The sequence below is a fragment of the Gouania willdenowi genome, chromosome 7, assembly GCF_900634775.1.
Source record: "Gouania willdenowi chromosome 7, fGouWil2.1, whole genome shotgun sequence".
In the NCBI taxonomy this organism is placed as follows: Eukaryota; Metazoa; Chordata; class Actinopteri; order Blenniiformes; family Gobiesocidae; genus Gouania; species Gouania willdenowi.
In genome coordinates, this window is record NC_041050.1 from 8,177,957 (window position 1) to 8,407,218 (window position 229,262).

Genomic DNA, 229,262 nt, shown 5'->3' on the forward strand with positions numbered 1-229,262 from the left:
AATTACACTCATAACGACGGGGACATACTTCAACTTCTCTTTTGTTTCTGTCTGACAGAGGCAACACTACCTTCAGTGATTTTTAGTAACACAACTCAATAGATTACAAGTGGACATTTTGTTTTATACAGATAAGGCAGAGGAGCTATCCTTTTACCACCCAACCATATCAAATATGAAAGCACATTGAGATATGGGATACAAATAGGTTCATCCAGTGCCATTGAAGTCTTGTGAGATCTTTACACCATCTGGGTAACTGACGCCCCATTACCCTTGGCTCGGCTCTCCCACGCCGGCACATCCTGTCAATTCAGGTGCGGCTATCTAACTACAATACTACATCTCACTGAACTTCTAGTTGAGCTATATACAGTGCTTATTAGATTGCATTTGGAACACTAAACTATGCTACAACAGTTTGTAAACTACAACTATAGTTAGTACACTACAAGCCGACACTGAACCCCACGCTGAGACTCACAGCAGCCATGTCACTAGTGTGCCCTGGTTGTGCTTTGACATCACTCTTATAAAGAAAACATTACTGAGAGAGCTTGACAAGAACATTTCAATGATATGATTGTGGATGTTACCCTACACTTCATGCAGTATTGATGATCAGAAAGTTAGGTCAAAAACACTAACTTTTAAGCTCTGTAATAGCTGCAATCTTTAAAACTGGCAGCCATATTTGAATTTAATGGATACTATTGAGTTCTTTTCCTCAGAATACACTCATTTCAATGTTTAATAATGAATATGTGTTTATTTACTGGAGTTTTACACTGAAAACAGTTTTATCACATTTTACAAAACAGCCATCTTGAAACATGGCAGCCATCTTGGATTATTAGGTGGAAAGAGTGCTTTTCTTAAAATATCGGTTCTGTACATAATTTATGTCAAATTTGGCGCTTGTATCATCAAGTGAAAGATTCTTATGGAATATTAACTTAATCTGCTGCACTACAAACCAAGTAGTGTAATGGAGTAATTTTACAAAATACACACCATCCTTCCATCCATTCATCCATCCATCCATCGTTCCATCCATCCATCCATCCATCCATCCTTTGTCTACATAAAATAAGGCTGGACATAAAAAAATGTCTTGATTATGGGTGGGTCTCAGGTGTTGGTTTTTATAGGAGGGGCGGAGCCAACAGTGGTGGTTTGTGATGTAGGAAACCACCAAAACGTCACAAATCACCATTCTCAGCCAATAGCCAAATTTGTTTGTAACCAATAAGGGGCAGTCACTCCCTACATTTTTACAACAAAATACGCCAAATTGAAATAAGTTTACTAAAATGTCAAGAGTTGGACAAGAATCAATCAACAACACTACTTTATATTTCAAATACCGTACATTTATTTTCAGCAGAAAAAAGGGGTTTGGGGGTTTAGTTACTCTTTAAAAGCTTTTAAAAAATTAAAACAATATCTATTTATTTATTCCATTCCATCAATCTCATTGCTGGAAAAAGTGTTTGAGAGTCTCTTGAAAAACTCTTTATAAGATTGATCTTTATAAAAAGGTCATGGATAATTTCTTACATGTTTTCATTAATTTGCTCATTTGTTTAGAATAATATGTACTTCTATGAAGAATTTTACATCTATAAAATGTGTACACATTTTGAAAATATCTTCACATGGAAGCTTTTACGATGCATCAGTCCCTCCTCATGTAATAGACATTGAAAATTGTTAAATGAAATAGAGTTTTCATTTTCACCCTCACATGTGGAGGATATTCACCTTTAATCCCTTCCCACCCATGTGGGTAATCCCACGTGTGTGTGTGTGTGTGTGTGTGTGTGTATGTGTGTGTGTGTGTGTGTGTGTGTGTGTGTGTGTGCGTGTGTGTGTGTGTGTGTGTGTGTTTGCTGGGAGCTCTTCCACTATCCTCCTGAAGCCTTGTCTCTACCTGTTTGGAATTTTAAGCAGCTTCCATGTGCTCTCCTCACCTTCCCACAACTGTGTCTGCAGTCTGTTAAATTGTCAGCGAGTCAGTGAATAATGTCTGCTTCTCTCCTGCTACTGTTAACCTAAAGTCATAGATGCAAATCTGTGGATGTAGTATGGTATTCTATTGTTGAGGATTTGTAGGGGGTCAACACTTTGAAGGCTTGGTCTAGTATTGAGCGATGGAGAGATGGAGAAAAAGTTTGTTAAAGTGGTTCATAACCCATTACATGAATGCACTTTAGATCAGGGGTTCTCAATCTTGGGGTCACGAGACACTGTGAGGAGGTCACCTGATGCCTTTAAGAAACTGATAATATCTTTTGAACAATATGAGCCAATTTTTGCTCATTTTTACCCTTTTTCAGCAACTACACCAAACTTGCTATATTTTAACCCATTTGCATCACTTTTTCTTGCCATATTTTTGCTCCTTTTAATGCATTTTTGCCACGTTACTTCCACGTCTGCCACTTCTACATCAAATTTCAAATTTTTTCCACTGTCAATACATTTTCGCCACTTATAAACCCTCCCCACCACTTTTCCCACCTAATGTCACATATGTTGACCCATTAAATGTCACTTTTAACCTCTTTTCAGCATATTTCATGCTTATTTTTGCCAATATAACCACATTCACGAATGTCACGCCCATTGTTCCTAATTGTTCCTGCTTTTAAGCCAATATTGACACAATATTGGCCACTCTAATTTGCAACTTTTAACCAATTTCTGTGGTTTTTGGTCACTTTTAACCCATTTTATTTCTGATAAAAACAATTATTTACATCTTTAAGATGACTATATACTATGGAGCAAATAATAATAAACTTCCTGGATAACAGTGGATATTATTCAGATAAATATATAAATGTTGTTATCACAGATGAACCATCATTTTTGCTGACTTAATGGATGGGCCCCCAAAAGATTGTCCATTGTCAAACATGTCGACTTCTACAAGCATGTGTTTAAAGTGCTTTTTTTTTATTATTGCATATGTAGCTTTATAATCACCTCTTCTAATAAAGGTGTCATATAACAGTCTTTATATTGAGCTGTCTTTGTACTTTGGCTTTGAAATGTGTCTTTAAATATCATCCAACTGAATATTTGGAAACTCCACCTGGAGAAAAGCCAATGGGTTTAAGTGTTTCATGATTAATACAAGCAAAAAATAATCACTTTCACAGCTTTAAACAATATTAGTTTTAAATCCTAATATTAAAAATACATCTCCATTGAAGTGCCAATAGTAAGTGTCTAATATGATTGCATTGATGGCTTTGCCTGCACACTGTTATGGACTGTAAGTGCTGTGCTTTATGAAGTGAAACAAATTCACAAAATACACAGAAATTATTGGATTTGGATGGATTATATTTGTGGATAGAATTTGTTGACTCAAGTGTTATTAGCATACACAGCTCAACATTATTTGATGATGTACAATATTCAAACTGAAGTAAGAAATTCACCTAAGATACATTTAAACAAACACACAGGCGTTACAGTCTAACTGTTCTGATGAGAAATAGCTGGTTTAAATTAGGGTGTGCACTACGCTATGATGCTTCATTTTACCATTCAGCATCAATACAGTGATTAACCCTAATCCCTAGAAACCTGCTTACAGTTTTCTTCTTATTCTTCATACTGTAAATCATACTTCCAATGTGCAAACGGTCAACACATTTTGCACAAAGGTCGTGTCCAATGACTGACTGTCTCTGGCCAATCGTTTTTTTTTTCAAAAACTGTAAAGCTTATCAAACCTATCTTTTCCCACAATTTTTGCTCATTGACACCAATTGGCACTGTAAACAGTATTTTAAACATATACTTGTTAATTTTTTATAAATACATGTTCAATGTTCATTTTGGAGTCATTGTAGATGATGTTAAAGACTCACTTTTTGACAGCCGTTTGAAATTTGCGTTTAAACAGCTGCTGTCTTGCTCGCAGATGAGATGATTGGCTTTGTGACTTTTCCATGTGTTTTTTTTTTTTATGGGGATAGGGGATGTTTCAACCCTCAGCTCATGCATCATTTCCTATTTAGCCTAAAATTGCCTGGCCCCCGACTATTGCTGCGCAGCACCTATAATTTTACATTTATTTTTATTTGTATTTTCTTAGGTAGCTCTTCTAGTTCTTGTTTTTTTTTTTTTTTTTTTTTTTTTTTTTAATTGAAAGAAATGCTCAAAGACAAAGATATTCCAGTTCTTGTGTGAGGATATTTAAGAATGCAGTGGAATTTACTGTGATGCAGAGGGACACCACTTTAAATTTTGCCCTGGCATTGCCCTACAAGGTTAGTAGAGCTCAAAGTTAAAGTTAAAGTTCAAGTGTTCCAACACAGGATGGTCAACACAGGTTTTTGGTGATTTGTAATGAGTTGAGAACATGCAAACTCGTGCTCATCAAGATCAAGGCCTGAGCAGAATCAGACCCAAATCCATTTGTTTGGAGTCTTATCTAAACTTTCCTAATTCATCCAACTAAAGCATATACTGTAAATGGCAGAAGTGAAATCAGCACATTACGAGTACTCAAGTTACTGTAAATGAGTTGCTTTCATGGGAACTTATGCTTTTTTGAGTATTTATTTTTTACTTGTACTTAAGTACGTTTTAAAATAAGTAAAGTAATTAGTTACATTTCTACACCGGACCATTACTGAGTAAATTATTATTTATTTGTTTTAAAATGATCAACGGACATTGTGAAACAACAAAAAATGCAAACAATCAAATGCTTCACATCATTGTCGACCAATCAGATTAAACGTAATATACGGCATTAAATCAGCATTGAATGCAGGTTATTTTCTCATGTTAAGAGTTCAAAAATGTAGCTATATTTAGAGCCTGAGAATTTTTTTTTTTAATTGAATGTATTGGTAATTTCAGCATGTTCATTTTGCCTTTTTTTAATATTAGTATAATAATAAATGAAACCTTAACATGTGAATGTATGAAAATAACTAGTAACTTTTACTCTGAGTACTATTTAATTGAGCTACTTTTTACTTGTACTTGAATATTTTATGTAGGACTTGCTTGTTATTGTACTTGAGTACAATTTTAATCAAGTAACAGTACTTCTACTTGAGTAGGATATATCAGTACTTTAATGTGATCAGGTTTATGATTTGAAATGATCCCAACAATCAGATTATAACATTTTCTCACAGATGTAAAAACAACAACAACAAACTGTGTCAACCTTTGAGATGAAACACCTTTTTCTCTTTTACCCAACATCAATAACACCTTCTCACTCTCCTTCTTCTTTCCTGAGAGGTTCTCACTCCTGTGGGTTTTTCATCCCTCCAGGCAAATGGAGGATTTGATCATTATCTGTGATCCCTTCGCTGCATTTTCCTGAACTAGCCTGTACATAAAACTCTTCCATCTCATCATCTTGTCTCACCTTCAGTTCTTCCCTTTTCTTTCCTACTGTCACTGGCACAACAGGGTCTCCATGCTTCCTCTGTGTGTGTATTTTGAATCCATTCATTGGTGTCTGCCTGGCATCACCATGGTGACAGATTTTTGGCGCTATTTGTCTGTGTCCTGTATATCTTGGCAGTGACTACGACGTTGGGTTGATGTGCCCCAGTTCAAAGGATGCCCGGCTGCCACGTCACAGCACCTCTGTGACCCTTGCCAGCTCACATATGGAGCCCACATATGGGCCCATCTATTAGAAATAGGTTTGCCCCAAGGAGACGCAGACAGAGCCACCAGCATAAAAACACACACACACACACACACACACACACACACAAAGCCAGCACAATGAGGGCAACTGCTACTTCTTTGCATTTGTATGCAAAACAACACTGAGCCAAGTGAAGCAACTGCACTAGTAATTCATAACAGATATAACAGTGATTGTGGCACACAAAGTCAACATTTTAGGTATTCCTCAAGTTCATTTACATCTTTTATTTATGGAAAACCTGTTATTTAAAATGTTTCACAAAGACTAAATCATTGTCAACTTCATTGATATTTTTCAGATAAAGGAATTTGGAACAAAAAACAAAGACATACAAAACATACATTTCAATAATAAACAACATAGTATTTCCTTTTGAAAAACAGGACACAAAGGCTTAGTTTGTCATATTAGACTTTGTGAATGTAATATTTTACTATACATATTTCTATTTATCAACAATAATCAGTGAAAAGGAGTTTCTCCTTTTTTTTTTTTTAAATTTTCAAATTCAAGGCCAACCTAGACATAATGAGCCATTTTCCGACAATAAATGTTCTTATATTCTTTAGACAGAGATGTAGTTTAGTTTTAGTTGTTGGAAAAAAGGGGGAAAAGTTAATGATGTCAGTGTCAAATGAACTTTCTGCTGCCCTCTGGTGCACAGGCTATCTGACAGAAGAGTCTTTGAAATATTTACCATATGCTTTGAAATGTTTATTTAGTTTCTGTTTTTGTCATCAGTAACTCAACATGATACGGTATGTGTAATCATCTATTGATGGTCTGCTAAAGTGTTGAATAAGTCCTTTTATTCATGTTTGAAATTGCTTTACGTTACGCTGTTTTCACTGTTTTCACATTTTTGTGACAGAACATTTTCAGGATTTGACAGATTTAGTTAATGTATAATTAGTATGTCCGTCAGGTTCTCCATTGTGTGTAAAACGTTCACAAAGGTGAGTTCGGAGACTTCTAACCTCAGCACCTCTGAAGATTTGATGCGATTGAAAACAATCATTTTAGACTTTGCTTTATTTATTTTTTATGCATAACCCATCATACTGCTCACACTGCTTCACACCATTTACACTGATATCCACCCCATATATGGTAGCATTTCAGAGCATGGAGGATGAAGCAAGACGTTTAACCTAATCACTAGGAACGAGTGTATCTTAGTGTATCATGATTTTTCCTGCAGTCTGTGCCTTCTCCTCACTCTCTTTTCAGTTTCAGGTGTTTTTATGCTGGAGCTGGCAGTTCCTGATCAATGGTTTGCGGCTCAACTTGTCTAGAACACTCTGATGGTCTATCCTTCTATCCTATTCTGTTCACCCTTCTGTTCACTAACCCCACCAGTCGAAGCAGATGGCTGCCACCTCTGAACCTGGTTCCGCTGGAAATTTCTTCCTATAAAAATAGTTTTTTCTTTCCACTGTCGCTAAATGCTTGTTAATGTGGATCTTGTTGGGTTCTTTCTTTCTTGCTATGGACTTTATTTTTTATTAAGCGCTTTGACATGACTTTGTTGTAATTTACGCTATATAAATAAAGTTGAATTGAATTATGTATGAAATTGATGAATTCATCTTCTGACTCACTTATTCCTGTATAGAGATGTAGGGCAATCAACAATTAACATTCGTCATACGTCCTGGATGGCTAGCCAAAAAACAAAAATAAATAAATAAATAAATAAAATTGTCATACATACATGATTTTGAATGATGGAAAGAAACCTACACAGAGGGAGAACATGCAAACTCCACACTGAAGGATCCAAGCGTCCACCACGGGGCTTGTACCCAGAATCTTTGTGTGTGGAATATCAAACAAAACAGGGAACATACCATGAACACAACAAATGGACAAATGTTCTCCAGATGAAGCTAACATTTTAAGGATATTTATTACCTGAATGAAGTACAAATTGTATAAACTATACCACCAAATTATAAAAAAAAGTGTGTTTTGATAGTAAACAAACAAACACCTTCAGATTGGTTTTTTTTTTTTTTTTTTGGCCAACGACAGCCTACAGGTAACAGAATTTGCCACATTTTCTGGGAAGCATGCTTACACGCCTATATCCATCATTGAAGGCAAGGCACGGCAAATGTATTTGTATAGCGCATTTCATACACGAGGCAACTCAATGTGCTTTACATGATAAAACATTCAACAGCTTAAAATCAATAAGAACATTTAAAATCATCAGTAAAATCAATTCAAATCATCATCAAACACATTACATCAACAACATGACCAATAATCTCCCTCTCAATTATATGCAGTAGAGAAAAAAAGTTGCTGGCAGTTTGTTCCACTTCTTTGCAGCATAACAACTAAAAGCAGCATCAACATGTTTACTGTGAGCTCTGGGCTCCACTATCTGACCTGTATCCATAGATCTGAGAGACCTGCTGGGTTCATACCTGACTAACATGTCACTGATGTATTCTGGACCAAACCCGTTCACAGCAGCATAACTTTAAAGTCTATTCTGAGGCTGACTGGGAGCCAGTGTAAAGACTTTAAAACTGGACTAATGTGTTCTGACCTCTATGTTCTGGTTAAGACCCGAGCTGCAGCATTCTGAACCAGCTGTAGCTGTTTGATGCTCTTTTGGGGGATTCCTGTCAGAAGACCATTACAATAGTCCAGTCTGCTGGATATAAAAGCATGGACCAGTTTCTCCTGATCTTTCTGAGCCATTAAACCTTTCACTCTGGAGATGTTCTTTAGGTGGTAGAAGCTGTTTTTGTGATAGATTTAAACTGACTGCTGAATGTAAGATCTGAGTCAATCAGAACACCAAGGTTTTTGACTTGGTCTTTAGCTTTTAAAGATCAAGACTCAAGATAAATGCTGACAGCTGTCCTCTTTTTCTTGTTACCAAAGACAATCACCTCCATCTTGTCATGATTTAGTTGAAAGAAGTTTTCACTCATCCAGCAGTTTACTTTTTCTAAGCAGTCACACAACACCTCAATTGGACTATGGTCATCTGGTTTCAGTGGTAGATATAGTTGTGTGTCATCTGCGTAGCTCTGATAATCAACCTTACAGTTCTGTAAAATTTGCCCTAAAGGAAGCATATAAAGGCTAAACAGAAGAGGTCCAAGAACAGATCCCTGAGGAACCCCACAGGACATTGGTAACCTGTCAGATTCAAAGTTTCCAATGCTTATAAAATAACTTTGCTCCTCCAAGTATGAACTGTATTGGTGACATTCATGATTGTTGATTTCGTTGATACTGAACTTTAGCAAAGACAAAATAAGATAGGTAGCAATTTATATTAGGGAACACCTATTAACCATTAATTAGTTAAGTACTTTATTAATGCCTTATTCTGCATGACCTTATCAAACAACCAGTAAGCCATTAACTAAGAGTTATTACTTATTACTAGTAAGTAAGGAAGTTGTTGTATATGAATTACGATCTCAGTATGTTAGGGTTAGGGTTAACATTAACTCTAACCCTAACTGAGGCATTAACTAAGTCCATATTAAGTACTTAATATGGACTAATTAAGAGCCAATACGTTACTAATGCTAATAAGCAACTAATTAATGGTTACTAGGTGTTCCTTAATATAAAGTGTTACCAAAAGGTGACTAAAGTATCATATAAATAAAATGCGGGCTCACATATGAAGATATGCAGTATGTCTGACACTAAATGTATCCAGGAAGGCATTACTGTAAACAAAGGGCTCAGACTGTTACCTAACATGATAATATAAAGATGAATGGAAGGAAGTGCAACCTTTGATTAGATTGAATGTGCATAATAAGCTCAGTATGAAAAGTGACACACAGGGTTTGGCACATGCAGGAAGTGTGTTGGCAGACAGGAAGGAACTGCAGAGGTGGACCATGATGGTCAGCCATGCCCTGCCCTCCACACGTCCATATGTCCACCCTCAAAGACCCTCCACATCACCAGTTTCAACTGACGCGTTAGGAACGAGCTGCACAACTTTACCAGAACTTTAGATGATTAACATCTGTGGGAAGAATAGAGTAAAACAACGTGTAATAAGCGGTTGTATTTTCAGAATCAGAACCAGAAACACTTTATTCATCCGAGGGGGAAATTTATTTTTTAAAGAGGCCCAAGAAATATTACAGAAGAAATAATAAACAAAGAAAATAGAGAAAATTTAAAAGAACATACATATTTACGTAAAATACTGGTAATTAAATAAGTATTAAACACAAGTGCACAGTAAAATGACTGCATGACACACAGCATTGTTATTTCTTTGCAAACATATTCTAAAAATTACTATATTATATGATATATATATATATATTACATATTCAATGTGATGATTTATGAATCATTGTTTTGATAGCTTTTAACTTATTGTGTTATATTGGTTAGTTATCATTGTTCAAAAACCTATACAATGTATGCAGAATTTACACTTGAGACTCCTTATTTTAATCAATCAATCAATTAATTAATAAATCAATCAATCAACCAATCAACCATTATCTATTCATTTATTTCAGGGACAGTGCATATTAAGAAACAATACTGTAAATAGTGATGTCCCGATACAACTTTTTCACTTCCGATACGATACCAATATTGCGGCCTTGAGTGTTGGTCGATACCGATATCGATCCGATTCAATATCAGCACGAATCATACAGACTTTTATTACTTATTTTGTAGTGTGGAATATTAGAAAATACTTAATCAAGTGATGTTTCTCAAACAGAGAACAATAGTCAGCAACAGTAGGTGTGAGAAAAACTGACCCATTTATTATTAACTAATTGGTTACATACATTTTAACCTTCAACATAATATCTACTGTATTCTACAATTAAATAAATATAATACAATATATATTAGAGATTTTAGATGCTGTCCGATAAAATCCAATATTTGTTTTCTGGCTAATATCGGACTGATATCCGATATCAATGTTGAGTCGGGACACCCCTTACAGTAAATATGCCAAAATTAACCCAATGGCTTATTTTTCAATCAAATCAATCAAATCAAATAAATAAATATGTCTTCCTTTTTGTTTATTGAGGTGTTTCTTATTGATATGGGCCTGAAATGTAGATTATTATTATTATTATTATTATTATTATTATTATTATTATTATTATTATTATTATTATAATAAATTAATTAATTGCCATAGAGGCTCTTCATCTGTCTGTGATCAACCTCTGCCTCTCTTCTCTTCTTTCTTCTTCTTTCTCTTTCTTCTTCTTCTTTCTTCTTCTTCTTTCTTCTCTTCTTCTTCTATCTTCTTCTTTCTTCTTCTTCTTCTTCTTTCTTCTTCTTCTTCTCTTCTTCTTCTTCTTCTTCTTCTCCTCCTCTCCTGCTGAATGACTGAGACACACCGTGGCATCACCTCTCATCCTGTGAGACTCGGTGAGACAGACAATCGGCACCGCCTCCTTTCACCGTGCGCTCGTGGAACTCTGCCTTTTGTAGTTTCACATCCGGGTTACAGCACCAACAAACCAATGCCATCGGCTCACCGCTTCGCACTCAGTTTCCCACAATCCACCGCCGAACCGCCTCAATTTACAGAACTGGCTTATCTTGGGCTCCGTGAGTTGGCTTTTCCATTTAAACAAAACAGTGCTGAAGATGGCGGAGAGTTAATGGTGTAAAAGAAGAAATTATTGCACCGGGGGGAGAGAGACACGCGCGTCACACGGTGAGTCTGCTGTGCACGTGTGTCGCTGTTCACTTGGTGTTTTTTTACATTCATTCACTACTGTGGTTTGGACAGAGGACGGAAAACGGACTGACTCTGGGTTGTTTTCCATAAGCGGTGCCCACACACATAACGCACACACCACAGGGTTTGGCACCGGAGCGGAGGGCACGGTGCACCGTGACGGGGGGAGTTTACCCTCCCGAAGTCAACACTGTCTGTTTGCCAACGGTGAACGTATTTATGCTGAGTTGTTGAAAGTTGAGTGGACGGTAGCGCAGCGCAGGGTACGTGCCAGTTTTACGCACGGCTTTCATGTGCATGGAAGTGTCCCCCAGTGGGTGCGTTACAGTATCTGCTGAAGTTTAGTGACTCAAATTTGAATATGCACATTTTTCACACACGCACACACAACGGGGTGTTGGACTTGTTTCCTAAAGCCGAGGCTGTCGGGGAGTGACCACGAGCGCGCAAACACACACGTTTGGTTTGCAGTGCATGATGATCCATCGAGGCTATTATTATTATTATTATTATTATTATTATTATTATTATTATTATTATTATTATTATTATTATGTTGTACTGCACACACATGCTGCAGCTGTAGTGTGCAGGACGGTGCTTGTCTGTCTGTCAGTCACTCATCCTGCAGAAAGACGCGCGCTCATTCTGCTGAGTGAGTGCGTGCGTCCTCATCCTGCAGCTTTGAGTGCACGGACAGGATCACTCGCGTCTGTTCTATGTGTGTGAAGTGAAGCTGGGAACGAATATTCGCTCATCTCCTGTCATCTGACTGTGACTGCCACATCCTCCGTCATGTGTCTCCGTGTACATCTGCAGGGGGCAGCACCAGCACCGTGGTACTGCGCGCACACGCTGCCCCTGCGTCTCTGAAGGGTTCACGGTTTGATTCCTGTGTGTGTGTGTGTGTGTGTGTGTGTGGCGCCTTGTCCTTGAGCATGACACCAGAGCGCCACTAAAAGCAGCGACCATGTGCGAGATATAACAGCAGTTTGCAGTGCGACCATAAGTTCAGTGAAAATGGAAATGACGCCGTATATTATTATTAAATCATTTTTAAATAGAGGTGCTGCGGCTGCAACTCTATTTTTGTCCCTTTTTTCCCCCATTGAACTTCTACTGATCAAGGCTGGGAAGCATCTGACCCTGAAAACAAAGCAGGATTGACCCATAGGACCAAGATACACTTCATAATACTACACTAAAATAGGAATAGACATATTACAATCATAATAATAATAATAATAGGCAAAGCAAATGTATTTGTCTGGCACATTTCATACACAAGACATTTCAATGTGCTGTACATGATTAAAAAAGTGCAACAAAAAACGGTTTGAAAATCGATAAGAACATTAAAATCAGCAGTAAAAACAACAAGAATATGATTTTTTTTAAAAAAAAATCTTCCTCTCATACGCAGTAGAGGAAAAGATAATAATAATAATAATAATAACAATAATAACCAGTACATAATAAATCACAATCAAATCTACAACCAATGCCTAAAACTCAAGAAAATGCATGATACTGTCAGGATGCTGTGGACAAACATTTAAATCTGTTATATATATATATATATATATATATATATATATATATTATATATATAATATATATATATATATATATATATTACAGATTTAAATGTTTGCACTACAATAAAGGTAAAAAATCGGATTAAAATTCTATTTTTAATTTAAAAAAAACAAAAAACAAACAAAAAACATAATTTTTTACACACGTAATAAATATCAAATAACTGTATCCTAGGGCTGGGCGATATGGACCAAAACTCGCTTCTCAATATTTTCTTCTCTCTAAATGGCAATTTTCTATACAAATCTCTATATTTTAAACTCAATAAAGTATTACCGGAGACACAATTCTAGTTTAAATTTGGTGATGCAAAATATCACATAGATTTATGAACAAACAGCTGATCAATATGTGCCACTTTTGACTGTTTTTCCTATAAGGGACAGCATGTGTGAGTGAGCAAAAGCAGCGACTCCTAAAACGAGTATTTTAATACAAAATGTAGAAAAAAAAATATTGTTGTAGGTGATATTGCCGTTTTCTGTACCGCCAAAATAAAAATCTAAATATATCTTGAATCTTGATATATATATCCCAGGCCTACTGTATCATATACTTAAACTTTCTCAAATATAAATCTAGTTCAAATAAAATATCTGAGGTGGCACAACTTATCACTTTGTGCACTAATCCATGGCTACTCTGTATTTGTGTGTTACACACTTTAATAGACATGATCAAAAAATAATTCTAGAAGAAAAAAGTGTAATATCAAAACCAAAAAAGGTTGGGAACCTTTGTTCTGAAGTGTCTTTGGTTTGGAGATGATAAACAGTGTTTAAAAAAAAAAACTTGTGCTTGTTTAACCACAGCTTTTAAAAACAGGTTTGGCTGCATAATGCAAATGATTTCTTTCATCACTTGTGTTTTTAACCAAATAAAGTTAATATTCATTTGGGTTCAGGGATAATTGGTGGAGCTTCTTTAATGCACTTAATGGTAAATTATTTTGATGTCAATAAAAGTCATCGCTCTCCTTTTATGTATACACTAAGGCTTTTATATTGCAAGATGATTTACTAGTATAGTGATATTAGGCTCGTCCTGTCTGCCTTTTCTGTTTTAAGTGATGCGTCCTGTCATCGGCTTCATTTTTAAACTGCCTGTTAAGATGCTTCCAATGAAGAATTGATTATCAGCGTTGCTGGTGATAAATGTTCACGTTCAGCTCTGTGTTTTGATGTGTGCAGCAGTGAGGAGTCCACGCCTCTTCCTGACAGATTTACAGTTTACTCTGTGGTCAGAGTCTTCACACGACGTGCAGCCACACACACACGCGCAAAATCAACCGTGTTGCAGGAAGTTGTAGAGAACAGGGATTCTCAACCTCGGGGTCGCGAGAAACTCACAGGGGGTCGCCAGTTGCAAGAACTTCAGGAAACTTTATTTATTTTTTTAATTTGAGCCCATTTTTGCTTATTTTTACCCTTTTTTTGCAACTACACCAAAGTTGTCATTTTTTTTCACTTATTTTCATCATGCATTTTGCTACCGTACTCCCATTTCTGCCACTTCTCCATCATATTTCAATGCCTTTTCTGCACATTTTTTCCACTTTCAAGACACTTTTCACCACTTTTCCACCTAATATTGACCCATTATTGTCACTTTTAACCTCTTTTCACCTCATTTCATGCTTTTTTTTTGCCAATTTAACCACATTCACAATTTGTCATGCCCATTATTTGCCAATTTAAACTAATAGTTCCTATTTTTAAGCCAATATTGACACCCTTTTTACCACTTTTTTGGCCACTTTGATTTGCAACTTTTAACCAATTTCTGTGCTTTTTAAAATCCCACTTCACCACCTTTTTCACCATTTCTGATCACTTTCAACCCATTTCATTTGTGATTAAAACAAGGATTTACACCTTTAAGATGATGATATACTTTGGAGAAAATAATAATAAACTTCATGGATAACAGTGGATATTAATCATGCCCATAAATTGCTAGTTGAAATTAATTTTTCCTACATTTTTAAATTTCATTACCCCAATTTGCAACTTTTAACCAATTTTTGTGGTTTAAAAATCCCATCCCATTTCACTTGGTCACTTTTAACCCATTTTATTTCTGAATAAAACAAGGATTGCATATTTAAGATGACTTTATAATATGGCACAAATATTAATAAACTTACTGTATAACAGTACATATTATACAGATCAATACGTAAATGTGGTTATATATACTGTAGAACAATGGACCATCATTTTGCTGACTTTATGGATGGGCCCCAAAAATCTCTCCCCTTTATTCCCCCTTATAGATGGCCCTGTCTCCACATGACTGTTCTTCAATGTTCATGTCTGTGTTCAACCATCTACAGGTACAGTGAGGGTCCCTGGTCTCTGGAACCTTTATTTTGGGGGTTTGCGGGCTGAAAAGGTTGAGAACCACTGGAAGGACTTGGCTCATTTTCTTTTGCTGAGAGGATGGAGGGATGAATGCAGTGATGAGCAGAAGAGTGACAGTGATGCATTATGTTTGCTGAATAAGAAAATAGGACAGAGGTTAGCAGGCAATGCTGGGGACTGGGTCACACTGGGGGCAGGGCTCACGAGCCCCAGGACCACACACACCAGCACAGTGTGTGTGTCAGGTTGAGACCTGACATTTATTTGAACCTTTGTCCATGCCACACTTTTGTTTCTGTTTTTGTCGAGCGCTCACTCGTTTCTGTCGTTTTTTTTCCATCTTTTTTGTGGAATCAGGAAGTCGTCCGCCTCGAATGGTTCACATTCTTCCTCCTCAGCACACGCTCACTCCTCTCCTCCTCGCTGTGGTATGTCGTCTTGCTGTCCTGTGTTTTTTTCCCAGCAGCTGTGGGTGGGGATGGACTTCTGCCTTGTTGTTGTTGTTGTTTTCCGTGGACCGTTCCAATATGTCACATGGAAATGAATTGTAATCACTTTTCTTTTTCAACTTCACTCATGAGAACAAATCATCCAAGAAATACAATCTTTTATTTTTCCCTATTTCCCCGGTTTTTAACTTGGGAATATTCTGTCGTGCAGCAGTTTCCTACGAATAGAGCATGTGTCAAACTCAAGGCCCGGGGGCCAAATCCGGTCCTTCAAAGTATCCGACTCGGCCCGTAGGAGAAAGTGTAAATGTCAGAGAAAACATGAATCATTGTGTAAATTACCAAATGTTTCAGTTGTAAATTGCTGTTGAAAGAACTGAAAATGTTTCCAAAATCCTGCAATTTTTCTCGAATTGTTCCACAAAATAAAAATTGGTTGAAAAATAAGTCAGTCAATATTTTTCACCATATTTATTAACTTTTAAAAATGTGACAACTTTGCCGTTCTAGAGCCTGTGTTCCACCATCTTTTTTTAGATCATTTAGCAGTTTTTTCAATCAAAATGCCAACTTGTGCTGCTTTTGTTTGCTTTTTTTTTGGTTCACAACTGTTTTCATCTTCTTTCGGTAAACAAAAGAGGTTTACATTGACATCTTTAACTTTTTCTGATTATTTAAAGCAAACAAAAGCGGCACAACTTGGCATTTTGATTGAAAAAACTGCTAAATGATCTAAAAAGCAGGCTGAATGTTTCACTGCAATAGGGAACAATGGGATGTTTACAGGCAATTGGGGCCGTGTGACGTCATCAATCACGTGATTTCAAAAATGGCGGAACACAGGCTCTAAAACGGCAAAAGTCCCATTTTTAAAAGTTAATCAAACGAATACGGTGCAAAAAAATTGCATTTTGTTATGCATAAATCTTCTAATAATACATTTCAGAGGTTTTAGACCACATCTGTAAAAACAGTGGAGGATCCCTTAAAAGCACTTTTTACTTTTTTAGACTGAGACTTGCCTTCCGACTCAACCCTTTGAGTTGTTTTCTCAGGGAAATATAAGATCCATCAGCATAACAGTCGGGTGAACCTATTATCTAAGTTTAGAAATAAATACAGTTAATTGTTGGAAACTGGACAGAAGTGGAAACTCTTGGTGCTCTTGCTGAGAGTTTCTCCTTTGTGTCCTTGAAATTGAATTAAATTGGTCCTCCCAATGTATTTTTAATTGCTTTTGTTCATTTGGATTCTTTTTGTGAGGCATGGGTGTGCTGTCTATCTTTATTATAATTGATCAATTTTTGTTATTACCAAGTAAGCCCACATATTTTCTTTGAGACTTGCCATTTTCTAGAAAATCTATACATTTTAAATAGAATAAAATGAATTATTTATGATATGTTATTCTTTATACCCCCTGCTCATTAGGGGAAATGTTTTTAATGTCTTTTTTTGTGTTTTTTTCTCTTTGACCTTTAGCGTTGTGACATCCTGTGATAACACAAACCTTCTTCCTGTATAGTTTGACTAATCTCCGGTTTCCTGAAAAACCAGAAGAACGTTGACTTTAACACACACACACACGCGCACACACACGGACACCGTCCTGTCTGTCACACACCAGCAGCTCCGTAAAATATGCTCAGCAGTTTCTCTAAAAGTAATGAAGCAGTTAAGATATTGATGTGTTTACTGAACAATGAAAACTAGAATCATTGACAGTTATGAAAGTAAATAATGCCAAACTCTCTCACGGGGGGAAATAAATACTCAAACACTGGCTAGTTTTACAGCCTTAACTTTCAATTAACTCACATCTTTATAACATTTCTTATCGTTAGGAAGTGTTTACTTTCCAAATGTTAACTTTAAATTAAATAGACCTGAAAGCTCAATACCAACAGATAAATCCCTCCATCTATCTTCTATTCATTATCACAAGTGTAGCGGTAAGAGTGCCTCTTGATTCACAGGCAGAAATATGGGCTGGAAGGCTTGTGGCTGCATAGAAGAGCCATAAATAAGTGTTAATGTCGTTTTGATGGGATATAAATGATAAGTGGGAAATATCCAAATTCTGGTTTTCTTTGATTTACGTTTTGCCTTCAAGCTCAATTGACAACTCGCTCAGAAGGAGACGTCACTCACAGCGGTTCATTTCTTAACACGATGCTCGACATGTTTTAGTGTTGACAAAGATGGAAGATGCAGAAAGATCCTTTTTTTCTTTATAAAGACATCACTTCATTGGAAGCAAATAAAGGTTTAGTGCCTTGCCCGAGGACACTATGACACAGGAACAGGTGTAGATGTGGAATCAATTCTTAATGTTGTTAAAGAGTTCCTGTATTGAACTTGGAATGGAAATAATCATTATAATACGAGACGCAACAATGTTGTTTTGGATCTTCTGCAAATCGGCAGAATTTTCCTCCTCGGAATCACTATAACATCCCCGCTGTCTGAGACGTCTGGTCTCTCTACAGCTCGCTCCAGTCATGCAGAAGATCTGTACCTATTGTAAATAGTGTGGCTAGTCTAATACTAAGGTTGTAAGAAAAAATTGATTCAACGATATATTGCGATATTTTACCGCACGATTATCGAATTGAACAAAAAAAATGTCCAAATAGATTTTTTCAAATCATGTTTTTTTAACAAACAAAAACATTTAATTGCATATGTATAGCACATAAACAAAAATAATTTAAGAACTTGCAAAAGTTAAAATTGTTTGAACAAGTTCGGATGAACTACGGCCGGGCCTGTGGAACGTCTCCGCGCCGAATAGCACGTACCACGTTCCCGAGAATTCAGTCAAATGACTCGGTTCCACTGAGTAAAACAAATCAAATTGTGCGACGTAAAATCATATATCACACTACTATGTTCCGATAAATTTAGAAAAAAACAGAAATTAGTAAGGATGCAACGATTAATCGTAAGGCAGTTAAAAATCGATTCATAGGTATCACGGTTCACATCGATACTCTGGAAATTGAATCGCAGTACTTTTTTTAAACAGCAGAGGGCGCTATATATTTATCCTTCTCTTGTCCAGAAGTGTAGGCAACGGGCGGAATCTGCTACTACTTTCTTTCTGGCCACCTTCTACTCTTAAACATGTTCATAAATGATTCCTTACCCATTTAGCACCAAAAGAATATCTGTAATATTACGTGAATATCTGTAAAAGTCACGTTTTTCTATTAGCTCTGTCTATTAGCATAGCATCTCTTCTTCACTGCTAGAATAGCTGCATGCCAACCGACCACTGGGTTACCAGCGCCCTCTGCTGGTCCAAAACTAATATCTGACGTAAATACAGTGTAATAATTGTTTTTTGTTTAGGCACAAATTATATCTTCAGTTGCACTTTTAAAAAGAAAAAGAACTATTATGCAGTTTTTCATTATTTACTATAGAACTAGATTTCAAATTAATAGGCATTGTTTTAAATAGTTTATCAAGGGATTCTTTTGACAATGAAAAATAAAAGAAAAATAGTACAGTATTTTCTAGTTTTTTTTCCCCCAAAAAAATTAAAAAATATTTTTCAGTCATCATTTTTCTACAGTCCCATTTTGTAAAATAAATCGTGAGAGAATCGCATCGTGAACCCAGTATCGTGAATCGAATCGTATCGGGAGTTGAGTGAATCGTTACATCCCTAGAAATTAGCGTTCAAAAAGGTCTCTGAGAGGCTCTTGACATCCACTCATAGAATAATGTTGAATTACAGCCTGATTCAACGAGCATTAACGGAGGAGTAGTCATTTGAAAAATGGGGTCCCCAGGGGCCCAGGTGACACATATGGAGTATGGACTTCATTCATATAATGGGTAATGTGTCAATGATTCGGTTCCACCAACTGTCCCACGACTTTAATGGAAATTACCAAAAAAGGGGCCCCTAATCGAATTGTCGGGCATTATCGTAATCTATGTTGAAATACCTTTGAAACAATATTCAACACGACTATGTTACCATAAATTTAGAAATTACCAGAAATGGGGGTTTGGCCCCGGCCCCAAATCTGACTGTCATGCGTAACACATCATAAGATTATACCTACAAATTTCTGCCCGGTCCGTTCACGATACAGAGGAGTAGCGATTTCACTAGTGTACACAACAACAAGAACAAGAACAAAGTCAGTCGCGTTTTGAGTCCGGCCTAAAAACGTAATTTGACAGTTTGATAAACATACCACTTGTTTTTGATATTGGTACTTAAATGACAGTAAGTTAACATTTACTTGTTCACGCGCATTTACAAAAAAAAAATACTTTTTCTTTCATACCATTTTGTACTTTTAAGATGAATTTTGTACTTATTGTGATATGTTACGATGTATGTTCCACTGTTTTGTATTGGGATATACTGTATCGTGACATGCAAATCGTGAATGATATTGTATCACCAGAGTCATTGCAATACACACCCCTATCTAATATACAACAGAAGTTGTCTGTAGTAATAAAAAACATTATTAATGTAATTGTGGAGAAAAGCACATCATAATCTTGGATAAAGATGGTAGGAGCTAATGGAAAATGGATAAAACACACTTGATGTCATAAACATGACTAGCACAAGAACCTTTTAGAGTAATTACATTGCATTAGCTGTTTTTAATTGTAAAGTTTGAAGGCTTTGTCTAGAAGTGTCACTATACACGACCAGAGACGCATGGCGGTGGAAATTAGTCTCAATCCAAGACAGGGACCACAGCGTAGATCCCTGTTAAAAGTAGCAGGAGTGACTTTATTGATCCATTGGTATGCTTTTACTGAATCGATGACCCCAATCTCAGATACCATGGACTCAGCTCATTCTGTGCCTGAAGCCAGAGGTAGACGACAGGTTTGTCTTCCTAACCAGAAAAGCATAAGAAATAAGAAGTAATGTATAGTTTTGATGGCTTGTACCGTAGTCATGTGAAGTACTATAAAAGGTATAGACATACTATTTCTTAAGGAATATTATATATTTACAAACTCAGTTTGAAAAACAAGACAATGAGGTTATGATTTAATTCAAATGATGTGAGTCAGATCAAAGTCTCTTTTAAGAGGTGATATCCTCTCCTTGGTCAAAGCCAATCATAACTCACATCATCTGGGCTAAATCATGAACAAACTCACTTTCTGTATGAAATGAAAGTTTTCTGCTTTTGCAGTTGAACTCTTCAAGTATTTTCCTCTCAAGAGGAGCATTTTTTAAAATGCACTGGTATTTTATCCAATTTTTCTGTGTTGTCATTTTTTCACTAACATTAAAATAAAAGTCCCTGTGCAGCATGCATCCTAACCTGGGCTTCATGATCCTGGGTGTCATCCACTCTTAAAACTGATCTGAGAAACAACTCAATGTCCCGCCCTAAACAGCTCCACTTTCTCCCACTGCCTTTGCCAATCTACCAGAAGCCACGCCTCTACTTTTCTGCACGTGCATCGCGGAACATAACAAGGTCGCAACAGGTCGCGTTGATATAGGTCTATGGGTCAGGTAAGGCCAAAATCATATTTACCTGTTGCCTTGATTCCATCCACAGTTCTGAATTCACTGATTGACAGACTCCGATACAGAAAGTCCAAGCCTATTGGCTGGGTGATCACAATGCTCGTTTCCATTTGTATAGGGATCTATAGGATGAAGGTGGGGCTTATATACATTGATGTATATGAATGACCACTGGCAGTAGACCATAGTAAAAGACAAGTTAGGTATTTTTTCACATTTCAAAAGAATCATACATAAACAGATTTCTCAGAAACTCTGGATATCAGCTGGATATCAAGTCCAAAGCCCAAACTGAACTCTAATGAACGCTACAAAGTAAAACCTACCTAATAAAAATTGGATTTACAGATCAACTTAATTATCGACCCAGCCCAGTGAAAAGCATTTGATTAGGTCTGAACAGGAATGACGAGCGGAATTGAACATATTGGTCTGTTTGTCAAACTCTAGACATTCAATCATCCGTTTTTCGGTGAAAAATCGTCTGTAAATGTGTGATTTTTGTGACCCTTAAAAATGCATGTGAGGCATTTCTGTGTCATGTTGTCGCCCAAAGAAAGAGAAAACAAACCCATGAAGTCTCATTTTTACGCATTTGATTCCCACGATCATGGAAAATTGAGGGCCCTACATCTCCCTTTGGGCGTGAAGTAAAGTTACCACTAAAGTCCTTCAGTGGTCTATTAGGAAAGTGGACTAGAGGGTTGCAAATCAATCTGCTGTAGGCCCATGAGCAAGGCCTTTGGGTGCTACATCGAGGCAGTGTGCTGCTCCTCAGGGATGGGTTAAATGTAGAGAAACAGTTTCATGTATGTACCTAGATATACAGTATATGATGGTAAAGTCGTCTTCTTTATTGTTCTTTACTTGAAAATTAGGAATGTCCGATACCGATATTGCAGCCTTGCGTATCGGCCGATACCGATATTAATTTGATGCAATATCAGCACGAATCATACATACTTTTATGACTTATTTTGTAGTGTGGAATGTTAGAAACGGTTTGATCAAGTGTTGTTGCTCAAACAGAGAACAATAGTCAACAACAGTAAGTTACTTTGTTGGAGTGTGAACCACAGTTACTATTTTGTAATAGATACAGATACAGCACCACCCATGGAAGCAAAGTCAAACAGAGTTAGTCAGTAGTTTAGTTTTCTCTCCTGCAAGTAATCTCAGACAAAACACTGAAAACAGACAAGACAAGTCCTCAATGGACCTGTGAGCATAGCTCGAAAGCTGTTTCACCATGTTCTGCTACCTGTTATACAACCAGATATACAAGAAGGTAACACTGGTTACCAGCTGTTTCCACCCACTGATCCTTAGGTTTAACCTACCAATGGAACCAAAGGCAACTCTTAATTTAAGGTCGCACAGTGGAGTTGGTTCCAACCTTAAAAATCTGCACATCTTGTGTATATTGTACTGTGGCATTAGTTTAAGACTTCCAATATGGTTACACCCAGCTAGTTTATGAGAAAAGCAACTGTCACAAAATTTGATTACAATATGAAATGTTACTAACTCCACCCTTAAAAACAGAATAGAAACATCAGAAAAAGTAGGTTTTATTTACTGTTTGTTCTGTATTATTTGTTCTGATTGCACTCGGAATCTTTGAGTTGTCTGTATTCCTCTAAAAAACAAAGAATTTCTGTGTGTTTTCTTAAAACTATCTCTTAGATGAGCAATAACCAGTGGGAAAAAACATGCTCTATCAAAAAACCAAGAAAGTCCCAGTTAGGTAGTATCGTAAACGTTTATCCTCGACTCGATTCACATCCATCGTTGCTTTTCCAGCAGTGAGATGGATAAGTGGATTCTGTGTAGATTTGCTTACTTATTGGTCGTAGTCATTTAACAACATATAAATGAACAAGTAAAGGCTAACAATAATTTATTTATCAAGGAGACAAAGACTTTGACTGTTCATTCAAAGAACAGGAAGTGGAAAAGGAGTTTCCAACATGACAGTGGAGTGTTGCGTGATGGGTCAGAAACATGACTTGTTTTGTGAAATTATTTTCACGTGTTCAGATTTTTACATAATCATGGTTTTATTGTATGTGTAAAAAAAAAAAAACAACAAACAAACTTTGAGTGATACCAAAAAACTTTTTTCCACCTATTGATCCATTCCAACAGCATGCTGTATTTAGAGGTAAACCTACACATGCTTATGGGAACATGCAAGAACATTCAAACACAAGCAAAATATCGGTCCGATATCAGTCAGAAAACGAATATCGGATTTTATCGGACTGCATCTAAAATCTCAGATATATATTACATTATATTTATCCAATTGTAGAATACGGTAGATATTATTTTGATGGTAAAGATTTATGTAACCAATTTATTAATAATAAATGGGTCTTAATCAAGCCTCCACAAAATAAGTGATAAAAGTATGTATTGAGTCGTGCTGATATTGTATTGGAACGATATCGGCATTGTCCGATACTCAAGGCTACAATATCGGTATCGTATCAGAAGTGAAAAAGTTGTATCGGGATGTCACTAATGCAAAGCACATTGATTATGAAACACAATTGAAACAATGTATGTAAAAATGTATATATTAGATTAAGCATGTCAACAATATACAGTGTGCAAGTAGTGAGTTTAAAGTAAATACCTGTTTTAGGTAGAACCACTCACTTCTTCCCTCTGTTCACAGCCACCACCATTATACCTAAGCTTCACACTTGTCACCATATGCACAACTACAACATCACAACTCACTTTAAAATAATCAACTCTTCCCCACCCTTCCATTTTCTACCTTGACTCACTCCTCCCTGTTCACTTCCCCCTCACTTAGGTGTAACACTGCTCTCTCTCTTTTTTTTTATATCCTCCCTATAATAACATGTTTCTGACCCTTCCTTTGGGAGGGCTGGTGATGATAAAAAAAATATTTTTTCTTCTTTTCTTTGGCCGATGACCGATCTTGAAAAAAGTCCCTATATCGGCCCGATATATGGACTGGCCAATATTTTGGTCGACCTCTATCTACGAGTTTCAGTTATTAACATTAGCAATGAGAACTGAGTGGCAGTTGTGTGCCATTTTTTTTCATTATTTAATTTTTGATATACTTTATTTATATGACATTTTTATGAATATCACAAGTTACGGTAGCTTCAAGCAGCTGCTGTGAAGCTGACTGTCGGTCTGTGCGCTTTTAGGACGGGGAGGGGCTCACGGCAGCACAATGGCATTATTAGCAGACAATAATTAATTTGTTTTCAAAAACGTTTTTTTTAAACCAATTAGGTAAAATGTAATAATTTCCCACGGCACACCTGACAATCTCTCACGGCACAATGGTTGACAAACCCTGAGTTAAACCAATGTGTTTGCATCTGAGTGTCCCCGTCAGTGATTCTGTTTGTTAGACCGAGCACTGTTCTTACATACGATGCTAAAGATTCTTTATTAGTGCTAATAGAAGCCTCAGTCGTAGACTAGTGCTGACGGAGAAGAGAGCAGGAGCGATGGGAGCTGTCGGACTGTCACAACCACAGTCAAGTGTATCGTCTGTTTCCTTTCTCTCTTTCCAGAATGCCTCAGTGATTCTCGTGTCCTCGCCTTCCTTTATTTCTCTGAGAGCTCTTTTATTCTGTGAGAAGAATGTCAAGTGTGCATGCTGGTCTGCTTCTGTCTACGACGTTTGGTCGCGTTACAGACTGCAGTTTCATCTTCATCCCTTTAGTTTTTGGGTTTTTTTGCTGCTCGGGATTTAACTGGAGTTTTTTGTTACTGTACATGTGAGTCACAGCAGAAGTTGAGAGAGAGAGAGAGAGAGAAGAGAGAGAGAGAGAGAGAGAGAGAGAGAGAGAGAGAGAGAGAGAGAGGAGAGAGAGAGAGAAGAGAGATAGAGAGATGAGAGAGAGAGAGAGAGAGAGAGATGAGGAGCAGAGAGAGAGATAATGTGTGGAAACAGGATGTTGTAGTAGTCAGACGAGGGGGGAGGAGACATTGATAGTCGCTTTATTAACGTGGCAACTCCCTCTAAAAATTCAGGGGAGTGCTGTTGCATCCAGCTGTTACTGGGTGCGAGGATTTCGCGCCATGGCAACACAGCCCTGCGCGCCTGCTCAAGGTCGTTCATCCAGTCCTGAAGCGAGCGGCGGCGGCAGCAGCAGCATGCTGCACAGAGGATGCACATGGAGAGAGAGAGAGAGAGAGTACTTCAAAGTGACCAATCAAAAGCACTTCAGTGACACTGTGGTCGGTGAACAATCCTCCTATACACACACGCACACACACACACACACATGCAATTACTTGTCAGTGGCCTTAGGGCTCACAGGTCCTTTCTCCAGCTGATAAAATATTTAGCTGGTCAGTGTGAGATGGAGGGAGTGATGCACTGAGCAGCAGCCTTTGTGTTTTTTTCTCTTCTCTGCGCTGCTGCATGGCTGTGAGGCTACACCTGAAGCCCTCCTCCTCTCCTCATCTCCCCCCTCTCTCCTCTGAGGGGCTGATGCAGCTTTCCCCCCCTGGGAAGTGTTTGCTGTGCTGGTTAGACTTCAACCTTACCCACTGCTCACCGTAGTTCTGCATCTGTGTCATAATCACATCACCAACATTCAGCTGCATTACTTTATCACGCTGTGCAAAATTAGGTCGACTAAATTCTCAGCAATCGTCTCCGGTGAAATTGATTGCGAGGCCGTGTTGCGAATATTTCGCGCAATTTCAGGCTCCAAAGAAAGCATCTCGTCTCATGTCATGTACTTTTGTGTTTTCTTTTTTTGTAAACTTGCAGTGACTTTCTAAGAAGCTGCATCTCCTTTCACTATTAGATCAATTAGTGTCTGGCTCACACTAACTGTAGACAGACTATGAAGTCACAGCCAAGATCGCCTGTGAATGTGCAGAAAAAAAATACTAGAGCCATTAAACCTGTTACAGATTCTTAGAAACATCAACTCACACCCTTGACAGGATAAAATATTCATTAATTACCAAACAGATTATGGTTAAATCAAGAATGACTGCCTCCTTATACATATGATGTCATGTAATGCCAGCATTCAAGCTTCATAGATACAGTTGGTCCAAATGTTATGGGTATTAGGGGTGTGCCAAAATATCAATGCCATATCACTAGCGCCAAATATCGATTTAAAAAAAAAAAATAATAACAATGATTATTGCAACATACATGACATGACGAAAACAATATATACTGTATATACATGATACACAGAGATGATGCAGTACATACACAGTACAATGAGACAATAGTTGAGGAGTGGATATTTACAAATGTACTACTGTGTGTGTGTGTGTAACAGGATGACAGGGGAGACTACTAGCTGATCACTTCACTTATCAAAGATGGCGCTGCTTTTACGGTATAAATGGTCAACTTACGGAGTTACTAAAGGATGAGTTCACTCATTCTGTAGGCTTATTCAAGAAGGTAACCGCTTTAATTTTGCCCCGGTACGTTTAGGAAGCCTGCCGCTGCCTGTCTCAATGTAGTGGGAGGGAGGGGCTGCTGCCTCGGGGGGCGTTTACGACAGTGACATAACCAAAAGGGACCTTTAGAGAGAGCGCTTAGCGCAAGTTACTTAATTCTGCTGTGTGTGTGTGTGTGTGTGTGTGTGTGTGTCACTGTGCAGTATACACTTTGTTTTGCTTAGCTGTCGATCATGTGAAATTGATTGACAATGTTTTGTAATTCCTGTGAAATGAATTAATCGCAGTCAATAAATTCAGAATTTCTTCAGTGACAGATATCGTAAATATCGTGGATGGATTTTCCCGTGATTTATCGGTTATCGCTGCATCGCCGTATCATGATGATATTGTTATTGTGGGCAAAAATATCGCGATATATCGTATCGTATGGTACCTGGCGATACCCAACCCTAATCGGCATCCCCATTTTTTTGAGAAATTGCGATTAAATGCTCAATCCTGATCTGATCTTGATGAAATATGGTGGGGTAATTAAATAACTAGTCAAACCTTATAAAGATCGGTCAATTATGAACCGAGATATGACTTTTTCAAATTTCACCAATGAAGAGAGATAGAGATTTTTTTTATTTTTGAAACTGATCCAGAATAATTACAGCAAGTTTATTTTGTCTTTTTCTTTTTAAAGAATATCTTATGGTTTCATTTATTCAGACATTTCTAAGGAAATATACTTAAACAATTTACTGTGATCTGCTGACATGTTTCCACCAACATCGACAGAGAACATTTTTGCTTTCCCACACCTGGGGTTCTCTTCTCCAGAGACCATTGGGCAACAGAAAGAAAGAACTCACAAGGGCACATCAAAGCGATCAGCAGACGCCTCTGAGAAAGACTGACAGTTGGCAGTCGAAACATGTCAATGAGAGAGCTGGAGATAGGCACCAGCAGACCACTGCATCACTGATCCATACGGCAAGCGTATGGATTGGTGGATAGCAAGAAAATAGTAACAAATGCCACATTAGGGAATGGAAAAACGGTTGTGGGTTGTGGGTTTGATTCCAGGTCTGTGCATTTTCTTCCTGTTTAAACACCTTTTTTGGTGAGGATATCTGTTTGAGGATGTGAGAGTCACATTTCTCATGGCTTTAAGGTAACAAATGCCAGGTAATGGGTTTTCAGAGATGTGTATGTGTGTCTTTACTTATGCTCCATTGTAAAAATTCCGACTCAGAGTGTGTTGTTTTAGTGCTTCTTTACACACACACACATACACACACACACACACACACACACACACCTATTTGGTTGGAGGTAACTGTTACCAGCTGCAGCTATGCTAGCAAGTGGCTTCAACTCTGCCTGAACCCATGTGTTACGTGACCCTCCCTCAGCCCCCTCCCCACCTACCCCACCAGCCGCATCTCATGTGTTGCACGTAGCAGCCACACCTCCTGTACGGCTCCACCCCCACCACTGGCTTACATCGGGATGTACACACACACATACACACACACACACACACACACATGCATACACAGCCCCACTGCCCACACCACCAGTTTCTCTCTCCAGCAGCAGCAGTGACATCATTCACCTCAGGACAGTCAGAGACCCATCCAAGGTCTGCCTGTCACCTTGATGTGGTGCGACGCACAAGCTGAATGAGCCACATCTGATTGGCTGCTGCTTTGCCTTGTGTTAGAGGCTTCATATCAAATGTGGTCAAGTCACAGAATGTACACACAGAAATACAAAAAATATACGAGAAAACAGAAACAAAACATGAGCAAAAAAATCTAATAATCTACATTTAAAAGATAACTATGTGCTGTAAATAGGGCTGGGCGATATGTACCAAAACTTACATCACGATATTTTTTTTTCTCAAAATGGCGATATACGATATTAATCTCATCTTACAATAGACAAATCTGGGTTTAAAATGGCACACAGACATTTATTAACAAACAGCTGCACAATATGGGCCACTTTTGACTTTTTTGTAAGGGACAGCATGTGTGAGTGAGTTCTGTAGTGTGGCTTAGATGAAGGTCTGGGTTACGACGCACTCAGAAATTCATTAACTACTTTTTATCCTGTTCTTAAAGGGAGTGAAAGCAGTGACTCATAAAACTATTATTTTAATATAAAATTAGATATAAAATATACAGTAAATCTCAGAAATATGGAATAATTGTTAAGGAGACTGTTTGACTATAATCTGAGTAATATTAAATACATTTTTTATTTATTTATTTTTTTAATTTTCTATATCGCCAAAATAGACCTCGATATGTCTTGAATCACGATATATTGCCCAGCTCTACCAGTAATAGTAAGTCTATGTGTTTCTTTTTCAAGTCTGGCTAAGTTGTCGTAATGGATCTTTACAGATCATTGTTTGCTGAATGGTTCGATTCCTTTCCAAAATGGAAACAAAAGTAAAATAAAGCTAAGTGAAAAGTTCAACCTGAGAAAATGTTCTATATTATTGTTTATTTACTTTGCTGCTGATATTGGAAAGATTTGACATTTGAGAAAGTCCAAAAACCAAGCTAGCAGGATCATTGGTCAGACTCAGAATCCTTCTTTTTGACCAAACTAGTTGTGCGTATAACTCTACAACTACCACAAGGATAACATGTTACACTTTGCATCAGTTTTAAGGAAATGAGAAATAGTCAAATCACGTGATGCAAAAAAAGAAAGAACTACAAATAAATTTCATGTGATTGGACGATTGGAAAGAGTTTTACATACACGCCTTAAAAGAGTTAGAGAGCAGGATTTGAAGGTTAAAGACTCACCTCTGGCACTGATTGTTGGATTGTTTAGTCTTTGGCTCAGACGGTTGTGGATTATGTTGGCACGTTTTCTACTTGTAACAGTTAACACTTAGTTTTGGAAACGTTTAAACATTCTTACTCTATTGTGTAATTAAATAGGCTTGGGTCGGTGACTAAAACTATTTGGACATACAGTAGATGTTCAGCTCACTTGGTGAAGCACATTACTGAGGAGATTTTAAAGAACTTGGATGGGGATGGGGTGCAGTGTTACTTTGTTATCGCCATAGTTTTTCCTCAATGTTTAAGTGACAATAACTAGACTAGGACTAATTTAAAAAAGAAAACATGTTAATAAAAACTATGAAAATATATTTATATTTTCGTCACCTAATAGAAATTAAACTATAATTTCTTCACATGGGACGAAATTCAATCAGAACTCATGTTGTGACGCATTGGTCACATCAAATCAATCTTATCATTAATGTATATCATTGGCTGGAATTACTAAGAGCGATACGCACGTTTTTTTTTTTTTTTTTAGGGGCAAATGTGTGTGAAATGCTCGCACTCTATTGTTTTGGGATGAGGAATGAGCAGTAAGGCAATGAGTCTGAGTCGTAGTAAACAGACGGAGAAAGGTGCATCAGCCAAGATTTAAATATTGATTTGATGAGAGAATGTATCTTATCTTCCTGTTTTCAAAAGGCTTTGACAGCTGCTCTATGAGTATATTTGTGCTCTTCAGCAAAAACGACTTTACATTCTCTAAGTAGAATGTTTCACCTTTAGAAAATCTTGTGTAAATATGTTGCTTTGTGTTTGAGGTTAAGTGTAGGATGAAATATCATCTCCTGTTGGCCACGGCTGCCCACTCAGGTAACAATCAGGTGAGGTGCTGAGGACAGCGATAGGAACACTTCAGCTGATAACGTGGCTGATGAGGTCACTTTGTTATGCACGTAAACGTACAGGGTTTTCTCTGGATGTTTCAAAGGAATTTTTTTCCATTTTCTCCATAACCGCCATGAATTGGTCGTTCACAATTAGAAATCTGTTACAGTCTTCAAAGTCATCATTTCAAAGTAAAACTCAGATACGTAAAATTGTAGTAGTAATACTAGGAAAAACATATTTTGATTTACCTAAATGAGGACACTATGGCCAACCTTGACATATTCAAAAAGTACTCACTGTTTTCTGAAAAAGGCCTTATTACAGCAAAATACAATACAGTCAATAAGCAAGCTGTTATCCTCTGTAAGGTTTGAAAAATATATTTTCTATTTGACATTGGCTGTAAAGAGCAACTTCTTAGCTCTCTAAAACTGTAAAAAAAAACATCTAATAGAGCAAATATTAGCAAAGTTACGATAATTTAAAGTAATGAGTTCTTGGCGATATGTTCAGGGACTGTGGGAAAACCAGACATTTACATGTATTTTTAAATAAAAATCCCAGGTGCCCTGGACAGGACGTAAAAAGTGGACATGTCTGGGGAAAACAGAATGTATGGTCACCCTAGTAATAAACTCTGAAAAATACATGTAGGCATAGCATTGGGAAAACACAAATATGTCATTAATTTGTGCACAAATAGTTTACAAAGTGTACAAAGAACTTTATGAATTCTCGTTTGAGAATTACATTTTCATTTGTGAATTTTCGTCCCGTGGATATGAATCTTGTCTCATCCTCTATACATTTTTTTTTTTACTTGCAAATTGTTTTATTTATTTATTTTACCTGCTTATCCTGCACAGCAGGGCTGTCAAACTCATTTTAGGTCAGGGGCCAAATACAGTTTAATCTCAAGTGGACTGCAGATTTTAGGTGGGTGGGAAAAAAAGAACAATATCAGTTCAATTCACATCAAAAGTTCTTGATTTTGTTACAATTTTTTGTGAAATTTAGATACAATTTGTGCAATTGTTTGTGAGATATTGTCAGGTTTGTTGGAAATTTGAGAGTTTTTTTCCACGATTTGCAAAAAAAAAAAAAAGAAGACTGCATTCATGTGATATAAACAAAGGAAAACTGCAAGCCCCTAAAAATATTGTGGAGTTTTATTAAATTGGTGAATTTGAGCTATCTACAACTGAATTATTTGGTAATTTACCCAATAATTCATGTTCTCGCTGTCATTTTTACTTTCTCATCAGACATTATAAGTCACGTAAAGATCTGGAAATGAAAATTTGCAATTTTGACAGAATATTTTAATTTGTGTGTGCATATTTACATGGAAACACAACTATCCTTGCCCCTTGTGCGTTACACTCCAGGTGTTCTGATTTCCACTCACAGCCCAAAAACATATTCATGTGCTGGTTTGGTGTGAACTGAATGTTGGTGTGTGTGTGTGTGCGTGTGCGTGTGCGTGTGCGTGTGCGTGTGCGTGTGCGTGCGCGTGCGTGTGCGTGTGCGTGATCACCTTTTGTCTGAATTAGTCTTGTGATGGACTGGTGACCTTTTCAGAATCCCTTTCCTCTGCTGTGAGTGAGTAAGCTGGGATAGACTCCTGCGAAACAGGATGAGACGATGGATGAATTTGTTGTGAACAAATGGGATTGGAAAGTAGAGAAGTACTATCAGTCTGTGAAGAAGGACTTCTTTTGCCTTTGCGTGGATGACTTGACACATGTGAGCTGATGGTTAATTTGTGGCGAGTTAAACCACAGCAGGGTCTGATCAGCTGATATCACATGACGCCCTCATTTGGCTCCTATTCCAGTAAGTTACGGACCACAAACTCGCTGTTATTGTCGGGGGGCTTTCTTAGAAATTGTGCACAACTGAATTATATCAGTTTATTTCAGTTTTACTTCATTGAAATGAAGAGCAATAGTTTCTTGAGAAGCGTTCATCATGTTTTGTCTGTGACTCACATGACATATAGATAGTACATAGCAGTGTTCATTTTGTCAACTAAAAGTTTTGTCGACGACTTTTTTTTAAAGTGACAATAACTCTTACTAATTAAAAATAAAATCACATACAAATTTTTGCTGACGAAACTGTAATTTTGTCACATGGGACTAAATCCAATCAGAACTCATGTGGTCTTACGCATTGATCACATCAAATCTCTATATTTACAAACATTAATACCATCCCATATCAGTTTGATAAATGGTGAATTAATCTCTTTATAAAAGTGAATAAAGTTTTAAGCTTTAGGCAGATTTGGTCGATTCAAATTAGAGGTTGTCCGATATATGGACTGGCGATATATCGGGCCGATATATGGACTTTTTTCAAAATCAGCCATCGGCCAAAAAAAAAAAAAAAGAAAAAAAAGAAAGACATTTTATTTTACCATCACCAGCCCTCCCCAAGGAAGGGTAAGAAACACTTTATTATATGGGGGGATATAAAAAGAGAGGGCAGTGTTACACTTAAGTGAGGGGGAAGGGAACAGGGAGGAGTGAGTCAAGGTTGGAAATGGAAAGGGTGGGGAAGAGTTGATTATTTTAAAGTGAGCGTGAGATGTGATGTTGTAGTTGTGCATATGGTGACAAGTGTGAAGCTTAGGTATAATGTGGTGGCTGTGAACAGAGGAAAGAAGTGAGTGGTTCTACCTAAAACAGGTATTTAGTTTAAACCCACTACTTACACATTGTATATTGTATATTGTATATTGTTGTCGTGCTTTACTGCAATTTACCCATCCTGTACTTTTTATTTTACTTGGTTATGTATGGGTATGTTATTTTAAAGTTCAATAAATGTTAAGAGTGTTTCAATTGTCTTTCATAATCAATGTGCTTTAAAAAAAAAAAAAAGTATATCGGCCTCAAATATCAGCTTCCAAAATCGGCCATCGGCTGAATTTTTTTTTTTAATTGGTATCGGCATCGGCCTTTGAAAATCCCATACCAGTTGACGTATAATTAAAATCTTAGGGTCATGTAGTTGACTAAAACTAGACTATAACTGAAATAGTCCCGATAACTACATTTTGACTAAAAATTAATCAAAATTGAGTGTAAATCACATGTTTCTTGATAGACCTCATGTTGGGGTGTAAAACATTTATATGATATGATATGATATATTAATTCACCCTTGGGTAGGCACTGCCTACCTTGCCTACCCTGACTGCACGTCACTGATCACTGCATATGCATACTTTGTGTTTGAAAGGGAGTGGGTGGAAGTATAAAGTTATACCGGACATTTAACGAACATTTAACTAGTTTATGTTTACATTTATTTAGTTTATGTTGAATGAACAAGCCTTAAAGCTGCGAGAAAAAAAAAAAAAAAAAAATCTATATATTTATAACTAACCAATAAGACGTCATGTAGGCCTCATAGTTTGATATATTGAAGATCATTTGCTGGAAAAATGATGTATAAAGTTGAAATTGTTGCTCAAAAGTTTGTTTTGATCGTCACTATAAACACTACCTTATTGAAATTGATGGAAAAGCTTTCTGCAATGCATTGTGGGATGTGAAGTCCCCTAGACGGATACATAGAAGTGTTTTTACTTTATTTTTACCAAGATTTCTTATGTTTCTTTTCCAGACAAGGAGGGCACAGTTTTTGTCCTAGTTTGTTGCGGGCATTTCCCATGATATCGCCTCACTCCACAAGATATTCAATTTTGACTGGACTCAGATTTTCCATGTAAGCCCCAAAATAAACAACAGTCATTGTTTTTTTCCCAAACATTCCATCTGTGAAAACACCAGAAATGTGCTGGGAAGTCACTTTGGCAGAGTTTTTGGGGACAAAAACAAGAAATCACATTAAGAATGAAGTAAAAACTTTTCTACTGTCTAGGGGACGCTACATCCCACAACGCAATGCACAAAACCTTTCCAACAATGTCAATATGAGTGTTTACATTGGAGATCAAAACAAACTTTTGAGCTGCAATTTTAGTTTTTTTTTTTAAAGCAAATTAACTCGTATAACTGTCTTTTATATCTTGATATAATGTCTTCTGTTGTGTGGCCTTTGAGGTGAGGGAGGATAAATGGCAGCACACTGTCCTCATATTTATTTGATACTAGCACACACATCACTCTTTAACCTAAAGCTATCTACCCTCATTAATTAGTGACAGAGCTCCAGTAAAGGAATAACACATGCATAAACATGTTAGGCCAGTACAATCTGTCATTATCCCACCAAGGCTCAAAATAACTCTAAACTAAACATTAGAATAAAAAACAGAGGAAGAGAGGAAGAATAAAATATCAGTTTAAGTGGCTGCGAGGAGACGGATGGAGCAGGAACAGGACTGCTGGGAGGAAAAGAAAACAAGCTATTAATAATTTACCTGGAGGACACTTGTGGTGCGACCTTTGCTTGTGGTCAGCAGGGCCTTGCAAAGAGCAAGTGTTGTGCTGCAGGCTGCATGGTGGTGAGAAACTGTATTTACAAGATCCCACTTGATTATTTAGGCTTCAAGTGCTTAGTTGGCCTTAAAAGTAGCGATGCACCAAAAATCCGGCCACAAAAATATTCAGATTCAAGAATTCAAAGGCAATCAGGTTTTTTTTTTGGTTTTTTTTTTTAAAAAATCGACCAGTTTATGCAAAGTTATAGAAATTAATTTAATTAAAATTAATTATTAGGAGAGGTAAGTCACGGTAAGTCACGCGAGATGTTCTGAGAGTCACGTGACAGTCTGTGAAAATTCAACATGGCGGCTCGCTGCCTTGACTAGCATACCAACTTTGTTTATTTGCACATATTAACACTTCTTACCGTTAAATCCACGCCACAAACGAGAGCCGACCACGCGCCCTCTCACCAGCCAGAGTGGAGGACCTCGAAGACTTCATCGACCGATATTACGCCGAGTACGTAATGGAATCCGGACCGAAAGCCGCGAGCACATCAGGTAAGTCCGCTAAACGCCGAAAAAACGAATCAACATCAACAGACACGTCAGATCTGGAGGCAGAATCCCACACCGAGGTCCTAAAATCCATCAATAAGAGGCTGGGTGTGGTCGACTTGCTGCACCAAGATTTTCAGGAAATGAAAACCAGCCTGGAATTTGCATACCAACAAATTCAGGACTTACAGAAAGTCAATCAAGACATCCATTTGGCTTTATCTGCGGTGACCACGGAGGTAAAAGAGCTGAAAAATGAAAACAAGCTTCTTAAAGAGACAGTCCTGGATGTCCAAAAAAAAAAACATCACCTTTCACCGTGTCCATCGTCTCGGTCCACGCAGAGTTAACCACCCACGCCCTATCATTGCCAAATTTGAACACTTACAACAGAAAATCCAGGTTAAAAGTAAAGGTAGGGAACTTAAAGGTACGCAATTCGGCAAATATTTAGCAAATCAGCTTAAACACAACAAAGAAAACTATTTCATAGCGGCAATTTCTGGTAATTCAGGTCAAACTTTAAACTTACCTCAGGACATTAATAAGGTTTTTCATGATTACTATCAAAACCTATACTCATCAAACTTAAACCCTGACCCTGAAGATATGAAAACCTTCCTCAATAAAAAATATGTCAATCAAGATAGCACTTGTAGCTTTTAAGGACAATCTATGTTTTCGACAGATTGGGTTACTTTCGGCTTTGTATTTACAAACAATGCAGTACAAATTTTGGATGAATCAGACGAGTTGCATTTTTTCGCTTTGTTTCTCAGCTTCACGTTTTATTTGCGGTAAAAACGAGACACGGAAGGACAACGAGAAACGAAACATTTTTAGTTTTTTAGGGAATTTGAAGCAACAAGAAGTCGTGTTTTTAAAATAGACTATTACCTTAAATCTTACTATTTCCTGTCCTATCGTGTGCTTTTTTGTAAAGTGTGTTACTGTAAACAATTGTGTCATCAGCATAGAGACAAATTGACTAAAAGCTTAAAAAGAAGGCAACAACAAATTTCACAGTCACTTTGCCCCGTTGTTTGTAGTGGAGGCTAGATTAAAAAAAATATGTATTTTGTTTGTTTTAAAAAAATAGCCAATATTTTAACCCATGTGTCTTCAAAACTATTTAACAAAGAAGACTGGGTCAGTTACATTCAACTATCTCTCACAAAACCAGCCATCACTTCTAGGTCTGCCCTAAAAATACCGTTGGAGCAACGGAATGGAAAATAAGCGCCACTTAAAACACTGGCAGAAGGAAGGATGAAACGTCTCTGAGAGGAAACGGGAGGGTGGAGATGTAAGGTGATCTGACTGCATGAGATACTCAAGCTCCAGTGAATCAGCTTTTTCATGGATGACTCTGAGTTGTTGGAAAGTTTGGATTGTTTGGAATCCTGCAAATGTAAAGATGCAAAAACATTTGAAATAATAAGTTTAGTCCAAAACCAACAGGCCACTTTAAAAACCTTGTGTCTCTGCATTAAACCAGATGTTATTTACAGTGTGTCCTAAAACTCATGATGTTTGTATATTTCATTCATTTAAACCTGCAAAAACAGAATATATCCTTTCTTGAAAGCAGTTTTTATTTTGACAGCAAAGTTTGATTGAGTTTTAGTCGTAGTTTTTTACTATAATGCAACTTGGTTTTAGTATTTCAGTCTAGTTTTAGTCAACAAATGCAAGTAAGAATTTAGTTGACTGAATCTGTTTCACCAGGAGGGTGAAGCAGGAGAGATGAAGACGAGCTTTAGAGGAGAGACTGGCAGATGTTGGATTTTACTGGAAACTACTATGCGGTGGTGCGCTCAAGTATGGAAGCTCTAAGGAGTGCAGACAGTCCGCTCCGCCTACGTTCAGCCTGAGTATGTTTGAGCCTTTATTGTGCGTTCACACCGATGGACCCTAGCGCAGTTAAAACGCTCTAGGATTCGCTTGTTCGGATAGTCCGCCTTGTTTGGGCAGTGTGAACACGCACACAAAGTCTCGAACGGATCAAACAAGGAAATTCTAGAGCTATTGTTTCTGCCGGTGCCGGAGCGTTTCCAAACGAAGTCTTGAGCGATTAGATAAGCTGTGAACATAACCCAAGAAGAACACAGGAAGCATCAGAGATGAAGTAGAGTGCACAGCATTGCGGGTGGTCGGGACAACTGCGACGGCACAGAACAGGGCAATAAAACTACCAAAAGCATGGAACCTTGTCGCTTGCTTTGACCCATAGATGAGAGCCTTTTGTTCGGGTTTCTGTTTTTCTGCCGAGAGAAATCTTTACTCCATTAACAACACCCTCAAGCGGTTAGCTCATGTAACTGGTACAGATCAGAAGAAAGCAAAGTTAGACATCAAAAATTCAAAGCTAAAGTCCTACCTCTTAAAAGCAAAGTTTAGGCATCAAAGCAAAGTTATACATCAAAGCAAAGTTAGACATCACAGCAAAGTTAGACAATGACAGCAGACAAATTCATCATCTCTCAACAAAACATTTGCCAATATAAAACTGAATCCTGTGGTTTTTTTTCTTTTGCAGTCAAATTTTATATTCACTTACCTGTGGATGTTAACATGCCGAAAGCCAATCATACAAAGACAGAACAAAAATGTCAGACAATGCACCGTGCACTTGATACTGAGTCTGCTGAAGCACGAGATGCCGGCCGGACCAGCAGTGCTGCACTCCAGTCAAAGTAGACCTCACATACAATCCTACAAATCCCAAGTCCGGCTCAATCCTACCACAGCCTCCAAATGCTATCAAGGACCTTTTCATTAATCAAAAATGTGTTAAATCAATACAACAATTCATTGACGATGGCAAGCCTTGCCATTAGAAAAGTTGCTGTTCCTGGCTTCAACCCAGGCGTACGAATAAAAGGGAAAGTTTATCATTGCATTGCCAGTCCCCTTCCTGAACAGGGTCAAGTGCCCCTCTTTGCTCAGATCTACTTCCATGATCCTGCGCATGAAGTGGAATTGTGCCGCAATCATGCTTCATGCAATGATACTATTAATAAATTATTTATCTATAAAGCAAGGACATTTCCTAAGTGCTTAACAAATTCTGTGTGCATCTAAACTGACTGTTGTGGATTAATGACACTAAACGAGTCCGAACCGAAATTATTCCGGTCTGAGTAGATTCGGATCCGCGAGGACAACAAACTGGAATTGGAATAGATGGGGTTCAACTCCCTACAGTGTCCTTGCTAAAAGCCAGAATATATGAAAACACAATAGTTATCACTCTACACATTTCACATTAAACCTAAATGTCCCTGACATCCCATCTTCAAACAAAACCTTATTTGGCCATTCATGAAAAAGCTACTAACATCCCACTTTTCTATAGCAATACCTAATACTTACAGGCCCTGCACTAGTATAGTAAAAACATTTTGAGTCAACGAATTTAACACAACTTGAAAGAAGTTTTCTCTGACTGAAACCAAAGAGGGAAATAATCAACAGGATAGAAAACGAAGCGTGGATGATGTCAGCCACAGGTGGAAGGAGGAGGCTACACATGGCTTGGTTCTCCTGGTTCTGCTTCGTCTACACTTCATCTGCACACATTTCATGAAATTCACATCCCGCTGCTCTCATGAGAACGTGCCTGGTGATGGTGCGTGTGCGTGCGTCTTATTAGCGCAGTCAGGTGCATAGAGGAGCAGGGTGGAGGATGTGTGTCTGTGGGGGGGGGGGCGAGGAGAACAACGGTAATGCTTCTTTAGTGACGTGGCTGTTAATTAATCAAACATGCATAAATGCAAGGGATGGAGCCGCAACACTAACACACACACACACACACACACCCACACACACACACACACACACACAATATGTCTAGCCTCAGGCTTTAAGCCATTCTACTTGCTGTTGCCAGTCATGCCAACTCTCTGCTCACTCTATTTGCAGAACAGTCCCTCCTCTCTGTGATGCTATGATCTAACTGCAGCCTCCTCCCCCTGCACACACACACACACTTACGCTCTCTCACATGCTCTCATCTCACAAGTTACCATGCATGGAGTGTCTTTTAGTTCATTTACATAATTTAGTTTTAGATTAAATGACCTGAAATGTGGATCTTGCAGTCACCTGGGTTTGTAATGTGTGTGGCTTATTTGTATAGAGGTGTCATTAGTTTTTTTGGTGTTTTTTTTTTTTTTTTGGAAAGTGTTGAAATGTGAGGTCAATGAGATAACCTTTACTCTATTTTCAGAGTCTGTTTGTTTTTGATGAAGGTTTGCTCTGAGAATATGGGAATTATTAAAAGAAAACACATCTGATAGAGCAGTTTCAGATCTTTCCGGTTAAATTCTCCGAGTGGGTCAAAGTTCCTCCCGGCAGCTGGAGACGCGTTCTTATTGGCTGAGGAAAGGTGAAATTAAAACCACAGTAAACTTTTGACCTCGCAGGAGCCAAGGAGAGGAACGCCCATCACTGTAGAGAGAGAGAGCTTACCCCTCCTCCTCCTCCTCCTCCTCTTCTTCACCACTGCTCTCCCTACAACCGACCCCATCCTTTTTTTTCTCTGTTACTCCTCATCCTCCCTTGTTCATTTTTTCCCCATCAGCCCCTTTTTTTTCACATTTTGCTCTCAGTTTTCGCTCTATAAAGAACGATCTCCACCTTCTAATTCCCCCTCTATCTTCAGCTTGCCTTTTCTGTCTTTCTCTTCCCCTCTGCTGCTTATAGCCTGATGAGAGGGAGGGGGGGAGGGAGGCGCAGAGCAGGAAAGAGCTGGGGGAAGGGTATATGGAGAGGGAGGAGACAGGCAGAGAGAGGGGGGATGGGAGCAGGAGACAGAGGTATAGTAGGCAGGCAGGCAGCAGCAGTAGTAGAAGATAAGGAGAAGGAGGAGAGGAGGGCAGGCTCTCCTACTGTTCGCCTCACAATCTGCTCATTGTGGAGAGCAGAAGAAAAACCCTAAAGAGGGGGCGACTGTATGAAAAGACGTGTAACTGTGGCTCTTCTGACTTGGATCTGCTGAGCTGCAGGGCGGGGAGAGCCCATTTTCACTGCTAATGGTTTCTCTCATTACACACTAAATACAGTGTGAGTGTGTACATCAAAACACGTGTGTGTGTGTGTGTGCGTGTGACGGAGCATCCTACCCGCCACACAGGTGTACTCATGCAAATGTGCAGCATGTAAAGACATCAGACATTGATATATCTGTTTTTCATCTTCTTTTTTTTATTGAAATTCAATATTCTTCTATGAGCCCATATCTGCAGAAAAAAGTGTAAAAGAAGTTGCTCGTGAAGGAGAAAAGATGCTACATTGAGTAGATAATATATTGTATTTTTCTAAGAGTGGGAAAAAAAACGTGTGAGGTAAAAGAGGAGGTTGTGGATGTTATAGAGTTAACCAGACAGAGCCGGAGAGGAAAGGAGGGAGGGAGGGAGAAGAGCAGTGGGAGACGAGGAGAGGCTGACTCCCATAGACCAGTATATGATGGCTGCCCTACTCCTGCAGCACAATGGGAACCATAATGCTCCCATAATGCATTGCTGCCTGGACGTCAAGTTTGTCCTGCTTTCCTGAAATCTCCTCTTCATCCTTTCTTTTCTTTATCTCCATCTTCTCTCTCTTTCTCTCTCTCTCCCCCCATGCATTGCCAGCCAATTACTTCACCCAGGAGACCGACAGCCCATTAGATACAAAACACACACACACACACACACTCTCTCGCCATGCATCCCATTAGGGAGGGAGCACCCTGCTGACACCGCACTGTCCTCAAGATGAGAGGCACCTCTAGCAAATATTTGGCTACACACACACACTTACACACACAAACAAACGTGCACGTGTACTGTACACACAGTTAGATAAGGAGCCCATCCCCCTTTTTATCGGAAAGATTGATACAGACAAAAAAGAAGCAAGATTTCTCAAGATGTTGCTGTGCCCCCGCTGGGCTTCATCTTCTTTAAATATTTAAAATAACCACAGAACGTTTTTCTCCCTCATTGTGTTGGAATAGTTGATTTTATTGGATGCTGGAGTATAACTTTGCACGGTGCAGCATCAGCAGCCATTGAGCAGATCCCACTACATGTGCAGTTGATGTTTGCTGACAGTGATGTGCATGGAAATGAATGCAAGTTGATTCGTAACAAGGGAGTATTGTGTGTGTGTGTGTGTGTGTGTGTGTGTGTGTGTGTGTGTGTGTGTGTGTGTGTGTGTGTGTGTGTGTGTGTGTGTGTGTGTGTGTGTGTGTGTGTGTGTGTGTGTGTGTGTGTGTGTGTGTGTGTGTGGGGAGATTGTTGGTTTGTTCTCCTGCACGCAGCCAACCAAGGTGTGTGTCGGCTCCTACATGTGTGTGTGTGTGTTTGTTTGTGGGTGGTTATGATGTTGCCATGCAGATTCCTTTGCCTCCCCACCGTGGGCTTTTGTCTGTGGGAGTGATGGATGGCAGGCAGGCGGCTAATGTGATTTAGATTCTCAACCAGGAGTGTGTGCAGTACGTGTGTGTCCCATCCATGTGTGGATGTATGTGTGTGTGTGTGTTGGTCCCTTCCCCACTTCTGCTCTGCTCCACCCCTCCCACCTGCTGTAGTTTTTTTTTTTCTCCTTGCGCTGTGCAGTTTTTGGACCCTGAGCAAATAAATAGAGAGAGGAGGGAGTTCATGTGGTGAATCTGCTCGCTCACTGTCACCAACGGGTGAGAGTGAGAGCCCTGAAGAAAGGAGGCGAAGTAGAGAAAAAATAATTACCATGACATCACTGATGGGTTTGTGAGATAATTATGTCCCATTTTTGTTTTTTAAAGTGACCTAGCATATTGACACACACAAATTAAAACAAGATATGCTCACAGCGGAGGGAAATATTAGTTCTCGTGGTGGGTCGAGCAGGAGGGTGGAGTTTCAGGCCATCTTCCTGTAACTCCGCCCTTTTTAAAGCTCATATCCAGAGTTTCTGAGAAATACATGTTTATGTATGATTCTTTTGAAATGCGAAAAATGCCTAACTAGTCTTTTACTATGGTATACTGCCGGTGGTCATTCAGTCTGGAGTGAAAGAATAATCCCTTAATTCTGTCAAGCGACTTTGAGTGTCCAAAAAAGCGCTATATAAAATTGATGCATTATTATTATTATTATTATTATTATTATTATATATGTCAATGTATAATATAAGTCCCGCCTTCGTCCGTTAGACCCTTATACAAATTGCAAATCACGACGCGATTGCCCAGCCAATAGGCTTCGACTTCCTGTCGCGGAGTCTGTCAATCAAAGTGAATGTGGAACTGTGCATGGAAACAAGGCCGCGCTTCACAACAGCAAACAGGTAAATATGATTTTGGCTCATAGACCTACAGTATATCATTGCGACCCGTGTCGCAGTAGAGGTGTGGCTTCTAGTAGATTGGGAGAGGCAGGGGGAGGATATGGAGCTGTTTAGGGCGGGACATCGAGACGTTCGCTTTTGAATTATCTCTCTCTCTTTTCATCCTCCGGATAATCGCTTTAACTCCCAATCACAAGCATCTGTTCCCTTAATTAACTGATTTAAGATGCTGATATCAATGCTATGTTGGCTTGTACTTGTTTGCAATATGCATGAAAACAAATACACATTGGCCCTCATTTATCAATCTTGCGTGAAAATGGGTGCAAATTTGAGCACACACTTGGTCACACAACAGGGCACACGTGTGATTTATGAAACATTCTTATCTGACCAATCCCAGTGTACGAATGATCGGGTGTTGATAAATGCGGTGGCTGACTTTGATGGTAACATGTTACGCTCTTATATATTCTTGTTTTAGAGGTAAGGGTGTAAGAAAACATCGATTCGGCGATATATTGTAGTATCGTATCGAACAGAAAAATGTCCAAATCAATTTTCTTTATCATGTTTTTTAATGAAAAAAAAACATACTGTATGCATAGCACATCAGACCTTGTTAAACTACCTCACTCCTCAATGCATTTTAGCTGGAAGTTGATTGCACTTTATTTTCATAAAACATACTGGACACTTTTAATTTAATAATTTAAGAACTTAACAGAATCAGAATCTGTTGTAGAAGCCAAAGTTAAACTTTTTTGATAAATGTAATTTGACAGTATGATAAATATACCACTTGTTTTTTGTACTTGTAAAAGTGAAATTTGTAATTATCGATATCGTGATGTATATTGTATTGTTTAGTATTGGGACATATCATATCAGTGAACAGGGCATGTGTAGAGGAAGGAACCCTCCAGCTGAGGGTGGAGTTAAATTCTCATAATTAACTTAATAATCTATGCCTAATGATGGTTTAAAGCAAGGGTTCTCAACTGGACTCACCCTGGGACCCACATTTCGCCATGGGCACCCACTTTTGTTAGAATTTGGTTGTTTTTTCAAAAACAGCTCTTGAAAACACACATATAATCTTTTTTAAAACATAAAAGTACATTAAGTATTTTTTTTGTTTTGTTCGCGACCCACACAGTACAGGTCCGCGACCCACTTTTGGGTCCCGACTCACCAGTTGAGAGTCACTGGTTTAAAGCCTAATAATTGATGCAGACAATTTCTTACATTTAGGTCCAGAAAAAGTGCTCCTGGATCCTGGAGAGACAAAATGAAATATGTCATTTATCAGCCTCAGTTATCCACATGCTTGAGGCAATAAATAACACATTAAAAGAATTTAACGAAACCTTGAAAAGCCTTGAAATAAATGTTGAAATGACTGAACGGTTAACAAAACGCATAACAAAAATACACAAATGACTCCAAAGGCACACTAAACACAACAAACAAAAATGCACAAAATGACTCAAACAACAGAATAATGAACAAAAACTTACAAGTCTGCAGATAAAAGCCACTGTTGAATCATTTATGCTCCATGATGACTAAAGTGTTTTAAGTATTACTACACCTCCCATCATTCTCTCTCTTTTTCCTGTGACAGCCTTGTCTCCGACTTCATTGTTAATTAACTTGATGAAATGATCTCAAATTTTACGTTAATGCAAAGCAGCTGCATTATTAATGACTGCCAAAGAGGCTTTCTATTAAACCTAGATCTGTGTTTGTCAGTCTTTATAACACCACCCTGATACTTTCCATATGAAGTGTCAGGCTTCCACGTTTGACTTAGTGTGGATTAGTTACATTACTGACATACGTTTATGTGGTTCCTGCATCAATCTCACACTCTAATCAATGACAACAACATGCAACGCTGTGCTGTCCATCATGTGTGTGTGTAATGTGTGTTTTATTTTTTGCAAACTGACTGCAAACGAAGTCAAGAGGGTCCAGCTTAACTGATTCCTGTTAAATTGCAAGAAATTCCATAGATAATAAACTTTTATTAATTGAATACTTTAGTGGTTTATTTTTACCAGTACTTCCTTTCTCTTATGGAAAGAATGAGTGATAACACACATTTTCTCAAAATCTCATTTTGCAAATAAACTGTATTTAGTGTCTCCTGAACGGATTTATTCCTATAGTTTTTATCATTTCCTTGTATTTTCAGTTCATGTTCTAATCAAGATCATTTCTATCATAATTTTGTGTGTTTTTTGTGTATTTTGTTGTTTTATTTAGTATATTTTTTTCTTACTTTCTCTCTTTTGTGTGTTTGTTGGTATTATTTAAATTATTCTATAGCAGTGTGTGTGTGTGTGTTTTATTGTCGTTTGGTTGTTTGTTATGTTTCTCTGTTATTTTTGTGTAATTTTTTATCAAAACGACTTTTGTTGTGTGAAAGGCAGGACAAGCCTTATTATATTATATTTTAGTCGACTAAATTCTTAATGACATTCAGTTGACTAAAACTTGACTGAAATAATCCTGATGAACTCCTGTATTTTACCCCTCTTTCCCGCCATCTTCCCGTATTAGTATTTTCCCGTAAATATCCCGTATTTTAATGTATTAATAATTAAAAGATGCCTTACTAAACTGAATGCCGTCACTAGCCTCGCGAGAACAACCACCTGAAATGGCCTGGGTGACGGTTCTCGCGAGATTAGTGCCGACAGTGACAACAAACCCGGCAACAACTCAGAAAAGAGACGATGAATGAAGACGTTCTGGTGAAAAAAACAAATAACTGGTGTAAATATGTTGTAAAATGTGACAGAGAGTTTATCTTCCTAAAGAGCAGCAGGATGAGACACAGTTACACGTTCTGTTAGAATAATAACTGATATTTTAGCGTCTACCACAGCGGGAGGAATGACGTAAGTCACCATGAAAAATCAGCCAATCACAAGCGCCACAAATATAAACTGCTTTAAAAAAGTGTTAAAGGATGTAAATTCTGCAACAAATGTGTCTAATAAGTCATTAGTGAATACCAGAGAACCACATGAGTGAGCATGAGAAATTAAAAAATATATATAATGAAAATAAAATGTTAATGTCAAACTTAAAGACAAGCAACATGAAATTAACAGTAAATATTCAATGTGTTGACTTGTATATAAACTGTCAGTATATTAAATAAACACATGTGCTTCATATACACATTTATGTTTTTATTTAGGCTGTTTTATAATTTAGGAATTAGGGCTGGGCGATATATCGAGATTCAAGATGTATCGAGTTTTCTATTTTGGCGAAATAGAAAATTATAATATTTCATATATCGAACAACATGTACAGCTCAATTAGATGATTTCTGAGTGCACATATTGATCAGCTGTTTGTTAATAAATGTCTCTGTGTAGCATTTAGCATCAGCAAATTTAACCCAGAATTGTTTTTCTGGTCAGACTTTATTTGATGAAATTATCTAGATTTATATCGTATATCACAATTTTGAGAAAATACATTGAGATATGAGTTTTGGTCCAGATCACCCAGCCCTAGTAGGAATGTTCACAGCTTTTCAATGTTAATAAAGGTCAACCTACCAGATTCTAATCACATCATTGTATTTAGTAAGTGGTTGACAAGTGGCTATTTTAGATTTATTGTACACCTATCTTAAAATATAAGGGATACTGGAGCTTGGTTGAGCGGGTGGGACGGATCGTAGTGGGCGCCACAAAATTTCCCTTTTGCTGTCAAAATAAAAACTCATTTTAAGAAAGGATATATTCTGCATTTGCAGCAGGTTTAAAGAATAAAATATACAAAAAATAATGAGTTTTAGGACAAAATTACATCTGGTTCAATGCAGAGACATACATAAGGTTTTAAAAGTGGCCTGTAGGTTTTAGACTAAATTTACTTACTCGTCTCAGTTCAACTTTACTTTTACGTGTGTTTTCAAGAGTTATAAAATCAGTGATGCTTGGGTGAAATAATTCTACTAAAGTCTAAATAAAGTGTTTTTAAAGGGAGTAAAATGGAAAGAAAACAAAACTGTTGTTGCCTTTGCTTTTTTTCGCTAAACTCCGAAGACCTTGTGTTCTCTTTCAACCTGCTGTCAGTAACTTTTCTCCTGCAGCGGTGTCATTTCCAACCTTTTGATTATTTATTAGCAACAAGGTCAAGTAAACGGAATTAACTGTTGTGCGACGAGGTGAGCTGCAAAATTTGGCCTCTGGTACCTTGTTGGAAAAGATGAGTCATGCAAATACCCTGTCTCTGAGTCCCTCACACCCAAACAGGTTTGTTATATTTGAATATGTAAATATGCGTACAGTGGCAGCGGACACACCCAGGGTCGGCTGAGGGATGAGTTTTAGTTTTTCCGACCTACGCGTGGCCTATATTTTAGCCCTGAGCCAGACAGACACCCTGCTCGCTTTGCCCCATCCATCCTCGTCTTTCTCTCATTCCGTCTCTGAAGCGTGAAGTTTTGAAGCAGCCCGGCTGTGTGCTATGATAGCAGCGAAGGTTCACTCTCACTTAGTCACTCAACTAAGACGCAATTTGTTTTAAATGGGTTTTCCTGTTATTTAAGTGAGGCGAGGTCAGAACAATATTGGATCAAGGAGCCTTTTAGCAACAAAGAGGAACAGGATGGTGTTGATGAAGTCGCTGAGAGTCGGGTGAACATAGGGCTGGGCAATATATCGAGATTAAATATATATCTAGTTTTATATCACCTATATTGAGATAAATCTTTTTTTTTTTTTTTTAAACTTGTTTTTATTTATACAATCACAGTAAAAATCACATCATACACCACTGTTTAACTCAATAACTGTATCCATATTCCTTAATTTGTCATTTGCATATTTGTTTTGTTTTGTTTGTTAATGTTAATTTAATTTATTTTATTTGACTTTATGTCCCACAGACGTATATTTGCACAATTATCCTTTGTTGGTATTTATTTTGTTCTTACTGTGTGCTATTCTATTGTTGCTGCAAAGGATCAATAACGTCTTTTCTTTTCTATTACTGTATATTCTGTCTTTAATATTATCCATACAATACAGTCAAACAGTGTCCTTCTTTACAGTTTCTGAGATATACAGTATATTTTATAGCTTATTTTGTATTAAAAGGCTTGTTTTAGGAGTCGCTGCTCAGAACAGCATGAGAAGCTCAATTAGATCGATTGCTGAGTGTGTCCCAACCCAGACCTTTCCCTGAGCAACCCACACTACAGAACTCACTCACATGTGCTGTCCCTTATATGTCCCATATATTATATATGATATTATGTGTCCCATATCTCTCTATAAAAGCAAGGAATCTCTGTCTGTCTGTGTGTGTGTCTGTGTGTTCCTCAAATATATCTCTGCGGATCAGAATCAGACTGACCTGAGAGTTTCAACATGGCCGCTGCTCGGTTCAAGGGTGTGCAATGTCAGATTTGTTTGGACGCCCCACCCCCACGCCCCACCTCCTGAGTCGATGGACTTAGTGATGATGTCATCAGTCATACCTCTACAGTGATAATGTCATCAGTCCTACCTCTACAGTGATGATGTCATCAGTCCTACCTCTACAGTGATGATGTCATCAGTCCTACCTCTACATTGATGATGTCATCAGTCCTACCTCTACAGTGATGATGTCATCAGTCCTACCTCTACAGTGATGATGTCATCAGTCCTACCTCTACAGTGATGATGTCATCAGTCCTACCTCTACAGTGATGATGTCATCAGTCCTACCTCTACAGTGATGATGTCATCAGTCCTACCTCTACAGTGATGATGTCATCAGTCCTACCTCTACATTGATGATGTCATCAGTCCTACCTCTACAGTGATGATGTCATCAGTCCTACCGCTCAGTGATGATGTCATCAGTCCTACCTCTACAGTGATGATGCCATCAGTCCTACCTCTACAGTGATGATGTCATCAGTCCTACCTCTCACTGATGATGTCATCAGTCCTACCTCTACAATGATGATGTCATCAGCCATCCATGAAAAAGCTACTTAACCTCCCATTTTTCTATAGGAATACATACTTCCTACGAGCACTGCACTAGTTCTGTAAATATATAAATATCTCCCCTTGCCCCCACTTGTAAATATGTGTATATCTATATTCTTGATATTCTTTATACGTTTTATATTATTTTTTCTATTTATATTTTCTTTCAACTTCAACTTTATTTGTCCCCAATAGGGACGATTCAGAGTGCAAAGATATGGGGAGCATAAAAGATATAGAAGCCACAATAGTTCATAGTACATAGTACATAAAAACATATAACAACATAAAGAGATGTAGCTGTTCAATTTGACCCAGTCAAAATGCAAGGTAACATAAAAACAGTGTAAATATACAATATAAACAAATATATATATATATATATATATATATATCCAGCTATTTTATTTCTATTTATATATAGCCTCTATAATTGTACTATTTATATCCTTTATTGCATTATTTTTTGGGCGTTTTTTGGGTATTGTGTGTTGCCTTCTGTTGTCTTTTTTCTTGCACTTTATCTGAGCTGTAATTACAGTACATTTCCCCACTGCGGAATCAATAAAGCTGCTCTATCTATCTAATGTGAGAGTGTCACATACTGTATTGTGCAGCTGTTAATAAATAGGCCTGTGTGGCATTTTTCATCAGCAAATTTAACCCAGAATTGTGTTTCTGGTAAGAGTTTATTGAGTTAAAATATCAAGATTAATATTGTATATTGCCATTTTGAGAAAAAATATGGAGCTATGAGTTTTGGTCCATATCGTCCAGCCCTAGTTGAACAGCAGCACTCCATCTTGCTTTGTTGGAGATGGTGCAGAATGGCTCAGAACGGCTCCCCCTCTTTGGTACCTCCTTGTCTGTGGAGCTGGACTTTTTGAGTTGTTTCTTTTAAGCCTCTGTGGTCTGATTTGTTTGAGAAGAGGCAAACTGCCAAGAAGTAGGCTGGACTCATATTTTTTTGCTCCAGCTTGAGGGCAAGGGGTTTGTTAGAGGGGACGGTGGAGCCGAGCTGGAGCAGTGTCACCCAAAGTACGCTGCTTGTACTTTCACACAATGAACTTTTATGCAGTCTCTGCTATTCTGTATGCAGCCTTGTGACCACAAAATTCCTTTTTATTCAAGATTTCATGCAAATACACGTGAGATAAATTGCTGTCACAAGTTAAAGGAGAGGGGACGGCTTAAAAAGTCTATAAAGGAAGAAAAAATGTGCCTGCTCACTTTTTGTCTGGATTAATTTGATGATTAAATACTTTCAAAACTTGCAGAGTTTAACACCCGTTCCCTGTTTAGTGTTGATTTAAATCTTTAAGTTTTGAAATATTTGCATTTGAAGTTAATTGCAGATGTTGCACTCTAAACCTAATCTGATTTGGTGCAGGATTGGAAAGGCTTGGGATTTATTAAGAGGATTTAATAGTGGACTCAAACTCAGTTAAATGTTATTGAGTCTAATGGAATCTTTGTGGCTGAAAACTCATCAGACTTCAGTAAAACACCTCCGTATGGATTTAAACTACTTGCCAACTTTCAGTCTCATCATCTTGAACCAATGTTGGTGTTTTCCGGGTTTTGTTTCAGATGCCAGAAATTAGACCTAAAATAATAAACCGTAACATGAGGGTCACATAAAAAACATCAGCCTTTAATTCACTTGAGTATAAAAACAAGTGCTCCAATACATATTTAACCAGTATTAGCAATAATCTCCATTAATATCATCAAACATTGACGAGTAGAACTATTTTAATTCGATATTTTAAAGGGGACATATTATGCTATTTTTTCACTCATTTCCATTTGTTCTAAGAACCCCAACAACATAGTATTTGAGGTTTATTTTCCCTAACCCGCCTGTTTCTGGAGTTTTATCCCCCTGAAAAGCGACTTTCTTTTGCTAATCATGCACTTCTGTTATTGTTTTCAACGATTTTACTTGTGATGTCACAAATGTAGAAAATTTGAAACGTAGCAATTTTCTCTGTGTTATAAGACTTACACTGACCATAAACAAATGACTGGATGGTTTTATTTCACATTTTGTGTGCTGGTGGACACTCAAGTTACCTCATATGTGATCCAAAAAAAACTGCAAAAGTAGTTTTTTCATAATATGTCCCCTTTAAATGACTGTGTTTTGTTCATTTTATATGAAAAAGTATCCACAGCTAATCGCTATCCCATTTGCAGCACCAACACACAACAATAGTGTAAAAGACATACCATTACAATTATACTAAAGTATTGAATTTAAAGTTTGTTAATAGGGATGACCCAATACTATTTCACTTCCGATATGATACCGATATTGCAGCCTTGCGTATCGGCCAATACAGATATTGATCCGATATGATATCAGCACAAATCATACATACTTTTATTACTTATTTTGTAGTGTGGATTGTTAGAAAAGGCTTGATCAAGTGATGTTACTCAACCAGAGAACAATAGTCAACAACAGTAGGTTACTTTGTTGGAGTGTGAACCACAGTCACCTATGGATAGAAGTGTTGGAGCGGAACATTTTATCGGAGCATTTATATCGGTGAATTTAGATGCAGTCCGATGAAATAAAATCTGATATTCGTTTTCTGGCTGACATCGGACCGATATCTGATATCAGTATCGGATCGGGACACCTCTATTTGTTAATTCAGTTATTGAAGCAATCTGAAAGAGAAACGCCTCAACTATGTTAGTAGGTTCTCTGGGACAGTGCAAAGGCTTCTTCGCTCCTAGATGAGTGAAATTCACAGCACATGGTACTGTTGGGTCCTAGATCATGTCTGTAAAATTTGGTGGCTGTAGCCCGAGTAGAAATGAGTGACAAGTCACAGATCCTGTATGTTGTCAATTTCACAAGGGTCAAATTTGTTCCCTTTAAACCTAGGAAGTAAAAATTTTAGTATGTTGTTCTGCTATCCCTATGGGTCACATCTGTTTTGTTTTTATCTCCTTCCTTCCTTTCTGCTGCCTGTACAGGTTGTGGTAATTTCAATCAAGACAGGAAGTTAAGCCTCATAACTTCGTCGGATTTGCCCCAAATGAGATGAGAATTATAGGATATATTCACATTTCTGCCAGAAACCACCATTGTATGATAATATGATTCTCAGAGACCTCATAGTTCCAGTTTCAGGTCTGTATCTCTTGTAGAGGCTTTATAAGAGCAACAGGGTCAAAAGGATAACAGGCTTCAAGTTAGCGCTAGGCCTCAAAGAGCAAAGTCAGCAATTCGCAGCTGTTTAAACTTTTGTCTTTGTTCCAACACTAACAGCATGGACAGGAAAATGACCCCAGATCATTTGGAGCATTGTCACACATTTATTACCAACTGTTTGAATCGTTTCATTGCATTTTCCAATGACCATTGACACTTGCTATTAGCATGGCTGCTATTTGAGCCAACAAAAGCCTCATTTTCTGATATTGGAGTATTTTACAACTTAATCCCAATAATGTAGGACATTTACAGCAGGATTAGAGCAGACTAATTTTGTGTTGTTTCTAAGTATTTTCAACTGATTTAGTAAATGTAAAAAACATGGCTTTGTCTTATATATATACTGTATATCTATACTTATAGATTAAAAGCATTGCCCAAATTGATTTAGTTATACACATGATCTTTATTTCTATTCATTTTAACCTCCAAACAGGATCCTGACCCAAAACACAATCTTTTTGTGATTTCATGTGTAAAAAAGAAATAAATGGTCTCACAGGTAATATCACAAAATGAACAGTTACTGAAATCAATATTAAACACTTGATGTGAGGAATCATCTCACAGGTAGATATTATTTAACATTTTCTTTAGCCTTTTTTTTTGTTTTTAAGTAAAGCTACAAGAGAAAAAAAAAACTTTAAAAAACCTTTTTGTTTTAAATTACACTTTAGCCTCGAGGTGTGTAAATATATTCAAATATGAATAATAAATTATAATAATAATAGTAAAAAGTAAATAATTGTTTTTAAAATGTAAACACGTCATTCAACATCACTTCTTGTTTTAAAAAAAAACGTCACTTTCGGTATGTTCTAAGCCAAATCAAACAAACTATACATAAATTGAATGGAACATTTCTCACTAGATATTTTGTTTCTTAATATATAGCACCATGTTTGACCATCACAAACGGGACAAACAGGTGGTCATGTGACTTCACGTATCCTCATACTTAGGAACCCATTCAAATGGGAAGGAATATAAATTAAAAATATTAATAATAATAATGAAAAAACAAAGCAAGGAAAAAATTACATCCACTCGGTCTGTGAATGGATGTACATATGCTTTTTGTTTGACGATTTCTGGCGTCCATAGGTTGTCATAGCAACAACAACATGAAAGTTAAGGGTAGGTTTGTCCCTAGAAATGTTAGCAAAACCATTCTAAAGCCACAATTCATCTTGAAATAAGGCAATTTGTCACTAAAATGTACAAGATGTCCACCATGTTTTTCATTGGAGGCAGGCTGCGGAGTCGGCAGTCACATGACCTGACGTCAGCCCGTTGAAAAGCATCTATGGACCCTCAACCTTGAAAATGAACACCAAAGGATTTGTATGGAAGTCTATGGGCCGACCCTCAGCATCGAAAATGAAGGGGAAAGGGATGCGTCGAATACTGACGCTAAGGGGTAGTGTCCGATCGTTCAATATGTGACGAGTTGGGAGTGAGACTGTGTTGAAATGGCGGTGGACCCAGCATTTGGATGCCATCATCAGCCATCTTACTACAGATCCACTCAGGCCTTCCAGCTGAACAAGAAAGTCTACGCTATCACGTCAACCATCGGATACCTTTAACCTCATAAAACCAGTCGGAGCAAAGGGTGTCCCAATGCTATATCAGCAAAAATACGTGTATCGGTTTATATAGTATCTGATATGAGCACGCTGATACAACCAGTTCATTCCAGACTCTTTTATCCAACAGTATCAGAGATGAAAAAGTTGCATGGTAATGCACACCAGGGCTGTGCATTACCATGAATCTGATATGATATGATTCATGATTTGAGTGTCACAATATTGTATAACCTAGCACTAAACAATACCATATACATCGCAATATCAATATCTACACATTTTTTACAAGTATATAATAGTATAAAATACCAATTATTTCAGTTTTTTTTTAAACTTGCGAAAATAAGTAAAGGGTAACTTACTGTAATTCAAATAACATTATCAAAAACAATTTGTACTAGACAGCAGACAACTAACTACTCAATAAAAAAAGCATCTTGGTAACCAGACAACAGTGTGGCTTTATCCTTGAACGAGACACTTCACCTGCTTTTCTCCGCTCTTATTGTTTTGGTACATTTTGTCAGATGGCTTTATTTAAAACTCATTGTATTCACAAACAAGACACGCAATCAAAGCAATTTTTAAAAAAAACAAAGAATCAAAGCAAAGGATTACACAAAATATTGTGACAGATATTTGGCAGTAGTTTCTTCACAAATTGAAAAAAAAAAAAAAAAAAAGAGTAAAATCGTTGTTAGAAATATAATTTTTTTTTAATGCTACAGCTCTGCCCACCGGGCTCTCACAGAGCAGCGCCATCTTGTTTGAATGACGCTGAGAGAAAATTGTAGTAATTAAATACTTCTGTGGCGACTGCTCAATGTCAGTGAGAAAACAGATTACCAAACTTTCCTGGCAGACTGGTTAAATGAAGCTCTCATGTATTTTTAGTTTTTTTTTTTAACTGTAGATTTAGCTTCTCCCTCTCCTACACACTACAGTTATTACGTTTCCAAAGATTGTACGAGAATTTACAAAAATAAACAATAAACAGTAAGATTAGAATTCAGCTTTATTATGTGTAGAACGTTCAGCCCTCTCTGACATCGCCTGATTATTGTTCAGCATTGGTGTGTTTAGAATTGCTGATATAAGATCACAACAGTAAACATCCGCTCATTTCTCCAGCTCATAATCAAAGTTTAGGACGTTAACTGTAAAATCGAGCTGCTTTTTTTTAGTGTGTCTTCAAGCCTGAGTTGCTTCATTGAGTCAAAGACGCCATCGCGTTGAGTGTTTATTGTGTTGCCAAATGCAGCGATGGAAAAAAAAAAAGCTTGAAAACATCCATGCGCTACAAAGCCGAGAGTGTATTTACCTGTTTGGTGTCTATCAATGCAGACACGTGCTGACAGAAGAGTGAACAAGGCCACGGCCACTCTTAGTTTTCACTTCATTCACTGCTTTTGTATTCGAGGCTTTATGATATTCTGAGCAATACAATGGGATGTTAGCTAGAGCTTTGTTTGATCTCAAAGAAATATGAGATGTACTCTTGTCTAGTATTTGATTAACCTGTTTTTAACGTCATTTAGTCTTTTTCTTCAATAAGGGACAGCATGTGTGAGTGAGTATCGTAGTGTCGCTTGTTTAGGGAAAGATCTGGGTTAGATCGCACTCAGAAATACAACTGTTTTTCATGTTTTTTTGAGGAGGAGTGAAAGCAGCGACTCTAAAAGGAGTATTTTAATACAAAATAAGCTATAAAATATATATATAGATATAGGGCTGGGTGGTATAAGGGTTCATACCGAATACTATAATGATATAATATACTGCCGTACCGGTGTATTTGATTACACCACTTTTGGAAAGCTACGCTACACTGCGCTGCGTTTCAGACCAGACCCTTTTCAACGTTGCACTTCTAAATAGGAAAGTAAACAGTAGCGCTCTGGTGTTGGTTATGGTGTAAATCATACATGTAAATAGATAAGAAAGACACAATTGAAAGCTCTGAAGCTGCATGTGAGCATGTGCCTGAATGTGCATTCCTCTGCTACAGGAGAACAACACTCAGACACAGAGGTATGGTTAGCTTAGCATGTCAGCAGTAATACACAAAAAAAGAGAACAAAGGATCCCCATTTGTAATTCCTATAATGTAGAAATAAGTCCTGGTGGAGCTGCAAACAAAACACTACCTTATTCACCATAAGAAACCACCACACCACTGAGTATGCAGCATTTAAAGCTAGAGATCAAGCTAATGCTAAAGCTAAGCTAGCGCGGCAAAGAGCCATTGCGCTGCTGTTGAAAACTTGTATTACTACTCGTGTGGAATTATTCTACAATATTCATCATGACAGTAAAATTGACCATCCTAAGTCAATCTACTGCAGTAAATCTTCTCTCAACCAGTAGAAAATGCTGTGAGCACCTGATTATACATGAAAAAAAAATATATAGATAGATGTGATATTGTAATTTTCTATATTGCCAAAATAGAAAACTTGATTTATCTTGAACCTCGATCTATTGCAAAACACTTTTACACTCAATAAGAGAGATAATTTACTCAAATTGGGCATCAAATCCTAATAATGTGTAACTTGGCGTCCACTGAAATATTGAGATGTTTGATATTAGCTTTTTTTCCTATATCCAATATGCCAACATCGTCCAACACTAACGTTTTAATATCCGATATTAATCAATATCGATATAAACATATACCCCCTTCAACCAACTTGATTTTAGGTCACATTATATATATGGAAATAACAGGTTAAACCTACATATAATGCCATGCCCCACTGGCTGTGTTCTACAAATGAACATCATCTGTGCAAAATCAGGATACGTATTCAACTTCACTGATGGAAAAAAGTGCCACGTTCACTTTTAATATGTTGTCTAAATTTAACAACAGCTGTCTGGGCCTCAGTACTCATCCAGACTAATTATCCAAGCAGTTAAACAGTTGGAGGCTTCGAACTCTGCAACAAACAAAATATATTTGATGATTTTTGCTGTGAAACTGTAACAAGACAGAATAGATTACATTCAATATTGTGCAGCAAACATTAGAGAAATGATATTTCTAATATAGTTTGTACATGAAGTGCAGATCGGTCAAGATAGCTTGCGAGTTAGCGTTAGCTTACGAGCGAGTTAACGCATAGCGACTGCGGAAAACTTACAGACGTTGCTTTAACAGATTAAATGGAGGTTAACGAGACATTTCTAGAAGGTATGGCTTCCGGTTTTGACAGGAAATGACCCGTATTGAAAGGTCAGGCCTAACAATATTCTTTCTATTTATGGGTTAGCACTGTAACATTCTAAACAACTTAAATTCAGTAACACAAAGCTTGAGGCGCAGTACATATCGGTTTTTCAATATCTGTGGAAAAACCGATCTGATGTCAACCAATATTGCATTTTATGGCAAATATCGGCCGATTATATTGGCTATTTCTACTTAAATAGCATTTAAGCTTTTATTAGCTTCACCAACTACATATAACCCAAATGTATGTGTTTGAAAGCTGACAACGTTGACTAGTAAACTTGCCGTGCAGACTTCCAAAAAAAAAACACCATTATATTTTTGGAAACGACAAAATAAAGTTTGTTGTTATACATATTGAAACCATGTGTGTGTGTTATATCCGCTATATGTTATATATATATTTAGTTCTCTTGCTAGGGGTTGCATGCACCCAGCAGGACTGGCTGGGTTTCAGTGGAAAATTTTCTCCAGCGCTAATTTCATTTTTAATGAGAGTATCTGGGCCTCACAGTTAGTTATGGAAAATGTCCAGCCCTTGAACCAAAGTTTATAATGTTATTGTGCAAAAAAATTACAGTTCAGAGTGGCGATCATAGTCGATGGAATGCCAATGAACCTAATTTAGAACCTACAGGTTTTTGGACTCAGGGAGGGAGAAACAAACCATCATCACATTTCTTAGGGAGAACATGCAAACCATGCATCGGGACATGAAACTCAATCTGTGGGATGGGAGGAGCAACATAAACCATTACGTTAATGCAATGGTTCCCAAACTTTTCACAGTCCCGTACCCCATCAGTCATTTAGCCTGAAGCCATGTACCTCCTACTCAATAATGTAATTTCATATACAATGTAGTCCTACAGTGAAATTTGTCTCTGAATTCTACCTATCCTGTTGAGGAATAATATATAATATAAAAATTACATTAATCTGTAAGCACAAAAAAAACACCTTATTCAGACTTATCACTTGATTTAGTCTACTTGCATTTTCAGTAAGAAACAATCTCTTTTATTTTGGAAAAAGAAACCTACCAAGCATTTGTTAATCAAACATATACCAGTAATACAATATATTAATCACCCTGAAACTGTGAAATACTACTCGCTGCAACTTTAATTAGGAGTGTTAGGTTGAGAGAATTCAAACCACTCTGCAATGTCTTAAATCTTTCTTGTTCTGTCTTTTGTTTTCCTGTTTGCCAAAGCTGAAAATCATCAAGCACATTTGGCTAGCCCAATTTCGCTCTCGCTACATTTGCGCTTCTTTGATGAGATTGTAAGACTACCCTCTCGTGGTGACAGAAAAACAGAAGCCAATGTGTAATTTGTGGCAATGCATGGAGGCTCCTGACTGCTTCTCTATTTCTATTCTAGTTTTCAATGTTGTCACCAGTGTTGGGCGGTAACGCGTACTGTAACGCAATATTTTTCTAAAGAAATAACGCCGTTATCGTTACAATATGGGGCGTTTGTCCGTTACTTTGCTAGCAGCAGTGTATTTCCTGTTTACTGTGACACCACATATTTTTGCGGGATGCCGTGCCAAACACGGTAAAACAGTAGAAGAAGAAACATTGTCAGCATGTTTCTGTTTACATCACGTGCGCCAATCATGGCGAGTCAATGCGAGAACAGGACGTGTCTCCAAAAGATGCATCAGTGATGCTAAGCTAACACTGCGGCTGGATTTTAACGAACTGTGACTGTTATCCAGGGACAGATCAGCCAAACTATTGCATGGTATGTCGTTGTAAATATGCAGCCTGTCGCTGATGCTGAGTCACTGCTAACAGCAGCTCGTTAGCCTGATATGTTTAGCATTGTGTAGCTGAGAAAAATGCTGTGAATTAGTTTTTCCACATTTATTTTTATAAGCGTTTTCAACAGCAGAATATGCACCTGGAATACACACAGCTTACTTCACATTACTGTGCTAAGGCTGAAAATTTACTGTTTTTATTTTGGAGCAGCTGTTTGTGCTTTATATGCACATTATTTCTGGTTTTATAGCAGTTGTTCAACAGTGGATTATTGTATTATTACAGCACTAATATGAAGCTGTATGGACACAAATGACTCAAAATAAATACTACATTCTTTAATTCTAAGTAACTCAAAAGTTACTCTTTCCAGTAACGCATTTCTTTTTGGTGTAAGTAATCAAAATAGTAACTGAGTTACTTTGTGAATGAAGTAACTAGTAAAGGTAACTCGTTACTTATGACTATTTGCATACCGCTTTGGGTACCTGTACCCCACTTTGGGAACCTAGACATTAATGCATTCTGATGAGCTCTTGAAAACCACTGAAATTCTGCCATGTTCTACAAAAAAAAAAAAAAAAAAAAGCTGACATTTTTTTTTCAATTACAGATTTATTATTATTACCTCAGTTTAGCAGTTATTTTCTATTTCTCTGGATCCATTTTTCTTCTTCTTTCAATTAAAAGGAAGCAGATTAGCGGAAGGAGGGTCGTCATTGGTTTGTGAAAGTCAATACATCACCTTAACTAGAGCACATAGTTCTCCTCCTCTTCCTACAATCCTTTATCTCTCTCTCTCTCACACACACACACACACACACACACACACACACACACACAGACGGGGCCCCTCCATTTGCTCTCAATCTTGGGTGCAGCCAGCGGTCAAGTCGAGGAATGAGTACAGGCATGTGCTAACATAGGGACAGAACAAAACATACACAGCAAAGGCATAAGATGAGTGACACACACATACACATGCGCGCACACACACGTGTCGCTAGAGAGGTAAACATGCCCTCAAATGTGCTCTTCACTTCTAAATTATAAGAATGAATTTAAACCTGCTTAGAGAAACATGCACCCCTTCCCCTAGGAAAACACACTCACACACACACACACTCTCTAGCCTAGGTGAAGAGCCTCACTAACGTCAGGTCGTCATAGAAACACCCACTGGGCTTCCTATTTACACACTGCTTACCTTGTGTGATCCTATTCTTCTGACTGTTTAGACAGCAAGTCAGCGTGTACAACAACACTGTGTGACCACACACACACACACACACACACACACACACACACACACACACACACACACACACACACACACACACACACACCGGCAGACATTGTTTCTTATCAGGATCTAAATGGACTCAAATTAGCCTATTATGTGCTCTCAGGATTAGATCAGTGATTTAGCCTAATAGTCTGTTTTTGTACTCTCGCTCTGAGTCCTTACAGCTTGGGAGAATTTTTTGCCAATAAAGGATTTGAATCTACTCTCCTCCTGAACCTGGAGTGCTCATTTAGTGGAAAAAATGTAGAGGCACTTTGCGTTTACCTTTTTATAGTGGAAACAAGCGTCTGAATAGTGGATCACGCACAGTCAATGCTATTCAGGTTGTTTCCTGTAAAGCTTTCACTTCCCCTTCTTCTGTGTGTGTGTGTGTGTGTGTGTGTGTGTGTGTGTGTGTGTGCGTGTGCGTGTGCGTGTGCGTGTGCGTGTGCGTGTGCGTGCTCGCGCACGGCAAGAGCGGTGTGTATGTTAATGTAAACGCACAGGAACTGTGACGCGTTTTGCTCCGCACGTGCAGGCTTTTAATGAAGACGGCGGATGAACTGTGGCGGTTCCTTCTCCTCATTAGGCTGCGGATGCTTCTTCCTCTGCGCATGTCTTCAGGGCTGCTTAATAATAATAATAATAATAATAATGATAGTAATGTGTATTGTTCAACTTTGGTTTGTTTTTTGTTTTTTTGTTCAGACTCCACTGACCCATCCCATAGAGGACTACACCCCCACAGCAGAGGGTGAAGGGGGGATCTGCTCGTCCATCATCTTGGCGTCGGGGACAAGGTGGGCTAACATCCCACGTGGTTGGCATGGTAACGGCCTGCTGGGTTTAGGTGGAGTGGTTTGTCAGAGGCGCTTTCTTGTTGTTGCCACAGTCTTGCAACATCCTCTTGACCTGAACACCAAACACAGGGTTTAATGAAGCTATTTGAGAGTTGGATGTGAAGGTACAGATTATTTGGAGAAGATGCAGCATCGTAGGAGGTTGAATGAAGAGAGACAGTGATGAAACGAAGAGTGGGAAGACATCGGGGACACGGGAGGAGAGATCAAATTATTGTTTGTGCTCCACCTGCCACAGAGGCTGAAACAGAGCATCCATCTTTTAACCCCGTCTGCAGGGAACTACACATAAATACACACCATTTGTGGTCAGACTTAACTAAGCCACATCCTAGGGCTGGGCGATATGGATTCAAATTTATTTTGCGATATATTTTCTCAAAATGGCGATGATAATAAATAAATACCAATAAAGTCGGTAACACTTTACTTGAAGTTTTATACATAAAGGCTGACATTACGCTGTCATTATTATGACATGACACCTGTCATTAGCTTGAATAAGATGTCATGAAGGCTGTCATTAAGTGTCGTTAGTTACCCCAACCCTAACCTTCTCTCCCCTGGCCCTAACCCTAAACCCTACTACTCAGCAGTTTAATATTTAATATATATTTTAGAATTCTTGATTATTTGTATGAGTTGGTTTTATGTCCCTTTTTATGTTTTTTTTGTGAATTCTTGAAGTTTGCTTTTAACATTTTCCACAAGGTTTCCGACGGCGAAGGCACATCACTGTTCTTTTAATAATAATAATAGTAATAATAATAATAATAATAATACATTTTATTTGTATAGTGCTTTTACAGTGCTCAAAGATGCTTTACAGGGATAAACAACAAGTAAAAATACAATCTAATAAACAATAGGGAGACTACAAGATAAAATGGCTATACATTAAAATGGCTATACATTTTATAGTTTTTTTTTTTTAATTTGCCTTTTAACGATATACATACCTAGAAAATACAAAACGAAATAAAAGTATTTTTTGCTAGTAAAGATGTCCTGTTGCCCGTGCCTCATCTCTAGTTTCCTAAACCTACCTAACCTCACTAAATTCCTCCACCTAACCCAAAAAATGCCAACATAGCTTCAATGGTGTCACAATTTAGCGAACGACACTTAATCACAGCCTTCATGACACTTTATTCATGCTAATGACAGATATTGACAGCGTGATAGCCGCCTTATGTATAAAACATCAAGTGAAGTGTTACCATAAAGTCCTACCTGAATGATAGTTCTAGGTTAAATTTGCTGATGCAAAATGCCACACAGGTACATTTATTAACAAATAGCTTTGGCTTTTTCTCCTTTGGGACAGCATGTGTGAGTGAGTTCTGTAGTGTGGCTAATTTCGGGGCAGGTCTGCATTAGGACGCACTCAGAAATCCATCTAACTCCCTTTCATGCTGTTAGGAGAAATAACGTAAGCAGCGACTCCTAAAACAATCATTATAATAGAAAATAAGCTATGAAATAAAAAAATATATTGATATAGGCGATATCGTAATTTTCCAAAACAGAAATCTCGATATGTTGTGCTTGTGTTAACTCTGGCACGCGTCCAGGTTTGACATCAAAAGTCATAGCGTGAGTTCTGCAAAGACAGTTTTATTTTATTTATTTATTATTCAGTTCATTTCCGACATGGTTGCAATCACAAAATTTCACTTTGACAGTTAAAAGTATAGGAGGTGATGCTGCTTTTAAAACGAGAGGAACAATTAAAGAGGTTGAAAATGACGTGGGAGAAAAAGCAGTGACTTGAGGGACACAAAGTTTTTCTTTTACCTAAATGTCATCTGGCTGCCAGAGGAAACCCTGCGTAGTCTCAATAGGCACAAAAACGCTCCTGCTTGAAAAGGTTACGTCACAAAACTGTCTCCTTCATTAAAAGTCAAATTAATCATGTTGAAAATGGTAAAATACACTTTTTCTAAAGGAAGTTCAAAAACTTGTATGCTCACATTTTTGGTACGTTACTTTCATTCATTCATTTGCTTTCCCTAATGTCTCAGATTTTATTTCCAAATATTCCCGGTTTCCCAAATTTGATGCCATTACTGGCATGCTAAATTTCCCAAAACTCATATTAACTATGCTTGAGCCTGCATACTGTCATGTGTTTATATGGCATCTATGAAACCAACACTATGTCTTTGCCTGATAAAAAACGATTGTCTCCAGCAGCTTTAATGCATTTCACAACAACACTGGGGTTACTACAAAAAATGTCAGCAGTAGAACAACAATTTACTCTTTATTAACTCTTTGGGCGTGTACTGGATAAGTATATCCGGATTATCTTTCCATTAGCAAGCTTCACCTAACCAAACATTCTCCGTCAGAGAGCAGCTGTACTACAAAGCAGGATAGAAATGCATTCACTTAAGCAAGGTGATTTCAGCCAGAATACGTGCGCAATTTACGCCACAATTGAGGAATAATTCCTTAAAAATATTAAGAATTCAAATCCATAAGTAAGACCAAAAACAACACTGTTGCTGCAGAAAAAGTAGGAAGAAAAGAACACAGGCAGGAAGTTACAGACACTGTTAATGCGTAAAAGCGTGAGATTATACAATATTAATCCATCGGATGATAAACAGACAGCGCTCTGATCAGTTTCACTTTATTAAGGTACGTGTTTGTATTCACGTAGTCCTCCTCAATTTATCTCACACACACATTGGGATGAGAGCGCATTGTTTCACTGTAGTATGTTCCTGCTGAGACTGTTAGCTCCACTATAGCTTATGTTTGAACAAACAAATAAAAGAATAAATCAGTTAATCCGTATACAGAGTGTCCGACACAGGCTTTATCATCTGACTGTAAATCTAGATCTTCCCTAAAGGACGTCATCACTAAATGAAAGGACTGCATTTATTCTATATAATATTTATTTCCTAAACTCAGCTGTCAGATTTGCACCAACCAGGATCTTCTAACAATGGGCAGGTCATTTTCCAAGATAACTGATTGGTCAGGAGGCGGGACTTTTGTACTCGCTTAGATCTTATTCACTTCATAACCGGTCCTGACCAGGTTAGTCGTTCAGCTTAAGTTACCATGGTGATTTATCCTGATAAGATGTTAACCAGCATCATAATACAGCACACACTGAATAAATCCCAAAAGTTAGGATGATAGGAAATCCAACTTCATAGTACAGGCCTTTTGTGTCATTTTAGCTACCACTTAATGCTTTTTTTTAGATATTTACTACAACTGGGTGGTGTGCTGCTCAAAGCTTTAATGACTGTATTTTTTTATATGGAAGCATTTTCTTAATGTCATCGAGTGTTATAATCTGCCTGAAACAACCAAGGCTGTACTCAAAGAGGCTTTTCCTGTGAAGAAGCAGCAAAACTGAAGGTGTCATCGTGTTGCATCATGAGTTTTATGTGTCCACAGCGGGACCGTGTGGTACTGTTTTGTCAACACAGGTTCTCAAAGTGTTTCTGGCATGCAGGTAAAGGTGACGGAAGGGTTAGTGTTTACTGGCATCTTGGCCTTTGTTTCCCACTGACTGTCTGCTTCTTCCTGTCGTTTAACACCCGTAATAGAAATAGTGGTTTACCTGAGCATGCAGCCAGGGTTACAGCTCTGTCAACTCAGCATTCAAGAATTATTGAATGAATGTCGACGAGAGGATGTGATACAGACACTCTAGTCTCAACCTTGAAGCTCCCTCTCATGCACAATAAACCAAATGGGTTTCAAACAAGGGCTTGAATGCAGCTCGAACTCTGAATGAATCCAGCCTGGGGAATCCCGCCATGTTTGTAATGACAGGCGTAATCCCGTCTGTGAACATGCAAAGCCACGCACAGCTCAGCGATACATCAAGGTCGTACTCGCTGCTCATTTTCCTTCACTTCCCCCGCCAGTTTTTTTTCCTCCTCCTCCGCTGTGACTCATTACGTTGTGGGAGGTCTGTCATCTCTCCACTTTGTTTTCTATTTTCCCCAATCTAATTTTTGCTTTCAGTTTTCAGCTGCTCATCATCTATTTTAATTAGTTCATGCCTCTGAGAGATATTGAAGTGTTGCTCATCTTGTTTCCACGATTGTCATAAAGCACCAAGAAAGGACAGATTGTTACACGTTTGTTGATGATGAAAGGAGGTTCTTACGCAAAATTAGACTTTCAAAAATTATGTTTTACAACCCTGGGAGTTTAAGAGGCTTCAGAGTTGAGTTCTCATGCAAATGAGATCTAATGCCTAACCCAGGGGTTCTCAACTGGTCTCACCCTGGGACCCACATTTTGCCACGGTCTTTAAATTGCGACCCTTTGCGACCTTTTTTTTTTGTTAGAATTCAACCAACCAAATGTAGTTTTTCAAAAACAGCTGTTAAAAACACACATGTATAATCTTTGTCTATATATTTTCCCTGTGCAACAAGCATTTCACAGCATGTCTGTTAAAATAAAAGTTTCTTTCAAAATAAAAAACAAGTTAAAAATCAGAGACATTAAGTATTAATTATTTTTTGACCAGCTGTGAGTGGTTGTTTGTGTCTGTGGTGCCTTGCGATAGACTGGCGCCCTGTCCAGGGTGCACCCCCTCCTAGCTCCCAGTGTGACCCTGAGATAGGCACCGGCTGACCCCCACGACCCTGAAAAACAGGAACAAGTGGGTCTGAAAATGGATGGATGGATGGATATCCGTAACCCAACCAGTACAGGTCCGCGACCGACCAGAGAATAATCAGATTTTTATTATTTTTTGCACATATGTTAACTGTAACCAATCTGTTAAAGATGGCTTGAACGGCACAAACCAGATTTTTTCAAATCCGACCCAGACCACTTTCATATGTGCTGATAAATCTGATACGTATCTAATATTTTGCAATGTGACTGCTGTCTGAACGACCAGGTCGCATTTATCGCTCCTTTACATCATTAAAATGCGATAATAGTCACATTTCTGCGTCACAGAAGGAGCAGCGAGGGGAAGAAAACAGCCTTGGTGGAGGACGGAGTGGAAAGTGGAAGGAAAGTGAGGTCTTAGAATGAATAAAAGTGCTGAGTTTAGTTGTTCTGTATAGAAACGTAATCAGTGCCACACAAACTGCGACACCAGATGCCTCCATATTTATTACCGTAAACACGGTGCGTGCCTGTGTGGTCACGTTACCTCAGGAACTCTTTTGCAATTCAGGGACACATTCAGTTCATACTTCAAACTGATAGAAGTCACATTTAATGTGTAACATGATGAATAAACACACACACATATCTGATTTCTCCAAAATGTTTAACTATGTTCCTATGTTTAACATTTCTGTCAAATGTATTTTATTCTTGTGCAGTATTTTTCAACTTTGGGGTAGGGACCTCATGTGGGGTCGCTTGGAGTTTAAATGAGGTCGCTTGAAATAACTAATAATTGATTAAAAAAAAGAATTAAAAAAAAAAAAAGATTACAGATTAAAAAAAACATTTTTGAAATGTTTTTATTCTTATGATTTTTCAATAAAATGCAATAAAAATATTTGAGCTGGCACTCAGATACAATATTTGCCACTAATCCTGGGTACTTTGTATTTGTAGAGCAGTATAACAAACTAATTGTTAAATTATAATACTAAAAATACTAAATTATAGAAAAGAAATGTTTAGGTTAACCAGAAATTCTTCATATCAAAATAATAATAATTATTAATAATAATAATAATAATAATAATAATATATTGAATTTATAATGCACTTTTCATTCCAAGGAATCTACATTTAAAAACACAATAAAACTACACAAGATTTAACACTTAAAAGCTTTCCTAAGTAAATGGGGTCACGATCCAAAAAAGGTTGGGAACCACTAATCTAGGATACAGTTATTTCACAACCATTCTTCTCTCCTTTCGTACACAACCACGAGAAAGGTTCTTGACCTTGGGTTAGTCGAGATGCTTTTATTGTGAAATCAAAAATGTGTTTGTTGAAATCCTGTGTTATTTGATGCAGTGTCAAAGCTCATCATCTTTAAGTTACATCATCGATGTGAGTAAATACGTTTTTACGAGAATGGACTTTTGCTGATGTTTTGACCTCAAGATAATTGAAGAATGGCACAGAATTGAACTAAAGCAAGACAAGGAAGATGCTGCTAGTTTAGCGTTTTTGATTTTATGTCACTGAGACCTGATGCTTCACCTGTGTTTTGGAATCTCAGCTGAGACACCAGAAGTGGGGACTAAATTGATAAGGCCTCTGTCAGTATGTTGTATGGAAAATATGAATAAAATAAAGCAAGAAAAACTTGAATGTTGCATGAAATGTCACTGACACATCAGCTGGTGAGAGGTTTAGTTTGTGTGACACATCTGTGATGTCTTTAAGGATGGGGGAAGTATTGGTCTTCTCGTGCTTGAACTTCTAATGCACTAAAGATCTGAAAGAGTTTTCATCCGTAAAACCGTCTTTCTCACAGTTGCAGTTGTATGTGTTCAAGTTTACGAGGTTCAGATGTTTCTGTGGTTGGGTTGTAAAGCTGCGTTTCTCTGTGAGACCTGGTGGGTCATGTCCTCAGTGGGCTTTGACCCCCAAGGTCAACGACAGGCCACAGTGCTGCAGGAGAACTCTGGAGGTCAATTTCACCACAACGGCTCCTCCCGTCACATCCTTCTAATGATCCGTGAAACATTGGGGTCACCTGTAAGCGTCAAGGCAGTGACCTATTGAGATGAGTCAGGTCAAGATCAGTGATGAAATCCAGGTCAGACCTGGTTCCAAAGTTCAGAGCTGTTACATGAAGTCTTTCACCTGTGTGTGTCTCCAAAGGACTTTGTATTTGATAGATTTTACAAACTACGTTACATGTTAATTTTGCTTTTACTCATTCATGCTCCAGCTGTCTCTCAAATGTAAATACTTTTTTCAACTTAGTGTCACTTTAGAAATTTAAGAAAAACATAGATTTGTACATTTTGTTGATCCGATATGACATTTTATTTGGTGTGTGACGAGATCTCGTGCAACGTCTTGTTGCGTTAAAAATCTGTTTCACGAGATTTATTTTAAATTTTTATTTTTGTGAGCTATCCAAACTTCTATTTGTGGCCTGTGGGGGCAGTAATGTGCCGTTGCTACATCTATCCTGCCAGAACCTAAAGCAGGAGAAGGAAAAGAAGAAGAGGAGGAGGGGTCAAATTTTGTTCTAGTTTCAATTTGCAGAAGAAGTTTATTACCAGTTAAAATAAAATAGCTGTGTAGTTGCAGCATGTTGTTAATGACATACTTGGTCAGGCTCTGTTTGCACTATTTGCACTCTGTAATGACAGAGTAGAACGTTGATTTGGTTTTGCACATAATATTGTTTGCACTTGAAAAAAAGAAATAAATATATTATCGTATTTATTTTATTTTTACTTTTATAAATTTTTGTTTTAGTTTAATGTTGGGGATGAAGAAGTTAATTAAAAGCTCATGCTTACATCACGCATGTAAAGAGTTATAATAAAACATTTCAAAATGCATGTGCAACTCGGTTATATAGAAGTCTGTTGGTCATATATTTTGTCGTAGTTTTCTTAAAATCTTGTCTTGTCTCGTGAGCTGAGTGTATCGTCACACCCCTACATTTTATGGCAAATATCGTCCAATAATATCAATCATATCTACTGAATATGACAGGTTAGTTCTAGATCCTCACTGTTCTTCTCTTATAGTGTCATAGTGTGTCTACTGTATGTTACAAACTGAGTCACACCATTGGTTTCCAAATTGAAAACTCTGATAAAACCTTTAATAAGATTCTTTTGTGAACTTGGCTAATATTATATAAAGTTGTTAGCTAAACTACCCCTCCCACATTGACCTTTCGCACATTTCAGCTATTTCATTGCAAATATTTATTATTTGGCTACTTCAATATTTTCATTAGAAAATATTGACTGATTTTCTTCTTCATATTTATTTGTATTTACATGTGCATGCATCAAAGTCAAAGCCCGGGGGCCACATCCGGCCCTTTAGATCATCCAATGTGGCCTGCAGGAGATAGTAAAAAGAAAACATGAATCGGTGTAAATTACCAATAGTTCAGTTGTAGATATCTCTGTCCCTACTAATTCACAAATTCAATGAAAATCCGCAATATTTGCAGGGATCACGGTTTTTCCATGCGTATATCACACACGATGGCAGTCATTTTTAGTCTCATGTTTTCCAACATCCTGAGATTTTTCTCAAATTATTCCACAAAATGTCCATAAATTCAATAAAAACTGGTCACAAAATAAAGGAAATGTAAGTGATGATCCTGCAGTGACTGAAATCTGTCACATTTTGCTTTGATTAGTGCTTCACTTACTGTATATCAGTTTTATAAGGATGTGGAAACTATGGTGTAAAAATGTTGAAATCGCTGTTTTTTGCATGTAAAATCTGCATCAATGTTTGGTCCCTGAACTAGAATGAGTTTGACACGCCTGATTTAGAGCATTTATATATATTTACTTAAATTTAAGTAAATTTCAAATTCCTTTATTTGTCATTTGCACATTTGTTTTTTATGCTGCTGTTAGTTGTTGGTTTTTATGTTTTATTTATTATGTTTTTCTAATTTATGTCTGTTCTACAGTTGCACATTTTGCACTATTATCCTATGTTGGTATCCTATGTAGTTCTTAATGTTTGCTACTCTATTGTGTTGCTGCAACATGAGAATTTCCCCTCTCGGGATCAATAAAGATCTATTCTATTTTATTCTATTCTATTCTAACTTTATAATATAAAAAGTGCTAATACTCATGAATGCACTCACACTTTCACATCTTTGCTGTAGCTCATTCTTATCCTAAAACTGCCGTCTTCATGCCCATTTTTTCCACTTTTTTCCATCCTCAATGACATCATCATTCTCTCTTGTCCTCCTTTTCTCGTCTTTTTCTCACTGCCCCCTGTTGCTGTATTGTACCCACCACAGCCACCACTGTCTCTTTGCCACCAACTCCCCTCCGCCTGTGGCATGTAATTGACTTTCTCCCTGCACAGGAAAAGCGGGCGTCCTGCGACAGGCTGGAGGTGACCTATTTCCCTGGGGCATTCAGCAGCCTCCTAATCATCCATTCTCTGGGGCTGCCTCATTCACTTTACAATTAGAGCAACCCCTCCTTTGAGGTCCATCAATAGGCTGACTGGATGACTGGATGACTAGCGGTGCTTGATCGGAGTAAAAGCAAAGACAGAGTCTGAAACTCTTTATTTTGGCTTGTATTGCTTTGAACCCGCTGATATCTGCCTCCTCCTACATCTCATGGCAGATTTAATCACACAGTCTAGCAGCAAGGCAGCGGTAACAAAGAGCAGCAGACAGGACTGCAGGTAGACACACATGCCGTGAGGTAGACCAGAGGATTGGCAGGTATACGGGCAGACAAAGAGACAGACAAACACTCAAGGGAGATGTTTAAAGTGAAATTTAAAAGAAACCCAAAGAGAGGGGGATTATGGAGGTGGAGCTGCACAATTGTCCCACGGGTGTTTCCCACTGTTGTGTTTGAGAAAAAGATACTTGTGTTTCACCTGGTGGAGGATACACGGGTAAAAGCAGCATAGATATTGATTTTTGCTACGATCTTGTTGCAGGATCAGAAGTTTTGTTTTTTTACACGATCAGTCGGGACTTTCCAGGGTTTCGTCAAAGGCTCAGAATAAACAAAAATGAGCAGAGATGTTGGTGCATGATCATCATGAAGTAACACACACACACATCTTTCCCCTACCATTAGCTTAATTTGCTATGCAGGAAAGGCTGCGCTCTGGTCAGAGGATAACCATGTAATCAATGGAATGAAAAAGCAGCTCTGGCTGTGAAGGTTAAGAGGGGGAGACTGGAGGCTTTCAGCCCACTCTGTGTGCCACACATGCTTTGAAAACACACTCCAGACAGTCTGAATGTTACGTCTCCTCCACTGATTCCACTTCTTTCACCTCTTTCTCGTCTCATTTCTTTCTTTGACTTGCGTTTATCATGTTCTACCTCTCAGCTCACTCTCTCACACTTCCACAGCCTCTCTGCTCTGATTACCACTCACTATTTTTTCTTTGCATCATCTATGGATTTTTTTTTTCGTACTTCTACTCCTTCTCATCACCTTCCTCCATTCATCCTTGTTTCCTTTTCTCTCTTTGACCTGTCCCCAGTGTCACAAAGACACTAAGACACTGTTCAGTCTGTTGATGTCATTGTTTTCGTCTACTTTTTTTATTTTTAGGGACAAAAACAAGACTATTACTAATTTAAAAAGCAACATCTGTATCAAAATATATTCAAATTTTTGTCAACCAATAAAAACTAAATTATATTATTGTCTCATGTCATTTAGTTCAGTGGTTCTCAACCTTTTCAGCCTGCGACCGCCAAAATAAAGGTTCCAGAGACCCCCACTGTACCTGAAGGTGGTTGAACACAGACATGAACATTGAAGAACAGTCATATGGAGACAGGGCCATCTATAATGGGGAATAAAGGCGAGAGCTTTTTGGTGTCCATCCATAAAGTCAGCAAAATGATGGTCCATTGTTCTATGAATCTGTGATAACCACATGTATTTATTTACCTGAATAATATCCACTGTTATCCAGGAAGTTTATTATTGTTTGCTCCATAGTATATAGTCATCTTAAAGATATAAATTCTTGTTTTAATTAGAAATAAAATGGGTTGAAAGAGAGCAAAAATGGTGGAAAAGGTGGAGAAATGGGATTTAAAAGACTTAAGAAATTGGTTAAAAGTTTTAAATTAGAGTGGCCAAAAACAGATAGAAAAAGTGGTAAAAAGTGATTTAAAGTTTCAATAGTGGCTTAAAAGTAGGAATAATTAGTTTAACTTGGCAAATAATGGGCATGCCAAATCGTGAATATGGTTAAATTGGTTAAAACTAAGCATGACATATGGTGAAAAGAGGTTAAAAGTGACAATAATGGGTCAACATATGCAACATTAGGTGGGAATGGTGGTGTAAAGGGTTTATAAGTGCTGAAAATGTCTTGAGAGTGAAAAACTATTGCATTTTGATGGAGAAGTGGCAGAAATGGGAGTAATGTAGCAAAAATACATTAAAAGAAGCAACAATATGGCAAGAAAATTTGATTAAAAAAATATGGCAAGTTTGGTGTAGTTGCAGAAAAACTGCAAATATGAGCAAAAATTGGCTCAAATTGTCAAAATAAATTCTGTTTTTTGAAGACTTCTGGCAACTCCAAGGTTGAGAACCCCTGATTTAGTTGAATATAGCTATATCTAAAATAGTCCTGATGACTAAATTTAGACTAAAACTAAGTCATCAAATAAAAAATAAAGTGACCAATCAGACATCACCCACACCTTCAGCTCTTTTTTTCTCCTTTCCATTTCCTCCATCTTTTTTCTGTTCCTTCTCTCTTCCTCCTCTCGTTGTTCCGTCACTTCTCTTCCTGCAAACAAAATGCAATGCATTATGGGAGACGGACGGCTGTCTAACAGAGTTATTTGTGCTGTGTGGCTTATCATCAGAGACGCTGCTAATCCTGCTTGTGCGTTTGTGTGTGTGTGTCTGTGTGTGTGTGTGTGTGTGTGTCCAATATAGGCTGATAAATTCATACTTGCGCAAGCCCACACACACATACACACACAATGCACACACAAACAAAAACAACCTCACATGGTTACTCTCACATTCTCCAAATAAGAAGCGTTGGGGGCGTTGAACCAGACATGTTTATATTCATCAGTGTGTGCCAGGAGAATACTGTCTGCATGATATAAGCATATTTTACCCTGCTGTGTGTTGTTCACTGTTCATCTGCATCCCAACCCACTACTGGTAGTTGTGAGTTGTTCTTCCCTGAGTTCAAAACTAAAATTCCTAAAAGGCTAAGAGGGTCCTGATGATCTCCTATTCTGTCTGAATGAAAGCTCTTCTTTGCAGTGGGTTTGTGTGTTTCTTGTTTTCCAGGTGCTGATATGTGTACACAATGAGCGGACTGGGGGAGAACTCCATGGAGCCTCTGAGCTCAGAAAGCCGGAAACGAAAGCTCTCCACTTGCGACACGCCTGGTCTGGGGTGAGTGTGTGTGATCAGCAGATGAGAGGAAAGTGGGCTACTGGGTCAGTAGTTTTCTTCAGCTCAGTCTGCACAAGCGTTTATGTTGGCCCTCGGTGTTGAGTACGATCTGAACTGAGTCGGAAAAGTATGAAGATTTTTGCCATAGTTGCATCATGACCTGCCTGTTGGGCTCCCAAGTTTGTTGCCTCGTCTTGGCCATCTAAAGCTGCTACACACAATACTTTTTTTTATTAGATATATTCATAGTGTAGGCCTCGTAGATAGGGTTGGGTATCGTTTGAATTTGAACGATTCCAGTTCCGGTGTCACAGTCTGTGTTTATCTCCGTACTGAGATTCTCTTTCAATCTCAGTACATGACTGCTACGCACAGATATTACTGTACTAATTTTTTTTAAAAATGTTTAAAACATCACATCAGTCGACCATCGGTAAAAAAAATCGACCAATGATCATTGCCATGATCAGATTTATATGAATATAACAGCTTATTATTGTAAAGTTACATTAGGTTCACTGTTATTTATTGCAGTATCCTTAAAATTATATTTTTTTGGAAAATGAATTACTCTTCACGATGAAGAAGATGAACCTGTCTATCCTTTCTTTGTGGCGTTGGAACCTCTCCTGCCTCGTATATTGAGCAGTTGTACATTTTTCCCCCAAGAAAAGGAGCCATTCAGCACTCGTCAAATAACATTAGCTTTGAACATTAGCTTTGAAATTGAACTTTCAATCTCAGCACATTGGAAGTAGCAAAACTCACAGCGGAACTCGATAGAGTGCGAATGCTCATAATCGATCTCAGTATGAGGTAAACTCAGACCGTGGCACCGGTTCCGATTCCTAACGATTCCCAATTCCGATTTTTTTTTTTTTAAGAGACTGGGTCAAAAAGGTGAACATGATTTAAATGAGCTAGCTAGCCAGAGGTCTTTCTGGTTGAAGAGCTTTATTTTCAAAAACTTGATGAAAACACATTTCCACATCCTTAGTGTCTGATGCTACAGTATTTTCATCTATTCTGGCTAACACTAGTAACCTCAGGTCATTTGTTTTTGAGAAAATTAAACTTGTTAGTTTTACTAAATTGAAGCCAGCGCCGGTGCACACTGTTCACTGTTGTGCGGCAACACAAACACTTCCGGTCGATTCTTCTTCGTTGGTGTTCGGTGGTTTCTTCTTCCGATCGGTGGATAGGGAATCAAAAGTAGGAATTGAAATTTTAAAATTTGAATGATTCCAGCAGAATCAAAAATTCAGTCCCTGGACCAATCGATATTCGATACTCGATGCCTAACCCTACTCGTAGATTAATGAATCAATTATTCCAAAAAGAAAGGATTGCCGCTTAAAAGTTTGTTTTCATCTGCACTCTCTTATTGACATTTTCAGAAACGTTTCTTGCATTGCATTGTGGGATGTGGAGTCCCGTAGACAGATGCATGGATGATTTCTTGTGTTTGCCCACTAAAACTCTACCAAAGTGACTGGTGTCTCCACGGACTAAAAGTTGTGGCAAAGCAATGAAATGAAATCACGGTAAGAATTCTTGGCATCTGTATAAAGATATCCACCTCCCACAATGCAATGTGCGAGCTTTTGTTGTCCACAAGACAGTGTTTATAGTGGAAACAAAATACACTTTCAAAGAGCAATTTTACCCTTTTTCCTTTTATTTTTTGGAGAAAATGAAGTTCCATTTATTCATCTATGAGGTGTACACTATGACTTTGTAGTGGTGGGATTAGAATCAAAAAAGAATCTAATTAATCATTAATCTTGACTTATCTAAATGAATCGCATTACAATATTTGACAGGAGAAGCAAAACATTTTCCAATTTAAGTTGATTTAGATATACTGTATGACTGAATCAATGAAAACAATAAATGAGCTTAAACAAAAAAAGGTGTTAATTATTTCCATCACTGAGTGCTGACATAATATGCATTAAGAATAAAGAATATTATGATTGCCTTGTTCACAAAGCACAAATTTAAATTTAAGTACGTTATATTCATGCTTTTATGAATTTTTTGTAAACTTTCTAAAACAGGTTTTTTTTGTTGTTTTTTAGCACGTTGTTTTTCTGTAATTAATTAATCGCAACTAACGCGTTAAAGTCCCAACCCTATTTTTATGAGATGAAAAAAATATGGTGAGAAGTTACTGTCGCTCATCTGCTTTAGCTAAATTTGAGTTCAGCTGCCATGGACTACTTTTTCCGTTCTTTAAACAACTGTTTTTTGTTTTTACTGATTCCTTCAGACCGGGAACAGCAAACAAGACATCCACTGACCCACTTATCAAACTATCACAGATTGGCTCTCCTCAAAAACATTCAAATAGTTAAGCTTGGAGAATTTATTCTGCCTTTAACTTGACAACTCTCAGGTTATAATAATAAATTGCTGCTTAAATTCCAAACACTAACAGATGTCATTGTGAAGAGATAATAATGATCTTATGTCCACCTGTCAAGGCTCATAATGCTTTGTCTGATTGATATAGTTTTGATTTAAATGCCTTTTTTTTTTCTTTTTTTATCAAAAATGACTTGTAAAGAGAAGTCACGATAAATTCAACTTTGTCTGACACAATGTTTTTATCCACTCAGACTTTCCTCTGGGCTGAAAGCACATAGATGAAATACTGCTAGAATATTATTAAGGAGGTTTATGATTCATTTAGTTCTTTTCAATTGATGCTTACATTTATTTACTCAATGACACGTGCACTACACGTTCTGACGTTACATAGTATGTCTAATATATTTCATAGTTGTACCGTGACACACTGATGGGGGGCAGTCAGTGCCAATTTGACCTTATATTGAATATTCTTGAGTTACCTTTGCCAAGTAAGGGTGTAGGAGAAAATCGATTCAGCGATATATCACGATATTTCAATGCACGATTATCATTTTGATCCAAAAGATGTTCAAATCGATTTTTTTTAATCATGTTTTTTTTAACGAAAAAATATTACATTTATTTGCGCTAACATAAGCGTAGCACGTAAACGCCCGGTCACTAAGTGTCAGACCTTGTTAAACTACCTCACTCCTCAATGTATGTATTTTAAAAACAAATTTAAGAACTTAAAAGAATCAGAATCTGTTGTAGAAGATAATGTTATTTTTTTTTTTGAAAAATGTAATTTGACATTTTGATAAACATATCACTTGTTTTTGATATTGGTGCTTGAAATACAATTAGGTACCATTTACTTGTTCTCGCAAGTTTAAAAAAAATGAAATTAATTGTATTTCATACCATTTTGTACTTGTACATGTGAAATTTGTAATTATTGATAGTACGATATATTGCAATATATACACTGGAAACAAAACTCAGACTGTGATTATTCTACAGAGACTGAATTAAATGTGGAAACCAACAGTAAAAAAGGTCTGTCATTTATTCATTTCAATTGCTAGGTGGTGGGGTGATTAAGGATTGCATTCAATTTAAATTCAAAGTGTTTATTGTCATATGTGCAGTTAGAAACACGTTTTCCTGTACAATGAAATTACTACCTTGCTTATGAACTAAGATATAATACAATGAAATTGCTACCTTGCTTATGAACTAAGATATAATAATGTGTTCATACAAGTTAAATCTAACAGTGGAAAATACAACACTGCCAATAGAACTAACAACAGCTGGATTAACCTTGATGTAGAGACAAAACAAGCTGCAAACTTGTGTGTCCAAAAGAGACATTCCCGAGTGGTGACATTATGGATGAAAAGGGAAAAACCTTCCAAACACCTTCGAAAGAGGAACTATTCTTGAACTGGAGGAATGCTAACAACGTCTGGCAGGGAACAAGGCCAACACGAACAACGATAGAGAGGAGGAGGAATAAAAACAAGACAACACTGACTACAGATGAGAATACACAAAAAAGGACTGTTCAGAACAACTCAAGAATGTTTGACCAGAGAGACATGTAAACCCATGTAAATTTGCGATGGTAAAACAGGGGACGGGACCCATAAGCAAAATGCTTCTCTCGTCTCCTTTTTCGGCATGTACAAAAAAAAAAAAAAAAATGTAACAAAAAAAAGTGAATGTAACCATGTCGGAAATAAACTGAATAAATAAAAATAAATAAATATATCGCATTGTTAAGTATTGGGATATATTGTATCGTGACATGCAAATTGTGAATGGTATCGTCAGATTTATGCAATGCACACCCCTACTGCCAAGGGATATATGGCTCTTGGATGTAGTTTGTGCTTTCTGAGAGCTCTTGTATTCTTTTGTGTTTTTTTACTATTGCATTGTTGAACTATAATGAATTAATTAAAGCATAGGTAAAAACATTTAAGACAACTCAATGTTTCATTTTAGGCCAAAATTGAAATATAAGCTTTTATTTTGGGGTCATAAATTTGTACATCAGAGTCACTGCATACCAGTGAGTCTGGTGTCCATGGTGCATGTTGGCATACTCTGCCCTGTTGTGTTTCCAATAATTCAAGTGTAACTTAAAAACTCTCTCCAGTTAGCAGAATAGGTTTTTCTGTATTGTATTTTTATTTTTTATTCCACCCCCCCCCCGTCTTTTTTTTTCCTTTTTTCCTTTTTTTGTCATTTTTCCCTCTTTTTTTCTCACTTTCTTTTTGCAATATATTTAGGAGTGATATCATTTAGGCAGAAAATTATTACAAACGTACCTTTGCAGTATTAAACATTAGTCGATAGCAGTGGTTCCCAAACTGGGGTACGCGTACCCCTAGGGGTACTTGAACACCTCTCAGGGGGTACACAGAAACATTTATTTGTTATTTGTATTTTTGGCACAACTCTTTAAAATACACTAAAAGTTGAAGTTCAAATTCTAAAATGGGAAAAACATCAGAAATAAATGAATAAAAAAAGCCTAAATTCAAGATTAATGTTGGATGAGACACAGTTATGAGTTTAGAAGAACCTGCAGACACAAATAAATAATGTGAAACGTGAGATAAGGGGTACATGGGGCAATAAAATGTGGGAAACACTGATCTATAGCATTATTCTTCATACACTCCCTCCTACAGGTGTGAGAGGAAGCGACGGGAGCAGGAGAGCAAATATATCGAGGAGCTGGCCGAGCTCATCTCTGCCAACCTCAGCGACATCGACAGCTTCAATGTCAAACCGGACAAATGTGCCATCCTTAAAGAGACGGTGCGGCAGATCCGCCAGATCAAAGAGCAGGGTGAGTGGATGCTGGGGGTGACATGGTGAAGGTTAGCGACGGACGCACAGGTAGACGCTGGGATGTTTGTGCCCAGTGCACACCAAAGGACAAGTAAAAATGCACACCTATTGTGCAAACTAGCCTTTATAACACGTGTTATCACTCATGTCATGTGCAATATCTGTAAATGTGCATAATTATTTCCTAATGCCAAATAAAATGTGACAGACAACTATATCACTCATGAAATATTTATTAATGAAACATTAAAAAAAAAAGAAATTAAGTCTAGAGTTTGCCTCTGCATTTATGAAATGAATGCATACAAAGTAGTAAATTAAAAAAATATTATTTTTGTGTAGCTGTATATTGCAGTAGTTAGGACCATATAAAATCTGTTTTATTCTTTTCCAAATTTTGTTTTATTTTTTCCCAAATTCCATGTTTTCCACCTTAATTTTTTAAAATTCCATTTTTTTAAGAAATATTCATTATTTTTTTTCAGATATTGTTCGTTTTTAACTCCTGTGAGGAAAGAAAATAAATACTAATAAATACAATACCCATAAGTAAACAAAAATGTATTGCCCTGCAATGGACTGGCCCCTGTCCAGGGTGTACCCCCGCCCAGCGCCCAATGAGAGCCGGAGATTGGCACCGGCAGACCCTCGCGACCCTGAACAGGAATAAGTGGGTCTGAAAATGATTGAATGTATGTAAAAAAATAAAGTAAGATACAATTAAAAGGTAGATATAAGTTGTGGTGACATGGATTATTCTGACTGCTCCTTTTTAATTATTTATAACATGGCATATAAAGATGTATGAGAGCAGCATTAATGTCACCCAATTGCAATTTCCCCTCAGGGATCAATAGTTTACTGAATCTGATCAGGTTTATTGAATAAGTTTTGATCAGCTTAATTTAAATTAACCTAATTTAAATGATCCAGATGACATCATTCCGGAACGTAATGATTAAACAAAAACAAATGGACCCAAGGATGCATCAGTTATTTCACCACTCGGGGCCAGAATATTTGACAGTATCAGAAGTTATCATTAACCTACGATGTTTCAGACTCTACAATCCCTGGCATTGATGGTCTCGTCCACAACAACAGAACAACTTCATCCACAGATCTTCTGTAGCTCTGATGAGATGTTGTTTAAACACTGAGCAGATGAAGCTGATCATGTTCTCATGGAATGCTGCAGCGTTACACGAGAAACGAGCTTCACAGACACAGTAAAGTTAAGCGGGCACTGGTCGGCTCTGTATTTAGGAGTCAGTGATGATTTGCATAGTTTTTTTGGCAGTTTAGACGGTGTTTGAGGTTGTTTAGGTGGTGTTTGAAGTGGCCAGGATTGGGAGGGGGCGGGCGATGCACCTAATAAGCGGTCCCGGACACATTTCCCCATGAAAAAACGTTCCTTGCCTCGCGGTGACGGTGTTTCATGCTGATTCTGTCTATTTCCGTGTTCAACAGTAGATTCCGTTTTCATTGGTCGATTCTAGTGATTCTGTCTGCGATTCTGTTAAAGTGGATTTTATATCGCCTTAAATAATAATGTGTGGTTGTCACAAAATCCCACGGCACATCCGCACTTGCCTCACGGCACGCAGTTTGGGAACCACTGTGCTGGGAGACCAGGGAGGAGGGACTGTAGGAAATGATGGGGAAAAGGTGTTAAAGGAAACACACACACACGCACACACACGCACACACACACACACACACACACACACACACACACACACACACACAAGCCCAGGTGCAAGGACAAATCAGTCATTCATCTCCCACAAATTTCACAGCCCCAACTGTTTATGTTTTGGTGGAAACATTGGCAGAGCTTAGTGAACCTGTCATTGGTGAGTGTGTGTGTGTGTGTGTGTGTGGTTGTGCGTGTGTGTGTGTGTGTGTGTGTTATTGCCATGCACAGCTGTGTGCAGGCCTCACCAGGGGCTGTTTAATTGGACATTTACAGGTAATCGCACGCCCATTCATTCCACTGAAATGCTAAATTACTGCTTTGGTTACATCTGTTGTTGTTGTTGTTAAACTCTTGCAATACGTGGCGGTCACTTCAGCAGATTGTGGAGTTTCTTTGGCAGGTCAAACTCTTTAGCAGTCACTTACATTTCTTATGCAGTAGTAGTTGATTACTTTTACTCTTTTTCAAGGTTTTTAATAATTTCTTCTGCAGGCTGCAACCTTTATTTTGCAGCTTTAGAACAGTGGTTCCCAACCAGGGGTACTTCAACACATCTCATTTGGTACAGGGAAACACTATAGGACAATTTTTTACGTGCATCCTCCTCATCCATCGATAATAATTTGCGGCAGAACTTTTTAAAATACATCAAAACGTGAAGTTCCAATTTTTAAATGGCCAACACATCAGAAATAGATGGAAAAAAGGGGTTCAATCCAAGGTTAATGTTGGACCAGACGCAGGAAAGGGTTTAGGCCAGATGTGTCAAACTCAAGGCCCGGGGGCCAAATCTGGTCCTTTGGAGCATCCAGTTATGCAATTTGAGAAAGTAAAAATGTTAGAGAAGTTAATGTGTGAATGAAACTCAACAATATTTGCAGGGGCTCACAGTTTTCCCGGTGTCTAAATTATGCTTATTAGTGTTAAACTATTAAAAATCAAATTTCTTACAAAATCTTGAAATTTTTCTCGTCATAACATAACATTTTCCTTAATTAAATAGAAATTTGGAACAAAATTAAGGACATTTTAAGTGAAGACCCTGTTTGGACTGATATCTAACACTTATTGCTTGGATATTGTCGGTATACGTAGAAGTGCAAACTAGGGCGCATTAATGTTGAAATAACTCGTTTTCTCGCATTAAAATCTGTGGCCCACTTGAGATCAAACTGCTCCGTATTTTGCCCCTAGTCTAAAATGAGTTCGACCCCCCTGGTTTGGACGATCCTGGTGTCACAAATAAACATTACATATTATGAACTAAGGGATACATGGGGTTAAAAAGGTTTTGAAACACTGCTTTTTAGAAGATTTCTTCTTGAGGCACAAATTCTTCTTCTTTAAACTGGTAGATTTCTTCTTCTTCTTCTTCTTCTTCTTCTTCTTCATATTTAAGTGTTTGGTTCACACTTTGACAAGTGTCTTTGTATCCTGTCCATCAGGTTGACCATAGGGCTATGCAGATTTTACAGTTTTTTAACTCTCTGGTAAATTTCTCCGTCTGTCTTTAAAGGTGTAATAATTAACATGTCTGGGTAAATTTCCAAAGCTGAAGCGAGGAAGGCGGTGCTGGTGAATATGGCCGTGCTCTGTCTATGTCTGTGTCTGTGTCTGTCACCCTGGCAGGAAGGGGAAGAGGCTACAGCTGGCCCTGACTGCTGCTGCTGCTGACAGGTTGCCATAGTTACAGGAAGTGAAGACAGAAATGACACGGGTGTTTAGACTCGTCTCTCGCTCTCTACCTTCGCCTCTCTGCCTCTTCTCACTCTCACTTTCTCTTTCTGCCAGTCTTTTTCATTTTTTGCCTTTTTTTCTCCAACAATCCTCCTTGGTTTTTTTTTTGGTTTTTTTTTGTGTCTCACTGGGATTTCACATTTACGTCCTTTTCCAACTTCAGTCGCTTTTTATTTTGCTGCACATGGAACTGCAGCGTCCTCACATTTGCTCTTTCAGATATTCAATGAAATGATGGAGGAAAGCAGGGTTGGGATCTATTATAATTGTAATTTTGAAATTGATAGTTAATCACATGTTAGGGTTGGGGTCAATCATAATTACATTTATGGTGCAATTATAATTGTAATTGTATTGTTAAAAATCAGTTGCTCTCGTAATCGTAATTAAATTGTAATTGAGTTTAGATAATTCACTAATTGCCATGAAAATTCTATAAAAAATGTCAATTATAATTTAATGCAAAAAGGGGAAACCATGTTACAGATTTTTTGTACCGTTCTACACATATGTATCGTTAATAATTATTAAAATATGTTTCATATCAAGCTTTCTGAACTTTACTGTGTCTGGGGTTGTCGACAGAATTCTCTCCTTTTTTTTTTTGGTTTCTTTCTGTGTGGGTATCAGCACCCGCGGGAGCTAGTCAGATCAGTTCCTGCAGCCAAACAGCTCCTCCTCCTCCTCTTCTTTTGCTGAAAACCAAATCCTGCAACATTAACACTAAGCACTAAAAATCTGCTTCCCATTCACCTTTATTCTGTCTCTCTTTCTCCGTCTGTGTCTGTCTCAGCCTCAGCCCTTCCATTAATTCAGGTGTCTCCTCTCATGCTTCTTCTGCACCATTACAGCTTCCTCTCTCGCTCTCACCCACTCTCTCTCACCCCAGCAGATAGTCCCTCACAGTCTGACACTGAATATAAAGCATGTGGATGGCAGCTATACCTGCTCCACATGCACCCAGCCCGGCTCCTCGGAGGAGAAACCAGCCTCTTCTTCTGTCTCCCTCCTCACCTGTAGTTTTTATACACTCTAAAAAAAAAAAAAAGAGAAATTTGAAGCTTGAGAAACGCTGCCCCCTACTGGTGCAGGTGAATAAACCATTGCATGAGTTGCAGGTGCTTCTCCTTTTGGTTTTTTTCCTGGCAGAAGTGGATTTTTTTTTTTGTTCCAGGATTTTTAGAAAGATGATTCCCTTTGTTTGCTCTCGTCTGCAGGAAAAGCTTCATCCAACGACGATGACGTGCAGAAGTCAGACGTGTCCTCGACTGGCCAAGGTGTCATCGACAAGGATCACCTGGGGCCACTTCTCCTGCAGGTGAGGCCCTATACATGATGGCTTTTTGTCGTCCACACGTGTTTTGTTTTGATGGGTGAATGATCACTTCCTGTGGCGGCGTGGCCAGGCCCTGGACGGCTTCCTGTTCGTGGTGAACCGTGAGGGCAGCATCGTGTTTGTGTCAGACAACGTGACGCAATATCTGCAGTACAAACAGGAGGAGCTGATCAACACCAACGTGTACAACATCCTGCACGAGGACGACAGGGAGGAGTTCCACAAGAACCTGCCCAAGTCTAACAGTGAGAGACGCACACACGCAAAAACACACACCAGTGTTGGGGTCAATTACAATTCTCAATTACAATTAAGTCTTCAATTAGCAATGTTCAGTTACAACTACATTATTACTACTGTGAGTAGCATTTTTTCCTATTACATTTAAAATTACAATTAATATTTTCCACCTGAAAGTTAATTACAATTTTGTTCTCAATTACTGAAGTTACAATTAATCACAATTACTGGGCTTTTAAGAAAATAGCCCCATAAAAGGTAACCTTCCTCCTGTTTTAGCATTCTGTTAGCATATCTAATGATAACAAATCAGTTTTGACACATTATCTTAAATCAGCTGTAAAATACATTAAAATATATCTACCATTTATTTTGTTTTTCATCTCTTGGTTACCTTGTTAGGCTTCCTAATCAATAAAAAATATTGGTATTAATATTTTTGGTGTGGGTGCCTAAGCCTTTTTTCTGTCAGTATAGCCATCAATTTCAATTTATTTAAAAAAAAATAAATAAAAAAGATAAAAGAATACTTAAGAGAACTGAAATGTAGTGTATAAACATGATTTGAAACATATTTTAATGACTGTTAGCTACATATGTGTTAGCCATAGAACTAACATGGTTCCCCAGTTTTACGTTTAATTTAATAGTAGTTTTATAGAATTTCCAATTACAAAGTCAATTATCTGTACTCAATTTAATTATGATTACTACAGCAACAGATGTTTTCAATTATAGTTACAATTATAATTACGCCATAATTATAAATAATTATCAATTATGCAATTGCAGTTATAATTGACCCCAACCCTGCCACACACACACACACACACATGCATGAATGGAGATGCTGGGATTCTACGATAGAGTTGAATCCTGTGTGATTCTCTCCTCAGGGCTTTGGCATTAAACAAACTTTAATGATTGTAACAAGTTTTCCAACTCGCGCACTAATTTATTCATGTTTCTCTCGTTTGTGCTCCATCTCCTCCAATAATGAGGAGCTCCTGGGAAAGCTGTTCATAATACCTACTATAAAACACCAGCGCACACACACCTGACAGCACACACACACACGTGTGCACACAGGAGCACCCACCCACTTGGTGCTAAGCAAGCAGAGCGTAGCACAGCTGTCAGTCACACTCAGTGGTCCAGACAGTGTAAAACAGGCCTGAGCGCTATTCAGATCCCATGGCAGCCATCTGGAAACTACATACTGCTGAATAATGCACCTCCGCACTTTCCTCTTTTAGTTCAGTGTGTGTATGTGTGTGTGTTCTTGTCGGATGGGGAAATATTATTCAAAGCTCACTCTGATGTACTTAATATATCAGTAGCAGGCAGCAAATCTTTCCATGAGTCCTTCAAAAGCAATAGTGTTACTTGATTTTTTTTAAATCTTAATTACACCTCACATTGTTTACTGGATAACGCATTATTCATACGTTATTACAACTTTATAAGTTGGTCGTTCATTAAGTACAGTTAGCAATGGTCTATGAATTATATTTATTGTTATTCTGCAGCTTCATTTTCAGTGTATTTGTAGGATCGAATTATAGATAAATGTAAAGTTGTTTTTCCTGTAATGTAGTATGTTTTCACCCCTTTTTCTTTCATTTCTTTGAATTTTGTTTTAAATCAACAATTTAATTTCAAGTGTTCTATGAAGACAACTTGAGAAAAGAAAGGCTGAATTGATTTATTTCTAACTTAATAAATATATACATATAACTGTATTTGGCGCTGCACAAAAACAACATTCCACAACTTTGTTTAAGATAAAATAATGATTTCAAATTTCATAAACAAGGTTGAATCTTTCCAACCAGACCCTGATTTTTGGGTAGTTTTCATTTTCTTTGTAGTTTTGTTGGGTTGTTTTGAGTGTGTGTAAGCAGTACTAATGGAAAATTGTTCAAGTAAAATTTATATATATATATATATATATATATATATATATATATAAATGAGATTGATGCTTCTTAATGTTGGACCATATTTTTTTTTTTAATCAAAGGATGAGACTTAGCTTTAACGCTTATTGTTAGTGAATATGTTAACAGCAAATAGAAGTGTTTAACACTTACAGGCAAACACTTATATCTGCAGATTTTTGCTTTCCACTGCATGAAAATACTTTAGTACTCAGTAATAAAATCACACATTCAATGAGAACATGCAAACTCCTATGGTGCAATAGTTGCAATAGGAATGTTCAAAATTCGCTTTTTTTGCTGATAACCGATATTTCCAGTTTCTGATATTGACCGATACTGATATAAACCCTGCCTCCTCCCCACTAACCTAATTTTAGGTTACATTACATAATTTAATGTAAATTACAGGTTAAGCCTATACTTTGAATGTGATTCCCCACTGGTTGTGTTCCACATAACGCACGTGTAAATCTCGAGGCCTGGGGACCATATCCGGCCCTTTAGAGCATCCAATTCGGCCCGCAGGAGAAAGTAAACATGAATTATTGTGTAAATTACCAAATATTCCATTTCTATAGATCTCAAATTCTCCAATTTAATGAAATTCTGCAATATTTTTAGGGGCTCGCAGTTTTCCTTTGTTTAGTCGTTTTTAATTACAAATTGTGGAATAAACTCTCAAATTTTCCACAAACCTTTGCGATTTCTTAAAAAACGATTTCTCAAAATTCCTCTGAATTACACATCATTTGGTTGCAAAATCCATCATTTTTGAAGTGAAGATGTGCCAAGGACTGATATTAAAAACTATGGCACATATGATGTTAAAAAAAAAAAATTTTCCCACCTAAAATCATCTGTGGCACACTTGAGATCAAACTGGTCTATATTTGGCCCCTGAACTAAAATGAGTTTGACACCCCTGACATAAAGCATCATCTGTGCAAAAATAAGAAAACTTTTTTAATGTGTTGTCTCAAACAAGAGCACATATTGGCTTAACTAACACAGATATTATATTTTATGGTAAATATCGGCCAATAGTGTAGCCATCTCTGGTTGTAATTGTTACCCACAGACTGTGAATGCCTGAGAAAGATTAAGAGATTTAAAGATGAAGTAAAAGTCAATCTCTGAGTTGAGAAACAATATTCTGCTGTGATCAATGAGCCTGTGCTGGTCTGAAGCCTTTCTGGAGTGGGCTGTGTGTGTGTTTGTGTGTAAAGCCTGAGATGTATGTGCACACAGCACTATTTATAAAGCTAATTAATTATGGATATGTGTGCTCCGCTGAACCTGCGACTCAATTAACTCTGCAGTAATGTTCCTAAGCAGTGGCGGCTCTAACGTGTCATTCACACATTCTCTCACTTCTTCAGGCTTTTTCCCCTCACACAGGCACACACACACACACACGCACACACACACACACGCTTTTATTCGTTTACTCCCTTTATCTTTTAAAACTCGTCTCTATCTGCTTTCCCTCCCAGCGTCCCTCGTGTATCTCTCACACTCACACTCCCTCCTTTTCATTCATACTTAATATGGCTGCCTGCTAAGATGAATATTGCTCCTGCCTGTTCTTCGACCTGTTCCGATCTCTTTGCTCTCGCACTCCTCATTGTGTCTTGCTCTGCTGCTCTGCCCCTTCATTATCTTTCAGGCCCATGAATGAAATCCGCTTTCGCTGCACATTCCTGCGGGATGACCGCTGACCGTGCCAGCCACAATCAAACGCACACACAGGAGCGCCAAGGAAACGAAAACAAACACGCACACATACACACCCGAGCGCAAAGTGTGCTGATGTTATTAGGCGGTGGATTTTTGACCCCTGTGTTGCTTCGCCGATGGCTAATTGCGTCTGAAGGGAAAAGTCAGACCATGTGACCACAATGTGGGTTTTTATTTCTCTGTTATGGGGAAAGATATTCACAGCTTTGTTAAAGAGCTATCTGATGGACCCTCATGGACGCCACCTTCTGACTCCCATCGCAATTTTTTTGCAATTACATATTTGTTCGAATGTGCAAACCATCCATCCATCCATTTTCAGACCCTCCATTGTAGATTCAAAACTAAGGCTGTGTTTGAAATGTCGTACTAACGTATTACTTATGCTACATCTGACGTCACCATTAGTGGTAACACTTTACTTGACGTTTTATACATAAGGCTGACATTACGCTTTCATTATCTGTCATTAGCATGAATACGGTGTCATTAAGCTGTCATTAAGTGTCGTTCGTTAAATTATGACATCTTTGGAGCTATGTTGGCATTTTTGGGGTTAGATGGAGGGATCTAGTGGGGTTAGGGTCAGGGTTAAGATTAGGGATTAGGGTAATAAAGGGTCAGGGTTAGGGTAATGAACGACACTTAATAACAGCCTTCATGACACCTTATTCATGCTAATGACGGGTGTCATGTCATAATAATGACAGCGTAATGTCAGCCTTTATGTATAAAACTTCAAGTATAGTATTAGCAAATTAGTATGTAGTGCGATCCAAATAGATAGTATGAAAAGAGTACGCAAGATATACCCGGCTGTAAACTTTAAGTATGCACAGGGGGCACACTAGTCATACTCAACCTCCCCATGATGCATTGCGAGCAAAACATAAAATCATCCTGGGACCAGCTTCAAGCTAAAAGTCAAACATACCCTTTTCAAAACAAAAGCATCTCTTCTTGCCTTCCATTAGGATTTTTTTTTTTTTAACTCTTTTGTAAATAGGGCTCTTGTTTTGAAGTTAACTGGTTTTGTCAATAAGTTCTGTCAATAGCACAATGGAGGGTCTCCGAAAAGCTCTGAAATGTGTTTCTGTGAGTTTTATGGATCAAATGACCACATGTTGATATTCTACTTGGTCACTTTCTCACTTAAAATGTTTTCCGAACTTTCAATGGTGGAGAATCAATGGACATATTTAGCCTCAGTGTGATTTAGGTTTTTGCAGTTGTAGGTTTGAAATGCATCTTGGGAAACTTGGAAGTATAGTTCAGTGGGAACGCTCATCATTCTAATCCTCCTAATCATACTAATAGTATATAGTAGACAGTATGGATATAGAACGCAGCCTAAAACTAACACAAAAATCAATTTCTTATGCCTTCAGTGATGCAAAATGCAAGAAAACAACACAAACAGACATTTAAACATCAAGTTTAGATGTTAGGACGAAGGTTCATCCATCCTCACATGTGTTGCCCTCTTGTGCGACCCCCCCTCCCCTTATCCTCCCTGCACCTGCCAGACAGGAACCCCCATCTGACTCAAGGCCTTGATAAGGCTCTACTCAGACCTTGGAGCTCCGTCTGATATCTCTGCGAAGTTTTCCCTCCCCTCTCCTGCTCCTCTCTTCACTCTTTCCATGAAGGTGACCCCTGAATAAATGTGTGTGCGCTGCTGTGATGAGTAGTCAGGGTCTAAATGAGGATAGATGGCTAAGTGTCCCTGGCCTCTTCCCACCCCCAAAGCAGACTGAGACCAAAAGATATTGGAAATCGACACCTTGGCTACATTAATCCCATGGTCCATTTAGCCCAGGATCCAAACAGCAAGAGGAATTTCTTCCTCTCAATTGAAAAGGGACAATACATGTTGAAGTTTTTTGATTTATTTTGATCAGTGCTGATTCGATTTTCCAGGAATCCATTCATAGCCGTGTGTGATCTTCAGTCCCTGAAGACTAAGTGTGTTTTTCTCTGTTCTTCCCCAGTGGAAACATCTCTGATTGTGTTTTTGCTTCCAGTAAATGGGGTGTCATGGGGAAATGAAGCCGCCCGACAGAAGAGCCACACTTTCACGTGTCGGATGCTGGTTAAGTTTGGCCATGGCCACAACCCCATGGACGAGGGCCCTGGAGGGCCACGCTACGAGACCATGCAGTGTTTTGCTCTCACTCAGCCGAAGGCCATGATTGAAGAGGGTGAAGGTAAGAGAAAAGAGCACAAATGTTCACCCTGTAACATTCTACTTTCACTGATTAAAAGAGTTTAAGAAAAATCTCTGTTTTTTTTTGTGACCCTCGTTAACAAAAGTGCCTAATGTTTTTTTTGGTCATTTCAAGATTTTATGACTACATTTTTTAATTTTTAAATATAATTTTTAAATAAAAAATAAAATAAGAATACAATAATTTATGTGTTTTTTTTCATGAAAACAAATGAGTTGGGCATAAAAATCTAAAAACGACAACAACAGCTCTTTAGTGTAACTTTTTTTCAGTCATATTTTTTATTAATTTTAGAGGTGTTTACGGGGGAAAAAAAATGTTCTGAAAATTTCGCAATCCCCCTCCCTCCCGCCTTTTATCGACCACATATCAACAGGAAGGGTACAATCAATCAATAAACAAAAACAAACAAACAAATAAATAGATACATAGAGAACACACATACAAAGACATTTGAAAATACATTTAAAAAAAACAAAACATCAGCAACAAAAATACACAAGTAATCTAAAATTCAGAAGCACTTACAGACTGCATCGAGTCTTTAGAATAAAAGAAAGCACCTGTGATGAAGAATATTGGCATGTTTTTACATGAACTAATAAATGTACAGTATTTACTTTTTATGTTGTTGTTTTTGCTGTTTGTATTTATTGTGTACAGCACTTTGTGCCCAGCTGTGGCTGCCTTACAGGGCTCTATAGATAAAGTCGAGCTGAGTTGAGTTGTAATGTTTTCTCAACAATGCAACAGGAAGTCACTGCTGGCAAGCCTTTGGTTTTATATTCTGTTGTATTTTTTAAAAAAAAGACCACAGCAAAGTGAGTCCAGATTTATAGAAGTTAATCACTTTAAACTTGTTTGTGGTGATCTGTTTGATATTGAAATACTTCTGAGTTTATGTTGATTGATTGATTGATGTCTTTTTTTTCGAACATGTAAAATGATAAAATAACTGTTTAGAAAACAAAAAATAAAAAAATTATGAATTACAACAGCAGAAATAGACCATTGATATGATCCACCAACACTTCTAAACTTACATGTGCGAAAAGTAGTGTAAACTTATTTAATCCTTCTCCTTTAATCACTACAGATTTAGTTTTTTTCAGTACAAATGATAATACAATGAATTACCCATATAGCCTATCAATAAGCAAACAATCTACATATTCACAAACAGTCCATAGCTAATCATCAAAATTGAAGAAAAAACAACAACAAAAAACAAACGGCTTATTAGTGATCAGATTCATTCCTGTACCTTGTGAAAATCATTCCTTTATACCTGTTTTTAAACTGAATTATTTTTGAAATTTTTAGCTCCCCACTCATTCTGGTCCATAATTTTACTCCACAAATTGGCGTCTAAAGTTGTTTGGACACTTAATATCTTTAAATGTAACTTTACTATTCATTTGTAAACCCCCTGTCTTTTGATGAACATGTTTTGGACGTTTTCTGTCAGTAGATTATTTCTCGTAGTCTTGAATTCCACACAGTACCAGAATATTAAAGTTTTAAATCTTTAATGGCGTGTTACTCACACTATTCTCCTTTTGCCTGCAGACCTTCAGTCATGTATGATCTGTGTGGCTCGTCGAGTAACGGCCATGGAGAGAACGGAGAGTTTCAACACGCGACACGAGCTCTCTGGTGAGGAACACACTAAGAACTCCTAATAGAACTTTGCATCTTCTTATTTATCTTCTGAATCCATTTGAGTAATTTCCCAACATGGGATTGCTCTACCTGCTTTTTCTGCACCGACAGGTAAACTGATCCAGATCGACCAGAACTCCCTACGAGCTTCGATGCGTCCGGGTTGGGAAGACCTGTTGAGACGTTGCATCCAGATGTTCCTACAGCACAGTGACGGGCAACCGTGGTCACACAAACGCCATTATCATGAGGGTGGGTGACATACAATGGTAGCAAGAGATTCAGTGATTCTAATCATGGTAGCATTCAACATGTCAGCATTTAGAATAATAATGATTTAGAATAATGACCAATCATTAAAACAGGAAAGAACAAATTGTTTTTTATAGTAATTTTGTATTTTTCTGTCGTTCCGTCTTTGTTTGTTGTTGTCTTGCTCATTATGAGGCATTTTGTGCATTTCTGTTGTCCTTTTGTGTATTTTTCCTCTAAAATATATGTTTTTTGGAGTCATATTGTATATTTATGTTGTCATTTTGCATTTTTGGAGTAATTTTTGTGTATTTCTGTTGTTGTGTTGCTTGTTTGTTCGTACTGTGGGTTTGCAGAGTAATTTCTTGTGTTTTTTCTTGTCTTTTTGTTTTGTTTTTGTACTTTGTATGTTTTTTTGAGTCATTTTTTATATTTTTGTTGTTGTTTTGTGTTATTTGGCATAATTTTGTATATTACTGTTGTCGTTTTGTTAATTTTTGTTCTAGTTTTGTGTGTTTTTGCAGTATTTTCTGTGTTTCTCTTGTCTTTTACTGTATTTTCCTGCAATGTTGTAATTCTTTGTATTTTTTTATTGTATCCTTGCTTTTGTTTTGTGTATTTTTCTGTCATTTTGTACATTTACTTTGGGGGCCTTTTAAAATTAGACCGAGGGATGCCGGTTGCCCATGTCTGCTTTAAGGGCTTGTAAGAAAAGTCTATCCCCAATAATAATGATAGAGTATGTACATCCTTGGTGAAGGTAAAAAAAAATAACCATTTATTAAAGTCTCAAAGTAAGAGAATGATCCAAAGACACAATATTGTCTTCAGACTGAAACAGTCTTTTGCTTTTTTTGATGCCGTGTCAAATATGTTGAGAGGAAATGTTGAGTCTGAGCGAGTCTTGATGCTTAATGACTTCCCCCGCCCTGCATGCCTTAGTGTTTCCATATTGATCTCATGAATACAAATGCCTGAGCATTACGACATTGATTCTTTCTGTAATCACTGTTAGCTTTAACAAAGGTGGTGATTGATGATCTTTGTTATCACTTGTGTTTGAGGGTATTTAACACGTCCCTTTTTATCTGTGCTGTGCAGCCTTTCTGCAGGGTCACGCCGAGACACCCCTGTACCGCTTCTCCCTGTCGGACGGCACCCCCGTTACCGCTCAGACCAAGAGCAAACTGTACCGTCACCCCATGAGCAACGAACCCCAAGGATTTATTTCCACTCACCTGCTGCAGAGGCAAGAGACTCACATTCATATGCATGGACCAAACTGTTGTAGCGTGTTTTCACTCGCCTTGTGCAACTTTTGCGTAATTTTGTTTTTCTGTTCACATTTTAAATTCCTTTTGTGTTCTTTCTGTGTACGTTTGTTGTCCATTTGTGTATTTTTCTGTAATTTTATGCTTTTTGAGTCATTTATTTTTGAAAATTTCTCTGTTGTTTTTGTGTTTCATATTTTTGTATGTGTTTCTTTTAATCATTTTGTTCATTTACTTTGGGGGCCACACAAAATTAGACTGTGGGCTGCATGTGGCCACCTGAGCCTCCTGTTGCCCATGTCTGTGCTAGAGGTGATAAAATAAGCAATATATATATATTTTTTGAATCAGTAATTATTAGACATTTCAGGCGACCCCACATTGGGTCAAGACCCCAAGGTTGAAAAACACTGTACTAACCTGTCGCCTCTCACAGGGAACCCAACGGTTACCGCTCAGCATCCGGAGGGAACATGATGCCCAACACTATGAGACAGCAAGGAATGGGTGGCCCTAACCCCAACACCCAGATGAACAATGCCCAGATGGGAATGGGTGGCATGGGCGGGATGAACAGGAGTTATGGCATGAACGAGCAGGGCCACATGGGTCCGATGGGATGTGGGTCGATGTATCCAGGGAGCGGTGGATGTGGTGGGGGTGGAGGCATGAACACCCGCATGATGCAGATGGGCCAGATGAATCAGATGGGTCCCGTGAGTCACCCTGGACAAGGTCTTCAGCAGCCTCCATTTCAGAGCAGCGGTGGGTTTGGACTTGGGGGCATGAACAGCCCGTCGGGGAGCCCCAGGATGGGAGCTCCACAGCAGGGAATCCTCATGTCACCTCGGAACCGAGGAAGCCCAAAGATGGGGTCCAACCAGTTTTCACCTGGAGGTAAATCCTTTACTAACAGTTTGGTGACATTGTCAGGGTTCTTCTCACCAGCGCTGTAGAGCGTAGGGGCCCCGACGGTGTGATTTTGATCCCCTAAGGCAGGGGTGTCAAACTCATTTTAGTTCAGGGGACAAATATGGACCAGTTTGATGACAATTGGGCTGCAGATTTTAGGAGGGAAAAATAACAATTTTAACATTGATTGTGCCGTAATTTTTTTAATATCAGACTCTGCTGGATCTTCATTTTTAAAAAAAAAAACAAGTTTAGTGTGATTTAAAGTAATTTTGTGGAATTATTTGTAAGAAATTGCTAAATTTGTTGAAAAATGTAGAGTTCTTTCCACAATTTGCAATAAAAATGACTGCAATGTTAAAATAGATATAAACAAAGGAAAATACAAGCCCCTACAAATATTGCAGAGTTACATTAAATTGGTGTATTTGAGATATCTACATATCTATAACTGGATTGTTTGGTCATTTACACAATAATTCATGTTTTTCTGTCTCCTGCATGCCAAATTGCATGCTCTAGTCTAAAGGCTTATCACAAATGGTTCAAAGAATCTTTTTTTACAATTTGGAAATTTCTCACAAACAATTCCACAAAATTCCCCTAAAGATTACATAAAAGATGTTCACAATTATTAGTAATTAGTAATTTTTTTACTTTTTTGCAAGAATAAATTATGCGTTGCTGTCAAAGAAAAAGATTGCACTGTATGTAGTGTTTGATGCCATATGCAGACATGGCAAGATAAATACATTTAAAATGTTCACAAAAAATGATCTCAAAACCCAAGGAATTTGGAAGTGAAGATCCTGCACAGACAATAATGTTGAAATAGCATTTTTTCCACCACCTAAAATCTGCGGCCCACTAGATATCAAACTACTTGGTGTTGACGCTGATTGTTATACCATTAGATGAGTTTTTGTTATTTCTGTCTTCATCAGGCATTCACTCTCCCATGAGTGGCATGGGCAGTGGTGGAGGAAGCACGGGTGGCAGCACCACCTTCTCCAGCAGCTCCCTGAATGCACTACAAGCCATCAGTGAAGGAGTGGGAAGCTCACTGCCCTCCACCCTAACATCGCCCTCACCGGCCAGCAAACCAGACAGCTCTCCCAGTATCCATTCCTCTTCCACCTCTTCCCAACCCAACCAGTTGACCAAACAAGGACAAGATGGCTCTAAGAGTCCTGCTGCGAGCTTGGGACCTGGACCTGGTGACCATCACCACCCAATACACCATCACCACCACCATCAGCATACTCAGGCCGAGAGTTCTGGGGATCGACCAGACAGTCAAGCAACTGCTGGGACTAAAGAGCCTGGAGAGGGTGGGAATGAGGCGGGAGTGGGGAATTCAGATCCCACTAGGAGGTTGCCAGATAGTAAGGGGCATAAGAAGCTTCTGCAGTTGTTAACGTCTCCCACAGAGGAACTGGGAATAAGCGGCAGTGGTCCAGCAGGACCTCCGGTTCCTCCTCCAAGCAGTAGCAGCACTCCTGTTCTCTCAGAAGCTAAAGATACCAATGGAGGCATGACAAGCCCATCCTCCAGTGGGGTCTCCTCGTCCTCCTCCTTAGCAGGTCCCAATTCAGGCCAAGCTCCAGTTCCAGGGGGCGTCTCAGCGTTATTATCATCAGCTCATTACAGCGGCTCGCTGCAAGAGAAGCACAAGATTCTCCATAAACTTCTACAAAACGGAAACACTCCAGATGAAGTAGCAAAGATCACAGCTGAGGCTACTGGGAAGGCCTCTCTGGGGAATCAGGAAGGGGGAGAGGTTGGAACGGGAGGTTCGGGTGCAGGTTCTGGCCCCGCGATGGTCACAGACCCAAAGCAGGAGCAGCACAGCCCCAAGAAGGAGAAGACCCACGCTCTACTCCACTACCTCCTCAACAAGGATGACTCCAAAGAGCCGGTGGATGTAAAACCTAAACTGGAAGATCTGGAAGGAAAGGGACCTCCAGGGCCTGCTGGTGGTCCCCCACGAAATGGGCCTGGATCTGCATCCAACTCTGCACCTGAACATCTTCAGAGCAAGATCAAATCTGAACCACCAGATGACGTAAGATTGTGTTGCCTCGAAGAAATTGTTTAAAGTTTACCTTCATGTTGCCTCTTATTCAAACTGAGTATTTTAAAGTGGAGAGAGCTTTTTAAGGCCCATCCATAAAGTCAGCAAAATGCTGGCCCATTGTTCTATGAATCTGTAATAACCTCATTTATTTATTTATCTGATTAATATCCACTCTTATCCAGGAAGTTTATTATTATTTACACCATAGTATATAGTCATCTTCAAGATGTAAATCCTTGTTTTAACCAGAAATAAAATGGGTTAAAAGTGACCAAAAATGGTGGAAAAGGTGGTGAAATGGGATTTTAAAAACCACAGAAATTGATTAAAAGTTGCTCATTAGAGTGGCCAAAAACAGACAGAAAAAGTGGTAAAAAGGGTTCAAAGTGTCAATATTGGAACAATTAGTTTAAAATGGCAAATAATGGGCATGACAAATCGGGAATGTGATTAAATTGGCAAAAATATGCATGAAATATGGTGAAAAGAGGTTAAAAGTGACAATAATGGGTCAATATATGTGACGTCATCCTTCATACATTAACACATACTTTCAACACTCTATATTAATATAATAGAAAGGGTAGCATTTTTTTTATTTTTATACAGATTCCAATCATGTTTTATTGTTGTAACTTTCACATGTAGTCAAACAATCAACTACCTCTATTACCTGTGTGCATATTTGTGATCATTTGCTGCACAACGATTAGCATTTGTACCTAAAAGGTGCCTGTGAGGTGCTAATGTTTTAGCTACTTTTGTTTTATAAACTATATTGCCTCACTGCTTCATACAACCGCATGAATGTACAAATTTTAAATTTTGGTTTGGATGTGGACCAGTGATAGATTCTGGTCATTTCTACTCATCAGTTGCACAACCTGGAGTCCATCCTGGGAGATCTGAGGGGATCGAGCGCTGACTTTTATGATCAAGTAGGAGGAGGAGGAGGAGGAGGAAGGCTGAGCGATGCAGGACACAAACCCCAGGGTTGCCTTGATGACAGCTTGCAGGGTAAGAGGTTCACACATCACAGCCTATAAATCATTTGATAGAAATCTCAGTTTATATCACATTATTTAGTTTACCTTAAACATTTGAATCAGTTATTTAACCATCGTTGACACAGAAGGACTGATTATGAATATGAAAACTCCTATGATTATGTTTTGTTTTCATTTTTTACGTCTTCTCTTTTGTAAAGTATTTGTTTTTTGTCTGTTCATAACTGTATTATTTTGCTTATTTCTTTTACATGTCTGAAATTACTAACTACTACTAACTAAGAGACCCATATGAATGAAAACATTCAGCAAATATCAACAACGAATCAAAATTGTTAATAAAGAAGACTGAAATAATACATTTACTTGACTTACATTTACTAATTTTCTAGGGTAGAAAACCTTTATCGTGACCTTTTTTTTATTGGTAAATAAAAAAGAAAAAAAATGGTGCTACCATTTAAAAAAAAAATTTAAATATTACTATAATATTCTTCAAATCTCCTAAAATAACATAAAATTAGCAATCGCATATTTTAGAACAGTAATTAAATAAAAAAGCAAAGTAAAAAAACATTTTCTATTCTAGTGCACAATATTCATAATTGTTTTATTAACTATTTAGTGTGGGAGTTTTCATTGATTTTTGAACTGTTAAATGTTTTCTGTTGCACTTTTTAATCACATAAAGAGCATTTAATTACCTTATAATTGTAATACCTTGTATTACCTTCTACAAAAATATCAAGTATGATTTTGTTGTAGGGAGTCCAGGAATGGGCTCAGGAGCTCGAGGGCCCTTTCAAAGGGCCATGGACGGGAAGCCCCCCAGTATGGCTGGAGGTACAGGTAGACGCCCCATGCTCATCAAGCAGGAGAACATGATGGGAAGCCCTGACGGATACCCAGGAAACATGGGTGTGTATTTAAGCATGTTTTCTCTCCTAGTATCTTATTAAAAAGACAGTAAACAAAACAAAATAGTAAAACCAGTAACTATAGTTAACCATCTGTATTACCAGGACCCCTGAATCGAGGTATGGTTCCTCAGAGGTCTCCCATGGGGGCTTCAGGGGAGTGGGGCATGCATCACTCCAGTGCCAGCCCAGTGGGCTCAGGACACCCGGGTATGATGCGACCTGGCATGGATTACAACAACAGCAAAGGCATGATGTCAGGACCAATGGTCAGCCGCTCCAACAGCGTACCAGGGGCCAGGTCTATGCTGCAGCAACAGCTCATGGATATGGGTACGTCTGTTATGACTGGAGAGCAGTAAGATGTCCAAAGAATTTCTGATATAAATCCTGTAAGAATGACAATATCCAGCCTTGGTAATGTTCAATGATCAGTGGAGTGGTTGATTAGCCAAACGTGCTGTCCTAGTGTATTTTTATACTTATAGAATCCATTTTCCTTCAGTTACTGTACTTTGAGATCAGAGTATATGCAAACGTGTGATCAGAGAGGACATGTAAACTACTAACAAATAAAATAAACATCCCCTATATGACTCAAGTAAAATAGGAAACACCTCAAGACATGATACAAAAAAATGAGATAGAAAGACAAAAAACGGACAATAGATTTAGTTTTATTTTATAGTTTAATAATTTATTTGTTTGTCTGTTAGCAGGATTATGTCAAACTTACCAAAGATACACCTTACACTAGGGATGGGCCACTTTATTAGAGCGGGGGCCACAAAACTGTGATTGTATCTGAGCCAAGGACCACAGTATCAACATTCATTCATTTTTGTGTGTTTTTGTGTACTTTGTGCATTTTGCTGGCATTATTTTTTGTATCATGTTGAGCTTCATAGTTATAATTTAGGGGGATTTGCTTTGAGGGCCGCAAAAAATTACACTGAGGACCACAAGTCTGCCAATGTCTGCCATACACCATGGAAGATTCACCTAAATTTTGGACAGGATGTGGATCAATATATGGATTTTTTGAAAAATCAAAAAATCCCTATCTCTCATCATTGACCAAAATTTGTATCTCAGTTTGTAACTGACTGATCTTTTTGGAATATGACTCAGTTATGTCAGGTTGGTTCCTTGATTACGCCACCAAATTTCATCGGATCTGGATTGTGTATTTTGTTGCAATATTTTGTAAAAAATTGATGGAAGGGATAGAAAAATAGATCGAAATGTCTTCTAAGCCTTTAAAGTTTGAATTATAATGGTATCATGATCATATCAGTCACTGATTCAGTTAACTGTCAATATCTGGTAAAGAGGATATTTGGTGCCTCGCGGAAGTTTGCGCTCTCTGGGTGCTTGTTTGTTTGCTTGTTATTTTATAAGAAATGAACTTAAATTGTGTTATTTTGTGTCTTCAGGAGGTTCAGCTGATATGGGTTTGAGTCCTTTCAGCCAACAAACCCACTCCAGCCAGTCTCCCTCCTGGCCGGACTCAATGATGGCGATGGAGGGTAACAGGTCAGAGCAGCTTCATTAATCTTTGATTTGTAAAAAGCTGAGCTCAACCCTCAAACTTTGTGGTAAGTTCTTGTCTATGTCTTAGGCGCCAGTTTGGGAACACACTGGATGACCTTCTGGTGCCTCCCACCACCAGTGAAGGTCAGAGTGACGAGCGGGCGCTGCTGGATCAGCTAGATTCACTGCTCAATAACACAGACGGCATCGCTTTGGAGGAGATAGATCGAGCTCTGGGCATCCCTGACCTCGTCAGTCAGGTAAGAAATGTTAAAACAATCAGCGTGGATGAACAAGGGCCCTCATTTATCAACCGTTCCTATTATCAGATCTGTGCGTATGACTACATCTGCTCTGTCTTGGACCAGCTGTCTACCCTAGAAAAAGTTAATGACATTATTTTTAGCCTGATCAGTTTTGGTACAACATTGCATTGGTAAATGGAGCACTTTTTGATGTGCGCAGCGCAGCCTGTGGCGGCTGTACGGTGGAAATAGGACCTCTTTCATGCCTTTAAAATGTCAAGTATACCTTAAACTTTTAGAAATGTGCTACAGTATTTAACCAGTAACATGATTAATTATAGGTAAAATTGGCTGAAGGCATAATAAACACAGAAGGAACAACATTTAGTCATTTTTAAGGTGTTATTATTGCTTCAAGCCTGTGGACTGAGGTCTGTCTCTCCAGGATCTCTGCTGTGAAGTTGCACACAGGGGGGCAGACTTCACCTGCTCAGTAGCTGATTCTCTTCCACAGAGCATTTCAATGAGCTCCAAAGTCCAATTTTAACATGATCAAAAAGCACATATTTGTTTTGCTCCACCTCTGATGTGAAGATGCCGATCTTCATCTTTGAAATGTTTCTTTTCTTGTTTGACCTCAGTGGGCAAGGCCTCGGAAACAGGAGGGTGTAACATGAAAACGATGATCAAATTCAGCCGCCGAATTTATCTACACCTGATCCTTTGTACACTGGGATTGGTCAAATACGAATGTTTCATGAATCACACATTGGTCCTGTCGTACGACCAAATGTGCACTTAAATTTGCACCCGTTTTCACGCAAGGTTGATAAATGAGGGATGTTCACCGCCATTGTGTTAGATGTAAACCTTTTTTAACAGCAAAAAAACTAAGTTTCTGTCTTCATATTATTGCTCACAAGTGAGTGTTGCATATTTCTGCTTTGTGTGAATCATGACTCGCCATGTTCAGATTGTTCTTTCGCTGAAAGGAGATGGATGACCCCAGAGGGAACTGTCTGTGCTGCTTGGAAAAAGACGATTAGTGACTCAAACAGTTGGACATTAATCAATTAGACACAGAAGTCTGACTAACTTATCTCTTTGTCCTTTACTGCAGACTCAGGGAGTGGAGCAGCAGCTGGAGACTTTCCCTGGGCAGGACCCGTCCATGGTGTTGGACCAGAAGCCGATATATGGGCAGGGCTATCCCGGGCCTCCTTCCATTCCCATGCAGTCTGCCTATGGAGGGAATCCCATGCAGGGTCAGGCCCAGCAAAGTGGCTTTGGTCCTATGTTGTCACAGATGGGCCAAGGCGGTGGCGGCGGCTTCCCAGGTATGAGTGCAATGGGCCACCCTCGTGCAAACATGATGAGACCGAGGATGATGAACGCCAACAAACCAATGAGGCTTCAGCTGCAACAGAGGTTGCAAGGCCAGCAGGTACTAATAAAAATATTGGATTAGTTATTAATACATATCAACATTGTCTGATCCGAGGGCCACATTATCAACATTTACTTAAGATCAAAGGGTTTTGTCTTTGTTGTCCTTTTGAATGGGTTTTCTTGTTTGAGTTTTCCAAGTTAGAGGAGCTGGAGCTGGACCCCTCTCATGTTTTTAGACATTTTGTGTGTTTTTTAATCTGTCCATTTTCTTGTCGATATGGTGAATTGTTGTTGCCTTTTTACATGTTTTTCAAGTTGATATGTGTGTTTTTGTCATATTTTGTGTACTTTTCTGTCATTTTGTGCATTTCTCTGTTTTTTTGCACAATTTCATTTTGTGTGTTTTTGAAGTCTTTGTGTTGTTTTGTTTTTTTTGTTAACTTTTTAGACTTTTAGTGAGTTCTAGAATTCATTTTGTCTATTTTCTATTCATCGTGTTTTTCAAGTCATTATGTGTGTTTTGTCATATTTTGTGTTGTTGTCTTTTTGTGCAATTTTGTTGGCATTTTGTGTCTTTAAAATTTTTTTGTGTGGGTTTTCTTGTTTTTTGTGTTGAGTTTTTACACTTTTTGTGTGTTTTTTAATTCATTTTGTCTATTTTTTTGTCAATATATCAATTTTTTGTTGCCTGGGTTTTTTGAGTCATTGTGTGTTTTGTTATATTTTGCGTGTTATTGTTGTCTTTTGTGCAAATTTTCTGTCATTTTGTGCATTTTTCTGTCATTTGGCTCAATTTTGTTGCCATTTTGTGTGTCTGAAGTTTTTGTAGTCATTTGGCATTCAAATGGTTGTCTTTGTTATCATTTTGTGCATTTTGCTGTAGTTTTCTGTTTGTGTAGTTTGTGTGTTATGTTGGGCTTCATATAACTTTCAACATCTTGAAACACAATTTTGTTTTTGGGGGTTGCACTAATGCAGTGCTTCTCAAAGTGTGTGGCGCGTCCCCCTGGTAAGGAGTGGAGACATGACAGGTGGGGCGCGTCAAACCGGAGGAAGTAATAATGAGAAGCCTAAAAATGTAGCAGAAATTAAAAGAGCATTCAATTATTGAAAGCCATTAGATATGCGACTGGGAACAAAATGTAACATGCAAAAATAATGATTTACGTCAGCATGTGATTCACATGCAGTGGAACAATGAACTTTCCAAAAATATTTTTCCTTTTTTGTTTTCTTAAGCTTTTTGTCACAGATTGCAAACAATATTTGGTTATTTTCTGTATTTTTGACTACTGCACTTTCACATTTGTTTTTGTGCAGGTAATTATTATAATTTAGTTATTGAGTTATTATAAAATATGATGTTACTTGTTCCCTGTTAGTTCAATAAATTTGAAAATGTGTTATTTGTCAGGATTATTTGGGGGCAATTGGCACTGTAGGGGAGGGGGACTTGAAAGTTGACCTTCGTTCAAAGTGGGGAACACCCAAACAAGTTTGAGAAACACTGCACTGTAAATGCACTCTGAATGCATTTTGCGAACGTTTGATGGTTTTATTCCATGTTTCTTTCTGTTTTTCCCAAAAGTTCATGAATCAGACGCGGCAGAGCATGGCCATGAAGATGGAGAATCCAGGAGGAAACCCCAGCATGAGACCCGGCATGCAGCCTGGCATGGGAGGACAGGTAAGATGATGCACGATACATTACAATCAGTAAAGTCTGCATTGGATCACACAATGTCATTTAAAAGAATAATAAGACTGTTTGTTTTTAAAATGTGGGAAATACGAATAGTACTGTTGTGTACGAGGCTGAATTGATGAAAAATAAACAGTGACAAACACCAGTGACCTAAGATAGATTTATTTTACTTTAAAAGTTTGTTTGTGTGTTTTTATTGGTTTTGAGGTTTTTTTTCATGGCCAACTGACATTAAATTTGTATTTTTATTTTATTAATTTGTACAGGTAAATTATTCTTATCTTAAAACGTATGTAACCCATTGACTAATATTAAATTGGTCAGTTTTTCTATGAAAAAAACATTAAAATGACAACAACAATACAACAACAAAAACTTACAGAATAAAAGCAAATTATACAAAATGGAGAAATAAAAACAAAATGACACCAAAAACTTACAATATTATAGAAAATTACACAAAACAACAACAAAAATACACAAAATAAGAACAAAATTATGCCAAATTAGACCAAAAACACACAAAAGGCATCATAAGTCACAAAAATACACAAAATGACTCCAAAACCCCCACAGTATTTCAATTGCCTCTCAATCCTCATACCTCTATCACACAACATGTATATTTGCTATATAAGATCTACAGGCCAACTTCACTCACATTATCGAAATTCTGCACTAGGATCGTCCTGAGGTGAACTTCATGTTAATAAATTGATCGTTTCATGAAGACGAAATGCTCTGCAGTCTTTACAAGAAGTGGGTTCAAGTGTGACAGTCAGAAATCACCTGAGTGAAGTTGTCAATCATATCATATTTCACTCTGTACGTCCTAACTACCACTAATGCAGTAAATGCAGTTACAGACAAGGTCAGTCTCTATTTAGTGCAACGTCAGTTACTTAGTTGAGTTTTTGTCCTCCAGAAGGACGCTGAAGTTTTATGACTTAACCTTCTAACAAAAATAATAAGGACCTAAAATAATGGCGATAGAGTCATGTGTTCTAATGTGGGGAAAAAAAAAACAGAAAAAAACACAAAAAAAATTGGTTTGATTTGAGTTAATTTTTATTTTTAACTTGGACACAACAGAAAAAATAATAAAAAATAAATCAAACAAAGAAAAGAGAGAATAAATCCAGCATGTGAAGCCTGTACATGTGTAGAAGGAAGTATATACTTGATATGATAAATATAGTATAATCCTACCCCTTGTTATATCTAGTACTGTACTTTATTTCCATACTTTATTTCTACACATTAATCTTTTTATAATAAACAACTATTTACACTATAGAATGAGACGTCATTCATTGATATATATTTATACAATTCATGTAATCCCCTATACATTCATCTGTCCAAACATACAGATACTGTACATAAGTATATTCTGTTTTTTTCGCTTTAACACTTATGCTTTGAGATACATTTTATGTATTTATGTTGCAGTGACCGAACGTTAATTTTGTCTCGTAAGTAATGCCTTTTCAATAAATAGTTTGTGAAATATTTTTGGGGGCTAAGTTGCTGTTTAAATGCTATTTTAATTTTGTGAATAGTGCTCTATGTGCTCCAAATATACTGTATTATGAACATAACCTGTTTCTCATTTCTGAAGTGAAACTAATGCTTGTAATCTTGTTTTGTTGTTATTTCCCCAAACTTGTAACTGTACGGTAATTCTAATGCACAATAAACAACAGCAACAATACATTAGCTTGTGTTATGTTGAACATGTGAGATATTTGTACATGAAACGCTTCCTCTACATCTCCCTGACTCTGACTCTGTGTTTGTGTATTTTCAGCCGGGTTTCCTCAACGCTCAGATGATGGCTCAGCGCAGCAGGGAGATGGTCACCATGCAAATGAGGCGCCAGCGCATGATGATGCTGATGCAGCAGCAGCAGCAGCAGCAGGCGGCGGCTGCTGCTGCTGCTGCTGGAGGCTTCAGTCCTCCTCCTAATGTCACGGCTCCTGGTGGAATGGACAATGCCATGGGGGGGCCCAACATGGGCCAGCCAGGCCCCCAGCAATTTGGCTACAGCGGGAACTACGGTGAGTTCACCAGATAAAATACTGTCGCCTTCTGGTGGTGACTCCAGGTACTGCATGTTGGCTAATTAGCATCAGTCAGTAAACAGAGAAGAGTTTAGCGGGGGTTCTTACAATGTTTGGATCCAGGGGAGAACGTGGACCACCTCATAATCATCGTCAATTCAATTTAAATCACAATTTACTGCAATTTGTATCTTTAAATGCTTTAGGAATGATCTAATCCAGTGTTTTTCAACGTTGGCGTTGGGACCCCATGTGGGGTTGCCTGTAGAATATAGGCAGTGGCTATCCGTTCGGTTGCTGTATCAATATACCGACATTGTATCCGCCCTATTTGACCAGTTTAGGTCACGTGATAGGTCAGTCATTGGTCAGTTTAGGTTGCGTGACTAAGACTAAACCTAACCCTAACCCTAAGACACTACGTACTTGTACTTCGGTAATCGTACCAATAGCAGTGGGGGTTGTATGTACGGCAACTGTACAAATAGACACTTTCTAAATAAAATGGGGTCACTTGAAATGTCTAATAGGCAACGCAGATTTATTTGTATAGCACATTTCATACACAAAGCAATTAATTGTGCTTTACGTGATCAAAAAGTGCAACAAAAAACATTCAACAGCTTAAAAGTCAATAAGAACATTAACATCAACAGTAAAAACATTAAATCAACGATAATATGATTGAAAATCTCCATCTCAGTCATACGCAGTGGAGAAATAGAGGGCCTTTAACTTTTAGAAATGTTGCCATGTGATGCTGACTTTAGCTCTGCTGTCTAGATATTTATAAAAAAAAACTTATGTAAAAATAGATTAAAATTCTATTGTTAAAATGCTTTGAATTATTATTGTTTTTCAAATACACATCACACACAATAAATATCAGATACATAACTATCTTATACTTAAACTTTCTCAAATATGAATTTAGGTCAAATAAAATGCAGTATAAAAATATATGAGGTGGTGCTAATCTGTATTTGTAACACGCTTTAATAAACATGATCAAAAACTCATTCTAGAAAAACAAAATGTCTCTGGGGTCACCGGACATTTGTGATATTAAAATGGGGTCACAACCTGAAAAAGGTTGAGAACCTCTGATCTAATTTATGAACATTTGTAGTGTATTATTATTAATGTATTACCAATAAACAAAATATATGTGTTTTTTTGCATGATTTTACACCCAGTGACATCCCACTTCATGGATGGATAGATCTTGTTTGGATGTGAGGAAAAGTTGACTTTGAATGATTTCTTTCTGTAGGAATGGGTCAGCAGGGAGATCCTTCTTTTGGCCCGTCGGGCGGCAGTCCTCCAAACATGATGCCTGGTCGCATGGGACCTCAAAATCCCATGATGCAACAGCATCCACAGGGCGGTCCCATGTACCAGGGTGCTGATATGAAAGGCTGGTCACAAGGAGGCATGGGACGCAACAGGTAAGACGCTTTTAAACGCCTTCCACGGAAACGTCAGCAAAGATTGTTGATTCAGAAACTACAGACCCCTCCTCTTCCTCCCGGTCTCCTTTCTTCTGCAGTTCGTACCCTCCACAGCAGTTTGGGCAACAGGGGCCTCCAGGGCAGCAGCAGTTTGGGCAACAAGGGAATCCCGGGCAGTACGGAGGCATGATGATGAATGGAGGCATGTCAGCCAGTGGGGGGCACATGGGCCAGATGGGGGGCCAGATGGGGATGAATCCAATGGTGATGGGACGGATGCCTATGGGTCCTGATCAGGTTTGTACATCAAACCAATCTGTGATTGCACTGTTGCTCAGACACACATGGGCAATGGTCACAAATGTATGTTTTGGTCATTCGGAAAAGGATAATGTTGTTTTCTGATTATCGTGAAAATTTCAAAATAAGATGGAAATGCAATGGATTTTTCTTCTGTCAGGGTCAGAAAGGCTAAAATCAACTGATTTTCATTTTCTCTTTCTGTAAACAAAAAATGAACAAAGTGTTTTTTGTTCCGGACCTCAGACAAATCTGACTATAGTTCCGTCACTGCTGGACTGGCCAAGTGGTCTAATTGATTTTTCCTTCTGCTGATGTGGGTTCGAATCCCACTTCTGACATTTTCCATTTTAACATATTTAACACGGCAAATTCTACTTTTAAAAATACATATACGGAAAAAAAAGAAACATTTGAGGGTTAGGGCTAAAATAAACATTTCGGTCGCAATATATATATATATAAAAACTAGTGTTTTTTGTTTCTGTTTTTGAACATTTCATTTTTTTGCTTTTAAAAACATAAAAAGAAAATCAACCAGTTTTTCAAATTTTATTCATCCCTTTTCGACCCTGTTACTGAAAAATGCTTTGAATTTCAATTTTAAATTTAGAATTTCAAAATAAAAATCCAATAAACACTGACCTTTATATATATATATATATATATCCTTTTCTACACGTAAAATCCAATGACCATACATACACATACACTGACCCACACATAATACTATAGTGCTCTTGGTTTACTTTGCTATTTTTCTTATCAAGTCTGTTTTGATCTAGTTTGAAATCAATTCTTTAAAAAAAAAAAACAACAACAACAAAACATCAAAACCCTATTCAGCAAACACTTGTGCAAACCACATGTAACCAAAAGGATGACAGTCTCTTTATGCACAGATCATTTATTCTGAGGGTCACATTTCCAAAATGCAGAACAAGTGTTGTTTTTTTTTTTTTTTTTTTTTGTGCACTTAATTTCACTTTTTGACTTTCCTCCACTTCCTCCAGGAAATACTGAAAGCCATTGTTCTTCAGTCACTGATAGATTAATTCCTCATTTCACTTTAAATCACCAAGTTTAGTCAACATTTATATTCAGCTTCATTTCTCAACCCCCTGCTGTGCCCTTAGTTTGAGAACCACAGCTTTACATATTTAAGTCATTACGCTACGACTGGGGGCACTTTTTGTGTCTGTCTGCACACTCTAATGTACGATGCACCCCTGGAGCTATTGTGTAGGTATTTTTTTTTTTTTTTTAATGTGTGCCATGTTGGATGTTTATTAGTTCTACTCAGGAAAACAATTTGACTTGCAGGCAGGAACAAAGCTGAACCAAGCTATATATATATATATATATATATATATATATATATATATATATATATATATATATATATATATATAAAGAAAGAAAGCACTCCCTTTTAATGAATAGTCAGCCATTTATAAAAGCATAGTAGTGACACTGTGTCTGCTGTTTACTAAAAACAAGAGTCCTCAGATAGCACAAACAAAAATTCCTCTTTTCCAGATATTGTCAGTTATCTGGATCAGTGATACTGATTATTGTACTATGATCATTCACACTTTAAAGACTTGGAAGAAATGTACTGTATATCCCCATTAATAACATTAAAATAGGTCCAAATGTTTTCGAAACATTGCGATGAATCGCACAATCCAGATCCAATCTGGAAGAAACTCGGTGGGTCAATCAAGGAATCATTCCGACATACCTGAGTCAAATTTAATAAAGATCCACCAATTACAAACTGAGATATTAATTTTTTTAAATTTTGGGAGATCTGTTTATTTGAAACTGATACAGAATCAGTATCAGTGGCGTAAAGAGCACTGATATATCCAACTCAAGTAGAAATACTGTTACTTAATCGAAATTGTACAAGTACAAGTAAGTTATACATAAAATACTCAAGTACAAGTAAAAAGTAGCTCAATGAAATAGTACTCAAAGTAAAAGTTACTAGTTACTGGTTTTTCAAACAGCCTGAACATTGACAAGTTTATGTCCCTTAACATGAGTTCAGTGTTTTTCTTTTAGTTTTATTCACTCATGGCTGATTTTTCTTCTTTCCTTTGTTCTCTCCATGTTGCAGAAATACTGCTGAAGTGTGACCTCCATTCAAAGATAGGAGAAGAGTGCAGCTACAGTTTGTGTGCGCACAGGAGGCCTTTTGTGTGTATACGTGTGTGCGCGTGTGTGTCTGTGCAGCACTGCCCTCCCACCAGATGGGGGAGTGAACCTCCTACTTTGGACTGAAGGCCAGTCAAAGGGAGTGAGACAAACCTTGAGGAACAACAGACAGAAACACTGTGACTTCTGTGGTCATAACTCACACACAGACACACACACACACACACATACACACACAATGGTGGTCCGACGGACGCCTTCCGTGGTTCGTCACGTCGACTGGAGAATAATGTTCCTCTTTGAAGGAGGACGTCGTCTTTTCTTTGTGGAATGTACCACCACGCTGTGTTCTGGTCCTAAAAATACAGGATTCCTCTTCTTTTATCCACCGTCTCCATGCTGCTCATGGAGGATCTCGATGGAGAGATTGTGGCCCTCACCTGAATGTCATTAAGCAGTAGCACATTGTTTTATTTTTTTGGTTCTCTAGGACGCCGCGGGGCTCAAAGTACGGCTGAACTATACTCGTTGGCTGTTTGCACTTTAAGGAAAAGCCAACATCAAAAGGATTGTGGCGACGTCGAGGCCTTTACGCCAGAGTTAATGCATAACAGCAGACTATTCCTGATTGTGTGTGTGTGTGTGTGTGTGTGTGTGTGTGTGTGTGTGTGTGTGTGTGTGTGTGTGTGTGTGTGTGTGTGTGTGTGTGTGTGTGTGTGTGTGTGTGTGTGTGTGTGTGTGTGTTGTCCTGAAAAACAGAGGCTGTTGATTGGAAATGGAGTAAAACCTTGTGATGTTTGCTCTCGTGTTGGGAACCAGACCAGGGGTGGACAGGGACAAAAATTCAACCCTGGCATTTTGTGTCCACGACATCATCGGCGAAACCACGTAGAAGCCGTTATTAAGTCAGTAATGCTCAACATGTGGCTCTTTATTATGTCTTAATTTTAATTATTATTCCCCCAGAAAACCCCTTTTAACCCCTTTTTTTTAAATCTATTTCCTTTAGCCATTTTGCAACTTCCTTTGATCCATCGTTGCCCCTTTTTAAAAAGTTCTGACACTTTTTTCAGACTTTAGTGACCTTTTGTCAATAAATATTCCTTTTTTCCTACTTTTTGTACATTTTTGCAAGTTTTTTTGACACTTTTATCTAATTTGTGTCCTGTCTTTCTTTGTTTGGCCACTTTTCATCCAAATAAGCTACCAGTTGTCCAATAGTTGTTTCCTTTTTTCTCTACATTTTGTTCCACATTTTTGCTGTTTTTCACTATTGTTTGCCACATTTAGCCTTTTTTCACCATTTAAGCTAACCTTTCCCATTACATACCACCTGGTTCTTCTTTATTTGCCCATTTTTTTGTCCACTCTAGACTGCTTTTGACCCATTTTAGTCACTTTTCACTCTTTTCTTGCCACGTTTTTGCCACTTTTGGACCAATTTTGGCCAGCTTTTACTATGTCTGCCTCCACTCGCTCGTCCAAAAAAAAAACTTTGGTTCAACGGCCCACCGGGATGATGCCCGGTATGCCAGATGGCCCCAGTCCACCCCTGAAAACTGGTGAAACGCAGCAAGCACAGATTTTAACCAATGGGAGACGAGCTGATAGCTTTCAAGCCTTTTTACAAAAGTCTTTTAAACGGGCCTCTGATCATTTAAAACAATCATATTTACCCCATCATCCTCTGAGAGGTCATTTTAAACCCTGAGTGATGCAAATCCTTTAAACAGCACAAACGTGTTTGCTCTCATGAAGTGGTTTCTTTCTAAATCTTGATCACAGAAGGTGTTTACGTGAAGGTTTGTGGACCTCCAGCAATAATCCTTCCTCCTGGTTTTTTCCTCTGAGGACGAATCCGAGTTTGCTCAAAGGTACTGCAGTATTAGACCCCATGTCTTTGTTTGGAGATTGTGTTTTTTCTTTAGTCTGTGAATATGAATTGTAAATAGTCTACAAATGTACTATAAAGAAATAAATCTATATATAAATATATGCTTTTGTAGGTCACATACTGTTTTTTGCACAGATTGCAAGGCTTAAATATTTAAAAAGTGTAATTTTGTTATTCCCTAATAGGTCAGCTTTTATTTTCAAAGGGACTCCTTTTGTAAGCAGTGCAGTTTTTCTCCCTTTTCCTTCTTTCAGAAAGCACTTTTTTTTTGTAGTCTTCAAACCATGAACTTTGTCTTTGTTTTAGCAAGAAAGGTGCTCATGCTTGATTTGACTTCCTTTATAGAGTATTTCTTATTTCTAAAATGGAAAAAGGAGGGGGCCTATATGAAATCATTTGATACATGATTGTGTTTGGCTTCTAAGGGCCCAAATGTCTTACCAGTATGTACGTGGTGAGATTTATTCCTGACCTCATTCCTCCCTGTATGACTTTTGTTCACTCCTGAGGTTTCTCTGATCTCTTTTGTTTGGTTTTATTCATCGTTTTTACTCTGAAATATCTGTGCATCTTTCTATGTTTTTGATCCGCTGGAAGCAACGCGAGGAATTAAACGCTCTTTACTATCTAATGACAGATTTTTTCACAATATTTTTTACTGTTCCTGTGAATCTTTTTGTTCTGGAATCTACCTTCAAAAACTCGCTCAGTCCAAAGATTTTTTTCGTTCATCATGCGTAGAAACTGTTCCTGATGTAGATCGTGCAAGTACACGTGCGCTTTGATTGTTGCACAAAAACGTATAATGTACATCAAGCTGAATAATATGTTCAACTGCATATATTATATTATCTATACCCATCCGTATAAGGTCGTGTAGAGTTGTGTCTGCCTCTGCTGAGCTGTTCGGAGTTTCTGTTTGTGATTGTTTCTTCCTTCCTGTTGTAAAACCATATGGCCAGTTGAATTGTCGTGCTGCAAAAAAACGGTCATTTCGAATGTTCTCTAAAGGTGGACCCATGATTGATGTCATTTGCCTCTTTAAATATTAGCCCGCGTTCCATTTTTTAACCCTTTTTTCCCCCCTTTTAAAACTGACTCCTAATGAAGAGTTTAAAAAACAAATCTACAAATATTGAAGACATGTTTTGTCGTTTTACATGAAGTCTTTCTTCTCTGTGCGTTTTTTTTTTGGAGCAAAAGAAAAGAGTAAACACGTCTGGGGAAAGTCATTGTTACATAATGTAAGATACTGTTGCATTTTTCTTACCTTGTTTCTTGATGTGAATATTAATGTAAATACAAATTTATATTTAAACATCATTATGTGTCTGCTGTGGGTTTTTTGTTGTTTTTTTTTGGGGGGGGGGTTAACTTTGTTCATTGTTCTAAGACAAGGAGTGTCAAACTTATTTTACTTTAGAGGCCACACAAAACCTAATTTAATCACAAGTGGGCTGGAACAAACAAATGCAAATTTTTGGGGGGGATAAAAAAGCAAATTCAACATTTTCGTTCTCAGCTTTGGATCTTTGGATTATCTTTATTCTTAGAATATCTGAGGTGCAAAACATGAGGTCAGATTAGCAACTCTGGGATCTTGTATTTCCTAAATTCTATCATTTGTGGACAATTTGTACACATTTTCTAATGTCGTTTGAGGAATACCATGGTTTTAAAAAAAAAAGAAGAAGAAAAAAAAAACGGTAACGTTTTAGCCAACAATTTATGACTTAAAAGTACAGAAATGCCTGATTTGGCCCCCGGGCCTTGAGTTTGACACCCCTGCAAGTCTAAGACAATGCTGACACTGTCTCAAGTGTGGTATTCAGGGATTTGATGACACAGGAGTGAAAAGGAAGGATAATTTGTGATTTTTGTAGATAGTCTCATTGCAAAATCAGCAGATTTATGAGGTTAAAAAAAAAGGAGCATTAGAGTTTTTTTTCTCAGTGGCGTTTTTTCTGTTATCTGCAGCCTGGCTATAATCTGCGGGTGGTTTCCTGGTCACTCCCTACAAGACAACTCCTGTCAACCATTGTTGTACTTTCATGCATCCTCCCACTGGGGAAAAAAACAGTTTTAAATACTGTGTAGACAACTCAAGGCCAGAATTTGACTGTGACTTGTAGCTTAATGTAACCCACGTTTAGCATTTTTTATACACCCTGAAGATTTTCCCACAAGTTTGATTCATTTATTTTTTTCCGGCAGCAAATCTTTTTAATGACTCTTTAATGACAGTTAGCAAAATCATTCATGTAAAGGTTTTCAGGCCAGATCCAATATAAAACTGTTAGAGCATAAATTTGATTTCAGTGACTACTAGTACTCAAATTAATGAGTACATGTTCTCAATTTTGGTTTATTAGTAGGCGAGTAGACTTTACAAGTGAAGTAAAAGGTGTCATTAGTAGTACTAGTAAACATAGTTTGACTCGTAAAGGTTTTTGGTGCACAAGTGTTTGTGTCACTTGTAGACTTAAATTATATCACTAATAAAAACTCAAAGCTTTACTACACAAGTTTATCTACTTGAAGACTGTTTTGCTTTACTAGAATAAGGTCTAATGGCACCATAGTGCACCAAAAACGCTAGCACTACTAAAGCTAAAATATTCACTAGTAGTAGTAGTAGAGCTAATGCAAATAAAGTAGGAGGAAATAAAACCAAATCCAGCTCCTTGATTGGTTGAAATATTTTCGAAAGCCATTGGCAAGCCTGAATTTGCTTTTCTCCACCCCATTATTAGCGTATAATACTTGCTTGTAGTACTAATGACACTTTTGTCTTCTCTAGTACTATTATGGCCATTTTTTTCTTCATTTGTAAAGTTTACTCATGCGTTAGTAAACCAAATTGACTACATGTAAACTACATGCTGTAACAGACATAGTCAACTAAAATCTAAATGTAATTTGGTTGACTAAAACTGAACTATAACCGAAATAGTCCTGATGACTTTTGACTAAAATTAAGTTGCATTTTAGTCAAAAGACTAAATCAAAATTTGCTGTCAAAGGTAACACTGGTGTGTGTACGTGCATGTGTGCCTTTGGTTTCTTTGTGTTTGTCTTTGTGTCTGAAATAGATTTACAGAAGTGGATAAAAGATGAATCAATGTATAAGCTCCTACCCAATGCACATCAGGATGGATGGTTGGATGGATGGATGGATGGATGGATGGATGGAGGAGCAAGCCCAAGTCCTTTGATCTGTATGACCTTAATAACTTTACATTTCTAATAGGGATACATTATCTAGATGTGATTTCTAATTGTATCATGATGCGATTATCATGGTTGGATTGTGGCTGTAGCGACTGTAATGTAAACAATTGAGCTATTTTTCATGTTTCACTTTTGGATCTTTTTTTTTTTTACATTATCCTGCCATCTTTGGTATTGTGTGCAATAAAAGCTGCAAAAAAAAAATAAAAACAACCTAAAAACTAAAAAAAAAACAAATCTCTGCACCTTAAACAGCTCCAAGAGAAATCAAGAGCAGCGACTGCATCAATAAACGACATTAAATGTGTTTATGATGAAGGATAAAGTAGCAAAGCTAAAGAGCTGCCGGTGTATCCGCTACGGCTACACAACAAAACACTAAATGGTTTCTCTGACTTGCTTGACTGGAAAGAATCCGTCCAAACATCTTCACAGTTGACTCAAAGGATGCAGCGTTAAAGTGTTGCCGGTCGAACACACAGAGAAAAACCAAACACAGAGTTCAGTTTAGAGACTCCAGTTTAACCTGTGTGAGACAAAATGAGTAAAGCCTGAGTGTGTGGGTAATTTATTTATATACATACTGTACCTACTATGTATTGTGCAGATAACGGCTTGCTATAAAAAGAACACATGGTGAGTATTTCCCAGCTGTTGCACATCTGGATCACAGTGTTAACTCGATGGTACAGTAAGGCTGTTCAACATGTGGCCCATGACAAGACAAGACAAGATAAGAGGTTGTGATAATTAGGGATGTTTGATATGAGCTTTTTAGCCAACATCTGATATGCAGATATTGTCCAATACACAGACCCCCTTGCCCTCCACTTAATTTTAGGTCATATAAAATATGACTCCATGGAACTTATAAGTTAAGGCGACTTTTAATATAATGCCCAGTCAGAGCCCAATATGCAACAAGACAAAATGTAACAAGACCAGAATTGTTATAAAAAATAATGTGATAAAAGCCAAAATGTAATAACTGGTAAATAATAACAAGATGCTGAACCCGAAACGTAATAACATTTCACCGTTATTACTTTATGGGGCAGGCAAATATTTTTCCCTTAATAGTGTAATAATTTAATGAAATCATCAGAGTGACTCAATGATTTATGGATTAAAGGGTTAATTCCTTCAATGTAAAGAGTAGTATCATACACAAATGCATATGCATAAATTTGTGTATATGTACACATTTGGCCTGCCCTATAATGTACTAACGCAAAAACTTTTCACGTTTTTTGCTCAGCATCTTATTACGTTATTGACCAGTTTTAACATTTTGGATTTTATTAAAAAAAATTGTTTATAACAATTAGGGTCTTGTTACATTTCATGTTGTTGTTACATATTGGGCTCAATATGTCCCACTGGATGAATTCTTATAATTAACTTCAATAACAAACTGCCATATTCATATTAAATGTCTTTTCTCAAACAACAGCGCGTATCGGTTTTTCTATATAGATGGACAAACCGATAACGATGTCGGCCGATATTTTATTAATATCGGTGAGCCGAATCCGATAATATCACCTGTCATCTCTAATGATAAAGCAAGGCAAGGCAAATGTATTTGTATAGTGCATTTCATACACAAGGCAACTCAATGTGCTTTACATGATCAAAAAGTGCAACAGAAAACATTCAACAGCTTAAAATCAATAAGAACATTAAAGTCGGCACACACACGCACACACACACAACAACAACAACAACAACAACAACACTTTATTAGTAACACAATGGAGAAATATTGACAATATAAGCAGAAAGTGTACACAAAGAAAAGAGAAATAAACTATAAAATCAGTATGCCTGAGAAGTAACTTGTTAATTGAAATTGGAAGTTCAGCCTTTTTATGTAATTTGAGATTTTTGTCGCAATAAATATATTTATTTTCCACTGGTTGTCTCTAAACTTTTTAAAATTCGGTGTATTTGTGGTTTTCCTCTGCGGACGTGTTAGAGGTATCCTGCGGAGGCGGAGTGAGCGCGTGCTACAGACGGGCAGAGACGCACCGAGCGTCCATTGGACCAGACACGGAGCGCGTTCCTTCCTCCAGCTGGAGCACGAGGACAGAGACACCTGTCAGTAGGTCTGATCCACAGACACGGACCCACGGGGAGCTATGGCCGGTGTGTGACGGTCACTGAGGGCCGAACCAAACAAACTTCGTGTCTTTGTCTGTGTGTGTGTGTGTGTGTGTGTGTGTGAGTCGCTCTCCTTCTCCATGACTTCACCGCTGCTCGTGGGCCAGCTGTTCGGGGTCCCGTTAGAGATCATGCCCCCCAACACGGACAAGGACACCACGTACACCAAGATCTTCGTCGGAGGGCTGCCCTACCACACCGACGACGCCTCACTTCGGAAATACTTTGAGACTTTCGGGGACATCGACGAGGCGGTGGTGATCACCGACAGACAGACCGGGAAATCCAGAGGATACGGCTTTGTGAGTGCTTCCATCCAGATGTGGCTTTATTGTGGGACAATATTACATTTACACCATTAGAAATGATTTTACCTTTTAGGTTCTATATGTCTGCTCCTAATATATAATGACATTTATTTCTTTCTCTTTTATTCTAAATGTTATTTTGTTAGATCTTTTTTCTGCACACCTAATATAATGAAATTCTTTCTTTCTTTTTCTTGTATTGTGAATGTTATTTTTAGATTATTTTTTTTTTTCCCCACCTTATGTAATTTCTTTCTTTCTTTCTTTTTTCTATTTTATTGTACTTTTATTTTTAGATTGTTTTTTCTGCACCACCTAATATAATGAATTTCTTTCTTTCTTTCTCTTTTATTGTAAATGTAATTTTTTATTTTTTTTTAACGTATCTTTTCTTGATTCATACTGACTGTAATTTATATTATCTTGCGTTTCCAATTTCTTATTTGGACTTAATCTGTCTAATTTCCCTCTTGGTTTCTTGTGCTAATATGAAATGCAATTAACCTACCTTTTATTTCTGTTACTACGGTCATTACCAATTAGTCTTTTTTTCTTTTTTTAATTTATTATTATTATTTTTCTAGTTATCTGTCTTGCTACTAAACGCCCCATGTACACTTTAAACCATGGGTTCTCAACTGGTTTAACTGGGACCCACATTTTGCCAAGGTCATTAAATTGTGTTTCTTTTTAGAAATCAAACAACCAAATTTAGTTTTCCATAAATAGCTGTTGAAAACACACATGTATAATCTTTTTCAAAACATAAACTATATATTTTACTGTGGAACATGCATTTCACAGTACGCCTGTCAAAATAAAAGTTTCTTTCAAAATAAAAGTCCAAAATGAGAGATTTTTGACTAGTTGTCTGCAACCCACCGTGTACAGGTTCATACCCACTTTTGGGTCCCGACCCACCAGTTGAGAATAGCTTCTTTAAACTATACTTATTATTGGTATGAATTCACGATTGGTATAAACAATTGCGACTTCAAAAAAATCACTGATGTTAGCATGCTAACTGCTAACTGTGCTTTCCAACTGGATGGTGTGCATCATGTAGCCTTAAGGCTAACACATAGCGTAGCAGGAAGATAAGGTCATGTTTTAATGGGGCCAACATATTTTAGGTTTTCATTTTGAAAAGTAGAAGTGGTTTAAAGTTGTCTTTAGCCAACTACTGGATAGCAATGGTTTTTCACTCCCCAACAATAATTAACTAAAGGACAAAGTTATCTTGTTTACACATCCATGACAAAATCCCTACAGACAAAATACCAACCCTGTATCAGAAAATGTAACATAATAAAAAAAATAAAAATACTATAACCCTAACCCCAAGTTTGCATTACAATGTTATTATTTTACGGTATATTTATACATGGGAATGGAAATTTGTCCATTTTTCTATTAAGGGGTTTGGATTTTGTCCTGTCACCTCTGTTTATGATGTTAGCTTATTAACAGTTTATTTTAGGCTTTACGTGATCAGGATTTTTGGGCCGATCACCGATCACTGATCCAATCATGTATTCAGGTTGTTTTTTTAGGTACCAACCAAATTCCTTTGGTACTACCTGATACAGATTCACAAAAAATCAAGCGGTGCCATGTTTCGGGACCTAAACGCAGCCTTGTGACTCTGAGGGAGTGGAAGAGTGGAAGAATTTCTATGCAGGACCTGAACATAACATTTGTTGTCAGTGTGTGTGTGGATGCATGGCCCTTTAACTGTGAATGAATGCATTGGCCTCTCGACCAGTGTGCAGAGTCAGGGAGCATGTGCAACCGAAGCAAATCGATTATAAGCTGTAGGCTGTTTTTGAGTGATTGGCAAAATAAACGTTGCACCTGTTGAATTAAACTGGAGTTGAATGTTATACTCAACGACTGCTGTGAAGCAACCACAAGAGAGTTATAGTTGGAGATGAAGTTGCTGAGGCAGACCACACTGGAACTACGTGAAGCTTCCATCAGCATTAGTGTTAGCATTAGCATTAGCATTAACATTAGCATTAGGAGCAAAGACAAACTGTATTTCCTGACTGTGGAATCGCAAAACCCACTGTTGCTTATAGTCCGTATTCACAGGTGCACAGTGGAGGTGGGGCGCATACACACACACCATCCACCATCTTTCTGAAACAGACAGAATGAAAGCGAAAGTAAACGAGAGCGCATCAGTCCGCTCTAGGACTCTCCCTTTATTCATGCTCAGCCTGAATAGACAAAACAATGGGGATGTCCTGATACAACTTTTTCACTTCGATACCGATATTGCAGCCTTGCGTATCGGCCGATACTGATATTGATCTGATACGATATCAGCACGAATCATACATACTTGTACTACTTATTTTGTTGTGTGAAGTGTTAAAAAAGGCTTGATCAAGTGATGTTACTCAAACAGAGAACAATAGTCAGCAACAGTAGGGATGAGAAAAACTGACCCATTTATTATTAACCATTTGGTTACATACATTTTAACCTTCAACATGATATATCTACAGTATTCTACAATTGAATAGAATAAAAAAAAAAAAAATATATACGACCAGCACCAACGTTAAGGTTCACCTTCTTTGTTGGAGTGTGAACCACAGTCACTTACAGGTAGAAGTGTTGGAGCGGACAATTTAATCGGAGCCCATATATTATTATATATTTTAGATGCAGTCCGATATAATCCAATATTTGTTTTCTGGCTGATATCGGACCTATAGCCGATATAAATATCGGATTGGGACACCTCTACAAAACAAGCGCACACATACAAACACACACACACTAACAGCAGATGCTGCCCCCACTTTTAGAGCCAGTAGACTGGGGAAGAAGTCCGGTGCTCAGCAAACAACTCTTCTGTGTAAATGAGACGATAAAACAATGCAGTAGGAGCATCTACAGAAAGTTTAATCACAACAATGATGTCATTGATCGGATTGGCAAATTAAAATATTACAGCCGATCACATTAATTGTATAAAATACAAAATATCGATCAATCCGATATAGCCGATCAGATCTGTGTAAAGCCTAGTTATTTACATGTTTCTGGAATTCATAACTCTTCGCACTATCACAATGCAGCAAGGCTGAAAACAGTGGAATAATGTTGTGTTTTTATATTTATAATATTTACAGTAAAATCCTGGTTTGTTTGGTTTTTTGGACACTATTGGGGGTTGTCTGTTCAAATCCCCATATCAGCAGCAGATCTGGGTGGAGAGAGAGCACCGCATGCCCCCCAGCTGTGTCATCATTTTAAGTAAGCCCTTTGAGCAAAGCCATAAACCCCCCTGGGCTTGTCTGTCCTAAAATTCTTAGAGTTTAGGACCAAAAAAGCATGAACAGATTTTTTTGCATATAGATTTTTGGTCTATAGGTCCACAACCTAAGAATCTTTTAGCATCTTTTAGCATCTTCTTGGCTTCGGACGCTGCACAAACTGGCTCTTTGTTCAGGCAGTAGTCTGGTGGTGGCAGTCACGTGTTCCAACCATGGGTTCCAGGTTATTTTCTTCTATAACTGTGTCATCAATCATCTTTGCAACCCCTTCAAATCTGGCAGAATCAGATTCGCAATGTAGAAAATGTGGAGTGCTGCTTAACGATACACGACACACTCACAAAGACACACTTGAGGTGTTAATAAGCTGCCACTGCATGTGGACAGATGTCTGAGGGGGTACTGAGGGGGGGGGGGGGGGGGGGGTGGTGGCAGGGTATCAGAGGTGTGAGACGTCTGTTAGTTGTGCGAGATAAGGCTGCAGCAGTTTCACAGACTTTCTCCCCCCCACCCCCACCCCCTCTCCTCACCACCACACCCTCTGCCAGAATGGGTTTGGGTTGATTGTGTGAGTTTGTGTTTGAAAGAGAGGCTCAAATAAGGAGGAGGATTCATGTGCACTGGATTACATACTATGTTTGCTTCTGCATGTCCAGTGAGCTGATCAGCTGAGAAGAACTATGTGTGTGTGTGTGTGTGTGTGTGTGTCTGCTTGTTTCACCCCTGATTTCCTTTCCCACTGATAAACTCTTGAACTTTTGTGTGATCTCCAACCATCCGCTTGCCTGTTTGCATAACACTCAGGAAAAGCTGGCTTTTTTTTGGTTTTTTGTTTTGTTAAAGAACTATCACTGTCCCATTTTCTGCCGGCGTTGTCTGCATCCGAGGCCTACAATGAATATTAAGATACTGGAATGAATCCTGCGCGTTAGTGTGGGTTAACCTTCATCACCCTTTTCCAACTTCTATCTGCCCACTCCTCAACTCACTCCCTCAAGGTAGATTCCAGTATCTTCACAGTCTTGTTTGAAAAAAAAAAAAAAAAAACTGGCCTTCCTCCTACATATCAGCCCACACAGGAGTGAACACACAGCTGAAGACTCTGTGGAGGCATCGGAACACTCCCATCATGCAGTGCAAGAGTCAGTGTCATTAGCCGAAAACAATCCAGTCATTGGAAGAAAATTGAGAACAGCAGCTCCATCCAGGGTTGGGGTCAATTACATTTTTCAGTTACATTTACGTCCTCAATTACCCATGTTAAATTATGATTACAGTGACCAGCATTTTTTCAATTACAATTAAATTACAATTATTTTTTATCATCAGAAAGTTGATTACAATTATATTCTCAATTACTAAAGTGAAACTACAATGAATCACAATTACTAAGCCTGAAATAAATAATGGGTCCTAAATCAGCAAACAATTATCTATCATCTAATTTCTTTCCTATCTATTGGTTACCTTGTTAGGCTTCCTAATCAATGAAAAAATAGGTATTTTTGGTGTGGGTATCTGAGCCTTTTTTGTGTCAGTATACCCCTTGATTTAATCATTTTTTTAAAAGGTAAAATGTGGGAAAGCTTGATATAAAAAAAAAATATTTTAATAATTGTTAGCTACAATTGTAACATGGTTCCATCGTTATGCGTTAAATTATAATTGATAATTTTTATAGAATTTTCATGGTAATTACAATTACAAAGTCAATCATCTACACAGGAATACAATTTAATAACGATTACAACTGCAACATATCGTTGGAATTACAATTGCAATTACATTTATGCCATAATTATGATTAATTCTCAATTATAAATGACCCCAACCCTGGCTCCCTCTCTGGTGCTTCGTGTCATGCTCAGATTCATTATGAAAAGGTGTTTTTCCGAGTTAAATTTATGATCCCATCAACAGGTGACCATGGTGGACCGGGGCGCAGCAGAGCGGGCGTGCAAAGATGCAAACCCCATCATCGATGGCAGGAAGGCCAATGTGAACCTGGCATACCTGGGGGCGAAACCACGCAGCTCGCAAACAGGTACAGTCCAGTGTACTGTTCCTTTATCACTGCAAAGCACATCTAAATCCTAATGTTAATATTATTTTATTTACAGTGTACATTAATATCCATTCAGAAAATGCACCAGATTTAGCCAGAAGGTTATTTTTCATCTGTAGTCCCTGGACAGAATGTTCAAAAGTCACCATGAAAAAATTACAGGAAAATATACAATAAAATATACAGTAAAAAATGAAACTACCTTTTAACATATCACACTTCCATTTACATATTTAAAACAAAAAACCCCCATAAAACAACAGTATTTGATAAGAGACAATCATCACATAATAATACATAGTTCATAAAATAAAACATTAAAAAGTCCCCAAGAGGCACACACAGTCAGGGGGGGCACAGGTTAGTGTTGACATGACAGATTTGATAAGAGCCAGTGTTTGAGGTGTGATTTAAATTAGGGGTATGCCATCTAAACCAGGAGTTCTCAACTAGTTTCACCCTGGGACCCACATTTTGACACGGTTATTAAATCGACCCATTTAGTTTTTCAAAAATAGCTGTTGAAAACACACATACTGTATATAATCTTTTTTAAAACATAAATCTATATTTTTTCCTGTGCATTTTACAGCATGCCTGTCAAAAAAAATGTTTATTTCAAAATAAAAGACCAGCTGCCCGTGACCCACCCAGTACAGGTCCGCGATCGACTCTTGGGTCCCGACGCACCATTTGAGAATCGTTGATCGAAGGAACCTCACGATTCAATTCGATTACGATTCAGGGTGCTACGATTCGATGTTTCAACAATTATTACAAAATTAACGATTATCACGAGCATCTTTTTTTTCCTCCTCACTTTATGGCTACTTCATACTTAAGCAAGGTATACGTGTCAGTATCCATTGATTAAAGTAACCAAACAGATGTATTTCCCTTGTCTTTTATTCATGTCAAATCACTAAATCCAACATATTACGAAAGAAAAATATTTGCTTTTTCAGTTTATTCAATCTGACCTAACACAAAAGCTATCTTATTCAGTAAGAAATAAATAAAGACTTCCAAACAGAATTCTTAATGAGCAGCATAAATCCCACAAGAAACCAAACATTTTGCTTTGCAGAATCAAAGCAGCTTTAAAAACTTCAAACCTACATCATCAGCTCTCATAACTACGGAAGAGGATTAGGGTCACTGAAAAAAAAAAAAAAACAGTCATTAGTGAAAGAACAAAAAATAATCACAATTGTAATCTTAATTTATTTTTTTTATTTTTTTGGTCTTAATTCTTTTTTTTTAAATTTAAATTTAATATTCTTGATTTTTTTAGTCCTGTTTTTTTATTTATTTTTTCCTGTGGCCATAATCCTCTTCTGTACATAACACTTGTGCAATTTGGGGTTTTTAAATAAAAGGTGTGTGGATAAAGCAACACAATGAATTATTAAATTAATAAGTGCAGAGGCAAATGTGTAGCTACTCATCAAAACAATTTTGAACATTAATGAATCGTTATTGGATCGTCACATGTCAAATCATGATTAATATAATAATCGATGTATCGGCACACTTCCAGTTTAAATTCATATAGATCTTTAAACTGCTTTTAAACCAACTGTTTAAGAAGTCAGATTACATTTAAACCTGGGTGCTCCAAGTAGACGGCAAGAGTGACAATCCGGATTTTGAATAGTTCCTTGAAAAAGGCATCCTGCGTAAAACCTTCCAATTTCACCAAATTGTTCCAAAAAGGTTTGAATTATGAAGTGCAATTACTTTGATGAGTGCTTTTGGAACAGTTGGTATTTCAAAAGTGGCACATTTCTGCTGCTGTTTAAGTGATCGCTAAATAACAAACAGTTATAATAAGTGGTTATGGCCCCACTCTGGGACAATTGCCACAGAGTCAGAATTATCAATTCCCGTCACTGTATATTATTTTAATTGCTTTAAAGATGACTGTATCTTTCACAAAGGAAATGGTTCCCTTAAATTACAATAAAATGACCTCTCCTGTTCCTGTCTATCCTATACTGGGATATTGTACCATGTACCAATGGGTTGAGGGTGCCAAGCCGAGTAAAAACCCCTATTAGTTTGTCTTCTCTAAAAAGATAAAGAAAAACCATAACAACATGAAATCACCATGTCACATTGTTCCATGATGGTGTATTTAAATCACATGATCCCATAGCTAGACGCTTAGATTTTACAGTTCAAAATTTCCCAAATTCCATTTCAGAGTTTACCCATTTCCACGTCAGTTTACCATTTTTTGTTTTGTTTTCATTTTCCCCAGTGCTAATGCTAAGCTAATGCTAAGCTATTGCTAAGCTAATGCTAATAATAGTAAATGCTAATATAAGGCTAATGTTAATGTTCGGCTAATGCTAGCTAATGCTAATATTAGGCTAATGCTAACTAATGCTAAGATTAAGCTCATGTTAATACTATATTTGTGCTAATGCTAATAATAGCTAATGCTAATATAAGGCTAATGTTAATGTTCGGCTAATGCTAATATTAGGCTAATGCTAACTAATGCTATTATTAAGCTCATGTTAATACTATATTTGTGCTAATGCTATATTGATGCTAATGATGCTAATGCTAGTTAATGCTAATCATAGGTTTATGTTAGGTAATGGTAATGCTAGGCTAATGCTAATGCAGTGTTCAATGACGTGGGCCAGCACCAGCATTTTCTCTTGCTTTTCCTTCAGGAAATACAAATATTCTAGTTATACAGTATATTATTTCTCAACAGGATAGGTAAAATTCAAAGAGAATATTTACTCTAGCGCTACATTTTATATGACATTACATTATGTTTTTTGAGTCTGCAGGAGTAGGAGGTACATGGCTACAAGTTAAATGTCTGAAGGGGTACGGGACTGTGGAAAGTTTGGGAACCACTGCTCTACTGCATTCACACGCAAAATTATATTTCCCCCATTAATTAAATAAGATTGCATGAGCTTGTTTTTATTATTAACTTAAATAAGTAAAACACACTTTTTTTTCTTTTCTTTTTTTTTTTACCTTGTTTGCACATGCTGTTGAAGGTTAACACTACAAGAAGTGCAATCTTTTAACAGCAATGCATATTTTATTATTGCAATTAAATAAATGAATTTATTTCATTGCATAAAGCGTAAAACACACTTTTGATTTTCCTAAAATCTTCACATAAAATGAATAAATCTTGAAATCTTTGGAAAAGACTTGAAACCCTAAGTGTTTTTATTACCCAGATCCACCTGTCCGTTCCCAGAGCTGCATTCTCTTTTTTTGTGTGCTTGGAATTATGCTCTCAGCTTTGTCGCTGCCTGTGGGCATCTTCTGAGTCCACCACCACCACCATCAGCGAAAGTCCAACCCTCCTCCCTCCCTCCTGCTTCCCACTCCCACGACCAACATCTGGGTTCACACTAGACCCTGACATCAGCTCTCCCTCGCTGCTTCATTTAAAGCCGAACTGGAGCATAGGTGTGAAGTGTGAATGACAAACAACTGACTGTGTGTCCCTTCTTCCCAAGCCAGTGCGACTCCCCGAGTATTCAGCTGATGGGAGACGGCAGCGCTTGGTATTTAGTTATTGTGTGGGTGAGAATAGGAGAGGGAGGGGACGGGACTGTTAAAGGCAATAATAAGTAACAGCCAGGGTTGGGGTCACTTATAATTGTATTTGTGTAATTGACAAGTAATTACAATTATAGCGTATTTAGTGCAGCAGGCATTATGTTATCAGTTTGTTTCTTTCGTCACAGAGTTTAAACTCCATCATTAATGGACAATTAAGATATCAAAATGTGTCAAACATTCATCAGAGGGGTCTTTGTACTTTTATGATTTGTAACTTTTATCAATTTTTTTGTTAAAAAATTTCCCCCTTTGATTTTGATTTGGAATTTCAGCTTCAACTTTGAACTTCAGCTGTTCAGCCATTCTTCAACGAATTTCAACTTTTAAAGTTTTCAGCTGTCTGATGGCCAATGCTAATGCTAGGTTAATGTTATTGTTAAGATAATGTTAGGTTAATGTTATTCTTAGGCTAATGCTATTGCTAGGTAATGCTAGACTAATGCTAATGCTAGGCAAATGCTAATGCTAGATAATGTTAATGCTAGGTTAATGCTAATGCTACCTAATGCTAATGTTAATGCTAGGCTAATGCGAGCTAATAGTAATGTTAGCTAATACTAGGCTAATAGTAATGCTAGCTAATGATAGACTAATAGCAATGCTAGGCTAATCCTAATGCAGTGTTCAATGATGCGGACCAGCACATGCATCCTCACTTGCATTTTATTCATGTCGTAATTGTAATTAAAGTATAATTGAGTTGAGATAATTGACTTTGTAATTGTAATTGTCATGAAAATTCTATAAAAATTGTCAAATATAGTTCAACACTAAACTGGGAAAACATGTTACAGTTCTTTGTACAGTTCTATATATATGTAGTTAACAACTTTGCCCAGACCAAAACATATTAATACCTTTATTTCCATTAATTAGGAAGTCTAACAAGGTAACCAATTGATAGGATAGACGTTAGATAATAGATATTTGTTTTTGGTGTATTTTACAGCTGATTTAGGACCCGTTATCATAAGAGAGGCTAACAGAAAGCTAATGCAAGAGGAAGGTTTACTTTCATTAGGTTATTTATTTGATTCTCAGTAATTGTAATTAAACTTTAGTCGCTGAGTTCGTAATTGTAATTGACTTTTTGGTAATAAAAATAATTGTAATTGAATTGTAACTGCAAAAATTGTTGGTCTGGGTAATTGTAATTGAACATGGGTAATTAAAAACGTAATTGTAATCGAAAAATGTAATTGACCCCAACTCTGGTAGCAGCATATCTGTCTTATTTCTGTCCTGCTGAAAAGAGTAAATGTGCATTTAGAGGTCAAAGGACGGAGGATGGATGATAAAGTCATGGTTTTTAATTGGAAAAAGGAGCAGAATAATTAACCTCTAAAGGAGAAACAGAGTTTGAGGAGGATGCTTCTCATTTCTTACTCAGCTTCAGTTGATTCCTGTTGAAGTCTGGAGACAGGGCAGATGTTTGTGTGCAGCCGTGCATCATTATTTCTTCCTTTGTGTACACTGAAGGCATTACAGTGGGTCTGTGATACTCCCATATACATGCTAGTATCTGAGAAACAGAAAGGGAGAGGACCGACTCAGTCCCAGTCTGCCTGAAGCTAATGTGAATGCTCCTCAGTGCTGCTTCCCTCTTCTTCTGTACCTGCAGGTCTTTCTGTTGGAGTTCAACCAGTCCATCCTACGTGGGCTCAAAGACAGTACGGGTAAGAGTGTAAGGAATCGATAAATAACTGTTTACCTTCCTCCTCCTCTTCCTCCTCCTCATCACACTACCGCTCACTCCTCCATCCTTGACATTTGCAGGCACTCATTCTTGCTCTGCACTCACATCCAGGTACTTATTGGCTTTCTGCCATTCAAAAGAAGGCACATTTTACTTTAATATAAATCCTGCAACACCTAAAGACTGTGTTAACTAACTTTAAAAAACTTACCACAGGATAGAATATTTAACAGTTGTGTATGTTTTTTAATTGAATTTCTTTGGATGATATGTTCATATATGTTTCTTATTGCGGAGGTATGTACTGCCATGAGAAGTCATGGGTTGTCTGCAAGAGGTCGGCAGGAGGATAATTTGGTTTGAAGGAAGCTGTCATGCTGAATAACTGCAGTTGAGTGTGTTGCCTAGGAAAGATAATCTTAGTTTAGTCTCGAGAAACCATCCATGGCAATGCATGAACCGCTACTAAATGTAGTAGTAATACGATCAATATTTCATACAACAATACCAAGGATTGTTTAGTCAAGGTCACATGGACGCATCTCTGGGAGAGCAAGCATGTCTAAGGGTTATGTAAGGAGATTTTTATCATACAATAAAAAGATCGAAATAGCTTTGCAAAAGATGAGCAACCTGTTCCTTCCTACATTCTACAAATGGTTTTCTTCTGTGCTTGTGGTTCTGCTGGCTGTGATTTTTTTAGAAAGATGTGCTCAGTTTATTTGATGGAAACAGTTTTTGTTCTTTTCTTGACAAAAATGTAAAGCTTTTGTCCACATACTTTTTTGTTGGAAGTAAGTCAAGGAAAATTGCAGCCTGCTGTCTTTTTTTTTTTTTTAACACATCTCATCACTTTCACTGAAGCCTGACAAGTTCACATCCTGCGGCTACAGAAATGTCCATTAAAAATCTAAACTGTTCTGAGTGCTATTAATATTGCAGTCCTCAATTTCTGAATGAGGGACAAGGGAATTGAGGCTGACCCAGAAGAGTCCATGAATGAGTGATGAGTGGTTGATAGAGTCTCCCAGAGAGAATATTCAAAGCTTGGGGATTCACTCCTCTCATAGGCCTAGAGTTGTACTTTGACACCTTGGCTGAAAACGCCATGAAACACATGTTGAAGTATAAATACTGTAAGTGCATATAGTTTGGAAACACCAGCAACTTCAAGTCTTAAGATTGATTTTGTCAAGCTCATATAATGAGTAACAACTCAGAGGTTTTGGTTGACCGTCAACTAGGCTTGAAATTCAACAAAATGCCTTGATTATGGGCGGGGCTTCTGGAGCAGTTAGGACACACCAAGACTTTGTTTGAAATTGCATACTAACGTATTACTCATACTGACGTCAAAATTAGAATGTAGTGCGTTCACATTAGATAGTATGGAAAGATTGAGTATGCAAGAAATACCCAGATGTATACTATATCGGGACATTTTTGAAGTATGCACGGTCACATGAGTCATACTACACCGCCCCATGATGCATTGCGAGTGGAACGTAAAATCGTCCTAGGACCAGCTTCAAGCTAAAAGTCAAACATCCCTGTTTCAAAACAAAAGCATCTCTTGTCTTCCATGATGTTTTAAGGCTTTTGTAAATAGTTAACCGGAAGTTTTGGCGAGTCTCCAAAAATCTCTGAAGTGTCGGCATTAGTTTCATGGATCAAATGTCCAGATGTTGATATTCTACTTAGTCACTTTGTCGCATAAATGTCAGAACTTTCAAAGGTCGAGAATCAATGGAGATATTTAGCCTTAGCGTTCTTCAGGTTTTTGTCGTTGTGGGTTTGAAATGCATCTTGGGAAACTTTGAAGTATTTTTCAGTGGGAACGGTCATAATCCTAATTGTCCTAACCATACTTATAGTATATAGTAGACACTACAGTATACTGTATATACTCATTGATTGTGTCGTGCATAGTATGCCATTTCAACACAGCTCAAGTCTATACTATAAAATCTCCAAAAGACAATATATGCTATTCTAATTTGCTACTCAATACTCACTATACCGCTCTATTCACAATTCTCTCAATCCAACCTACTCACCACAGATTGCAGATTCCACAGGCGCTAGTTTTTATAGGAGAGGCGGGGCCAAAACTGGTGCTTTGTGATGTAAGAAGCCACCAAAAGATCACAAACCACCATTCTCAGCCAATAACAAAAATCAGTTGTAAACAACCAGGTTGTTGGCAGTCACTCTTGCAGTTTTAACACAAATTACGCCAAATTAAATTACTTTGACTAAAATGTCAAGAGTTGGACTAGAATCACACACAACACAACTTTGTATCCATATATATATGTGACACACCATGAGGAAAGCAGGAACAAGTTGGCTTGAGAGAAACGGAGAAAAAGCACAAAAACCTTTGTTTTCTAAAAAAAAAAAAAAATCACTAGCAAAACATGCTAGAAAAAGAAAGCACTCCATGCTTCGAATTCTAGAATGAGTAAAACATTCTAAAAACAATTTAAGCAATATAATATCAAGGCCTGTATGTGAAATAAATGGAGATAAATTGTGCAAGATTAGTAACAATTTTTTTTGTGTAAAAATTAAGAAGTTTAATTTTATTTGAAAAGAAAAATGTCTTTCATCCTATTACACATACGTGATAATTTAAACCTTCGGACCATTAATCCATCCTAGTGCAAATACAATAAGATAGATAGATAGATAGATAGATAGATAGATAGATAGATAGATAGATAGATAGATAGATAGATAGATAGATAGATAGATAGATACGTAGATAGCAGTGCACAGCAGTGCATTGAATGTTTATTGTTAAGACAATCACAGACACAAACACACACGTTGTTTGTTCCTGTAGTTGTCATACTCTCAAAGTTATTTGCTGTTTCATTAAAACTAGCATTTATTCAGGGTTCTACGGTTTCCTCTTACTTTATGATACTGTAATTAGAGTGTCTAAATCGACCTTTGCACAACTGTGCGCATGTGCTACATGCACTATGCCATAAATACAGTATACTGAGATAGGCTTCAGCATCCTCTTGAACCGTGTAAATGATCAGTGAGTTTGGAAAATAGGACAAGATCAGTTCAGCTAGCTCAGACAGATCTGGTACTTCTATTTCAGTCGTGTTTAGTTTTACTTATACACACTTTACTGCAAACAAGCCATAAATGAAACATCTGGTGTTAAGGGAGAACAACAATAATCTGGAGCCTTAACTTCTCAACCTCATCGCTGCACAGCTTTGAAATGACTATTTCCCTTCCTGTCATTTGAAAACTTAAATCACGACAGTCGGAGAGAGCATTGTTCTTTGTGTTTACAACAGAAAGCAGATGAAGATTCAGTCTGTTAAATATACAAAGCCAGATCTCCTTCCAATACTCTGAAAGCAGAAGACAGGAAGAGAGGCTGATGCAGACTCATAAATCAGATTAATGAATCTCTACAACTTGCATCATGTGTTTAAACCACACATAAGATACATTTTACAGCTTGTAAAAGCCTTTTTATTTTCCAGCTTTTATCGTGCAAAGGCTGCACTCGTCCTGGCTCACATCCTTCTGCTCCGAGGCTCAATATTGCTTTGACATGATCAGTATGACTGCAGTCACTTTCAAACATCTTTTGGCAGGATAAAGGACTTTTACTTAAGAAACCGCTACAAAATGCAGCTCATGCTTAAAACACACTTTAGCATTTTACATAGAACAGTGGATCCCAGATACCCTTAGATATTGTCAAATTGATATATATATTATTAATTATTAATCATTAATTAGGGGCCGGGCAACTTAAGCTGCCAGGAACCTATTGTATCCTGTATGTTCTTCTTCTTCTTCTTCTTCTTCTTCTTCTTCTTCTGAAATCATACTTACATGTGAAATGTGAAAAATCACAATTGTGGCACAAAAGTCCCAGATTGTCTCAGCTGTAAAACCTGGCCCATAGTTCAGATGGTGGCACTACAGCGAGCCTCTAAAAATCAACATTTTAAAAATTAACAACATATCAACCACATGTGCTACAGATTTGCAACTTTCACTAAAATGTATCGCCCCAAAACTTAAGAAACTTTTGTACAGCCAAACCTATTACAAATTATGAAGTCCATCACCGTTTTTTTCTCCTCCCACAATATTTACTTAAAGGTATTGAGGACGATGTTTAAAAAAGAAACGCCCTCTCCACATTTTGAAAAAAAATGCGCATGCGCAGCACGCCTACGTGTGCGGGAGAGCGTGCACGGGCCCTGTTTTCCTCGTGCACAGCTCTGTTTACAAGTTGGTGTGGACATCGGTCATACAAGCTTTCCTTACAAATGAAGATTTGCACTTTTCCCACTATGTCAGACTCACCACCGGTAAGTGAAAATCCATTTTCAAAGGACCCGGTGTGCACCGGGCACGAGCACGAGCACGTGCGACGGCCTTTCGTGAACATGATTGACAATTAGGAGGACCAATAGTCTTGATGATCCACCCAGAAGCTAAACATCGTCTACAATACCTTTAATTTAAACCAAATTTGCTACAACATATTCCGGGATCAATCTACACATATTTATGATTTATCAAAATGGCTTTGTAAAAATATACATGTACAAATTATTGCTGAATACATTTTCAATGTTAATGAAAAAAAAGAAGAAGAAGATTTTTGGAGTCATTGTAGATAATATTTGGAAGACATCAAGAATTTTAAACCTACAACCAGGAGGTTCATTGGTGTTATAAACTCTGATTGTTTGTAAACATTGTGACATATTTTGTTGGGCGGGGCTTAGCCTGGAGGCAAACTACCATAGGTATATATAAACACTAGATGACTTACCCACTCATTACATCGATGTCAATGGTGCAGGTACTATTTAAATAACCCAAACTTGCAGAACTTTCTACCAATTTTCAAACGGCAAGCGGCAATTTCAACATGTACACGCATCCTATGTCATGCCTACGTATAATAAGGCAAACCGTTTGTAAATCCGTCAATATTTCATCGAGTTAAGGGTATTTTTGTTTAAGCTGATCACTCACTTCCATCAATACCGTAGTGTGCGTCAGAACGTCAGCTGTCTGAGGTAAGATGGCTGCTGTTGAGTTACGCTGGCGAATCCTGCTTGCGTCATCTAGTGTTTACTGTATATATATATCTATTTTTAGCCAGCGGCGTTTCCTGTTTTTGCCTCCAGCCACGTCACTCATAATGTGGGCCATTAAGGGGTCTATTGAGCTACAGGTGAAAACAATCAGGGTAATTTGTGCTAAAGCTAAACCATAATCACAGCTAGTGATTATGGGACTCTGATTGTAAAGTTGCGCATGCTTAAATAAGTAGCAACTTTTTGCAACATTTAGCAACAAACCAGGTTTAAAAATGTATGTGAATTTTTTATGTTACTTTTGACCAGATTTACAGCAATACTTGTGGAATTTGTGATATTTTATCTCGTAAAAATATAATGTTAATGTTAAATCTAAATCTAAATGTTGAATATAAATGTTAAATCTAAATGTCACTGGTGAAACTAAATATTTAGCTGAAGTGCAAATTAACTGGAATGAGCTTTTATGTTAAGTTGCTGTTCATGTTAGCATGCGCAACCTTACAAACGGTGCCCCACAGGTGATAGCACTCCATGTGTACAATCACAACCATGTCTAACTGCAAAAATGAAATAAATAAAAAAAATGCAAATTGTACAAACCTTGCAGAAATTAGAAACTTTGAATTCAAAGCAAAGAGGAATGTCACGCTATGTTAAAATGTTCCTTTCAGGATATACAATTGCCTGAATGTGTCTGCATTTCTTTTGCCGCCCCCGTTTCCCCTGATGTCAGTGTCACTGCAAGGCTCCCAGTGCCCCCCCTCCTCTGTCGGCTCACATGAACTCAAAGAGTAAACAGCAAAAAACAAAGATAAACTAAGCACCACTCTCTCTGCTGCTGCTTCGGCGTATTTACTGGAAGTTTTAAGAGGACAGAGGACAGGCCGATGCCAAATGTGGCTTTGAGGTACATCTGAGCCGGGGCATTGGGTGGTGGGGGGAGGAACGTCCTCTCACAGGGTGGGTAGGGGGGGCAGCTGTCGCCCATGGCTGCCTGCTGTCTGCCTGCCATCTCACTCCAGCACCCACTGTTGACTCTTTTTGGCACAAGTCGAATTCTTTTTTTTATTTTTTGGCCAGAGCGCCACAAGCTGGCAAAGGGCCTCTTGGTCTCGTAGTGGCCACACTATGACGGGAAGGGGCGGAGCCTATGCGAACGCCACGTGCCCGTCAGTGACCAGGGACCCTTGTCATGTCGTAGGCATGCCCCCGCGCTCTCCGAAAATGTATAGTTCATGGTACTCAAAAAAGGGGGAAACATTGTTATTGGGTTGGATTATTATTATTCTTTCTTTCTTTCTTTCTTTCTTTCTTTCTTTCTTTCTTTCTTTCTTTCTTTCTTTCTTTGTTGGAACCAACTCACCTACTTTTCACCCACTGAACCATTATGTAGAGTCTCAAAAATTCAAACAAAATTCAATTGCGCACTACTCTAATTTCTGGCTATTTTTCATTTTAAAAATGCAAAAATTTGACGCGCCCCCAAGTATGCCAAAACTGCATTACGAGATGGGAATTGCCAAAAAAATTAATTCATCGTAGAATCATGAAAATTGACACAGAAGTAGACCATGATAAGACAAGTAAAAAATATTATTCAGACTATTCCAAAAAATACACAGGAAGTCCTGAATCATGAAATGAAAATTCAAAATTGCAAAATTGCTATTTTCGCTCACGTTGTATTTTAACGCATTTCTCCTCGGACGTTTCACTGACGGGGTTCAAAATCGCTGGAGATCATCTAGAGGGGTAGTACACCAAATTTTGTTATATTATATATATAATTCAATATTATATATATATATATAATATTGAATTTCTTGAAAATGCTCCCATTTGCACATACAAACGCTGTTTTGCGTCACATGTGAATCAGTTGTTGAACCAGCTCAATGTGTCAAAACGGACATTGGCGTGTTAGCGCACGCTACAGAGTGAAGAGAATTTAATATGAGACAAATGTCCTATTTTAGCACACTTTTCCTAGGGCGTTTCACCGACAGGGCTCCAAGTTGCTGGAGATCAGCTAGAGAAATGAGAGACGCTATGGCCGCGTTAGCGCCCCCTACAGAGTGAAGACAATTTAACATAGGAAAAAAAAAAATCAAAAATGTTTCACGAACTTCTGTTTTGGCCTCTCAATCAAAAAAGTCAATGAGACCCATGGATTGATTTTTTATTCGGTTTATTTTGTATCGAGATACTCTCCATTTTGTGTTAATAGGAAATTGGCCAAATCTTGAAAATTGTCAGCCCAAACTTTAACACACTCCTCCTGGAGCTACTACTACTACTTGTACTACAACTCCAGCATTGTTCTTGGATGTACAACAACAAAAATCATAAATAGGTCTAAGTTTATATCTCAGAAAAAAGTAAATTTCTGTCTTAACAAATCAATGAAAATGCATAGTATAAAATTCACTGTTATATTATGTCTTTGTATGAACTTGAGGCAGCGCATCGAAGGCTGCACAGTGAAGGCGGTGCAGCAAAGGCGGTGCAGATTGCCGAATGCGGTGCAATTTGGTGAAGGCAGCACGGCAAAGGCGGCGCAGCAAAAAACGCGCAGAAAAGCGGTGCAGCTTTGTGGCATAGCAAAGCGGCGCGTCGAAGGCAGCGCAACAAAGGCTTTTCTCACAAGCGCCGATAAACCCTAAAGGCCGTTTATCACAGCTTGCGGTTGTATTTATGCCTTATTATAGCCTTACCTCAGAAAAAAAAAATCCAATTTTTTTCGTTTTTATGCCTTGCTATATAGCCTTACCTCAGAAAAAAAATCGGATTTATTTATTTTTTCGCGCCTCTGATTTTTTTCATTTTTATGCCTTACTATAGCCTTACCTCAGAAAAAAAAATCTGACTTTTTTTTGCCTTACTATAAAAATATCCTTGAAAGAAATCATTTTTTTTTTTTTCATTTCTATGCCTTACTATATATAGTCTTACCTCAGTAAAAAAAAAAATCTGATTTTTTTTTATTTATTTTTATGCCTTACTATAGTATTACTTCAGAAAAAAAATCTGATTTTTTTTTTCATTTTTATGCCTTACCTCAGAAAAAAATCAGATTTTTTTTTTTTAATTTGTATTCCATACTATAGCCTTATTCGAGAAAAAAAATTTGTTTTTCATTTTTATGCCTTACTATAGCCTTACCTCAGAAAAAAAATTCAGATTTATTTTGCCTTACTATAACCTTACCTCCGAAAAAAAATCAGTTTTTTTTTTTATTTTATGCCTTACTATAGACTTTTCCTAAAAAAAAAATCTATTTTTTTTTACTTTTATGCCTTACTATAGCCTTACCTCAGAAAAAATTCAGATTTTTTCATTTTTATGGCTTACTATAGCCTTACCTCAGAAAAAAAATTCAGATTTTTTTTATTTTCATGCCTTACTATAGTATTACCTCAGAAATTTCTTTGTCCATTTTAATGCTTTACTATAACCTTACCTCAGAAAAAAATCTGATTTTTTTTTTATTCCTTACTATAGCCTTATCCGAGAAAAAAAAATTCAGATTTTTCCATTTTTATGCCTTACTATATATAGCCTTACCTCAGTAAAAAATCTGATTTTTTAAAAATTTGTATTCCTTACTATAGCCTTATCCTAGAAAGAAAAAAATTCTGATTTTTTTTTTTCATTTTTATGCCTTACTATAGCCTTACTTCAGAAAAAAAAATCGGATTTTTTTTTTCATTTTTATGCCTTACTATAGCTTTACCTCAGAAAAAATTCAGATTTTTCCATTTTTATGCCTTACTATAGCCTTACTTCAGAAAAAAAATCTGATTTTTTTTCATTTTTTTGCCTTACTATAGTAAGGCATAAAAATCTGATTTATTTTACTTTTTTTCATTTTTATGCCTTGCTATAGCCTTACTTCAGAAAAAAAAATCAGATTTTTTTTTTATGCCTTACTATAGTCTTACCTCAGAAAAAAATCAGATTTTTTTTTTTTAATTTGTATTCCATACTATAGCCTTATTCGAGAAAAAAATTCTGTTTTTCATTTTTATGCCTTACTATAGCCTTACCTCAGAAAAAAAATTCAGATTTATTTTGCCTTACTATAACCTTACCTCCGAAAAAAAATCAGTTTTTTTTTTTATTTTATGCCTTACTATAGACTTTTCCTAAAAAAAAAATCTATTTTTTTTTACTTTTATGCCTTACTATAGCCTTACCTCAGAAAAAATTCAGATTTTTTCATTTTTATGGCTTACTATAGCCTTACCTCAGAAAAAAAATTCAGATTTTTTTTATTTTCATGCCTTACTATAGTATTACCTCAGAAATTTCTTTGTCCATTTTAATGCTTTACTATAACCTTACCTCAGAAAAAAATCTGATTTTTTTTTTATTCCTTACTATAGCCTTATCCGAGAAAAAAAAATTCAGATTTTTCCATTTTTATGCCTTACTATATATAGCCTTACCTCAGTAAAAAATCTGATTTTTTAAAAATTTGTATTCCTTACTATAGCCTTATCCTAGAAAGAAAAAAATTCTGATTTTTTTTTTTCATTTTTATGCCTTACTATAGCCTTACTTCAGAAAAAAAAATCGGATTTTTTTTTTCATTTTTATGCCTTACTATAGCTTTACCTCAGAAAAAATTCAGATTTTTCCATTTTTATGCCTTACTATAGCCTTACTTCAGAAAAAAAATCTGATTTTTTTTCATTTTTTTGCCTTACTATAGTAAGGCATAAAAATCTGATTTATTTTACTTTTTTTCATTTTTATGCCTTGCTATAGCCTTACTTCAGAAAAAAAAATCAGATTTTTTTTTATGCCTTACTATAGTCTTACCTCAGAAAAAAATCAGATTTTTTTTTTTTAATTTGTATTCCATACTATAGCCTTATTCGAGAAAAAAATTCTGTTTTTCATTTTTATGCCTTACTATAGCCTTACCTCAGAAAAAAAATTCAGATTTTTTTTATTTTCATGCCTTACTATAGTATTACCTCAGAAATTTCTTTTTTCATTTTTATGCCTTACTATAGCTTTACCTCAGAAAAAATCCAGATTTTTTCATTTTATGCCTTACTATAGCCTTATCTCAGAAAAAAAAATTCAGATTTTTCCATTTTTATGCCTTACTATATATAGCCTTACCTCAGTAAAAAATCTGATTTTTTTTAAATTTGTATTCCTTACAATAGCCTTATCCTAGAAAGAAAAAAATTCTGATTTTTTTTTTCATTTTTATGCCTTACTATAGCCTTACTTCAGAAAAAAAATCTGATTTTTTTTCATTTTTTTGCCTTACTATAGTAAGGCATAAAAATCTGATTTATTTTACTTTTTTTCATTTTTATGCCTTGCTATAGCCTTACTTCAGAAAAAAAAATCAGATTTTTTTTTTATGCCTTACTATTGTCTTACCTCAGAAAAAAATCAGATTTTTTTTTTTTAATTTGTATTCCATACTATAGCCTTATTCGAGAAAAAAATTCTGTTTTTCATTTTTATGCCTTACTATAGCCTTACCTCAGAAAAAAAATCAGATTTTTTTTATTTTCATGCCTTACTGTAGTATTACCTCAGAAATTTCTTTTTCCATTTTAATGCTTTACTATAACCTTACCTCAGAAAAAAATCTGATTTTTTTTTTATTCCTTACTATAGCCTTATCCGAGAAAAAAGAAATTCTGATTTTTATTTTTTATTTTTATGCCTTGCTATATATAGCCTTACCTCAGTAAAAAAAATCAGATTCATTTAATTGTTATGCCTTAGCTATAGCCTAACCTCAGAGAAATAAAATTCCAAATTTTTATTTTTTTTTTATTTTTTATTTTTTATTTTTTTTTTTGGTGTTTTATCAAAATAATATTAGCCGAGAACATATAATTTGCTTGACAGCCCGATGGTGGTGTAATGGATAGGGAAGTGTACTTCTAATCAGAAGGTCACTGGTTCAAATCCATCCTGGGTCATTACTGTGGGATGTTCTGGAAATCCTTTACACCTAACTGCTTATTTTGTGTTGTAAGAAAAAAATCCTCCACCCACTATAGCCCTGTCTAAAAAAAAAAACATTTTCTTTCATTTTATGCCTTATCTCAGAAAAACAATTCTGATTTATTTTCATTTTTATGCCTTACTTATGGTCTTACCTCAGAAAAAAAAGATCAGATTTTTTTTCCATTTCTATGCCTTACTATATATATATAGCCTTACCTCAGAAAAAAAATTCCGATTCATTTAATTTTTATGCGTTACTACCTTATCAGAAAACAAAATCTGATTTTTTTCATTTTTATGCCTTACTATAGCCTTACCTCAGAAAAAAATTCTGATTTTTTTTTTCATTTTTATGCCTTACTATAGCCTTACCTCAGAAAAAAAATTCTCATTGATTTCATTTTCATGCCTTACTATAGCTTTACCTCAGAAAAAAATTCAGTTTTTTTTTTCCCTTACTATAGCCTTACCTCAGAAAAAAATTCAGATTTTTTTTTATTTTCATTCCTTAGCCTTACCTCAGAAAAAAAATTATTATTGATTTAATTTGTATGCCTTACTATAGCCTTACCTCAGAAAAAAATCCGATTTTTTTTTCATTTTTATGCCTTTCTATAGCCTTACTTCAGATAAAGAAATCTGATTTTTTTTTTCATTTTTATGCCTTACTATAGCCTTACCTCAGAAAAAAATGCAGTTTTTTTTTTGCCTTACGATAGCCTTACCTCAGAAAAAAAATTCAGATTTGTTTCATTTTTAATGTATATAGCCTTATTGCAGAAAAAAAATCAGATTTTTTCATTGTTATGCCTTACTATAGCCTTACCTCAGAAAAAAAATCAGATTTTTTTTTATTTTCATTCCTTAGCCTTACCTCAGAAAAAAAATCTGATTTTTTTTTTTTTCATTTTTATGCCTTACTATAGCCTTACTTCAGAAAAAAATATCAGATTTTTTTTTTTCATTTTTATGCCTTACTAAAATAAAATTCCAAACTTTTTTTTTTTTTTAGGTGTTTTATCAAAATAATATCAGCCGAGAACATATAATTTGCTTGACAGCCCGATGGTGGTGTAATGGATAGGGAAGTGTACTTCTAATCAGAAGGTCACTGGTTCAAATCCATCCTGGGTCATTACTGTGGGATGTTCTGGAAGTCCTTTAAACTTATCTGCTTATTTTGTGTTGTAAGAAAAAAAATTTTGTACCCACTATAGCCCTGTCTAAAAAAAAAAAACATATTTTTTTTTTCATTTTATGCCTTACCTCAGAAAAAAATTCAGATTTTTTTCATTTTTATGTCGAGGTCTTGCCTCGGAAAAAAAAATCCGATTTTCTTTACATTTTTATGCCTTGCTATAGCCTTACCTCAGAAAAAAATTCTGATTCATTTCATTTTTAAGCCTTACTATAGCCTTATCACAGAAAACAAATTCTGATTTTTTTTTTTTATTTTCATGCCTTAATATAGCCTTACCTCAGAAAAAAAATTCAGATTTTTTTTTTTTGCCTAACCATAGCCTAACCTCTGAAAAAAAAATTCCGATTTGTTTCATTTTTAATGTTTATAGCCTTATTTCAGAAAAAAAAATCAGATTTTTTTCATTATGCCTTACTATAGCCTTACCTCAGAAAAAAAATTCTGATTTGTTTCATTTTTAATGTATATAGCCTTATTTCAGAAAAAAAAATTCTTGTTGATTTCATTTGTATGCCTTAATATAGCCTTATCTAAAAAAAAATGTGATTTATTTCATTATTTTTTTTTTTTGAGGTAAGGTTATAGTAAGGCATAAAAATTAAAAAAAAGTCTGATTTGTTTCATTTTTAATACTTATAACCTTGCCTCCGAAAAAAATCTGATTTTTTTAAAATTTGTATTCCTTACTATAGCCTTATCTCAGAAAATTTTACTATATATAGCCTTACTTAATAAAAAATCCTTTTTTTTATGCCTCACTTGTGCCTACTTCAGAAAAAATGCATTTTTTTCCCCGTTTGTATGCCTTATTATAGCCTTATCTAAAAACAATCAGATTTATTTCATTTTTATGCCTTTCTATAGCCTTATTTCAGAAAATAAAATCTGATTTTTTTTAATTTATATGCCTTACTATAGCCTTACCTCAGAAAAACAATTCAGATTTTTTTCATTTTTATGCCTTACCATAGCCTTAACTCTAAATTCTGATTTTTTTTTTTTCATTTTTTTGCCTTATTATAGCCTTACCTCAGCAAAAATGTCTGATTTTTTTTTTTCATATTTATGCCTTACTATAGCCTTACCTCAGAAAAAAATGTATTTTTTATTTTCATGCCTTACTATATATAGCCTTTTGTCAGAAAAAAAAATCAAATTTACGTATGTCATTTTTATGCCTTACTATAGCCTTATCTCAGAAAAAAATTGTTTTTTTTCATTTGTATGCCCTACTCTTACTTCAGAATTTTTTTTTGATTCATTTCATCTTTATGCCTTACTATAGCCTTATCTCAGAAAAAAATCAGATTTTTTCATTTTCATGCCTTACTATAGCCTTATCTAAAAAAAAAATCAGATTTTTTCATTTTCATGCCTTACTATAGCCTTATCTAAAAAAAAAATCAGATTTTTTCATTTATATGCCTTACTATAGCCTTCCCTCGAAAAATAATTTAGAGCTTTTTCATTTTCATGCCTTATTATAGTCTTTTCAAAATAATATCAGCCAAGAACTTATTGCGAATATCAAAGGCGGCTTGGCAAAGTTCCAATTACAAGTACTCACGTAACTGTAATTGGGTAGCTTTTTTTGGTACTAGTACTTTTTGGAGTATATTTCTAAATCAGTAATTGTACTTGTACTTAAAGGGGCCATATGCAGAATTATTGTCAATTTTCAACTTTTAAATATGTCTGAAATACTTAAAATCAAAATTTGAGTGTTAAGAAACATGTCATTAGCTGTCATGTGATTTTGTTTGAGATTTCATAGTTATATGTACATTAATAAATATTGCCAGTCCAGCCAACATGTAGTACCTATTTTTTATCGGTTGGGTGAAAAATAGAATCATTTGTTACATTTCTACACCCAACCTTGTCCTTTACTGAGTAAATTAGGTAAAAAATTAGTACCTACAACCACAGTACTGTACTGATTTCAGGTCAGCAGTTTATAAAGGCAAATTGAACATAATCTATGTTCTTAGTTGTGCCATTTCTGATCAATGACCAGCCACTTTCTTGGGTTTAAGTTGGGGTTTCTGCCTATTATGTTGTTACCCACATTACACATTTGGCATGGCAGTTCATAAATGTAACCATGCTTAGAGCCTGAGAATTTTTTTTATTTTCAATTCAATTCATCGGCAATGCAAGGAAAGGAACGGCAAATTTATTTGTATAGCAGGTTTCATGCACAAGGCAACTCAATGTGCTTCACATGATCAAAAAGTGCAACAGAAAACATTCAACCGCTTAAAAATCAATAAGAATGTTAAAATCAGCAGTGAAAACATTTAAAATCATCAGTAAAACATTTCAAATTCAGCAACAATACCATGACCAAAATACTCCCTCTCAGTCATACGCAGTAGAGAAAAAGAGTGCCTTTAACTTTGATTTGAAAACATTGGTGATGTTTTTTTATTTTATTTTTTTTATTAAAGAAAAAGACATTTTGTACAGCTGGCTCTGTGCAAAATCAATTAAGTTCCAACCGTGCAAGATTTGGTCTCTTCCTTTTTACATGAGATGTTTACTGTATGCAAGATTTATTACCAAAAATAAACATTGGCAGTGAAAGTAGCAAGTAACTTTTACTTTGAGTACTATTTGTACTCAGGTACAATTTCAATCAAGTAACAGTACTTCTATTGAGTAGAATATCAGTACTCTACATCTCTGAAGAAAAGGAGAGGAAAAGTGTGTATGTGCAGACAGTGTATGAGTGTTTCCTGTTGAGCTGTGTGTGTGGGAGAAGGAAACTGAACACCTGTGGGTGTGAAAGTAGCTGTGGCTGGGCTCAGAAAAGCCTTATTACCCCTGTTTTTTTTTTTTTTTTGTTTCTCTGCCGTGCTGGGAGTGAAATACTGAACAATTCCACGAATTGTCCATGAATCATAAAGCTGCTTTGGCAGACGTGGGCATTTTTGTCTAATTTGTATCGCACACTTCCTTTGTGTCTTCATTACCTGGCTGCTCTACTTCTGAGAAACATGTATTTCTCCTCACAAATAGCTCCCACTCTGTCCAGGGGTTTGTAGGCGCTAAGCGTCAGCTGAATACCCTTATGGGACCTAATTAGAAGTGGCACATCTGTTTGAAGCCCCCCTCCCACCCACTCACCCACCTTTTAAAATCATGTTTGAAACATGGCTGTTAAAACATGACTCCCAATCTAATCTGAAATCACATTTTTCTCTATGCCTCCAGTTTTTTTTCAGTGTATTTCAGCGCTTAACCCTCAGAGCGTCTTTGTGACCAAAGGTGACAGTTTCAGTGTTTTTATTTGTTTGCCTCTCCATATTCCGGTCATTTTTTAGGCTAGTTGTATGAAATTTTGCTGCTTTAGTGTTTTCCTTTTTATTTGCTTAATTACAAAGCCCTGTGTATAGAAAAGGAGATATGCATCCTACTAACAGTAACCTCGTGACCAAATTTGCCCCATTGACTCTCATTGTAACCACATATCATGACATATCATAATGCTTTTTCAATTAATACCTCATAGATGAAAGCCTCCACCTTCAAAATACAGGGAAAATATGTTTAAGGTGTAATGACCCCCTACTGTACCAACCAGAGACCATTGCATAAAGTTTTAGGGAAATTTCAGTGAAGGCCTGGATTTCTTATCTTGCAAAATATACAAAATATAAATGTAATTTTTTTCTTTAAAACTGTCCTTGTGCCAAAAATAATAATGCATTAAAAGAAAGTCTGCTATCAATTAATGACAGGGTCAAAGCTGTAATATTTTCATTAAAAAATATTTCACTTTGGCCCCTATTTTTGGAAATACTGCATATTTAGTGTAAAATTAGAGGTTCTCTTGATCAAAAGTCCATACAAACATAAAAAGGGTTTGAAAATTATAATACATTTTATGGTGTCCAAGTGTATGATTTAAAGGAGTGCACAAGGGTTAAATCAGGTGATTCTTACTCTTTTCTGCTGACTGTTGGAAGATTTAGGACAGCTCGATTATAGAAAAAATAACAATCACTATTATTTTAGTCATAATGGAAATCACAATTATTCCAATGATTATTTGTGAACCAAAAAGTTGTTTTTTGTACAAAACAATGTAAAAAATAAATAAATAAATACAATCCTTCAAACACTAAAATCAAGTATGTTCACTTTTGCACAAAACCCAAAAAATATATTAAAAAAAGACATTATTTGAATGCAAATAAAATATTGATTAAGATATTATTCAAGTATGTTCCTTTTTGTAAACAAATGCAGTGCACTGCAACTGAACCGCTAAGGACACTTTGCATTTAAATAACAGAAAACATAAATTTTAAGGGAATTGCTGATTATGAATTCAACTATGTTCACTCGTTTAGTTTTAGATTTCTTACTATGTTCTTTTTGCATTTTTGAATAGCAAATAAAACACATGTACAATTGAAAATAAATAAATTAAAATTAATTAATCTGTTTAGTTTTGTCTTTATTTAAGTATTTAAATTTATTTATTTAAATAATCTGTTTTATTTTGTAATCGTTGAGTGTAATAATCAAAATACTAATCAAATTTTGATTAATTGCACATCCTTAAGTAAATTATGAAAATGCATCTATTTTCATGGAGATATCTTAGCACCAGGCTACAGCAGCTCTTTTGCATATGTCATGTGGCTGCAGGCGTTTGACAACACAAACATGCCAAACTGCAAGAAATGTGACTGGAGAAAGGCAAGAAACAGGTTTCCTGTCAAGCTGCTGCAGACATGCTGATTCAGATCTGATGACAACTGACCTTAAACGCTCACGCAGATGGAGTCAGGGTGATTCAAGGTGCAAGCTTTGGTAAAACTACATCTATTATGACGTACTTTTGGTTGACCTCTCTCTTAATGGAAGTCCTTGAAGTAAAACCCTGAATAATGACTCAAACATTTGCTGGACTCTGATTCGTTCTTTTAAAATACTATAAATTTTAGGTCTGGATTTTTGATCAGCTACAGACAGTTTCTTAAAGTTGATCAAATTTGACAATTTTGTGCCCTTTAATGCATTAAAATCCATATAATACTGTATTTCACTCACACCCAATAGCATCACCTTCCAACTTTACAGGTAAGCTGGGCTGGAATTGAACTATCCGTAGCTGATCCATTAAACACACCAGGATAATGTGGCCATGTTGGAAATTTCATACTAACGCACTACTCATACTAAGTTTGATGTCAAAATTTGAAGTGTGTTCACATTAGATAACATGGGAAATGTGAGCATGTGAGAATTACCTGGATGTATACTATATAAGGACATTTTTGAAGAATGCATGGTGGGCACACTCGTCATACTCAACTGCCCCATGATGCATTGCAAGTGGAATGTAAAATCATTCCGGGATAAAGCATCTCTTCTTGTCTTCCTTTAGTTTTTAACCATTTTGTAAATAGGGCTCTTGTTTTGAAGTACCGGAAGTTTAGTCAGTAGCACAATGGCGAGTCTCCGAAATGTAGGAATGTAATGTGTATACGCAAGTTTTTATGGATTAAATGACCACCTGTTGATATTCCACTTGGTCACATTTTCACTTAAAATATTTTCAGTACTTTCAAAGGAGGAGAATCAACGGAGATATTTAGCCTCAGTGTGCTTGAGGTTTTTGTCATTGTAGGTTCAAAATGTATCTTGGGAAACTTTGAAGTATACTTCAGTGGGAATGGTCATCACCCTAACCATACTAATAGTATATAGTAGACAGTATATGCTCATTGAGTTTGCAGTGTATACTGTCTAGTACGTTAGTGTGCCATTTCCAACACAGCCTGTGATTGACAATCAAGCTAATAAGTTAATGTTAGCACGATAGGAATCAGACAGCATTCTGTACCACTATTCCTCCAGAAGAAGGAGGTTGATGGCAAGCAAGATGCAGAAGACACACCTGTGCGTGGACGAGGAAGTGTATTTCACGCTGCTACAGCTGAAAGAGTTCAGCTTCTTACAATACATGAACAGTAATAAAATATAGAGATTTTAACCCATGGTAATCTTGCTCTTCAGGTCAACAGGAACTACAGCAATATGCACTGTTTTATGAAGGATAAAGTTTTTCAGGAGCTTGGTTTCCTCTCCTGTTTGCGTACTCAGACAAGACGAAAGGTTCTTAATCGACTTGTGAGGATAGCTCGATAGCTGTGTGCTAATAAGCTGGGGACATTTTTTTTTATTAGATATAGACAGTGTAGGCCTCAAAGATCGATGAATCGAAGATCATTTGCCCAAAAAAATTACCACTCGAAAGTTTGTTTTGATCTCCACTCGAAACGCACCATTTTTTAATCATTATTGCAAAAGTTTCAGGCATAGCATTGTGGGATGTGGAGTGGACTCCCATAAACGGATGCATATAAGTGTTTTTACTTCATGTGATGGTTTCTTTAATTCAGACAACTGCTCCTTAGAAAATCCACTTTGAGCTCCTGACAACTGCCAGTCTTTGTTAGAGGTGTCTGCTGATCGCTTTGATGTTTCCTTTGAAGTTTCCTTGACCTCCGCGTAGTAATTTCAGTAAGATTGTTTTTGAATGATATGTTAAGGTTTCAATTATTCAGACAACTGTTCCTTAGGAAATCCACTTCGATCTCCTGACAGGTTTCGACTGACAACTGCCAGTCTTCATTTTTACTTCATTTGCAAACCAATCCTGTAACTGCAGCTTTAAAATCTAAACAACTAATTATCAACAACAATAAAAGCTATCAATAATAATTAGAATAATACAAATAACTTTTTTTTTTAAGTCATAGAAATCCCTTTAAAACCTCATCTAAATGTCTCTCGTTTGCTGACATTGTCCAGTGCTGACTCTTGCCTTTTCCATCACTCATCCTCCCCCTCCCCCCCTTAAGCCTTGTGTGTTCATCAAGAGAGGATGGAGGGGTCACGCCGGTTGCGTTTCTGAGCGTGTGCAGTCGTCACTTTGACTGACTCACCCTCCTCTCATCCCTCATGTGAACTATTAAAAACCAGGCCAAGCTCAAGGCATGAGGGAGATACGATGGCTGATCCCTCACCTTGCAGCATCTCTCACTCCTCATTCAAAGGAGTCCTGACCTTGGGTGTGTTTTCTTTTTCTTTTTTTTGTGTGTGTTATCTGCGCCTCAGTCAGTGCATCCTCTCTCTTTCATGGATTTGAGGAGAAGGACGCTGAGGGAGAGTGCAGCAGATGGCTCTGAGGGAGTAAACCCAGAGAGGGGAGTCAGTGGAGGTTATTCTGCTCTCATGGGTCTGTTAGCGAGCATACACCCATGCAGCTGTGCCAATTAACCCTGCACTGATTAAACCCCTCCACCACTCACTCACCCTGTATACACACACACATTAATATTCTCTTCAAACAAGCTTAACTAAATACACACAACCTCCTATCAGAGTGTATCACATTTGTATTTTCTTACAGGATCATTTCTCTTTTCCTCAGTGTGCTTTGCTCAGCCATGTGAGTCTTCTTCTTCTTTGCGATTTAGCGATTGTTCGTCTTCATCTCCTTTGTGTATGTGTGTGTGAATCCCTTATTAATGTGTGTGTTTGACAGCTAGTGATGATGCCAGGCATTGGGAGGAGAGCGGCGAGGCGCAGCTCCCTTTCGTATGATGCTGTTGTCACATTGGATCAGTCAGGCTGCTGCGCAGGCAGACAGCAGCATACAGTCGTGGGAATGACACTGCACTTCTGCTCTGGAAGACCAGAGTTGGGATCCAGAGAGGTCCAGAATTCATGGCGCTGATCATTTTAGCGCTTTCGCCTTGACACCGTATTTAATTTTATATCTTTGGTGATTTGGCGTGATAGTCATGGTGAATTCAGATAAACTTCAGTATAGCAGAATAATAAAGATTGATGAAAAAAAAAACGGTAACAATCAAATATTTATGCATAAGTCTGACAATACACTGTCATTATTATGACATGACACCTGTCATTAGCATGAATAATGTGTCATTAAGTGTCGTTCGTTACCCTAACCCTACCTAACCCAATTAGATCCCTCCACCTTACCCCAAAAAATGCCAACTTAGCTCCAAAGGTGTCACAATTTAGTGAATGACACTTAATGACAGCCTTTATGACCTTATTTATGCTAATGACAGATTATGATAGCTTAATGTCAGCCTTATGTGTAAAACTTCAAGTAAAGTGTTACCAGAAAGACTAACTAAACTATTAACTCAACTCATACTGTAAAAATTGTGCGAATGACTGAACTCTCCAAAAGTCAAAAAGCAGAGTAACACAGACAGGTTAAAGCAAACAAGAGGCAAGACTAAGAACCTAAAAACAAATATAAATCCACAAACTAGATGACAGCGCTTCTATGCGGCAAAGCAATGCCTCCACAACCACAAAGAAGCTAACAAAAATAACAAGGGAATGAAGAGATTCAACTAATCTAATAAAAGTACAGTGAACAGAGGATTTAGACAATAGCAACATTTGATTGTAATAGTTTGGTTTCAACCAATAGAGGGCAGTCATTCAACCATTTTTACAACAAAATAAGCCAAATTGAAATTCTTTGACTAAAATGTAAAAAGTTGGACTAGGATCAATTAACAGCACTACATCATACCCAAATATATTAGTTTTTTATCAGAAATAAACCTAGTTTTCGGGTTTAGTTATACTATATGTACAATGAAGGTAGTCGGAAAGACGGTTTAAATTTCGAGCAACAAGGCGGGGATAAATTACTCAGCCACACACACTGACAAGACAGGAAAACACAAAGAGAAAAAGTTACAAACAGACAATAAACTAGACAGACTAACAAACTCAACTACTACTAAAAAATCTTCTCAAGAACTAAATTGAACACAGGATGCAACATCCAATTACCAACCCAGTGAACTGAAGAAACTAAAACAACGTTTAATCTCCTAAACCAAAAGGCGGTTTCTCAGGTGTTTTGCTATCATCAATTCAAGAAAATGTTCACATTAGTACAGGGCGACCCCAGAGACACAATTTGTTTTTTGAATATATTAAAGTGTGTTACAAATACAGAGTAGTCAGGATGAATGCACAAAGTGACAGGTGTGCCACCTCAGATATTTTTATACTGCATTTTATTTCAAATTCGATTTATATTTGAGAAAGTTTAAGTATAGGATGCAGTTATTTAATATTTATTGTGTGTGATGTGCATTTGAAAAAATAATATTTTTTTTGAAATTTTGAAGTTGTAATCGGTTAAATTTTTTTAAATTTTTCAATCAATTATTTGACATTTTGGGCAACTCTATTTTAGGGGCTGAAGTAATTCAGCAGGCCTCCTGTATGTTAATTACTGCTGTCTGTAAGTGCACGTGTTCACGTAGATTGTGTGAAAAAGGCTTAGTGTCAGTGTTTGTTGTGAAAGCACACCTCTGGCTCTGGTTATGTTTCTGGGTAAGCAGTGTCAACAAGCTGCCTCTCACCTGCCCACTGTTCAGCGACAAGGTCACTATCATGGTAAGGAAGCTAATGGTATGGTCAGGGCTAACCAGTGAGGTGCTGTGAGCACTAGGGTTTGGTAGGCAGGGCGTTTCAAATCGAGACCACCAATGTCAACACCAATGACAATTCCATATGTTTCTGTTAATTCAATTCAATTCAACTCAATTTCATTTGTATAGCGCAATTTACAACAAATTCATCTCAATGCGCTTATCAAAACATAAAATTCATAACAAGAAAAAACCCAACAAGATCCAGATGAACAAGCATTTAGCCATCTAACAAAATCAACATCGTAAAACACCATTAAAGAAACATAAACACTTATTCATTAGCAGCCTCCATACTCTCCCAACAAAATATACAACTCAGAACAGCCTTAGTGAGGCGCATCCACAAAGTTCGTATTTTCCACCATTCACTGTGGAAAACACAAACAATTTTCTGACCTTACTTTTGCTGAAGGTCTGGTAGCTCAGGTGTTGGTCTGTCAACTTTTAAAAGCTGTCGTTTTTCCTCAAAAGAAATTTTCTTTATCGTCTCTAGCGCTGTCATCCTGACTGTAGTGTTATCCCGGCCACTCGCTAGAGAACATAGCTGCAGTCACGCTCCATCAATTCACTAATGCACTGTGAAGGTACATCAATCAATCAATCTCAATCAATCTGATCAATCTTAGCTACGGGGTTCCTCAGGGCTCTGTGCTAGGTCCAATCCTCTTCTGTATCTATATGATCCCCCTTGGTAATGTTATGAGAAAATACTCTGTTAACTTCCACTGCTATGCTGATGATACCCAACTGTATGTATCAATGAAGTCAGGTGAGACAAATCAGCTATCTAAACTTGAGGCCTGTCTAAAGGACATTAGGGCCTGGATGGACCAAAATTTTCTTCTTCTCAACTCAGACAAGACTGAGGTCATTGTACTGGGCCCGCGACACCTTAGAGAAACCTATGCTAGCCTAACTGCCCTAGATGGCATTACTCTGGCACAAAGCACAACTGTTAGAAACCTTGGGGTTCTATTTGATCAGGACTTATCCTTCAACTCTCACATAAAACAAACTTCAAGAACTGCCTTCTTTCATCTCCGTAACATTGCTAAAATCAGATCTATCCTGTCTCAGGGCGACACCGAAAAACTAGTCCATGCTTTTGTTACCTCTAGACTGGATTATTGTAATTCTCTTTTAGCAGGCTGCCCGAGCAAGTCGCTTAAGACACTTCAGCTGGTTCAAAATGCTGCAGCACGTGTACTGACTAAAACTAGGAGAAGAGATCACATTACTCCTGTATTAGCCTCTCTGCATTGGCTTCCCATAAAATATAGAATAGAATTCAAGATTCTTCTTCTCACTTATAAAGCCCTAAATGGACAGGCACCAGTCTATCTCAAGGAGCTTGTAGTGCCATACAATCCCCCCAGAACACTACGCTCTCAAAATGCTGGACTACTCGTTGTTCCATTCATCTCTAAAAGTAGTATAGGAGGAAGAGCTTTCAGTTATCAGGCCCCACTTCTCTGGAACCATCTACCAACCACGGTTCGGGGGGCAGACACCCTCTCTACCTTTAAGGTTAGGCTCAAAACATTCCTCTTTGGTAAAGCTTTTAGTTAGGAACCAGCTCATAGCTCATAGTTAAGATGCAATAGGCATAGACTGCTGGGGGGGGGTCTGGCATGCTCGGTTGGAGAGAGGTTGGAGAGGGCGTTAAGAGAGAGGTCATTTAGGTTAGAGAGGGACCGGAGAGGGTCCCATTCCTCTCTCAAACACTCCCTCTATGTCTGCTTCTTCCCTTGTGTGTTTGCTCCTGTACTCCTTCTGGCTTTTGTCTTGCAGGTCCGTGGGATCCTCAGTGTGGAGTTACAGAGTCTCAGCGGCTCTGTCTCCACCCTTTCCTCTGCACACACCCAACACAGCATAACGTGGATGGCTGTTCATCATAGGAATGGGATCCACACAAGGTTCCTGCTGCTTAACAGAAGGTTTTCCTTGCCGCCATGATGAATTCATGTTGGGTGTGGGATACATATGTATGTGTATATACGTATATATGCATATGTGTGTATCCATAAAATGAAGAGTCCGTCCTTAAGACTGCTCTACTGTAAAGTGCCTTGAGATACCATTGGTTATGATTTGGCGCTATACAAATAAAGATTGATTGATTGATTGATTGATAAAGGGCATGACTCAATGCAAGATGACAAACAAGTGTTATTCATTCCTTTTTATCCTAGTGGAGTTCCAACAATGTCGTAGCAAAGAGTAAAAATGTAGATATTTAATGCATCAGAACACATATAAACAGAGGAAGGAGTACTGATGTATCCTACTCAAGCACTGTGACTTGATTGAACTTGTACTCAAGTACAAGTACAAGTAAGTCATACAAAAAATTTTCAAGTACAAGTAAAAAGTATCTCAATTAAATAGTACTCAAAGTAAAAGTTACTAGTTACTTTCACCCTCCACGTTTATTTTTGGTAATAAATCTTGCCACGATTCCCTTGTATACAGTAAACATCTCATGTACGAACTTAAAAATAAAGAGACAAAATCTTGCACAATTGGAACTTAATTTATTTACCACAAAGGCATTTGTATAAACTAAGTGGTTTGTCAAAATGTACAATTTTTATTTAAATAAAACCACACCAATGAATTCAATTATATATATATATATATATATATATATATATATATATATATATATATATATATATATAACTTTATGAACTCTAAAACTGAGAAAATAACTGGCATCCAATGCTGCTTTGGCGCGGTGCATTATGTTTGATTTGGTTGGTTGGCCATGATGTAATGCATTTGATTGTTGTCACAATGTCCATTGATCATTTTAGAACAAAACATTAGAATTTACACAGTAACGGTTAGGTGCAGAAATTTAATAAATTACTATACTCATTTTAAAACATACTTAGGCACAAGTAAAATTTTGACCTCAGTGTGAGGGGGCGCTAGCTCACCATCTATATCTATTTCACTGCACAGCTCTTCTCCGGTGCGTGCCAGAGCCAATGTCAGTGGTGACCTAGCCAGAGCCAATCACTCGCTGAAGACCTAAAGTAGCATCAGACTTACGCGCAGGCACACGAGTGAGAGGAAGATAGTTTAAGGCTTTTGAGCGCATGTGGATTTTTCTTTTAAGGAAACATACTTTTTGACTGTTCCTTATTTGGTTATTACGTTTCAAAACGTTTATTTTCATGTTTGTTTGACCGTTTTCTGTTTAGACCGGACGGACAGGACCCGGAAGTTATTGGCGGGCAATGGCCACGGGTGTGTTGAAAGTGAACAGCAAACTTCTCAGCGGATACGGCATTATAAATGTTGATATTTTCACCACGTGCTATATAACCAAATGCGCACCTCGGATGAGCGTGCTGAACGCACACAGAGCTGTTTAGAGAGAGAGTTGCAACAACGAAAGAGTTCCCAGAAGTTTCAAATAGTTCCCGCGGGTCCGATTAATTTTTTCTCTACACACGCGTTTCAACAACCTGCGATGGAGTATGTGCTTCTCAAAGCACGCCCTCACCACACATAAGGTATTCATAATTAAAAAAAAATATACTAAATGAGTAAAATAAAACTAAAAAACTAAACAATATTTATACGAAAAAGTACACAAAATTACAACAGAAAGGCACAAAAATATGCAAAATGGCTCTAAAAACACAAAATGACTCCAAAAAACATATATTACAGAAAAATACACCAAACGACAACAAAAATATGAAAATGACTCAAAATACACAAAACTAAATATTTGTACAAAAAATGCACAAAATGACAACAGAAATGCACAAAACTGCACTAAAAAAAGAATCCCACTACAATGGCAACAAAAAACAATAATTCTACAAAAAAATGCACAAAAAGACAACAGAAAGATACAAAAATACACATAATGACTCCGAAAAACATACATTACAGAAAAATACACCAAACAAAAAAATATAAAAATTAGTATAAAAAACAAACATTTATCATCCCATAGAATTAAACCAGGTAAATCACAAATGCTACTTTACTTTGCACCCGCAAATATACACCTTTATAACACTAGTGTGTACACCTCTTTGTACATCGAACCTTTAAACACATACTCATTTGGCCATAATTGACAACTCTACTTAAGCTCCCACATAAATATGTACTTCCCACGGGCACTGTACTAGTAAAAACAGTAATATTTGCTTCAAGTCAGTACTTCATTTTAGTTCTGAAAGATTTCACTCTTGGTGCTCAGATATTCTCCTGAGTCCCCAAAAAAGCTATTTTTGATAATGGTATATAAAGTTTAAAAAAAGAAGTAACTCTGTCCAAATGTATAGAAATAAATTAAGAAATTCTTAGAAATATAAACTCATCAGAAAGCCCCTGGTAGTTCCTGCCTGCAAAAAGGAGTCACATTTTAGTGTTTCATCTTTAAATGTTTCATTTGGGTCAAAGCTTGTTTGAACATTTCGGAGACAGTGTGCTAATTAAACTTAAACCCAAGGGAGCGGATCTATTTGGGGTGTAGCTGTGCTGATATTTGTTCTAAAGTGAAGATAAAAAAATTCTCTGTCTAAATGTAGAACTCTGGTATTTGGACTGCAAGTGAATGCTGCAGATTTTGAAGTCTCAGAATCAACGGGTTAAATATAACACTAATCCGATCTGATCTTATCAAGAAACTCAGAGTGGCATCTCCGTGCACACATTATTTGACATTGCCATGGGATGTTCAAACACAAATAAGGATGTGAAGATGAGACCTGTGGGTATATTTGTGCTTTGTTTTCAGGCCTCGGCTTCATGTCATTCCTTCTTTACTTTACTAATTAAGATATATAGGCATGAGCTAGCCACGATTTTTCTTTTACTGGTGAAAGCCTTTGAAAAATGTCTGTGTTTAATCTGTGACACTGTCATTGGTTAAATACATGATTTCAGTTTCCTGGTTGACTAAGTTTCTGCTTATGGATGAAATGGTTAATGAGAAGCTCGCTCACCATTGGTTGGTTTACCATTGATCCATAAGCTCATTGAAGGTTTTAATTGACCATTTGTAGATGGTGAGGCATTGGGGAACAATCTTAAACCTAACTGTGTGAGTGTTTTTAAGCTTTTGCTTAAGTTTGAGACAATACTTTTTTTTTTGTTTTATCAGATAAATAGTGTGTACATAATGCAGCCCTCTTAGATCAACAAATTGAAGATCATTTGCTTGAAAAAAAGATGTGAAATACTGAAAAGTTGGTTGTGATCTCCATTGTAAACACTCTCTCATGTGTTCAAAATTGCATACTAACATACTACTCATACTGAGTCTGATGCCAAAATGAGTATGTAGTATGTAAAATTGAGAACGTGAGAAATACCTAGATGTATACTATATCGAAACATTTTTAAAGTATGCACGGTGGGCACACTAGTCATACTCAGCCGCCCCATGATGCATTGCAAGCGGAACGTGAAATTGTGTTGTTTCATCCACATTTTTTTTTAGTGTCGAGGCAGATATGGTAACAGGTGGCCAAAAATAGTCCAAAAGTAACAAAAATGTGGCAAGAAAAGAGTGAAAAGTGACTAAAATGGGACAAAAGATGTCAGGAGTGGACAAAAAAATGGGCCAATAAAGAAGAACCAGGCAGTATGTAATGGCAAAGGGTAACTTGAATCAGCAAAATGTGGCAAACAATAGTGATAAAGGGGCAAAAAGGTGTTACAAAAAAAGCCAAAATGATAGAAAAAATAAACAAGTGTAATTTAAGCTTGTTTGGATGAAAAGTGTCCAAAGATTTTTTAAGAAAAGACAAAAAAGTGATAAAAGTGTCAAAAAGAACTTGGAAAATGGACAAGAAGTAAGAAAAAAGTCTGAAAAAAGTTATAAAACTTTTTGAAAAGTGGCATCCTTTGTCCAGAATCCTTTGGACAAAGGATGTTGCATAATGGCCAAAGGAAATAACAGCTTTTACGTGGTGTCATTGATAATGTAGTTGGCTGGTCTGGACAAAAAAAGCCAGAGCGGAATTTTTGTTCCACATCTGTCAGACCAGTATCCGAAGGAATTATATGAATGTATTTAAAAGATACACAAAAACTGATGTGTCTTCCCTCATACTAGACTTGTTGGTTAAGTAAAGGTCATGTGTCTCTATCGCCCACAGCCTCTCCCAGCAGTACATTTACCCCCAGACATTCCTCCAGCCCAGCCTGCTGCTGCAGTCTCATCTCAGCCCCGCCACAGCAACACTCGCCTCCCCTTATCTGGACTACAGCTCTGCCTACAGCCCCTACGCCCCAACGGGACTGGAACAGCACCCCTACACCTCGTCACCATCACCTTCCACCAGCTACCTCAGCTACAACTTCTCCCCCAGCACGCCAACATCTGCCCTCACTGCATCCCCAGCTCCAGCCACCACCGTTCACCCTCCTCTGGCTGCACTTGCCCCGCAGGCCTTCCTCCACTATCCTCTGCACCAGCCTGACCGCATGCAGTGATGATGGGAAAAAGTATGACTGTTAACCTGTGACATCATCAGAATGAGACTGAGACAGAGTGTGATAGAATCATAAGGGCTTTTCGGGACCACTCTTATTTCTTGTTTTTTTTATATATATATAGATATTATTATTATTGTTATTATTATTATTACTAATATTATTATTGTTATAGTAAATTAAAATGTCACTCTGTTATTGACAGCAAACACTGTGAATGTCCCTCATAAATTGCCAGAGAAATTATGTCAATGTTATAATCTCCTGGATGTTACGCAACAAACATCTGCCTAATTCACAGGAAGAAACATTGACAAATATTTCTATTCAACTAATTATTGTGAATTTGTGACAGTTTTTCTTTTTTTTTTTTTTTTAAGCCACAGAGCTTGATGCTGGAATTTTAAGCCAGTTCAGAAACTGAGTTCCAATAACATCCTTCTCAATGATAACCTGCCCATGGCCTTAGAGATCTGTGTGTACATGTTACACTTTGTAATTTTCATTAGTTTCAAATGTCAAATAGATTGAATAAAAAAAAAGTTCTTTGTGTTAATATTCGAGGGTTTGTTGCTCCCTGCTGGTTGCACATGTGCAAAAAACACAACAGGCCCCCATGATGTCTGTGGATAACATTAATCAACTGGCGTCAGTGTTTAAAATAGCCTATTCAAGGGTTGGTTAAATGAGAGAAAACATCATACACTTAAAACAGGACCTTATCACAATTAGCATTAATGAATTATTATGTAAACTGTATTTAAAACTTTTAAATGAGTAAAACAAGAAGAAACTGATATAACATCTAAAAACCTTATGAAAGTGAAGCCTTTTTAAATTGTTGTTTGAACCGTGAAAGTGAGGGGGAAAAAAAGGGTTTTGTGAATCCAAGCATCAGCCTGCATAGTTACTCATGACTCACTGACATTTGTGTATGCCACAGACGACACTGCAGTAGTTCACACTGATCAACTAGAAAAATGTTATAGGAGCTGGAGGAGCACACTGTCACAGAGAAACTTCATATCTAATATACGTACATAGTTACATTTGTTAAACCTTTTTCTTTTTAAATTTAGCATAACTATCAAATTTAACAATCATATTATCAGATGTAGTTGTAGTGTGTTAGTAAATTTAAAATGATAATAATAATTTACTCACACTTTGCAAGTTTTAGATATTGATTCAACTACAAAACAACTTTTTAATGTGATGTATTTGATCATTGTTCTGATTTTTTACATGGGCACAAGTCCTGAGAATGGCATCCATTTTTGGACCATTCAGGTTTTTGTTTGTTTTTTTTTCCTTTTCATATCGAAACAAAGAAATGTCATACAAGAGTTATAAAAAATTATACCACTTAGTTTCACATATTGTTTTTTTTAAAAAAAAAAAAAAACGACCAGTAATGATAGTATATGTCCACTTTATTCAATTACCTCATCTCATAAAAATTTTTAGGTAATTTTTTGTTAAATGTTGACCACAATAGCCTAAGGGCTCAGTCATGTGCTGGGCACAATGACCTCACCTCCCAGGGTGAAACATGGTCCTCTGACAGTTCAAGTAAATCAACAAGGTGAAAAATAGGTGAAAATAGGCTGTTCCAGTCCTTCCGCAATGATTTTTCCAACCTCACCAGTAACCTTGACTGGGCAGTTGATGGGAGAATAACCTTGCATCAGCTCATTTGCAATTTTTAACAATAATTCCATGTCTGAATCGTCAAGGTTCAACTCCAAGGTTTCTCCTGGCGTCAGAACCTGGGTGGATTCCTCCAATCCAGACGGGATCAAACACTGTGTTGACTGATATAAACCAGTGTGAGAAAACGACTCAGTGGAATACTCAAGGTGCTGTCGGTGTGAATCAGGCAAATGCTGCCCAGACTGATCCTGAACAGCAGGTTGATCTGATGAGCAGGTAGTATTACTGCCTTCACCACCATGCTGATTTTGGTCTGGAAACTGTTGAGTCTTCTGGTTGGCCACAGCATTGACCCTGTTTTTGACTTGTTTTCTTGTCATCTTGTGAAGAAGTTCAGGGTGGTCTATTTTGAAGTTGGGGTTCTGGAAGTATTTATATCCCGCCATAACAGTTTTGGACCGAAACGTCTTGAAGCCATAGAGGTTGAGCTGGCGGTGGAAGGATTTGAAGTTTTTGTCTGAGATCTCACTTCCTTGGGACAGGACCTTCTTTAAGATGCATTGGTTAAGGATGACTATCTCACCCCTGCTGTCCCAGAAAATAGCATTGTTGGCCGGGTCATTCACCAGATTCAACAATTTGGCTGGGAACTTGTTTGCATTGATGATGTCTTGGGAAAGACTGTTAAGGAGCAGATGAGTCCCTATTCCTTACACTGTTCATGTTGAACCTTCTGTTCTCTTTAAATTCTCTATTTTCATTTCTCTATTTATCTTGCAGTGTTGGCTTCAAGAAGTTGTGTAGCTCTGAGAGTTTTTTTCATTAAACATGAAAGGCAAAGATACCATTCAAAAACCTCTTCTCCTCTCAGCTATCTCGGGCTTGGTTCTGACCAATTTAACTGTCTGCAGAGGAGATTTTTTTTCTTTCCAGCCGACGGACACTGGCAGGACTACCGCCTGCTTAAGACCACACCAGGTCGAGAACGTAGGTATAACAGCTCTAACCTTGCTCTGCTCGATGACTAGGTACGCTGCTGCTAGGGGGCTCTACCACTGTGTGGATGAGCCTTCTCGAGCGGTGAGAGCAGTCTCCGGCAGAGGGCGCCGTCATGCCAATCTCGTGCTCTTCGGCTGTACTGAGGCCACTGTACTGTGGATGACGCCTCTCACAGTGAGGAGACCGGAGCGCTTGACCTCTCTTTCCTTGAGGATAGACAGGTGGAGAGCGCTTGCGGCTCCACCCTGGGTGTTACGGACGATATTGAAGGGATACAGGATGCAGTTTGCATCTGTTTCCCCACAATTCACCAACATAATACACTCAGGCCCGAGGAGATCGGGCCCGTGTGTTACAAGAAGGGATTGCCTCTCTGTTACACAGGTGTCCAATCTTAGTGTTCCTTCCAGCTCGGTCCTGGGAAGGGTTCAATTCCAGGTACTTTCTGGTCCCCAAATAAGGGGGGACCGGTCCTATCCTGCATTTACGGGTCCTGAACAGGGGCCTCAGGAAATACACTTTCAGGATGCTCACACATTGCTCCCTCTGGTGTGACAGAGCAACTGGTTCACATCTGTCGACCTCAAGGATGTGTATTTCCACGTTCTAATACATCCTCCTCACAGAACATACCTACGGTTTTCTTTCCGGGGAATATGCTACGAATACCGCATACTCCCGTTCGGCCTCTCTTTGCGCCCGAGGGTGTTTGTGCGCTGCATGGATGCGGCGATTGCCCCGCTGAGGAGGCGGGGCATTTGCTTGGCCACATAACTGGAGGATTGGCTGCTTCTGGCCAGGGCGCATACACGTATTGTGCTGCATCACCTGTCCGATCTTGGATTTATCGTAAATACAGAAAATAGGAAATAGTCTTTCAGCGGAGTGAGTGAGGTTTATCAGGGCGTGTCTAACGCTGCTTGGTTTATGTTGTATCTTTGGTTACTTGGGTTGATGGCTTCGGCCATCCTCGTGATCCGTCTTGGTTGCCTGCATATGATAGATTTCCAGCTGTGGGTGGCTTCACATGGGCTCAATCCTGTGCGTCATGGCGCACGGAGAGTTTTGGTTATGCCAGAATGCAGCGCAGCACTGGCGAGCAACCGGCTTCCTGACGGAGGGGGTGCCTATGGGCACTGTCACGGGCCAGGAAGGTGGTCTCCATGAACGCCACTCTGTCAGGCTGAGGTGGCATCCACGAGGGCAGGTCTGTGTGCGGCCGCTGGAATGCGGTCCTCCAGCAAGCTCACACAACTTGGAACTGTCAGCAGTGTTCCGCTCGCTGATCCACTTCCTCCTGTCTCTCAGGGGACATCATGTCCTGGTGAGGATGGACAACACCACGACTGTGGCGTACATCAACTGCCAGGGCAGTTTACGCTTTTTTACTGGCACGCAGACTGATGTTTGTACTGCTGGACGGATCCGCCTTGTGCGTGGTACCTGAAATTTCTAAAAAAGAAATTATAATAGATTTTTTTAAATTAATTTTCTTTCTTTTTTTAATTAAAACAAATCACAATCTTAAACAACTGCAGTTCTAAACTTTCACTGTGTCTATAATTGTTTTTAAATTGTTTTCGAAGCAAAATGTTGTTGTCGGACAAAGGGAATACTTGAGTCAAAAAAGTTTGGGAACCACCGATTTAGCTTATCTGTGAAATGTAAGAGCTAAAGAGCTAAAGTTGTTGATATACTGTGTTTATACAAAGAGATGCTTTCCTTCATGGTTTCAACCGTTATGTACTCTTTTGCTGTCTTCTGGCCAAAACCTTAATTGACGCTTACACTTGTCCCACTAAATCTATAAAATGTGAAATTAATAGAAGCAAAAATGAGTCAATGCTTGCATCAAGTTTTTATATGTATTATCATTATTATTATTATTATTTATTTTTTTTTTTAAACAATTGAAACCATGTTTTTCCAGCAAGAATCAAATAATAAAAGGAGACTTATCTGCCCACAATTCAAGTCTGGGATGCAACATTTGCTTTGGATTGGGCTGGTTCAGAACAAAAAGACATATTTTTTAATGTAAAAATTAATATCATAGTAAATAGCATAGTGAGGGGTGGAGAGATCGTGTCTTAGAAATCGGTGACAAAAAATGAACACAATTTTTGACACTTAACAAGAGAGTGGTATAATGAAAGTTTAAAACTAAAAAAAAAAAAGGGACAGTATCTGCAATTGTGATCACACAAATACACACACATAAACATACTCAGCGCACACGCTCACTCTCACCCAGACACGAACATCGAGATAAATTGTAGTGATTGAAAATAATCGAGTCCTGGTAAGTTCTAATGGTATCATAAATCCACACCTTCTGTTAGTGCAGAAGAAAAATCTCCGATATTGTCCGTAGCACCCAGGGAGGGGCTGCTTAGCGCGGTCCACCTCTCGCGCCTGAGGGAGGAGATGGACACGCTGCAGCCCATCCACCATGAAAAGCTCCATCCGTGATACTGTGGTACCATCTCTTGTGCCAGTGCCATTCCCCCCACCAGGGGGGACTTGCCGCACCCAACCCAGGAGGGCCAGTGCCTCCCACCGAGGGGGAACAGTGGGTGCAATCACCATGCTATTTATTGTGGCAGATTCTTCTTTGTTTATTTTTATTTGTTTATTTGGACTTCGACCTGGGTGCGTCAACGGTGCACATTTTATTTGTTTTTGTTAAACTTTTTTTTTTTAATGTGTATTTAACCAGGAAAGTCTCATTCAGATAAATAATCTCTTTTTAAAAAGAGTCCTGGAAGCATCTGGATGTAGGGGGACTTGTCTGCTCAAGGTCCCACTGTGATGGCCAACAGTGAATTTAAACCTGCAACCCTCCGGTTACAAGTTCACTAGGCCACCACTGCTTGAGGACATGAGCCAAAGGCAAGGCAAGGCAAGGCAAATTTATTTGTATAGCGCATTTCATACTCAAGGCATCTCAATGTGCTTTACATAATAAAACATTCAATTGTTTAAAATCAATAAGAACATTTAAAATCATCAGTAAAATCAATTAAAATCATCAACAAACACATGACATCAACAACATGACCAAAAATCTCTCTCTCAATCATATGCAGTAGAGAAAAAAAGTGCCTTTAACTTTGATTTAAAAATGTTCACATTAGATGCTGACTTAAGCTCTGCTGGCAGTTTGTTCCACTTCTTTGCAGCATAACAACTAAACGCAGCATCACCATGTTTACTGTGAGCTCTGGTCTCCACTATCTGACCTGTGTCCATAGATCTGAGAGACCTGCTGGTTTCATACCTGACTAACATCTCACTGATGTATTCTGGACCAAACCCATTCACAGATTTATACACCAGCAGCAGAACTTTAAAGTCTATTCTGAGGCTGACTGGGAGCCAGTGTAAAGCCTGGGAGCCAGTGTAAACCCTCCCTTGAAACATGTCCATCTTTCCCGGCTGCCTCCGGACCATGCCGTAGTGGCAGGGAGACAGGGGACCCCCAGGTGCACACACAAAAGCAGAACAAGTGGCGCTGGAGAACAGGGAACTTCCAGCCGCATCACCGGAGAAGAGCGGTCAGGCCATTCTTCTTCTTGGCTTGGGCATGCTGTGCAGGCTGTGCTGGAGCAACAGTAGAGGCTGTCAGCGCCGCTTTGAACTGCGGACCCCGAGGAGCAGTTTGTGGGAATGCCCTGCGCCACACAGGTGGACATGGAGCAAGGGCTTATTTTGAATGAGGTGTGCCCGTCCGCCACTTCCTCTTATAGGGGGTCGCTGGCAGACGAACACAATTTGCCAGCCAATCAGGATTGGCAGATTGAAAAAATGCTTTTAAGGGCTGCAGATGGGAGTGCATCCCATAGTGAGACATCTCACTCATATTACTCATAGAACCAGGGTTATGCAAATAACCTAAAGTTATAATATCCTTAGCCTTAGAGATCTGTGTGTACCTGTTACACTTTGTGATTTTTATTAGTTTCAAAAAGATTGAAAAAAAAAAAAATGTTATTTGTTTTAATATTATCCTACTGATATGGAGAGCTTGTTGCTCCCTGCTGGTTGCACATGTGCAAAAACACAATAGTCCCCCATAATTTCTGTGGATAACATTAATCAACTGGCATCAGTGTAAAATTGCAATATAGGTTCATGATTAGATGATTAATGATTGATGAATGCTTGCATCACTTCAAGGGTTGGTTAAATGAGTGAAAACATACACTTAAAACAGGACCTAATCACGATTACCATTAAAGAATTATTATGTAAACTGTATTTAAAACTATTAAATGAGTAAAACAAGAAGAAACAGATATAACATCTAAAAATCGTATAAAAGTGAAGCTTTTTTAAATTGTTGTTTGAACCATGGTAGGGACAAAAAGAGTTTTGTGAATCCAAGCATCAGCCTGCATAGTTACTCATGATTTACTGACATTTGTGTATGCCACAGACGACCAGAGATGGCAAGTAATGAAGTACAAATACTTCATTATTTACTTAAGTAGATGTTTCAGGTACTTTGTACATTTAGAAGTATTTATTTCTCTGTTGACTTTTGTGTTTAGTAGATTGGCAGCCAGTGAATCATGCAGCAGAAATACTTTTTACTTTTACAAGTTGTTACGGTGAAATTTACGGTTACCTCGTCTTTGACTTGAAAACACACTCTGCGGTGATAAATGATGAAGACCATTCTGGAGGGATGATGAAGTAATAAAAAATGATTTTATTCTAAACTAAAGAAAAAAAGGTACCGACAGGATAATCAAAGGGATCGCTCCTTGGCCAAAAGGGAGATCCCTTTGGCCAAAGGGAGCAACACGAGACTGACCCCCGGACCACATTTCACACACCTTTTTACCCAGTTCCATTTCCTACCCTCACCCCCCCGAAGAGGTGAGAAACAAAAGGCAGAGAGGCAGGGGGTCGGTTCAAAGGATGAGCGTAGAAAAGTGTGTGTGGGTGTGTGTGTGTGGGAGTCGTCGTGTCTGGCCGATGTGTATTGGGAGGGCGAGTTAACCAACCTTCCAGAAAGAGGAAGACAAAAGACATGGAAAGTGTACAACTTAAGACAATATATTTGAATAAGATCAAATTAATGCGTAAGCATATGAGAAAATACATGAGTAAATATAATTAATCAATTTTTCCACCACAATCCACCCTTTTTGGACAAAGTCCAACACAAAAAAAAGAAGCAAAATTAATTAGTAAAATGTTTAACCTTAGCAAAGCACAGTCCAAACTCATAAAACTTAATTAAACAAAGTTAGTGTAACTTTAGCTCAACCCCTCGTAGTCCATTGGACAAACAATGGTGACCGGGAAAGGCTTGTGATCGGTATTTCTCCCACGACGTCCTCAAGGTTGGATTTCAATGTTTCAACAGACCATATGCCTCGTAAGAAAGGTCAGCTTTGTGACCCCCTGAGGTCTTTTCCTTTTTCATTTGATTGCAACTTTCAAAGCAAACAAAAGGCTCCTCAAAGCACTGCTCCCGATCCGGAGGAAAGGAAACGCTCCCTGGCACTGCTCCCGAAGAGATGAAACAGCTCTCGAAAGCGCACCTCTTTACTGCGGTTCCTCGATCGGTGGTGATGTCGGTTCTTCCTCCATTGGACCAGTCGCCTCAAGATCAGGGTGGCAAAATTGTCTTCTATTCTGTGTCTGAACCAGAGTTAAGCAAGATTATTGACCCTTTTAAGGTTAGACAAAATTAAAGTTGAGTCGAACAATCATATTGTCTTTTGCTCTCTGCATTTATCCCATTCGTAGGAGTGCCAAGCCATAGCACGGTTTGGAGAGCTTCCTTAAATGCTCAGAAGTTACTTAACTTTAAACTATCTCATTTATAGCGATCAATTATTAAGAATTCAGCAGGACCCTTTTAAAATCTCAGGTGACCCCGATTGGGCCACCAACTCAATGTTGAGAACATTATTTTACTCTTAAAAATGTCTAAACCCAGTAAAAGTGTTTTATGGTCTTGCACGCTATGTGCTGGTGGGGGAAAAAAATGGTCGGAGGGTTTTGAGGGATATCATTTTCCTATGATGAAATACAAATCAAAAATCAAAGGGACGTTGGCCCTCTCCCTTCCCTTTTTTACATAAGAATACATTTGGATTCTTAAACTTATTTGATTAATATCTTTGGAAAATCACTTATCTGATCATTTTGGATGTGTCTCCGTTTTCCTCTCTCTTGTGTCCGCCTGCTTTTGTGCCTTCCAGCCTCCTCGACCTCCTCCTCCTCAGCCATAAAGGTCAAAGCCAGGGTCAACTGTATGCTCCTTTTGGAAATTTGAAGATCTGTCCCCACTTTCGCAGTTGGAATGGAAGTCTCTGTAGTCTCTTTAATTCTCATCCTTCATCAAAGAAGCAGTGGCCAGGCATGACGGCTGTAGGAGGCAGGATCGGAGTCGAAAAGGTGGCATTTTCTGTTCGGAAACACTCAGAAACAGAAAGAGAGGAAAACATTAAGTCTTAAATGAATAATTTAAAATATTCCTTTTCTTTAGTTGGATTTGATTCGTCTCCTTTGAATATACAGCCAGCGACCTGTATATTGAAAAAAACAACAACTAAGACGAAGACATAGACAAGTGCACACAACAACGAGTATACACATACAACAACAAAAACATGGACACTGAACATGAACAGTAAGGTCAGTCAAGGTCAAAGCCAGTCATTCCACTGAAAGTGGTGTTATATATTAAAAACGCCGTTTGGTGTTTTTAAACACCCAGAAAAATAACCTTTAAAACCTGGTAAACTTTTTAGAAGTCCCAAGGCCTAAAACCATAATTCTATTAACAAGCAGCAGTGAGATCTGAACACCCCACTACATAATTGGCAAAAACAGGGAGAAGATCTAGTGCCTCAAAACCCAGGAGGAAAGGAAGGTGAAACTGAGGAACATGTGTAGTCAAACAGCCATTCATCGGTCAATCATTCAATGACACGTTCACGGCACATTCGCACTCACAACGCGGTTCTCTCAGGCATACGTAACGTGTCATCATTCAGTCATTCATGCACCACACACGTTCATGCCTCAATTTTCACGTCCATGCATTCACAAGGTTTTGCTGCATAGTGTCTAAGTAGAATACAGGCCTCATTTAACCCACCAGCGGCAATAGCCAGTCCACCTCCTCTCTCGGGGTCAATGAGCTCTTATTGCCCTCCCATGCTTGGCAACCTTTTAGCGTTAATTAATTGCTTTTTCACTGGTATATCTGATTAATAAGAGGTACGGTCCTTTTACTTCCGCCTTGGCGGAGTCTACACTTAGATTATTGCCCATGGTTGTACTGACAGTCTGCTATCTGCTGATCAGGCAGGAATGGCAAGATCGTGCACTAATAAACTCACAACTCTCTCAACAGCTGCTAATTCCAGAAATTTAAGACAAAGCTCTGAATCAGCCAGAGAACCTCTCAACCTCCACTCTTAGAAAAATGAAGAGTTTGGGAGAATTATACCCTCGACCGCTGGTAACTCCAGAAATTTAAGAAAACTTCTGAATCAGCAGGAGTCTCTCAACCTTCGCCTTTATGAAAATATAAAGCTGGGAGAACACATAAACTTATGCAGGACTGTCAGGACTCTTGGGCACCCCTAATATTATTCAACTTTAACTGGACCAGAGCCAGCCTCTAACAACCCTCACTCTAAGGGAACGTAGACTGAGAAATTTGTTCAGAATATTCGGTTACCAAGCATGTATCAAATCAGGTGGGCCGCCATCCCCTGGCAAGACAGTTTGACGCATGTTCAGCGAGTCAAGGATGGTGTCCGGGAGAGAGAAGCATTCCCCAGGAATTGTTCCGCCTATCAGAAAGAAAGACACCCCAAAGAGCGCTTCCCCTAGCAAGGTTTATCCCTTTTCTGCACATTAAACCAGGACTTCTTGTTTGAAAAGTAATTGCCTATGTACTCATAGTAACTAATGGGACAGTTTTCTCAGGAAAAATGTGGTACCCCCCCTGCTGTCGAATGGCTTCGGGCCGGCAAGACAGTCCGACGCGGTAAGGAGGAGGCGCGCAAAATGAAAACGATGAATGTTGAACTAGGCTGTCTGTCGCAAGCAGCTTCAAAAGGGTAAGGTACAGATTGTTTACGAGGGTATCGGTCAAAAAAGTCAAAATGTAAACTTGGTTGAGGCTGCAGTCCTCAATCTCCGTCTCAATTTTCCTGAAATTGAGTAAAAACAAAAGAGTAAAAGAAGAATTGTTCAGAAATAACAAAGAAGAAAAAACGTGTGAGCTCAAAAAAAATCATGGCCAATAAAAGAATAAAAAATAAAAACTTCAGCTCCAAAAGCTGAGGCAACAGAGGGCTCTTTCTTCAACGGATGTAACCATATCTTGCATTGTGGGGGTCCTCCCCTCAACGAGAAAATAAAAGGAAAGAAAAGCAAACAAAAACAAACCCATTAGTAACTATTTTCCTCCCTTTTGTTTGTTTGTTTTTTTTTTTTTTTCCCTCATAAAGGCAAAAGCAGTGTAATTAAATGAGCAACATAATGAATAAAAGCAAAGATAAATGATGGGCACACATGGTCTCGTGGCAAACAGAAGGGTTCTGTGTGAAGTTATGGTGGTCCTGTGTTTCAGCTCATAGTTATGAACGTGAGTGTGTGACTGTATATCTGGTCTGTCTGCTTAGAACACACCTTCTTTTAAGTGTATCTCAAAGCGTGTGAGAGAATAAATGAAAACAAAATAATCTAGCGTACAGTCAGAAAATAGAGGGGTTAGTATTGTCCTATCGAAGGAGAAGCTTGTTGGCTATTTGCTAGTTGTCACCCCCCATGCCAAAGTTCAAGGCTAAAGTGATATAGCACTACCACCAAAGGCTGTGGTGGACTTCTTATGGCTTGGTATCCTCGTGGCTTTTGAAACAGTGACTTTTTTGGTGAAGATGTTCCAGCAGACGTGTGATCAGTCTGCAGTTGGTGCCCATCATTCAGGCAGTAATCGTGGCGTTTAACCCGCAACTCATTGATGGGGGAGTGTCCAACCAACTCCGACGCCCACAGGTTCTCAGTCTTTGATGATGGGGCAGGATGTGTTAATCCCAGCATTGGCATGCGGCCCATTCCATAGATGATGAAGAGTTGACTTGGGACTGAGCGAGTTATTTCGTTGCAGCATTGCTTTGCTGAATGGGAGAGTTGAGTCCTTTGATAGTCGATTTCCTTCTGAAGCTCGGTCCTTTGAATGATGTTGACATTTCATTAGCATAAGAGTTGGAGGTGATTTCATTCATTAAGAGCTTTCACTGAAGATGTCGCTTCTTCAGGGACAACCGCAAAGCCGACAGAAACTAACAATAAAATAATAAAAAAATTATGATAACAGTAATATTAAAATAAAATAAAGTTAAATACTGTAATCATCTGTGTGTTTGTTTGAGTGTTGTAATGGCTTTGCACTATTCTGCAGGCAGAGGGAAAGGTGAGAAGCCATAACATTGTTAGTTTTGGCAATCTATGTATTAATAGCAGACCGTATTACAAGTATGTAGTGTCTTAATCATGTGACCTTTCACTAAACTGGCCAATGAGGGGCGCTAAGCCTGGATAGAGTCCAACAGTGTGTGTGTGTGTATGTGTAAATCATTTCTCTGTGTCTATCTCTCTCTCTCTCTCTGTGTGTGTGTGTGTCTATCTCTCTGTCTCTGTGTGTTTCTCCGTGCACGGGGACAACACACGTCTGTACGTTCAAGCTGCGAGAGAAGCCAAACCGCACAGAAAACAGAGTAGCCGATACACGTCCAAAATGAACCATCAAAGCCAAACAAACAAAGGGAGAAATCCGATTCCATTCACACGTTTTTAAAAAAAAAAACTAAAACAAAAAGTAAAACTCACCGAAAGCTTGCCGGTTTCATGATCCGAGTTCACATCATACCAAGATTGTATATGCGCATGCATATATTATTTGTTTATTGGATTCTTCATCATATTTAAGAACTCATTTTCTATAAATAGTACTAACTTATCCAAAGTAATATCCCACTGATATCTTCATCTGTCTGTTTGATCCCCATTATTAGTGTTTTACTCCCTGTAGTCTTCACTACAGTTTATTGGATTAGGTTAGGTTTGGGGTTTTAATACATTTTGGTCTCAGTACAGAGGTGAACTCGGTATACGGCACCGGGGTGTTTCGGAAACTTTGGTTGCCTGTCTATTCTATGGTCAGGACCTCACAGGCTGTCCGTGGAGGTGCCTGAACAAAATCAAAGTAAATAATGACCAGCCGTCCTAGATGCCTGAACAAAAATAACCGGAGCCCGAAGAAAAGTATAGGGAACTTATAGTATTAAAAAGCAAAGAACTTCAACCATTTGAGCCTTTCTCATTACAGTCTTTCCAGCTGAAGGAGGAGAGAACCTCCAGAATGATGAAAATCAATACAGTGCTCGACTGGTTGCCTGTCTATCAACACAGAGCGAATATATATATATATATATATATATATATATATATATATATATATAAATAAAGGCAGCTTTACCTTAGTAGCCCAAATTGGTTTTTGAGGATCAACCGATGGTTCGTGATCCAGTCTCTGTCGAGAGGCAGACCACCGCGGGGCAGACTCGGAGTCCCATACCATTAAAAGCTGGCTTTAGGGTTTTAAGCGCGTCCGCTTTCCGGGTACCGGTCCGCGGTAGAAGCCCCACAGAGCAGAAGATGGATCCTGTTCGTGACGCCAATTGTTACGGTGAAATTTACGATAACCTCGTCTTTGACTTGAAAACACACTCTGCGGTGATAAATGATGAAGACCATTCTGGAGGGATGATGAAGTAATAAAAAAACGATTTTATTCTAAACTAAATAAAAAAAGGTACAGACAGGATAATCAAAGGGATCTCCCCTTGGCCAAAAGGGAGATCCCTTTGGCCAAAGGGAGCAACACAAGACTGACCCCCGGACCACATTTCACATACGTTTTTACCCAGTTCCACTTCCTACCCTCACCCCCCCGAAGAGGTGAGAAACAAAAGGCAGAGAGGCAGGGGGTCGGTTCAAAGGATGAGCGTAGAAATGTGTGTGTGGGTGTGTGTGTGTGGGAGTCGTCGTGTCTGGCCGATGTGTATTGGGAGGGCGAGTTAACCAACCTTCCAGAAAGAGGAAGACAAAAGACATGGAAAGTGTACAACTTAAGACAATATATTTGAATAAGATCAAATATATGAGTAAGCATATGAGAAAAAAAATGAGTAAATATAATTAATCAATTTTGCCACCACAAAGTACTTCTGAGTAAATTTCAGAGCCTGTACATTTTACTTTTACTTGAGTAGATATTTGGATCAGTACTTTTTACTTTTACTCAAGTTGTTTCTTTACAAAGGTATTTTACTTCTGCTCAAGTAAGGAATCTGGGTACTTTTGCCATCTCTGCAGACAACACTGCAGTAGTTCACACTGATCAACTGGAAAAATGTTGTAGGAGCCGGAGGAGCACACCACCACAGAGAAACATCACACACACGGTTACATTTATTTATTTATTTATTTATTTATTTATTTATTTTTTTTTTTTTAAATGAAACATATCAAATTTAACAATTTTTTTGTCAAATTTACTTGTAGTGTGTTAGTAAACTTAATAATAATTTACTCACACTGCAAGTTTTAGATCTGTTCCAACAGCTCATTTGCCATTTTTAACAATATATCCTCGTCTGAATCTTCAAGCGTCAGCTCCGAGGTTTCTCCTGGGGTCACTGACTGATAAAGACCAGTGTGACAAAACGTCCGAGTATAATACTCAAGGTGCTGTTGGTGAAAATCAGGTAAATACTGCCCAAGCTGATAGTGAACAGCAGGTTGATCTGATGAGCAGGTAGTATTACTGCCTTCACCACCATGCTGATTTTGGTCTGGAAGCTGTTGAGTCTTCTTCTGGTTGTCCACAGCTTTGACCCTGTTTCTGACTTGTTTTCTTGTCATCTTATAAAGAAGTTCAGGGTGGTCCCTTTTGAAGTTGGGGTTCTGGAAGCATCTATATCCCGCCATAATAGTCTTGGACCAAAACGTCTTGAAGCCATAGATGTTGAGCTGGCGATGGAAGGATTTGAAGTGTTTGTCTGAGATCTCACATCCTTTGGACAGGACCTCCTTCTCGAAGAGGAACTGGTTAATGATGACTATCTCACCCCTGCTGTCCCAGAAAATAGCATTGTTGGCCGGGTCATTCACCAGATTCCACAATTTGGCTGGGAACTTCTTTGCATCAATGATGGCTTGGAAAGACCATTGAGCAGCAGATTCCATATTCCTGACACTGTTTTTGTAGAAAAGCCTGTAGAAATGTTGGCTCCAAAAAGTTGTGTTGTTTTGAGAGCGTATCTGTGCTGTAGAATGACTAGGGATAAAAGCGGAAGCAGGTCAAAGAAAAACTTCAAAGCAGCCTTTGTGGAACTGTCAACAAATGGTTACCAAGGTGACCGATTTATGTGTTTCTATGCAGTTTTAAATGTAAACAAAGTTGCTATGTCCAAATCTGGCTGATATCAGTGTATCTACGCAGTCACCACCCAATCAGGGGCCTGCAGAGAGAAATGAGGGTCACAGTCTCAATGAGAAATAATCTTTTTTAAAAAGAGTCCTGGAAGCATCTAGATGTAGGGGACCTGCTCAAGGTCCCACAGTGATGGCCCACAGTGGATTTAAACCTGCAACCCTCTGGTTACAAGTTCACTAGGCCACCACCAAACCCTCCCTTGAAACATGTCCATCTTTCCCGGCTGCCTCCGGACCGTGTCGTGGTGGCAGGGAGACAGGGGATGGGGGGGACCCCCAGTTGCACACAAAAGCAAAACAGGTAGCGCTGGAGAACAGGGAACTTCCAGCTGCATCACCGGAGAAGAGCGGTCAGGCCATTCTCTTCTTCTTCTTGGTTTGGACATGCTGCGCAGGCTGTGCTGGAGCAGCAGACAGGGCTGAAGGCTTTTTGGTCCAACTCGATGACCCAGGCAGGGCGTGCTGGGGTGTAGATGCTGTCAGCGCTTCGAACTGCGGACCCCAAGGAGCAGTTTGTGGGAATGCCCTGCGCCACACAGGTGGACATGGAGCTGGGGCCTTCCGTGAAAGACAGAGGCGGAGGGCCTCGTCGTCCTTCTTTTTGGCCTTGCAGCGCCGCCAAAAATCCCCTCTGGGACTACGAGCATATCCCACACTCTGTCCAGGGTGAGGGATCATGGCCATACTCTGATCCTGGTAGCTCCATATTGGCCTGCCATGCACTGGCTGGCGGATATTTACCAGTTACTGTGTGCTCGTTGCTGTGTCGAAGATGGTGGCTCATGTTCTCACCTTGACCTGTTGCCCATTTCTGCCTCATAAGGTGAGCAGCAGCCTCATGTGCTGTGTCAAGTTTGTGTGGTACGCACTTACATGGACATGACAAGGAGCCTCAGGAGGAGTGATTAGCTGTTCGTATCCTGGGCTAATCCCCGTAAAGGAAAGCCTGTTACTAAGCAACGCTTTTCACACTGGGTTGTGGAGGCTATTGCTTTGGCTTATACAAGTCAGTGTGTGGCGGTTTTACTGTCCTAATGTGTACAGACCTCTGCTCTGCGGGCTGGTCTTCGCTCAATAAGCATGTCTGCAATACGGGAGCTACCACATCCCACAGTGAGCCATCTCACAAATTATTATGAAATAGAACTTTAGGTTATTTGCATAACCCTGGTTCTATGAGTAATATGAGTGAGATGCCTCACCAGACAACATTCTTGCTTGGGAAAGTGAGAAAAGGTGCTTATTTTGAATGAAGTGTGTCCGTCCGCCTCTTCCACTTATAGGAGGTCGCTAGCGGACGGACACGTTTCGCCAGCCAATAAGGATTGGCAGATTGTGAAAAATGCTTATAAGGGCTGTGCATCCCATAGTGTGACATCTCACTCATATTACTTATAGAACCAGGGTTATGCAAATAACTTAAAGTTATAATATCCTGGATGTTACGTTCTCATGGCAACAAACATCTTCCAAATTAATTCAATAAGTGCCATTGACGAGATAACTCGTCATTTGCATTTTTTCACAGGGATTACTAGAAAACACCCTGGCGTAGGTCCCTCATCAATATCTAAGCTGTTGGGTGTTGGCGTGACCAACTGTGCCCTGAAGATGGCAGCAGTGCACCATTAGATGAGAGATTAGCCACTGATGCTACCCAGCAAAGCAGGGAGAAGCAAGAAAAAGGGAGATTATGGTGCTACAGAGTGATATTGTGAAGTATCCAGCAGCTCACAGCACCACATACTAACACAGAACATGTGTGGACCTGAGTGGATTATTGATAATGTTGTGATTGTGAGATAAAACCATCTACTAACCAGGCCAAACGGGTCATCGCTGCGTGTCGGGAGGAGGGGGGAGGAGGAGGGATGTGGAGGTGGGTACAAAATACCCCCAGCCTGTGAGCCAGATAGCAAAAATAATAGGTGACACGTAGCAGGCAGCAGCGCACCTTTGGATGAGAGATCATCCATGCGCCGCACGGCTCAGAAGGAGAGGAGGAAAGGCATTTACGAGACAGAAAATGACGCTACATACAGGGTTGACGTTTCCAGCAGCGCACAGCAGCGGATACTCGACCAGAGCATGTGTGGAACTCATGGATAATGTGGCGATTGTGAGATAAAACCATAAAAAAAAACAGGGCAAGCAGTGACACTCTGTATGTCGGGGAGGAAGAGGAAGTTACGTGTGTGCAGACTGACGGGAGAGAAAGTTGGTGGAACGCCAAAATACAGTAAGAAATCAATTCAACTCTGACCCAGATAGCAAAATAATAATAGTGTTGCCATCAAAAGCCCTGTCTCAGTGTTTTTTTTTATGTTTTATCAAAGGAAACAATGTTCAGATGTTAGAGTTGTCACTAAAGCAAAAAAATAGCTTTAAAGTCACTAACAGGGTTTTTTTTACAAAAAGGCTGTTTTCTCAGCTTTTTGCTCTGAAACTGAAGATTTGTGTAAAACTTGCTCTATTCAACGGCTGATTACAAAAGAATGAAACGAGCCAGAAACAAATGTTCAGAATCTTCAAATCTTCAATCTTTCAGAATCTGGTGTCAAATTTCAGATAGTCATAGTTGAAAATATTCTGTGGGCCTTTAAAATCTGTCAAAACGCTCAAAAACAGTTGGCACTGAGGGGGGTAGAAAATCTGAAAATGGCTGGCACTGACTGAGTTAACAGGAAAATATATTGACAAATATTTCTATTCAACCCATTATTGTAAATTTGTGACATGTTTTTTTTTTCTTTTTTTTTTGCCACAAAGCTTAATGCTGGACTTTTAAGCCAGTTCAGAAACTGAGTTCCAATAATATCCTACTCAATGATAACCTGCCCATGGCCTTAGAGATCTGTGTGTACCAGTTACACGTGATTTTTATTATTTTCAAATGTCAATGTAGGGAACCAAACCACATCATGGCTAAAAACCCTCTTTCTAACAGAATTAACCAAGGAGCCTATTTCTTTATCACAAACAGTTTACAAAATAACTGCCCCAGCAACTTTGAGGTGCATAGCTAACCGCACTATGCTTCCTTTGAACCCAATAACGGAGCCAAGGAGACTGGCTCTAACACTTTGAAGTTGTTCACTGAACTCTTTTAATGACTCCACACGGGAGGGAGAACCTCCATCTTCTCCCTCCTTTACAAACTGATACCTTTGAGATGTTTGTTATGTTTGTAACATGTTGTAAGATCACAGAACTGTCCCACTGATCCCTGACCACCTGTGGTGAGCTGTCACACAAGGACACTTCCCAGGCCTCCTCTGGGATGTGTGACAGTGAAGGAATGAGAACAAAGAAACTGTACTACGTTTGAAAAGTCACAAACAAAAACATTATTGGAATGGTTTCTGCAGAAATTTAAATTGCAAATATTGTATGTCTTATTCCACTCTTTTCAAATAATTTTATACCCACAGAATGCTATTTTAAATGTTCCATCATTTAAAAAGTTCTTAAAATACCAGAAAACATCACAAAAGTTAGTTTAAGGTATCTACTGCAACCATATAGTAAAGAAGAGGCATAACATGATTTTTGATTGTTTACGAGTAATTACAAGTAAAATTCATTAACCTGTTCCTGAAGTAATACTAGGCTATTTTCCAGTCGTGTTTGGTATCAATATCAAAATACATGATATTTCAAGATCTGATGTCAAAAATATTATTTGAATATGCTGAACTCATTATTATGGTTTATGTGTAAATCTAGGAATCATCCCTCATGTTTGTCAGTGTCATCACATATACACACACCCCAGACACATCCACAGGAAGCCAGCTGAGATGCTGGCAACTTTAAACCAATCAACAAAGCCTTTCTTCTTGGGAGGCGAGTCTCAAAGATCATCTTTTAAAAGGAAAAAAAAATGCCCAAAATTTTAGTTTTGGGACGTTGGCCGTTTCATGCTCAACGCAATTCCCTTCCACATCTTTTCATTTATTTAATGACGAATCCAGCATCGAGTGACGTGTGTAGCAGCCGAAAGAAGCCCGGCCCGCAACCCACTGTGGTAAGCCATGAGCCATTCTCCAACCCAGCTGTGAAGGCCAGAACCGCCTGGATCGGCTGAAGGGGCTATACTCTGTTGAAATGCAACAGAACTCAACAGTGGCACGTCCCACTGCATTTCTTCAACACAGCGCCTCTAGGTCCAACCCAGACACTATCTTCAAGGTAACTGAACGAACTCTGATCAGCAAGCTTGATCCACAATAGCTCACATACATACTTCCATAACTACAGACTTATATACACTCACAACATGTTCCACACACAGTTCATCTCATTCATGTTTGTTCGTTCTCTGTATTAAGGTGTAGTCTAAAAACTTAAACATAGTTCTCCTGTTAACAGGAGTGGCACCCTGGCAAAAGTTAAAGTAATGTTAATAATCATAATTCATATTCTCATTTATATAACCCATTATTAACTACTCATCCTACATCAAATAGATTGACTGAAAAGTTATTTGTGTTAATATTCTCCTACTGATATGGAGGGTTTGTTGCTCTCCCGCTCCAATAATTTTTGTGGATAACATTAATCAACTGGCGTCAGTATTTAAAATAGCAATATAGATTCATGATTAGATGATTAATGATCGATGAATGGTTGCATTGATTCAAGGGTTGGTTAAATGAGTGAAAACATACACTTATAACAAAACCTTACCACGATTAGCATTAAGGAATCATTATGTAAACTGTATTTAAAACTATTAAATGAGTAAAACAAGAATAAACTGATATAACATCTAAAAACCTTATAAAAGTGAAGCCTTTTTTAATTGTTGTTTGAACCATGAAAGTTAGGGAAAGAAAGGGTTTTGTGAATCCAAGCATCAGCCTGCATAGTTACTCATGATACACTGACATTTGTGTATGCCCCAGACAACAAGAAATGGCAAGTAACAAAGTAAAAATACTTTGTTATTTACTTAAGTAGATTTTTCAGGTACTTTGTACTTTTAGAAGTATGCATTTCTCTGTTGACTTTTGTGTTTAATAGCTTGGCAGCCAGTGAATCATGCAGGAGAAATATTTTTTACTTTTACTAGTACTTGTGAGTAAATTTCAGAGCCTGTACATTTTACTTTTACTTGAGTAGATATTTGGATCGGTACTTTTTACTTTTACTCAAGTTGTTTTTTTACATAGGTATTTTACTTCTACTCAAGTAAGGAATCTGGGTACTTTTGGCATCTCTGCAGACAACACTGCAGTAGTTCACACTGATCAACTGGAAAAATGTTGTAGGAGCTGGAGGAGCACACCGTCACAGAGAAACATCACACAGACAGTTAAATTTATTTATTTTTTTCTTTTTAAATGAAACATAACTATCAAATTTAACAATTTTTTTGTCAAATTTACTTGTAGTGTGTTAGTAAACTTAATAATAATTTACTCACACTGCAAGTTTTAGATCTGTTCCAACAGCTCATTTGCCATTTTTAACAATATATCCTCGTCTGAATCTTCAAGCGTCAGCTCCGAGGTTTCTCCTGGGGTCACTGACTGATAAAGACCAGTGTGACAAAACGTCCGAGTATAATACTCAAGGTGCTGTTGGTGAAAATCAGGTAAATACTGCCCAAGCTGATAGTGAACAGCAGGTTGATCTGATGAGCAGGTAGTATTACTGCCTTCACCACCATGCTGATTTTGGTCTGGAAGCTCTTGAGTCTTCTTCTGGTTGTCCACAGCTTTGACCCTGTTTCTGACTTGTTTTCTTGTCATCTTATAAAGAAGTTCAGGGTGGTCCCTTTTGAAGTTGGGGTTCTGGAAGCATCTATATCCCGCCATAAGAGTCTTGGACCAAAACGTCTTGAAGCCATAGATGTTGAGCTGGCGATGGAAGGATTTGAAGTGTTTGTCTGAGATCTCACATCCTTTGGACAGGACCTCCTTCTCGAAGAGGAACTGGTTAATGATGACTATCTCACCCCTGCTGTCCCAGAAAATAGCATTGTTGGCCGGGTCATTCACCAGATTCCACAATTTGGCTGGGAACTTCTTTGCATCAATGATGACTTGGAAAGACCATTGAGCAGCAGATTCCATATTCCTGACACTGTTTTTGTAGAAAAGCCTGTAGAAATGTTGGCTCCAAAAAGTTGTGTTGTTTTGAGAGCGTATCTGTGCTGTAGAATGACTAGGGATAAAAGCGGAAGCAGGTCAAAGAAAAACTTCAAAGCAGCCTTTGTGGAACTGTCAACAAATGGTTACCAAGGCGACCAATTTATGTGTTTCTATGCAGTTTTAAATGTAAACAAAGTTGCTATGTCCAAATCTGGCTGACATCAGTGTATCTACGCAGTCACCACCCAATCAGGGGCCCGCAGAGAGAAATGAGGGTCACAGTCTCAATGAGAAATAATCTTTTTTAAAAAGAGTCCTGGAAGCATCTAGATGTAGGGGACCTGCTCAAGGCCCCACAGTGATGGCCCACAGTGGATTTAAACCTGCAACCCTCTGGTTACAAGTTCACTAGGCCACCACCAAACCCTCCCTTGAAACATGTCCATCTTTCCCGGCTGCCTCCGGACCGTGTCGTGGTGGCAGGGAGACAGGGGATGTGGGGGACCCCCAGTTGCACACAAAAGCAAAACAGGTAGCGCTGGAGAACAGGGAACTTCCAGCCGCATCACCGGAGAAGAGCGGTCAGGCCATTCTCTTCTTCTTCTTGGTTTGGACATGCTGCGCAGGCTGTGCTGGAGCAGCAGACAGGGCTGAAGGCTTTTTGGTCCAACTCGATGACCCAGGCAGGGCGTGCTGGGGTGTAGATGCTGTCAGCGCTTCGAACTGCGGACCCCAAGGAGCAGTTTGTGGGAATGCCCTGCGCCACACAGGTGGACATGGAGCTGGGGCCTTCCGTTAAAGACTGAGGCGGAGGGCCTCGTCGTCCTTCTTTTTGGCCTTGCAGCGCCGCTGCCAAAAATCCCCTCTGGGACTACGAGCATATCCCACACTCTGTCCAGGGTGAGGGATCATGGCCATACTCTGATCCTGGTAGCTCCATATTGGCCTGCCATGCACTGGCTGGCGGATATTTACCAGTTACTGTGTGCTCGTTGCTGTGCCGAAGATGGTGGCTCATGTTCTCACCTTGACCTGTTGCCCATTTCTGCCTCATAAGGTGAGCAGCAGCCTCATGTGCTGTGTCAAGTTTGTGTGGTACGCACTTACATGGACATGACAAGGAGCCTCAGGAGGAGTGATTAGCTGTTCGTATCCTGGGCTAATCCCCGTAAAGGAAAGCCTGTTACTAAGCAACGCTTTTCACACTGGGTTGTGGAGGCTATTGCTTTGGCTTATACAAGTCAGTGTGTGGCGGTTTTACTGTCCTAATGTGTACAGACCTCTGCTCTGCGGGCTGGTCTTCGCTCAATAAGCATGTCTGCAATACGGGAGCTACCACATCCCACAGTGAGCCATCTCACAAATTATTATGAAATAGAACTTTAGGTTATTTGCATAACCCTGGTTCTATGAGTAATATGAGTGAGATGCCTCACCAGACAACATTCTTGCTTGGGAAAGTGAGAAAAGGTGCTTATTTTGAATGAAGTGTGTCCGTCCGCCTCTTCCACTTATAGGAGGTCGCTAGCGGACGGACACGTTTCGCCAGCCAATAAGGATTGGCAGATTGTGAAAAATGCTTATAAGGGCTGTGCATCCCATAGTGTGACATCTCACTCATATTACTTATAGAACCAGGGTTATGCAAATAACTTAAAGTTATAATATCCTGGATGTTACGTTCTCATGGCAACAAACATCTTCCAAATTAATTCAATAAGTGCATAACTCGTCATTTGCATTTTTTCACAGGGATTACTAGAAAACACCCTGGCGTAGGTCCCTCATAAATATCTAAGCTGTTGGGTGTTGAAGTGACCAACTGTGCCCTGAAGATGGCAGCAGTGCACCATTAGATGAGAGATTAGCCACTGATGCTACCAAGCAAAGCAGGGAGAAGCAAGAAAAAGGGAGATTATGGTGCTACAGAGTGATATTGTGAAGTATCCAGCAGCTCACAGCACCACATACTAACACAGAACATGTGTGGACCTGAGTGGATTATTGATAATGTTGTGATCGTGAGATAAAACCATCTACTAACCAGGCCAAACGGGTCATCGCTGCGTGTCGGGAGGAGGGGGGAGGAGGAGGGATGTGGAGGTGGGTACAAAATACCCCCAGCCTGTGAGCCAGATAGCAAAATAATAGGTGACACGTAGCAGGCAGCAGCGCACCTTTGGATGAGAGATCATCCATGCGCCGCACAGCTCAGAAGGAGAGGAGGAAAGGCGTTTATAAGACAGAAAATGACGCTACGTACAGGGTTGACGTTTCCAGCAGCGCACAGCAGCGGATACTCGACCAGAGCATGTGTGGAACTCATGGATAATGTGGCGATTGTGAGATAAAACCATAAAAAAAACAGGGCAAGCAGTGACACTCTGTATGTCGGGGAGGAAGAGGAAGTTACGTGTGTGCAGACTGACAGGAGAGAAAGTTGGTGGAACGCCAAAATACAGTAAGAAATCAATTCAACTCTGACCCAGATAGCAAAATAATAATAGTGTTGCCATCAAAAGCCCTGTCTCAGTGTTTTTTTAATGTTTTATCAAAGGAAACAATGTTCAGATGTTAGAGTTGTCACTAAAGCAAAAAAATAGCTTTAAAGTCACTGACAGGGTTTTTTTTTTACAAAAAGGCCCGCAACCCACTGTGGTCAGCCATGAGCCATTCTCTAACCCAGCTGTGAAGGCCAGAACCACCTGGATCGGCTGAAGGGGCTATACTCTGTTGAAATGCAACAGAACTCAACGGTGGCACGTCGCACTGCATTTCTTCAACACAGCGCTTCTAGGTCCAACCCGGACATCATCTTCAAGGTACCTGAACGAACTCTGATCAGCAAGCTTGATCCACAATAGCTCACATACATACTTCCATAACTATACACTTATATACACTCACAACATGTTCCACAGACAGTTCATCTCATTCATGTTTGTTCGTTCTCTGTATTAAGGTGTAGTCTAAAAACTTAAACATAGTTCTCCTGTTAACAGGAGTGGCACCCTGGCAAAAGTTAAAATAATATTAATAATCATAATTCATATTCTCATTTATATAACCCATTATTAACTACTCCCCCTACATCAAATAGATTGATTAAAAAGTTATTTGTGTTAATATTCTCCTACTGATATGGAGGGTTTGTTGCTCCCCCGCTCCCATAATTTCTGTGGATAACATTAATCAACTGGCGTCAGTGTTTAAAATAGCAATATAGATTCATGATTAGATGATTAATGATTGATGAATGGTTGCATTGATTCAAGGGTTGGTGAAATGAGTGAAAACATACACTCATAACAAGACCTTACCACGATTAGCATTAGGGTTAATTATGTAAACTGTATTCAAAACTATTAAATGAGTAAAACAAGAATACACTGATATAACATCTAAAAACCTTATAAAAGTGAAGCCTTTTATAATTGTTTGAACCATGAAAGTTAGGGAAAAAAAGGGTTTTGTGAATCCAAGCATCAGCCTGCATAGCTACTCATGATACACTGACATTTGTGTATGCCACAGACAACCAGAAATGGCAAGTAAAGTACAAATACTTCGTTATTTACTTAAGTAGATTTTTCAGGTACTTTGCACTTTTAGAAGTATGTATTTCTCTGTTGACTTTTGTGTTTAATAGCTTGGCAGCCAGTGAATCATGCAGGAGAAATATTTTTTACTTTTACAAGTACTTCTGAGTACATTTCAGAGCCTGTACATTTTACTTTTACTTGAGTAGATATTTGGATCGGTACTTTTTACTTTTACTCAAGTTGTTTTTTTACATAGGTATTTTACTTCTACTCAAGTAAGGAATCTGGGGGGCGGCGCTAGTGAGCAGCGCATGGAGTAGACGTGCTTTCAGAGGCTCTTCCCTGCCAACATGTGATATTTATATTTTAATCAATCAATCAATCAATCTTTATTTGTATAGCGCCAAATCATAACCAATGGTATCTCAAGGCACTTTACAGTAGAGCAGTCTTAAGGACGGACTCTTCATTTTATGGATGCACACATATGCATATATACGTATATACACATACATATGTATCCCACACCCAACATGAATTCATCATGGCGGCAAGGAAAACCTTCTGTTAAGCAGCAGGAACCTTGTGTGGATCCCATTCCTATGATGAACAGCCATCCACGTTATGCTGTGTTGGGTGTGTGCAGAGGAGAGGGTGGAGACAGAGCCGCTGAGACTCTGTAACTCCACACTGAGGATCCCACGGACCTGCAAGACAAAAGCCAGAAGGAGTACAGGAGCAAACACACAAGGGAAGAAGCAGACATAGCGGGAGTGTTTGAGAGAGGAATGGGACCCTCTCCGGTCCCTCTCTAGCCTAAATGACCTCTCTCTTAACGCCCTCTCCAACCTCTCTCCAACCGAGCATGCCAGACCCCCCCCCCCCCCGGCAGTCTATGCCTATTGCATCTTAATTATGAGCTATGAGCTGGTTCCTAACTAAAAGCTTTACCAAAGAGGAATGTTTTGAGCCTAACCTTAAAGGTAGAGAGGGTGTCTGCCCCCCGAACCGTGGTTGGTAGATGGTTCCAGAGAAGTGGGGCCTGATAACTGAAAGCTCTTCCTCCTATACTACTTCTAGAGACAAATGGAACAACGAGTAGTCCAGCATTTTGAGAGCGTAGTGTTCTGGGGGGATTGTATGGCACTACAAGCTCCTTGAGATAGGCTGGTGCCTGTCCATTTAGGGCTTTATAAGTGAGAAGAAGAATCTTGAATTCTATTCTATATTTTATGGGAAGCCAATGCAGAGAGGCTAATACAGGAGTAATGTGATCTCTTCTCCTAGTTTTAGTCAGTACACGTGCGGCAGCATTTTGAACCAGCTGAAGTGTCTTAAGCGACTTGCTCGGGCAGCCTGCTAAAAGAGAATTACAATAATCCAGTCTAGAGGTAACAAAAGCATGGACTAGCTTTTCGGCGTCGCTCTGAGACAGGATAGATCTGATTTTAGCAATGTTACGGAGATGAAAGAAGGCAGTTCTTGAAGTTTGTTTTATGTGAGAGTTGAAGGATAAATCCTGATCAAATAGAACCCCAAGGTTTCTAACAGTTGTGCTTCGTGCCAGAGTAATGCCATCTAGGGCAGTTAGGCTAGCATAGGTTTCTCTAAGGTGTCGTGGGCCCAGTACAATGACCTCAGTCTTGTCTGAGTTGAGAAGAAGAAAATTTTGGTCCATCCAGGCCCTAATGTCCTTTAGACAGGCCTCAAGTTTAGATAGCTGATTTGTCTCACCTGGCTTCATTGATACATACAGTTGGGTATCATCAGCATAGCAGTGAAAGTTAACAGAGTATTTTCTCATAACATTACCAAGGGGGAGCATATAGATACAGAAGAGGATTGGACCTAGCACAGAGCCCTGAGGAACCCCGTAGCTTACTTTAGTGTACACAGAAGACCTATTATTCACGTGTACAAACTGGTACCTATCAGATAGGTAGGACTTAAACCAGTTTAGGGCAGTCCCTGTGATTCCAAGTAATTCCTCTAATCTCTCTAGTAGAATATAGTGATCTATAGTGTTAAAAGCTGCACTAAGATCTAATAAAACCAGCACTGAGAGTCGTCCTTCATCTGAAGCCCAGAGTAGATCATTAGTTACTTTAACTAAAGCAGTCTCTGTGCTGTGTTGAGCTCTAAAACCTGACTGGAAGTCCTCGAACAGGCTGTTGTTTTGAAGAAATTCACAGAGCTGAGCCGCCACAACTTTCTCAAGAATCTTTGAAATAAAAGGAAGATTAACAGTCTCGTACATTATTTTATCAGCCTCAGGAACAATTGTACACATTACGGACCTAATTAGTGAAGTTTATGCAACGACATGCCGAGGAAGTCGTCAAAGAACGTCGAGTCGCCTCGACCATCCTTTGCTTCTGCTAGCGCTAATGCTAACAGTGCTAGCGCTAGCCAGCCTGACCACGACTCCAGCAGCAGCGACACGGAGATGTTGCCGTTAATCTGGGAGAAAGTTTCCGACAAGATACTGGAACAAATGAACGGCAGATTCGACAAGTTAGAGCAAACACTTAAAGTGGTGCAGAGCTCCCAGAGGGAACTATTGGAGAAGGTTGAAACAGTGGAGGAACGAGTGCTGGACCATGAGAGTCGCATAACCTGCTTGGAGAAGACCGTTTCTGGCCTGAAAGATGAGAACAACGCGCTCAAGCTAAAAGTGGATGACCTCGAAGGCCGGTCGCGCCGCAATAATATTAAGATTATCGGCATTCCCGAGCAGGAAGAGGGCGGTAAACCAACAGAATTCATCGAGGCATTAATCCCAAAGCTTTTCGGCATGGACAGTTTTCAGTCACCGGTGGTTATCGACCGGGCGCACCGGACCCTGCGGCCGCCGCCCCCAGCGGGAGACAAGCCTCTCGCCATCATCGCCAGGGTCCACTTCTATCAGCAGAAGGAGCTCATACTTCGCCTCCGGAGGGAACGACAACTACAGTACAAAGGCAACACGGTGCTCATCTTCCCGGATTATACGTCTGAGGTGATGCGGCAGCGGCGTGAGTACACCGAGGCCCAGCAGATGCTACGGGAGCTGAAGGTGGAGCACAGCCTACTTTTCCCTGCGAGGCTCCGGATAAAATACAAGGAGCGGTTCAAGGTCTTCAGTACACCGAGTGAGGCAATGACTTTTATCAACACTGACTTAAAAAACTCACCTTAAGATTGGTGCTAAATTTTCCAATGTGTTCATCACACTGAGAGACTGTTAATCTAATTCTTATGACTCGGGTCAATTATGTTTGGCAGTGGATTTGGGCTAAATTAGCTATCGCAGCTTTAACGAGTTAGGTTTGGAAGCGGGTTTCAGGCCGTGCGTGTAGCGGCCCCGAGCATGAAGGGATGCCTGTGCTTCGTTTGGGGAAGTGCTTGCGGGCGGGTAGGGGATGTGTTCATGGGTTTGTTTGAAGGTGTTACCTCAGGTTACAATGGATGTTCTTTGTGTGACTTGTTTTATTATATTTTGTGCACTTTTGAGAGGGTAACAGATTGCTTTTATTACAGGAATAATATCAGTATCAGATAACGTAACACGTAGCAGCATAAATGATAAATTTACATTGGTCTCATGGAATGTTAAGGGTTTGGGTCATGTGATTAAAAGGGGTCGCGTCTTCTCGCATCTCAAGTCATTAAAACCAGACGTAATTTTTCTTCAGGAAACGCACATTGGTGTAAACGAGCAGCGCAGGTTGAGAGCAAATTGGATCTCCCAGGTTTATCAAGCACCTTTTACACGAAAGTCTAGGGGGGTTGCTATTCTTTTCCGAAAAAATATACCATTTAGTCTTGATGGTATGACAGCAGACCCATATGGCAGATATTTGATGATATCTGGACACATAAACTCCCTTCCAATTACGATGCTTAACATCTGTGGTCCAAATATTGATAATCCTGATTTCTTCCGTAAAGTATTTGATATGATACCAGACTACCACGAATGTTATTATTGGGGGTGACTTTAATTGTTATCTGGACCCAGTCCTAGATAGGTCTTCTACAAAACCACCTTCCACTATAGCTTCAGTGGGAATTCTGAATGATTTAATTAAAACAAGAAATATGGTCGAAACATGGCGTCTCCAGCATCCTACAGATAAGGAGTTTTCTTATTATTCTCATGTCCATAAGTCTTACACTAGGATTGACTACTTTCTGATAGCTTCTGAATTACTACCTAGTGTTATTAATTCTACGTATCATAATATTTTAGTATCTGATCACAGTCCAGTTTCTCTTAACTTCAGAAATATCCTATCTAGTCCCAAATACAGCTGGCGCTTCAACCCTCTTCTTCTTGGGGAGCAGTCTTTTCTTGAGCATATGACTGCACGTATAGACGAATTTCTTATCACAAATGATAATGGGGAGGTCTCGGATACTGTTTTATGGGAGACCTTCAAAGTAGTTATGAGGGGCCATATTATTTCATTTGAATCAGCCAAGAAAAGAAAACTTACCAACGGCCTTAAGGACATTGAAAAAATGCTTCCTGTATTGGAAGAGGCCTATAAATCTTCCCTCTCATCTGCTGATTACAACCAGATTTTGAAATTGAAATATGAATATAACACCATTCTTAATAAATGTGTTGGCAATCTTTTATGAAAAATGAAACAAAAACAATTTGAACTTGGAGATAAGCCAGAAAAACTGCTAGCTAACCAACTTAAAGGCGCAAGGGCTAAACAGGCCATTCACAAAATAAAATCCAAATCAGGCAGTCTCCTAATCAATCCGAGAGAGATAAATGCTTGCTTCAGGGACTTCTATAAGGAACTGTATGCTAGTAAAGTAAAGGACACTGAAGCCGATTTCTGTAACTTTTTTGCTAATTTAAATGTTCCCCAATTAGATAGTGTGGCGAGAGATGACTTAGATGCCCCGTTTTCTGAAACTGACCTCTTAAATGCTATTCGAGCCTGCCCCTCTGGAAAAACATCCGGCCCAGACGGCTTTGGCTGTGAATTTTATAAATCATTTCATGACAAAATAACTCCACTCATGCTGAGAATGGTGAACGATTCTATGAGAAATAAGACGCTACCCAGCTCATTGTATGAGGCGAATATCTCCTTGCTTTTGAAGGGGGGAAGGGAAGCGGTGGATCCTGCAAGTTACAGACCGATTGCTCTCTTAAATTGTGATCTGAAAATAATAACTAAAGTTTTGGCTACAAAATTAGGTAGACATATTTCCACAGTTCTACACCCTAATCAGACTGGATTTATTCCAGGTCGGTTTGCTTTTAGTAATGTCCGTCTGCTTTTAAACACGGTATACTCAGTACATGGGAAAAATACACAGGTTGCTATTCTATCTCTTGATGCCCAAAAGGCATTCGATCAGATCGAATGGCCTTACATGCTGAAGACGCTAGAGCAATTTGGATTTGGGGAACATTTCATTGAATGGGTGAAAATAATTTATCTTAAACCAGTGTCCTCTATTCTCACTAATTCAGATAGGTCCCAACCCTTTGAGTTACAGCGGGGTGTAAGGCAGGGCGATCCTCTTTCTCCTCTTCTCTTTGACATTACTTTGGAGCCACTTGCAATAGGGATAAGGGGTCACCCAGGATTTCATGGGATAAAGTTTGGTAATGTGGAAAGCCTTGTTAATCTGTACGCTGATGATTTATTAATCTGTTTATCAGACCCAGTGGTCTCAGTTTCCAACCTTCTGAATTATATAAAATCATTTGGTAAATTATCTGGATATACAATTAACTGGGAAAAACGTAAGTTCATGCCACTGACTAACATGTGCTGTACTTTCTTGAAATCTTTGCCATTTAAATTAGCTAACACTCATATTAATTACCTTGGCCTTAAGATTTCCAGAAACCCCAAACTCTTACTGAAATTGCATTTTTTGGATATGGTCGATAAACTTAAAGCTATTATTAAGAACTGGAAATTGCTCCCTCTCTCAATGATTGGCCGTATAAATGCCATTAAAATGATTGCACTTCCAAGGTTCTTGTACCTTTTTCAAAACTTCCCTATTTATTTGCCGTTACATTTTTTTAAACAACTAGATTCAATTGTCCTGTCATTTGTTTGGGCAAATAAACCCCCTCGCATTTCTAAAGCCCATCTTCAGAAGAACGTGAAAGGCGGAGGTCGTGGCCTCCCGGTTTTTAGGCATTATTACTGGGCTGCAAATGCAAGGGCTCTCATTTTCTGGAAGGGGGGGATCTCCTCATGATGACTGTTCCTCTCCGCTCTGGTTAAAGATTGAATCCATGTCTGCATCACAAACTTCGCTCCCAGCGTTGCTCTTCTCAATTGCACAGCCTTCCCACAAGTTATTTGGTGACAATTTTGTTCTTAGTAATTCTTTGAAGATATTGAATCAAATAAGAAAAGTCCTTAGATTACCAAATGTTTCAGTAAATGCCCCAATAACAGGTAATCATTTGTTTAAACCAGGCTTGACTGATGGGGTGTTTCTGGACTGGAAGAAGAGAGGCCTACGTTACATTAAAGATTTTTACATAGATAATAATTTTGCTTCCTTCCCTTTGCTCCAGGCGAGATATCACCTTCCTCAGTCGCATTTTTATCGGTATTTACAGATCAGACATTTTGTAAGAGAACATGTTTCTGATTTCTCATTGAGACCACATGATTATAATTTTTACGATACATTTCTCTTACAACCAAGCTCTAAACATTTGATTTCCCGCTTTGTCACTGCTTTTGAGTCGCCAGTGAGTTCCAGTCATCTCAGGGATACGTGGTCAAAAGAATTGGGTGTTCCACTTTCACAGGAACTATGGGAGGAGAGCCTTTCCAGCATACAGAAGTGTTCTATAAATTCAAGATATCGGTTAATTCAATTTAAAGTCGTACATAGACTGCATTACTCCAAAATTAAACTTAACAGAATATTTGAATCCGTGTCTCCCATGTGTGATAGATGTAACACAGCCGAAGGTTCACTCTCACATTTATTCTGGTATTGCCCAGTACTGGACAGCTTTTGGAGCGACATATTCAGTTGGTTCTCTAAGCAATATAAAATAAATATTCAACCAGACTGTAAACTGGCGATTTTTGGTTCCTCTGAAAGGACATTGACCCTCCCTTCCCACTGTAGGCAGGCCCTTAAAACAGGCATGGTAGCAGCCAAAAAATTAATCTTACTGAACTGGAAATCTCCATCATCCCCTTGCTTTAAGAGGTGGCTTAATGAAATGGTTTTTGTTTCGAGGATGGAACAGATTCGCCTAAGTAGAGGGAATGCACCTAAGTTCTATGAGAAAACATGGAAACCATTTTTAGATTTGCTGGATGAGACTTGAACGACCAATAATAAGAATCAGACTGCTATGTGGTATTAGCAATTTAATTATTTTTCCTGTACTGTTGATGTACTGATCAAGGCTCTGATCTTCCTCTCAGGGGTTTTTTTTTTTTTTTTTTTTTTTGTGTTTGTTTGTGTTTTGTACTCATACCCCGATGGTATTTTAAGACGGAAGGCACTGGATGACTTTGCTTATAGTATATATCCTCATAGCCTTTGTCTTTACTTCTCTTATTTCATTTAACAATGTCAGGTGGTGTATGCCTATTTTGTATGTAGGTCTTTGTGTTGTTCTTTCTTCCTTCTATTTTATTAAAGAAATGTAAAAAAGTGAAAATAAAATATTCAAAAAAAAAAAAAAGTAAGGAATCTGGGTACTTTTGGCATCTCTGCAGACAACACTGCAGTAGTTCACACTGATCAACTGGAAAAATGTTGTAGGAGCCGGAGGAGCACACCGTCACAGAGAAACAACACACACACAGTTACATTTATTTATTTTTTTCTTTATCAAATTTAACAATTATATTGTCAAATGTACTTGTAGTGTGTTAGTAAATGTAATAATAATTTACTCACACTGTATGTTTTAGATATGTTCCATCAGCTCATTTGCAAGTTTGATCAATATATCAAAATTCAACTCCGTGCTTTCTCCTGGGGTCAGAACCTGGGTGGATTCCTCCAATCCAGACGGGATCAAAGACTGTGTTGACTGATTAAAACCAGTGTGAGAAAACGACTGAGTGGAATACTCAAGGTGCTGCTGGTGAAAATCAGGTAAACAGTGCCTTGGCTGATCCTGAACAGCAGGTTGAGCTGATGAGCAGGTAGGATTACTGCCTTCACCACCATGCTGATTTTGATCTGGAAGCTGTTGAGTCGTCTTCTTGTTGGCCACAGCTTTGACCCTGTTTCTGACTGTTTTTCTTGTTATCTTGTCAAGAAGTTCAGGGTGGTCCCTTTTGAAGTTGGGGTTGTGGAAACATTTATTTTCCGCCATAACAGTCTTGGACCGAAACTTCTTGAAGCCATAGAGGTTCAGCTGGCGGTGGAAGGATTTGAAGTGTTTGTCTGAGATCTCACATCCTCTGGACAGGACCTCCTTCTCGAAGAGGCACTGGTTAATGACGACTATCTCACCCCTGCTGTCCCAGAAAACAGCATTGTTGGCCGGGTCATTCACCAGATTCCACAATTTGGCTGGAAACTTGTTTGCATTGTTGATGTCTTGAAAAGACCGTTGAGGAGCAGATGATTCCATATTCCTGACACTGTTTTTGTAGAAAATTCTGTAGAAATGTTGGCTTCAAAAAGTTGTGTTGTTTTGAGAGCGTATCTGTGCTGTGGAATGACTAGTGATAAAAGCGGAAGCAGGTCAATGAAAAACTTCAAAGCAGCCTTTGTGGAACTGTCAACAAATGGTTACCAAGGCGACCAATTTGTGTGTTTCTATGCAGTTTTAAATGTACACAAAGCTGCTATGTCCAAATCTGGTTGACATCAGTGTATCTACGCAGTCACCACCCAATCAGGGGCCTGCAGAGGGAAATGGGGGTCATGGGGGGGCAGGTGGAGCAGTGATTTTAAAAGTGAGGGACTCCCATGTTAGTTTATGAAATTAATTTACTAAAACCATGATAAAGCTGTTATTAAGTCAATGATACTCAACATGTCACTTTTTGTCTTAAATTCAATCATTATTCCCCCAGAAAACCTTAAAACGGGGAGGCTTTGGCCTGGGTGGTTTGGGTGGGGTGCCGGGGTGTCTGGGTGCTTCTGTGCGGGCGTGCTGTCCCTCTGGATATACTCGTGGTCCCCGGTCTGGTCCCCCCCCCCCCTTCTTTTTCTTGGGCCTGCTCTCCTAATATGATGGGTGGTGGGGGGCTTCTGTCGGTCCGGAGTGCTAGTGGAGGGGCTGTGGCTCTCGCCTGGGGGTGGCTGGTGCCGCGCCGGGTGGTGTAGCTTGGGGGTGGGCCTGTCATCAACACACGCAGAGAAAGGAAAAAACTGGCCGCCGTTGTTGTTTAATGCAAAACTTGAGGATGGCTACAAGAAAGCTTGCTGATGACCGCATGCAGAATGAGCTGGATGTCTGTGTTTGAAACAAACGAGTGTACCAGCATCTTTCTGTGCAAATGGGTGACCACAGCTTCGACCGGACCTCTGTGCAGTGCCGGGAGAAATTAAAAGTACTCAAGAGCGACTATTGGTCCATTGAAGACCATAACGGTTGGAGTGGAGAGAACCGCAAGAAGTAGAAGTGGTTTGACCAAATGGATGCTATTTATGGCCACAGACCTGCAAACAAAGTCGGTGTGAAATCAGCTGTGGAGCTGTTGAACTCCATGGCGGACGACGGTGAGTCCACTCTTTTCTTTCTTTATTTGATGGCTTTTATAAAAGCCTTTTATAAAAGCCCACGCACAACATAACGAAGCCAAAACACGGCAGATGAATTTAGCGCTTTTGTACTGTGTGACATTGTTGTAGTGTAATGTGACTTTTATTGCTCCTTTTTTATCCAGTAGTAAAAGTCCGTCTGTGTGTCCCCACTGTGGTGTGATAAATATCCAAATATTACACAAACAGAACAAGATTTAATTCTAAAACAGAGAAATGCTGCTAATGTGGTTTTTGATTTTTCTGTATTTCTGTTTTAGGTAAAACAAAAAAAAAAAACACACTGTTTATTTGTTATTATATATATATATATATGTGGTCGACATAGCAATACCAAGCGACTTCAACATCAGGAAAAAGGAACACGAGAAACTAGAGAAATACCAGGGGCTCAGAGAAGAGTTGGAGAAAACCTGGAGGGTGAAGGCATCAGTGGTGCCCGTGGTCATTGGGGCACTCGGGGCAGTGACCCCCAAACTGGAGGAGTGGCTCCAGCAGATCCCAGGAAATACATCAGACATCTCGGTCCAGAAAAGTGCAGTTCTAGGAACAGCAAAGATACTGCGCAGAACCCTCAAGCTCCCAGGCCTCTGGTAGAGGACTCGAGCTTGGAGGAAAAAAAGAGACCGCCCACGGAGGGTGAGGAAGAGTTTTTTTTTATATATATATATATATATATATATATATAGATAATTTAATTAATTTCAAAATTGAAAATCAGATATTTTTTTACTTTTTAATTTTACTATACTATTCAGTAATACATTTTATGCATGTACAAAAATCTGTACCCTTCATTCTTTGGTTATTCCATTTTAAAACCAAATCAAAATATCAAATAAACAATGTGGTAATTTAGTTTTACTGACTTAAAACCAGAACAGAATTCCATTTTCTGTTTAATGTGAGAAACCTTAGGTGGTGTAATAAATCTACTAGGGGACCGTGTGTTGACGGATTTTACAAGCTAAAAATTATCCACAGACTGCATGAAAACAGGAGTAGGACCAGAAAACTGCTGAAATGCATCCTAATCTGTTATATTGTATGTGTGCTTTTATAAAAGCCAGCAAATAAAGAACGTTAGCTATAAGGTTAGCTTACCCTCCGTCGGCGTCGTCTTTTTCTTTCAAGGGTCTTTTTATTAAACCATGTACAATGTACAACAACCAGGCCCAGGATGACTCTTCTCCTCAGGCTAGCTGTGTTCAACTTAGAGCGACACAGGTCTGATGTCTGCTGGGTCCAGACTGTAATACCTCTATTTTTAGGAACAACCAGAAAAAGTCAGGGCCTTAACCCTAACCCTAACTGCAGGATTTATATCACACCACTGGGAGAAGAGAACGGAAAACCAATCTTCATCTAAACGATGGAAGACTTGGGAAAATACGAAGGATCCACCTAAACAACAACATTACTGATGGTAATCATGGATATGAACCCAGATCTATATAAACACTGGAAACAAGACTCAGACTGTGCTTATTTTACGGACACTGAATTCAATGTGGAAACCAAGAGTAAAAAAGGTCTGTTACTTATTCATTTCAATTGTTGTAGTATGTATACAAATTTTGAACACTTTAAGTATTACATTATAACCTTATACAAGTTTGAAATAACAGCACTGTCAGAAACTTGGTTAAATGAACAGAAAGGTATGAACTTTACGATAAAAGGATATATATTTGTACAACCATCCTATGCTCGGGTAAAGACATTAAAACTCTAATAGAAACGACGAATGAGGATCTATCAAAAATCCAAACACGGCTCAATGTAAATAAACTAACCCTAAATGTCAGCAAAACAAAGTTCATCAGTTTTGGAAATAAAAAAATAAAGAAAACATTAAACTGAAACTAGACACGGACATAATTGAACAAGTAAAACAATGTAGAGCACTAGGAGTGTGGATAGATGAGAAACTGACCTGGAAAACAAATACTACATACCAAATCACTTAAGACAATCTATTCTTCCCTTGTTGGGTCACATTTAAATTACTGCTGAGAAATCTGGGGAAACACCTACAAAACGTATCTTGAACCTTTATTTAAACTTCAAAAAAAAGCAATTAGAATTCTATATAAAGCACCACACAACGCACACACAAATGAAATATTTGAAAAGGCCAAATACCTAAAACTGCAAGAAATAATACACTATAACACATTCTAGCATTTAGGGCATCTCTTAAAACACTCCCATATCAAATACAAAAACGTTTCATATACAAACAAACTGCTTATGAACTAAGACATAGTAATGTGTTTATACAAGAAAGGGTTAAATCTAACATTAGAAAATACAGCACTGTCAATAGAGCTATCTCCAGCTGGAATAGCCTTGATGCAGAGACAAAACAAGCAAACAACGGCTGGGAATGAAATCTGCAGGGAAGAAGGATGACACGAACAACGATGGAGAGGAGGAGGAATAAAAAAAGACAACACTGACTACAGATGAGAATGAATCCTCCATAAAAAAGGACAAAAAAAAAAATTGTAAGTGTGATCAGAAGAACCAAAGACTGTTTGACCAGAGAGACAAGCTTTGATGCAAATTTTCTGTGTTTTAAACAGGGGACGGAACCTAGATAAGCAAACTGCTTCTCTCGTCTCCTTTTTCGACATGTACAGAACAAAAAAAAAGAAATAACAAAACTTCTGTGAATGCAACCATGTCGGAAATAAACTGAATAAATAAAAAAATATTTGTTATAGTTTCTGTTTCCACTGTATCCAGAGTAATAATTCTCAACAAGAACTATTGATTGATTTGTCACATGACTGTTCCAGGGTTTGAGTTTGTTTTATTTAGTTTCACATCTACCTGTAGCTCTTTGTTTTTAGACTGATGACAACTTGTTTGTAGTTTTATTTCAGAAAGTTTCACTTTTACAGTTACAGCTGGAAACCTTTGGTAATTGAATATCCTAGTTACATTACAGCAACCAAATTAAACTATATCAACTAAGTGAATTAATAAAAATGGCCTGTGTAAAGGCTTTTTCAAACTTAAAAATTATCTTGTGAAATCTGTGACCTGTTGACCTGCACAACTCAAAGAATCAGAATCAAGAATCATTATTTCTTGGCAGAAATGCTTTTAAACACTTTCTGTACATTCAGCTGACATAAAAATCTTGTTTTCAAATATGTAGAATAATTGTGAATTTATCAGTAGCAGTAGTAGTTTTAATATTTTAGTTATTTTTTTGCCGGCACCTTTTTTGTCCGTCAAATGTATTTAAAAGAAACTAAAATTAAAGAGAGAATGTTATTTAACTGCCGAACCTTGTCATAATTTTATTTATTTATATATTTTTTTAAATTGAAAAAAAAATGTTTATGGTCTTGGTCTTGGTCTCGGCTTGTCTCGGTCTTGGTCTTTTTTTTTTTTTTTTTTTTTTTTTTTTTTACCTTGTTTGCACATGCTGTTGAAGGTTAACACTACAAGAAGTGCAATCTTTTAACAGCAATGCATATTTTATTATTGCAATTAAATAAATGAATTTATTTCATTGCATAATTGTGACCATCACCAGCCCTCCCTAGGGAAGGGTAAATACTTTATTAAAGGGAGGATGTAAAAGAGAGAGGGCAGTGTTACACCAGGGTGAGGGGGGTGGGGGGGGGGAGTTAACAGGGAGGAGGGATACAAGATAGGAAAACGAATGGGTGGGGAATAATCAATAAGTTTCAAGTGATGTGATGTGAAATTGTGGTTGTGTATATTGTGCTTATTGTTGTGTTATCAAGCCAGTCTGGTGACCAGTGTGCGGCTTAGGAATAATGATGGTGGCTGTGAGCAGAGGAGGAAGTGAGTGGAAGTTACATAAAACAGGTATTTGGGAACAACGTGTCTATGGTTGAGCCCAGTATGAGTGTTATCCCACAGCCCGAGGCCAGTGCGTCCATGACAAATGTGATTCCAAGAGCCGCTACTGCAAAACCCATAAGCCGCCCCCGGGCCCGAAGAAGCAGTCGGGCCAGCAGAAAGAGCGAGAGATCTAGGGGCCCCCGGCGACCACCCCACGGCCAAGCAGCCCCCCGAACGCCCCCAAGGTCCCAAGCCGAGAGGCTGCCATTGCCCCCCCCATACACACCCGAAAAGCCCCCAAGGAGCCAAGGACCCAGCGCACAACGCCACCGACTCCAACCCCCAACCCCCAGGCCCCCCAGCCCCCCACCCCCCCACCACCACCCACACCCCCGCGCCTAGCCCCCCGAGGGGAGGGCCCAGAGAGCCCCCCGCCCGAGACCCCAGCGGAGGAGCCAAAGCCCACGCCCAGCAGACGACCAGAGCCACGCCGAACGGGCAGCCGGCGGGCCCCCGCCGGTGAGCCCAGAGCCAGCAAGGACCCGACCCCAGGCCAGGAGGACCCGGAATGGATGCAGCACCAGGAGCAGCCCGCCCAGGGCGAACGACCACACCCCAAGCCGCATAAGGTACCAGGGGGCCGCTGGGAGTCCCCCCGCCGGTCCCCAGGCACCCCAACCCAGCCCCCCCGGGCGCCCCAGATGCTGATGCCGCCCGCGCCACGAGCTTCAGTTCTTTAAAGCCAGGGCCCCCTCCAGAGGCCAAGCCAGACCGCCCCGCCGGGATGTGGCCCCCTAATTTAACCACGACACTCTGCCTCACGGGGGACTGCCCAAGCAGGGGCCGCACCAGAAGGTATGCAAGGGCGCGGCACGCGCCACCCGCCCCAGAAGACCCCCGCCAGGACCGGCCCTGCCAGCCGGCCAAGCACCCCGGGCCCCAGGAGCACCCCCAGGGACCAGGACCCCCCAAGGGCAAGCCCCCGGGCCAAGCCCCCCGGGACGCGCCCCCCACCCCAGCCTAGGTCCCGGCCACAGCCCAGCAGGACCGCACAGCCCCAGACGGCACAAGGCCAGCAGCCCAGGGCCCGCCGCCCCCCGGACAGCGCAAGCCACAGGGCAGCGCCCCCCGCCGGCCCGCGAGCAACCGGCGACCCCCACCGCGGGGACGGAGGCACCCCAACGGCACACATCCAGCGCGGGACAGCAGCCCCCAGCCAAAGATGCCCCGGACCCACCCACCAGTCCGCAGATGGCAGGACATACCCACCAGGCGGCCGAAAGCAACCTCAACCATCGGAACAGCTAACGCCGCCCCCCCAGTAAACAGCATCATCCCGAGGCGCCAAACAACCCTGCCCCAACCCCGGTGAGGACACCAGCACCCCCCCAGCACACCCACCCCCCAAACCGGCGAGGCAGGCCGCCCCGGGCCCGCACACCGCGGGGCCCGCCCCCAAGGCCACCAGGAGACAAAGCAAGCACCAAGCCACACCCAAGGGGGAGAGGCACCCCCGCGCCCCACCCGGCCGACACAGCCCGGAAAGACCCCGCAAGGAGAGACCCCGGCAAAGCCCCCCCGAGACCCACCGCCACGCCCGACCGCACCATCTTGATGTGCTTTTACTCTATGCAGTGGCCCAGCCACCAACAGAGGGGCCAGGCCCCCACCGGAGAGGCCCAAATATGTGTACCAACCCACCACCCTGTTATGGTGCCTCTCCATTCCCCAATGGAGAGGCACTTCCCGATCCCCTGTGTGAATGTGTGTGTTTGGTGAATGTATGGGGTGTAATTAAAAGAAGGGGGATGGAGGGGAGCGGTGCTCCCCCTCCAGCCTCTGTGGATTTATGTGTATGTGGTGTAATAGGCCGGAGGGTGTAAATGATGATACACCCTCCGGGGGGTGACATGTTGAGATGCGATTAAAATTGGAGGGATTAGTAGGGCAACTAGAGGTGGGAGGGCCGCCCCCATGCCACTACATAGTAACACAGGTGGCGGCCCCCTCCACCCCCAGCCCCACCATCCAGCCCCCCAAGGGTTGGGTATTGGTGTGTGGTGCATTTTCTGAGTGAGCCAGACCAGCTGGGAGTGGGGTGAAGTGAACATGTAGGAGGCCTGTCCAGTGTGAGCCGGGCCCGTCCGCGTGGCGGGCCACGCGAGAGGGTAGATGGCGCAGACGGGCAAGTGGCACTGCGGGCCCCGGAACAGCACAGCCGGAGACCCCCCCCCACGGCACCCCCCCAGACCGCGCCGGCCCCGCGGAGCACGGCGACACCCCCCACCCCCGGGCACAGCCAGGCACCAACAACATCCCCCGGCGCCCCAGGGGGCGACCCCCGCCGCCCGCCGGCCCGGAGCAACGCCACCCCGCCACCAAGGGGAGCGGCCGAGCAGGGGGGAGGCCCATGCCCGCACCAGGGCCAGCACAGGCCCACCCGGCGCCACGATACAACACTCTCCACCGGGAGGCGGCCCCGGCCCCCCCGACGAGAGAGGACGCCATCCACCGCCAAGCAGGGCCATCCCGCCAGCCATGGACCGGCAAGCCAGAGTACCGAAGCACCCCCAGCCCGGAACCGCCCCCCCACACCAACGGCGCCAATAGAGCCCCCCCCCCCCCACGGAGGCAATCCCCGACGACCCACGCACCGGCACGAGACACCCCCCCGACGCCAGCACACCCCGAACAACAGCGGGCCCAAGGCCACCAGCCCCGCCCCGCCCAAGGCTGCGCAGCGCCGCCACGAGCCGCGGCCGGTCCCCGGGCAGATGGCCGGAGAGCACCTCCCCGGACACGTAGCCCAAGGATCCGCCCCCGGGGCACCCCCGCCCCAGAGTCGCGCCCACGGCGCCCGGTGCACCCAGCCAGCAGACCAGCCAATCCCAACGCGGATCCACCGGGCGAGGAACCACGCGCCGCGCCCCCGCACACCCGCCCAATACGACCCCCGGGGAGGCCCCATAGTACCCCTCACCCCACCCCCTAGCCATAACGTCCACACCCCGGCCATTGCGGTCGTACAAAAAGCCCCCGAGGGGGCCCCGCCTGGCTCGTCGCGCAAGCGACATCCCTAGCAAAGGTGCGCCCCAGGGAGCCAAGCCAAGGACCCGCAAGGGCCGACGGAGCAACCCACAGCCACACCCCGCCACCCAGCAACCCAGGAGGCAATCGCCGACCCCGGGCAGCAGCCACCCCCAAAGCTACCCCCACCCCGGATCCCCCCGGACCGGAGCCAAGGACCCCACCACCCCAGGCCCCCCAACGAGACCACCCCCCAGCCAACCCACCCGGCACGGCACCGCCCGCCCCCCAGGCGGGAGCCACAGCCCCCCCACCAGTGCCCCAGGCCAACGGGAGCCCCCCAAACCCAACCCCACAGGATGGCGGGCGCAAGAGCAAAGGAGGAGGAGGGGGGGAGGACGAGACAGGGGGACAGGGAGCAAGGGGAAGGAGCGGCAGGGGAGCACGCAGGGCCCCAGCCCCAGAGACCAACCAGATGCGCATGCAAGGGGCAACGGCGCCAAATCAAACAGCCCCGGGACCCCGTGAACACCCAGAAGGAATGCACACCCGTGCTGAGGCAACAAGGCACCCCGGCAACCCGCCCCAGCCATCCTGACCAAGACCACCCCAGAGGCCCAAGGCGGCCCCGGCCTACAGTTGGGCTAGTGCGTTAGTAAAGAGTTTTGCTGGCAGTCGCTTGCAGGCTAGATCATCAGGCTTTTAAAAATTTAGATTTAATGCAATTAAAAAAGGAGTCCAACGCTCCTCAAAGCACGTTATTTTTTTTTGTTTTCTGAGAGCAGACATCTTTTCCATGGAAATAAATTCTGTGAGGAGATTTTGCCATTGGTTTATGTTTAAGGATTTTTTGTCTTTCCAATTTAGTAATATTGTTTTTTTTGCTATGGCTAGTGCCGCAAGGATTGATTGTGATTGGTTTGCTGGAGGTTGAAGCATTGTCAGGTCTCCAATCAAACAAAGATTTGGAGATAAAGGAATTCTGTAGTCCAAAATGGAGGACAGTTTTTCAGTGATTAGAATCCAAAAGTGTTGAACTGGGGAGCAAAGCCATAAGGCATGTAAATAGGAATCCGCTGTATTCTGGGTGCACTGAGAGCAGATGTCTGTTGCTGAGAAGCCCATTTTATGCATTTTCTGTTGGGTAATGTGGGATCTGTGGAGGACCTTGTATTGAATTAGCTGAAGGTTTGTGTTTTTTGTCATCTTAAAAGTATTACAACAAATTTCTGCCCAGAAATCAATGCTCGGGGTGATTGAGAGTTCGGCCTCCCACTTCGCGATTGGTAAGTAATTACAGTTAGTGTTCGAAAGCGCTCTGTATATTTTTGAGAGTTTTTTTGATTTTGTTGAGATTTTTTTCATATATATAGCCAGTTCTGGAGGTTGTAACGTAGTTAAGTCTAGTGGAGTGGTTTTCTTTATTGTCTCTGTTACTTGTAAGTACTGTAGAAAGTTACTTTTATTTATATCGAATGCTTGGGTTAGATTGTTATATGACCTGATCTTGTCATTTTCAAAAAGGTCTTGGAGATGAGTGATTCCACTCTCTTCCCATGTCTTCAGATAGAGTGGTGTTTTTTTATTTTTAAAGTCGGGGTTGTGCCAGATTGGAGAGAGTATACTAGTTTTTAATTGGCCATTTGTGATGTCCAGGGCTTTCCACCATGCAGTCAGTGTGGAGGCAATTAGTGGGTTTTTAAAGCAGTTGTGATGTTTGAGGGTCGCAGTGATAAAAGGGAGATCAGAGAGTTTAATGTGTTTGCAGTCTAACTGTTCTATTTCTAGCCAGGTGTTGTAGTATTCTTTTGGATTTAGCCATTCTGTTAAATATAGTATTTGGTTTGCTAAGTAATAATGCATGAAATTAGGGGCTTCTAAACCACCCTCGTCTTTGTTTTTTTGAAGGGTAGAAAGGCTTATTTTAGGTTTTTTATTTCTAGTATAGAATTTTGTAGTTGTAGAATCTAATCTTTGAAACCATTGTTTTGGTGGTTTCAGTGGTATCATTGAGAACAAGTAGTTTATTTTTGGTAAGATTTTCATTTTAACTGAGGCTATCCTGCCAAGTAGTGAGATGGGGAGATTGTTCCATCTCCGCAGATCTTCTGTGACTTTGTCCAACATCGGATCATGATTTAGTTTAATTAATTCATTTAAGTTTGGTGATATATTTAAGCCTAGATATTTAATTGTATTTGTGGTGGAGGGGTGTTGTGGATTTTGGTGTGCAGGATTCCAAGAGTTTTTTGTCAAAGGGAGGATTGATGATTTTGTCCAGTTAATGGAATAGTCTGATAATTTAGAGAAGCTGTTTATTAGATTAAATACTTCCTCTAAAGAGGATTGCGGTTCTTCCAAATAGAGTAAAATGTCATCCGCGTAGAGATTAATTTTGTGTTCTGAGATGGATGAGTGGATTCCTTTAATAACAGAGTTCTGACGTACAGCTGCTGCGAGAGGTTCAACGAATATTGCAAAAAGCAAAGGTGAGAGTGGACAGCCTTGTCTGGTTCCCCTCTGCAGTGTGAAGCTTTGGGATGTTATTTTGTTTGTGGTTACTGAGGCCTTAGGTTTATTGTACAGGGTGGAGATCCATTGTATGAATGATTCTCCGAAGCCAAATTTGCCAAGGACAGTTAGGAGGAATGACCAGTTTACTCTATCAAATGCTTTTTCTGCATCGAGTGACAAGATTATTGTTTTCTTTTTAGAGTTCTGTGCCATGTTGATCACATTAAACAGTCTTCTCACATTGTCTGTGGAGTGTCTATTTTTAATAAAACCTGTCTGGTCTTGGTGTATAATTGACTGTACTACTTTCTCTAACCTGGATGTGAGTGCTTTGGAAATAATTTTTAAGTCTGTGTTAATAAGTGAGATGGGACGATAGCTTGAGGGTAATATGGGGTTTTTGTCTGGTTTAAGTAACAATTTAATGTTCGCTGTATTCATGTGACCTCCTACATGCCCTTTATTTTTGATCTCTGTTACTACTCTGAAAAATAGTGGAGCCAGCATTGACCAGAAATGTTTAAGGAATTCAGCAGGGAACCCATCTGGACCTGGTGCTTTGCCTGTTGACATGCTATCTAAAGCATTTTGTAATTCTTGTAAGGTTAATGGTGAGTCTAAGGTGGTTTTCTGATCTATAGTGAGCTGTGGTAGGTTTAGTTTATTAAGAAAGGTTTTAATATCTTCAGGGTCAGGGTTTAAATTTGATGAGTATAAGTTTTGATAATAATCATGAAAGATGTTATTAATGTCCTGAGGTAAGTTTAAAGTTTGACCTGCGTTATCAGAAATTGCTGCTATAAAGGAATTTTCTTTATTATGTTTGAGCTGATTTGCTAAATATTTGCCTGATTTATTATTGTAGTCAAAGTTTTTGTATCGTAATTGTTGCAAAATGAAGTCGGTTTTTTTAGATAAGATGATATTCAGATTAAGTTTTGTATTTTGGAGTTTTTCCCATAAAAGTTCAGAAGGGTTAGCTGCGTATTCTTCCGTAAGTTTTTTGATATTTTCTTCAAGTGTTTTTTCTGCAATCTGTTCCTGTTTTTTCTTAAAAGAAGAGTATGATATAATCTTCCCTCTAATGACAGCCTTGCCAGTTTCCCAGAGTAAGGACGGTGATATTTCCGGGGAGTCGTTTGCCAATAGAAAGTCCTCCCATTCTTTTCTTATAATTTTTTCAAATTTACTGTCATTAAGTAATGAAGTGTTAAAGCGCCATAGAGAGGATACTTTCTGATTAGAGTCACACTGCAGGGTGAGGGATATTGGGGCATGATCGCTAATAATTATAGGATGTATTTTAGAGGACATCTTATGTACGATGGAATTATTTGAAAGAAAAAAGTCAATTCGGGAGAAGGATTTATGCACAGGGGAGAAGAAGGTATATTCTTTTTTAGTTGGGTTATTCAGTCTCCATACATCTCCTATTCCAAGATCTTCCATGTAATCCATTAATACTTTAGCAGATCGAGATGGTTTTGTATTTGAGCACTTACTAGATCTGTCCAATGATGTGTTGAGCGCCAGATTGAAGTCACCTCCGATGATTAGAGACGAGTCTGCAGAAAGGTCTGAAAGCTCTGAGAAAATTCTATGGAAAAAATCAGGGTCATCATTATTGGGGGCATATAGATTAAGAATTGTGAAACATTTATTATAGATTACTACTTTGATAATAATATATCTACCCTCTGGGTCTATGACGGAGTTGATTATGTTAACGGGTAACCTTTTGTTGAGAAGAACCGAGACTCCTCTTTGTCTGGAATTAAAACATGAATTATATATCTTGTTAAAATTTGAATCTGTCAGGGATTTTTCTTCTGATTTAAGTAAGTGAGTTTCTTAAAAGAAGACAATGTCTGCATTTAATCTTGATACATAGTCAAATATCTTAATCTTTTTAGCCTGTGAGCGAATGCCACGCACATTCCAAGAAGTTACTGTAAACTGATACATAGAATGAGGTGAGTGTTAGTCCATACAGGTGTGAGCATAAGTGAGAATCTGTGAGCATTTGTGCACTGTGTTGTAAAAAGCTTGGATGCAAGGAAAGAAAGAAGAGGAGACATATTTATCATGCGATAGCACCATGGGGTAAAGGACTGGATTGAATAGGTTAGTGAAAAGCACAAACATACAATGACACCAACCAATATCAAAAGAGTAAAAGGAGCAAGGGGTAATTATAGGAGGTATAGGAGGTGGGGGGTGTTGAGTGAGTGTGAAAGAAAAAAAAGAGTGAGGGGTTCGAGACGAGTGAGTTGACATGAGGGTAGAGAGTGTCCTGTGAGAAAGTACGTGCCAAAAAGTGTTTACCAAAATCTAAGCCAATATGTAGCATACATACAAACATACATACACATACGTGTCTATATATACCTATCCATGTTTTTATTTTAGTGTTATTATTATCTTTATGTATTTATTTATTTTAATTATTATTATTGTTATATATATATACATATATTTTTTTAATTTTTTTTTTTTTTTTTATGGAGTTATCATTATTTTATATATATTTTCTCTATATATATATATATATATATATATATATATATATATATATATATATACATACACATATACATACATACATATATATATACATACATACATACATATACACATCCACATAAACATATATATACATATATACATAGACACATATATACATAAATACATACACACATACATACACATACACACATACATACATATACATGCACATATATACACACATACACATACACACATACATATATATATATATATATATATATACACACACATACATATACATACACACACATCTACATACACATACATATATAAACATATGCATATACACACACATACATATGTATACATATATACATACACATACACACACACATACACACTTTTTTTTTTTTTTTTTTTTTTTTTTTAAATGTATTTATTGTTTTTATTTGCCCTTTTTTTTTTTTTTTAATGTACAGATATATACATACACACACATACAACATATATATTTATTTTAATTTTTTTTTAAAATAATGCTACCTTAGCTTCACCATAAGTGGAGAATTATCCTTTCAATGTTAACTCACATAACACCTGTGTTTTTTTTTTTTTTTTTTTTAACTTCATTATTATTATTATTTTTAGATTTGTCTTTCTCAGTAGAGCCAGGGCGTGATGTTTAAGTCCCTAAACAGTTGGCCATCTATGTAAAGCTTGTCTACGACCAGTTTGGAATTTTTGCCTTTCTGTCGGTTTTCTTTAAAGATAGGATACAGGGTTTTTCGACGTTCGTTTATTTCCCGAGGGAATTGATCATTCATGCCGAATTGCGTACCTTTAAGTTCCCGACCTTTACTTTTAACCTGGATCTTCTGTTGAAAGTGCTCAAATTTGGCAATGATGGGACGTGGACGGTTTCCTCTCCGTGGTCCGAGGCGATGGACACGGTGAAATGTGATGTTTTTCACGGTTTCTGCCGGGATTTTAAGCGCCGACGACATGAAGTCTTTCAGCAGAGCATGTGGGTCATCGTTGGGGGTTTCTGGAATACCTGAGAATATTACGTTGTCTCTCATACTACGAGATTGGATATCCAGGACTGATTCTTTAAGAAACTTGTTTTCTTTTTTCAGCTCTTTTACCTCGGAGCTCACCGCAGATAAAGCCGAATGGATATCATGATTATCTTTTTGTAAGTCCTGGATTTGTTGATAGGCAAATTCCAGGCTGACTTTCATTTCCTGAACGTCTCGGTGCAGTAAGTCGAGCACATCCAGCCTCTTAATTATGGTCTGTAGGAGTTCCGTGTGGGATTCTACCTCGAGGTCTGATGTATCGGTGGCCGAATCGTTTTTCCGGCACTTCGCCGACTTACCTGATGTCTCGGTCTTGGTCTTGACTCGGTCTCGGCTCCCGAAAGTCTTGGTCTTGTCTTGGTCTAGGTGCATTCTGGTCTCGGGCAAGTCTTGGTCTTGGATAGTGTGGTCTTGAACACAACACTATGTGGGGTTCCTCAGGGCTCTGTTCTTGGACCTCTTCTGTTTAGCCTTTATATGCTTCCTTTAGGATAAATTTTACAGAACTGTAAGGTTGATTATCAGAGTTAAGCAGATGACACAACTATATCTATCGCTGAACCCAGATGACTATGGTCCCACTGAGGTGTTGTGTGACTGTGTGATCCACTCAAAATGTATAATCACATTTTTGTATATTTTTCTTTAAAATATAATTTATGATATTGTGTGTGTACTGTTCAGCAGGTTATTTTTTTAATGTAGAGGAGCCAAGCAGGCCATTATTGGAGTTAATCAATCACTGAAGCACTCAAAATACTTAATTTCACATTTATTGTGAACTAAAGCCTTAGATTCAATGGATAAAAAGAAGTGGAACCAATGTGCTCAGGTGATGGCTCAACCCGGTTCCTTTTAGGTGTGGGTTTCCACCCCTTCCGTCAGAGAAAATGTATGGCTCATGTATTCATTCCTCTAAATCATTTACCTGTGTTTTCCAGGTTAGTACACTCTGAAAACCACACAAAAATAATAATAAAAGCTAAATGTCTTGTTGAGAGTTAGGCATGGTTTGTGGATGTGTTTTGTCATTGACGCACGTGGCACACCGTTTTACAATGCAGCGTATACCGTGATCTGTGTTTCTGTTGCTTCCTGTACATGTTATTAATATGATTTGTGAAATGTATTAACAGCATTTAGGGTGCTGAGATGCTGAACACAAAAAAATATTCTGCACAGAGTTATTTTTGTAATAGTTTAGTAAGAAATTGCTGTTTCAGTATAGTAAATTGAGATTAAAGAAGCAGTAGATAACTTTGCATGTAAGTACTTTGAGAGTTTAATAGTTATCTTTCCATGTCAAATGTGTCAGTCTGGAAATGTTTTAAACCAATTTATCAGTCTACATTGTTGAACAATGTAACAATATGAATATTGATTATTTGAAAGAATTGCACTATATTTTGCACTGTCATAGTAGCCATAGAGTCAGTATAAATACTGAAATATACTTTCAGATACAATATGTCTGGTTAATACCTGTGAGGAAATTGATGAGTGAATGTGTAAAGAACCATATTGCTGTGTTTATTGTGGATTGAACAGACTGTGAATTAAACAAAAGGACATTGAAAGATGCACAATTATTAAAAAGATAAGTTGAGTTGGATATTGAAAGCTTAACCATTCCATGTAATAAAGCAGAAAAAAGCTGGGAAGAGAATTGTGCGGCTCGTGTCTTCATTCCTCTGAATCATTTACCTATGTTTTCCAGACACCAAACCAAAATCTTTTTGTTGCTGTGGTCCGTAAGCCTTGGGACCCATAACTGCTTAGAAAAAGTAAACTGCTGGATGAGTGAAAACTTCCTTCATCTAAACCATGACAAGATGGATGTGATTGTCTTTGGTAACAAGGAAAAGAGGACTGCTGTCAGCAAGTAGCTTGAGTCTCGATCATTTTTTTCTGTCTCTCTAAACGAATAAATGGGAGACTGGATAGTGATATTCCTGGTACTGACTCCTCCACAGAAACCCACATTGTTTCTGGATCACAAACGATCCAGCCCACTATTGCTCTTATTTGGGCAGCCCAATAATACATTTTTATGTCAGACAGCCTGCAGGAAAATGGAGGCCTGACATCAGATTTTTAAGGTGCACTTTTGGCCTTTTGTTCTGCCACATAAATTTAGAAATTAATTTTTCTAATCATTGGAATGCAGACTGTGGTACGAAAACAGGGAGCCAATAATGGTTAAGCTGCTGCGCCACAAGGACCGAGTCGCCATTCTCCAAAGCGCAAAAGCACTAAAAGGAACTAATATCTACATCAACGAAAACTTCACAGAGGGTGTCCGTTGGAAAAGGAAGGATCTGCTACCAGATATGAAAGCGGCGCGCATGAGAGGGGACATTGCCTTTCTGAACTACAACAAACTTGTCATTCGCCCTCGGAGCAGTTCACCGATTCACCATTAAGACAGTTGCACAATTCTGGTATGTTGAAGCACTTCATTTCAAATGGCCACTAACACATCTAGCATAGGAAGTTCCGATTTAGAACACTCAAGAAGGAGAAATACAGAAGCATTAGAACTGGACTTTAAATACCCGCAATATGAATTACAGAACACTGAGAACGACATCGACCCCGAAAACAACTTTTTAACTAGAACTGTGAATGACTGTCAGTATTACACTGAGGATTTCCACAACTGCAAATTCAAAAACGTTAACGCATTTTCTATTATCCACTTCAACAGTCGAAGCCTTTTTGCAAATTTTGATCACGTTAAGGCCTACTGTTATGCACCCGTCTAGGAGGTAGGTACAAAACCATATTACGTCGGATGGTATTTGTCCCCAGTCCCCAAATAACTGATTTAAACAAACAGACATGAGGTATATTTACAATTTATAGTGTTTCAACAATTTTTTACAAAGCAATAAAGAACAAAAACAGGATCACAACTAGGGAGGCCAGTCTAGCACTCACGTTTCTAAAGATCCAGAAAATCACTGACAGAAAAAAAAACAAAGGCAGAGAAACTGAACAAAGTCATTACTATAACCACAGATCTCAGTCTTTGGAGGCTGGGAGCAACGAGGTGTGCTGCTGTCAGGGGCTCCCCCCCCCCCCTGGACAATTTCCCGACAGTATGAAAGTTGCAAAAGTGATTCCTCTGTTCAAGGCAGGAGATAAACATCTCTTTATCAACTACAGGCCTGTTTCCCTTTTACCGCAATTCTCCAAAATCTTAGAGAAGGTTTTTAACTCTAGACTTGACAGCTTTATCGAAAAAAAATAACTTAATCTCTGATAATCAGTTTGGTTTTAGGAATAATCACTCAACTTCACACGAGCTCTTTGATAGAACCGATGAAATAACTAATGCTGTAGACAATAAGAAATATGCAATCGGGTTATTTTTTGACCTAAGTAAAGCATTTGACACAATAAATTATGACATATTAATTAAAAAACTAGAACACTATGGGATTAGGGAAATAGCACTACAGTGGGTCACCAGTTATTTAAAAAATAGAAAACAATGTGTAAAAATAGGTGATTATCAGTCGAGTTGTCAAGAAATTGTGTGTGGTTTACCTCAAGGTTCCATTTTGGGTCCAAAATTGTTTAATATGTATATAAACGACATTTGTAAAACATCAAAAATTCTTAGATTCATTTTGTTTGCAGATGATACAAATATTTTTGCAGCAGGAGACGATTTACAACAACTGTGTCAGATTGTTAACTTGGAACTCAAAAGTGTCAATAAGTGGTTCAAACAAAACAAACTATCTTTAAATCTGAGTAAAAGCAAAATGATGATATTCGGCAGCTGTAATTTCAATGCCCAGGCAACAATTTAAATAGAGGGTGTTGTTATAGAGCGAGTGCATGAAATTAAATTCCTTGGAGTTATTATAGATGATAGAATTACTTGGAAATCTCACATTAAATATCTAACTACTAAAATTTCAAGAAGCATTGCAGTAATAGCAAGAGCAAAGCACATTTTAAATATCAAAGCTCTACATATCTTATACTGTTCTCTGATTTTGCCCTATTTGAATTATTGTACTGTGGTTTGGGGTAGTACTTATAAAGGCACATTAAAACCAATAGTAATGCTGCAAAAAAGAGCTGTTCGAGTAATTCATAAAGTTGGGTTTTTGGACCACACAAACTCATTATTTTTAAGATCAAAGATCATGAAGTTTCGCGACATTGTTGAGTTCCAGACTGTACAGATGTTATACAAAGCAAGATACAAATTGTTGCCAGGCCAAATACAAAGAAGGTTCCAAGAACGTACTGGTCATTATGAATAACGTGATGAATTGAACTTTAGGATTCAGAAACATAGCTCAACTTTGAAAAGTTTTAGCCCGACAGTTAACGGGGTACAATTGTGGAATAATTTGGAGATGGAGATGAAACTGAAACAATGTCCAAACATCAACCTGTTCAAATATAAATACAAACTAAAGGCTTTTGAAAAGTACAGAGAAGAAGAAACGCGTTGTCACTAGGGGGAGCAGTAGGATCAATTTGTATTCTATTAATTAAGGTGTTGTTGCTCTAAACGGTTGTCATTCTATTGCTCAAAATAGCACATAGAGATTTAGAGTAGGCGAGCTACAAATCTGTAGAGAGGGATCCTCCCAATGGACTCGTATACCTTGTCTTTAAATGCACCACACAGTATAGGAATATCATCTACCAAATCAGCTAAATAGGGCAGCTGGGTGGGGGTTTGTTTGTTGATAAGGAGCTACTGCCCTCTTCAATGGACCCGCTCTACACCCTGGCTTTTTAACGCACTACACTATGCAGGGCTTACATATTACATAACTCATGGTAAAAAAAAAAAAAAAAAAAAAAAGAAAGCAAAATTGTACACAAATCAAGACCATATCAAGGATGGAAATGACAATTGGGAAGTAGCAAGATCACGGATAATATGTATATTAATGTTCTTTTAACACATAACTAGTGACTTTCAGGAAGGTTCACTATGTTTGGCATTGATTGATAACCATCTGTAAGTAAGAAATTATCATCTTTTGTCACTTGTTTTGTAACAGACATCGTATATGAAATGATACCGTTGTTGTAGTTGTGCTTCGCTTCTGTTCATTTCTGTTAATTATATGAACATTTCAAACAGTGCTCTGTAAGTGTAGTCCGTGGTAAAACAGCCACTTTGATGTGTAACAGGTTCTCTTTTGCTAAAGAGGTCAAATCACAATCAAAATATGATGTGCTAAATGTATCATTGATAATGTCTAAGGTTAAATCACAACCGGATATGTTGTGTGTTGTGTACATGCTGTGTTCCTATGCTCTTGTACTTTATTCCTTGTAATTTGTTCCCTTGTACTATGTGATATGTTATTTTCATTGTAATGATTTCGGGGGTGGGCGCTTATAAGGTTTTGCCTCGGACCACTCCTTTCGAGCAGAACTTTAATTGCTAAAAGAAAAAAAAAAAAAAACTAAACCAATGTTGTTTGAACCGTGAAAGTGAGGAAAAAAGGGTTTGTGAATCCAAGCATCAGCCTGCATAGTTCCTCATGACTCACTGACTTTTGTAGATGACACTGCAGTAGTTCACACTGATCAACAGGAAAAATGTTGTAGGAGCTGGAGGAGCACACTGTCACATTAAATTAAGCATCACTATAAAATCAATCAAATTTTATAATCAATAATTTACTCACACTTTGCAAGTTTTAAATATTGATATATTTTACAAAAAAACTTTTTAATGTGATGTATTTGATCGTTCTGATTTTTTACATGGGGACAAGCCCTGAGAAAAAAGGTGTCCATTTTTGGACCATTGAGGTTTTTGTTTGTTTTTTCTCCTTTTCATATTGAAGCAAAGATACAGTAATGTCATACAAGAGAAAATTATACCAATTGGTTTCACATATTGTTTTTTTTTTTTTTTTTAAAAAAGACCAGTAATTCAAGGATTCAAGGATTTCAAGGATTCAAGGTTCTTTATTGTCAAATATGCCCCATGTTAAACATACAGCACAGATGAAATTGCAATCCCCCCCAACCCCCAGTGCAAACCTGCAGTGCATAAAAAGAGCACTTAAAACACACAACAAACACACAAAAAAAAACAACTAGCAATACTATACAACAAATAACTTAACTAAAGACATACGGACAACAAATAACAAATAACGAACAACAATGAGGTAGAATGTGGATAAATTACTATGAGGTAGAATATAAATAAATTACAGTATTAATAATATAAACAGAGTGCAGATGAAGTTAAAAAGTGAGGTAGTGTGCAAATAGCATAACAATACAATGACGGCTGTGCAGAGTTTAGGGTGCGTGAATTAGTGGAGCACGCAGGGGGTGGAGGTGGAGGGGGGTGATGCCAGGTCCTGTAGGGGCAGACTGTGGCAGGATGAAGGGGTGGGGGTGGAGGGCAGAGGGGGCAGAGGGGTGAAGGAGGGTAGACAACTGAGGGCAGAGGGTGGAAGGAGGCGGAGGGGGGATGGAGGCAGGGGCAGGAAAGGGAAAGGGGATGAGTGGACGAATGGGAGGGAGAGCAGGGAGGGAGTTGAGTCTCCTGACAGCCTGGTGGAATAAACTGTTCTTGAGCCTGCTCGTTCGAGCACGGAGACTCTGCAGTCTCCTCCCAGATGGCAGCAGGCTGAAGAGGCTGTAGGATGGGTGGGTGGGGTCACCTGCAATCCTGGTGGCTTTGCGGGTGAGACGTGAATTGTAAATGTCCAGAAGGGGGGGAAGAGAGACACCAATGATCTTCTCAGCTGTTCTCACGATGCGCTGCAGAGACTTACGGCAGGACACGGTGCAAGCGCCGTACCACACGGTGATGCAGCTGGACATGATGCTCTCAATGGTGCCACTGTAGAATGTGTGCATGATGGAGGATGGGGCTCTTGCTCTCCTCAGTTTGCGGAGGAAGTAGAGGCGCTGATTAGCTTTTTTGGCCAGTGATGCAGAGTTGAGGCACCAGGACAGGTCTTCGGAGATGTGCACACCCAGGAACTTGGTGCTGCTCACCCTCTCCACTGCAGCACCATCGATGGTCAGAGGAGCATGCTGAGTGTGCGTTCTCCTGAAGTCCACAACAATCTCCTTCGTCTTCTCAACGTTCAGATGGAGATTATTGTCCTTGCACCACGAGGCCAGCCTGCTCACCTCACTCCTGTAGATTGACTCATCGTTGTTGTTGATGAGACCCACCACAGTCGTGTCGTCCGCGAACTTAACGAAGAGGTTGGAGCTGGAAGATGGGGCGCAGTCATGGGTCAGCAGAGTGAAGAGGAGGGGGCTCAGCACACATCCTTGGGGGGCCCCCGTGTTCATCATGATGGTGCTGGAGGTGTTACTGCCGACCCGAACTGCCTGTGGTCTCCCTGTCAGGAAGTCCAGCAGCCAGTTGCACATGGGGGTGCTTAGGCCCAGGTTGTCCAGTTTGTGGATGAGCTGCTGCGGGATGATGGTGTTGAATGCTGAGCTGAAGTCGATGAACAGCATTCTGACGTGGGCGTCCTTGGTCTCCAGGTGGGTGAGGGCTGAGTGGAGGGCAGTGGAGATGGCGTCGTCGGTCGATCGGTTAGGCCGATATGCAAACTGGTAGGGGTCCAGGGTGGAGGGGAGGGCAGACTTGATGTGCTGCATGACCAGCCGCTCGAAGCACTTCATGAGGATGGGGGTTAGTGCGACCGGGCGGTAGTCATTGTAGCAGGATGGAGACGGCTTCTTGGGGACCGGGATGATGGTGGTGGCTTTGAAGCATGTGGGGACAACAGCTTGGCTCAGTGACGAGTTGAAGATGTCGGTGAGGACATCTGTGAGCTCCTCTGCACAGTCTCTCAGGACACGACCTGGGATGTTGTCGGGACCTGGCGCTTTCCGTGCATTTGTTCTCTGGAGGGATCGCTTCACGCTATCCCGGGAAAGCGTCAGTACCTGGTCGCCAGGAGAAGGTGGCGTCTTCTGTGCTGGGGTGCTGTTGTCTGCCTCAAAACGAGCAAAGAAGTTGTTGAGGTTGTTTAGCAGAGAGGTGGAGCTGTCACAGGTCTGCGGAGGGGGCTTGTAGTCCGTGATGGTCTGGACCCCCCGCCACAGGTTCCTGGTGTCTCTGCTGTCGGTGAACCGGTCTGCGATCCTCCTGGAGTATTTCCTCCTGGCCAATCTGATGCCTCGTGACAGGTTGGCCCTGGCAGTCCTTAGGCCCCCCACGTCCCCAGCTCTGAAAGCAGTGTTCCTGGCCTTCAGGAGCCTATGGACTTCACCTGTCAGCCATGGCTTCTGATTGGCCCGAATGGTGAAGGTCTTGGTGACCGTGACATCGTCCATGCACTTTTCCATGTAGGACGTGACGGTCTCTGTGTACTCCTGGAGGTCGGTGATGTTATTGTTGGTGGCTGCTTGTTTGAACATACTCCAGTCAGTGGTGGAAAAGCAGTCCTGGAGTGCTTCTGTGGACCCCTCAGGCCACACCCGTACCTGCTTCCTAACTGGTTTGATGGCTTTAACCAGTGGCCTGTATGCTGGCATTAGCATAACAGTGGAGTGGTCTGAGGCTCCGAGGTCGGGGAGGGGGAGGGCTTTGCAGGCCCCTTTGTTTACAGTGTAAACATTGTCCAGAATATTATTACCTCTAGTGGGAAACTTGATGTGGCCATGAAGTTGTGGAAGCACACTCTTGGGGTTCGCATGGTTGAAGTCCCCAGCCAGGATGAGAAAAGCATCAGGGTGTGTTGTCTGCTGCGCACTGATGTGTTTGTGGAGATCATTCAGAGCCTCACTCCTGTTGTTGGTGGAGCCAGGAGGGATGTAAATTGCTACCAGCAATATGGCACTAAATCCCCTCGGCAGGTAGAATGGCCGGCATTTAATAACCATAAACTCCACAACTGGTGAGTATATGTCCACTTTAGTCAATTACCTCCTCTCATAAAAAAAATATAGAACAAAAAAGAGGTTAAATGTTGACCACAAAAACCTAAGGGCTCAGTCATGTGCTGGGCACGATGACCTCACCTCCAGGGGTGAAACATGGTCCTCTGCAGTATTGGGAACGTTACTTAAAAAAAGTAATTAGTCATAGTTACTCACTACTTGTTCCAAAAAGTAACTGAGTTAGTAACTGAATTACTCTATCATAAAAGTAACTCATTACCAAGGAAAGTAACTATTTGCGTTACTGTTAAAAAGAAAAAAGTTGCTATATGTCAAAGAATTCAGATTTTTTAGATGTGTGTCGTTGTGAGGTGCTTCATTAAATTTGAGTTGCTGACAACGGATGCCGACAAAGTCTTCTCTCCTGGATATAATGTACACTTCACATGCACGTTCTTGTTTTTGACCACAATTAATTCAAAGTAGTGTTGTGTGTGTGCGTGTGTGTGTGTGTGTTGGCACGAGTAAAAACACTGGCTCTGATTGGCTACCATGGAACATTACGCAGCCTGGGCCAATCATAATCGCACACCTTGTTTCTAACCCACCTCCTTACTACAGCTGAGTAAGAAGCCAGGGATGCTTTCGGATAACAGTTTATTCAATCAATGCATGTAACGCACCACATTTAGCGTTCAATAACGATAACAGCGTTGTAACGGCGTAAAAAGTAATTAGATTACCCCGTTACTGAAAAACAAACGCTGTTACCTAACGTTGTTATTTTAAATGCCGTTATTCCAAACGCTGGTCCTCTGACAGTTCAGGTTTTTCCAACCTCATCAGTAACCTGAACTGGGCAGTTGATGGGAGAATAACCTTGCATCAGCTCATTTGCAATTTTTAACAATAATTCCATGTCTGAATCGTCAAGCGTCAGCTCCGAGGTTTCTCCTGGGGTCAGAACCTGGGTGGATTCCTCCAATTCAGACGGGATCAAACACTGTGTTGACTGATAAAAACCAGTGTGAGAAAACGACTCAGTGGAATACTCAAGGTGCTGTTCGTGAAAATCAGGTAAATACTGCCCAAGCTCACACTGAACAGCAGGTTGATCTGATGAGCAGGTAGTATTACTGCCTTCACCACCATGCTGATTTTGGTCTGGAAGCTGTTGAGTCTTCTGGTTGGCCACAGCTTTGACAATTTTTTTGCCTTTTTTCCTTGTTATCTTGTGAAGAAGTTCAGGGTGTTCCCTTTGGAAGTCGGGGTTCTGAAAGCATTTCCATCCCCCCTTAATGTCCTTTGACCGAATCATCTTGAACCCATAGATGTTGAGCTGGCGGTGGAAGGATTTGAAGTATCTGTCTGAGATCTCATACCCTTGGGACAGGATCTCCTTCTCTAAGAGGAACTTGTTTAAGATGACTACCTCACCCCTGCTGTCCCAGAAAATAGCATTGTTGGCCGGGTCATTCACCAGATTCCACAATTTGGCTGGGAATGCTTTTGTCTCAATGATGTCTTCAAAAGACCGTTGATAAGCAGGTAAGTCCATATTCCTTACACTATTTCTGTAGAAAATTCTATAGAAATGTTGGCTTCAAAAAGTTGTGTTGTTTTGCGAGCGTGTCTGTGCTGTGGAATGACTAGTGATAAAAGAGGAAGCAGCTCAATGAAAAACTTCAAAGCAGCCTTTGTGGAACTGTCAACAAATGGTTTCCACAGCGACCAATTTATTGTATTTCTATGTAGTGTTAAATGTACACAAAGCTGCTATGTCCAAATCTGGCTGACATCAGTGTCACCATCCAATCAGGGGCCCGCAGAGGGTAATGGGGGGGCAGGTGGAGCAGTGATTTTAAAAGTGAGGGTGTTCTAAGGGTAGGGCAACCATCGACTCCCAATTTAATTTATTAAATTTAATTACTAAAACCATAATAAAGTTGTTATTAATTTAGTGATACTCAACATGTGGCTCTTTGTCTTAATTTTAATAATTATTCCCGCAGAAAACCTTACAAGATGAAAATTTTTTAACCCTTTTTTTTTACCTCTTTCTTTTGCCTTTTTGCATCTTTGTCGCATTTTAGCCCCTTTTTAAAAAAAAAATTGACACTCTTTGGGGGCGGTGGTTTGAAACTTTTTATTGACAATAATCAATGTACATACAAACAGCAACAACAGTCCTGAGATTGGGCCCTATAGCTCTCAATAAATATATACATGGTTGCAATAAAGGACAGGGAAAAAAGAATAGACACTTCAAGAAACATTTTTAAAAAAGAGGTAAAAGTAGCCTATCCAAAAAGGCTTGAAACTGGTCCCCATCTTCTTTTAAAGATGTGAGTCTTGTGCTGTAGTTGTGCTATCAACTGTTCCATTGAGTAAACTTGTCTGATTTTTTTGTATCCATTGTGAAACCGTAGGTGGTTCAGGTTTCAACCAGCAGGTTGTAATAATTTTTCTTGCAGTCATTAGAAGGAGATGTAGCAACAACCTGTGATCGTGGGACAGATCATCTGGGAATATGTCCAGTAAAGTTAAAGACCATGAACAAGGGGGAACACCTTCTGAGAGTGCATAGTTAGTGACCTTATGCAGAAGCAGTGTTGGGAACGTTACTTTAAAAAAAGTAATTAGTTATAGTTACTCACTACTTGTTCCAAAAAGTAACGGAGTTAGTTACTGAATTACTCTATAATAAAAGTAACTCATTACCAAGGAAAGTAACTATTTGCGTTACTGTTAAAAAATCTAAAAAAAGTTGCCATATGTCAAAGAATTCACATTTTTTTTTAGATGCGTGTGTCGTTGTGAGGTGTTTCATTAAATTCGAGTTGCTTACAACCAGTAACGTGCCATCAGGGTAGGCAAAGTAGGCAGTGCCTACCCAAGGGTGAATTGATATTTTGATTATTTAATTATAATTCTATAACCTTTTTAATTATCATATAATTATAAATTATTTTTTTTTCATTTGCAACAGCCTACAGTACCTATAAGTTTGAAAGTATCCGCATTTTGTGCGTTTCATAGCCCAAATTACTAAACAGCGCTATTTCCTGGAACAGCTATCTTTTTTTTTTTCGCTCCGCTGTAAGGCAGAGGGAGGCCACGCCCCCTCCCAAAGGCACGTTGCTCCTCTACCTCCATTCTCATTGCGTGATTTTACGTGTTTGCGCATGCACTGTCAGGTCCCCAAGATGAAAACCCTTTACGTACAAAGGCAGTGTAGAGAGCTGCCTTTAGACGTAACCACGCTATGCTAAATGCTATACGTAAGTTCACAGTACATTAGTGAATTGATATCACGTGACCGCTGCTGCTACGTTCTCTAGCTAGTGGGCGGGATAACACTAGTGTAGATGACAGCGCTAGAGATGATAGAGAAACTTTGTTTTGAGGAAAAACGACAGCTTTTAAAAGCTGGAGACCAACACCTGAGTTACCAGACCTTCAGCAAAGGTAAGGTCAAAACATGTTTCATACTTTTCACAGTGAATGATACAAAAGGAAGGATTGACTTTGTGGATGCTCCTCACTGAGGCTGTTCTAAGTTGTTGTAATTTTCTCCATTTTTCTGTGTTTCCAACACAAACAATGGATGTGCTGCCGTGTCATGAGATAAATCTTGTTGGGAGAGTATGGAGGCTATATTAAATAATAGTTTATGTTTCTTTAATGGTGTTTATGATGTTGATTTTGTTAGATGGCTAAACACTTGTTCATGTGGATCTTATTGGGTTTTTTCTTTCTTATTATGAATTTTTTATTTTGATTAGCGCATTGAGATGACTTTGTTGGAAATTGCTTTATACAAATAAAATTGATTTGAATTGAATTAACACTTGACAGCAGAAACATATGAAATTGTCATTGGTGGTCTCGGTTTGCAACGTGCCAACCCAACCCTAGTGGTCACGGCATGTCACTGCTTACAACGGATGTCGACGAAGTCTTCACTCCTGGATATAATGTACACTTCATATGCACGTTCTTGCCTTTGACCACAATTATTTTAAAGTAGTGTTTGTATCATCACCTAAAAAATGCCAACTTTTCATTAGACTGCTCCACGCTCACCATCACTGCTGCTTCATCAAATCTGTAGTGTGTGTGTGTGTGTGTGTGTGTGTGTGTGTGCTGGCAAGTCGCCTCAGCCAATCGTAATCGCTCACCTTGTTTTTAACCTGCGTCCTCTTGCTGGCACAGTGTAAAAACACTGGCTCTGATTGGCTACCATGGAACATGACGCCCCCTGAGCCAATCATAATCGCTTACCTTGTTTTTAACCCACCTCCTCACTACAGCTGAGTAAGCCAGGGATGCTTTCGGATAAAAGTTTATTCAATCAATACATGTAACGCACCACATTTAGCGTTCAGTAACGATAACGGCGTTGTAACGTCGTAAAAATTAATTAGTTAGATTACCCCGTTACTGAAAAACAAACGCTGTTACCTAACGTCGCTATTTTAAACGCCGTTATTCCAAACACTGTGCAGAAGTGGAGTGAGCTCTTTTTTATATGCTTTGTAATATTCTCCAGGGAGGCCATCCACTCACTGACTTTTGTGAATGCCACAGACGACACTGCAGTAGTTCACACTGATCAACTGGAAAAATGTTGTAGGAGCCGGAGGAGCACACTGTCACAATAAATTAAGCATAACTATAAAATAACTATAAAAGGGCTACTCAGCCCTTTAACATTATAAATAACACAGATTATTATCCATCCTGTTATATTATTCATTTTGTAGTTTTATTATTATTATTATTATTATTTACTATTATTCATTTTAACCGTAAATTGTTTGACACACGCATCACAAAAAAAACATTCATTACAGATAATAAAGTATTAGTCCATTTTCAATCTCAGGACATAAAGAACATTAACAACTAAAAAAAAAAAAACAAATGAATAGAACAATGTGTGCTTCCACCACTAGCGGAACAAATCAGAGCCAGGCCGGGGGCGAGGCAAATGAGTTAAGATGAAAACATAATTTTACAACATACACATGCCCGCAACAGTGGGGCTTACAAGTTTCGGCACCACGGAGAGCGACTGTCATTTTGAAGTTCATCAAACGGAAATTGAGTATAACAAAACAAGAAAACAACAAAAACAAAGTCAAAGCAGTTCAGCACCATTGATAGCGACCGTATCATTTTAACACCCACTTTAACCATTTCAACTCACAGCCTGTATCAGTAGCTATAACGTTTAGTAAAATTGTTCACAAACAGTATTTCAATATGAAGTACTCACCACTATATGAAGGGCATACGACGAGTCTTGCGCTTTGCAAACTCGTCCACGGTGCTCTGTATGTCCATTTTCTTTGCTCTCTCACTGTTTATGGACAACATGGCAAGTCCACTCAGTCTCTCCTGCACCACTGTGCCCCTCAACTGGTTTTTAATAAGTTTTAACTTGGAGAATTAGTGGGGCAAACTATAGACCCATTTAAATGTGGACAAACATGAGACATGTGACTGACGTGCGCATGCATACTCGGTGCAGAAACCATATATTGTTTACATATGTGACGCTTGAAAAAGTGCAATGAACAAACTGCTGTTAAGGCTCGAAAATATAGTTCGAAATATGTAGAAAGCTTGTCATCTGAGGACGCGGCCGCTTATTTAAGGAAACTCACTTTAAGTACAGGTGAACGATTGCGGGACCCATGCAGCATTCCCAATAACGATCAATTAATCCGATGTGCGCTCCTGGCCCGATGTTCAATGGCCAGACATTTATACATATCCGATAGAAAAACCGAGTGTATTTATGAAAGAAAACCGAAAAGCATACAAGTCCCGAGATGCTTATAACTACTTGTTATGAACGGGCAGGTAGGCGGGCTGCTGTACTCCTGTTAACAAAGGTTTCCGTGTATTTCCACGTATTCTGATCAGTTTCAACAGATGATTTTCCATCTCTACATTAAGTCTCCTCCTCACTGTCCCACGTCTGCATATCAGGCTCTTTCATTCAACAATTTCAAGCTTTTATCCAGGTTTGGCCACTTGTCCAGTTTGAACACACGTTCAAACTGGACAAGTGGCCAAAGGGCTCAAAATCACGTGAATTTCACACGTCCGTTGCTCAAAATCACGTTAATTTAACATGTCGTCGATGCATATATTCACATGTTTTTGACGTCGATGGCTTTCCAGAAGACAAAAACTCGCGAATTTTACGCGTGAAATAAATGTAAAAAACGAGTTACATTCACGTGTTTTTGACCTCGATGGCTTTCCATAACCGTGCGTAACGAGCCAAAAAGCGTGTATGTGCGAATGAAGAAGGGTTGAAGGAAAGGAGGTAGTGGTGTCATTTTTTTTGGGCTGTCTAGAAATCACGGAACATGGAGTTTTCCTAATGCTTCTAAATGTCATTGAAATCCGTGAAAATGATTAAGTTCACTTTTAATTTGAAACGCCTTCATTGATAAACAATGTAACAAGTTGATTTGATCAGATTATTACAGTGTGCTTGAGGATCGGCCGCATTCTGTCCGAGTCACTGTTAAAATCTCTTTCCTTGATCATCATCATCATCATCGCTGTAAAGCATTGGAGATAACCCAGCTGCAGAGCGTCCTGCTTTAAAGGGGACATATCATGCTAAATCCACTTTTTTAGCCCTTAAATGCATTTTGTTGCATATTTAGAGTGTTTAGAAGTACAGAAAAGTTCAAATTAGTCTCTTCAGGTGCTCCGTTGATATCTTTATATTCTGTTTGGTCATATTTTTCAATCTGTTTCGATTTTTCGATTCTCTATTACGTTTTTTACAATAACGTCACAGTATTTGCAGCGGAACTGCCAAATTAGGACATCGACTCCAGGCCCAACACTTCGAGCAATCTGCCATTTTTATTTCTCGCTTTTATTTTGTAGTCTAAGCTCAAGGATGCCGAAGTTACGAGAGGATAAGTCAAAATGTTCGGTTGTTGGATGTAGTAACCCACACGCTTCATTACATTGTCTCCCAGCATCAGAACCTTTTCGAAGTGCCTGGTTGAGTTTTATTTTTCACGGAAATGTACCCACATCTGTGGGTAAGGTCATTTTTGTGTGCGCGAAGCACTTCAAGGATGACTGCTTCAGCAACCTCCACCAGTATAAAGAAGGATTTGCCGAAAGACTTTGTCTGGTTGGAGACAACGAACAGAGCACTTCGGCAAGCTGTAAATAACACTAAAAAGTGTGATAAGACGTCCCTGTCATTGTTTTGTTAGCATTAGCAGTTGCATTGTCTTCATATGTTAGCACTGTGTGCTTGTTTTAGATCCTTGATGATATGGCCTAAGTGATTTAATTTAAGTCTAAAGTTTTGCCGTTTTTGTCTCCGAAAAGACTGTATTAAAATGCATTTCGTGACGTTAGCTTGGCGCTAGCGTTAGCTCGGCGCTTGTTAACATCCATATGAAGACGTTCTGCAGGTTCACCTTCATTTTCATCTCGCTCCGCCGGGTCCGACTATGGCTCGAACATGTAAGGCTGGATGGACAAGTCTTACGTTGACATTTTGTAAATAACATGTGAATAAACATTTTCTGCGCCGCTACATAATCGTATCTCTTCTATCAAACTACAAAAGTGGCCAAACAGGGTGGAGTTGAACCAAGTGTCACCTCTGCAACCTGGAGAGGGGGCTGGGTATGAAGTGTCTCATTTGCATTTAAAGAGACCGCACCAAAACGAGTTGCTCTCAGAAGCACATCAGAAAAGGGGTAGAAAAGGGGCCTGTGGAGCTATAATAATGAGGAATTCAGACCCAAGCATTGCAGTTCCGCTTTATATAGACCACAACTGTATGATTTATATGTAAAAAGGAAGGATTTAAAAGCATGATATGTCTCCTTTAATACAGAGGGATGTTTGCAGTGAAAAAGAACTATTGGCTTCCATAATACGCAGTTTTAAATATAAATTGTTTAATGCAACCTGAGCTGAGCCTCATTAATATAGGTGTGGGAACAGTAGTAGAACAAAGCCGTGCCGGGGGCAGGGCTAATGACCCGGCCCTTTAAACCAAAATAATAAAGCTGATGATATCCATCCTGTTATATTATGCACTTTTTCATTTTGTAATTTTATTACTATTATTATTATTATTATTATTATTATAACTTACTATTATTCATTTTAATCGTGTATTGTTTCACACACGCATGTTGTTTACATATGTGATGCTTGAAAAATGGCAATGAATGAACCTCTCTCTCTCTCTCTCGACTTCAAAGTAAAATGAAAATAAACGTTTTGCAACACCAAATAAGTTTAAAATAATGGCTGCACACAATTGGGGTATGCGGAAGCTGCTAAGAAAGTTTCAGGTCGAAAAGACATCGCGTCAGAGAGAAATTTGTTCCACAAACACACATACACACACACGCAGACGGTCCTATAATTAATAGAAGGATGGGCAGAAGCCCTGAGCCCTGAGAGTTCAAACAAACCTCTTCATTTCAGATATAAAAAAAGATCAGTATTGATAGTATATCCACTTTATTCTATTACCTCATCAAGAAAAGAAACAAAAGAAAATAAATTGTTGACCACATGCTTTAGGGCTCAGTCATGAGCTGTGCTCGATGACCTCACCTCCCGGGGTGAAACATGGTCCTCTGACAGTTCAGGTAAATCAACAGGGTGAAAAACACAAATCGGTCATTCCATTCCTTCCTTCATGATTTTTCCATCCTCACCAGTAACCTCAACTTTTTAGTTGATGGGATAAGAGCCTTGCATCAGCTCATTTGCAATTTGTAACAATAAGTCCATGTCTAAATCGTTAATCGTCAACTCTGCGGTTTCTTCTGGGATCAGACCCTGGGTGGATTCCTCCAATCCAGATGGGATCAAACACTGTGTTGACTGATAAAAACCAGGTTGAGAGAACGACTGAGTGGAATACTCAAAGTGCTGTTGGTCCGAATCAGGTAAATACTGCCCAGGGTGACAATGAACAGCAGGTTGACTGATGGTGTAGTTTGGATTTCCATGACTTGTCATTAAACTGGGTGACGAGTTGAAAGTATTGTCTTGGGCATGCTGACCTGCACTTTGACCCATACTTAATCTGTATTCCTGAGGGACTGTGGATCCACTGAGCACAACGGGTTGGTTGATACTGGGATTGTAGCATCCATCTGATGAGCAGGTAGTATTACTGCCCTCACCACCATGCTGATTTTTGTCTGGAAGCTGTTGAGTCTTTTTCTGGTTGGCCACAGCATTGACACTCTTTTTGGCAATATTCCTTATCATCTTGTGAAGAAGTTCAGGGTGTTCCCTTTTGAAGTTGATGTTCTGGAAGTACTTACATCCCTTCTTAATGTCCCTGTACCGATACTTCTTGAAGCCATACAGGTTGAGCTGGCGGTGGAAGGATTTGAAGTTTTTGTCTAAGAGGTCACAACCTTTGGAGAGGACCTCCTTCTTAAAGAGGCATTGGTTAATGATGACTATCTCACCCCTGCTGTCCCAGAAAATAGCATCGTTGGCCGGGTCATTCACCAGATTCCACAATTTGGCTGGGAACTTGTTTGCATCGATGATGTCTTGGAAAGACTTTGGAGGAGCAAATGACTCAATATTCCTTACACTGTTCATGTTGAACATTCAGTATTCTCAATTTATCTATCAAAATGTTGGCTTCTTCTTCTTCTTCAGTTGTGAGAGTTTGTCAGTTTGTGTTGTTTGTGAGTTGGTAAACATGAATGGCAAAGATAAAACAACAAAGCAGCATCTGTGACATCATCAAACAGTCTCTGTGACACCATCAACAAAGGGTTACCAAGGCGACTGATATACTGTATATCTCCCACTAATTCTCATGGCACCAAAAAATGTAAAATGGCACAAGATATGGCAGACTCCATAATAGCTCAGCTAAAGCTAGCTATTGAAAAGTAAGGCCCCGCAATCAAAAAGTCTATTGTGGACCTTAAAACGGCTGTAGACGTCATTTCTGGTGATTTACATGACATTAAAGTAAAGATGGATGAAACAGAAGGAAGAATTACATCTGCATTACATCTATAGAGGAATGATGTGTTTACACTATTAAAATTGTCATAAATCGCTCAATTCTCAAGCAATTTTCACAGGGTTTGTTTGTAGCAAACGTCAGACATCATAGATAGATCGATAGATAGATCGATAGACATAAATAGAACAAAAGGAACCTAGAAAATATAATTATCATTATATTCTCATATTGTATTTCTCCTTATTATTAATACTTTATATAAAAGTTAGTGGTATTCTCATTGTATTATTATAATTATTGCTATTATTACTATTATTATTATCATTAATGAATATTGTTATTATTAATAGTATTGTTATTATAAATATTAGTATTATTATTATTATTATTATTATTAATGAAAATTGTTTATTATTAATAGTATTTTTTTATTATTGTATTATAGTTACTGGATTCTTACATTATTTTGTTATTTCTATTATTATTATTATTATTATTATTATTATTATTATTATTACCATTGCTATTACTATCACTATCACATCATCATTAATTATTGTAGTCAAAAAACTGAAATATTCAAGGATGTGGGTGTGGAGATGAAGTATTGAGTGGTATAACCAGCATTTTAAAGCTATCCAAGCACCTTTTATCATAGCTACATGTGTGACGTTTTTAAAAAATTAAACAGTTTAGAAATCGGTTCTAAATTCAACTTAGAGATTGAGAAATACCTCTTTCTGTCGTAATGTCCATGCACCGCTGCCTTCACCACCACCGGTCCAAGATGGCGGCGCTGTTGACGTGTCCCTCCACAGTCGATGCGGCATCTACGTATATAATGTCTATGTTTGGCCCGGTTAGTTGATGGTTTTATCTCACGATCGCAACATTATCAATAATCCACTCAGGTCCACACATGTTCTGTGTTAGTATGTGGTGCTGTGAGCTGCTGGATACTTCACAATATCACTTCATAGCGCCATAATCTCCCTCGTCCCTTCTTCCCCCTTAGCTAATGGTAGCATCAGTGGCTAATCTCTCATGTAAAGGTGCGCTGCTGCCACCTTCAGGGCACCAGTTGGTTACTACATCACATTACAGGGTAGATATTGATGAGTGACCTCTGCCAGGGTGTATTCTAGTTATCTCCGTGATAAAACGCAATTGGCGGGTTTTCTCGTCAATGGCACTGAGCGTTTGGATTTGAAATGACAAACTATCTCGTCAATAATGATTACAAAATTTTAGCCATCTGCTTAGCAACTGTAAATGGAAATCGTATACATAATTATTTCTCTCTCTTTAATTTATTTTTATACCTGTACGTTAATGACTGATGTGAAAGCTGATATTTGTAACTATACATAACTCAAGCCTCTTGCTTTATTAATTTTATATTTTTTTAAGTTAGCATTTTACCTTTTACAATCGTTATGGCAATTTTTATATTCATCATAATATCGTCAATTGTGTGTTCATGTGTACAATTTGTCATGTTTTAATACATGATGACTGCATTACTCTTCGCACTTTTGAACAGCTGAGTCATGTTAGATTAAACAGCACAGATCGTATTGTACTCGGTGCAACACAGAGTCTCTGCTGAAGGCCATACACACGAACACACACACTATCAAGGATAGATAAGAGTGGCGCCCAATCTTCCTCATAATATACACGTCTTCATCATCCTCAAATGTTTCCACTGTTGGGCATCTGACTCCCTCCTTCTCCTCACCTCAGGGTGGAACCTTTTCTGTTATCTGTATAAAAGCTAAAGCTGTGAAACTGTTAGTTAGAGTGGGTCTTGCCTTTTTGCTCTGCCACGAGCCTTTTGCCTTTCATTCTTTCAGGATGGAAGCTTCTTTTTTACTCCTTTTTTCTTTAATTTTATAATAAATCTTTTTTATAAAATCATCAATGCCTCGCCTGGACTCCATCATTCAACCAGAGCAATAAATCATGTCTCCAAATGAGGTCAACCGCAAATTTGCTGTAACACAATGAAAAGGACATCCAAGCCGTCAGGTTCAGAATTCAGGAAACGAAGAAAGGAGGAGGAAAAATGAGCCAAAAGCAGAGGTATGAAACAACATACATTTTTAAAGCATTAGCGTGTTATGTTGACTTTTCATTTGGACTAACAGCAACATTTAAGTTATGCTAGCTGCATTGATATTGGGGGGCGATTAGCAAGGAGAGAGAGAGAGACAAGATGGGAGCAGCATGAAAACAAGAACATATATAAAACAGAAACACCAAAAATGCATGAGGGTTTAAAAGTCAGAAACCCATTCCTGCCAGTAAAAAAAAAATGAAAATAAAAACATCTTAAGTCAGAATTAAAAGATACTAAGCCAGAAATATGAGATGGTTTCTCATAATTATGAGGTACTAAAAGTAATAATAATAATAGTAATAACTAGAATATTTGCATTTACTGAAGAAAATGCAAGTGAGGATCCATGTGCTGGCCCGCGTCGCACTGCATTAGCTTAGCATTAGCCTAGCGTTAGAATTAGCCTAGCACTCGCATTAGCCTAGCAATAGCATTAACCTAGTTATAGCATTAGCTTGACATTAGCATTAACCTAGCTTTAACATTAGCATAGCGTTAGCATTAGCCTAACAATCAAAAAAAAAAAAGATGAGGTCAAACAGACACTGCATCAGGGAGAAATTTGCGCCACAAACACACACACAAAGCTTTCTTGCTTTTATAATAAGATATATACAGTATGTTCACCAATCGCCTTCCTGGGCTGCTGGCCAATCAGAGATGGTTACAGGACACAAGCTTGTATGCGCTGCAGTGAGTGTCAGTTACCCCTCAGTTGAGTGCCCCTAGTGGTGAAATAACTCCATTTGTTTTTTCTGAAATGATGTCATTAGGATAATTAGGTTAATTTAAATTAAGTTTATCAAAACTTAATTAATAAACCTGTTCAGATTCAGTAAACCATTGATCCCTGAGGGGAAATTGGGTCACATTAATGCTGCTCTCTTACATCTTTATATGACATAAATAATTAAAAAGCAGCAGTCAGAACAATCCATGTCACTAAAACTTATATCTACCTTTTAGTTGTATCTTACTCATTATGTCAAATTACATTTTCATTTTTGACATGCATTTTTGTTTAATTATAGTTTTCTTTTTTATTGGTATTTATTTTCTTTCCTCGCAGTACAACTTATATCTACCTTTTAATTGTATCTTGCTTTATTTTTGACATTCTTTTTTTTAATAATGGGTTTTGGGTGTTTCCTCACATGAGTTAAAAACAAACATTTTCTGAAAAAAAAAAGATTCACATTTCTAAAAAAACAAACAAACCTGAATTTAAAAAAAAAAATGGTGTGGAAAAACACGGAATTTGGAGAAAAAAAACTGAATTTGGAGGAAAAAAACGCATATACATTTAAATGTATAAAATATTTTTAAAAATCGTAAATCCAATTGCAATATCTGTCAGAGAAATCGCAATTAGGTTTTTTGTCAAAATCGTGCAGCCCTAGTTCAGAGCCAATGTGTAAAGGAGACAGCAGGACGACTCACAAGGACAGGGAAAGAAAAGGTGTAACAAGAAAATCTGAAATCTGCAATATCACAATAAAAAATCATTAATAAATGAAACCTAAACACATTAATATTGGAAATATTATTTATTTAGGTCAGAATGGCCAGAAGTATCCTATTGTAATTGTTTTTATTATTACTAGTACAGTGCCCGTCGGAAGAATGCATTCATGTGGGAGCATAAGGGGTATAATTGCGTTTCTTTTTGTATATTTCTGTTGTGTTTTTGTAAATTTTTTGTCAAATTATTGTTTTTGTTACTCATTTTTATATATATATATATATATATATTTTAATGCATTTTTCTGTAATGTATGTTTTTGGAGTCATTATGTGTATTTTTGTATCTTTTTTAGTGTAGTTTTGTGCATTTCTGTTATTTTTGTATAAATATTTAGTTTTGTGTATTTTGAGTCATTTTCATATGTTTGTTGTTGTTTGGTGTATTTTTCTGTAATGTATGTTTTTTGGAGTAATTTTCTGTGTTTTTTGAGCCTTTTTGTATATTTTAATGCATTTCTGTTGTCATTTTGTGTACTTTGTGTATAAATACTTTTCATATTTTTGTTGTTGTTTGGTGTATTTTTTGTATAAATATTGTTTTGTTTTTGTTTTATTTTACTCATTTAGTATATTTTTATTATAAATACTGTGTGTGTGTGTGTGTGTGTCTGTCTACATCCATCTCCTCCGTGTGTGTCTGCGTTCATCTACTCCGTGCACGCGCATCAGCCGTGTGTGTGTCTACGTCCATCTCCTCCATGCACGCGCATCAGCCGTGTGTGTGTCTACATCCGACTCCGTGAACGCGCATCAAATAAATAAATATCTTGTGTGTTCCCGTGAATGTTTGAGACGCTGATAACAAAACTCCATAGACATTGTAGCGTAAATCCGAAAAGTAACAAAACTGCGCAAAACAAAACGTGAGGCTCCAAACTACATGAGTGAGTAAGTAAATTAAAGCATTATCTACAATTCGGCTGTCTTTTTTTAAAAAACAAAAATCATTTTTTTACCTTTGAACCGAGTGGTCAGAGTTTAGCTTCCATTCACGGCACCACAGAGAATCCGCAGTTTTCCAGATGGAGAATTGAACAGGTTGGGGAACGTGTCTCTAAAGGACTCACCAGTGGCTAGTGATGTGCTGAGCGTGCCGAGTCTTCAAAGCGTGTTCCGAGTAATCTAAGGGAGTTTTATGTGGTGACATTCGAAGCCTTGCGAAGCGGCCGTACCACGTGACTGGATCCGGAAATGATTCGCTGGTTTGGAGCGCGATTCAAAATAAAACAGATGAGTCGACGCAATGGATTCCCCCTCACTTTTTGTGTTTTTGGGTTATTGCGCTTCTTTTGGCATCCTATTCGAGCTTCTTCTTTTGCGATGGAACCAGCAAGAAAGAGAAGATTTTCTCCAGTTTGGGAGCACTTTGAGCAGATCTCACCTAATAAGGTAAGGCATAGCAATAATTATGTAATAATAGATTACACAAATATGACAACATATAATTTCTCTTGCTCACATTTGTCTTTTCTAAATAGGTTTGAATAATTGTTTTTTTTTAATTGTAGGTGAAGTGTCTGTTGTGCTCTAAACAACTGGGTTATAATAATAACACCTCAGCTATGCTAAGGCACTACCGAGCTTTGCATGGCAGTGTGGATTCCAACCAGGGTGAACCAAATATTGCTCGACTTGAAAGTCCCCTTCAATATTGGGAAAAACATAAATCTACATTTCCAAATCTGTACAAACTTGCCATTACATATCTATGTACACCTGCATCATCTGTGCCCTGTGAACGGGTTTTTTCAAAGGCGGGTGAAATCCTGTGCAAAAAAAGAAATCGCCTACGTCCAAATACTCTCGAAAAATTATTATTTTTAAATAAAAATGAATAAATGTATTTTTGTTTTTATTAAACTCTGTCAATAGTTGCATAAGCACATACATGAACAAAGTCACACATTTCATTTTACATCACAACTTTCTCCACATTATTGGCTGTATTCTTTCAGACCATAGTTCAGACCCCACCATTTGTTATAGGCCCTTGGCATGTATTACATGTTTTTGTCCACATGATGGCGTAGTGGAGCATGTATCGCTGCGACCCTTCGAACCATGTGCTGAGTAATAGGCTGCGATCCCTCAATGCTTCATGAGGCTTCATATTGCCATCACTACCAGTGGCTGATGGGTTCAAACAATCTATTCAGAGCTCCGTGTCTCGGTCTAAACTATCTTCTTCTCTATCGCTCGTGTGTTTACAGCCGCTTAGCTGTGTGCGCAGCGATTGGCTCTGGCCGCACACGTGACTCTTGCTCTTACTCTTGAGCTGTGCAGTGAAGGTGGTGCACTAGCGCCCCCTCACACCCTGAGGTCAAAAGCTGAATAGGTTTCATTTCGGGGCCGTCCAGAAGTGAAATAAAATTAAAATAAACATTTTGAAATGACCAAATTACTCCAAAAAAAACAGATACACACACTCGGGGTATTTTGAACCCGTCGACCGAGTTTCAAGTCGAACTGGCACCGCGTCGGGGAGATATTTGCTCCACACACACACACACACATCCACACACACACACATCCACACATCCACACAACCACACAGACTTTGAATTATAGCGTAGATTAAGGTCCAAAGGCCAGAAGGGTCCGAAGGCCAGAATGGCCGTAAGAACTTATTGTTTTCGCTTTTATTATTATTCCACACCATTTGACTCCCTCAGCATGCCAAAAATCTCACGCACATCTCACGCACCTCAGGCCTGCTGATCAATTAGATAATTTGGCGCAATGAAAAAAATTGATAAAAATGCGATGGAACCGGACGACCGGCAGGTTTGTCTGATTCAAACGAAATTTGCCACATATATTCTTGACCCCAAGATGAGCAAAAAGTTACATTATGACCCTGCCCAAAACCAAACAGGAAGGCAGCCATCTTGGGTCAAATGTCAAAAGTGGCGTTTCGCCCTGGAAATGCATTTGTGCAAACTAGTCTGAGGGCCTTCCTCCTATTCGCTTCAAACTTAACCAGAACACTTAAGACCCACTGAAGATTAAAACTCATCAAAAGAATTTGTGTGTCTCTACAGTTTGCCTGTGGTGTTGCCGCAAAGTTGCAATGCTAATTTCTGTAAGCATGCCACAATTTCAAAAAACCCATAACTCTGACACACAAAGTTCAATCAGCTTCAAATTTCACACAAATTACATTTTCCCAAGCCTATTCATGACTGCCTTGAAATTTTTCCCATCATGCCTTGCATTTTCAATTTACGCCATTTACGGTCATGTTCATTGTTAGCGACTATGGCACGCCATAATAGAAAAATGCATATAACTCTCATATACAAAGTTCAAACTGCCTCATATTTGATACACATGATGGTTGTTCAGCCCTAAACAAGACTCAATGTGAACATTACCCATCATGCCTTGCTTTCTCGAATGGCGCTATTTTGAAAGCCATAATAGAAAAACCGCTATAACTCTCATATACAAAGTTCAAACAGTCTCATATTTGATACGCATGATGACTGTCCAGCCCTAAACAAGAATCAATGTGAAAATTATCCAACTAATAATAACTTATAAGCTAATAAAAAATCTATTCATGAGCCACTAAATCAGTGTATTTCAACCTTGAGGTTGGGATCCCATGTGGGGTCGCCTGGAGTTTAAATGGGGTTGCCTGAAATTTCTGAATAATTAAAATAGATCTTTGACATTTTTTAATTATTATTCTTTCTTTTTTTTTTTTAATTAAAAACGAATCACAATCTTAAACAATCTAAGCAAAATGTTATTGTCAGACAAAGGGGGTACTTGAGCCAAAAAAAAGTTTGAGAACCACTGATCTAGCTTATCTGTGAAATGTAAGAGCAAGGTTGTTGATATATTTATACAATGAGATGCTTTCCTTCATGGTTTCAACCGTTATGTACTCTTTTGCCCTCTTCTGGCCAAAACCTTCATTGTCGTTTACGCGTGTCCCACTAAATCTATAAAATGTGAAATTAATAGAAGCAAAAATGAGTCAATGCTTGTATCAAGTTTTTATATTTATTATCATTATTTCTTTTCTTTTTTTTCTTTTTTTTTAAAATTGAAACCATGTTTCCCAGCAAGGATCAAATAATAAAAGGAGACTCAATGTAGAGCTCGCACAGCCGATCTGCAGGCCCACAATTCATGTCTGGGATGCAACATTTGCTTTGGATTGGGCTTGTTCAGAACAAAAAGGCAGATGGTTTATGTAAAAATTAATATCATAGTAAATAGCACAGTGAGGAGTGGAGAGATCATGTCTTAGAAATTGGTGACTAAAAATTTTAAAACAAATAATAAAAGGTATTGTATGTGCAATCGTGATCACACAAATACACACACATATACACACTCGGCGGACACGCTCACTCTCACCCACAGACACAAACACAGAGATAAATTGTAGTGATTGAAAATAATGAAATCCTGGTAAGTTCTCATGGAATCATACATCCATCTAATAGAATTGAGATTATTACAGTTGAATAATGGAAAGCATCTTCACTGGTTTAACCCAACTTGAAACATCAAAAAATTGTGAGTGTTGCCCTTTAATAGACCACTTAAACCCCAATCCTTACCTCTAGACTTAACCCTTATCCACCCATGTTGTGTTATGCCCTGATGTCATACCATACCCACACCCCTGCCTCACCCTCATCCTGCCCACAGTATTTTTTTTTTCTCATCAACTGCCTCAAAGAACCTTCCTGCTGGACTCTGGGTGATCAGAAAGCTGCTGATCAC

General features: G+C 38.7%; 2 protein-coding genes across 4 annotated transcripts; both read left to right on the plus strand.

The window, feature by feature from the left end:
* The first annotated feature begins 11,270 nt into the window (after positions 1 to 11,270).
* Positions 11,271 to 108,941, plus strand: LOC114467241 (nuclear receptor coactivator 3-like). 2 transcript variants are annotated; one of them, XM_028453406.1, is made up of 23 exons: positions 11,271 to 11,408; positions 60,625 to 60,716; positions 72,737 to 72,844; positions 77,905 to 78,065; positions 82,721 to 82,821; positions 82,910 to 83,084; positions 88,784 to 88,966; positions 90,557 to 90,643; positions 90,761 to 90,901; positions 92,003 to 92,150; positions 92,609 to 93,069; positions 94,029 to 95,149; positions 96,037 to 96,178; positions 96,934 to 97,086; positions 97,191 to 97,418; positions 98,522 to 98,621; positions 98,707 to 98,878; positions 99,984 to 100,307; positions 101,841 to 101,939; positions 103,768 to 104,017; positions 105,294 to 105,468; positions 105,570 to 105,768; positions 107,897 to 108,941. In XM_028453406.1, exons 3-23 carry the CDS (start codon positions 72,756 to 72,758, stop codon positions 107,906 to 107,908), a joined length of 4,521 nt encoding a protein of 1,506 aa, XP_028309207.1. In that variant the 5' UTR covers positions 11,271 to 11,408; positions 60,625 to 60,716; positions 72,737 to 72,755; the 3' UTR covers positions 107,909 to 108,941. The 2 variants fall into 2 exon arrangements, with proteins under 2 accessions (XP_028309207.1, XP_028309208.1); XM_028453407.1 differs by lacking the exons at positions 11,271 to 11,408; positions 60,625 to 60,716 and having other exon boundaries at positions 72,577 to 72,844.
* A 6,118-nt stretch (positions 108,942 to 115,059) lies between these two features.
* On the plus strand, positions 115,060 to 155,359 carry rbm38 (RNA binding motif protein 38). Of its 2 annotated transcripts, XM_028453078.1 has the most exons (4): positions 115,060 to 115,524; positions 120,741 to 120,864; positions 126,116 to 126,170; positions 154,137 to 155,359. In XM_028453078.1, exons 1-4 carry the CDS (start codon positions 115,303 to 115,305, stop codon positions 154,471 to 154,473), a joined length of 738 nt encoding a protein of 245 aa, XP_028308879.1. In that variant the 5' UTR covers positions 115,060 to 115,302; the 3' UTR covers positions 154,474 to 155,359. The 2 variants fall into 2 exon arrangements, with proteins under 2 accessions (XP_028308879.1, XP_028308880.1); XM_028453079.1 differs by lacking the exon at positions 126,116 to 126,170.
* Positions 155,360 to 229,262: the final 73,903 nt, after the last annotated feature.

What these genes read in the sequence shown, in the direction of transcription:
- LOC114467241 (XM_028453406.1), top strand. Translation starts at nt 72,756, where the DNA reads ATGAGCGGACTGGGGGAGAACTCCATGGAGCCTCTGAGCTCAGAAAGC. An exon ending in CCGCCAGATCAAAGAGCAGG is followed by an intron (nt 78,066 to 82,720) that starts GTGAGTGGATGC and finishes TCTCGTCTGCAG; the next exon opens with GAAAAGCTTCATCCAACGAC. An exon ending in GAACCTGCCCAAGTCTAACA is followed by an intron (nt 83,085 to 88,783) that starts GTGAGAGACGCA and finishes TTTTGCTTCCAG; the next exon opens with TAAATGGGGTGTCATGGGGA.
- rbm38 (XM_028453078.1), top strand. Translation starts at nt 115,303, where the DNA reads ATGACTTCACCGCTGCTCGTGGGCCAGCTGTTCGGGGTCCCGTTAGAG. An exon ending in AATCCAGAGGATACGGCTTT is followed by an intron (nt 115,525 to 120,740) that starts GTGAGTGCTTCC and finishes TCCCATCAACAG; the next exon opens with GTGACCATGGTGGACCGGGG. An exon ending in TGGGCTCAAAGACAGTACGG is followed by an intron (nt 126,171 to 154,136) that starts GTAAGAGTGTAA and finishes TATCGCCCACAG; the next exon opens with CCTCTCCCAGCAGTACATTT.